Source organism: Anser anser (genome assembly GCF_964211835.1).
Source record: "Anser anser genome assembly, chromosome: 16".
NCBI classification, from domain to species: domain Eukaryota; kingdom Metazoa; phylum Chordata; class Aves; order Anseriformes; family Anatidae; genus Anser; species Anser anser.
The window spans coordinates 1,331,500-1,575,292 of NC_139737.1; the positions used below are offsets into that span (position 1 = coordinate 1,331,500).

At 60.3% G+C, this 243,793-nt stretch overlaps 20 protein-coding genes and 2 long non-coding RNA genes across 55 annotated transcripts in view; 9 read left to right on the forward strand and 13 right to left on the reverse strand.

The window, feature by feature from the left end:
* ANGPT4 (angiopoietin 4) overlaps positions 1-911 on the reverse strand; it is an 8,883-nt gene extending 7,972 nt beyond the window's left edge. The window contains exon 1 of the mRNA XM_083801601.1: positions 330-911. Within this exon, the coding sequence (XP_083657727.1) occupies positions 330-635 (306 nt within the window). The 5' untranslated portion in view covers positions 636-911. The remainder of the gene's footprint in view (positions 1-329) is intronic.
* A 2,573-nt stretch (positions 912-3,484) lies between these two features.
* Positions 3,485-10,536, reverse strand: RSPO4 (R-spondin 4). 2 transcript variants are annotated; one of them, XM_083801607.1, is made up of 5 exons: positions 10,109-10,536; positions 7,240-7,428; positions 6,915-7,074; positions 6,643-6,828; positions 3,485-4,011 (listed from the first exon to the last, which is right to left on the reverse strand). In XM_083801607.1, the coding sequence occupies exons 1-5, from the start codon at positions 10,401-10,403 to the stop codon at positions 3,990-3,992; spliced, it is 852 nt and encodes a 283-aa protein (XP_083657733.1). In that variant the 5' UTR covers positions 10,404-10,536; the 3' UTR covers positions 3,485-3,989. The 2 variants fall into 2 exon arrangements, with proteins under 2 accessions (XP_083657733.1, XP_083657732.1); XM_083801606.1 differs by having other exon boundaries at positions 6,915-7,058; positions 10,109-10,521.
* A 19,954-nt stretch (positions 10,537-30,490) lies between these two features.
* Positions 30,491-37,604, forward strand: PSMF1 (proteasome inhibitor subunit 1). The gene is made up of 7 exons (XM_083801623.1): positions 30,491-30,845; positions 31,611-31,763; positions 32,515-32,597; positions 33,133-33,315; positions 34,490-34,543; positions 36,246-36,404; positions 36,540-37,604. The coding sequence occupies exons 1-7, from the start codon at positions 30,717-30,719 to the stop codon at positions 36,589-36,591; spliced, it is 813 nt and encodes a 270-aa protein (XP_083657749.1). The 5' UTR covers positions 30,491-30,716; the 3' UTR covers positions 36,592-37,604.
* Positions 37,320-41,977, reverse strand: TMEM74B (transmembrane protein 74B). The gene has a single exon (XM_083801625.1). It carries the CDS (start codon positions 41,954-41,956, stop codon positions 41,444-41,446), a length of 513 nt encoding a protein of 170 aa, XP_083657751.1. The 5' UTR covers positions 41,957-41,977; the 3' UTR covers positions 37,320-41,443.
* On the forward strand, positions 41,854-61,252 carry RAD21L1 (RAD21 cohesin complex component like 1). 3 transcript variants are annotated; one of them, XM_083801615.1, is made up of 15 exons: positions 41,854-41,982; positions 43,289-46,446; positions 46,818-47,188; positions 48,728-48,857; positions 50,189-50,288; positions 50,742-50,848; positions 51,240-51,425; positions 52,033-52,134; positions 52,943-53,047; positions 54,329-54,558; positions 55,913-56,015; positions 56,340-56,479; positions 57,162-57,248; positions 57,991-58,068; positions 59,341-61,252. In XM_083801615.1, exons 3-15 carry the CDS (start codon positions 47,045-47,047, stop codon positions 59,527-59,529), a joined length of 1,701 nt encoding a protein of 566 aa, XP_083657741.1. In that variant the 5' UTR covers positions 41,854-41,982; positions 43,289-46,446; positions 46,818-47,044; the 3' UTR covers positions 59,530-61,252. The 3 variants fall into 3 exon arrangements, with proteins under 3 accessions (XP_083657741.1, XP_083657742.1, XP_083657743.1); XM_083801616.1 differs by having other exon boundaries at positions 43,289-43,612; XM_083801617.1 differs by lacking the exon at positions 43,289-46,446 and having other exon boundaries at positions 41,880-41,982.
* A 1,667-nt stretch (positions 61,253-62,919) lies between these two features.
* Positions 62,920-76,341, forward strand: SNPH (syntaphilin). 3 transcript variants are annotated; one of them, XM_083801621.1, is made up of 6 exons: positions 62,920-63,002; positions 63,119-63,176; positions 71,145-71,222; positions 72,145-72,246; positions 73,600-73,749; positions 74,420-76,341. In XM_083801621.1, exons 3-6 carry the CDS (start codon positions 71,179-71,181, stop codon positions 75,552-75,554), a joined length of 1,431 nt encoding a protein of 476 aa, XP_083657747.1. In that variant the 5' UTR covers positions 62,920-63,002; positions 63,119-63,176; positions 71,145-71,178; the 3' UTR covers positions 75,555-76,341. The 3 variants fall into 3 exon arrangements, with proteins under 3 accessions (XP_083657747.1, XP_083657746.1, XP_083657748.1); XM_083801620.1 differs by lacking the exons at positions 62,920-63,002; positions 63,119-63,176 and adding an exon at positions 63,943-64,082 and having other exon boundaries at positions 72,046-72,246; XM_083801622.1 differs by lacking the exons at positions 62,920-63,002; positions 63,119-63,176 and adding an exon at positions 63,943-64,082.
* Positions 76,342-77,051: 710 nt separating this feature from the next.
* SDCBP2 (syndecan binding protein 2) lies at positions 77,052-80,841 on the reverse strand. Its single transcript, XM_083801624.1, has 9 exons — positions 80,764-80,841; positions 80,019-80,093; positions 79,849-79,924; positions 79,440-79,543; positions 79,060-79,221; positions 78,410-78,585; positions 78,170-78,341; positions 77,741-77,832; positions 77,052-77,620 (listed from the first exon to the last, which is right to left on the reverse strand). Exons 2-9 carry the CDS (start codon positions 80,070-80,072, stop codon positions 77,566-77,568), a joined length of 891 nt encoding a protein of 296 aa, XP_083657750.1. The 5' UTR covers positions 80,073-80,093; positions 80,764-80,841; the 3' UTR covers positions 77,052-77,565.
* A 2,676-nt stretch (positions 80,842-83,517) lies between these two features.
* Positions 83,518-93,191, reverse strand: FKBP1A (FKBP prolyl isomerase 1A; the record flags this gene model as incomplete). The annotated part of the gene is given in 6 exon segments (XM_083801626.1): positions 83,518-84,584; positions 85,078-85,230; positions 86,003-86,115; positions 92,885-92,932; positions 93,054-93,119; positions 93,122-93,191. Coding segments are annotated over 5 exon segments (426 nt in total). The 3' UTR covers positions 83,518-84,584; positions 85,078-85,101.
* A 1,010-nt stretch (positions 93,192-94,201) lies between these two features.
* Positions 94,202-110,576, reverse strand: LOC310882815 (sodium-dependent lysophosphatidylcholine symporter 1-like). 12 transcript variants are annotated; one of them, XM_083802096.1, is made up of 16 exons: positions 107,966-110,576; positions 107,149-107,854; positions 101,044-101,163; positions 100,607-100,731; positions 99,820-99,952; positions 99,372-99,450; positions 98,785-98,942; positions 98,606-98,696; positions 98,200-98,321; positions 98,014-98,097; positions 97,773-97,856; positions 96,933-96,965; positions 96,528-96,790; positions 96,100-96,276; positions 95,856-95,903; positions 94,202-94,594 (listed from the first exon to the last, which is right to left on the reverse strand). In XM_083802096.1, exons 3-15 carry the CDS (start codon positions 101,098-101,100, stop codon positions 95,861-95,863), a joined length of 1,449 nt encoding a protein of 482 aa, XP_083658222.1. In that variant the 5' UTR covers positions 101,101-101,163; positions 107,149-107,854; positions 107,966-110,576; the 3' UTR covers positions 94,202-94,594; positions 95,856-95,860. The 12 variants fall into 12 exon arrangements, 11 of the variants coding, with proteins under 11 accessions (XP_083658222.1, XP_083658219.1, XP_083658215.1 ...); XM_083802093.1 differs by lacking the exons at positions 107,149-107,854; positions 107,966-110,576 and adding an exon at positions 102,948-105,092 and having other exon boundaries at positions 94,202-94,587; XM_083802089.1 differs by lacking the exons at positions 107,149-107,854; positions 107,966-110,576 and adding an exon at positions 102,948-105,092.
* Positions 110,577-110,714: 138 nt separating this feature from the next.
* Positions 110,715-117,773, reverse strand: NSFL1C (NSFL1 cofactor). Of its 2 annotated transcripts, none has more exons than XR_014573148.1 (9): positions 117,571-117,770; positions 117,025-117,122; positions 115,972-116,046; positions 114,656-114,821; positions 114,200-114,292; positions 113,412-113,521; positions 112,821-112,958; positions 112,013-112,310; positions 110,715-111,113 (listed from the first exon to the last, which is right to left on the reverse strand). XR_014573148.1 is itself a non-coding variant. In XM_083802100.1 (9 exons), the coding sequence occupies exons 1-9, from the start codon at positions 117,670-117,672 to the stop codon at positions 110,951-110,953; spliced, it is 1,110 nt and encodes a 369-aa protein (XP_083658226.1). In that variant the 5' UTR covers positions 117,673-117,773; the 3' UTR covers positions 110,715-110,950. The 2 variants fall into 2 exon arrangements, 1 of the variants encoding a protein (XP_083658226.1); XM_083802100.1 differs by having other exon boundaries at positions 112,146-112,310; positions 117,571-117,773.
* A 367-nt stretch (positions 117,774-118,140) lies between these two features.
* LOC310882818 (signal-regulatory protein beta-1-like) lies at positions 118,141-120,022 on the reverse strand (the record flags this gene model as incomplete). The annotated part of the gene is made up of 3 exons (XM_083802103.1): positions 118,141-119,004; positions 119,111-119,425; positions 119,608-120,022. 3 exons carry the CDS (start codon positions 120,020-120,022, stop codon positions 118,550-118,552), a joined length of 1,185 nt encoding a protein of 394 aa, XP_083658229.1. The 3' UTR covers positions 118,141-118,549.
* Positions 120,023-120,277: 255 nt separating this feature from the next.
* On the forward strand, positions 120,278-134,173 carry LOC310882813 (uncharacterized protein; the record flags this gene model as incomplete). Of its 5 annotated transcripts, none has more annotated exons than XM_083802080.1 (13): positions 120,278-120,685; positions 121,116-121,239; positions 121,961-122,314; positions 122,445-122,640; positions 123,041-123,083; positions 124,026-124,315; positions 127,565-127,741; positions 128,142-128,184; positions 131,353-131,476; positions 132,198-132,551; positions 132,682-132,877; positions 133,278-133,320; positions 133,594-134,173. In XM_083802080.1, 13 exons carry the CDS (start codon positions 120,278-120,280, stop codon positions 133,720-133,722), a joined length of 2,481 nt encoding a protein of 826 aa, XP_083658206.1. In that variant the 3' UTR covers positions 133,723-134,173. The 5 variants fall into 5 exon arrangements, with proteins under 5 accessions (XP_083658206.1, XP_083658207.1, XP_083658208.1 ...); XM_083802081.1 differs by having other exon boundaries at positions 124,252-124,315; positions 127,546-127,741; positions 132,701-132,877; XM_083802082.1 differs by having other exon boundaries at positions 123,044-123,083; positions 124,252-124,315; positions 127,546-127,741; positions 132,701-132,877.
* LOC310882817 (signal-regulatory protein beta-1-like) lies at positions 128,229-131,360 on the reverse strand. 2 transcript variants are annotated; one of them, XM_083802102.1, is made up of 5 exons: positions 130,560-131,360; positions 129,845-130,198; positions 129,347-129,661; positions 128,908-129,240; positions 128,238-128,833 (listed from the first exon to the last, which is right to left on the reverse strand). In XM_083802102.1, exons 1-5 carry the CDS (start codon positions 130,624-130,626, stop codon positions 128,730-128,732), a joined length of 1,173 nt encoding a protein of 390 aa, XP_083658228.1. In that variant the 5' UTR covers positions 130,627-131,360; the 3' UTR covers positions 128,238-128,729. The 2 variants fall into 2 exon arrangements, with proteins under 2 accessions (XP_083658227.1, XP_083658228.1); XM_083802101.1 differs by having other exon boundaries at positions 128,229-128,833; positions 128,908-129,661.
* A 1,249-nt stretch (positions 134,174-135,422) lies between the features above and the next one.
* LOC310882814 (tyrosine-protein phosphatase non-receptor type substrate 1-like) lies at positions 135,423-157,182 on the forward strand. 4 transcript variants are annotated; one of them, XM_083802088.1, is made up of 9 exons: positions 135,423-135,613; positions 146,249-146,334; positions 152,276-152,629; positions 152,812-153,126; positions 153,233-153,574; positions 153,840-153,941; positions 154,367-154,388; positions 154,886-154,925; positions 155,674-157,182. In XM_083802088.1, the coding sequence occupies exons 2-9, from the start codon at positions 146,262-146,264 to the stop codon at positions 155,926-155,928; spliced, it is 1,503 nt and encodes a 500-aa protein (XP_083658214.1). In that variant the 5' UTR covers positions 135,423-135,613; positions 146,249-146,261; the 3' UTR covers positions 155,929-157,182. The 4 variants fall into 4 exon arrangements, with proteins under 4 accessions (XP_083658214.1, XP_083658212.1, XP_083658213.1 ...); XM_083802086.1 differs by lacking the exon at positions 135,423-135,613 and adding an exon at positions 142,394-142,466; XM_083802087.1 differs by lacking the exon at positions 135,423-135,613 and adding an exon at positions 145,806-145,898.
* A 138-nt stretch (positions 157,183-157,320) lies between these two features.
* PDYN (prodynorphin) lies at positions 157,321-162,637 on the reverse strand. Of its 4 annotated transcripts, none has more exons than XM_083802107.1 (4): positions 162,499-162,622; positions 161,242-161,292; positions 159,530-159,677; positions 157,321-159,218 (listed from the first exon to the last, which is right to left on the reverse strand). In XM_083802107.1, the coding sequence occupies exons 3-4, from the start codon at positions 159,656-159,658 to the stop codon at positions 158,655-158,657; spliced, it is 693 nt and encodes a 230-aa protein (XP_083658233.1). In that variant the 5' UTR covers positions 159,659-159,677; positions 161,242-161,292; positions 162,499-162,622; the 3' UTR covers positions 157,321-158,654. The 4 variants fall into 4 exon arrangements, with proteins under 4 accessions (XP_083658233.1, XP_083658232.1, XP_083658231.1 ...); XM_083802106.1 differs by having other exon boundaries at positions 161,242-161,320; positions 162,499-162,551; XM_083802105.1 differs by lacking the exon at positions 161,242-161,292 and having other exon boundaries at positions 162,499-162,637.
* Positions 162,638-162,706: 69 nt separating this feature from the next.
* On the forward strand, positions 162,707-165,833 carry LOC310882492 (uncharacterized protein; the record flags this gene model as incomplete). The annotated part of the gene is made up of 3 exons (XM_083801350.1): positions 162,707-162,770; positions 163,992-165,543; positions 165,620-165,833. The coding sequence occupies 2 exons, from the start codon at positions 162,707-162,709 to the stop codon at positions 165,155-165,157; spliced, it is 1,230 nt and encodes a 409-aa protein (XP_083657476.1). The 3' UTR covers positions 165,158-165,543; positions 165,620-165,833.
* Positions 165,834-167,048: 1,215 nt separating this feature from the next.
* STK35 (serine/threonine kinase 35) lies at positions 167,049-172,462 on the forward strand. Its single transcript, XM_083801070.1, has 2 exons — positions 167,049-167,543; positions 171,715-172,462. The coding sequence occupies exons 1-2, from the start codon at positions 167,093-167,095 to the stop codon at positions 172,425-172,427; spliced, it is 1,164 nt and encodes a 387-aa protein (XP_083657196.1). The 5' UTR covers positions 167,049-167,092; the 3' UTR covers positions 172,428-172,462.
* A 5,587-nt stretch (positions 172,463-178,049) lies between these two features.
* On the reverse strand, positions 178,050-187,407 carry LOC310882395. The gene is made up of 2 exons (XR_014572939.1): positions 185,683-187,407; positions 178,050-181,269 (listed from the first exon to the last, which is right to left on the reverse strand). It is a non-coding gene; the product is annotated as an uncharacterized lncRNA (long non-coding RNA).
* A 2,271-nt stretch (positions 187,408-189,678) lies between these two features.
* On the forward strand, positions 189,679-193,915 carry FNDC11 (fibronectin type III domain containing 11). Of its 2 annotated transcripts, none has more exons than XM_083802071.1 (2): positions 189,679-190,310; positions 192,304-193,915. In XM_083802071.1, exon 2 carries the CDS (start codon positions 192,333-192,335, stop codon positions 193,248-193,250), a length of 918 nt encoding a protein of 305 aa, XP_083658197.1. In that variant the 5' UTR covers positions 189,679-190,310; positions 192,304-192,332; the 3' UTR covers positions 193,251-193,915. The 2 variants fall into 2 exon arrangements, with proteins under 2 accessions (XP_083658197.1, XP_083658196.1); XM_083802070.1 differs by lacking the exon at positions 189,679-190,310 and adding an exon at positions 191,379-191,820.
* A 134-nt stretch (positions 193,916-194,049) lies between these two features.
* HELZ2 (helicase with zinc finger 2) lies at positions 194,050-225,646 on the reverse strand. Of its 2 annotated transcripts, none has more exons than XM_083802064.1 (20): positions 220,942-225,646; positions 213,970-215,107; positions 213,704-213,887; positions 213,155-213,262; positions 212,100-212,629; positions 211,096-211,728; positions 209,296-210,079; positions 208,779-208,854; positions 203,967-207,477; positions 203,066-203,151; positions 202,538-202,672; positions 202,135-202,302; positions 201,720-201,861; positions 201,127-201,243; positions 200,366-200,558; positions 199,481-199,615; positions 198,999-199,217; positions 198,541-198,697; positions 197,988-198,155; positions 194,050-197,477 (listed from the first exon to the last, which is right to left on the reverse strand). In XM_083802064.1, the coding sequence occupies exons 2-20, from the start codon at positions 214,968-214,970 to the stop codon at positions 197,353-197,355; spliced, it is 8,472 nt and encodes a 2,823-aa protein (XP_083658190.1). In that variant the 5' UTR covers positions 214,971-215,107; positions 220,942-225,646; the 3' UTR covers positions 194,050-197,352. The 2 variants fall into 2 exon arrangements, with proteins under 2 accessions (XP_083658190.1, XP_083658191.1); XM_083802065.1 differs by lacking the exon at positions 220,942-225,646 and adding an exon at positions 220,016-220,212.
* A 140-nt stretch (positions 225,647-225,786) lies between these two features.
* Positions 225,787-243,317, reverse strand: GMEB2 (glucocorticoid modulatory element binding protein 2). 4 transcript variants are annotated; one of them, XM_083802068.1, is made up of 10 exons: positions 243,095-243,317; positions 240,157-240,337; positions 235,959-236,056; positions 235,067-235,194; positions 234,004-234,107; positions 231,291-231,448; positions 229,549-229,620; positions 228,650-228,787; positions 227,848-227,970; positions 225,787-227,679 (listed from the first exon to the last, which is right to left on the reverse strand). In XM_083802068.1, exons 2-10 carry the CDS (start codon positions 240,285-240,287, stop codon positions 227,042-227,044), a joined length of 1,590 nt encoding a protein of 529 aa, XP_083658194.1. In that variant the 5' UTR covers positions 240,288-240,337; positions 243,095-243,317; the 3' UTR covers positions 225,787-227,041. The 4 variants fall into 4 exon arrangements, with proteins under 4 accessions (XP_083658194.1, XP_083658192.1, XP_083658195.1 ...); XM_083802066.1 differs by having other exon boundaries at positions 235,067-235,197; positions 243,095-243,316; XM_083802069.1 differs by having other exon boundaries at positions 235,067-235,189; positions 243,095-243,304.
* LOC310882809 lies at positions 239,735-240,338 on the forward strand. Its single transcript, XR_014573146.1, has 2 exons — positions 239,735-239,863; positions 240,119-240,338. It is a non-coding gene; the product is annotated as an uncharacterized lncRNA (long non-coding RNA).
* Positions 243,318-243,793: the final 476 nt, after the last annotated feature.

Below are 243,793 nucleotides of genomic sequence, written 5' to 3' on the forward strand. Positions count from 1 at the left end.
CCAGCAGGGCCGCATCCTGACCCAGGATGGGGAACGCTCAGCCCCACGGGACGCCTGGTGCGGTGGGCACCAGGAGGGGACCCGTGGTGGGGACGGCAGGGGGGTGCAGGGCGGCGAGCACCGGCAAGCCGCAGCGCCCGCGGCACCCTCCCCATCCCCTCTGGGGAACAAACTGGGGCAGGATCAGGCCCTGGGGCTGAGACCAGCGGGGAAGGCGCTGACCTGGCCGCAGCAAGCAGCTTTGGCGGGCATAGGGCAGATGTGGGGGGGCACCCCCCCTACCCACCACCCTCCCCAATACCTCTCCCCACCCCGCAGCACCCTCCTACCTTCAGCAGCCACTGGGTGCTGTTCTCCAGGATCCTCTCGAGGTGCTGCAGGCGCTGGGCAGCCCCGCGGGCGGCGTGCGCGGTGCCGGCCGGCGAGTCCCGCTGCAGCAGCGCGTTGGAGGGGCTGGGGGCGGCGCTGGGCGGGCAGGGCGCCGGGTCGGCCTCGGGCAGCACGAAGGTGTAGCTGCAGTGCCCGTGCTGCACGCGGTGGAAGCGCCGCCGGCCGCCCCCATCCAGCGCCCGCCGCTGGGCTGCGGCCGCGCACAGCGCCGCCAGCGCCGCCAGGACGAGGCCGAGCGCCCGCATGGCACGGGCACGGCACGGCCCCCTCCCCGCACCCAGGGGTGCTGCGGGTGCGAGGAGTCAGTGGGTGCTGTGCGCCCAGCCCCGGCGCTGCGCCCTCGGCATTTCCTCCCGGCGCGCTCTGAGCAGGCTTCCAGCCGCCCCGGCCTTTTATCGCTAGGCTGGGTCTCGCTCAGCCCTTGCAAGGGGAAAAAAAAAAAAAAAAAAAAGAAGAAAAACAAAGGAAAAAATCTGTTTAAAAACAATACTTCTATCTTTTTTCTCTCCTCTGAGCCCGCTGCGGGGAGATCAAGTTTCACACGTGATCTTTACATGTCTCACGCACGCAGAGTCCGGCCGCCCGCCCTCCCCGCACGGCCACCCCTGGCCCCCGGCCCCCCACAGCCCCGCAGTGCCCTCCCCAGCCCCGAGCCCCCCGGCCCTTTCCCAGAGGGTCCCCCCATCCGCCCCCGCTGCCCCCTGTCACCCTCGGGTCCCTCCGGGCCGTGCTCCCCCCGCCTCCAGCTATTTATATCAGGGGAGGAAGCTGAGCGCTGCTTTCGGCCGCTCCGGCCGTGGGACGAGCCTGCGGGGACCGTGGGGACCCAGCTGAGCGTGGTGGGATCCAGCTGGATCCCACGTGGGGTTTGGGGGTGCTGTGAGCAGGGCTTTGTGCTGGTGCGGGGTCCCTGGGGGCGTGCGGGGCTCAGCCAGCATTTTCCTCCTGCCCCAAGGGGGCTTGGGCTTCTCCTTTAGCCCCGGATTTGGATGCAGACCCCGGCCCCGCAGAGCGAGGAGCTGCCGTGGTGGCTGAGCTGTGTGGGATGGGGACACCCTGGGGTGTCCCCACACCCCCAGCCTCAAAGGGGTGTTTCAGTGGGGGGGGGGCACGACCCCAAACACACACCGTGCCCCCATTTCCACCCGTGACCTACCAAATCCGGGCGCACGCTGCCCGCGCCGGCACAGGGATGTCCCTGCCTGCCCCAGGAGGTGCGGTGCAGCCCCTGGTGGCTTCAGGGCACCTCCCGGTCCCCAAGCCCCCACCTCAGCCCGCCCCATGGAGGGGCGTCCCCAGGCCACCCCGCTCTTCGCCACTCACCCCAGGGTGTGGGATAAAACGAAATGCCCTTGTGAGGCCGTGCTGTCCCGGCTGGGTGCCAGCACCCACCCCCGTGCACCCACGCAGGGTGGCAGGATGCCGAGCGGCTGCGCACCCACGCGGCGCAGCCGTCCCACGGCCAGCGCGGGGCCCCAGCGCCTGGCGCGGAGCCCACGGGGCCAGGCTACGTGCTGGGCTATTTCTAAGCTGTCCCAGGAGGGGACAGGGCTGGCCGTGGGGACAGGCTGGCATGGCAGAGCGAACCTCCCCCGGCACAGGAACACCCGCCCTGGCACCTTCCCAGGGTTTTCCGCCGGGTTACGCAGCACGGGGGGGCCGTGGTGGTCACAGGGTGCTCTGGCCCCTCTGGATACTGGGGACCCCCCCTGGTTTAAGGGGCAGCCGAGAGCCCCTTTTCCTTGCCCTGGTGTCCTGTTGGTGCTCGCGGTGCTGCCCCGTCCCAGCATCTGCTGCCTGCAGCACCCCAGCAGCTCCAGGGCAACTCCAGCTTCCTCAGGAGCCGCCAGGAATCCCCCTGCCAGCCTCTGGGGCGGCCCGGAGCAGCCCCAAGCACCCAGATCCTGCCTGCACCCCACCAGGGGCAGGACCCCGAGAGCCAGCCCCGGAGGGGTCCCACGGGCTGGGCTCGCAGCAGCGCCCGGGGGAAGGGGCAGGGTGCCGGGGACGTTGCTTCTCCTGCTGCTGGCTCAGACACCACGAGATGCCGGTGCTGCTTCAAACAGAAACATCAAAACAAAATCTTTCTCCAGGGAAACCCCCCCCCCCCGCCACTTCACAGGGGCCTGGGCAGGAGGTGGCAGGACGGAGGGGTCTGAGGCTGACCCAGGCAGCCGGTGGCCACCTTTCCCCACCGCTTTTGGGGTGGCCACGTGCAGGAAGGGCTTGGGGAGCGCAGCTGACCCCACATGCTGCATGCCCACCGCCTGCTGTGCCGCTGCGGGGCAGGGGCTGCGGGTTGACACCGGCGTCCCCCTGACCCGTGCTCCCTCCGGCCGTGCCTCGTGGAAACCATTTCTGCAGCGCAGGAAAGCAGGGGTGCGACGGATGCCGGGGGCTTCAATAATTTTATTTGACTGTAAGCAAACGGAGGAGCTGCCCCGTGCCTGCGAGCGAGGCTCCGGGGCTGGCTCGATGCTGACACCCAGCGCTCTCGTCCTGGAAGGGCCCCGCAGCCCCCGCAGCCCCCACAGCCCCCGCAGCCCCCGCAGCCCCCAGGGCCCGTGCTCGGAGCAGGGATGGGGCAGCCAAACCCTGCCTGTTCACAGAGGTGCCCGCGGGGAGGGCAGCAAGTTCGAGCAAAACGCGCTTTAAACGTGCCGATGCGCTTCTCCGTGGGCCCCACGCGCGTGCCGTGTGCTTTGGCGGGCGACGCACACGCGGTGGCTGGGGCAGAGGGATGGGGACGGGGTCAGCACCCATGGGCCGTGCCCCCGGTCACGTCTGGAGGGGGCCACGACGCTGATCCCGGCGGCGTGGCCGGGCCGCGCAAGGGCTGCTGGTGGTGGGGGGCGTCCCCAGGCTGGCGCTGGTGGCTCCGGGGTGCGTGGGCAAGGCCACCCCCAATTCCTGCACTCACGAACGGCACGGAGCTCGTCCAGCTCTTCACAGGCTGCGAGCACGAGGCCGGCAGGATTTGGCCCATGGATGTGCCACTGGGGACCGAAGAGATGCTGAGGGCCGGGCTGGGCTGCTGTGAGGTCCCCAGCAGGACCCCAGCCCCAGGGTGCCACCAACCCCTGGCGGTGGCTGAGCACAGGGGACCCTGCCTGGCACCCGGAGCTGCTCAGTAGGCACGGGCACGCTGTGCCCCCGGCACCCCAGCGCAGTCAGGACCCCATGGGGACGGACATCTCCCTGCCCAGGGGACGTGCTGGGGCAGGCGTCGCCTCCATCGGCAGGGTCGAGCCCCCCCCCCCACAGCCCCATTTCACCCGGCTGCAGCGAGGGAAGGGGCCGAGCAGGCAGGGGGAGAGGGAAAAACAACAAAAAGCAGGGAGCCACCCCCTCCCCGAGCCCCGAGGCATTGCTTTGGACACTGCAAATTAGATTTTCTGAAAAGGAAATGTTTTACAGGCCATAAATTGTCTCAAAAGAAAAGGGGGAGGGGGGGGGAGAGAAAATTGTGCAATTTTCTGTGGCTGGGAAGCCGGGGCGACGCGGGCAGGGCAGCACAGGGGGAGCTCGCCTCGCCGTGCCCGCGCCGCTAGGTGCCCGCGTCCGGCTCTGTCTTCTGCTTCTTCTGCCGCTTTTTGCCTTTATTTTTGGGTTTGGCTTTCTCTGGAAGAGAAAAGAAGGAGAAAACGAGGGGCTCGCTTGCTGGGGCCAGGCAGTGGAGACTCTCCTGCTTGCGAGGCTGGGGGTTACCGCCAGCTCTGCCTCCAGCCAAAGCGGGTGCTGCCCGGGGAGACCCCGGCCTCGCTGCGAGCAGGAGCAGGACAGCGGCTGCCCCAAAGCCCCAAAGCCCCACCCAGCACAGCCCCCAGCTGGGCCAGGAAGGGTTCAGGCTCGGTGGGACGTGGGTGGCCTCAGGGTGCACCCGCACCTCCCCAGGCACCCCTCCGGCTCCCAGCTCCGCGGGTCGATGGGGACGGTGCCGAGGCACTGAAGCAAACCGGGACACGGGACAGCACCGGCCACGCCGCGGGCTCTGATGGGATGGGGACCCCACGCCTTGGAGCGGGGTGGCTGCCCCAAAGCAGGCAGCTTCACCTCTGCTTCTGCCCCTGTGCCCATCCTGGAGCCGGGGGGCGCAGGGGGTGCGGAGCACGAGGACCGCGGCCGGCCCCGCCGCGGGAGCCAGCGCTGCTGACGCTGGTTCTTTCCGAGGGCTCCATCTCTTTCCCTGCCCGTCTCTGTTTTTCTGCTCTGATCTCCCAGACAATTGCCACCCACAAAGGAAAGGGCACAGCACGAATGCCAGGCGTCTGGAGAGCGCGGCAGGAACACTAAGGCAGATTTACAGCAGCGCGAGCGGTTTTGTGCCTTGGCCAAGCACAGATGCTTCTCGCTTCCAGCTGCCCGGGGACGGCTCAGAAGTGGTAGCACAAATCTCTCATCACACAGCCCGGTCTGGGGCCGAGGCAGCGCCTTCCTCCGGCTCTCCGGGTCTTGGGGTGTCTTGGCTGCGTCAAGTGAACTCGCTGTCCTCCAGCATCTGGATCCCATAACCAAGCACTCGGCCGGTCGGGACAGGAGCCTGGGAGCGAGGGCAGGCGCACACTCCGCCGCGGCGAGGACGCCGAGCCGGCTGCCCAGGGCCGGGTTGCCAGACACGAAGGGGCTGCTCCTGCCCGCCCGGCTGGGGCCGCACCAGCCCGGGGCTGCTTGCAGGGCGGCCGCCGCCTCCGGCCACACCACGCGGGGAGGATTTCCCTCGGCTGTTTTGGGGAGAGACCCAGCTCCGGAGCTGATCCCCACCCAAGCGAGGAGCCCTGCGGTGCCCCAGCGCCCAGCCCCACAGCCTTGGGGCACACAGAGGGCAGGAGCGGGTGCCCAGGTCGCCCCACGAGATGCGGTGCACCCCAAGAGCCGCGGTCCCCACGGGAGCAGAGGGGTGGCCGTGGCAGCACCAAGCTCCACACCGAGCTCCGGGCAGGCTGCATGCGGGCACAGCGCCGCAGGCACACGCCGTCAGCCGCCCGGCAGTGCGCCGCGGGACGCCGCGCTCCACAGCAGCCTGTCCTCGCGCGCCGCCGCCAAGCTGGCCGCATCAAACTGTCACCAGCTTCAAGGGTCCAGGGGCCGCAGAGCCAGGGAGGGAGCCAAATTTCCCCGAAATCGTTGCCACCTGGCGCCCCGAAGCTGCGAGTCAGGGCCTGAGCAGGAAAGGAAATCAGCCTCGCCGTGCTGTCAGCACGAAAACGTTATTTATGATGGATGGTGCCCAGATGAGGATGCTCTCCTGGCTCCGCAGCCCTCTCCCGCAGCCCCAGCACACCCAGCTTTTGTTATTTCCACCTTTCTCCAACCCGCCCCTCCTCTCCCCTTCGCACCCCTTTCCTCGGTCGCGCCCTCCCTGCCGCTGCCATGTAGATACGCAGCGAACCCACAGCTCCGAACCGCAAAGCTGTCCAGCGCTGAGGCCAGGGGCTCAGATCTCCTTCCAAGGCCCACAGATCCGTATCTCATGCAATCTGTCTTTCTGCCAGTTATTAAGCAGAGATTTATTAGAACAGCTTCAGCCCGGCCGCTTGCGTCCAAAAATGACATCAGCCACCTCCTGGTTCCCATCGCCATCCCCGCGCCCGTGCCCGCGCCGCCGGCTGGGCGCTGCGAGGGGCAGCGGGGAGCCCCCACGCCACAGCCCCTAGCCGGGGAGCCCCGAGCCAGGGAACTGCGGTGCTACAGCAACGGGAGGGCACCCGGGGACGAGGGCTGGGGACAACGTCAGGGAGAGCCACCGGGGAGGACAGGATGAGGCCCTGCCCCGGGGACGGATCCCAGGGTGGGCTGGGGACCTTGGCCGTCGCCAGTCCCCCGGGTGATGCCCTCCAGCTCTGCGTCGCTTTCTGGTATTTTGCGGATTTTTGCAGGTATTTCCCCCGAGGAACTCAAGCCTCTCTATTTGCAATTGCCAAGCAGAAAGCCTCGGCCCTGCCTCTCCCTTCGCAGGCGGGCAGGGCAGGAGCCGGTGCCAGGGGCTGTGGCTCACAGGGCAGGGGAGCCTCGTCCCTGCCGGCGCCAGCACCGGGGCTGCTCAGCACATGTGCCTGGGAAGGCAGCTTTCTCCAGAACTGCACAGTTACAGCCACCGGCCTCCAAATGCTTGGGAGATGAGATCCAGGCTGGCCGGCCACAACACCGCAGGACCCCCCGCCACCGCATGCCGCGGGGCTCCTCGCTTTTAAGGAGAGCGGCGGCGGGGCGCGAGGCCGGGGGGCTGCGGGGGGCAGACGGGGCCGCGCTCACCTCCTGGGCAGTTCTTCCTCATGCGGCACTTTCGGGTCTCCAGCAGCGGGGGGCAGGAAGCCCCCTCCTCTCGCGGGGCGCCCAGGACCTCGCGCACCCGCGTCTCCAGGCCCCACTTGCAGCCGCAGGTCCGGCCCTCGTGGGTGCAGGCGCTCCACTCGCCCCAGGGCCCCGGCTCGCACGTCTCTGGGGGGACAGGGACACGGGGAGGGGGACGGTGGCCACGCCACACTGGCATGACCCGTGGGGCATGGGGTGCGGGCGCCGCTTACCTTGGCACTCGCGGGTGCCGGGCTGTGCCGCGGTGCCGGGCGGGCACTGCCGGAAGCACTGGCCCTTGTGCAGGTAAAACTTCTCCTTGCACTTCATGCAGAAGTCCTTGCTGAAGCAGCTCTCGCAGCTGGGCGACCTGCACTCTGCCGGGAAGGGGTGCTGTGAGCGGGGGGGGGGGGCGAGCGCTGAGCCGCCGGCCCCGGTGCGCGCAGGGACCCGGCGCCCTTCGCAAACGCAGCTCCGGGCTGGGAGAGGCGCTGCGGGGCAGCGAGGGGACCCCAGGGCGCTCGGAGGCGCAGGGGCCGCGGCTCACGAGCCACGTACTTGTGCATCTGTTGACCTCCAGACCCCGCACGCCGAAGTAGCCGGGGGGACAGGTGTGGACGCACATCCCGTACTGGCGGATGCCGTCCCTCCAGATGAGCAGGAAGAGCCGGTGGTGGCAGGTGATGCAGCCGTTGTCCTCCGAGCACAGGACGCAGCCCGTGCAGTTCTCAAAGAGGCCAGCGCTCACTGCGGAGACAAGCGGGGGAGAGGGGCTGCGGCGGGGGGGCGGCGGGGCCGGGGCTCCCTCCCCTCTGTGCCCAGCTCGGCACCGCCGCGGGTGCCAGCCCGGGCACCTCCGGCAGCTGTGCCATCACATCCGACAGGGCGCTGACCCCCGGAGCAGCCGGCGGGTAGAAACGAGCCCTGACCCGGGTTAATTGGCTGCTGCCTGTTATATGTCAAGGGAACAAAGAGCGTTTCGGAAACGTTCAAGTGGAGCCGCGATAAGGATCTGTCTGGTGGCTCAAGAGCCGCCGCCGCCGCCTCCCCGGCTGCTCCCGCCGCGCTCCGACCTGCACGGGGGCAGCGGGCCCCGGGGGGGCTCTGCTCCTGGGGACAAGGACAGGGGGACAAGGACCGGGGCCAGCCCCATGCAGCCGGCAGCACCTGGAGGTGCCCTCCTGTCCCTGGAGCCAGCTTCCCCTGCCAGAGTCGCAGCCCGGAGAGATGCTAGTGGCCCGGGGACATTTCAGGAGCTGGTGACTGAGCCCGGAGCACCAGGGCAGGCAGGGCAGCCACCGGCTTCTCTGCCCACCCACCCACCGGGGTCTTTCAGCACCCCCAGAATAGTGGGGTGTCTCCATAATGGGCCCCCAGGCTCCTCTGCTCCAACGGCGACGTGCCTGCTGCACCCGCTGCTGTTTGGAAGAGTTTGTTTGGCTCTTCTGGGACAGAAAGCTCGCTTTTAACACCCCGAAGCAAAAGCTCGTGCTGTACAGCCAGCGACAGTGCCAGGAACACGGGTGGTGCGTGCTCGGGGCCCAGGCTGTCTGCTAGCAGGTCTTACAGCATTAAGATGTTTTTCTGCACACAGCAAAGGCCAAAGGAGGAGGCTGCCCCAGGCAGAGCAGAGCCCTGGAGGCTGCGGTTACCAGAGCCGGAGGCTGGTGCGCAGCCCTGGGCTCTGCTCCCCGGTAAGGGCCCGCAGCCGCCGCCTTCCCCGCAGTGCCGGTGGGACAGCCTGGTGCGGGGCTGGATCCCACCGGGAGCAAACTGGGGCCAGCGTCTGGGACGTGCCGGGGTGCTGAGAACACGAGCAAGGGGCAGCAGCTTTGACCTGGTCTCGGACCCCTCCTGGGAAGCCAGCGGGCGAGGGAGGGAGCTCAGGGCTGGGGCCACAGCGGGGAGATGCAGGCAGAGGACGCCTCGCAGCTCTGGCACGGCTTTCCCAGGTGCTGTGGCAGCGCCACGCAGCCATCCCCGAGCCAGATTGTCCCGGTCCCCTCGCTGGAGGCCAGGGGGCTTGCACGGCGCGGCGGCACGACGCAGCGCGACTCGCTGCGGCCAGGAGGCTGCGTGTGCTGGGAGCCCGCTAATGAAGCACCTTGGATCCATTAAGTTGTTATGGTCTCCGTTACATATTTACCAAACGCTGACAACATTTGTGTTCCTGGCTGCAGCTGGAGCAGCTTCCCAGGAGACCCAGGGATTTACGAGCGTCTTTCCCTTCCCCAGTTCTTTTTGATGATTTTTTTTTTTTTTTTTGCTGCTCTTTCTCCAACACCCAGCTGGGGCAGGGAAGGTGCAGGGACGGGATGAGCCGTGGCAGCGACGTCTGTGTCACTGTCTTTAAAACCAGCTCCATGCCGCGGGAGCCGGGGAAGGCTCCGGGCAGATTTTACTGCGAACCCGCTCCCTGCCTGCTGCTCGAAGCCCTCGCTCCTCCGCCCGTCCCTCTCCTGCCACCGGGAGCGGTGCCGGGGAACTGCCGCAGAGCCAGCGGAGCGCTGCGCCTGGCATCGGCACGGGGCTCACACCCAGAGCATGGGGAGCGGGGAAACGAGGGACAGCTCTCGGGTTCACCTCCCCGGGCACGGTGGCAGATGCTGGGCGCAGGGCTGAGCTGGGACAGGCACCGGGCAGGAGCTGAGCAGCCACCAGAGCCCGTACAGGGGCTGCACGGGGGGAGACGCCGCACATTTGAGGCGCAGACCATGGGTGCCGCGAGGTCCCGAGGCCCTCACGCATCCCGTAGCGCTGGCATCTTACGGCAATGTACAACAAACACGGGGAAAGTTGTCCAGGCTCCAGCCCGAGGCCTCCAAAGGCTCACAAGGTCCCATCCCTGCCCCAGCACCGGTCAGTTACAAAAGTGAGCCCTGGCCCCGCTCTCCGCAGAGTCCGGGCTGCCGTGGCACCACCCTACAGAGGGGACACGAGCCTGTGTCCCCCGGCACAGCCCCGGGACACCCAAGCAGCGGCTCAGCCGGCCCCTCTGCTATGGGGAAGGATGGGGCAGGGAGCAGCAGTGCTCCGAGCATCCTTCCAGGACGTTTTGCTCCCCACGCACTCAACGCATCGAGCGGAGAACAGAAGCACCGGCACAGCACCGCGCTCTGCGCCCAGCACCCGCACCCTGCCCTGGGGGGCTGCGAGGCTGGCCCCCGTGCCACCAGCTGGCCCCTGTCCCCTGCTAACCCGTGTGGGACAGCGCTGGCACGGGGCAGGTGATGCCGCTGGGGCTGAGCTTTGCCCTCTCCACGCACGGCCGAGGGGAAGCGGCCGCCCTGCGGGGGTCTTTCCCCAGAGGAACCAGCCCCGGGTGCGAGCTGGCCCCGTCTCGCCCCTCCTGCTCCACCTCGGGGAGCCGGGGCCCCGAAGCCGCCCGCGGCACCTGGGCGGGACGAGGCGGCCGCACACGCCTTACCTTGCTTCTTCCACCGGTTCTGCGCGAGCATTTCCACGGAGCTGATGAATAGCAGCAACATGAGGATTATCCACTGCATCTGGGCAGCAGGGGTTGAGGGCCGGCAAGAAATCAGAGCATCCGAGCGGCCGGCGGGCTCGCCTCCCCGCCCGAGCCAGCCGAGAGAGGCGGTGGAAGGAAGGGAAGAAGGGAAGGGAAAGGAGAGGAAGGGAAAGGAAGGGAAGGGAGGCCGGGAGGAGAGCGGCGCGGCGCGGGGCGGGGGGCTCACGCCATGCCAGCCGCGGGCGGGGGGCATGCCCCGGGCCGCCAGGGCAGGGCAGCGCTCATGGTGCCGGGCAAGCGGCGGCTGCTCGGGGGAGCCCTGCCTTTATAGCCGCTGCCAGCCCCCCGCCGCACCCCCCCCCCCCCGACCCCCCCGGCGATGACAAAACGGCCCCGGCCGCGGCCCCGCGCCCCGCAAACGGCCCGGCCGCGACCCCCGGCCCCAGCGCCGCCGCCGCCGCCTCGGAGCGGGCGCGCCCCCCGCCCGCCGCCTCCATCCCGCCGCGGGGGCACGGCGAAGCCCCCGGCACGGCTCGGCACGGCTCGGCACGGCACGGCTCGGCACGGGCGGGGCCAGGCGGGGGGACACGCCCAGGATCGGGCGGAGGGCGCGGGGGGGATCGAGGGGAGGGAGAGGGGGGGCGCGGGGGTGCTGGCTCCGGTGTGGCTCTGGCTGCGGGAGCGGGCCGAGCCGTGCCGAGCCGTGCCGATCTGTGCCGTGCCGAGCCGTGCCGAGCCGTGCCGAGCCGAGCCGTGCCCAGCCGTGCCGAGCCGTGCCAAACCGTGCCGAGCTCTGCGGGACCGTGCCGAGCCGAGCCGTGCCGATCTGTGCCGTGCCGAGCCGTGCCAAGCCGTGCCGAGCCGTGCCAAGCCGTGCCGAGCTCTGCGGGACCGTGCCGAGCCGTGCTGAGCGCTGTGGGACCGTGCCGAGCCGAGCCGTGCCGAGCCGATCCAACCCGAGCTGAGCTGCCTGAGCCGAGCTGAGCCGAGCTGAGCCGAACTCAGCCAAGCTGAGCTGAGCTGAACTGAGCTGAGCCGAGCCAAACTGAGCCAGCCGAGCCGAGCCGAGCCGAGCCGTGCCTCGCAGCACCTGGCTCCCAGGCAGCTCCCTGCGCCCCTCGCCCCCCGCACATCTCCCCAGATGCCCCCGGGGGGGGGTCTCAGCGTGCCCAGGGGAGGGCCCAGCACCCAGGGGTCGGGGCCGCGCTGCAGAGCTTCACGCTCCAGGTACCCCCAGGGGACCTGGGGATGCCAGCGGGGGGGTCCCTGCCCTGGGTCCCCCCGCTGCCCCTGCCCTGCCCCGTGGGAGCTCAGGACAGGACAGCACCTCCCGGGGGCAGCCGCGTCCCTCCGAGCCCCCTGCGGGGTGCACTTGGCCTTGGCCCCTGCATGCCTTCGGAGGGAGGCCGTGGCCCCGCGAGGGGCTTCCTGCGCTGCTCCGCGTCCACCCCATGAGCTCCATGCCCTCATCCAGCCACGAGGACACGCGTGCCGGCCCCGTGCCAGGAGCTGTGCTTCCCGGCGGCCTGGTGGCCTACGGTGACAGCCCCGGTGCCTGCCCCTGGCCGTGCGCCCACCCCAGGCACCGGCAAGCTCAAAGCAGCACGGCGCGCTGCTCTCCTCCCCACGGAGAGGGAAATCCTGCCCAGGGCACGCATGACCCCCGGGGAGGGATGCTGAGCCACGTTCCCATCCCGCATCCCAACCAGCTGTGGGGAGTAGGGAAGGAAAAAGGCCGAGTGTTTTTCCCTACCTTTCTGGGGGGAATCCAGCCTTTCTTGAGCAGCTGGCTGCGCCCAGGTGGCTCTGCGAGCACTTTGCATCCTCTCTCGCCCCGTGGGGAGATCCGGGTTTGGAGCTGGGAGGGTCAGGGTGCTGCCGAGCCCCGGCTCTCCCACCTGCACCCGTTCCCTGCTGCCTGGAGCGGCCGTGGGGCTGTTGCGGATCCGGCATCGTGCTGCCGGTCCTGATGGCTTCCAGCCGCCCGAAGGAGGGTTTCTGTCTGGTTCCCTCTTGCAGATGCACCGATTTTAATGGGATTTGCTCACATCCTGCAGACAAGGCTGAAGGCAGCTGGAGCGGGTTAATTCCCACCCCCCGCACATGTCCGTGCGCCGCATCTGCACGCAGGATGCTCGGAGCTTCCCGACGCAGGTGCTGTCCCACCAGCTCAGGGCCCCGAGCCCAGCCCGCCCCGTACCCAAACCTGGGGCCTGGGACGCTGTGGGACAGCCCTACCTGGGGCGGACAAATGGGTTTTTGGGACCACAGAGCACCAGCAAACTCATTGCAGCAGGGAGCGGTGCCCGCGGGGCTGTGGTGGATGTGTCCCTCAGTGTCTGATGGGGTCATAGGGGCCGCTGTTGCCCCCACTGCGGGCAGGTCTGGGGGCAACTGGGGGACCTGGGGAGGCAGGGAGGAGGCGGCTGCCCCCGGCTGCTGTGCTCCCACCTGCCCCTGCAGCCCTGCCCAGGGAGGGCTCGTCGGGGCTGCTCGCCTCGCCGCCTCCATTTCCCACCTGAATTTCTCCCTCCTGCTCCCCTTTTCTCCCCCCACCCCCCTTGAATGTCTCTCTCTGCCGCTCCCATCCAGCGCGACGGCGTTTCATTCCCGAGGAGTTAACGATTCAGACAACAAAGGAGCCGTTTCAGACCCCTTTGGCCTTGCCATAGGAAACCAGGAGTAATAATGGTTGGGATCGCTTTAGTTTTTTTTTTTTTTTTTTTTTTCTAATGCCAATGTGAAATAAATTGAAAAATTACCCATAAAATGCAGGTTTTCAGCATCTGGCTCGGCATTACTTTCCATAAACAAACATGCCTGCAATAATGCGCCCCCGTCGCGGATCCACGTGGGCTGGCGGGGGCCCCACGCCTGCGCGTGCGTGGCGGCGCGCAGCAGACGTGCGCGGGCAGCGAGGGACCGGGAGGGCACCCGGGCTCTGCTCCGGGCACGGCCGAGCCGCGGGCGGCCTCATCCTGCTCCCACCCCTGGGCACATGGTGCTTGGGTCCACGGCCCCGAGCGCTGGCTGGGGTCACGGCGCCAGGGCTCGGCAGCTGCAAACCCTCCCCTCTGCCTGCTCATGGCAGGGAGCTTCTGCCTTAATAAACTGTGATTCTTCGGCAGCACAGGGAAGCCCAAGAAAGGCTCCGCAGCCCGCTGCCTGTGTCATCGCACTGCGTGTGCTCGTCCCATCTGGGGGCATGCAAGGCTCCGAGGGCGGCTGGCAGCAGGTCAGACAAAGCCCGTGCCCGTACACGTGAACGCTCACCGTGGCGTGGGGACTGGCGACGCAGCCCCCAAGCCCCGGCGCAGCTCCCTGCTTTGCCTTTGCTCAGGGCGTCGTGCAGCGGGGCAGCGCTCCCTCTGCTCCCCGGGCAAGGAAACGAAGACCCGGCCCGTGCAGAAAAGCTCTTTTTGGGAGGGAAAATTTCAGGTGGCCACGGTGTCACGACAAGGGGACTGGAACAATGTCCCACCTTCATGTTAGCCAAAAGCAGTGGCTTTGAGAGGGAGAAGAGTATTGAATTGAGGGGTTTGCTGCGGGTTTATAGGTCCTCACCCCGGCACAGCACCCTGCGGGTGCACCGCATGGGAACAGGGAGCAGGGCATCGCCTGCCCCGCAGGTGCCTCGAGGCGTCCCCGCTGGGTGTTGGGGGCTGCTGGATGGGTGCTGCTGCCTGGATCGCCCCACGCCTGGGGCACCGACTGCCCCGGCCCGTGTGTGCTTGTCTCAGGTCTAAACCTTTGGCACACCCAAAGCTCTGGGGCACGGCAGCTAGTGACAGACAGATGTTGCCAAAGGCAGCCCGGGCTTCAGCTCGGCTCGCGCCCTGGCACGGCCGGCGGCAGCTCCTTGCCCCAGCCGCCCGCCTAGCTCCCGACAGGCTGACTTCAATTCTCCTCGTCTGGGACTGGAAGGGAGGTGACGTGAAAGGGCCAGGAGAGGGCCCTATCCCCGGGTGACGCCCTCCCGCTTCCAGCACGGGCGAGTGGAGGCCAAGCCGGTGGCATCTCCCAGGCCGGCCGTTGGCGCGGTGCAGAGCCAGCACCGTGCCCAGGCACCGCTCCTCCAAGGAGCCGCTCAGTTTGCCCGTAAATAACACGTGTGATGTATTACAGCTCAGAACCCCGTGGCCAGCAGCCCCTACCTGCCAGGTCTGGCACAGCCCTGGGGCCGGGGCCTCTGCTGGCCACAGCTGCGGGGAGATGGGGAAGGGCGAGGGGCTGAGCCGGGCTCCTGATGCCCACACCCCGGCCGCAGCACCGCTGCCCTGCTCCCGGCCTCCGAGGCCATGCCCTGCGCCGCAGCGCACTAATGAGGTAGCTCTCATTAGCAATGGGTCCTCGGGGACGGCACGCAGCGAGTCATTCAGCTCATCACTCTGGCCGTACAATAGCACCAGGAGGCTTTGCCAACGAAAGCAGCGCTACTGTGCCGGCTGCGCGATTTGCTGCTAACGAGCCCGCGATGGGTGCTGAGTGTCCACGAAGGAGCAGATAAATCCCGTCATTTTCCTTAATTTGCCTATTTATGACTACTCCTCCGAAAATTGCAGTGGGAAGGGATGATTTGTTGTCCGCTAATTAATCAGGCGCCTGTTACCTCTTTGTTCTCCGGAGGCGTTTTGGGGCTGCCGGGGCGAGGTGCCCGGCCGGGGCCCCGGCCAGAGCGGCTGCGCTGACTCACAGATGATACCGGCGAGGAACAAAGGCTGAGCCTGCGGGCGCCGCTGGCAGCGAGCAGCTCCCTCATGCAGCTCCTCACCATGCCAGCGCGGAGGGAATGAAATGTTCCTCCACCGTCTTCCAAAGCACCAGGGAGAAAATGTCCAGCTAGATAATTTGGAAAGTTTGTCTGACACTTGAGCACGCTTTCATCTTTGGAAAATCTTGGTGGCCCTCCAAGGCAGCACCGCGCAGCCCAGAGGCACGCGCACACCGGGGCCGTGGCGCACGTGCCTGCCGCCGTGCCAGACGGGCGGTTTTGGGATGCTGGGGCTCCAGGGGGGATGGAGGATCAGCCGGGGACACTGGCGCTGGGCACTCAGCCGGCCCAGGCAGCGGGGTGGCAAAGAGCCCTCGTGGGGCCGGCTGGAAACAAGGGAAGGAGCTCCTCGGAGGGGCGGTGGGACGTGGGCGAGGCGTTGCCGTCTCCCCAGGTTTCCAGCCGTGCGTGCGGGGCTGGCTGCAGGGAGGGACGGCTTTTTGAAAGCAGAGGCCCTCGTGCATCCAAAGCGATGAATATGGGTTTGATCAGGGGAGGATTTCAACGGATGGTAGTGGATAAGGAAGAAAAATATTTGGCATTCTTCTCCCATCATAACAACCCCAGATGCTTGGACGGTGGCAGCCCACTTCCCACAGGAATGGAAATTCACAGCCGCTCCCCGCGCCAGCTCGGCAGAGGCCCTTTCCCCAGCGCTTACGAAACGCCAGCTCCACCTCGCGCCGCACCGCGGCCTCGCCGGGCATCCCACGGCACCTCCACCTCCCACGGGCTGCTGGCCTCCCCCGGGGCCCTGCCTGGCCGTCCCGCACCACCACGAACCCGCACCGGGACGGCTGAGCGCTGCGCCCTGCAGATGCGCAGGGAAATGTGCCGGGAAGGCCAAGCTGCGGGTTTATTGCCCTCGTGTGAGCGGCATATTGGGAACACCTGGGCTGGTGAAACCCCACGAGGGAGGAGAGCACTGGCTGTGTTGGGAAGCAGCTCCCGATCAGCCAGAGCCCCTTGCTGTGGGCTTGGGCAAGCAAAGCCGTTGAGATGCTCGCAACCCACTGGAAGAAGCCGGCCGTCCCAGCAGGGCGTGAGCGCAGCTCGACCGCAGCACCGGCGCCGTGAGTCAGCCGAGCGTGTGGAGCAGCCCACCGCATCCTCGCGGCACGCTCTCCTCTTCCTCCTCCCACCATGCCTTGGCCAGGGCTGGGCTCCGTTCCTGCCTCCCTCCGGTCTCTCTGGGGACACCAAACCGGCAGATCCGGAGCTCGGGTGGGAGCTGGGAGCCCGGCTTCCACCTCAGGGACAGGGCTGCAGCTCCCGCTCCCCTCCTGCCAGCCCGCGGCTCGGCCAGCTCCGCTCGCTCCTGGCCGCTGATGCGGCTGCACAATCTCCGAGCAGCCCGGCTGCCAAAACAGAAGCGAATCCAAGAGATGGAATTGGTCTTGAGAGGTGATGAAGGCAGAGGGGCAGCGGGAGGAGAAGGGAAAGAGGAGGAGGAAAGCGAAGGAGAACAGAGAGGTGGGAGCGAAGGTTTGGTGTCGAAACCAAATTCCTCGTCCTTGCCAGCGGAGCAGATTTCCAGTGTTTATTTTATCTCTTTAGTTTAGCCCCTTTGAGGCAGAATATATTAAATGGCTTGACTTTATATAATGGAAATAATTGAAACAATACTCCTGCTTCCCAGCCGCAACTTGTCGTGATTTGAGCCAAGAGTGGCCAGCCTCCTCTAGGTGGTGGGGACAGACGCCGCCTTCGGCGCTTGTTCGCTGGTTATTGTTGACACATGTCAGCGTCGCCTTCCAATTTCCGTACAGCTGTCAGAATGGGAAAAACATGACGGCGGCTGGCGCGGGCCGGGCTCGGCGCCGGGTGGCACCGGCGGGCTCGGGGAAGGGCACGGCCCGCGCTGGGCTCACCTGCCGCAGTGCCACCGGGCGTCCCCGGGGAGAGGTGGCACCGGGGCAGATCCCGCGGGTGGCCGGGCATGGGGATGGCCATACAGGGTGGGTGCTGGGAGGGTGTGATGCAGGGGCTGGAGCTGTCTTGCTACGAGCACGGTGCTCGCCCCGGCAGGTGGAAGAGGGAGGCGGACGGGAGGGCTGGGAGCTGAGGATGGTTTTGGTTCTTAGGAGTGGGAGAGCATCTGCGCCAGGGCCCCGTGGAAAGCGCCCCGGTCCCCAGCTTTTCCACAAGCGATCGCACGCCAAGGCCGGCTCACAGCCGATAGCAATCTCCTTCCCACATGTGCTACTGAAATCCTGCAAGCTCTGCTTGGAAGTCGAGAAGCTGCGAAGCTGGCTGGACGAAGTACGGACCAGCTCGGTGTCGGGAAGTGTCCCGCGCCGACCCGTCCACATACCCAACTGCCCTCGCCTGCGGGTTTCTTGGGAAGAGCTGAGCAGAGATGAAACTAAATGTGAAAGGCAGAGGAGAGCTTCGGGGAACTGAAGCACTGCAAAAAAATGGGTCAGAAAGCTCTTCCTGTTACGGCAATTCCTGCCTCCCCAGCCGTGCAGTGCTGGGACAACGGGAAGGTTCTTCCAAGAAGAAGGGAAATGGGCTCCGGGGAGCAGGATGGGGCCCAGGGGCACTTCCCACAGCAGGTTTGGCTTTGGGCAGCCTGGAAGTGTGGGGACGTAGTGGGACAGGGCCAGCTGCAGGGACACGGGGGCGTTGGAGCGCTGCTGCAGGTGGCTTTTGGGGCTGCTGCTCCCCAGACACAACGCGTGCCCCTCGCCCGTGCTGCTCGCACACGGCTGTGCCGTTCGCCGCCGCAAAGCTGAATATCAGCAGCCACAGAGCATCCTCCTCTCTGCCAGGCATGGCCAGGAGCTGCCTCTGGCTTTCCTAGCAGCAAAAATCATGTGTTTGTAACTGGAAGGGAGCAAGCCAGTGGTATTTAAGCAGCTGGCCCTCTTCTGGTCTCCTAAGAACCATTTTTGCCAAATTCCAGTTGAATTTCTCTTAATATTTATGCTATTTAAAGAAACTATTGGGAAAGACAGATGGAAGCATCAGTCAGATGAGTGTTCCTGGCTCCACGTGATTCAACACTCAGAAGCCCGTTCCTTTTTCAAATAATTTGAATGTGACTACACAGCTCTCTCTCGCACATCATTCCCCAGGAGGGTAAATCCTCTGACTCCAGCGGATGACTCTCGCAAGGAGGAATTCAGCAGAAGACAAAGGCTTTGCGCAGGATCGTGGTCCTGGATGCTGAAATCCCCCCGGCCACTGCAGAGCCCGGGGAGGGCTGCGGAGGCGGCTGCCGTGCTCGTGGTTCCCACACCCGGTGCTCGCCCGGCTGCACCAGGGCTCTGCGGCACGTGCCGGCGGCCGGGGGGCTTGGTGTGGTGCCGGGACCAGGGGCTCTGCCCTTGGGTGCCCGGTGGAAGGCAAACCCTGGCAGCCCAGTGTGGATGAGGGTTCAGAGCCCTGGCTGGCTCTGGGACCCCACGAGCCCACCCCACAAAGGCAGCACCAGGGGGGGAGGCACTGGGGCTGCTGCCTCCCCTGCTGAGCACCCACGGCTCGAAGCGGGTGGCCGCGCGGCTCCGCTACCGGCAAACCCGATACGGCACAGGCTGCCGGGAGCAGGATCCAATTAGTAGCACGACCAGCGCTAATGGCTCCCTGCTTCCTCTCCTCCTGCCCGCCCTGGCCCAAACTGAAGGAATTTGGTCATGCTTTTGGGCAGGGAGCTGGAAGGAAAGCGCGTGTCCTGAGGGCCCGCCACCAGCCAGCCCTTGGATCGGCTGCGCGCCGCTGCCAGAAGGACGCACGGCGCATGGCCCATGGCCAGCCACGGGGCCGGGTGCTGCCCCAGGGGTCCAGGCCGGGGGTCCGGGCCGGGCTAACCTCGTGCAGTCCCTGCACCTGCCCCACCGTGCCCCCAGGTGTGTCCCCTCCTGGTCCTTGTCCCTTGCTCCCAAGCTCAGGTGCCACCGAGCCCCCTTCGGGCTGTCCTGCGCCCCATCCATGGGACGTGGGGTTTTGGGTCCCCCCTGGGGACACAGGTGCCTCCTCTCATGTCCCCAACCCCTTCGTCCAGCCTCCCCCCGTGGACACCCCGTCCCCTGGCCCTGCTCCCCGTGACCATGGCGGCTGCTGGCGCCGCAGGGATTTGGGGACACGAGCCCGTCACCCCCGAGGGGGCCGGCGGCACGGTGCAGTGGGGCAGCACCGTGAGTCACGGTGACCCATAAAGGCTTTTCTCAGAATTAATAACAGGAGGGACACAAGCTTTAATATTTCTGAAGTGAAAATAGAGTGATAATTATATTTAGTCGATGTTCAGGAAAATTGCTACCACCTGGCAGTTGGCCCCGCTCGCGGCTGACGTCAGGGAGCACCACCAACCAACGGGAATTTGGGGAGGAAAAAAAAATGGAAAGTGTGTAAATCACGAAGGGAAGACCTTTGTTTTACTAAAACCCGGAGTGGCAGGAGCAGCCCCGGCACGCTGGATGGAGCCAGCCCCCCAGGGCCCTGAGCATCCCCGGGGCCAGTGGTAGAGCCCATCTTCGTATTTTGGGGGAAAAATAAAGAAATCCGCCACCGATCCCCCTACCACTGCTGGGGGAGGAAGGATAAGCCCTGGCTGGGAATGCCATCAGTGCCCCTGTGCAATGGGGAGCAGAGCTCATTTGGGCAGCTGGGCTGCAGGTGGCCGCATCCTGCCGCCCTGCGCCCCATCCTAAAGCTGTCCGAGGTATTTGGCTGGGGGGGCTCAGCCCGGAGGGTGCCACAGGTCCCGGGGCAGGGTTGTGCTGTTGGGTGGCTGCGGGCTTTGGTGACTGAGGGACCCAGCCATGAGTGCTGGCACCGGGACTGCTCCTGCTGAACCTCCCTGGCCCCGCGCTGGCTCTGGGACATCCAATTCCTAACCCAAAATAAAGGGAAGGAGAAAGGGGGCAGGGGAGCGGGGTCTGCTCGCGATTAGGAACGGGCTTTTAATAACGAGCAGGAATGATGTGGTCCCCACAGGTCGCTTCCTCCATCGCAGGGAAAGCCATGGAGAAAAGCGCTTCCCACTCTTTTTTTTGTCTCCTTTTCAGCCCTTTATATCCTGTTTATGCCACTAACAAATTCAATTTTCGGGAGCTGGAATAGAAACAAAGCTAGCTTTAATGCTCCTGATTTGTTTAAAACGCCGTTCCTCTGCGGGCAGCTCCTCTCTCTGAGTGCGCAGCGGAGGCTCGGCTCCGTGACCATCCCCAGAAATGCCGAACCGCAGCAGTGGGAGGAAAGGGCTGGGGCTGGCAAGCGCCTCGGCCAACGCGTGGCACGGGAGGGTGGCGCAGGGCCACGGGTGTCCCTGGCCTCGCCACGAGTGTCACGGGAGGGAGACACAGGAGGGACGCGGTGACACGGGCCCTGGCTGCTCCCCGGTGCCCACGGCCGGGGCCGGGAGCGGAGCTGCTCCGGCAAGCTCTAGTTCATGGAAAGAATTCTCCACTTGGGAATCTGAGCAAAAAAGATTAAGTGAAGGAAAAATGTCTGCCAGAAGAAGTACATTTCCACAAATCCCCACCCTCCTCCCTGCCACGCACTCACTCCGGGCACTCTTAGCGTGCCATCCTTCCTCCCCGCGGTATTTGGGATATTTACGGCTCCCCACCCGGGGGGACAGCAGGGACGGTGGTGGGGAGGGACGGCATCACCCGGCGCCCTTGTCTCGGCCTCTCCTCTTGGCTCGCAGCAGGGTGTGTCCGATGGCTCAGCTCTGGACCTTCCTGCATGCACCTGGGCACCCTGGGGTGCACTGGGGCACCTATGGCAAAACTGGGGCTGAGGTCCCACTGCCACAGGGTCCTGGCACTGCTCAGAGCTGACACAGCTGGTGGGGATGGGATGGGGATGGGGATGGGATGGGGATGGAACGGGGATGGGATGGGGATGGGGATGGGGATGGGGATGGGGATGGGGATGGGGATGGGATGGGGATGGGGATGGGGATGGGGATGGGGATGGGATGGGGATGGGATGGGATGGGGATGGGACGGGGATGGGATGGGGATGGGGATGGGGATGGGGATGGGATGGGGATGGGATGGGATGGGGATGGGATGGGATGGGATGGGATGGGGATGGGATGGGATGGGATGGGATGGGATGGGATGGGATGGGGATGGGGATGGGGATGGGATGGGGATGGGATGGGATGGGATGGGATGGGATGGGATGGGATGGGGATGGGGATGGGGATGGGATGGGGATGGGATGGGATGGGATGGGATGGGATGGGATGGGATGGGATGGGATGGGATGGGATGGGATGGGGATGGGGATGGGGATGGGATGGGATGGGGATGGGGATGGGGATGGGATGGGACGGGATGGGGATGGGGATGGGGATGGGATGGGATGGGGATGGGGATGGGGATGGGATGGGAAGGGATAGGGATGGGGATGGGGACAGGGACCAACCTCACACCACCTCGTTGCAAAGGCAGGGACATTTCCACGTGGGGCCGAGCTTTGGTTCAGCTTTGTCAGCCCTTCCCTAAAGCGGGGTCCCCCTGGGGGGCGGCGGTGCCCCTTGGGGGGGGTCTCGGGGCGATGGCGGCGCGGAGAAGGGCCGCGCTGCGGGAGCTCGGCTGGTTCCAATCATCAGCCCTGGGGGAAAATACCATACCACTGCGATGAAAGGGTGATGTGTGGCACGGCCTCCCCCGGGTGCAAAACGCCTCCTCCCGCGAGGAGAGGGGATAATTAGAGGTTACCGATGTTTTCTGCTCTTTAACAATGCTGTTTGCCTAATGTGAGCCCCCCTCAGAAGACCACACACCAAAACCCTTCGCTCCCGGCTGCTGCCACTGCACCCCCGTGGGGAGAAGCCTCTGGGCTGCCCATGGGGGCACGGGGTGGGCAGCGGGGCCGGGGGCACCCAGGTTCGTCGCTGCCCCTTCGGGGCCATGCACAGACTGCAGGCGCCCCGGCAGCATCGCGTTTAGCTCCAGACGAAAACAAACACGACTGGAGACCACTCTGAGACCACAAAGAAGTAAATAGGTTTTGATTTCATTTTTAAAAAATATTTTATTCCTGAAAAAAAAAAAAAAAAAAAAAAGAGAACTCGTATTTCTTGTTCATGCGAAAGGAATTTGCCAGCGCGTGGTGGGGAGAGCGATGGTTGGGGTCCCTGGTCCTGGATGAGCCACCGCCCCATGTCCCCAGGGACAAACGGGGCCAGGACACCCCCAAAGGTGCAGCCGACCCCTGGCAAGGCTCCAGCTCCCCAGAGCAGGCTGCTGGGGTGTGCTCCGATCGTACACACTTCTTCCCAAAGCTTCAGCTCATGGCAGCAGCACTGGGGATGGGCAGAGCCCCCGGCCCTGCAGGGCGGTGAGCACCCCGTGCTGCCCTGTCCCGGAGGAAACGGCGGGCTGGGAAGGGGCAGGATGGTGTGGGCACGATGGAGCTCGGTCCCCAGCGTCACCAGGGTCTAAATGTCACCGCAGAGACATAGCAGCACTCAGCCAAGGCTTTGAGAAGGAAATTCAGCAAGTTCTTGGTGTGTCCTCTCTTTTCCTAGAACAGATCAAGAGCTGAGCTCTGCTCTGCCCTGCAGTCCTCCCCGCCAGCTCCACCAAGTTCCCCAGCAGGGCCGGGGGGCTGAGCTGAGTGGAGCTGGGCAGGACCCAGCACCCAGACGGCTGGGAAAAGGTCTGCAGGGCAGAGGGATGTGGCGGTCAGAGGGAACATCACACTGGGGCTTCCCTTCCCTTCCCTTCCCTTCCCTTCCCTTCCCTTCCCTTCCCTTCCCTTCCCTTCCCTTCCCTTCCCTTCCCTTCCCTTCCCTTCCCTTCCCTTCCCTTCCCTTCCCTTCCCTTCCCTTCCCTTCCCTTCCCTTCCCTTCCCTTCCCTTCCCTTCCCTTCCCTTCCCTTCCCTTCCCTTCCCTTCCCTTCCCTTCCCTTCCCTTCCCTTCCCTTCCCTTCCCTTCCCTTCCCTTCCCTCCCACCAAACCGGACAATTTGGCTGCACGCAGACCTGGCATTTTTGCGCTCCTGATTTAAATTACACCTTCACTGAATTCTTCCTTTCCCTCATCATTAATGAAGAGTTCCCGCTGTGTAACTGATGTCCTCCTTAGCCACCAGCTCATCCCGTACAGCTGGAGGTGTAGCACGATCCCCTCCCTCCTCGTGCAGGGAAGCACACGGTGGCAATTCCTGCCGGGCACGGCTAGGAATTGGGGAGCAGGGAAGGGGGCGCATGTCCCCGGTGCCTCGGGCACAGCGATGCTGCTGCCGTGACTCAGAAGCTCCCAGGGAAGCGGTGGCAGGAGGATGGTGCTGTCCCCGTCCCCATCCCAGTCCTGTCCCTGTCCCCATCCCAGTCCTGTCCCTGTCCCCATCCCAGTCCTGTCCCCATCCCATCCCCGTCCCCATCCCTGTCTCCGGCGCGGGGCCCTCTGCGCATCCCGGGGGCGAGGGCGGCTGCCGGCTGGAGCGGAGCAGCAGCGTCAGTGGACGGCCAGTTCCCAATTTGCACCAGCCCGAAACAATGACGATGACAGTCGCAGAAATAAAGAGATGAAAAATGTGTCTGCGATTTTAATAAGCTGGAAACACCCAGCGCAAGGGGACGCAGGGCCGGGAGGGTGGCACGGCTGCGCCGCCGCCGTGCGCCCCGGCAGCGAAAGGGCTCGGGAGCGCTTCCAGGAGGCACAGCCTCAGATTGTCGCGTGGAAAGGGCTCCTGGGGGAGGCAGGTCCCACTGCAGAGGGTGCTGGGGCTGCCGGCCTCATCCCACCGAGCCTCAATGCCGGGCTGCCTCCCACAGGAGCGATGGAGGCTGGCGCTGGTGCTAGTGCTGGTGCTGGTGCTGGAGGTGGCAGTGACTGCTCCCAACTCCAGCCTGGTCACCTTCCCAGGAGCTTCTCCTTCCTTCCCTGGTCTGCCTACTTCTTTTTTCCTTTTTTCCTTTTTTTTTTTTTTTTTTTTTTTTGTGAATTTTTCATAGTCTTTTAAGCCCTGTAAAAATTTAATACAAAGGAAATTAAAAAACCCAGAGGAACTATTCTCATAATAATTTCACAATCCGCACATATCCCTCAGCAAATTTAATTTGTAGGAAATAAAGAACAAAATACGACAATAAAAGGCTTCTAAACAAATCCTAATGCTTTACATGTGTAAGTGCAAATGCTGCAGGCACCCGGTGTAGGTGGGCGGGGGGGCCGGGGGCCACGGCCCTGCTACCCCCAGCCTCGCCGGGGGGCTCCCTGCACCCCTGGGGCTGGGTGCAGGAGCTGAGGGCTTTTCGCAGCCCCAGCACCACCGGGCAGCCCCCAGCCCCCGTGGCCCGTCTCGTCCCGGGAGGTCGGCGATGCCAGGAGTGCTCCTGCTTCAGCAGCCTGAATTCTGCCCAGGCTGGGGCAGTTTCCTACCAGTTAAAAAAGGGAAAACTGGGACGGATCTGGATGAGCCGTGCCAGGATGTCAGCCCCGCAGGGGATGCTCTGGGCACTCGGAGGGCCTCCTGCCTCGCTGCGATGCCCAGGGCACAGCCACCCACTGCCCCCCAGAGCCTGGGACCTCACGGCCACGGGCATTGGGGTCCCTGGAGGTCCCCAGAGGTGCTGTGCAGGTGAGGGACGCAGGTGCTGCAGCCCCCGTCCCCACTGTATCTCTGCTGCTGGGCACAGCCCAACCTCCCCGGCATTTCCTTTCCCTCGCGTCCTTTTTCCAGCTCATGGCCCTCCCTCCCCACCTGTTGTTCTCCCCCTTCTTTTAATATACCTGGCACCTCGAGGAGAATTCTCCCTTTAAACACACAGCCTCTCATTTTAAGGACTTTTATTCTATGTCTTAATTACTGAACTGGGAAAGATATCAATCGCCACATGCCGTACGTGAGCCTGCGCCCCGGACTGCAGAGGGACGAGGTTTGGTCCCAGGGCGTTGCAGACTCAGGTCCCCGTGCACCCAGGGAGGGCGAAAGCTGGCAGGCACGGGCAGTGGGGCCGCTCCCTCCTGCTGGGGGGCACGGGCAGGGTCTCCTCATCCCTTTGCTAATGTGGACATCGAGGATATTTGGAGTTTCGCACCCAAATTGCTGCGGCACTGCTGCACCCACCGCTCAGGGGTTGGGGTGCCATGCCCCGTGCCCCGTGTGGTTACCCTGACCCCGCTCCCTCCCCGCCGTGTGCTGCCCCACCGAGCCCCCACTGGGCCCTTTCCACCTGGGGCCGTTTGCCACCAGCTCCCCAGAAGAAATGCGAGCGATTGCCCAAGAGCACGGCGCGGGCAAGCTGATACTCCCCGAGCACACTGCCTCATACCATCCGTGCGTGCCTGAGACGGAGAGAAATGCTGGGGAGCTGCAGACGCCATCCAAAACCGAATGTACTGTCTGCAGCAGCGCCGGGCAGAGCCGCGGGAAGCAACCACCGTGTGTCATGGAAGAAACTGCCAAGGGAAGGCTCTGGTGAGGGTAGTGGGGGCCTTCACGTGGCGTCCAAAGTGCTTTGGGACGAGCTCGACGGCAGCCTGGGGCCGAGGCCGGCTCGTCCCCCGCAGGCAGCACCTCTGCCCGCAGCCTCCTCCTCCTCACCCCCACGGAGGGAAGGGGCAGATAGCGGGGTCTGCTCCTCGGCAGCATCCTCTGCCCGTGCCTTCGATGCTCTCCCCAAGCGAGGTGGCCTCGGGCATCCCCCGCCGTGCCGAGCAGGCGCCGGTTCCGCACCCCGGTGCCCGGCGTGGCCGCGGGCAGCGCGCGGGGCAGAGGCGGTGCGGGGAGCACAGGCGGCAGCTGGCGGGCAGGGCGCTGCCCTCCGGGGCCGCTTTGATGCGGGGGGTCCCGGCTGTGCACAATGGGAGCCGGCCCTGCCTGCGGGCTGGGGCTGCAGTGAAGCAAGGGTGATTGATGGCCTTGTTTTCCTCCTCCAAAGCCTGTCCCAAGCTGTGCGGATCTATGGTCGAGGTCCCCCGAGAGCCGGAGGAGGATGGTGGCGGCTGCCCGGGCTGCAGGCAGGGGCATCGGGGGGCTGAGGTTGCTGCTGCCCTCCAGGCTGCCGGGTCAGGTGCTGGAAGAGCACCGTGCCTCAGTTTCCCCATCCCTGCTGCCCCTCGGGAGGGGTGTTTGTATCTCTGGATGAAACGCGTCCCACAAAACTGCCCCAGCTCCTCTCAGGTGCGTGGGGCATCCCTAGAATTAAGGCAGGCACGGGGAGCACAGGAGCCCCATCTGGGATAACGCTCATTAGGACTCCAGCAAGTTAACCTCCCAAAAATCGAGTTCAGTTCCAGCTGATGAGTCACGACTGTGTTTGCGCGATGCGCTCCCTGCAAGCAAGGTTTCCACCGCAGAGCTAACAGGCTTTTCTGGGAAGCACTGGGGCTCTGGGCTTCCTAATTATTTTCAAAGCCTATTGGCAGCATCCCTCAGACAGGGATTATGCCTGCTTGAAACACTGCACTCAAGCATGTTCAGAGTCCTGAAAGTGCTAATTGACTTTACGTTTCACATTGCTGTCAAGAGCCTGCTCTCCCGCAGCCTGGTCCCTCCTCCTGCTCCTGCGGCGAACCCGCCCGCATGTGGTTTGAATTTCTTCCGCAGAGAAAAACCTCCTTTCTCCTGCCTCGGTGTCATCTTTCCCTGGAATTTGGGGGAAATAGAGAGGAGGACAAATTTTCATGGAGCGACTACCTCCCCTCTCAAGGAAACGAAGGAAGAAAGTGAAGGGCGAAACTAATTCCAGGAGCATGAGCCACCGGTGCCCCGTCCCATCCTACGCTCTTTGGCAGGGCGATTTTGGCCACCTTCTGGTGGCTCCTTTCGTGCCAGTAGGTGATGGGTGGCTGAGCACAGCCGCTTGGAGGAGGGCTGCTCAGTGCTGCAGGCTCAGCAGCGGGGATCCCGTCCCTTGGGCTGCTTGCCAGGGAGGCGCCGTCCGCACGGAGCCACGTGCGGGCACCCGGCAGGAGCCATCCCCCAGCACCCAGCCCTGCTCGGCCTCGGCCAGGTGATGTGCAGTGGTTTTCTCATCCACAGAAAGGATAAACAGCGCGCTGACCCAAGGGCGGGCCGAAGCTCTCAAATGACAGCAGCTCGCGACGCCTGCGGTGCCGCCGCGGCTGTTCGCAGGAATCTCCGCCAGGAATTGGCCATGGCCCCTCGCTGCCTTCTCCTGCCAGGCCCCGTGCCACGGTTGGTGCACGTGGCCCAGCGTGGGGCAGTGCAGCACAGCACGGCACGGCACGGCACGGCACGGCACGGCACGCCGGTGAGCCAGCCACCCTGGCCGTGCTGGCTGCCATTCCCAGCACGGAGGGCTCACAGGCTGCAGGCGATTGGGAAATCGGTTTCCTCTCCTCCTCGTTACGACATTGCAGTGGGCGCATCCACCGGGAGCAGTGAGGCAGTGGGAAAGTATGAAGGTCAGGGGAGGCTGTGGTTTGTGTGACGGAGGTGAGCCCTGGCTGATGCATCCCTCCACCTGCTGGTGCCCGGCCGGCTCCTGCCTCCTCTCCCTCCACCACGAGGCCCAGGTCCTGCCGAGAGCAGCTCTCCACGGGCTGCACGGCCCCGTGGCCGCTGCCCCTGGGTTAGAGAGGGAGGAGAAGGGCCACACGAAGCTCCTCTGCATTTCCAGCACCAGGAGCAGTTGGTACCGGCTGCTGCCAGAGCCAGGCACGGGTCCTGATGAACACGTGTGATGTGCACAGGGTGCTGGCTGCTCCGGGGGCTTCACGTGGCTCTCTCCACGTCGCTCTTGATCCCATCTCTGCCCCACCAGCCCACAGAGAGGATGCGGTGCGGAGCCGCCGGCCACCTCGCCTGCTCCAACGCCAGCCCCAGCATTTGCGGCAGCCAACGTGACGTGCTTGCCTTGCAGCACTAATGAGCCGGCTCTGCAATCCTCGTCACCTCATTAACGACTTGGCTGCCGCATCCCAGCCGAGGCTGTGCTGTCCGCTGCCTCCCACGTAGCTTGCAGGCTGCGAGACTTGCGTTAGGGGAGCCACTTTCATGTGGCCAGCGGTTTTCATCATCAGCGAGCTGCAGTGAGCCAGACTCTGGGGCAGAGGACAGACGAGGGGGCCGGGCACCATGGGCTCGGCAGGGGCAGCTCTGATTTAGCGGCAGCCAGCCCCGGGCATGGGCTCAGGCACAGCGGGGATCCGGCCCTGGGGAGGGGATGCATGGAGGGCATCCCGCTGTACCCCATCGGAGGGCTGCTTGGGGGTCTTGGCCCTGCTCCTGCAGCTCCCCAGGACATCCCCAGTCACCCCTCGTGTGTGGTCCAGCAGGGCTGGCACCCATGGGGATGCAGGAGGCCATGCCCCAGGTCGGTGTGAGGGTGGAGAGGATCTCAGCCTTCATCCCCGCTAGAAGATCTGCCGGACAAAACGGAGCCAGAAAGTCGCTTAATGTCTGCATGTGCCCGGCTGGCCTCCATCAGCATGGATGCACCAACCTGGGGACTGGCACCAGGTCCCCATCCTGCCGGCGGCCGTGAATCACAGGCCCCGCAATGGAAAAGCCCCAGCTCCAGCATTTCCTGCTCTTCTCATCGAATCCCGATCAGACGAAGCAGACACATCCGTGGGACTGCATTGCTCAATATCTTAGGGATATAATTGCTCATATCTTAGTGATATGGTTTAGTGGAGGACTTGTGTTAGGTCAGAGGTTGGACTCGGTGATCTTGGAGGTTTCTTCCAACCTAGATGATTCTGTGATTCTCAAGCCGTCCCCAGAGGGATTCAGCCTGCCCATGCCCAGGAGAGCTCCAAGCCCCCAGGAGCTGCCCACCCTCCAGGCCCCGCTCCCAGAGCAAGGGGCAGAGAAGTCCGGCTGCACCGAGCCCGTGTCCCTGTGTCCCCATGTCCCCATGGCTGGCTTGGCACCCGGTCTGTTGTGCCCACCACCCCGCAAGGCTCTCCAGGGCTCAGGACAGGGCTCCTGCAGCTCCTGCCCAGCTCATACAGGCACCAGGGCCGTATGGGGCTGACGGCCCTACAAAATGCATCCTGTTCCCCACACTCGCCCTATCATCTCACAAATGAGCAAAGCAGGAGCTGAGTCCCCCATTCCCCTAACGAAGCCCTGGCCCTGTGGAAATCAGTGCTAATTTCCTGCCAATTCCCACCTGGCCAGCTCGGCTCTCTTGGCTTCCCTGCTATGGGTGTCTTCTGCGGAGCCGGGACTGACGGGGGCATTAGCAAGAGGTGCAACGTTTCCACAGCCACCAGGGAAATGATTCACGGGAATGGGCAGCGCTGAGCAGTGAGGACGGTCTGTGGTCAATTGTTCAGCTTCAGTGACTTCTTGAGGGGGAAATGGAAAGAGCGGACAGTGTGAGTTAATTAATAGATGCATAATGAAGTCAAGATGAATCAGAGCATCCCCAAAGGAGCTAGATCTCAGATTGGGAAAGCAGCAGATGATGCCTTTCCCTGGCATGAGGCTGCTTCATCCAGGACCACTCCAGCCCCAGCCTCCTGCCACCCGCATCGAGGACACGCCAGAGACACCGGCTCCAGCCCCAGGCCACAGCGGGGCCAGGAAACAGAGCCCCTGACTACAGCTCAGTGGCAACTTTAACGAGAACTCAAGTGTTATAAACAGGGAAAGGAGATGTGGAAAGAATGAAAATAACACTGTCATTAGCTGATCGCACTTTTGGTCCCTTCGGGTGCTGAGGGAAATACTCAATAGGGACGTGCACGTGAGCACAGCCGCTGGTTCTTCCAGATTTTTAATAACTGGTTCAGCAAATGTTTTGGTCACGGGCTGATCCTTGGTGAGGAAGAGACCAGGGTTTGCGAGCAGGAACCAGGCAAATCTCCCAGCCATGAGGCTGTTTCGGGCACCTCCTGCTCACAGCAGGCGGTGAGGCTGGTACCACCACACGGAGACCCCCTCGGAGCCCTGCCACATCCACAGCCTCGAGAGGCAGCAACGACACAGACCTGGCATGCAGAAGTGCTAAATTTCTCAGGGAATAAAAACCCTAGCCTCCCTGCAAAGATCAGCCCTGCAAAGAGGAACTTTGGGCTACCAATGGGTGAAAAATTGGTTATGAGGCAGCAGTGTGCACTTGCAGCCCGGAAAGCCAGCCGTGTCCCGGACTGCACAAGGAGCATGGCCAGCAGGTCGAGGGAGGTGATCCTCCCCTTCTGCTCCGCTCTCCACCTGGAGTACTGCATCCAGCTCAGGGCCCCAGCCCAAGAGAGACATCGACCTGATAGAGGGGGTCCGGAGGAGGCCACAAACATGGAGAAAGACTGAGGAGAGCTGGGGTTGTTTGGCCAGGAGATGAGAAGTCTCCAAGCTGACATTATTGCAGCCTTCCAACATATAGAGGGGGCTTGTATGAAAGATGGAGCAAGACTTTGCCAGGGCCTGTTGTGACAGGGCAAGGGGAAATGGTTTTGAGGTGAAAGGGGGGAGATTCAGATTGAGCATATGGAAAAAGCTTTACACTCCGAGGGTGGTGAGATGCTGGAACAGGGCAGCTGTGGATCCCTGAAGCGCTCACAGTCGGGTTGTAGGGGGCTTTGCACACCCGACAGAGGGGCAGATGCCCCTGATCACGGCAGGGTGGCACTGGGTGGTCTTTACACCCCCTTCCAGCCCAAACCACGCTCTGATATCACAGCGGGGGCCGGGGAAGGGCCGGCCCAGCAGCGCTGCTCGCACCTCGCTCCCTGCGGCTGCCATTTCACATCAGCCCCGGGGCTTAAAGCAGGGGACGGGGGCCCCCTAGTGAGGGTCGGCCCGGCCCGGCCCGGCCCGATTCGGGCTCAGCCCGGGTTCGCAGCCCCGGCCCGGCCCGGCGGAGGGCGGGGGCCCGGCCCGGCCGCGCCTCCTCGGTGCAGCGCGGCCATGGCGGGGCTGGAGGCGCTGTACGCCTCGGCCCGGGCCGCCGTGTCCCGGCCGCAGGATGCGCTGCTCTGCGGCCTCCACTGGGAGCTGGTCCGGCACGGCTACCGCTGCCTCGGCGCCGGGGAGCAGGTACGGGCAGGGCCGGGCCGCCCGTCCCCGGCCGGCCGCTGTGCAGGCCCCGCTAGGCCCCGCCGAGCCTCGGTCTTTCCTAGCGCCGCTCGCCGCCGACGCTCGGCCCTGCCCGGCGGCCGCGGTCGGGGAGGGCGCTGGGGGTTGTGCCGGTACCGGAGGGGTCTGGGGCTGGGGGGTGCGGCTCTGGGGTGTTGCTGGGGGGTGTCCCGGTGGTGGGGGGGTACAGCGAGGGGTCGGGGTGGTGGTAGTGGTGGTGGGGACCCCACTGGCAAAGCTGGGGGTTCGGTGCAGTGTTGGGGTGGGGGGACGGGGCTGCAGGGGTTCGCTGCTGGGTCAGGGCTGGGGGGGTCTCAGTGGGATGCCAGGGAGGGGGGTAGTTATGGGGAGACAGCTGCCGTGGGTGTCCTGTTGCTGAGGTGGGGGATATGGGGTCAGGAGCCTGGTGTGGGGGTTGCCAGGAGGGTGCCTGATGTGGTATGGGGGGCAGTGGTGGACTGCAGGGCAGTGGTTTGGCAGAGAAGCCCCCCACTACCTGGGGAGGGGACGTTTTGGGGCAGTGCCATCCTCTAGGTGCTTTGCTGTGGGGCTGGGACAAACAGGGTGACAGCCACCCCATGCTGGGGAGCTGCAGGGTGCCAGGTGACAAACAGCATCATCCCCTGGTCCGGGTCTTCGTTGCTTCCTACTCTACAAGCGGTGGTTGTGCCCCCTCCTGTTCCAGCTGGTGGGCTGGGTCTCAGCAGCATGTCTGTCCTGTTGTAGCCACGTCCCGATGAAAGAAAGTCGGAGCTGCTGCCCGCTGGCTGGGAAGCCAACAAGGAGGTGTACACGCTGCGCTACAAGTCCACAGATGATGCCCGTGAGCTGCTGCTTAAGGCCATCATGGTGGAGGACAGTATGATCGTCAATGTCATGGTGAGTACCTGGGCTGGTCGCCGCGGGAATTGGCGTCCTTCAGGTGTTGTGTCTGCTGCTGTCCAAAATACGTGAAAAAATACAGAGCCAATTTCTTAAATGTTTTGCTCTTATTTGTTCTGCCTTAGAGCGGCATTTGTCCCTCAGGGATGTTTGGACAGGGTAGAATCAGGAGCTGGTAGGGCTGCAGAGCTGCCACAGCAGATGTAGCCCAGTGCGAAGCTGGTCAAACACGACCGCATTGGTCACAAATGCGGTTTGCCTTGCGTTCTCTTTTTTTTATTTATTATTATTATTTTTAAAATAGTGTCACAGAATGCTTTGGGTTGGAAGGGACCTTAAAGATCATCTAATTCCAACTCTCCTACCATGGGCAGGGACACCAACTCTGGCCTGGGAGTTGCCCCTTTTGCGTCCCTTTTCCAGCTGGGGATGTGTTTGCGAACCACTTCCCAACAAGCATATGCCCAGGATATTTTTGCCCTATGTCACAGCCTCTTGTCTCTGGCTGTGCCATGAGATTTTGGTCTTTCATCTTTGCATTCCGGGCTGGGGGAGCAAGCAGGGAGAGCCTTGCTGTACGCTGCAGTTTGTTTGCTTCTATGATTCAGGCACAGCACAGGGACGTGGGCAGGAAAAAGGCGAGCTCATTCCTCATGTCCTGAGCCCCTGTCTGTGGCTGTGCCTGCTCCCTGCCTTAGGCCCAGCTTTGCCTGGCTGCTGACTCCTTGCTTCCCCTGTCTTTTGCCAGGATCGCACTTCTCAGAAGGTGGCGGATGTGACCTTGGCGGTGGCCGACTACGTCAACCCAGAGCACCTGGATGATTTCCACAAGTAATCGCAGTTCCCTGGCATTTTCTGCAGGAGAAAAAGTCCCACCAGTGTAGGGAGGGGGGCAGATGAAATCAGAGACCAGGCTACGAGGAGTCTGGAGGACTTTTCTGTCCTGTACAAATCCAGAGGCAGAGCAGCCTGCCCTGAAATGCAGCCGGAGCTCGCTCCCTGTGAGCTGCTGGCAAGCGAGAGAGATTTAGGAGGCAGTGGGGTCCTGGGTCATAGCCCAGGGGACAGCCAGGCCACCTGTGAACGGGCTGTGGCCAGCCCGGTGCTTTTATTTCCAGAGCACTGGCTGCCTGTCTGCGCTGTCTGCAGGCACCTCCGCCCTCTCAGATGGGGCTGGGGCCTCAGAGCTGCTGTGTGCTGTTGCCCCTTCCCATCCCCTCCACGCTGCCAGCTGGGGGCACGTTTTGTGCCAGGGACGCTTTGGGCACGGCCATCCCCTCACCACCCCTGCCGCAGCCCGTCCAGCACCCTCACACCCGGGTGCTGTGGCCTCCCCATCCCACTGCCTCGCCTCTCGTCCCTGCAGGGTGTACAAGAACATGGAGGAGCTGAGGACAAAGATTGCTTCGGGTATCATCGCTCCCCTTGGAGGCCCTGCGGAAAAGGACAAGAAGGAGCCCGAGGCAGAGAAGGACCCTGTCTTGCCCAAGGATTACGACCCCCTCAGGGCTCCTCCCCGGCAGCCTGCAGGCACGAGAGCACCGTCCTGGTAAGTCAGGAGAAGAACGTGGCCACTGATGATCGCGGCACAAACTTCACCTCCAGTTCCCATCTCGCCCAGATGGATCCCCCTTCGTTCCCCACCCCAAACCCTCCCCAGCCGGTCTCAGGCTTGCCGGCCAGCTTTGCTTTGATTTAAGCTGCCCTCTGAGGGATGGCCAGTTCAGGAGCTGGCTTTGCCCTCCCTTGGGAAGGTGTGGGGTGGAAGGAGGGAGGCCCTTGTCCGTGCGGGTTGAGGGACCATCGGGGCTCAGGGACTGGTGGAGCGGGGACAGCAGTGGGGCTGTCGGGGGGCCAGGCCGCCTCTGGGAGGGAGTGCCTCTTTCCTCTGGCAAAGCCGAGGAAAGGGGACACGTAGCACCCACTCCATCATCCCTCCTTGGCCCCTTTGTGCCCGGCCGTGCCTCATATGTGACGGGCAGGTTCCCCCCTCTCTTCCCTCACAAGCTGTAATCCCTTTTGGCCGCAAGTCAGAGACGCTGCGGTGGCTCCACTGTCCCTCGGGAACCGGCTGTGGCTTCTGCCTTGTATGGCACCTCTTGTTTCTTCAGCCCCGCTGCTGTCTGCTGGTGCTCAGGGTGCAAGATGCTCCCTGGGGAGGCCCCGCACGCCCGTGGGCAGACAGGCTGGAGCTGGGCATGGCTCCGAAACCATGTTATTGGCACATACTGCTGGCAAGGAGTTGTGACAGCTGGCTGCAGGCTCGCCAACCCCAAAGTCTCCACGCTCCTGGAAGCGGGACTGTCATTGTGTGGCTGGCTGGGACACGCTGGAGAGCCTGGCCTAGCCCGGCACTGCTCGGCATGGAAACTGCCAGCATCCACAGGCAGCCGCAGCCCGGAGCGGTGGGAGCAGCAGGGCTCCCTTCATCTCAGCAAGCTTCCTGCGAGCCTGCCGTGTGCACCGACATCCACACCCGCCTGCACCGCGGGGCAGGGATTGCTGTGTCCGGGCTCCCAGCGCCCGCTCGGTCCCACGGATCCCAAGGACCTTTGGGTCCTGCTGTGCAGAGCCGCTGCTCTTGCTGTTGGGAAAGCACCCGTAAGCACAGCACCGTCAAACACGCTGCCGGCGCTGCCCTGCCTGCGTGCTCGCTCCTGGCGGCGCCGTGGGGCCGGTCAGCCCCTCACCGACAGTCTCCCTCACTGTGTGCTCCGTTTCAGGCCTCGTCCTTTGAACCCCTTTGCTGTTGGTGGGGAAGACCTGGACCCTTTCGGGTGAGTGTGGCTGGGAGAAGCGGTGCTTTGCGTGCCTGGGAAGAGAAGCGTCCCCCACTTTGCCCTCGGGAAGGGTGGGGGAGGTTGGGGCCGTTCCTCAGGCAGCTGGGGTCCGCCTGGCTCAGGCATCCCGCGAAGTGTCTCCGAGTGCAGGCGGCAGCGGGACAGTTCCTCAGCGCAAATTGCGAGGGGCCGATTGACGGTTTCTAAACCTCAATATGGTTCTAATACCGTAACAAGATCCCGTCGCTTGCATAGATGATAGGTTGCAATCTGCGTCTGTTTAATAATCAGCCTGTATTCATTTAACATGCACTAATTCCTTCAGTAAATCAAAGCTGAATACGTCGTTAAGTGAATGTAAGCCTCTAATTCAAAATGTTACCAGCTGCTGCGTCTACAGCCCAGCAGTCTGGAGAAGGGGAGGCTTAAATCCACAGATTGCCGAGTCCTGGTTGGGAGCCTCCAGGCTCTTCTGAGGCACTCAAGAGCAGGGATGCTGGAGGAAGCCCTGCTTCCAACCAGGCTGTCTGGGGGACTCATCTTCACAGATCCGTCGCTGGGTCTTTGGTTTGGGTGGGCGAGGAGAACCTGTCATCTGCCATTCCAGTTAAAAGCACGTACTCAGACAGAAAACGGTCCCTGGAATTGTTGCAAAGTGCCCTGCAGCCCAGGGGAGTCCTCTTTGGAACCACGCTCCTGTGGGGATCGCATTTTTTCCCCTCTTGCAAGACTTGGTTCTCCGCGGGTTTGGCTAGAAAAGGGCCAGCTAGAAACGTCCTGCCCTGCTGGAGGGAGAGGCCTGGAGCCTGGGTGGCTGGAAGGAAACCCGATAGCATGAGGAGAGGGGGTTTGGTTGTGGGGGGGACCCTGTTCTCTCGCCGCCTCCAGCCCTTCATCAGAAGTTTCTCTGTAAAAAGGACAAAAAAGACGGTAAATGGAAGCAGATTTGTGTGCTGACACCTGCCAGCGCTGGGGCTGGAGACCCAGGCTCCCAGGCATATGCTCGTGGGGCCTGGCTGTCCCGGGGCGCTCTGGGCAGCCAGCCTGGCGTAATGGAACTCATTAGCGCAGTTGTTAATGACTTGTATGATGGCAGCGGTGTCCAGAGGCTCCAGCTGAGTTTGCACAAAGCCGACTATGAGGAATGGCACTCGCAGCGTGGGGCAGCTCCGAGGAGCCGCCGTGGTCAGCAAATGACTTCCAGGCAGCGCTCTGGAAAGGCTCGCGGGAGCCCCGGCCGGGGCTGCCAACCCTTGCAGCGCTGCACAAGGGCCAGCAGCTCTGGTGTTTCCCCCGGCACGGTCAGCAGCTCCTCGGGGATTCATCAGGCACTGCCCTGATGCTCCTTGAAGGAGCTGGGGGAAGAGGGAAGCAGAAGCGAGCCCCCTCTCCCAGCAGCCGGGGGACGCGCAGGGAAACCCGAGTGTTTATTCTGGCAGGCAAGCACACACTGGTGCTTCCCTCTGCGCGTTTCCGTGAGGGGTTGCTGGCACAGCGGTGCCTTGGGCCTGGATGCTTGCTAGTGCTCCGGCTCGGGCGTGTGCGCTGCGGGCAGCCTCCCACCTCGGCACGATGCTGAGCTACGGTTCGCATCCTGCCCCCGAGCGCTGCTTGTGGCACAGCGCGGGCAGGGCTGCAGGAGGAGAGCTTTGCTCTTCGGTGCCAGTCTCATCTCCCTCTCTGCCTTTCCTTTCCCCAGAGGTCGGAGTGGGGGAATGATCTTTGATCCTCTCCGGTCCGGGTACCGGCAGCCGGGCATTGACCCGTCGACAGGCCTGCCCAGCCGCCTTCCCCCGGGAGCAGTTCCACCAGGAGCCAGATTCGACCCCTTTGGCCCCGTAGGGGCTGGCAGGGGCAGGTAGGTGTTTGGCCACGCCTGGGCAGCCGCTGCGGTACCACAGCATGCTCTCCCGTCTGCCCCAGGCTCTCCTCCTCCTCCTCCCAGGGTTGTGCTCTTGCTCCTGGTCTGACTCTGCTCCGAATTCCTTTCCAGGCCAGATCCTGACCACCTCCCCCCTCCGGGCTATGACGACATGTTCATGTGAAGACTCACCAAGTGGTTTCTCAGCTGGCTGCAGCCAGAGCCGTCTCCCGGGGAGCAGGAGCACTTTCCCCTCTTCGTTTCCCTCTTTGGTGGACTTTGATCTTTTCAGCAGCGTTTTTCCTCTCCTCACTCGGGGCCACGTTCCCGTGCTTCAGCCCGGCTATAAAGGTGTCCGTATGTGCAGAACAGAAGAGGGGGCAGTAGGTCTGTTTCTTTCTGTGCTCCTCCGAGGGTGCAGCGTGGGGAGCGGTGTGGCGTGCTGAGAGCGGCCCCGGGCTGTCAGGTTCCCTCCTCTGTTTCTTTGGGGTGGCATCGCTTTCGCTGCTGGGGTTACACGTGCAGTTGGTGCTAGGGAGGGAACGGGTTCCCCATGCGGAGGTGTTTTTTCTTGTGCTTTTTATCTGAGCAAGGAGCTGATCATCGTGAAGGCCTAAAGCCTGTCCCACGGGGTCTCTGTGGGCAGACCCCTGGCAGCGGCTCAGATCAGCTTTGCATGGCCGTGCCTGCTGGATGTAACAACACCAACACCAGGCCGTTAATGTGCATGAGAAGAGGGAGATTGAATTCCTGGCCTCGCCTGGCCCCTGCAGCCACGCTGTCCTTCAGTCCCGGGGTTGCACATCAAACCTGCAGGCAGGCAGCGTGGGGCTGCCGTGGGAAGGAGGGGACTTGGTGCCGGCGTGGCCGCCGGGTCCAGCACTGGCTGTTTGGGCCTGGCGGAGCTGAAGGATTTGGGATTTGCTCTGCTGCAGGGCTGTATAGGAACACGATTCCCTGCTGTCAGTCCCGTGGCATGAGGCTGGTGCGGTTCTGCTCGGATGGACTCTGCTGCCATTCGCCGAACACAGCCCGGGGAGGAAGGGTGAGATCTGCACGGCTCGGGATCCGCTGCTCTTTCTGGAACCCGCCCCGTGCCAGGTAGTTTGGGGGCTGCAGCTCACCGGGTTCATGCTTTGTTCTCGGGGTTTGATTTCTTGGAAGGATGTTTGAGTTTGAAATAAAAACCTGACAACAGTGTTGTGTTAGTGCTTGCTGGGGGGTCACCCCCCTGTCCCAGCTGGCCTCCCCTCTTTTCCCCCTATGAGAAGGGGAGCCCCAAAGATGCCCCTGGGAGCTCTGCTCTGGCTGTGCCTGCCCTCCCTGGGGTGCTGGATTCACGCTAGGAGCCCGCTTTGTCTCTTCCCCTGAGCAGCAGCATGTTTCCGAGACGAGTAGACTGTATTTAGAAAATTAAGTGGAGAATGGCCCAGCCCTCGTTCCGGCTGCTCTCCTGGTGGTAATTGGCTCTCCGGGGTATTGAACGCTGTTGTTACGCTGCGTGCAGCTGCAAAGGCGTAAATAAAAACGGGGGAGTGCTCCCCTCTGTCTCTCCCTTTTCCCCAAAGGCTTTTCCTTTTAAACTGCCTTTGCCTCCAAACACAGCTGATAACAGCTGAGTTGCAGCGTGTTCAACCCCGGGCTGTGCAGGTGGGAGCAGGGAGGGACCGGCTGTAGAAATTTGGCACTGGGGGAGCTGGAGCATCCCCTGCATCTCCCCAGGGCTCACGTTGGCAGGAGCTGGTGTGATCCCAGGCCCGTAGGGTCTGTGCTGCACCTCCCCAGGGCTTTTGGTGGCCGGTCCCACCTGCCCATGGGTGGTGGCCGGAGCGGACAGCGGCTGCTCTCACAGCACGGGTGGGATGGGGAGAGCAACCCGGAGCTGGGTGAGGCTCCTGCTGTGTCCCTGCTGTTCCCCCAGCTCCTGGGGCAGCCTGAGCCAGGCCACAGCTTCCCCCCAGGAGAAGGAGCCCCGACCTCGTCGCGTAGGGCTGAGATGCTGGGTGCTGCGGGGAGAAGGAGCGGCTGTGGCCTTATCAGAGGGGCTCCTCTCTGCGGGAGGCGGCTGCTTTCCGCTGCCTGCATTAATCATGCGCTGCAACCTTTCAGGAGGGAGAGACACAGCCTGCTTTGATGGGGCTAATTAAAACGAGCCAGCTCCGGGAGAGGCTGCGTCGGGTCCTGATAAACAATCTTTTGTCTGCAGCGCTTAACCCCAGCGGGTTCGTGGTACCGTGCAGCTGAGGGGGAGCAGGTGGGAGAGGAGAGGGTTTGAGAAGAGGACGAGGGCCCTGCGTCGAGCCGGGGTGGTTGCAGGCTCGTGCCTGAGCCTCAGGGCTCCTGGGGGCTCTGCTGCCCGTGCTCCAGAGAGGAGAGGTGCGGGGAGGTGGGGGTCCTCCTCTGCAGGCCGGAGAAATGTGGGGACGGGAGACCAACCCTGCAGCCCGCTCAGCTCAGCTCGCACCATAAAGCCGCCCCAGGGCCCGGCGGAGGTGGCTGCTGGGCACCCAGGGCAGCAGACCCGGGCACGTTCCTCGCTCTCTCCCTTTGTGGCCGGGCACAAACCCGCCCCCAAAGCACGGCTCAAGATGCAGCCACCCCTGGGGGCTGAGGTGGCACCGAGCAGCTGCGAACACGAGAACTAACGAGCTAACGTTAGCGACAGCGCGTTAACATGCAAGGCAGCACGGTCAGCAACGCACCTCGAGTTAATTTTACAGAGGGCTGCGAAGAGCGGCTGGGGCTGGAGTGTGCGATGCTGGCACGGACGCAGCCCTCCCTCCTCGCCAGGGCGCCGAGGAGCTGCTTCCACGTCACGTTTGAAGAAAGACGCTGGGTTATTGGCGACGGCTTGACATCCCTGGAGGGCCCTTCAGGCCATCTGCCATCCTGCCCGGCCCGCGGCACCTGCGCTGCACGCTCCAAACGCAGAGCCCTCGGCGCTGCTAATTACCCTGCAGCCGATGCTCGGTCCCCGGGATCCTGCGTGCCCCGAGGATGGTGCGAGGGAGGAACCGGTGGATGTCGCACAGACGGGAAAACAAAGCAGCTCCCGCTACAGCAGCTCGCCGCTACCGGCCTCCCGCCAGGCGCGATGGGGTCCCACCGCTGCCCCGGTGCCAAATCACTCTCCAGCCCTCGAGATCTCGCTGGGGGAGCCTCTTTAACGGCATTCCTTCCCCGACATGCTTTGTTCACCTTAAATATTTGTATTTCAATCACGGGGGTTTTCCCCCAACCCTCCAGGCCCAATGAAGGGTCCGCACGGTACCGCGCTGCGCAGCAGCGACAGCCTCCTTCCATTCAAGCCTCTTGGGCAGCCCCCCCTGAAATACTGAGGAGTATTTTCTGTGCTCACACAAAGCAGGTGTCCGGCAGATGTCACCTCCAGCAGGTTCAGCCTCTCATCCCCTGAAGACCCCTTATTCCTCATTTAAAGTGCCCAAGCTGATGGGGGCGATCTCCTCCCCGTGAGCCAGGCTCGCCCAGCACCATGTGCCGTGGGAGGGCTCCTCCAGCCTCCCCCGGGGGCCTCCTCGCAGCCCCCAACCCTGGGGCACCCATGGGAACCTCCCTGCCCAGGCGCTGGGACCAGCCCTCGGTGACACCCTCGGTGACAGCCGTGGTGGCATCCGCCCCCTGGCCCTTTGTGTGCCCCCAGACCCTGCAGGTTTTGCTCCCCCCCAGGGCACACGGGGAGCGACGTGCGGTCGTGCCCGGCTCAGGGCAGCCGGGTTCCGCCCCAGCCGCTGCTGGAGCCCAGGGAAAGGGGCCCGGGCACTGGTGTGGCATATAGCACCTGCACGAGGCCATTCAAGGTTAATTCCTGAGACCCTACAATAAATACAGAGCATGGGCAGGTGACGGGGAGGGGGACACAGCAACAGGAGGAAGCGGCTGTGAGGGCTGGAGGACGAATGCTAGGCAGAGGATGAGAAGCGGGGCGTGGGCTGTGGGCTGCCCCCAGCCATCGGAGGGATGCTGTGGAAGCCCCCGAACACAATCTGACCCTGGCAATGGCACCGCATGTAAAAACGACTTTCCTCTCGTGTCGGGCTGTCTGGAGAGATTTGTCTCCACGTGGAAACATTTGAAGCAAGTAATTTACGGGATGGATTAAAAACTGGTGGCAGCTCATGACAAATACCACCTTTTGTGGGGCTGCATTTTCCTACGGGATAACTATTTCCCTTTCTCAGCATCCCGCTCGTACCGATTTCTCTTTCCACAGAACATTGTGCTTTAATGATGCTTCACGTTTAATTCCCGAGATGCAATTTTTGCCTTCGCGCTGCAGACAATGGCTCTTGCGAACAGCACAAAGGCTCGCGCTCGGGCACCCCGGCGGGGCACAGCTGCTTCTCTAAAACAGGAAAGGAAGAACCACGTTGCTTCGAGGCGCCGTGAATTGTCCTCTCTCCCCCGGACAGAGCACCATGGTTTCTGAGGCCGTTGTGGGGTTGGTGGTGGGAGCGGGGTCCCAGCCTTCGTCCCGCTCTCCGCAGCGGGGCTGGGGGAGCGCAGAGGCCGGGGGCCGCCGGGGGCTGGCTGCTGCCACACGGATGGCGGTGGCGCCGGCCGTCCCCTTCTGCCCAGAGCTGCGCGAGCGCCAACTCTACGCCACAGTTTTACAAGAAACTATTGCTAAAAAAGGGTCGCTGCCGGCAGAAGATTCGGCGCTACGTCCCAGCGAGGAGCAGCCGGCACTGGGCCCCGGCTGTCGGGAAGGAGCCGGCTGCCGCTGCCACGGGGAGCTCGGCCTCGTGTCTGTGCCCAGCCGCCACCGACCGTGGCGTGGGAGTCCCACGGGTGTCTCGGTGGTGCCATTGTCCCTGTGCTGGCCACGGAGGCGTGCAGCGCATCCCCGGGCTGTGTCACCCCGCTGCTGCCGGCCGGGACCCCCCACCCCAGAAGGGGCCGGGGCGGCCAGGGGGGTGCCCAGAGCCTCACCGGGCTGCGACGGCACGGCTACCGGGGCGCTGCGGGGGGAGCCCCGGTTCCGCCGGCGGCGCGGGGGGCCCCGGGGCGGCTCGGGGCTACGAGCCCGGCCCCTCGGGGGGCTGGGGGGGGGGGCTGAGCTGGCTCTCCAGCAGCGCCTGACCCCCCTCGGCCGACACCCTGCGCATCCTCAGGCGCACCGAGCCGTAGGTGCCCCCGGCGCGGCGGGCCGCCCGGGCTCGGCGGCGGGCAGCGGCGGCGGCCAGCAGGAGGGCGGCGAGCAGGAGCCCTCCCAGGGCCAGCAAGGCCAAGCCGGCCACGGTGCAGCGGTCGAGGCGCGCTCGGAGCCGAGCCGCCCGTGCCTCCAGCCGCTCCATCTGCCTCGCCGGCACGGCCGGGTCCGGGCGGGCCGCCCGCGGCACGGCCCCCGCCAGCACCACCAGCGCCGCGCCGCTCAGCGCGCAGCCCAGAGCCAGAGCCAGCCCCGGGCCCGGGGCCGGGCCGAGCCCCCCCGGACCCACCCCCCCGCCGCCTCCGCCGCCGCCGCCGCTCGCCGTTGTCGCCGCCGTCTCGGCCGGGCTCCGCAGCTCCGCCGCCCGCGGGGCCGCCATGGAGCCGCCGCCCTGCGCGGAGAGAGGTGAGCGGCGCGCACGGAGCGGGAGGAGATGTCCCCGTTCCCGGTTCCCGTTCCCGTTCCCCACCCCAAATCCTCCCTCCCCGCCGCCGCCCCGAGCAGGCTGAGTGTGTCGTCCCCCCCCCCCCCCCCCCCGCGCTGCTCCCTCCCGCCGAGCCCCGCTCACCCGCACCGGGCTCTGCCCCCTCCCCTGCCCCGTCCCCGCACCCGGGACCCGCCTCCCGAACCGGGGTTCCCCCCCCCCCCCACCTCCCCGCGGGACCCGGGTCCCCCCCAGCCGGGTTGTGCCTCCCCCCCCCCGCGGAGCCGTGTCCCTGTGACCCCCAAACCCGGGCTGATTTCCCCGAACCGGGCTGTGCCCCCCCCCCCGTCCCCTCCCCGTCCCCTCCCCGGACCTGCCTCCCCGCGCCGAGCTGTCCCCTCCGGTTCCCCGGTTCTCCGAGCCGAGCCGTGCCGTGCCGAGCCGCCTCCCCCCGCTCCCCGCACCGCGCTGGAGCCCCCGGTCCCCGCAGCCGGCCCCGCTCCCTCACCCCCCGCTGCCTCCCCGGTTCCGCCTCGGTCTTCCCCCCCCCCCAACCCCGGCTCCCGGCCGCCTACCCCCGCCGGCTGCCCGGTGCCGGTGCCGGTGGCGGTGGCGGTGCCGGTGCCGCTCGGGATGGAGGGCGGCGGTGCCCCGAGCTGCCGGCCCCGCGGGGCTCCCGGCGCCGCCCGCACACACACACACACGCCCGCACACGTAGAGCCGCTGCCCCCGGGGGACCCGCGGGCACACACGTGCACACACGTGCACACACAAGCCCGGTTGTGCACCGGCACCGTCTGCGCAACCGTCTCCCACCTGCGGCGGGGACCCCCTCCGTGCGCACCCTGGAGGCACCGGGACCCCCTCCCCCCCCCCCCCCCCCCGTGGGCACCCCAGGGTGGGCTGCGTGGGGAGGGGTGTGGATGGAAGGGGTAAAGCAGCGGAGAGGTGTCTGCACCGGGAAGGGCACGGGATGCGTCCCGGGGCTGTGCCCATGGGGTGTTGGCTGTGCACCCCACAACCGGCTGGCCCTGCTGGGGACACGGGACAGAGGTGGGCTGGGGACGGGGGCTGCAGCAGGGAGGGCTCCAGCCCAGCCACCTGCTGAGAGCCCCTTCTAGGGTCAAGCCCGACCCCAAACCCCCGGGAAGCATTCAGGGCTTGACCCAGGCTTTGGTGTGGGGTGCTCCAGCCTCGGATGGTGCCAGCCAGGAGAGGCGGCTGCAGTCCCGCAGCGCCGCGCTCCCCATCACCCCGTCTCTCACTGCGTTATCCCATTTTTCCCAGCGCGCTCGTGTTACCGAACACGCTCCGCTTCTCTTTGACCTGAAACTGGATCCATGCCTGAGCCCCAGCAGTGACCTGCTGGCAGGAGCACGCTTTCAGCCCGTTTGTTAATAAGACGTGTGCTATTTCTGCTTTTGGAGCCGTGCCTGGAGATGGTGGTGCGGACGTAAATCCCGAGTGATAGCGGGTGGGCTGCTGAGAGCTGCCGGGAAGATTTGTCCATCACGTTGCCATCCCCTTCAGCACATTCACATGCCTTCAGCGTCTTCAGCAGCTCGTGTGCGATAGCACCAGTTGATGTGTGGCTGCCACTGCCAGCGCCGGGCGAGCTCACGTGGCTGGCACCCCCTGCCCCGAGCCCCCCATGCCCTGCGCCCCGTCCCCCCCGTACAAGTCCTGCGGCCACACTTGACTCCAGGCACCCCTTGGGGCAATGTCCTGTGTGGTGGCAGCGAACTCCGACCACCCATTTCATGAAACCCGTAGGGACTCTCTCTGGTCTGGGAAATTCACTTAAAATTGATCAAAAAGGTCTGAAGAGCTTAGAGGATGAGCTTGGTCCAGCACATTGACTGCACGCGTCCAGGCAAGAGGAGGCTTGGCTCCTGCCCTCGCTGCTTGGCAGGTTAATGACGGGTGGCAACGTTATCCTTCCTTGAGCATCTTCTGCATTAAACTCTAAAGTTTGTGTTAAAAATTACACCCTGGATATTTTTTTACCTCTTTTCTTGCCTTTTTTTTCCCCCCTTTATTTTCCTCCAAGGTGCCCTGGGAAGGTTTTCTGCCTGCTTTAATTATTTGTTTAGCTCCGCAACATGGGTTTGCAACTCCCCCAAGCTCTCTGACCCTAAGTGCCCACAGGGTGGCTGTTGCTGACCTGCACCACCCAAAAAGGGATTGAACCTGGTGCTCCAACACCTGAGCTCTGACAGGGGAAAAAAAGGGGGACTGCTCACCCCCTTTTGCTGTGTCGGGGCTGTGGATACACACAATTTTATTAATTTTTGTTTGCAGCGCGGGCTGTGTGTGCCGTGTGGTTGCGACCCACCCGCTTGCTCCTCCTGTCTCCTCTCCCAGCGCAGTGTCGAAAGGCACAGGCTTCCCAGCACAGTGTCCCCGGGGACACATCCAGAACTGGGCTGAGAAAGTGGCAGAATTAAAAATAAATGTAAGTGCATCCTGACACGTTAACCACATTTAGAGAGGCTTTAGTGCCAACCCACTCGGCGGGAAGGCAGAAGATGCTCAGAGACAAGTAGGTCACGGGACACAGATTGTCCCGAATCAGCAGGAAAAGATGGATCTGGAGCACGCGGGCACGTTGTGCCACCAGACGGGCAGACGGGAGCGAGGACGGGAGGAGAGCGTGTCAGCACTGAGCTCTGCCACCTCGAACATCGCCGAATTCAGGAGGAACAGCAATGCCACCGGTCTGCTCCTGAGCGGAGCAACGCACGCCGTCACGCCCTGTGTTTTGGGGTCCCCAAGCCCTGCGGTGCCGATGCACCTGAACGTGCCCAGTCTGTATGTGGACGGGGATGAGCCCACAAGTGCTGGAGCAGTGGCGTGGGGCTGGGATCTGTACCCACTCTGCCAATGGGGGTCAACGTGTGCTCCCGCACCCCAAACCCACGGCTGTGCTCGCGAGGACGCCGCTAATGGATGAGGCAGAGCGATGCCCCTCGCACATTGCTGCTTTTGCTGTGCTGCTCCTGGGTCTGCTGCATTTACTGGATGGGTGCTGGGAGCTGGCCTCGGACCTTTTTGGGGCTGGTGGGAGCGAGATGTGCAGCCCCAAACACTGCCCCGAGCCTGCCCGGGGCTGGCAGGGCCACAGCATCCCCAGGGCGCTGGCACCAGGAAGGGGAGGAGAGAGGGAGACAGCCAAGATTGATGCTGCCAGCGCAGGAGCGCAGAGAGGAGGGAGACAGCCAAGGTCAGAGACAGCACTGCCAAAATGCAGAATGAATCTGCGAGAGAGCTGGAAATAAATAGGAAGAGGAGGGAGGGGAGGAGGGAGCCAGGGAGATGGAGCAGGGCGAGGGGGTGGGATGGGGCTGTGGCGACAGGGACAGGCTGCTCGGACAAAATGATTAAAAAGGGATGAAGGGGACAGAAATCTGGAGCCCCGAGCAGGCAGAGGACAGTGGGAGAAGGATGGGGACAGCCAGGAGGGCTGTGGATGCAGGTGTGTCCCTTTGGTCCCCTCCAGAACATCCCCTTGCAGCACAGCCCAGGTGACACCGGTCCTGCAGAGGCTCCTGGCACCCCCTGGCCTCAATCCAGCCCCGTGGAGGAGAATTCCTGTCCCTGCCTCCTCGCTGCTCACAGCATCCCGCAGCAGAGCACGGCTCAAGGTGACGCAGAGGACAGGGGCAGCAGCTGGGCAATTCGGGCACCAGCCACTGGCTGCCACAGAGGTGGGGACACCCAGTGATTTAGGGGGACTGATTTATGGCCGGGGCTGGCTCTGGACCCAGGGCTGGTAATCAGCCTTGGCTCTGGGATGGCTGGAGCTGATGCAGCCTGGCACCGGCCGCAGGATGGGCAGCGCTGGGCACCCGGGCAGGATCGGTGCCCTGGCTGGGGCAGTGGGTGCCACTGGGGCTCCTCCAGGTCCCCAGGGGGATGCCTAGCTCCAGGGGGGCTTTATGACAGAAAACCCTCTCCTGCCCTTCCTCCCAGCCACTGAGCCACGCTGGGAAGGGGCTGAAAACTTTTTGTGGTGACAACTGAGGTCTGATTTTCGTCAGCTAACAGCGAGTTGACAGGGAAGCCACGGGCACCTCATGATACAGCTGCGGCTGGCACACCGGGCTCAGGACTCCCGGGGCTGCCCCTGGCTGCAGAACAAAGCCCCCGGGGCAGGGGGTCTGAGGCTCGTTTGTCCCCTCGGCACCATCCCCGTTGTGCCGGGACCGGGCGGGGGCTGCGGGGACCGGGCCGGGCTCTGGCCGCCGCCCGCCGCCCTCCCCTTTTGGCGGGAGCCGCCCTCAGGCCTCGGCCCCGGCTCCGCGGCCGCCCTCAGCGCCCGGCTGGGCACCGCCGTCCCCTCAGCGCCCTGCCGAGGTCCCCGCTGTCCCCTCAGCGTCCCGCTGGGCACTGCCGTCTCCTCGGGACCCTGGCGAGTCGTCCCCATCCCCTCAGCGCCCGGCTGGGTATGCCGGTCCCCTCAGGAATCCCTCCTCTCCTCAGCTCTCCTCAGCGTCCATCACCTCAGGACCAGGCTGGGTATCCCCGTCCCCTCAGCACCACGCTAAGTCCCGCCAGTCCCTGGCAGCCATTTGAAGCCCCCCCATCCCCTCAGCACCCTACAGCCCCCCATGTCCTCAGCACCAGGCTAGCCCACCCCGTCCCCATCCCCTCAGGGTCCCACTAAGTCCCCCCATCCCCTCCACTCCCCAGGGCTTGCCCCATTCCACCTCCCGCCCTTCATTGCAGCCCCCATCCCTCCCCAAACCCTGTGTGCCCCCCTGAAAGCCCCTTGCTGTCTGTCTGTCCCCCATGACATCTGTCCTTGTGCCTGCAGGTGTGCTCCTCCTGTGCCGGTGTTTGCTCTGTCAGCTCCGACCCACAGCTCCAGCTCTCTCCGAGGCCCTGACGGACATTTTCCCCCTGAGCTTCACACCCTCTGCCCGTCTGCTCTCCCCTCGTACCCCAGGACCCTTCTCTGCTTTGCCTGCAAGACAAGGAAGAAGAGGAAAAGCCCAGGGAAAGTGGCAGCACAGGTGACCTGCGAGCCTCAGCACCGACACCATGTTCTACATGCATTTGCTCGTGAACAAGCGTGGGCCGTTGGCCAAAATATGGCTTGCCGCCCACTGGGAGAAGAAGCTCACCAAAGCTCATATATTTGAATGTAATTTAGAGACTACCGTTAAAAATATCATCTCACCAAAGGTAGGTTATTAAAGGGGGAAGTGTCTTCTGGTAAGTTCTGGGGTAGAGATGTAAATCTTCTGTAGGGAAGAGGACTATTGCTGTTGTGAAGACTTAGTAAGACAAATTTGTGGCTGTTTCAAAACCAGCATGATTCCTACTGTGATTTTATTCAGTTCTCACTCAGATAAAATCTCTGTTCCATTAAATTAAAGTGATATAAATATTTTACTTGCTATTTAGCCCTTGGAGATCTGTGGAATATATTTATCTACAGTATAAGAAAAAATTTACCACAACATATTCAAATATATTTTTTCTACATACTGATGGAGCTCCGGAGTGTGCTCTGTGGGCACAGCTGGCCAAGGGATTGTGGTAAGTGGGTTTGAGCTACTGCATGAAATGGGACGAGCTTGTCAATATCATGTAGTAGCACTGGCCTTTCTTCAGAGACTTTGAGTACTAGCTGCAGCTATGCAACGTAGTTTGGGAACTGCAAGTATTTGAGGAAATTTTCTCAAAAACAACAACAAAGAAGCCAGCTGCTTAACCAAAGTAAAGGGACTGAGAAAACTACCATAAAATTGTACCCAGACCACTCAAGAAGAACGTTTTTTCCGATCTTATGATAAATAACCTTTGACATATCATAACCATCCTTGAACTTTCAGTGGAATTCCTCCAGGCCCACCATTATAGGCAGATAAATATATAATTAAGCATAATTAGTGCTTATGACAGATTCTGTATTAATCCTCTGTGTACCACAGATAAGGTATGATTCAAACAAGCACAGATGCAAGCAGTTGAGTATCCATGACTCAGTCCTTGGCCTCTCTGTTGCAATTGCTTCCAAGGGAACAGTAAGGAACATTTTGCACCGTCACTAATCGATTCCTAAAGAGATCCAAGGCTTTCTGCTGGAGCAAGCGTTTTTTTTTTTTTTTTTTTTTCCCTGTGAAAATACCTGCTTGATAATTGGTAGTCTGAATTTCATTGTCTATCTTGCATGGGTTATGATTAATTGAACTTTGTCAGAATGATCTTGGTATTATTATTTGGAAGTGTTTTCAAAGAGGTTGTAGTCTTTCCCTCGCACGCCGCTCTGTCTAGCATTGGAATGGCCAAGGGGAGAGCGTTCTTGGTGCAGGAAGACTGCATAAATAAGAGCATAGTTGGTATAACGTCCTCTCACTTGAATAAACAAAGTGGCAAATATTAGAATATGTGCAGCTACTTTGCTTCTCAAGATGTGTTACACTGTTCACTGGTAGTCAGCTGAGACCTTGTTGATGAAACAAGAGCATTGATTCAGGGCTTAGGCTTCAGCATGGCAATGCTTAGGGACAGAAGCAACTAGAAGTTCCCAGCTCTGGAAATTCATTTGCCTGTGATCCTCTGTAACAGTACAAAGCCCTGCTGAATTTCTTAGAGCTCTCTACTGGTGTATTTTGCTATAACTCTGTTACTGCTGTGTAATATATATATATATATATATATTCTTTTTTGGCTAAAAATATTAACTCCTGAACAACTTTTCTGTTGTAAATTTCAAAGTTTACAATAGCTCTCCGCACCTCAGGACACTTACTCTTAGGAGTGGTGCGGATTTACCACAGGAAAACAAAATACCTCTTGGCAGACTGTAGTGAAGCTTTGACAAAAATGAAGACAGCTTTTCGCCCAGGTATGTACAGAATTCTGCATTTTTATATCTGTGTCTTTTTCTGCTCTTATCTTAAAACTTAATTTTGGAAGTTTCTGTTAAATACACCTTAGTGATCCCAAAGGACATTGAATTTATTGGTGCCTACTGCCAAGGTTTAGTCTGGTTTATTTCAATGCAATTTCAGGTCTTTGACACCTTTAAAGGAAGCAGTATCTTGAACAGTCATACAAGAAGAAGCTTGAATTCAGCCCCCATTGCTAGATAATTAGTTTTCCTTTCTAATGACACCAACAACATGTCTAACAATGTGTTAGTGCCAGATCTGACTGTGATTTGAGCTCTAGCCACAAAGCCAGCAAGAAACGAACTGAGATGACTGAATCCTTTTCAAACAGGCTGCACGTTTGTTGTTTTAAGGCACAAATGGGGAGGCACTGTTGTCTAAAAAAAAGATTTCGAACAGGACACTGGCATCTATTGCCAGCCTTAATGTGCTTTGTGACCTAGCCTGCGTGCAGAATAGCAAATACCCACTCTACATGATTTTCAGGGATATGATGGAGATTAGTTAGTTAATGTTGGCATTAACTTCTAGCATTGGAAAATGCTAGAAGAAACACTTGCAATAAGTACGAGCTGGTAGAGGACCACATAGCACAAGAACAAAAGACAATGGTCACAACTGCAGCAAGGCAAACTCCAACTAGATGTAAGCAGGAAAAAAAATCACACTTGAAATAGTAAAATGCTGAAACATGTTGTCCAGGGATGCTGTGGAAACTCCAGCATCAGAAATAGTCAAAAGTGATCTAGCTTAGAAATTAATTCTGTTTTGAGCCAAAGGTTGGATTAGGCGACCTTCAGAAATCCCTTCTAACCTGAATTGTTCCAGGATTTTCTGACTACTACGTATTTGCAGCCTCATTTTGTAATTATTTGATGCTGGTGAACAGTGTAATATAGACACAGGGTAGAAAAATAAAACAGTAATTAATTTAAAATGGTATGAAAGACTCCAGACTGAATGTCAGCTGAGAATCTTTCAGTGACTTTAATTAACTGTTCATAAACCCAGTGTATTTACAGCATTATAGCACCTGTGGCAGTTTCTAACAGCAGCATACTCTTCTCTATCTGTCTATAAAAAACTGTGGCTTCTAATACATACGTAAACTGAGAATTTTAATTTCACTTTGTGGTCCTGTTGACAACCTGCCTAAACTTTACCTTTCTGTTCTTTATAAAGGCAGCATACCCTCCTGAGAGCTTTATAGTCTTACTATATCTACTTGGGAGAATGTTACTTTTATTTTATTGATACTTATTGTGTTTTGTTTTGTTTCTTTTAGGACTTGTTGACCTTCCAGAACAGAGCTTTGAAGCTGCTTATCAGTCCATTACATTACCTGAAGAATTTCATGATTTTGATACTCCACTACCTGATTTAAAGTAAATTCTTCCCTACTTTTTATTCATTATTTTAGTGTTTCCAGAAGCAAAATATATCCTTACAGTTATCTGATCAAGATTTGTTTTGAATTGTTTTGATTTGATAACTGATTTCTTCGAAATCCTGAGTCAAACTTTATAAGGCTACAGTCACAAGAACCGTGCTTTCATAGAGTTCCTCCAAGTCCATTTAATCAACAGACCTTTACAATAACATAATATTTTGAACTTATCCTGCAAGATTTTCTCATTTAAAATTGTCTGAGTGAGCCCTGCAAACAACTTACTGACCTTGGGAAAAAATTACATACAAAAATTAGCATAATATATAAAAAAAATTAGTATAATATAAAAAAAATAGTATAATATACAAAAAATAGTATAAATAGTGGCTCTAGTATAAATACTAGTTTAAATAGTGGCTTTCTGTTGATTCTATTTTTTTTCCATCAGTGCCATTGATGTTGCAGAACATTTTACCTTGAATCAGAGCAGAGCTGAAGACATCACACTTACAGAGGATTACGAAACCAACATACTTCTCTGTGATAGAAACTTTGGTGAGAGAAGTTGAGAAATTAGAAATATTCTGTGAGGGAAAGTCTGTTTTTTGCAAAATGTTGTACTGCCTGAATAATTCCCCTACATGAAAAAGCTATTATTAAAAGAGTGTTTGTTTATGTTTGTGCTGATTGGCCTATGATATGGTCTCATGCTTAAATTTTTGTGTAAGTACTCTACCTAAGTAATATAGTATGATACTGAAGACTGAGCATCAAACCCAACATTTGGTGGTTTTTACTGATAGCTAAAGTTGACTGTTGTTTATTTAATTTGAGGTATGGGAAATCTTACGATCTTTTGAAAATTATTTGAAAAAATAGGAAATGGATAAATATGTTTCACATAAGTTTATGCAGATGAAGCATCAGAAATTCTGTATTTATTCAGATGAGGAACCAGAAACACTAAGAAAACAGAGCTGCTTTGATGGCAGCTTCTTAATGAGCAGCAACAATCTCATGGCTGATCATACCTCTGCGAGTGTAAATGGAGACAAGTCTGCACTGCATGAAGATGTTTACTGTTTTGAGCAGGATTGTTTTGGAGATGAGGAGGCTGGTGCAGATATGATTGGTAGGGTATGCCACAGATTAACAGAATTTTTGCTATTTATCACTATATGATCGTTTAGACATTGCCAAGTAAAAATGAATTAAAGAAGATATTTTATTATATTTTTTTTAGAACTAAAAGCATTTGATTTATATTTAATTTTTAGTACTTTAGTTTATATTTTAAAGGCTGAAACGCTGCATCATTTTTTATCCTGATTGTTGTAATAACAAAGGCAATGAAGTATCTTCTACATGTTTATGGTTTAGGATATTTATGTAAACTGTTATAGATTTATACCTTTTAAACAATTTCAATACCATACTTTTCAAAGAAAAGATGGAGATCTCAGAATTAAGACTAATCGTAGAATCATTAAGGTTGGAAAAGACTTCCAGGATTATCTAGTCCAGCTGTCTCCCTGCCACCAACATTACCCACTAAACCATGTCCCTAAATGTCCTCCTTTTTGTTCTGTTGAAAACAGCTGTAACGTTGATGTCTGTGGAAGCTGAGCTTTTTTTGTTTGCACAGAATTAACCATGAATAAGTAACATTAGGCTGTATCAGGCTACTTCATGACTACTAAGACTTAGCATGATTTAAAACTGTGTGTTTTATATTTAAGAAATCCTGCTGAGGGATGAGAAAAATGGCCTAATTAATGACATTCTTGGTATGGAGGAAGAACTTCCTTCGTCACAAGATCTGCCGGAGAACACCACAGCCAGTGAGTTTGCAGTCTCTTCTCCTTCTTGCACATGTGAACACTCTGTTCCTGCAATAAAGTCACTCACATTCAGCCTTTTTCCTTTGTTAATTTCTCTTCCTTTTTTCCTCATATACTTTTTTCACCATTTTAGGTATAATTGAATTTGGCCTAGGAATTCTAGATTTGTAACGTGACATTGCTTAGAAACACTTTTATATGCTATCCTGTGTTGGATACGCTTCAGATCCACTCTGCTGCTTAGGCAGTATGATATCACTTTTGTAGAGGAGAGGAAACAGGATAAGGGTTTGTTGAATTTTGAACATTACCTACCAGCTTGTCTGACTTCATATTTCAGCTACAAATTACTTTTTAGTAGTTCATATAGGTGCTCTTAGTCTTATTTTTATTGGGTATTGGTGAATGAAGCTGCTGAAATATAAATTAATTTTGAAAAGTGCTTCTGGAAAAAATCTTTTTATTTTTTTTTATTTTTTAACTTTAAATCTTAAATCCTTATACCACCATTACACAGTGACTTTAAAACTGAGTAATCTGGAATGTCTTTAATGAGAAGCAGTTTAGTTCTTCAGTCTGTTTCACTACCTGATCATACAGATTCTTGTGTCAGCAAAAGGAAGTGTGCAGTGCAGGACACAAGCAGCAGCAGTGTCAGATAGTACTCCTTAAAGTGATTGTGAGATTATGGACTCAACCATAGTTTTCTATTCTGATCTTTTTTGTCTGATATCAGTCTTATATGTCATGAGATTGTGAAATTATTCCATCTTTTTTTATTTGGGCTATTTGCTGTGTTTTCTTATAGTTGAATCCAACTGCGAAGACACTGCGATTAAGACAGAAATGAATGAAACAATACTTTTGTCTAAAGAAGACGAAGGATTTGTGCTTGAGCCAGTTGATGATACAGGTCAGAACTTGACTGTTTTTTTGCTGACAGTTTGCACTACTAGGTTTGTTTTTCTTCTTGTTAGTGTAAATATTTGAAAAACAGATTATTCTCACTTTCATCTGCTGTCAGAGTTCTATCTTATGATATTTATTATACAAAAACAGTACCAGGTTGATCAGTATCATCTGATCTGCCCGTATCTCTGCTCACAGTTCCTTCCACATACCAAATCAAGTGTTACTGCTCTGCAGTTCTGCTAGCAGTGCAACCCCAGCCTATTCATGAGTGCTACTGAAATTTCAGAACTTCTATTGCCAGTGACACGTCAGTGATCCTTTGGGTGTAAAATAATGACCTTAAAAATTTCAGGCCTTTGTAAAATTTTGTTTCGTGATCTTTTAACTTTATTAAGATGCAAAAAGAAAAATGTTTCTTTTCTTCTGTGAGTAAACCTAAGCCTCACCTATTGTGTTGGTGGATGTTAGCAAATAAACAAGATCATATTGATATAGTTTTTAGAATACTATACTGGAATTTTCCAGTAAAGGAAACTTTTTCAGGAAGCTATGAATATGCAACCAATCAGTGTCTCTATTTTGTGTTTACAATGTGCATCTTAATTTTATTGCAAAAGTATAAAGCTGACAAATACAGATATTAATTATGAGATAATGAAACCTGTTGAGTGCGTCAGCAATTGTTGGAATAAATAACTTCCTGATGGATTAAAGATAGCTCACTTGGGCTTGTTGGTATCTCGTGTGTTCTCATTAAGTCATTGTGTTCCTGATTCTTTAGTACAATATTCATGCCTTCTGTAATTAAACATATGGCAATTTCCTGTACAAGAATACAAAGGGTAAACTTTATGGAAACTTTTGGAGAAATGTTCCATCCACTTGTAGTTTAATTTTAAAGCCTGTGCAGCTATTCGGGAGGTCTGCAACCTGTCTATTAGACTCACAGTGGGTATTTTCATGCTCAAGTTTTCTGTGGATTAGACCTTATTTATGTATATTCGCTGTGTAACAGCTATCAGTGAAAAACAGGCCTAGATCAGAAATGGGAGGCTGAAACATTTCTTCTGAATTTTGAATATTGTAATTCCAAACAATAAATATATGGCTAGAGGGGATAATTCTGCAAGTTTCTTCAGCAATACCCTTTTCTGCTAGGTAGTCCCTTCAGTGCTGAAATACACTACAGACAGGTATGTCAGTGAACGAGGTCACAGGGATCATGGATATATTGAGGTCAATACCATTTTTTTTTTTTTTAATAAATGCTTGCTCTATTTAGCTTTCAACCAGAGGAAAAAAAATAAAAGAAAGAGGAAGTTGCTTGTGGATGAAGACAAGGAGCTCAGCTGCAGTGCTATATACAACCAACTTAACAACTGCGTAGACATCCTTGTTACGTTAGACCTTGCACCCCCAACAAAAAAAACAATGGCATGGAAAGAATCAGGAGGAGTGGATACACTCCTGTCCAACCCTACACAGCCTGTGGTTCATGCCAAGCTACAAATGGTAAAGTTTTATTCCTTGTAGGTTTTTATTCCACTGTGTAGATTATGGGACTGTTGCACTTCTAAGATCTAACTGTGAGAGATTTTGCAGTCTTGGTTTTATGGGAAGTCCAAGGAAACTGCAGGTGCATATCATCATTGTAAGTATCGTTTTGCAGTACAGTTCGGTTGGATACCTAATGATTATTTGTGTCCTCATCATTAATTACTTCAGCAGAAAGTCCACCTGTAGAGCTCCTGGCTCCAGTCTTCAGTGCTCCAACATCAAGTAGAAAATGACAAAGAAACTTGAGAATTGATACTTCATTTCACATACCAGCACCTGACTGACTGCACACTAACATACCTTTTATAATAATTTCTGTCAATTTTTTTTCCTTTTTAAATTGTTCTTATTTTATTTTTTATTTCTGCTCTGTGATCAGTATGGCATCATATCTTTCTTTGGCATTTACTTTAAAGGTACATAAGGCTTAAACATTATTATTTTATCTTTAATTACTTTAGAAAAAAGGTATGCCAATCTGTTTTGTACTTTCCCAACTGGAGATTAAGCTTCCAGCTGGACAGCAGTCAGGAGACTTTGCCTTTCAGAAGGCCAAGGGGTTCCTGATCACAGTATCCCTTGGGCTAGAAGGGTAGGCCAGAACACCCTTACCTGTGGTTGTAGATCTTACTGCTCTTTTTGTGCAAGAAAGATAGATTTGTTTCATGGAAATATGGTCTATCAAGCCTTTCATGTCCCCACATATTATCTGACAGATCATTCAAAGAAGTTATGTTTAGGGGTAATGATAAGACAAAGAAAAGAGAGATCAACTTGTACACAAGGTGATACAGAAGGATATGCTATAACCCATGTGCAGCAGCCTGGTGTTAATTGCACTGTGTTTCTTCTGTTGTATAGCTCTGAGAGAGCTCAGAGGCAGGGTCTCCAGGCGAACAGTTCTGCAGGTTCATTAGAGCAGAGCAGCTTCACCTCTTAGAGTCGAGATGCAGAATTACAGCTTGTTCTTCACGAGGAGGAAAAATACTCTCACACCAGTACATGAGGAGAGAAATCAAAACTCAGATAAATGTGGATATTTCCTTCTTTCTCCCCTCCTTACTGCCTAGGTTCAGGGAAAAATGATCCTAGCTGTTCCTAAGACTTCTTCATGGATTTCACTGCCAAAGTTGAAGCTGAAAAATGCTAATACTTGTAAAAAATGCAGATTCAAAATGACCTAATTCAAATCTCTAAATTCTCAGTTGCAGTAATTTATATACAGTTCATATCCATACCTTTGTTTTGGTGCTTACAAATAATCTAACATTATAGTCTGAAAGTAAAAAATAAAAATAATTGTTTCCAGTTGTTTGCAAAATGCTTTGAGAGTCGCGGATTTAAGATGGCAAGAAACGTAATGCAGGTGGAGTCTGAAATGGAAGAAACAAGAAAAGAACAAGATACCTCAGGTAACAGTTTAATTCTATTGCGGCAGCATTATCTGTTGACAAATATTATCTATTTTATATGTTTCAGACACATGCATGGTGTGCACACATACTTTGGGTGCAGTATTCTATAAATCATAGGCCAAATAAGTTGAAATGTTAATGAAATTGGCTATGTTAATTTTAAAAAGAGAAAGTTGTGAAAGTACTTTGGTATTCTTTTCTGTTTTTCTTTTTTTTTTTCTTTTTTCTTTTTTTTTTTAAGGACAGAGATTAACAGTTGTTTCTTTTTTATTTTTATTTTTAATTTTTATTTTTGATTTTTGATTTTTTTTGTTAATACAGAGATGCTGATAATGGAAGAACCAAGTTACCTGCAGGAGTCAGCTCATTCAGAGACCGAGAGAAAAATTAGAAATGATTCATTTGTAATGACATCACAGAGTAACAGAAACGAAACTGATAATAACTTTGGCAAAACTCTAGTGAGCAGTTTCCATAAATTTTACAGACCTAAATGTATTTATTTTTTTCATTTTATGTTAGGATTCCATTTAAAAGAAGTAAAGAATTTATTAATATATGTTTGAAAAGCCTGTTACAGAGACAGCCAGTATAGTATTAATTAGCTTGTCAGGATAGTTTTATTTATAAGCACTTTGGCAGACTCGCACAATGAATGAATTAAAATATCTATTAATCGGTATAGTTTACAATATAATCACTGAGTATAATTGGAACTTTAATATAAAATATAACCTGTTTGTATTGAAAATATATTTTATCATTTCTAAAGATGATTATTCTTTTTTGTCTCAAACTGAGAAAAAAGCAATAGGAAATGATCTATTTCTGCCATCTTTTCTTAGGCTAAAGTGAAGGGGGAGTTTTTAGAGAATATGAGACTCTCCAAAGTTGACAAGGAATGACAAAACTGGCCCCAATGGCAACAGAAACTTTAAGGCCTGTGCCTGAACAAAGTCCATATTTGTAGGATAAATACTGTAGCAAAGACCTTTCCTATTTGAGAAAAGACGTGGTAGAAATATCAACTATCAAATCATTTTGGAAAACATTTATTATATGTTTTTTTAAGAAGAAATGTGTAATAGAGAATGATACTGTATGCAAAAATTGTAATGCCAATTGATCTTTCTGTTCTAACAGCAGGATGCAACTGCTTTCTCTGAGAGCTCCTCATTTGTGAATAATTCACTGGGCCAGGAAGCTCCGGCACAGCAAGCTGAGCTAAATGTATGTGCACTCAAAGCTGGCAGTTCTCACTTATTTCAGAACAGAACTACATTATTTCACAGAAACATTAAAAAAGGAAAAAAGAAAAAAGATAATTTCATGAATTTACAGGGAATTTTGGTGTGCTCACAATCTTTAATACATATTTTGCCGGTCAAACATTTTAATAGCTTGGTTATCAGGGATACATATACTCTTATCTTCAAAGGTTACAGAGTCAGTGAGGAAAACATCTCCTTATTTAGAAACTTATTTAGAAACTGTGCTTCCATGTAAAAAGGAAACACTTTCTGAACTTACTATGAAGATACTCAGACACTCTGAAAACTCTGGAGTTGTCTCCAGGCAACTGCAGAGGCTAAGCCCAAAGCCTAAAGCTGAATTTTTGAACGTCCTTTTTGACTCCTAACCACTACAAATACTGTCAGAATCCCAGTTACACGGAGTGGTCTCTTATTGTGAAGCTGCCTACCTGGGGCTCACTGGGACCAGTTTCATAGTGCATAATATGGTTTTGCACCTGATATCTCTAGCTGTAGCAGAAAGAACATGGTTAACATTCTTTTCTCTCTGTTTCACAAAGCCTGCAGAGGTGTCAGAAGTACCAGATAATCTATATATGGCCATCAGAGTGCCCAGCTTCAGATGAATTTTCAATTGAGCTGGAAACCTTGTCCTTTTTTTCATCACGGCGTATGTCTTTTTACACATGCTGTCTAACTTTCTGTTTTATTTCCTACAGGAGCTAGCAACGAGAAACAAAGACAATGAAGAAATTAAGCAGAGCAAAAGAACTCTTCAGTTCTTAAAAACTTTACAGGTAACAGTGGTGGATTTTGTAATCAATACCAAACACAGCTATCGATTTCAGTTGGATGATGTCAGAAAACCTCCTGCTTATACTGTTTAGCATATTGCTGCATGTCCTGTGCAGTGTGTAGCTGGATTTTATTGGGTGTTTATGTAGGAAACCAGGATTCTGAGTGCCTGACATGATGTCCACCCTCCCGCAGCTGCTGGAATCACTAGAATTTTCTAAACTGTTGTTTTCACAGCAGCATTTGCTGTACTGCTAAGCCCTTGTTTTCTTCCTTCTATGAGGATGCTCTAGAGCATCGCTACAAAGCCCAGTTCCTAGCTGCCCACAGGTTTGCCAGATCTCAGCTATGCACTGCAGGGTGCCTTCATTTGGCTATTCATCTGCTTGAGCTGTGTCTGAGTTTAAGGCTATGGAAATGAGTGATAGTTATCCTACAAAGAAAGCTGGTAACCCCTTCTTTAAGAGAGCTTTTAATGCCCCAGTGCTTTCAAAGTGCTTCAAAATTAGCAGGGAGGGTAGTCTGCATCAGGAAAGCTTATTCTACCTTTTCTGCAGAAATCATTTCGAAAGTGGTGAAGCTGTAAGGTATGATTCAGTATCAACGAGACCATAACAGGCACCTTGGAGGCAGCACAGGCTGTCCTGGTGGTGAATGTTCAAACCCTCGCCCTGTCATCTCAATGCTGAGCTTCTGCCAAAGCAAAATCCACCAAACTTTGCTCCAAGCCCAGCTTTCCCCCAGTGCTAGAGTTTGACTCAGCAGCCTTCTTGTTCTTTTAATTATTTTATGTGAACATTTTTAAAAGGTTGAGTGCAACACCCATAAATAACTACTTACGTATATATGTGCAGCCCTTAAAAAAACAGGCAATAATAACAGTTAATTATCTGTGACTGAAATTGTCTAGAGTATAGATGGCATTCTGAAGAACAGGGTATGCAATGATTTTTATAGTTTTGAATCATGGAAACCATTACAGCGTGCTTCATCGTATGCCTCGGTGCTGTTTCATTGAATTCAGTAGCACTGTGGGCATATGTAGATGTTAGTAACATATGTAGGTGCTAGCAATATTATGGCAATAAAATGTTAAGAGTCACTATGTAAATGTAAATGCCAAGGTAAGATCCTACTCAAGGCCTTCAAGCAGCAAACAATCACTCTGAGCAACCCGCTTCAATTTAGACTTGATGAGATCCATTTGGTTTTTTTTGGCAGTTAAACTGACCCAACTGAATTTATTTATTTATTTATTTATTTTCCTTCCACAGCACCTGAATAAATCAGGAGTGAATTCCTTCAGCTTACGGGAGCTCTGTCGGAAAAATAACCGGAAAGAAGTTGCGGCCAAGTTTTACATCTTCCTTGTTCTGAAGAAACAGCTTGTTATTGAGCTCGCTCAGAGCGCTCCGTTTGCAGACATTACAGCCACTGTCGGCCGAATGTTCGATGCTTACTGAAATCACACAGTATTCAGATAAGCTAATAAAAATGTTTCTGATTTTTCAGAAAATGTTTTTCTTGAAAAAATGAAAGTCCTGTCAAACCACGGTGAACTAAGCAGAGCTTAGCTTCATTTATGTGACCTCTCAGGACTGCAAAGTAACTAGCTTGGGCAGGTGTGCTGCTGCAGCACTGGGTACCAAGGTGGTCACTCGTACCTTTAGTCTCACATACATGTTTATAAAATGAGCAGCTACTTACTCTGTTGATAATAGATAGCAAAAATACATATTCCACATAAGACATTTACATTATGAAGGGCTTCGTGAAAGTTCTTTAAAGCCTTTCTTAGAGTCCAGCTTTGGAAACTAAATTATTTTTTGCAGGGCTCATGTATGTGAATCATTTTACTCCATCAGCACAAGAAAAGAAATCTGTCAAGCTATCTTAATCAAAAAATTTAGTCTATTTAAAATTATTTATTTCAAAGAATGTTCACTTTTTGGTATTTTAAGGTCTAACAAGCTACTGTCTCCAGCATTATCTTCATGTCTTGAGATAGACAATTATGTTACCCCTGAAGTCATGTAAGCATCAGGAAGAAATCCTACTTCCTAGAAATCCTGCAATTTTAGATTTTGTGGAGTATACTTACATAAAGACTAACAGTTTTATTTATGTGTAGATAGACCTATTTAAAAAAAAAAAAGTTAAACTGAAATATTATTAATCCTTGGCATTTTAATCTAATTTATGGAAAGTTTTAACACCTTTACTGTCATTTTGTAAAGATAATACTTTTCATGTGGTGCAGGCAGCTTAACCGAGCCTGCTCAGCATGGAATGGTTTGTACGTTCGCTGCTCCAAACAGAGTGTCACAGCGCTTTGGGTATGTTGACGTCTCTTTATACGAAATCAATAAAAATCAAACAAAGATGTTTCCTTAGCTCACTGGTGTTTGTTCTGAAGGGTCAAAACTGGCAGCCACCTAGCTGTCTTTTGGGTTCACCTTCTTAGCGTTCGCTGTGATTTGCTTAAAATTTAAACAGACGGATGATATTGTCTTCCTGGCTTTCCAGATGTGCGTTTCAGTTACACCCCAGTGTGCCTAGTCATGCTAACATGTGGTGTTCCCTGCTGTGTGCTAATTTGTTTGTATATGTAGGGTTTAGGGAATACGAGGAAGAGCAGCCCTCACTGATTTCAATGTCTCTATTTACAGGAATTAAAAAAAAAAAAAAAAAGGCTTTAAAATTACTTAAGATTTTGCCCTGGTCAGGAAAGGATGAGTTGGGGTGTTTGGCTGGCTGATGGAGGGATGTTGTTTCAGCTTGTATTTTTTCTATTTTAGGCTACTTGACAAAATAAGCAGTAAAAAACCTTCACTGCTGTTCTGTGATGGGTTACTTTTCTGGGTATAAGGGAGGGAAAACCGGCCCCCTTTGGGGAAACTTTTCCACTCTCTGCAAAAGAAACAGTATTTTCCTTTTCTGACTTGAACAGTAATCAAGCGGCCAGTTCTGCTCTTCTCTTTGAGGCCTGGAGGTTTCACTGAGGAGTCTGAGTCCCAGTCTGGGGGCAAGGATTTGCCTCTCCACATCTCGAGCTCATTGTCTTGGGAGTGAGCCCACGGCAGAGGGAGGATTGAAAATATTGCCACCTTGTAAAAGGCGAGGTTCTGCCTCTTCCCAGCGAGCTCCCAGCAGTGCAAGCTACCTCTGAAAGGAATGGGTATCCATTCTCTTACTCCTTGTGTCCCGGGTATCCTTCCCAGCTCTCAGTAGCCATGGAAAAACAATCGCTCATGTTAACACCGCAGCAGTCTTGTGATAATTCACAAATTCTCTGCACCCAGACATGATGGGCAGGGGGACCGGTGAGGCAGCGTCAGAGACTCGGCAGCGGCCTGAGGCATTGCGTGTGCGCTTGGGGCAGAGACAACGACTGCATGAGGGGTCAGGAAGGGAACAAAATGCAGAGCAGAGCAGGGAGAGAAGAAGGCACCATTTTTCCCCCCAAGAAGGGATCTGAAATGAGCGTGCACCTTACACACTGGAGCTGCTGCCATGGCCACGACAGTGAGAGGAGCTCCAGTGGCAGCAGATGTGGTAATTCATTAATTCTGTCTTTCAGGGGGACAGGCTGCGCATCGGATTCAGCAGGAAGCAAGGAAACAAAAGGAGGTTGGGGGAGAGCAGAAGGCAAGTAGGAATAAACAAGAGACAGGTTGTCAGGGCATATATACAGTGAAAACAGTCTGTATAGCAGAACAAACGAGGTACAAACCTTGCTGGAAACAGTACGTGAAGAAAGACTAGAGTGTATTTACAAAACAGGTTTGTCAGAATTCCAAAACAACCGGCTGGGACTTACAAATGGAGGCTGCAAAGGCAGAGGAAGCACAACGTGTTGATCAGCAGCTGGCTCTACGTGCTTGTGCGTGGCTGAGACGTGGGACTCGGATTTTGTCCTTGATCAAGCGTGCTCAGGTGTTGGACTCTGACCCAGTGTAGGACCCAGTTCTCTGGCCTTGCCGGCACGCCAACAGTTTCCCTCCCCAAGTCCGTGTGTGCACACACATGCGGGATGTCAGATGTAGGTGTGTAAGAGCTGTGTGGGCACGGGGACACCCCCTCCGCTCTCCCGATCCCTGAAACCACCCCTGGGCACTCGTGGGGTCGCAGAGCAGAGCTGGAGGCCAGGCCAGGCCCCGCTGCCGGCCGCAGGAAGCCTCGCGCCAGGTCCCGGGAGGCACAGAGCAGCCTCACCCTCGACGATCACTCTCCGAATAATTTGGGATGTTCATCTGGCTGGCTCTGGAAGGCAGCGGGTGGCAGTACCAGGAGCAACCGGAACGTGCCGGAGAGCTTCGGCTCCGTGCCAGCGGCTACCAGCGTGCGCCCACCTCTGCCACCGCGCCGAGAACCACAGGGGAACCTGCACCCAAGGCGAGCCCTCTTTCACCGGGGGCGGCTCCCCAGCCCTGCTGCTGCTTTTTGCTGCTCGCCCCAGCGCCCAGCTCCAGCCCCGGCTCCGGTGAGGCGCAGATTTTGGTGGGGTCGCTGCTGCTTGGCCCCAGCGCGCCCTCAGCGAGCCCAGGGCGCGTCCGGGGCTGGGGCGGAGGGGGGCAGAGCCGGGGACCTGGGGGGGCAAGGACGGGGCCCGGCTGGCAGGGAGGAGCGCGACCCCCCGGGCCGGGCTTTTTTGGGGAGTTGCCATAGAAACGGGGGGAAACCCCGCGGGGGGGCACCGGCGCCGCCGTCGCTTTAAGAGCGCAGAGGAGCGAGGCAAATTACGCAGCTGCGAGGCTCATCCCTCCCTCCCTGCCTGCCTCCATCCCCGTCCCTGCCTCCATCCCTGCCTCCCTCCATCCCTCCCAGCCTCCCTCCCTGCCTCCATCCCTGCCTCCATCCCCATCCCTGCCTCCATCCCCGCCGAGGAGCCGAGCCGAGCCGCGCCGCCCCGCCGCACCCATGGAGGCCGGCGCAGGTGATGGAGGCTGGGGAGGGCGCGGGGCGGGGAGGGTGGTGGGGGGGGTCCCCTCTCTTCTCCTCCCCTCCCCGCACAGCCCCCGCTCACCGCCCGCTCTCTCCCTTCCCCGCCAGGTCGCTGAGGCCGCCGGCTGGCCCTGCCGCCCCGCACCGCCGGGGGGGCTCCGTGCAGGTGAGCAGGGCGGGGGGCGCCGGGGGGCCGGGGGCTCCCCCCCCTCCTGGCTGCGGGATTGGGGATGGGGATGGGGACCCGCACCCCGGGGGCTGCCAGTGCCCCGCTCCGCATCCGGGGGGTTCGAGGGGGGGGTGTTAAGGGCAGAGGATGCTCGGGGCGGGTCACGCGTCAGGCCCGCAGCACACCCGCATCGCATGCAGCAGACCCCCGCGGCACGCACCGGACACACGTCACGCTCGCCGGACCCGCAGCGCACGCACTGGACCTGCATTGCCTGCACCAGCCCCCCGGGGTGGGCACCAGAGCCGCACCGGACCCACAGCACAGACACTGGACCCACATCCTATGCAGCAGACACGCTGCACACACCCACGGCACGCCACTGGCATCGCATCGCAAGCGCTGGACCCGTGTGGCATGCACCAGACCCCCACGGCATGCATCAGACACACGTCGCGGTCACCACACCTGCACTGGAGCCCCATCGCATGCACCAGACCCACCTTGCATGCACCAGACCCCCATCGCATGCACCAGACCTCTATGGCATGCACCAGACCCCCATCACATGCACCAGACCCCCATCACATGCATCAGCCCCCCATCACATGCACCAGACCCACCCTGCATCCCCCAGCCCCATACGGCACGCTCCAGACCCCCATCGCACGCACTGGACACACCCTGCATGCACCAGACCCTCCCTGCGTGCACCAGCCCCACATCTGCTCCCTACAGAGCCCAAACGTTTCTCCCAGCTCTGTGGGGCGTTGCAGGAGCTGGAGCTGCTGTGCGATTGCAATTTTATTACTTAATGGCCTGTAGCTCCGTCTCCGAAGGGATAACAGAGAACGCACGAGCTGATTGATGAGCCCTGCACTCCTTTTCTCTCCTCCCCGCAAGGTCAGTGCTGCCCGCCGCCCGTGGGAACCCGCTGCTGCGCGTTTGTTGTGCCTGGGAAGTGTCAGTGCGCCCACCCCCTCTAGGAAATGTGTGGGTTGTGTCGTGACCTTGTGCGAGAAGGCGAAAATGATGGTTTGCAGGGCTTCGGAGGTCCCTGGGCTGCGAGCTTCCCCACCTGGGCTTGGAGGGGGGCAATGCCCACACTGGGGTGTCAGCAGCAGAAAGCGTCGCAGCCTGCCGGGGCGGTCCAAGCGGCGTGCCATTAAATGTGCCGTTAAATGTGCCATTAAATGTGCTGTTAAATATACTGTTAAATGGGCCGGGACCCAGCGCTAGCCTTCCGCCACCGCCGCCTTTCCCAGCCCCGATTCGAGGTGGATCGTGGCTGGGGCAGACGTCCTTCCATCACGCCGAGGCTGCGTGTGAGCGGAGGGGAGGAGTAGCTCAGTTTCTCTCCCATATCGCTGCCTTCGTACCCCGAAGGAGAGCTCTCTTCTCTCTGCTTGCTGGTCCTCAGCTCGGCTCCAGGCACAGGGTGGGCTGAGCAGTGTAATCGCCCCCCCGCCTGCTGTCCTGCCTGCCCGAGCGGAGACCGGAGGGCCTGGGTGCCAGGCACCCTGCTCCTGCCCTCGGTGCGGTCGCTGCCACTGTGGGGTTTGTCACTGGGCTCTTTTCTATTTAATTCTGGGGGCCGCAGCTCCGGACCAGCCTGGTGGCGTGGCTCAGGCCCCGTGGGGCTCCCTCGGGGAGCCAGGAGGTGCCACGAGTGCCCCCGTGGCCGTGCTGGGTTGGAGGGCCTGGGAAAAGGGGGTGAGGAGGGGAGCGCACGGGAAGGGGATGGGACACCCCCCGGTCAGGTCAGCTGGAAAAGTGGTGAGCTGCATGACCCGGTCTCTAATGGTGTCTATTTTCCTGTAATCTCTGGGTGTAAACTCAGCATTTTATAACAAAACAAGAGAATAAAAGGAAATACTCCCATGTTTCGTGACGTGCTATAACAACTCTTAGCAGAATTGATTTTTTGGCGGTGTTGCATAAACCTCCCGTGCATTTTGTCTCGGCTCTTGCCCCGAGCGCTCTGCTCTGGCACGAACCCAAGCATCTGCCCTGCGCGGCCGGCAGGTGAGGGTCTGCCTGCTTTGGGACCCAGGTCCCTGCCGGAGCAGGTTTCCAAGCCCCCAGGGACCTCACTGCCCCCCTGCAAGCTGCCAAGCAGGAGCGAAGCGGCCCCTAACCCTGATGGAGGTGGCGAGGGAGCGCGGCACAAGGCGGGCACCAGGGTGGCCTCGGCTGTTACAATTTACTCGGTGAATTTCCTCCAGTGTCTGTGTCCCCAGAAACCCCCTGTGGCTGAAGCAGGAGCGTGGTCCCGGTCCCGGCTGCGCGCCAGGCTGGGTGTGATGCCGGCAGCTGCGGGTCTGGGGGTCCCCTGGGGACCCCTCCCTGCCCATACGTCTTTCTGCCTCCTCGTCGGCCCTGATGGCCTCATCCTGCTTCTCTCCACAGCTGCCCAGACAGGTCCCGGTCCCCTTTTGTACACCAATGGATTCTGGCACTACTGCTGTTTTCTGGGCCGCAGCACCCGCTTTGTCCCAAATGCAGTTCGTGGCTGTTTACCACTCTTCGTGCTTTGTTTATTTGTAGCGTGAAGGAAAAGCAAAGCCAGCACAGGAAAGCCATTGAGGGCTCCTCGCGACGCTTTTGTTGTTCCTTGGGAAGCCGAAGCTGCGATTTGCCTTCCCTCTCGGCTCTCTGCTTTTGATGGTGTTGTCTCGGGGAGGCTGGAAACGCCCCAGCAGCCCCCAGCCCCGGGGGCAGCGCGGTGCCGGCAGGGCCGCTCGCGCTGCTGCTCGGACACATGTGCTTGGTGCCACCGCGGCAGAGCAGGGCAAGGAAAACAAGGAAATGCGCGGCTCAGGCAGCGGAGGAGAGAGACCAAACCCTTCTCCTGTGTGGCTTTGGAGAGGCCTGGTGAGGTGTCTGAGCATCCCCAACCCAAATGTGTCCCTTCGCCTCGCCGCAGCGCGGCTCTGCGCCGACAGCCCGGGTGCTGTGCGTTCGCTGCATCTGTCTGGGGCTCGGCCAGCCCCGTTTGAGGCCATTTTTGCAGCTATTTAGAGCCCTGCGTGGGTGGCACGCAGCAGAGGCAGCCTGTTAGCACCGCGCGGAGGAAAATCCGACGTCTGTCCCGGTTTGCCGGGAGCAGCGAGGCGAGCAGGGAGCATATTCACCCCGGGGGGGGGGGGCCCGGGGTGCGCCGACAAAAGAAGCAGCAGGCGAGAAAACCGGGGAAAGCCGAGCGGCGGCTGGCAAGGCACCGCACCGAGAGGCGGTCGCCGCAGCGCCAGGGCCGGGATTAAGGCTGCGAAACGAGCCCGCCTGCCTCTGCGTGCCCGCTGCACGTTCCCCGGGGAGGACAGGATGAGCTGGTGGGGCAGCTCGGGGCAGGGCAGCAGCCGGTCTTCCTGAAGGCATGCAGAAATGGAGAGAGGCGAGGCGTCTCGGGAGCTCGCAGGAGTGAACTCGGGAGCCTGCGGTAGCGAAACCCCTGGGGGAACGAGCTGAGGAGCCTTCAGAGGCCTCATGCACTGACGGCGAGGCTCTCACCGGGGTTCCTCGGCACCGTTTGCCATGCAGGAAGGAATATAGGAGGGAGAGTGATGCTTGCCCAGCCCCGTCTGTCCATCGCTGGCTCAGCGGGGAACCAGCTTGGCATGGCGAGGTGGCAGCGTGCAAGCCGAAGAGGTTTCCCTGCAGGGCAGCAACTCCAAAATGAAGGCTGAGCCACTCATCCCGGGGAAATCCTCTACGGGATGGGGCTGAGCTTCGGCTCGCCCTTCCCAGCACTCTGCCACCCTCCTCCCTTCGCGTCGTCATCACTGCCTGGTCTGCAGGTCGCTGGTGGGACCCTGCATCCCTGTGCGATGTCCCAGCAGTGCCCAGAGCCCCCCGGGGGGGGACCTTGGCCCTGGGAAGCCATGGGGGGCTCAGGTGGGCACCCTGCGCGGGTGGGGACGGGGTATGTGAGGTGTCCGGGGGTGCTGGTGCCTGGCACCGCTACCGATGCAGGCGTCAGCACCAGCAGCCCTCAGAGCCCTGCCTGCTGCTGACCGCAGCAGTTCGGGGAAGCGCTACCGACGCGGTTACGGCCAGAAGCCGGGGAGGATGGCCGTTAGCTCCCGTTGGTAAGAGTCCTGGTCCGAATCCTGTGCCCAGCTCGTGCTCCGTCCCGCCGCGCGTGCAGTATCGGCTTCTCATGCCGTAGCTCTGGATGTTTCCATATCAGGGACCGTTTCTTTTATGCAGCAGGAGCTCCCCGGCTAATTCTGTTGCACAGCACAAGCACTGTTTTGTGCTGTTGTTTCTGAAAGAGCTGCCTTTCGGGCCCACTAATTCTCTGTCCCCCATGGCATCGCTGGACCAGCCCCGTGCCGCTGCTTGCGGGGACCAGAGCGCAGGACCGTGCTCAGGGGAGGGAACAAACCCCGCCGTGTGCCACGGGCACAGAGGCTGCGAGCATCTGCACCGGGGCAGCAGGAGGAGGTCGCTGGGTGCTGCTGGGTCCCTGCCCCTGCGGGGCCACCAGCACCCGTTTCTTGTGGTGCTGCCACAGCCCAGGCTCACGGGGTCAGGCTGGGAGGTTTACGGGGAGTTTTGCTCTTGGTTGGCTCTGGGAGACAGGGTTAGAGCTTTCAGCAGGCAGCGCTCATCCTGCTGCCCCCCCTGAGCCTTGTTTTGGCCCAGGCAGCAGCTTCAGCTCCTCCGCACAAGGATTTGCCAGCGCTCCCCGAATCGCCCCGACACCGCTCCTGGTGCCTGCGTGCCCGCACCGGCTGCGGGTGTTAAAATCCCCGCCTAGCTGCGAGCCCGGTCTGCGGCACGGAGCTGGGGCTGTGCGCGCCAGCTGGGTCGCTGTGCAGAGACAAACTGGCTGCCGGGGGCACCATTTGCATGATTTCTGTTGTGGGGCTCAGGTGCAGCTTTGTGAGGCCGGGTTAGAGCTGCTCGGGGCCCGTGCCGCAGACACGTCTCTTCTGGGGCACGATCCGCCGCCATCAGCTCTGCAAGCATCATCCCACGAGCAAGGGATTCCCCCATGGTTTTTCCTATTCCTCCCGCTGCAGAAAAGACGGAATAAGGTGGAGGAGATCAGGAGATCAGTGGCTCTCGGTCAGGACATCTTGAGCTCCATCGTGCAGCCGAGTGCGGCGAGGGTCCCGCTCGGGGTTCGCCCCTTGCACGACTCGGGCAGTGCAGCCGGGACTGCTGGCCATAGCACGCCATCCTGCCAGGCCCTGGGTCTCCCCTCCCACTGCCCAGGCTCCTGATGCTCATTTCTGGTTTTTTTGGGGGGTGCAGAGCCGCTGCTGGAGCTGCCTGGTGGTGCGGGGCTGGCCGCTGGCTCTGTCCCCTGCGCTTCTGACACGGAGAAATGAGCCCGCCCATCCTCTGCCCCAGCACGGGTTGCTTTCCACCCCGACGTTTTTATGGGATTTCTTCTCTTCTGCTTACCCTCGCAGCTTTGCTCTGACTCCTTTCAGAAGCCTCCTTTCTTGGATGATTTCGGATTGCTGTGACCTGCTCTCGGTTACCCCTCTGCGTTTCTTGGCCCTCCCCGCGGCCGCTCGCGGCTGCCATTGTCTTCCTTGCTGGCGAGCACACAGCGCGCTCGGGGACTCGCTCATTTATCTTTGAACGCTTTCCATTTCCTCTCTGTGTATTTTTCCTAATGCCTAATGGACGGGCAGCCGCCGCAGAGAGCCAGAGCCGCTGTGCACGGGCTGCTTGCCACGGCGACGCTGGGAAAGCTCTCGCCCAGGCTGCCACCAGCAGCGCGGGGCGTTTCGGCTCCGGGCTGGCTGGGACGACGGCTCTGCCCCTGAAAATCCCCTCCTGGGCGCTGGGCAGCTGCCCAGGGGAGCACAGAGCAGACGGGCTCTGTCCCTGTGTCAGTTTTCCCCCCGGAAAGCCCCGGCTGGGGTTTGCAGCAGAGCTCCCTGCGCTCTTGCCGTGCTGCAGAGCCGGTGGGGAGCTGCGGCTGGGTGCGCGGGAAGCAGAGGTCCTCACTGCTGGTGCCTCTCTTGCATGCAAAGCGATGAGGTTGTCGTGGGTTCCCCATGCTGCCATGGCAAGGCTCGCTTCTCACCGCAGGTACTCGTCCTGGTTCACACAGTTGCGGTAGTTCCGCCTGCAGACAATAATTACCTTGGCCCTCAGAGGCAGTGCATGAACACGAATGTGTGGGATTGGTGTTGTGGCTTTGGCCCCGAGTCTGCCAAACCTGCCTGACCTCGGCAGCCTGCGGGCACCGCCGGGCTTCGGGGGAGGCTGAAACAGCCCGTGGGTTTCTCCAGAACGAAGGCAGCACCCGGGCATTCCCAGCGATTAAAACCAAGCCTCTGGTGGCAGGAGGAAGCCCGGCAAGGCAGACCCGGGTCCCTGGCCGGGAGGGGACGTGCCGTGGCAGGGACCCGAGCAGGCGGCAGAGGAATCGCGGCACCGCGGTGGGTGCTGGATGGAGGCGCTGGAGCGCAGCGCCGAGCGCTCGCCAGAGCCCCCACTGCGGACCCAGCCCATGCCGTGAGGGTGCAGGGGGGCTGCCCCTGGTCCTGGCACTCATCCTGTGGGCTGAGTGCCACACAGAGGGCTCCCTCCTGAGCAGAGCCACATCAGGTGCCCTTTGCAGTGGAGCGGGAGGCAGCAGCGATGCCGGGTGCCGCTCGGCCGCCGTGAGCCAGCGCACGCTGCTCGGGGCTGCGAGAGGGCGAGGAGTTAATCCGTGCGGCTGCAAATCTCCGCAAAGCCCTGCCCGGGGGCTGCTCGGGAGCACGGTGACATTATAGGAGCAGGGACGGGCTGTGCCGTGCTGCAGTGCGTGGCGCTGCCGGAGGGCCAGGCTCTGCTGGATGCTGATTCACGCTGCTGCAGCAGCACAGCCCCGCGGCAGCGCGCGCCGGCGGTCCGGGAGCTGTGACCCAGAGGGGCTGAGCGCTGCTGCTCCTGCCCCAGAACTTCCCCCCGTGCCCATCCGGGACCCCCAGGCCGCACGGGGCTGGACCCCCAGGTGCTGAGCGGGGGCTCACCACGGCTGCGCGCTGCCAGCCCCTCTGCTGCAGCTCCCTGAGCCCGTCGGAGCCCTGCTTTGGGGAGCAGGTAGCAGCAAACCCTGGGGAGAGGGGGGGGAACTCGGTTTTGGGCAGGAATTAGCCTGGGAGAGAAAATCTGGGATTGCCAACGCCAAAGGCCACATCAGGCGTGAGCTGGCAGGGCGCCCTCCTTTCCTCCAGCCTCCCCCCCCTCACCCTGCTTCTCTCCCTCCCTGGGAGCGGAGCCCAAGCAGCACTCAGCGCTCCCAACCCATTGATTATCAGGTCCCATCGCTCGGGCTGCTCGGGGCCGAAGCTGCCAAAATCTGGGACAGATGCCGGCGGCTTGAATGTGCCGGGGATGGGGGGGGCCCAGGCGGTGCCCCCGGCCGTCCCCAGCAGCCCACGAGCACGGGATCCAGCCGACAGCTACGGACCCCTGGGCCTGGCCTCTTTATTTACAGGCAAAGATCTGGGGTTCTCATGGGCTTAGCGGCTGCTGCCGCATCACACAGGGATCTTCCTTACCTGCTTTCCCTGCTGAACGGGTGATCCTGGATTAATTAATGACAAGCATTAAAGGTCCCAGCCCAAGGCAGGGACACGGCGTGCCCCGGTCACCGGTGGGGTGGGACACGGCGAGGTGCAGGGCTGGGTGTCAGGACCCCGAGGTCTCATCCTGTCCCAGAAACGCACAGGTGGGTGTCTGGGCTGCTTCTGCTTGGCCTTGTAACGAAGAAAGCCCTCACCCCAGGTGTGCTGCCGGGGCAGGACCCCGGGCACGCAGCACCCCGGCGTTTGTGGGCCATGGGAGGCTGGCAGAGAGCAGAGCTGGGACGTGCATGGGATGCAATCCACGTCTGTCCCCACAAAGGTGACCCCAAGGCTTAAATCGATGCCCTCGTGCTGGGGCTGAAACTCTGTCTGGGTGCTTTCCCCACCCTGACCTCCTCTCTCTGTTGCATTTAACCCGCAGTTCCCCCGTGCCCAGGACCCGCGGCGCTGCGGCCATGTCTCTGCCGGGGAGCAGACGCTCGTCCACCGGATCCCGAAGGTGAATATGCTTCGGCCTCTCATCCCCGGAGCCCAGCCAGCACTTCTCGCGGTTAGCAGCAGGGCAGGAGCGTCCCCATCCTCCCGCACACCCAGCCCAGGGCTGCTGCTCCACGGCACGGCCGCCCAGACTGGATTTGGGGCGCCGCATGTCACCGCCGCACCGCGTCCCCGTCTCCGCATGGAGCACCCCCAGCACCGCACCCCGTCCCTCTCTGTGTGTCTCTGACCCCGCTGTCATCGATAACTTGGTCCTGGGATCAATCCCTGGTCCCAGGATCAGCTCTTTGGGCCCGGGATCGAATTCTTGGTCCCGTCTGCCAAAGGCAGGTGCCGGTGGGGGCCCCGTCCCCAGCCAGCGGCGTGAGGGCGCTGGGAGCAGGCGGTGACGCCGGGAGGTGCACCACCCCCGGGAAGGTCCCTCCTTGGGCTTCAGTGACAGAAAGCAAAAGGGAAAAAGAGATTTTAAAAAAGCGTTTATTCCCCTCTGAATGTTTCCATGTCCTGGGCTGAAGTTTTTGAGTCAGGGGCTGCAGCCAGCGCCGGCAGAAAAAGGCAGCGTGGGCCTGCGGAGGTGCCACGGCCACGCTGCTGGTGGTGGGCAGCAAAGCTGTGCTCCCGGGGGGCTGCCGGTGCCCGTCCTTGGGGTGTGGGGATGCTGTGCCGGTGCCCAGGGGGTGCCACACTGGGGGGGTGTGGGGGGGGAGCGGGTGGGCAGCCCCCCCTGCCCTGCCTTTGCGCCCGTCACCGTGTCCGTGCCATTTTGATCCCCGCTGTTTGTTTTGTCCTTTTGTCTTGTGTGTTCTCGGTGTGGTGGTTGGCAGTCGCGGGCTTTATGGACGGAGTGGCTTGGCCTCCTTCTTTAAGTCTTCAGCGCCCTCAGCCACTCGGCCTGAGACACAGCCTCTTCTCCCTGCCTCCAGGCGCCCCTCGCCCCCCGGGAGGGACACCTACGGCACCTCCTCGCTGAGCAGCAGCAGCAATTCTGGCTCCTGCAAGGGCAGCGACAGCAGCCCCACCCCAAGGTAACCCATCGCCCGCAGCCCCGCGCCCCCCCCCAGCGGGGGGAACAGGGCCCTCGGGAGGCTGCCGGGTGCCCCCGGGCAGGGGGAGCAGCTCTGGCTCCAGTGCTGCCGGAGCCCCCCGGGGCAGGGGCCGCAGAGCGAGGCTGTGCTGCTGCCGTGGCGGCTGGGCGAGCTGCAGCCTGCCGAGCTGCCCGTGGGGCTGTGAGACCCCCCAGCACCCCCCCGCCGCTGCTGTCGTTGTGTCTCCTTTCCCTCCCGTCCTTCCCGTGGCTGTGGCTTGCGCGCTGCACGCATCCCTCCCCGCGCCCCGGCTCCTTCGGGACAGAAGGTGCAGGAGCAGGGTTTCGTTTCAACCCCTTCGTTCTGTGGGGCAGGATTTGGGGCTGCCCGTGCATTGCACCACAAGCAAGGCTTGTCCCCAAGCTGGGGCTGCCCCCGCCAGCCCCCAGCCACGTTCCATCTCCCAGAAGTGGCAACGAATCTGGGGGGAAATGATGGGTCTGGGGGCAACCTGGTGAACGGAGACGGTGCCAGAGCAGGGACGGGGCGGCCACGGGCATCGCGGGGCCCCGTTCTGCCTGGCTGTCCCTAACGGAGTGTGCCGGCGCTGTGGGGCTGCCCCCCACGAGGCCCAGCAATTTGGGGCTGCCCTGTGGCGATGCACGGGGGCTTTGGGTGCCCTGCAGCGATGGGCAGAGGGCTCAGACCACCCCGCTGCGACGTGCGGAGGCTTTGGTCCACCCTGCTGCACTGCGAGAGCTCCTCGTGCTGCCCGCAGGTCCCTGCGCCTCCCCCTGCTCCCTCCCAGCCCAGGCGTGCGGCCACGGAGCTGCAGCCGCTCCCCATCCCCTCCTACCCCTGGCCACCCCCCTGCTTGCCCAGCTGCCCCGGGCTTCAAGCCATGGCCACCAGCCTCATCTGTCCCGGTGGCAACACAAGGAGGGCCCCGAGGTGCTGCTGCAGCCCGCGCCACGTGCTGGGTGCCCCGGCTTTCTCTCCGTGGGCTCTCCAGACCTGCTCCGTCCTGAGCCATCCCATTGCACATCCTTCAGACCCTCATCTGACGGGCCTGATCCCGCCCTGGGGTCTCCATCCTCGTTGTACATTCCCCGGCAAGCTCGCTCTGGGCACACAGCACCGCTACCGCCCCGCTCCGCTCGTGCAGGGCCTCGGAGAGCCACCGGCGAGCGGTGCCCAGGGTGGCACGGCCGCCCTGCCACCCGCAGCCCTTCCCCTCCTGCCCACGGGGCTCATTTGGGGCACGTTATGGGGCTGGCAGCACCCTGTAAAAGAGATGTCGGCCCCTCCGCCGAGCCCCACGCCGGCGGCTGGGTGACGGCCGTGTCCCCGCAGGCGCTCGGCCAAGTACAACCTCTGCAGCGACAACCACGGGATAAAGCCGCCGACGCCGGAGCAGTACCTGACGCCCCTCCAGCAGAAGGAGGTCTGCATCCGGCACCTCAAGGCTCGCCTGAAGGACACGCAGGAACGGCTGCAGGACAGGTGAGCACCGCGCCATCGCCCCGACGCGGTGCAGGACCGTGCGTCCTGGCTGCCAGTGTCCCCTCGGTGACGCCTTGTCCTTGGTTCGTGCCCGCCCTGCTGCTGGGGGGCACTGAGCACCACGGGTCTGCCGGGCATCGCAGGCACACAGCTCTCCCCGTTCTCTTTTCATGCAATCCGAATTCATTGCCAACCCGGAGAGCAGATTTCGGGGCTGCAGAACTTGTAAATCTCACCGGAGGTGACTGTGCTCTTCCCTTCGCCGCCGGTTTTTCTCTCCCACGGTTTTTCTGAATCGCAGCGTGACGGAGTGGCTGAGCTCCATCTGCTCCTCCGGGGGCTTAGGCGCATCCTCGCTGCCTCGCCAGCTGCCGCGCGCCCGCCCTGGGCACCTGCCTGGTCCCACGCAGCCCTCTGCAGCCCCTCCGGGAAGGGGCCAGGCACCTCTCCCGAGGGTCCCTGAGCCTCTGGACCTGACCCTGGGTCCCAACTGTGGGTTTTTCAGGGTGGTCTCACCCTAAATCACTGCTCTAAGCACCCACGGTAATTGCTGGGCACGCGAGCGCTCGGCTCCGTGGCATCCCCAGCGCTGTCGCGGTGCCCTGACCCGGCACGGCAGGGACTGTGGTGACCGTCTGCGTGCCCGTGCACCCGCCCCTGTCTCTTGCAGAGATGCTGAGATCGAGGACCTGAAAACGCAGCTGTCGAGGATGCAGGAGGACTGGATCGAGGAGGAGTGCCACCGCGTGGAGGCCCAGCTGGCGCTGAAGGAGGCGCGCAAGGAGATCAAGCAGCTGAAGCAGGTCATCGACACGGTGAAGAACAACCTGATGGAGAAGGACAAGGGGCTCCAGAAGTACTTCGTGGACATCAACATCCAGAACAAGAAGCTGGAGACGCTGCTGCACAGCATGGAGATTGCGCAGAACGGGGCGCTGAAGGAGGAGGGGGCCGGCGAGTCGGCGGGGGGGTCCCCTGCCCGCTCCCTCACCCGCAGCTCCACCTACACCAAGCTGAGCGACCAGGCGGCCGGGGACCGCAACGTGGGGGGCTCGCAGACCATCTCGGTGGACGAGGGGGCCGACAGCGGCTTCGCGGGGGCGGACGAGGCTCCCGGGCGCCCGGACTTGCTGGAGGGAGGGGAGCCGTGCGCCCGGCTGCCCCCCAGCTCCACCTATGAGAAGCTGCTGGGGCTGCGGGGCGGCGTGGAGGCGGGCGTGCAGGCCAGCTGCATGCAGGAGCGGGCCATCCAGACGGACTTTGCGCACTGCCAGCCCGACCTGGACACCCTCCTGGAGAAGGTGATCAAGTCCCAGGCTTGCAGCTTAGGCAGCCCCACCTCCGCCTGGGTCTCCGAGTTGGAAGACGCGGCGCCCGGCTGCGAGCAACCCAACCCCGCCGGGGCCATGGACCTGGTGGCCGCGGACCCCGAGGCCGTGCCGGCGGAGGCGGGGGCCCCCCACAACAACCCCACCGTGCAGCAGCCCCACGGCGCCGGCCCCTCCATGGCCATCACCTGCGTGGCGGCGGCGGCGGCGGAGGAGGAGGAGGCGGCGGCGGAGGCGAGCTGCGACGCCGCCCCGGCCAAGAGCTACTGGAGCCGCCACTTCCTCGTGGATCTGCTGGCCGTGGTGGTGCCGGCGGTGCCCACGGTGGCCTGGCTGTGCCGCTCGCAGCGCCGGCAGGGCCAGCCCATCTACAACATCAGCTCGCTGCTGCGGGGCTGCTGCACCGTGGCCCTGCACTCCATCCGCAGGATGGGCTGCCACGCCGTCGGCACCCCCGGGGGCAGCGCCCAGCCCTGACCCCCCCCCCCACACACACCACCACCACCCCCCGCTCGCCCCCACGGACCCGACCGCTGATTGTAAAGCCCCGTGCCGGCGTTGTCCCCGCTCCCGGGGGGGGGGGCACTTCGTCTGCTCCGGCTCCTTATGCAACCCCGAGGAGGGGGCAAAAAGGGGTGCGGGGGTTGGGGGGGGGGGGGACCTGCTGCTGCTCTGACACCGCTGTCCCAAAGGATGCCAAGGACCGTTTCTGGAGGAGCGGTGACACGCGGGATGGCCAAGCCCTGTGCCCCCCCATCCCGGCACGGCTCCTGCGGCTGTGGGGGTGCCACCCCGCCGGGGGGGTCACTTCATTGCACTTGTTTTCTTTTCGGCTGTCCCTGCACGGCCCAGGGAACAGCTCTCTGCGGGCGGGTGGTGGCGAGGAGCCGTCCGGCACCGGGGGTGCCAGCATGGGGCCATGGTGGATCCCCCCCCTATGGGCACCTTCCTTGCTCCGGGTGCAGCTTCGCACAGTGACAGCAAAATTGTGGCTGCAGGCGGGGGGACAGCGGGGAGCCCCCGGACAACCGAGGTGGAATCGGATGGAATTGGATGGAATTGGGTGGAATCGGGTGGAATTGGGTGGAATTGGATGGAATCAGATATACAATTGGATATACCTCACGCGTTAGAGCAAGGCTGAGCCACCCACGGCACCGTCGGTCCCGTACCGCTCGTTCGTTTGCTTTGCACTAGATTCACTTTTTTTTTCTTCTGGTAAAGACAAAAGCCCTGGGGTGGGGGCCGAGGCGGTGGGGGGGGGGGGGGGGTGAGGACCGGCTGTCCCCATTGCCCGCAGCACCTGGGAGAAGGGGGGGGGGTCCCAGCACCAGTTCTGGTGTGGGACTGGGCACCCCCGGTGTGGGCAGCGGCGATGCCGCGGGTTCGGGCAGGCCGTGAGGGGCGCGGGCAGGGCCTGGGGGCAGAGCCAAGCACCCTCGCCCACCGCCACCCGGCCACGACCCCGCTTTGCTGGCGGCCTCCAGAAAATGCCTTTTTTTTTTTTTGTTTTTTTTTTCTTGAAAAGCAAAGACAGCAAAGGTTGGTCAGCGGGGGCCAGCGAGGCACCAGACTTCAGGCTCCCTCCCGGGTATGCCGAGGGGCGCGGGCCCCGGCCCCCACCACGAATGTCTGCGGCTCCTTCGTGACTTGAATTAATGATGTGTTCCCCCACCCCCCCGCCACACCCAGCTCCACTCTAGCACCCATGGGTGCTGCAGGAGCTGGCGACGCTCATGGGGCCCTGGCTGCTGCCCACTCGCCTTGGCCCCCCCCCGCCGTGTCCTGCATGCCCCGAGCCTCCCCATGCCTCCCGTCTGCGGGACGAGGGGGGGGGCACCGTGTAAAATATTCGGGGAGAAGCGGTGGGAACGCAGCCAGGATATCAGCCTCTTGTGCAGTGTGTTTGTGGATCTGTGTACGCGTCTGTTCGACTATCCAAAGCTTTGCTGAGAAATAAATGTAATGACTATATTTGAAAGACAAATCTATATAATATATTTTTTAAATACAGAAGTGAAAAAAGCTGTAACCCCTCCCCCCCCCCCCCTTCTCTCGTTTTCCACTGTCCTGTACTCGCTGTCTGTGGTGGATGTAATAAACGTCGCTGGGTCTGTGTCTGCTTTCGCTGGAGCCAGCCTTTGGCGTCTGCCCCGAGGGTGGCTGGCCCGAGTGGCCGCAGGGGACACGAGGGGACCTGGGGGGGGACACGGGGACCCTGGGACAAGGGGAGGCAGCGTGGAGGTGGGGGCACGTTCCCCATCCCTGCTGCTGAGAGCGAGGAGAGCGCCGGGGGGTTGCAGGTCGGTGCCGCGGTGCCCTGCGCTGCCCTGCAGCCCCAGGCTCTTTATGGGTTTCTGCGCTAAAACAGCTTCTTTCGGGGGGGCTGCAGGGTACCTTCTGCGGCCCCCTCTGAGCCCCCCCACTTCCAGGCTTGGCCGGGGGGGTGCCCACACCGGTGTCTGGTGGCGGGACAGCGGCGATCGCATCAGAGGTCGGGGATGGAGTGGTCCATGGACGACTTCACCAGCCCCGCCGACAGCCTGGGCGCAGGGGAGGTGCTCAGGGGCGAGCCCCCGGGTCCCCGCGGGGGTAACCCTGGGGCTGCGGCTGGGGACGGGGGACGGGGGACGGGGGGGGGCGCGGGCACCCCGCGGTCTCACCGTTTGACCATGTGCTCGTAGATCACGGCGGGGATGATGGTCAGCGTGACGACGTTCCCCGCGTCCGCCAGCACCTCCATGAGCTGCTTATCCTGGAGGCGAGAGGGCGGTGGGAGGCGAGCGGTGCCCCCCGTGGCGCAGCAGCTCGCCCGGCACCACACAGCGCCTGCCCTGGCCAGATCCTTGGCACAGGGCGTCCCCAGGCGTGTTTCGCACACACAGTTGTGCAAAACCCACTCGTGACAGGGCTGAAATGCGGTGGTGCGACAACCCAGCCGCCCCAACCCGCACCTCCCCCAGGGTGGCAGCACCCTGATGGCTCTGAGTCTTCAAATCCTGCAGTTTGCACCCAAAAAGACCCCGCAAGAGGCCGCAGGGCAGCACCTCACGGCCGGCAGCTGCACTGTGGGGACAGGGCTGTGTCCCTACCTTCATGCCGATGACGTTCTGGCCGTTGACCTCGCAGATGTAGTGGTGGGTCAGGAGGCCGTTGCGGGCGGCAGAGCTGTCCTTGGCCAGCGACACGATCTTCCCCTTCTTGACCACGACGCCCACGTGGCCGGTGCTGTCCTTGTGCACGGTGACAGTGCGCTGGAACGGCCTGCGGGGACAGAGCGCTCAGCACCATCCCCGTGCGTGGCACCGTGCGCCCAGCCGCCCGCCGCTCACCTGTCCCGCACCACCATGACGATTTTCTCCGGGGACGCCTTCTTCAGCGCCCGGTGCGCCTTGTCGCTGCTCCAGCCCGTGCAGTTCTTGCCGTCGATCTGCAGGATCTGGTCGCCGAAGCGCAGCCCCACCAGCGAGGCCGGCGAGTTGGCCTTCACCAGCTGCACGAAGATGCCCTGGGGGCAAGGGGGGGAGCGATGGCACGGGGCTGGCACGGGGACCCGGGTGGCCGTGCCATGCTGTGCACGGTGCCGTGCCACGCTGTGGTGTGCCAAGCTGTGCAGCGGTGCACCGTGCCACGTCATGCTGTGCCGTGCAATGGTGCACCCCACCATGCTTTCCAATGCCATGGAGCGCCATGCCGTGCCATACTATGCCGTGCCATGCCGTGGAGCACCACACCGTGCCATGCTATGGTGTGCCATGCTGTGGAGCACCGTGCCATGCCATGCTATGCCATGCTGTCCTATGCTGTGCCGTGGAGCACCGTGCCATGCCGTGGAGCACCGTGCCGTGCCGTGCCATGCCGTACCATGCTGTGCCATGCCATGGAGCACCATGCCATGCCACGGAGCACTGTGCCATGCCATGCCATGCCAAGGAGCACCGTGCCGTGCCCTGCCCAGCCCCATACCAGCCCAGCCCCTCACCTGGTCGATGTTTCTCAGCTGCAGCCCCGTCTTGCCCCGCTCGTCCTTGCAGAGGTGGATCTCCCGCACGCCCGGCTTGATCTCCGCCCGCCGCAGCCCCGCGTTGTTCCCGCTCAGGGGGGCGACCAGCTGGCCTGGCAGGGGGCCAGCGGGGGTCAGCGCCTGCATTGGAGCCAGGTCTCAGCGGGGCCAGCGGGGGCATGGGGCCCTGCATTGCTCCCGGCCTCGCATCAGCCCTCGGGGGACGCCGTGCCCCTGTCCTGGGCAGGATGTGGCTGTGGGAGGGGACCCCCCCCAAGGAGGGGACCCCCCCAGCAGTGATGTTGTGGCTGGGGGGGTCCCGGCACAGGGCAGGTGGGAGCCCCAGCCCAGACACCTACGGTGCTGCTGTCTGGGAAGAGTTTTTTCTGGATCTCTTCGCTGGAGAGCGCGAGTCCCATGTAATCCTCCAGCTCCGCCAGGTTGGGGTACAGCATGGGCGGTGCTGTGGGGCACAGCGAGGGCGATCTCAGCGTGGGGTCCCCAGCTTACAGCCACCCCCCCCCCCACACACACACACATATCTGGGAGCCCCCCCGGGACCAGGAGCCAGCAACCGGCACAAGGGACATGGAGAGAGCCCCCTTGGGATGAGCCGGGGGGGGGGGGGGGGAGAAACCCCCAAGCCCCATCCCCTACCCGTGCGCCAAGCTGTGTGGGGGGGTCTCAGCCGAGCCTCCCCCCGTGGTGGGTGACCCCCCCAACCCAGACAGCCCCTCGACACCGAGGGCTGATCGCAGCCCACGTTACCGGTGCCGGAGGTGAGCGTCGGCTTCTCGGTGAGCACCGTCGTGGCGGGGGTGCCGACACCGGCGGCTGCCTGCGCCTGGCGAGAGATGGGGTTTGCTCGAGGTGAGCCCCACGGGCACCCTCAGGGTCGGTCCCTCCCCACCCCATAGGGACGCTGAGCTGACACTGACCTGCAAGACCTGGTGGCCTTTCATGTCCTCCAGCGAGGGGTAGAGCGTTGCCATCGCTGCTGCTGCGCCCGTGTCCTGGGACAGGAATGGGGACGGGGTTGGGGCAGTTTGGGGACGGGGCGCCTCTCCCCGAGCATCCCTCGCGGCCCCACGGGGCTGGCACAAGGGCAGGAGCTGGCCCCAGCCCCAGCTGCCGCCCCCACAAAGCTGGGGCTCGCCCCGCTCCCGGCGTGCCCGGCTGTCACCCACGGCCTCTGGCGTGACTCAGGGCCGTGTCACCACAGCCACTGCCTCCGTCACCTCCCGGCAGCCGGGACACGGCCGGCTGCGTGCCGGGCACGAGCACGGGCACGAGCGTCCCGGCGGCTGCTGCTCCGTGGGGAACAGGTCCCGCTGTCCCCAGGCACCCATCGGGGCTGTTCCAACATCCCCAGACGTGGCAGGGAGACGTCCCCACAGGCAGTGTCCCCATGGGCAAAGCCCTCCCGTCTCTGCTTCTCGCTGCCCTTACCCCCCCCCAGTCCCCTCCACCCCAATGTCCCCGCAGCGATGCCCCCAAAACCATCACCCAAACCTCGGTGCGTGGGGGCCAAACCCAGCCCCAGCTCCGACCCCACGGCACCTTGAGCCCTGTGGGAGCCGGGCAGGATCCTGCCCAGCGGTGGCATCCCCAGGGTGGGGGCGACCCCCCCCCCCCCCAAGGACCCAACCCAGCTCCCCCCAGCCCAGATCACCCCGGCCTCACCTGCGATCAGCTCCGGCTCCTGCGCACTGCCCCGTGCCTGGCCCCGGGGCTTTATAGCAATGCGTGGCCCGGGGAGGGGCCTGGTGGCCTCAGCTGACTGCCACCACCCCCAGGTGGGGCACAGGTGAGGAGGAGGAACAGGAAGGTGAAGGCAACGCAGCTCAGAGAACCGATGCTATGGGGGATTGGGGGTTGCTGAGCCCCAGCCAGAAGCACACGGGGACGGGGTCGGAGACGGGGATGGGGACAGGGACGGGGGCAGCTTTCCCTTGGTCTGTCCATGCTGGGTGCTGCAGATTTGGGGCTGTGCACCCTTGCATCCACCACGGAGGCCCCCACCCCTCCCGGCATCGCCACCCCCAGGTGCCACCAGCACCCGGCTCGGTGCCACCACGGTCCTCGTGCCCAGCCTGGTGCCACCGCGGCTCCGCGCCCCCGGCGTGCGGGGTGGGCGCAGGGGGTGCCCGTGCCAGCAGCCCCGCGGGGGTGGCCGCCTCCCGTGACCCCTGTTTGGGGCGCGTGGGGCTGACGTGCCCCATCCCGCACCCTTGCAGCCACCAGGCCAGGCGTGACGGCCCCGTGGGCCCGTGCCACAGCTGGGAAAACTGAGGCAGCGCCGCGCTCGGTGAGTCAGGGCGCGGGCGGAGGGTGTCCCGCTGCCGTGGGACGTCGCTGCGTCACCCCGGCCCCCAATCCATGTGGCCGCCGACCCGCTCGATGCCACCGTGTCCCCAGGTCCTCGGGGAGCAGGAGTGGGGTCCCGCAGGTGCCCAGCGCTGGTGGCACCAGCCCGGGAACGGGGCCAGCAGGAGCCGGGCACGTCCCAGCCCTGCCCGCCGGGCCAGGAGGAAGCGATTTATTTACTGGCGGTATTTTTTTTATTTATTTACTGGTGGTATTTTTAGCTCGGCCGTGCCCAGGACGGGAGCGGCCCCACAGCTGAGAAACGGGGCCAGGAGCAAGCAGCAGGGGAGGGAGGCTGCCAGCACCACCGGGAAACCTGGAAGGACGGCTCCGCAGGCAGGACGGCCGCGCCTGCCCCGGACACCGCACGGAGACGGGGCTGGAAGGGTCCTGGTGCAGGCTGCAACTGCAGGGGGCACAGGGAGAGCCCAGGGACACGCTGCTGGTGGCACACACACATTGCACACACACACACACGCACGCACTCACTCACTCTCCGTGACCCCGGTGCCATCTGCAGCAGGCAGCACCCCAGGACAGTGCCACCCCTCCTTGGAAGCCACCAGCCCTGGCCACGCAGCCCCCTGGACAAACGGCCGGCAGCAGCAGGACAGGAGGACAGGGACAGCACCAAGCAGCTCGTGGCCCCCCAGCCCCTTTCCTCCTCCCAGCCCCTCCACGGGCGCTGCCTTATCTCTGGCCTCAGCGCCTCGGCACAGCCTGGCACCGGTTAATAATTAAGGCAAAAGGCTGCAGGAAGAGAAACCCAAGCTCGCCCGGAGTTTCCACCCAGGTGCAGTCCCAGCAGAGGGAGGGCAGCCCCCACGCTTCACCCCCCCACCCCGTGCTGGCGAGCTGGGGGTCCTGGAGCAATGCCATAGCCCAGGGACCACCTCCCACCTTTCGAGCTCCCGAGCCCAGGCAGCAGCACCCTGGGGTGGGCAGAGCTCATGCCGACGAGCAGCAGCTAAGGGTAGTGCTTGTGTTCGCACTGGGTGGCCCCAATCCCGTGCCCTCGCGTGTGCCCCGCACACCAGGACACCCGGCAGCATCCCTCCCGAGGCACCCAGGCAAAACCGTTCCCAAACTGGGTGCTGCGAGCGCCGGGAGCCCAGAGGGTGGCAGCCCAGCCTGCAGACGCCGCGTCTTCTCCAAAGGCACCAGCTCCCTCCAGCGCCTTTTCCAGCCCCCCCCCCGCATCCCCCTTGAAACGCAAACGTGGCTCCCACCGGCCCCGCTCCAGCTCGGGGACTCGCCACGGCCGCGTTATCGATCGTGGCAAACGGAGCAAAGGCCGTCTGCGGGGGAGCTGGGTGCTGGCACGAGGCAGCAGGGAGCTGAGCACCGGCCTTGGGGACCTCGAGCCCTTAACAGCCCGTGTGCTGCGGGCAGGACCCGCACCAGGCCCCCCGGCCCCGACACAGGCAGCGAGAGCAGCAGTGCCCCAGCGGCGCCCGCGCCCCAAGCCCCAAGATGTTCCCCCGGCACCGAGCGTGCAAGCTTCTGCAGAGAAGACCGAAAGTGACGGGCTGCGAGCCCCGTCCTGCAGCTGAGAAACCACAGCATTGCCCCAGGCACGCCCTTGAGCAAAGCCCCTGCTAAACCAGGCAGGCATCAGGACCGGATCGCTACGAGAGGCGCCCCGAAAACCCCAAGGGGGGGTTTTCAGCCTCCGCTGCGACGTGGTTTGTGCGCACGGAGCGAGGGATGTGCGGCGTCAGGCGGTGCTGCTTCCAGCCCCCAAAGAGGAGTGACCCAAACCCCGACAGGATAACACTTCCCTGGGGCGGGGGGCGCCCCGGGTGCAGCCACCTGCCCTTCGCGCTCCCCGGTGGGGCCGAGTCGCAGCCGTGGGGCCGGATGCTGAGGGCAGCGCTCAATGGGGTTGCGGTAAGGCGATGATGCAAAGCCAGGCAGGGCGCCGCCGCCTCCCCGCGGGGCCAAGCTGCTCCCTCTGCACCCAGAGCTGAGCGCCCCAGCCTCACCGCACCGCCAGGGGACGGGGCAGGAGGCCGCCCCCCCCCCCCCCCCAGCACCCCGCGAGCAGGAAAAACCTCCGAGACACAGGGCTGAGAAAAGCCAGCATAAAGCGTTTTTATTGCAATAATAAAACTTGATACCTTTATGCGGTGGAGAAGGAAGTGAACGGCGGCAATTTCTCTTACCAAATCACTATGCGGGGCAGAGGGAGGGGCAGAAGGACAGCAGCGGGGGAAGCTACGCATCGCATGAGACCAGACAAGCGGCGATGACCAGCATCAGGTGTCAGGAGAGAACGGTCAGGCGTGCTCAGACCGGGGACAACCGGGGTCTGATGTTTCCTTTCCGGAGGGGAGGGAGGGACGGGGGCGTTTTCTTGCGAGCTGACCCCACCAGCCCCGCCACCTCCCCTGTAGACAGCACCTTCCGTTTGTCTGCCGATTTTGTGTGTTTTTTTTTTAAAAAAAAAGAAGGCTCAATGTAAATTATTGAATTTCTAGGGCGTGGCGGAGCTCCGATGGACACCGGTCTCCCCAAACCCACAAGCGGGCTGGGGGACGGGTCCGCCACCAGCCGGCCAAGTGAGGAGGAGCTGGGAGGGGAAGCAGGGGCAGAGCAGCCCCGCGGCGATGCTGCGCTTCCCCCGGAGAGCAGGGAAAGGACACGCTGCTTCCTCGGCGCCCCGGTTCCAGGCAGGGTAACTACACACAATCCTAGCACTACTTCGCTCTCCACATCCGTTCAGCCTCGCCAGCCTCACTCTGCTATGGCTTTTGCAGCAGCAGCAATTTCTGGTTTGAAAACACCATAGAGATCTGCACCGAAACAAGTAACTAACGGGTTTCCTTTTGTTCAAATGACTCCTATCTAAGGTCAGCCCATCTGCGTGCTACCGGTAAAACGTAGTCTATACCTGGAACAAAAATAAGATTAAGAACTTGACCCAAAAAAGAGTTGAGGTTTACGGCGTATAGTTTAAAAAGACATAAAAACACGATACAAGGAGGAAGAGTCAGACGCAAAGCTTAGTGACCAAAGGCATTCAATCAAGGTGTAAGGTTATACAATGAGTGTAGTGGACTATCGGGAAAAGCTCCGTACAAAGTCATGTGCACTCTTCTTGAAGCTGAGATTCTGGATTCCTCCATGTGCCAAACCTGTTTGGGGGAAGAGAGGAGGCACCGTGACAAAGCCCTGCAGGGGAGCGCGGCGGGGGAAGGAGCACGCTCATCGAGGTCCCGCTGCAAACCGCAGAGTTTGCTCAAAGCAGAAGTCGAGCCCCGATGGCGGGGGGCGGGGGGGAAGCTGGCTCTGAGCGAGGCACCCGGGCGCACGGCCCCATCCTGCCCGCACCGCAGGGACCCACGCAGCGGTGGTGAAGAGGTGCAAGGGGCGGCAGGGACACAACATGAAGGGACTGAGGCACCTTCAGCCAGCACCAGAACATCCCTGAGGCATGAGCCTGCTGGAAACCCTGCTTGTGTCACCAGAGCGATCCCCAAATCACCGAGCCTCCCGACAGCAGCCTCCGCCCACAGCCAGAAACCCGCCCCATCCTCCTCACAGCCCCCCACCACCTCCGTCCCCCTTCCCCAAGGCAGAAGACGGGGGCCTCAAGCCTTCCCCCAGCCCCAGCTGCCCCCTCCTTACCCGAGGACAGGGTGTTGGGGTAGGTCATTCCAATTTCATGAGCTCCACGTCGAAAATTAGAGTGGCGTTTGGTGGGATGATCCCTGGGTGGCCAGTAGAGCCGTAGGCATAATCTGGGGAGATGGTCATCTTCGCCCTCTGACCAACGCTCATCTGGGAGCAGGGAAAGAGACAAGGATGTCAGGGGATGTGCAAACACTGCCTGAGGGGCAGCAAGAGGGACACGGACCTGCCTCTGCTCCTTTCCCTGTGCTGGGAAGGAGCAAGGACGGGGGCAGAGGGGACAGGAGAGGAACGAGCAGACCATCAGAAGGGAAAGGCAGGCAGCACGGGCTGCAAAAGGAGCAGGGCTGCCACAGATGGAGCAGGGCTAGCGATGTCCTTCCCGCACGTGTTTTCGGGGGCGGGCAGGGACTGCCAGACCGCTCCCTGCAGACGGCAGCATCCCCGTGCTGCGCGCAGCGTGGGTGCCGGCTCCCAGCCGCGCAGAGCCCGCCGCAGTCACGCACGCTGGGGCCGAACCGTGCTGAGCAGCCTCCCTCCTTCCCCCCACTGCCTCCCTCCATCCCTCCCTGCCTCCGCGTGGGCTTCGCCGCCCGGGAGCCGTCGCTGCCGGGAGCGGGGGGGGGGGGGGGGCCCCCGAGCGGTCCCCGCGGAGCTCGCTCGGAGCTGACTCAGTAGAGAAATGTCACCGCTGAGTCACCGGCGTGCCGTAGGTGTTTCTCAGGCCCGGCCCTGCTCCGTTCCTGCCATCTGGCAGGTGGCGGTGCAGAAGGTGATATTCACGCCCACGCCTCCCATCGCGGAGGGGTGGAAAACACAGAACGGGGTGGAAAGATAAAGAGCGGCACGCAGCGATCCGTGCCCACGCTGCGGCTCCGCGCAGCCCCGCGAGCGCGACCGCGCTCGGAGAGGCAGCGGGTACCTGGGCGACGCCTTCCTCCCAGCCCCGGATCACCTCCTGCTTGCCCATCACGAACTTGAACGGCTTGTTCCTGTCGCGGGAGGAATCAAACTTCTTCCCATCCTCCAGCATACCTGGGGAGAGAAAGGAGGGAGGGAGGGAGGGAGGGAGGGAGGGAGGGAGGGAGGGAGGGATGCAGCTCGTGACCAGGAACGGAGCCACGCGAACGGCCCCCGGGCAGAGCCGGACGGCCACGTGGGCCGGGTCAGGTTGTCACCTGGCACTGAGGCTGCCGACGGGCGTGACGGTCACCGACAGAGCTCACGTGGCCCTGAGTCAAAGGGGTTTTGCAGCAGCCTCCTTTCCCAGCCTGGGGGGAGAGCCCCCCCCCCCACCGGCACCTCCTGTTGCAGACCGGGGCTGCCTCCGGCCCGGTGGGAGCAGCCCTGGGGCGGGCAGGATGGGTCCTCCCAGCACCGGCTGCTCCGCACGGCGGGGCACGAGCCAGGGCAGGTTTCCATCCTCACACGCTGCTGGCCCAAAGCCCTGCCCGTGCCCAGCCACGGCCCGCTGGGCAGGAGCCAAACCGTGCCCGGGAGCGACGGGGAAGAGACGGTGCCAAGCGCCGGCCGCACCTGCCCCGGGGCAGCCCCTGTCCCGCAGCACACACCACGTAGCGCAGGCTCCACGGCACCGATAGATACCCCAGGGCTAAATATAACTCCCCCGGCACGAGCAAGGGGAGGAATTTCCTCCCTTCCCCGCGGTCCCTCCCTTGCTCCCTGCGTGACCTTCTTGGGGAATCTTGCAGCCGGAGCTGCCTTATAGGAGCGGCGGCTTTGCTGGAAGAACTTGGCTGCTGGACAGACGACAGCCACGCCGGGAGCCGTGCACGGCCATGAAGAGCCCGGAGAAGCCGGCTTTGTACCTGGGGCGTTCCCACCGCCGGCACACGGAGCTGGGAGAGGGCTGCAGGCACCAGAACCAGAGCCGAGGGCTCGCGGACCCCGGCCGCAGCAGCTCCGGGGGCAGCGTGCAGGATGCTGAGGGCTCTGCCGTCGCCGCAGCAGCGCTAGGATGGAGCCTGCAGAGCCAGGCCTGGGGGCTGCGGGGTCCTGAGGCTGCCGCCAGCGCCCCGGAACAGCCACGGCCCCCTTCCTGCGGCTGCTGCGGCCATAAAAAGACAGAGCCATTGCCCGTGGCAGCAGAGCGGCAGCTGCTAATTAACAGCACCGAAGGGTTTGAAATGTAAGATCAACTGCCGCAAACGTTTCTCGCTTCTTGACTTCCCCAAGAAGCCCGAGAACCTGTTTTTCTGGCTGAAAACCGCTCCGGTCCCGAGAAACAAACCTGTTGCCTTGTCCAGCAGCGCATGGGCCGCGGTGATTTCCCCGAACCACTGAGTCACTGCCCACGGGCGAGCAAACCCACGGCATCTGCACGGAGGGCAGGACACGGCAGCCCGGGCTCGTGCTGCGGTGGGATGGGCGCGGGACCCCGGCGGTCCCTGGGGATGGGGCCAGCGCCCCCTGAGCCCACGCGGGGCAGGATTTTCTCCAGCAGCTCCTCACGGCAGGCTGCTGCACGTCCCCCTTCGCCCACCACAGCGGCCTGCCCCCCATTCAGCATCGTGCCACAGCGCGGGGGACCCTGCTGCCCCGTTTCTTTCGGGGAGGGGAGGTAAGCTTTGAACTTCACGGAAAGCAAAAAGCTCCCCGCCAGGGCCCCAGGCTCCGAGCATCAGCACCAGCTCAGCCGGTCACCCCGCGGCACCTGGACTTTGGAACAGCAAATCTGGCCTTTTCTCGTTTCCTCCTTCCAGGACAAACCTCTCAGGCGCTGAGCCTGCTCCCAGCCCCGCCTGGCACCGCTCCCGTGCCGGGGACGCTGGCAGCAGGGACGTGAGGAAGGCCAGGACGGCTGGCGCAGGCAGCACCGTGCTGCCCCGAGCTCAGCTCCGTGCCCTCTGGCGTCACGGGGAGCCGGGGAGGTGCAGGATGAGGCAGGGGGCACCTCGCGCCCACCCCTTCTCCCCTCCCTGCTGCAGGGAAAGGGAAGAGGCTGCGGCCGCGGTTTCCCCACCCCGCAGTCGGGTGATGAAAACAAGCACAACCGGCTACTGCCTTCACCCTGCCTGCGGAAACCAGAGGCCACGCTCTCCCCTCACCCCCTCCACGCTTCGGTTCCGCACCCAAAGCCCCCCGGGACCAGGCAGCAGCCAACAACCTTCTCGTATGGGAAACCCTTGGGGCACCTGCTTCCCACAGCAGCATTGAGAAAGCCAGCTCAGAGCGAACCCAAAAGCACCGCCGGTGCCGCTGGAGTCGCTGCAAAGCCCACGGCACAGAGGCCGCCTGCCCCAGGCGCAGACCTCACCTTCCCAAACCTGGCCTCGGGGCGAGTTACCAAGTGGGCAGCTCCCTAGCCTCGGGACGGAGGGGTTACCCTGTGGAGCTGCTTGTGCCAGCCCAGAGGATCCATCCCCCGAGCCAGGAAGGTGCTGGTCGCACGTGGGGCTCATCCTGCTCCGTGTTATGGGGCTGTGGGATGCCCACCGCGCCGCGCTGCCCCCTGCCACGGCAGCGGCGAAACAAAAAGGCTCCAACGCTTTGGAGATGGCATCCTCATCTCTGGCACATCCTCCGCCGGAGAGGCTCCCAGGAGATTTCTTCCTCCAGCCTTCGAGAAGTATGAGCAACCATTTCCTCATCCCTGCCGTCCCCAAGCGAGGCGATAATGAGATCTCAAAGCCATTAGTAAAGGCAAAGCATCCTCCGGCTGGAGGCAGAGCCCCAGCCGCCGCGGACAGCCAGCGGCCAGCAGCAGCAGCCGGCCCAGGCCGCATCCTGGCTCGCCTCAGCTCCGAGCGGGGCATCGCGGAGGTGATGCCTCGGGTGACCCCACAGCACGGCCACCACGGAGCCTCCCCAGAGTTACACCAGGGGGTCTCGGAGACGACGAAGCAAAGAGGAGAGCACGGAGCTTGTGGCCGAGACGGGATGGTGCCGTCACACCGGCGGCTCTGGGGAGCGGCCGTGGTGCTGCCAGGTCTCTGCCACACTTGGCACGCTGCGGCCGGGAGACGCCGGCTGCAATGCACGCCTTGGCCCCTCCGCTCCAGCTGGAGGAAGGGACAGCACGGGAAACTCTTCCCACTGAGGGCCCTGGGACACGCGGGGAGTGACCAGGACCCGCTCCAGCCCCGTGTCAGGAGGTTAAAGCCCGCCTCTGCTCCGCACAGTGCTTCAGATTTTGAGCTCCAGCGTTTGAGCTGCTCACGGCTGCTTCAAAGCCACGGCCCAGCCCGGCCCGTCACCAGCTGGAGGTGGAAGAGGCTCTGCCGACCGCTCGCTGCGGCCCAGCAGGATGGGACCCCGCGCACAGCTTGGGGACAGGCACTTTAGGAGGAGGCGCTGAGCTCCCGCGACCACTCGGCGGCTGCGCACCCCGGGAGGAAACGTCTCGCGACCGCAGGCTGCTGCCGTGCGAGCGTGGCAGCGCGCAGAAGCAGCGCAGGGAGCACCGACGTGCAAGGTGCTGTGCGAACAGGAAGAGCCTGCGCCCTGCCGAGCCGGTGGCCAGGCTGTGCTCGGCCCGCGCAGCAACACAGCGGGTGCTGGGGACGGATCCTGCTCCCTCTGCGCCCATCCTGCCAAGGAAAGTCAGTTTCCTCCAGCCCCTCTCCCTGCTCTGAGCCCACCTCCCTCCAAGGCGGTGCTTTGCCCACCCAGTTCACCTGGTCCAGTCCTGGTGCTCCCCAGCACGGCCACTGCTCCCCCATGTCCTCTCTTCTCTGCCACCCTGCTCCCAGCACCGGGAAGGATGAACCCCGAGGCCCGGCTGCGCTCTGGGGTGCTGAGGAGTGCCCCCACCACGCCAGCAAAGCCCCCCACAGCCCGAGGGGCCCGATCCAGGCAGAATCAGGGCTGCAACCACCAGCCACGCACTCCCCACGATCACCGCACTCCTGTGCTCCGAAGCAGCCCTCCCATCCCGCTGCCATCACTCCTGAATACATCAGAGGACTTTACCCTTGATTTAGTTTCCTTAACTGCCTTTTGTAGCAGATCTCACATCAAAGGCTCTTTCGAAAGCCCCGCTGCGCCAGCTCCCCGGCAGCTCCTCCGCTCCTCTATTCCCCCGCAGGCTCGACTCCGACTGAGAGCCAGAGCTGGCTCCCCGCTGCCCACCCCACGGGGCTGCGGGGACCTCCCAAATCCCCGGTGCCCTCAGCCCAGCCGTGCTGGAGAGGTTTTTCTCCCTGCCTGACCTGGGACCAGAGGAAGGGGACGAGGTTCGGCTGCCCCAGATCCCCCCACACGCCTCTGCTGCCGCTGGGACAACCCCAGCACGAGGGATTGGCGTCTCCTGAGCCGGCAGGCAGGAGGATGCTGTGCTCTGCACCTCCTTCCCCGAGCGTGGCTCTCCTTGTGCTCCCGCAGCAGGGCTGTCCGTCTGTCTGTCCATCCCTCACAGCCCCGGGATGAAATGGCTGCTCTCACCGGTGCTGTAGAGCAGAGGAGCTGCTGAGGGGCAGGAAACCTGGGCTCTGGGGCGAGGGGACAGTGGTCCAGTGCCTGCCCTGCCTAAATGTGCCCACTGTAAATTAAGCGAGCAGACACGGAGCACTTGGGGAGCAAAGGACAGGAGGAACAGCGCCCGGGGTGCTGCAGGGCAGGGAGCCTGGCCCCCTGCTCACCCAGCAGCAGCTCGGCCTGATGCCCCGGTTCCACTGCGGGCTGGGAAACGTAACACCCAGCTCACCCATCGCATCGTGCTCGGGAGCGGATGCACCGAGACGACAGCCACAGAGAGAGAGCAGCAGATGCCGTGGTTTGCTCGTGCCTCAGACGGACCCACAGTGAGCAGGCACCTCCTGCAGCAGCGGGGACGGCCAAACGAGCTGGCTCCCCGTAATCCCCCCTCCCTCAGCTCCCCGGCTTTTTTCCAAAATGGATTTTAATCAAGTGACTGCAAATCTATAACTCGGCGGAGCTCGGGGAGAGCCGAGGCGCCGCACGCCCATTAGGGCTCGGGCTGGGTTTCTGCACAGAGACAGCCACTGCCGGGGCTCTTCACAAGACCCCTGAGCACAGCACCCAACGCATTGCGCCTCTACTGCTGCCCCTGAGCTGCTCCAGGCTCAATAAACGTCATAGTGAGCCACAGGGCTGGGGAATTCAACCGTTTCCCACATTTACGGAAAGCTAAATTCCCTTCTCTGCTCTCAGGGATGCAGGGAGCATCCAGCAAAAGCAGGGCACGGTGGCCTGTGGGTACCACGCGCAGACTGGGGGCTTTCGATTTCGGCTGCCTGCCCAGGCGGGTGAGTCAGGGAGCTGTCTGCTGGGGGCAAAAAGGAGACAACGATAACAAAAAAAAAATATATAAAAATAAATCAGAGAACCACTCCCAAGCCCAGCTTATCACTTGCTGCTGCTGGGAAGGGTCTGGCAGGAGGCAGGTCCCCGCACAGCCCTCCACCCAGATGGGATGCAGGGGTGGAAACCCAGCACCGGCGACCCACCGGCAGCTCCACCGGGGCGAGGGAGGGAGCCGGGGAGCGCGGCCGTGCTCCCGCAAGGCCGCAGGAGGCTGGCAGGAGAGGAGCCGGTGCTGGGAGCCGCGAGGGCTGGCAGGCGGCAGGGCTGGCCCACCGGGAGCCACTTGACTGCCTGCCAGCGTCCCTTTGTTCTTCCACCGGCAGAGGAAACGGGGCTGCCGGCAGAGGAGGCGGCCGGGAGAGACCGAGCCGCTTCCTCTCCTCCCGACCAGGGAATTAAAACGACGGGGAGGAGAAGGAGGAGAAGCAGATGGGCTGGACGGCGAGCTCAGACAGCTCTGCGGGAGCTTTAGGGGCCCGCAAAGCCCTCCTGCCCCTCTGCAGGGCTCCGCTGTGCAGAGCCCGGCACCCTCGTCCTCCTCCTGCAGGGCACGGCAGCTCCACGCTGCTGGGGGAGCTGAAAGCACGGGGCGGGGGGGGGGCAAGCGGCCATAATTAGCAGAGACAGATGGGCCGACCCCTTTTCATCCCGGAGCTCAGCAGCCGACACGCTGAGCCGGAGCTGCCGACGGAGAGGCGAGACCCCCTCCGAGGCGTTTTCCAGGCTGGCGACGTCGGTTTCCTCGCGAGGTCCGTGCAAGCCGTTGGGAGCGCAGCGTGTGTAACGTCACCCACCTTGGCTGTCGGGCTGCCCTCCGCCAAACCCCTGCGGGAGAACCCTCGGGGGTGGGGGGGGGGGTCCCGCAGAGCCGGGGACACCCGGGGAGCATCGCGCCCCCCACCCCAAAACCAGCCCGGGCTGGGCTGCGGGTGCCCGGTTGTACCCCACGAGCTGCCCCCAGGGGCACCGGGGGCAATGTTGGGGAGGGGGACACGGGGACAGCACCGCTCCCCGGCTGCCCAGGGACCCCCCCCCGGTAGCAAGAGGGTCCCAAAGGGACACCGAGCACTGGGGGTCTCAGCCCGACCCCTCACAGCCCACGGGGGGGGGGTCTCCTGCCCCAGGACCCCCACGGTGCCACGGGGAGAGCCCCCCCATACTCAAAGCAGCTCCCACAGGGGCAACCGGGCGCCCCCCGCCCCGGGGCCAACCGGGGGCACCCTGGGGCCCCCCACCCCCGCCGGGGGCCGCCCCTCGCCCCCACACGGGCCCCACACGGGCCCCCCCCCGCCCCGTTCCCTCGGGGAGCGCCGCGGCCCAGCCCCGCCGCCCACACGGGCCCGGGGGTCCCCGCGGGCTCCCGGGATGCGGGGGGAGGCACATCCCGGTTGGGGCCGTTCTCCCGTATCGCGACTCTTTGTCGCCGGGCCGACACACAGCACCACGACCCCCCCCCCCCCCGCTCCCTCCCGGTACCGGCGGCGGGGCAGCCCCACCCTGCAGCCCCCGGGGCACTCACCCGTGTAGTGCACCACGCAGGTCTGGCCGCGCTTGGGGAACGTCCGCCCTGCGGGGAGACACGGCACCGTCAGCGAACCGGCACCGGGCCCGGTACCGGCACCGGCAGTTCGGGCCGAACGGGGAAAGAAAAGGGAGAAAAGAGACAGAGAGCGCGGGGCGCGGCTCACCGTCGCCGGGGGCGATGGTCTCCACGTGCACGCCCATGCCGGTGCCGCCGGTGCCGCCGGTGCCGGTCCTCGCGCACCCGCAGCGGCCGCAGCCCGAGGGAGGAGGGGCCCCGCCTGCGCAGCCGCCGCCGCCGCCATGGAGCCCGCCCGCCGCCCGCCCCGCCCCGCCGCCATCTTGCCCGCTCCCCCCCCCCCCCACCTCCCGCCTCCTTCCTGCCCGGCCCCGGCCGCCATCTTGGCACCGAGCGGTTGCCGGGGAAACCGGGGGCAGCGGCGGGGGCCCGGCCGCGGCCTTCCCCCGGGGATCCCCGCACGGAGCCGGCCCCGGGCCCGGTGCAGCCTCCCCCCAGCCTCCCGGTGTCGCCCCCGTTCCTCGCCCGCCTCCCCTCTGCGCCCTGCCGCGGCCCCTCGGGGCTTTGGGTGCCCCCAGGGTCAGCGGTTTGGGCAATTCCACGTTAAAAAGGGCAGGTTTGGGCAATTCAAAGGGGCATTTCTAACGGGAACAGAAACCGCTTGATTTTTTTTTTTAATTTTTTTTTTGCTCATAAAAATAATCTGTCCAGGCACAGGTTTTGCCTCAAAGCGGCCTATTTTCTCACTTTGAGCAGCCCCGAGGGAAGAGAAGTGCCAAGGACAGCCAGGAGACAAATAAAAACCCAGGGTTTTCTGCAAGTGCATGAAAATGGGACACGAGGAGACACTTAGAGTAACAGATAATGGGATGAAGCAGGTTTTAATTGCTTCTATTCCTTGCCTGCATTCTTCTAAATACTGAAATACCAAACTGTGTGTGTGTTTCTTCCCCTGCTTTAAGCTGTAGCGTTATTATTTTGCATTAAACGCGTAAGGTGCAGCGCCTGCCTGTGGTCTGTGACTTTCCTTGAACACCCCCAGCAACAGGGCAGAAAATAAACGAGGGTGGAAGAAACTAAACGAGGAGGAGAAGGGGCAGACCGCAGCCCCTGGGTCCGACCTGCCCTTGCTGTTCAGGGCCCAGCTGGTCCAGAGCAAGGGAAGGCTCAGGTCAGATTCTGGTGTTTGAACTCTGGGGAAAAGCACAACAGCCCCAAAAAAATAAATAAATTCTGCTCTAAGCTCTCCCTGCCCGTTGGATCAGCTGGAATCAGAGGAATAAAGACCAGGAGGGAAAAGCGTGATCACTCAGATTTAATAGCATAAAAAATAAAAGACGTTTTTTGGTATACATACAACAAGCACCACAGAGGCCAGCAGCCGCTCCCAGCTCCGCACCGCGTTGGGTCCGGTGCTGCAGGAGCCTGGAGCCCGCTGCCGGCACGTGCTGCAGGGTGGGAGCCCCCCATCAGCCCACGCCTCTGGCCCAAGGATCGTAATTTGAACGTAATTCATGCCTGCTGCGGGACTTTAAAACCCCAGCAAGCGGAGTGTTGCCTCGTTGTTCAAAGGCTCTTGCTCGTTCGTCAATCTGCAGGCAGCGAGGCTGAAAGCAACGTGGTGGCAGAGGGCAGCGCATTCCAGCACCCGACCATGGACTCGGGCACTCGCAAGAAGCAACCTTCACACTCCAAAAAAAAAACAAAAAACAAAAAAAGTTAAAAAAAAAAGGCAAAAAAGGAAGCACTTTGTGCTTCTGAGAAATTACTCTGAATCTGGACTGCCGTGGTGATCCTGCAGATGCCCTGACGCATCTCTAAAACACGATCTCCCCCACCCATCGCGAAGCTGTGCCGCGAGGCTCGAGGCTTCAAATTAATTCAGCGCCCAACTGGGGAGTAATTTGCTCGGATCCTGCCAGTGTGCACCAGACCGGAGAGCTGCAAGGTCAACCAGCGGTCAGACGCAGCTCTAGCCCTAAAAATAACCGGCCTCTCCCGCTGCCTCGGCGCGATGCTGAGCCGAGCTGTGGTGCCGGCAGCGGGAGGGCCGATCCTGCTCTCCCCCTGCTGCCCCCTCACTGTTGCCAGGAGAGACGTGGGGGTGCCGAGAAGCGCTCGCGAGATGCTGCTGGGGGAGATGTGGCTGTGGGCTCCGATTTAAAAGCCGCTCAGCTGCTCCTGACACCCGTTCGACACTTCTGCCGTAACCTCCCGACGTGGGATGAGGGGGGACAGGCTGCCAGGAGCCCCCACAGCTGCCAGACCCGAGGCTTCACAGCCCGCTGCTGCAGCCTCCCGCACCGAGCAGCTCCCCGTTTCCCGGCGGTGACTCAGCTGTCGAGGCTCGGGCAGGCACGGCTGCCTTCCACCCAATATCATCGCTCCTGCACGAGCTTTATACTCCTGGCTTGAACTTCACCCACGTTCACAGAAATTGTAAAGCTTTCCCCATAAAAGGGCAGCCTAAGCACAAAGAGACGCGCTATCCAGGTGGTATTTTCCCTAAAAATTGAGTTTCCCCTCAAAAACAACCCCCGTGGTCTTTTTGCAGGCTTTCCCACATATTTAGGCGCCACCTCCTCACTGCAGCGCGTTTGAGCATCGTGGTGAGGCTGGCGGGGGCCCCTTCTCCCCCGCACAGCAGAAGGAGAGCGCGGATCAGAGCACGGATCTTGCCCAGATCTGTTGGGACCTGCAGGAAGACCGGCGAGGCCGAGCGCCGGAGCACGCACGGTGGCAGGGCTGGGGCTGCAGCAGGACCCCTGCCAGCCTGGCCTTTGGGACGTGGAAATGGGAAACAACAGGAAACGACGGCTTTCCCCGACACCAGCACATCCTGACAGCACAGCAAATCCCCGACACCAGCACATCCTGACAGCACAGCAAATCCCCGACACCAGCACATCCTGACAGCACAGCAAACCCACGTCCGTCCCGGTGAGCTCACCCGATTCAGCCCTGGTGGTGGTCTGAGCTGCCGCGCCGCGCCTGACGCCTGTTAAAAGGAACACGAGCGCTCGTGAAACCTGGAAGCGGCCCCCGAAATAACCCTAAAACCCTTGGGAAGACACCCCCAGAGAGCTGGACACGCGCGGTCCTTCCCCTGCACCCAACTTCTGCGGGGCTGGGACCGACGCAGGCACCCAGCCTAACGCCCCGTGCCCCGGCTCCTTCAGGGAGCTCGAACTTACCCCATGGCCTCCAGCTCCATCCTCATCTGCTTCCTCCGCTCCTCGTTGATGGGATGGAGGCAGAAGATGGTTATGGCGATGAGCAGCAGGATGATCGGGACCGGGGCCATGAGAAGCTTCAGGGCGAGGGCGACGGTGGGGTTGTACGTGCAGTCTCCGGCGCGGTAACCTGCAAAACTAAAGAACATTTTTCCTTCCCCACCAGGCCCCTGCACAAAGGCAAGCGTGCACCTCTGGTGCTCTCCTCTAGAGGCTGTATTGGAGGGCCAGTTTGGGGGAATTCCCTCTCCTTTCTGCTCCTTTCCTATGTTGGGAAGGCAAATTTGGGTACCCCTGCAATTCCTAGCCCAGCATCTCCTCTCGGATATTCCAGAAAACTCCGCTGGGCTGACAAAACCGGGGGGAGGTGGTGCTTGGTGGGGGCTTACTGTAAACCCAGCGTCGATATTCCCACGGCGAGGCCGCCTGCAAACTTGTTGAAGAAGACGTAGAAGGAGTAGAAGAGAGCCTCCAGGTTGAGGCAGTTGGGGTTCCTCAGCATGAAGTCATCCACTGCATCGGGCAGCATGGACCTGGGTGCAGACAGCCCCGCGGACGTGTCGGTGAGACCCACGGCACTGCCAGAGCTCGGCCGCCGCCTCTCCCAGAGCTCTCCAGGCAGCAGAGAGGGAAATCCCTTGCAGAAGCCACTCTGGAAACCAACAGCCGATTCCCAACAGCCCCCCAGCCGAGCCCGGAGGTGCCCCCGCTCACCAGGGCAGGAGGTAGAGCACGGCCGAGCTGCAGCCTGCCACCACCATCAGGAGGACGAAGGCCGGGAAGTTGTGGCTCACCTGGGTGATGGCCACCAGGGCCGGGATGATCAGCTGGGGAAGCGAGAGGAAGAGGAGAAACAAAAGCACATGAGCGCTTTCTGCTGCTCACGGCCCTGCCGAACCTCGAGCCACGCTGCCCCTGCCCCACGCATTTTGTGATGGGAGCTGCTGAAGGCCCCGGGCAGGCTGCAAAAGCAGCAGCAAAGCCGTCCTCGTGGGTACAGAGGGGGTCTGAGAGAGGGCAACGGGGCTGCTGCGCTGGTGCTGGATGTGCTGTGGTTGAACCAAGTGCCTGCAAGGAAGGCATCTGGGGATACGGGATTCGGGCACTTAATGTTAAAAAAAAAAAACAAATGGGATTTCTTGCTGGCTTGCAGAGCCAGGCAGCAGCTGGGACGTGCCCGACGAGCAGGATGCCTCCCTGCCTCTGCTGTGCCTGGTGCGCAGCCCCCCTGCCCTGCATCGCCCCGCAGGGCTCGCGTTGCTTGTGGCAGGCATGTGAGGTCCTGGGAACGGGCCCCGGGGCTGCTGTTTGGGTGCACGCAGCACCCATCAGGACAGCACCCGAGCACACGCTGCTCGCCAGATCCACAGCTCAGAGCCTGAGCTCTTGGTTGGGTGATTACACACACTAAAAAATCTCCCCAGTGTCCCAGGGACGGTCCCTCAGCCTCCCTGCACGCGGCAACGAGGAAAGGCAGAGCTGCAGCCGGCTGCTGGCCTGCGCCCCGTGCAGAGGCAGCTGCGTTTGGGCCCCCTTTTGTCCCCCACCACGGGCAGCCAGCCCCGCTCCCCAGGCAGCGCGAGCAGCCAGGACACGGCTCCTCAATCCACAGCCACGACCGGGGGCAAACTCACCGCCAGGCCCAAGGTCACTGCCGTCTTCTTCCCAAATCTCCCCAAAAACCACTGCCAGAAGGGGATAGAGAGGGAAGCTGTGACCTGAGGAGGAACCAAAGGGGAGACTCAGCAATGTCCCCGAGGACCGCCGGTCTCTGTCCTGGCGACATCCTCGCAGACGGGTAGGAGCAGCGGTGCTGAGGGCCGTGGGGCGACGCAGGGATCAGCCCCCCAGCAGGAAGGGCTGGCTCCCGCTTACCAGCATGATGAGCACCAAGTGCTGGAACTTCCCGGCCAGCCCCGCGGCGTGAGTACAGAAGAAAGCAAAAATCCCCTGCATGACCTGGGAAGACGACACGGGGACATTCGTAGGGTCCTGCTGCCGTGATAGCGTGCGCGGACATCTCACCCCCGAGCTCTCCTCCTGCCGAGGCAGCTCTCGCACCTGGAAGGCCAGGGACGCGAAGAGGAAGCCACAGAGCAGCTGGGTGTAGGGCTTGTGTCCCACGATCGTCCTCAGGCAGCTCATGAAAGGCAGCCCAGCCTTCCCCAGGGGGCTGAGGGGCCCTGGGGAGAGACAGTGGGGTCGCACGGGGGCTGTCATGACACGCACGGGGATGCGAGGCACAGGGGGAGCATGCCCCTGTGTCTGGGTGCAGCTCAGCTGGGCGAGGAGCTGGAGTCTGACATCTCGGTGCGGAGACGACCGCAGAGGTGTCAGCTGCATGCAGGATTTTGCTTCTCTGCAGCCTGCACTCAGCCTGGCCCTGCTCCCCCCCGTAGGGACCCAGAACCTCTGCAACCCACCCTCGCCACCCGCTGCCCTCCCAACCGCATCCGCGCGGACTTACCCGGCTGCTCCCTGACCCCGAAGACGAGAATCAGACAGGAGAGGCAGTAGATCGAGCCCAGGACCAGGGAGGCAGACACGTAGGCTCTGCGCTGGAAAGCGGGAGGCAGCGCGGTGGCACCGCGGGTACCGCATGCAGCGCAGCCAGCGGCGCCTGCCCCGCGCCGGGACCGGCCTTACCGTGCCCTCCAGCGAGCCCGCGAGGCCGGGGGTGCTGCTTTTGGGCAGGGTCCCGTTCCCGAAGGAGCAGCCGTTCGTCATGCGGCCGTGGTAAGCGCCCACCATCTGCCCCTGGATTCCTGAGCCGAGCAGCGTGCTGAACACCTCCATCCCCATTCCTGCCGGGCGGCCAGGAGAGGGACCTCAGCCCCACGCCCTGGCTGCTGGGACACAGCCCTCAGGACCACAGACCAGCTTTGGGGATGGAATTGGAGGCACCAACATCCACAGCTGTCCCAGGAGGAGAAGAGACCTGCTGTTTCTACCTGCTCTGATTTCCCCCCCCCCCCCCTTGGCTCCGGCATTATTATGATTCCTAATAACGCATCAATAGATCTGGGTCCTGGGCCCCCTAGGGATGACACACACCTAGGAAAGGCTTCTGCAGGTAAATCCTTTGCAGAAGACCACGCTGGTCTCATCGCATCCCTGGTTCACCCCACCTACTGTGTAGCTTGTTCAAAGCCAGAGGAACTCCTTCCCCTCTGCTCCTGGTAGGGTCTCCCAGGAGCGCAGGCAGCCCGGGCTGTGGGGACACAGACACTTACTGTAGGCGGTGGCCGAGTCTCGGTCTCTCTGGGTTCCTCCCAGGAACATTGTCAGGGAAGAGTAGGGCACGTGGTAGCACTAGGGAGAGCACCGTGCACTCAGCTCCGGCTGCTGCTTCCCTGCTTCACAGCCATAACCCGCCCCGTCCACACGCCCCCGCTCTCGGGTGGCTTTTCACCCTCGTCTTCTGTGACTTGCTTTTCCAACAAAGCAGCGATGGAGGGGTTTGTATCACCGTAGGCAGGCGGCCCAGCTGAAGTCCCAGCATTAAAACGCACCGCTCCGTTTCCCCATCTCTCGCCTGCTCCCCAGCTAACGCTCTCCCATGCCCAGCTCCAGGTCCCTTGCGGCAGAGGCTGGGGCCGGGACACCCCAGCCGACCGTGCCCACTCCCTGCAGCAGAGGATGATGTACGCGACAGCCCCAGGAAGGAACCGTGTTCCTTACGGTCATGCAAATCTGGAAGAAGTTGTACGTGAACAGGTACCACAGGAATTTCAGGGAGACGGGGGCGCCGTCCGCGAGGGTGGACCACATCATGCAGTAGCAGAGCACCCCGAACGGCATGGAGCACGCAATCCTGGGGAGGAAGCAGAGCTGGTCAGATGTGCCTCCAGATAAGCGGGCAGACTTCCCATTGCACAAGCGGAGCTGCGCAGCCCAGCCTTGCCCCCAGCTTCCAAGCCACAGCCCGGCTGCTGCGGGATGGGGACCTGTGAGGGGCAGCTCTGCTCGAGGGCACCTCCGTCGCTTGGGCTGGGAGGAGGAGAGAGGGGAAAACAAAAACACTGCCAGAAAGAGCGATGCCCGAGTTGTTCACAGCTTCTTATTCTCCTGCTGAAACACCTGAAGTCCTCGCTCGCCCTGCAGCAGAACCCTTCTGTGGGCAAGATCTGCTCGTGGATAGCGCCTGGTGGGGAGCTCCTGGCACAGCCCGACTGCCAAAACCTGCGTGTGCCCCCGCAGGGCTCCCGGGGCACCAAACACCACAGCCTGAAACACGTCAGGCCTCGGGGCATCAGCGAGCACACAAGTGTGCAGCGCGCTCCTCCTGTCACTGCAGCGACAAACGGACCCACCGCGAGGTGCGTTATCTTCAGCGCCTGGGGATGTTCGGCTTCTGTAGTTCTCCCTAAGCCCCAGCCGCGTTAAACTCTCAGAGCAGCATCCCAGCTGCCTCCCTGGGAGGATTTTGAGCCCCAAATCCCCCCTGAGGCGCCGCACGGACGCTCACCACGGGATCAGCTTGCCGTATTTTCTCCTCGGGCTCTTGCTGACCAGGAAGCCAACAGCAGGGTCAGTAACCGCGTCCCAGGCTCTTCCGAGGAAAAGGATCAGAGAGGCGTGGAAGGGCTCCAGCTGGGGGGGGGGGGGAAACAAAGGCTCAAAAGAGAAAAAAGTCGTGGTGGAAAGCTGTGAGCAGTCAGCACGACGCAGCTCGCTCCAGCCAGCATCCCCTGGAGACCGCTTCAAGCGCTGGAATGACCTGGAAACACCTCCCGCATGCCCACCAACGGTATTTGCATCAAGAAATCGCGATTCGTTTTGAACGCCCAATTCTGAAGAGCATTTCCAGGGGCTTTGGACACCTACCGAACTCTACCCTTGCGCCAGCCTGCTGGCTTTACGCTAAGCCCCTTCGCAGATCACCCCGTCGCACGCTGCGCTCACCTGCACGACGTCCAGCAGGAAGATCTGGAGGAAAAACCCCAGGGCGTTGCCTGTCATCTGGTAGGGGATGCCCCCGATGGCATAGCAGAGCTTCCTGCACAGCGGCAGTCCTGGCTTCTCCTGCGACCGAGACACGGGGGAAGGAGCCCACCCGAGGCACGACGCGTCCCTGGGTGACGCTTATCGCTGCTCACCCCACCCGCTGGGCCCCCCGAGGCCAGCTGAGACCCCGCGCCGTGTCCTAGCCCCCAGACCACCCTTCCTAGCCTGACACTGTCCTTTCCTCTCCCGTTGAGCCACAATTCAGTGGTTTGAATTCTTCAGTATGAAGAAGTAGAAATGGTACCACGCTGCCAGCGGCTGTGGCAGAGGCCATCCACTCAGAGACCGGCTGCAAGGGCCACGATCCGGGGATCCCCATGGGTCAGCAGGGGAAGCACAGGGAACGTTTCAGTGTGCGGCAAAAGGGCAGATGGCAAAGCCTCTATTTTATTTGGACGTGCTTAGCGTTAGTAAATACCGCACCGAGCCTCAAGGACCTGGCAAGCTCCCAGCGGCAGCCTCCAGCCCCGACGTGGAGCTGCTGCCCGGCGCCGCGCGCTCTGCACCGCGGGGAGCAGGAGCACGCAGCGGGACACGGGGCGACACCACAAGGAGCACGTAGCGGGACGTGGGGTGACACGGCACGGAGCAGGAGCACGCAGCGGGATATGGGGCGACACCATGGGGAGCGGGCAGCCAGGCCGGGCTCGGCTTTCTGCTCAGCGCTCATGAGCGAACCGCTGCTGGTGGCCATCCCATTGTGCCCAGGGGAGCAGCGTTGGGGTGCAGCGCAGGCGCCTGAGCTGACATCCAGCCCCAACGAAAGGCTGTCTTGGGGTGAGCACACTCATTGGGGCCTCAGGTTCCCGGCTGACAGCACGTTTCAGGCTCTCCCAAGGCACCGAGCAGCTCCAGTGCCATCAGGGCGGTGCTGGCCTTGTCCAGCCGTGGCTACAAAAGGCCGCGGGCTCCTGCAGCAGGAGCTGAGCGTGACAAGGGACCAGAGCTTGGCTCGGAGGCAGCTGGACGAGGCTGGATGGAACTGCAGACCGCGGGGTCACGCCAGCGGCGGGGTCAGAGGGGAATGAAGCCAGGGATCGCTTCGTTCCCACGTGCCCTCGGTCCCCGCAGGGTGAGAGGGCAGCTGCAGCTCCCCAGCCCACGCGGGCTCGCTGCGATGCTGACAGCAGTGCACTGACCGCTGTCCCCATGGGGCGACGGAGCTCCGCGCAGCGGTGCTCGGGGGCAGCCCCCAAAAACACAGCCTAGACTCCAGGAGCAGCATTCCAGGAGGCCCCAAGCGCCTTCCCCTCGCGCAGCAGTTACCAGCAGCTCCTCTGCAGCCCGTGCCGTGGAAAAAAGCACTGACACCGCTGTGCCTGCCGGGGGTACCGGCCCCTTCCTGCACCCGCTGGCCCCCACGGCCCCTGCTCCCTGCCAGGCTCCAGCCTCATCCCGCGGGGACGGCTGCAGCACGAGGCTTGCACCACCGCCGAGCAGCACTTGTTCCTCCACCACACCATTTCCGCAGCAGCTCAGCGTCTAAAACCACAAAGGCATTTCTCTCGGTTCCGCGGCAGCTTTTGTTCCCTTGACGCTCTCCGCAGGTCGGGGGGCGCCCCGCACGTCTCTGCCCGTTTCTCTGGAAAGTCAGCAGCAGCAGCAGCAGCGCCAGGCAGAGCCTTGCTCTAACAACACCTCCCCAAGCTTGAGTCATAAAACGCTCCGAAACACCCCCGCAGCCCGCGGCTGCTCGAGCCGTGCGGCGCTGCGTGGGTGCCTGCGCTCGCGAGGGTTGGCGTGCACGTGTGAGACGCATTCCCGCGCGTGAGGCCACAACACCCCAGGGCCACCGCTCCTACCTCGCCGTGGGACGCTCTCCCCTGAGGGACTGCTCCCTCCCGGTCCGGCCCGGGCACCTCAGCATCTCCGCGAGCGCCGGGAAGCATGACCCCGTCCTTCGCCCGCGCGTGGCAGCAGCGGCGGCGCAGAGGCTTCCTCACGCGGGGAGAGGAAGAAGGCGGCGAGGAGCGCACCGCAGGCACTGATCAGAGCGAGATGGAGGTTTGGCAAGGGAAGATGCAACATCTGAGAGGCCCCCGGGGGGGGCCGATGGAGGAGAAGCGAGAGGCACCGAGGGAGGAGCGTGGCCGGAGCCTGCCCACGCGGCAGCGGGACAGTAGCTCCCAGGATTTCCGCAGCCATATGGAGAAATCTGGTGCTCTTCAACCGTCAGACAGGGTCTGGCACCTTCTCCCTGTCCCAGGGCTGCTGCCACACCGAGATCTCGGGGTATGGAGGAAGGGGCACTTGCCCAAGCTCCAATCCATCCCAGGAGCTGCTCCAACCACAGCAGCAGCAAGCACCAGCACGCAAAGCCCAGCACGGGCAAGGAAAGCGGGGAGAGCACAGCAGGACCAGGGAGGTTGTTGCCCCAAGTTGCTCCCCAGCAAAGCTCCTTTCCCCGGGGGGCTCCAGCAAGAGCAGGAGCCCAGCTCTGGCTTCTTATCCAGGGCTGCACCACCCTCATCCCCTCTCTTTGCCCTCTCCTTAACGGGTGCAAGACGTTGGCACGGCCCTAGCCCAGGACAATGCCGCAGAGCAGGCGGCGTGGGATGCGTTTTCCTTTCTCTACCAAGCGAGATCAGTAATTATCAGCCTCTTTCAGTCTGAGCTCCTGGGAGATCTCCCACGGCAATGCAGACCCCACACAGCATAATTTGAGCCCAGCGAGGAGAAATTTGCTTTTTCTTCGGCACCTTTCACAGCCCCCTTCGCAGCCCGCGGAGCCCAGCAGCCTCGGTGCCACAGCCAAAAATTACTCCTGCATTAGGAGCGGCAGGAGCCCGGGGGCTGCGTGGGAGCGCTCGCAGCGCACAGCCTGGCAGGAGAAGGCAGAAATCAGCTCGAGGAGGCGGGCAGCAGCGGGCGGGCAGGACGGGGGGGGTCCCACCACACGCCACCCCCTAGCCTTGTGCTCGGCCACCCGCTCTCAGCAGTCAGCTCTTTACAAATGCTGCTCCGGATCGGTCGCAGGATCCTCTCCCTGCTCCTGCCCAGGGCACCAAGAGCCCTTCCCAAGGTGAACGCAAGCACCCCTTCTGCGAGGCTCATCAACACGCTGTTAAAAAAATAAATACATTAAAAAGCATCATCTCCAGCTCAGCCTTGCCTTGTCCAGCGGGGGTTTCTAAAAAAAATAAAATATGAATTTTGCAGGCTGAGTCAGAACTTGGTTAATAAGCCGCAGCACAACTGAGTCAGCGGCATCTCTTTTCACTGCTATTTTACTGACATCTCAGATAACAAATATCACTGGCGCTGGACCACAGCCAGTACAGTGGGAGCCAAATCGCTGTCTCCCACCAGCATATCTGAGCACACATCTCCATAAGAAAGCAAAATACATCTCTACCCACCCAAGAGGAAAGGGGAAACTCAGAAGGAAACATAAAAGCCTGGATTTTATTTTTATTTTTTTCTAGGCCATTTTGTACCCGCTCGGTATGCAAACCTACATTTGGACAGAGACAAGGAACCTTTTGCAATTGTACTCGGCACTTAATCCTCTGGCTCTTTGGCACTCATTTACTCCCCAGGTGCAAATAGCTGCATTTTCTGCACACGCACCAGAAAGCCAGCGGCTGACCAAGCCACCTCCCAGAGTAGCTGTGTCTATTGCTCCCTGGCTGTTTCAGAGCACAATTCTCTTCGGCACAGGAAAGCTTTATTTTCGCTCTGCTCAGATCCTCCCAAAGCCCTTTTTCCTGTTGCTCGGTGCCTTGTGCAAGACAGCGTTACCCATCTCGTCTAGACAGCACGTCCTGATCGCTGGTGCAGCATGGGGAGCTCTCATCCTGCCTCTGCGTTAAGAGCGTGGCTCAGCTTTGTGCCGGAGAGGCAGATTTCGGAGCACAGCACCCACCTCCCCGGCCGTTAACGGGCTGCTGCAGGCAGTAAGCTCTCCGACAACGCCGTGCACCAGAGCCCAAAACCCGACCCAGCGAGCTCACCGTGCGCACCAAGGGTCCTGGAGCAAAAGGATGATGCCTTTCCCATCTCTACACCGATCTTTTGCTTAGGAATAGGCTTGGAGGGAGTAGGGAGAGAAGTCAGCAGTGCTGCAGCTGCACCCTTTTTGCGTTGCGCAAAAACTCGGAGCCCTGTGCCGAGAGAAGCCAGAGCTCTGCGGCTGAAGGAACGGGGTCGTGCTGGAAGTTACTCGCTGCAAGGGAAAGGTCCCTTCCCCAGCACCACGATCCCCACTGCAGAAGCATGAGATCTTATCTCTGACGGCATCCCAGGGCCCAGGAATGCATGATTCAGACAACCCCAAGCCAAGCTCTGCTGGTTAAACAGCTTTTCGCAGGGTGCTATGACCTGGAGAGGGGCCGCTCAGGCAAGGCAGCTCCATTGAAGAAAAAAAAAAAAGGCTGAAGCCAGTTCCATCTGGAACCTATTCAGGAGCTCCCTGCACTGAGGGGCAGGCTCAGCACAGGCAAGACAGAACGGCGAGTAAGGTAAGTATTTAGGAACGCGGTAAATAAGTCAGAAAAAAAAAAGGATAAATCAGTAAATTGAGAGGTGCTTGACACAGGAGCTGTTCAGCTGCCAAAGACGTGGGCCTACTGCACGATTAGCAATACTCCACTCTCTGTGTAAGTGCGTAATTGGGAAACGTGGGCTTCATTTGGAAAACCTTCCGCCGGTAGGTACTGAGGACGGGTCTCCCTTCCCAGCTCCGCTCAGCTCCACGGGCTCCTGCTGCCAACCCGACCACCCCAAGGCAGCTCCCTTGCTTTGGGCAGCTCGTGTTTGATTCCTCCTGCAGCTGGCACGGCGGCAGGAGCCCCGCGGGCACAGAAGCCCCCAGCCGAGCACAGAAGCCCCCAGCCGGGCACCCCACGAGACGCTCCCGGAGCCGTTTTGCCCTGCAGAGCAGCACACACCTGAGTTACCGGAGCAAGAACAGGAGCTGCAGCCGAACCCTCACCTAAAGCCAACTAACCTCAGGCTTTTCTCCTTCCTGAAGTAAAATGAATGTGCCCCAAAAAACCCCGAAGCCAGCAGGACGGCCTCGCCTCATTAACATGAGCACCCTGCTCCGCACCATTTGGCAAGCGCGTGCAACGGCTCGCCCCCACCGAGAGCACACGCACGCGTTCATTGCTGCTGTGCCTGCAGGACGGGTAATGAAGTGCGAGGCTCCGAGAAGCCTGGATCGAAAAAAAAGCACGAGAGGAGATGAAGGGCTGTCCCTGTCCTCTGGGGACACGGCCGGGACGGCAGGGAACCACACCACGGGCACGGCTGGCAGCGCCTGCTTGGGTGCTTACGGTACGAGCACCGGTGGAAGCCCACGGCCTGGTAAGAAAAATAACCTCGCTGCCTAATTAGACCTGTCGCTTAAAATTACCAGTCTCCATCCGTCCGTGTTCTGGTTCAGGAACAGAAACGAGACCGTTCAGAGGCTGCGAGGGGGCAGCGCTCTCCTGCTCCCCAAAGCAGTTCTTGGCACAGGTCTGCCTGGAGCAGCGAACTGGAACACCAGCTCCTGCCCAGGGACCTAACGGAGCCATCGCTGCCTCCCCCCGCGGTGGCGAGCTTTGCAGAAAGCCACATGTGTCTCGTTTTATGTGACAATGACACCAATCCCCCAAGCCAGTTTTCCACTGTAAGTACAGAGGCAAAAGAAACGTCACCTCAAGGTCGTTTTTCCTGACAACAAAGGACGTGCAGAGCAGTGCTGCTTTCGGAAGAAAACGCTCCCGACCAAACGTCCGAAAACATCCTGGGAGCAGACTGAGATCCTTTTAATCGCTCCTCCAAACAGACACGTCAGGGAGCTGAGGACCCACCCAGGAACAGGGCATTGAATGCAGGTCACTCCCTCCCCCTGGAAACATTTAGCGTTGTCCAGCAATGGGGAGCAAAGCTTAAACGAAGATTACAACGACCACCACCAGCAGCAAAAATAGGCCAAAATTTACAGCCATCCTCTTCCAGCTGCAGGCGCTCCCACCGCAATTTCTTGCTCCCTATCTTGTTGCTGCTGCCTTCTACCTGCCAGCCGAGCCAGCTGGGTTGTGCCGTGATGTTCGTGTTTTCACCCAAACAAGCAGCTGAAGGCACAGCTGTACCTAGAAGCGGGTGCAGCTACACCAAGATCGCTGAGCAGTGCTCGGCCAGAGGCGCTGGGCCAGAAGCTCCGAGGCAGGCGGGCCGCTGACCACGCAGGAAACACGGAGCAGGAAACATCCGACAGCGAAAGCAGCGTTACAGAGAGCAGGCAACGTTCCCAGGAAATTGTGCAAAGCAGGCTTCGGAGAGGAAACGCTATCAGAAAACACAGGAACTAAATCTTAGCAACACAGACGTGAAAAGGAAGAGGAGGAAACAATGGGCTGGGTATGAAGGAAAACAAAACAACGAGGAAATCCTACAGCTACCAGTCTGAGAAAGCGAAAACTGTTCCAGTACGGCACTCTGCAAAAAACTGCAGGGAAGGGCATCAGCCGCAGTCAGGACAGCACGATTATAAAACCGGGCTGCCCCTTGCACAGAAATTGAAAAGAAATTTTTCATGAGATGCAGAGCTCTGCTTTGTGTGTGTGAAAGACCAGCAAGACAGGCAAAACTCCCTCGTGGAGGGAATAATTAGAGAAAAAAAAAATCCAGAAGTGAAAAAGTTCTTGGTGCAAAGGACAAAAAAATCACTTCTTCACAGGTGCAAATGTCAGTTTTAGAAGAGCCAAATCTCAGCCAATGACTGTTAAAATAAAGAAAAAAAAAGTTATCAAGGGGATTTTACTAAAGAGAAAGTAAAATCATCTCACTGTCAGTATGACGAAGTACAGGAGTGTGAGAAGGGAGCATCCACCTTCCTGGAGTAGGTACAAGCGACAACTGACCCTGCTCGTGCCCTTCTTCACAAAACCAGGGCGTCCTGTTCCACCATCCCCTTTTTTCCTCTTCTCGCGCCTCTTCCCCGTTGGGAAGCCCAGCCGTCTTTTTCCTTTAGAGCTTATTTTGTACTGAAACACGTTCCTAGGAGCCCGTTTAACGCGGCAGGGCCCACGCACGATGCTTCCTGCTGTTTCCACAGGCTCTCCGACCGCTCTGGGAGCGGACAGCCCTATCGGGGCTGCCGATACCACTTCGGCCGGACGAAGCTGGCCCTGCTCGCCAGCAGATAAGGGCAGCTCATCGCTTACCAAAACAAAACCCAAGAACCAGAGGAAGGCGGCGGCAGCAGCATCCCCGCCGGGCTCATGGGGGCCCAGGAGCGCCAGGGGCTGAACCCTAACCCTAACCCCAACACTAACCCTAACCCCAACCCCGCAAGCAGTGGGGTGCTCGCAGCCAGGTTCTCAGCAGGAGCCGTGCAGGGGAAGAGCGGCTTCTCTGCAGCACTGCCACCCTCCGGCTCCGGGGGTGAAATTCGCTTTTCTAGGCAGAGAAGCGGCTGACAAGCCCGCAGTCCCTCCGAATTTACCGCTTTAGCCCGCTGGCAGAGAGAAGCGAGAGGAAACCTGGCCGCGAACCTCCCTCCCCAGCGTGGAGCAGAAGCCGTGCGACGAAATCTTCAGTGGGACCTGAGCTGCTGCCCGGCTGCCAACCCCCCTTTAATTCGGGGGTGCCAACACGGCCAGCTCGTCCAGCCCAAGACCCCAAAGGCCAGCTCGCCACCACCCCAGCCCTCCGATGGCACCGGCTAACGGAGGCAGACACAGGAGTCGAGCGATTCGTTCTCACTTCCCTCCTGGCTCTAGGGGCGCACCGCGTCCAGGACTCGAAGGCCTTGACCCATGTCCCCAAAAGGGCCCTCATGGGGATCAGGACAACTCTGACGACAGGCAATTAAAGATGAGTGTCTTGCCACGAGGCAATTATGACTATATTTAGCTGTGAGGGAAACACCCTGAGTTCTCTTGTGCTGGCTCACACAGATGGCTGAGCGGTCACAACACAGAGCGCCGAGTGATGCAGGTGGGCAAACCCCGAGTTCACCCGTCGGAAAAGACCTTTAGAAGTGCTGCCCAGACCTTTTATCTCATTTAACTGGAGACGTCTCAGCACTGGGAAGCCTGCTAGCAGGGCAACCCAAAGCAGTAAGAGTAGACATCAGCATACACATCATCCAAAATAGGAGAACAGATGGTAGCCGTTATTAGAAAGGGTCAAACGACGTTTTCCTATTTTGCGGGCTTTAATGATCATTTTCACAATTTACAAATATGCTGTTTCGCACGTTATATATCCACTTGGTAATGAAAAATGTAAGTTAATTCAACTCTCAGTTGAGAAACTGCTATAAAAATGTCCTTGCTAAGGTCTGGTACCTGCTCCTGCAGTTTTGCATTAATACATCCAGCCAAGCGAGTTTCTCGTGCTGAACCTGCCCAACCCGCCGGCCCTCCCCCAGACTGCACGTACCCAGTTTGTCCTCTGCTCGCTCCAAGGCGAGGACCTGGAAGTTCAGAGCATGAAGGGGATGGAGCTGCAGGGCTCCAGGGTGACTAAGCCAGGAGGGACTGCACGCTGTAACACTTTGCACAGCTGCAGTCCAGCCCCTTTCATACGATACCGCTGGTGTCAGCGCAGCTCCCAGTCGGCTGACGTCTGGATACGTATGGTTGAGCTCAGCTCTCGAGCTCGGCTCCAAAGCCTGGGGCTAGGACAGTAAGCATGTTTTGGAAGAGCGCCGTGGCATGACGCTAGATGGCAACTCGCACGTGTGATGCTGTCTATGCCAAAGCTACCAGCCCCTCAAGTCTAAGAGCAATGAATTGACCCGCAGGATTCTGTTCAAAGAAAAGAAAAAAAATGGGGACCTGAGCCCAAAACACAACCAGTGGACAGACTAAAGCTGGAAAATTCCAGGTGTTCAGCTATGTGGTCCTCAGCAGATGAAAGAAAATAAATCAAAGGGTACTACAGCCTTGAGCTTTTCACCTGAACTGTTTCCAACACAATGATAATTCATCTTAGGATAAAATTTGCTTTCCAGTAAGACAGGCTGTTTGCCTTGTACTTTCAGTCAGTTCAAGCTGATTCAGCTTTGTGCCTGCTCTGAAATAAAAAAAAATCAGCAGCACGTTGGATTTCTCAAAGAAATGCAATACAGCAAATTAAAACTGCAGTCGGTCTGGACTGCTGGAGGAAGTGCAGGCAGAGCAGGTGGGTGCTGCAGTGAACACCCCTGAGTTCTGCTGAGGAAAGGAAAGTCAGGACTTTCTCTCCAGAAAAGGCCAGGAATAGTGCTAACCTTTGCACCTGCACACATGCAGAGCTTTCTCCACGTCGAGCAATAACTGTTTCACAAACATTTCCCCCACAATGCTGTTTTTTTTTTTTTTTTTTTACAGCAGCGTAACCATCATCCTGCCAATAAGATCACCCATTCCTGTACAGTTTATATTTAATGTGCAAAAATAAAGGGAGTACTTTGCAGCAGTCCCTGGAGGAGAGTAACAGATTGCGATGAGCAGTTGATTGGCATGGAAGGAAACTGCTCCCTGAGAGCCCCCTTCCCCCTGTACCTTCCTCCCCTCTAAAGAGCACAGAAATGCAACCCACAAAGGTAACTCAACTCTCCTGGGAGAATTTGTGGCACAACAGGCTGCAGCTCCTTTCAAAACGGGTTCGTTTCATTTATTTATTTTAAAGTCCACTGATCATCACCAAAAAAAAACAAAACAAAACAAAACGGGAAACGCAACTAAAGAGAAAAGAGTCCAACCAAGACCTAAGAACCCAGAGCTATGAGTAGATGTGAGCCTGCGTTTGCACGGTGCAGGTGCACGCACAGGACGAGACGACGCATGCGCACTGCAAGCAGGCGTGTGGCGAGAGGTGGGTTCCTTTATGTTAACCGCTGAACAATGACAGCGTTGAGCAGGTTGGCTTCCTTCAGGGTTTGGTTCTCATCAGTCAGCTCTTTATTTGGGAAGGTGGTCATCAGGACGAAGCTGGTCGCAGCCATTGCTGGCCGGGCATCGACTATGAAGAGCCGGATGTCACGGATCCTGTCCGAAGGGATCAAACACACAAGGGCAATCCTGTTATTGAGCATCCCGGAGAATTGCACAACAGAAGCCTAAATTCACCCTTTCCAGAGTCTGCAACCCTGCACTCGTGGCACTTGCTTTCCAGGTAACAATAGAGACCCCAGCCAAGCAATTCTGTGATTTACGATACTTCTCTATAGGCTCCTGTTTAATGAAATAAGCTGCTTTACAGGTTAAAGGATCTCAAAGTGTTCTTTTACACTGCCCAGCTTCTGTGGTTTTGAAACTGAAGGGTTCGAGCCCCTCAAGATGAACAGATTAACAAACTGCTTGATGCTAAGCTGCTATAAGCAGCTGTGCCCACCACACACAGCATAACCTAGATGATTTCAGCTCCCAAGAGCAGTCACAACAGTGACACTGGATCTATTTCCTGCACCTGATCCCAGAGGAAGGTTTTTGTAACTTTCTGAAGCGTACTTGATTCTCTTATGGAGATAAGAAGAACAAGTACGGACAAATAGCCACGATCCCCAAGATCAGGTAGGTGAGAAGGACTTTAAGACGAACTCTAATGAATCAGTAGGGTATGTAAGCCAGCTTGTCCAAGTGAACCAAACTGTTTAAGAGCATTCCTCTGTGCTACAGTCAATACTGGGGAAAGCCCAGCAGAAGTATGAGCTGACAGTCAGAATAACAAAACAATTCCTAATTATCTGATAGATTCTAATGCCCTTTGAATAGTTTCGGTTTTAGTTTTTCTTATAGCTGACATTACCAAAAGTTCTGCTGTTAATACTGAAGCTCCCCGACACAGCATCATTGGCTACAATCCATCACTATTTGGAAAGCAAATCCTATCCTTCCGACAGTCAAGATCTGCCTTAAAACCCCACAATAATTTTATTCCTATTCACCTATACAGAAGGATCCCCAGAGCTCCCTTTAGCAGGCTAGTCAGGATTCTAACATCTGCTCCATCTGTGCACAGTTCGCAGTGTCATTCAGGCCTTCCCAGTTAGTAACCTGTGTTTCCTGTTGCCTTTGTACCTGTGATTATGATTAAATTTCTGGACCAGTCGCCCACCATCAGCGAGCCGGATTTGGATGTTGGTGACGGGCTCCGACTCATCAATAGTGATGGCAGAACTGGCTTTGGCTTCATTCTCTGCCTGCTGGGCTGGCGAGCTGGTGCCCAACACCTGAGGTGCAGTGCTGAGAACAGGAAGACACAAAGAGAGCTGTTAAAAACCAAACCACTCACCTGGCTGCAGGGTGCCAGGAATCAGGCAGTGAGCTTCTCGCCCGCTGGGCCCAACTACCAGGGCTCCTAAGAGATGCCAGCGTTAAGTTGGAAATGGGAATTCAGAAGTCAGCGAGCTAGCTGGCAAGTCAGCGAGCACTTGGCTGTAACTTCACCCCTACCATCACCTCTCATAGCACCGCATCTTGGTTCTGCACAGCCACACAGGAACAGCACCATTATAACCAGCACACTGTAGTGGTTCCAAACTGGAGAACTGCTTCCTGCCACTAAAAGAGCGAGCCCACAGTACACACAGCCAAGCCCCATTTTCTCTGTTAGAGGAACACCTCACATACCACAGGCACCGAGTATCTCCTCTTCAGAAAGAGGAGTCAGTAGGCTCACCCCACAAAAAATCTGAAGTGACTTTCCCACATCACACACGCACGCAGAGCAGAGCAGTGCTGCTGTTTTCTCACCTGCCCAGCTTTTGTCCTTCTCCAGTAAAAGCTTTGAAGACACTTTTAGGTTTCACGTACTCCTCATCACGGTGATCCTCCATATCCAGGTTCACTTGTCCGCCTCGTGCTAACCTGCGCAGCTCTGCTGGGACTTCCCTGCAATGACAGTGTCCAACAGAACCGTCCTGAAAAATCAAGTCAGGGACAGCACCTGCCACAGAACCCAATACAGCCACAGGAATTTCAGGAATTACTGTGCGCTCCTGCTAACTAACAAAGCAGGTGCACACCTCCCCGCTGACAGACACGAGCTAAAGGTTACTTTTCCCTGGCCCTTACCAGGAGTGACACGACCTATCAGCAAATCTCTGCCCAAATATGAAAGCCTGTTCATTCACTTCAAAACCTCAAGGCCCCATACAAACCAGCGCCACTTCCCAATTCATTTAAAGTAGATCTTCAAGTCTGCCCTCCCTTAGTTTACACATTTAGAATCTAGCCCTTGTAAGAAAGCTCAGGACAAATGCACCATTGATTCAGCAACCTGGACTCCACAAACACCTGTGTTTCAAAACACAGCTATTCTTTCACTGCCCTCTTGCTACTTACCCTCTGCGGATATCATCAAGAAACTGGGCATTGGATGGATCCTGGTAGCTCCTCAGTTCTCCGCTGTCCAGACTGAATCCACTTTTCCAGAGCTTCAGTACAACATGCACCTGCAGCAGTCCCCAAACAATTATCAGCCTCACTAAACGTCTTACTGAGAATAACTGGACACAAAGAGAAAAGCTGCTGACTGGCAGGGAATTTCAAGCTGTAGAAAACATTCCAGCAAGGTTCGTCTTGATCATTACATTCAGCAGTGAGGAAAAAACCTGAAGCGCTGGCTACGTAATGGTCATGCATCAGTTCCTAGAAGGTGACAACACAGATCCCTTTTTTGATGAATATGGCTGAAGAACCAAATGTGTGTTAGGCAAGGAGCCCAAACCAAGCTCTCACCAAGGATATTTGCTCACAAACCAAGCACAGGAGGATCTCGTGCTGATGCTGTTAGCTCTGCATCTCTTCAACGAATAAAGCAGCTTTACTGCACAGTGCTCTTTGCTCAGTACTTTTCACAATCCATATAATCACACTACAGAGAATGAGAAAAGATCCCCATCCTTCTAAAGAACACTCAAATTCTTAACCAGAAGTTCACCAGAAAACTGCTCACCCAAGTCTCAAGTATCAGCTATTTTTTCCCCCAATCAGAAACCCCACAAGAAGTGGGGTTTACCATCCTCCTGAATTACTGTCAAGCTTTATAATCCTCTGGCTCGCAAGCTTTGTAGCTATAGCAAAGAAATCCCCCTGGTGACATCTACAAAACAGAACAGAGAGCTACTCACATCCTGAACAGAGCTCTGTCTCCTCTCTCCTGCCACGTAGGCAGACTCTTCCTCTGGAGTAGCCCCAAGGCGATACCCTCCCCCTGCAAAAGGCTGTAAGAGAGACAGGCAAAGAGGTTACAGGGTGACACAGACCCAGTACAGCTCGCTTCTCTTTCCCCAACACCATTCTGAGGGAACAGGGAGGGCTTCGGGGTAGCAGCAACATCTGCTATCCTGCGGGCACAGTGACCAGCTTGGAACAGTCAGAAATATGGCTCAACAAAGTGACTTTTCTTGCTACTGTGACACATGAACTAGAGCTGCACTAACAGCAGAGTCCAGGCTTCACTGCTCTTTTTAGATAGTTTGAGGACTCCACAGTACCCAACAGCTGTCACGGCAGGAGCCACACACAGATGATTACAATAAAAAACAACTAAAAGAGGGGAAAAAAAGAAACTCATCACTCCTCACTTTAGGCTTGCTAGTCTCGCCGCTGCTTTTGGCTGTCCGATCAACTGCCACAGCACCGTGCTCCTTTGCTCCTTTGAAGAGATCTTCCACCAGCTCGTTGGGACTCTTCTTCCTTGGAGGACCGACGATCTGCTGTCCGCTTCTCTCTGAGCCACCAGCATAAAACCTAGACAGAAAGCACACCGCTGCTGGGTAAGACTGGACCACTGCTTCTCCAGGAGACAGCGGTTTTATACTGGGACTTAGCTGCTCACTTTTGTACAGCTTAAAGAAACAGTTTGAATCTACAAATATTAGTTATGACCAGCGTATCTGCCACTTACAGTAACTGATGTAAATAAAAAAAAAGTCTCTGCGCCACAGGATATTGTAAAGTTATCCACTGATCAGCAGTAATGAAATGATAACAACTCTCAGACCTAGAAAGAGATACAGTCTAGACTGACAAAGCTCTTCCCAGTGCTAGTACCAGCTAGGCTACTAACTTCACACAAGACTTTTAGCAAGTCTCTGACCTCTCAGATGGAAGAAGGCAGGCAATGACTACAGGAAACGGCCTTACTCACCGAAGAAATAACTGGTATTTTGAGGGAAGGCATGCATTAATTCTGTGCTGAAAGTTCAGCGCACACGGGACAGGACTGAGCAGAAAGCAACGAACGCACACTCAGTGAAGTGCAATTAAACACTTCTGGAAGATTGGGTTGATTAGATTCCAGCTGGCTTTCAGCACATACAGAGCTCACAGCTGAGTGCAGAAGACCAGGTGGCCTGCCTATACCGAGCCACTTTTAGTTACGTCAGTTCCATTCAATTTACCTTGCCTGTTAACCTCAAGTGTTTTCAACTACTTGCAGCTGACACAGGGGAAGATTTCTCTGCTAGTGGGCCACATCCCCACTGAAAAAAGGGACCTACATTCTTCCTTTCCACCTCCACATTCCATTACATTCTCCTTAAATAGCACTTCAAAGCAACACAGGCAAGCAAAACAAAAACCAGTCCCTGCATTATTCCCACATTTCTGTTCTCCAGGGACACAAATGATGATTTGGGCTTTTCCCCAAGGGCTCTCACATCCTACCTCAGACTTTCTCTCAACAGCACAAGTCAGAGATGAAAACAGGTGTTTATACAGCAACACTGAGCAGGTGCTTGCATGCAGAATTTGCACTGATCAAACTTTGTGTCAGACCTGAGATTTTTCTGCACAGGAATGACGTACCTGCTTAAGTCTGCTTTTGAAAAAGAATCTGTACGCATGTAGCAAGCCATCAGAAAAAGGCAGGGTTTTAATTCTTTAACTGAAAACTTACCGCTGTCCCTCTTCCTCTTCGTCATCATCCTCCTGTGCATGAACAAGGTCTCTAAACGACGTTACTCGATGGTCACTGCAAAAGTCAATCAAAGTACGTCAGCCTCATGACACAGCTCAACCACGTGCGCAAAAACTGGTGAACACAGCGCATTAGGTTGACTCTGCTCTACTTTTAAGGTCTGAATGAGATCACAGGTCAGCGCTGGTGTAACCGTGTGGTGAACAAAGTTCTTGGGCGTCTGTACCAATCACAGCAACTGAAAACAACAGCGAGCGCACTGGAGGAGGCTCGGAAGGTGGCTGCAGGCCCAGCAGATGAGGTAACTCCTCTGTCATCTTCCTCGTCACGTAATGGATTTGGTTGCCTCTTTCAGAGAGCAGTCATTTCTAAACCTGTACAAACACAGGTTGCTCTGCCAGGCCCCAATAAAGGCCAGCCTCCAACAACGCTCCTGTGGTCGAAAGCGAAATGATGGTTCTTCGGCAACATGGAATTTAGTCAAAGTCTGAAATAAGAGCGCTTTGTCTTCACAATACAGCCAGTAACTCCTTCTCTTTAAAAGTAGCGTTCCCCTGAGAGACTGAGAAATTCAGTCTGAGAATTCCTAGCTCAGGAATTTGGTAAGGACAAATTATTTAACTGATTTTATAAAATGCTTAACCTGGTTAGATAAGGTACAACACAAAATTAGAAAACATTTTTCCTGTGGATATACAACCTGCTTAAATGCAAGTGTTACCAACCGCCTGATTGTCTTCTAACCTCAAAACACAAATCAAGCTTTTCCTGAGCAATGAAGCGAATTATTCTGACTGGTCTATACATCAGTTGTGGAATAATACCTGTGCTTGTGATGTACAAATGTGGCTATTTTCACAATTCCTCGAGTCATACGAAGTGAACCAAATCTAAAAGCACTGCAGATTTTCTGAATAAATAGCTAGCACCCGTGCTTTAGACAGAGCGTGGGTTTTGATGGGATTAATGTTCACTGTGAGGTTTACGAGGCCTCGGTAAACACACCAGTCCGAGCTGAAGCTCTCCCCTCACCTGGCTGCAGTGCCTCTGGATACGGAGCTGGGTGTCGGCTGGGGAAGGGTCAGAATGTCCTCATCGCCCCCGTCCTCATAGAAACTGGCGAGCGCGATCTGCAGAGAAACACCACGGGAGTTTTCCAGGACGACAGCAACCCTCCCAGAGCGGTACCTCAAACACACACACACACACCACGGCCGAAGCTTCTGTCACGTTGGATCTCTCAAGGGACATCGACGCTGAAGCCATTTTATGGGATTTGTGCCTTTGGAAGTCCTGGCAGAGCCGGCTCCCCTTTGGCTTTGTTAACGTGAGGGCAGCCACCACCACGGCACGCTCCTGTCCCGAAACGGCGGCCTCGCAGCACCCATGGGTGCGGACTGGGGCTCCGTGGGGCCGGGGGGGGAGAGGCTGGGAAGCCACCAGGGGGTCGGGGAGCGGGGGCCGAGCCCTCCCTTCAGCGGGGACCCTTCAGCGAGCCCCGAGGTGACCGGGCCGCGGCCCGCCGCCTCTGCGGGCCCGGGGCTCGGCGTGAGGCGAAGCCCGAGCCGCCGGGGCTACCTGCAGATCCCAGCCGGCCGACTCGAGGAAGAACCGCGCCCGCTCCTCCTCGGCGCCCGTCACGGCCACGAACTCCCGCAGCGCCTCCTCCCTGGCCGCCATCTTACCGCGCTGCCGGGACCCGCCCCGGCACGGCCCGGCCCGGCCCGCAAAGCGCTCCGGCTGGGAAACGGAGCCGAGCGCCCCGCCCCGACAACAGCACCCCCCGGCGGACCGGCGGAGCGCCGGGCCGAGCCGAGCCGAGCCGAGCCGAGCCGGGCCGAGCCGAGCCGAGCCGGGCCGGGCCGGGCTGGGCCGAGCCGAGCCGGGCCGGGCCGGGCCGGGCTCTGCTTCCCCGTTCCGTGCCGAACCAAGCCGTGCCATGCTGCCCTGTGCCATGCTGTGCCGCCCCGTGCCGAGCCGTGCCCACGTTCCCCACGCAGGCGGCGCAGCGCGGCCCCTTCCCCCGGGGAGGACGAAGAGGCCGAGGCCGAGGAGCCCAGGGGGGGCCTGTGGGGGTCAGGGGGGTCCCAGCCGGGAACTGGCCCTGTCTGGGAAGTGCCGTCCCGGAGGAAGGTGCCGTGAGGGTGATTTTTGCAAGGATTTGTATTGATGGCGATAAGCACGTGTGGAGCAGCACAGCGAGGGGATGGGGACGGCCGGGGGGGAACGGGGACAGGTGGGGGGTACGGGGACAGCCAGGGGAGACCGAGACCCTCGGCCCAGGGACATGCCAAGGGATGCAGCCTCTCCGGGGGCCGAGGAGGCAGCGTGGGGAGGCAGCAGGGGCGGTGGTGCAGGGCCCCCAAAAGAAGCAGCGGGTCTGCTTGTGCAGCACCGCCAGCCCAAGCTCGGCGCGCTCAGCTCGGAGGTGACGGAGCTCTGACGGCGCTCTCCTGCGTCGCTCCCGTCTCGGCGGCCTCGCTGTGCCGCGCTGGCCCCTCCTCAGGCCTGCCAGCGCTTGAAGAGGAAGAAGAGGACGAGGCTGAGGATCGCCTTCTCAAGCAGCATGCCGAGCCACAGGCCGGGGCTGGACAGGAGATGGGCACCTGCAGGAGCAGGGAGTGAGCGCGGGGCGTGGGGAACGCAGCCCCCAGCCCCACAGCCCCCGGGTGCCGTTACCTTCCGAGCTGGGTCCCTGCTGGTCTGAGGCAGCGACCCACAGCACGGCCCTGCTGCTGATGGGGTCCCGGCCCTCGTGCACCACCCGGCAGGTGAACACGGAGCCGTTCTTCTCCTGCACGGCTTGCACTGCCACCGTGCTCCTCAGCTCGAACAAGCCCTCGGGGGTCTCCGTCGGCCGGGGGGGGCTCCCCGTGTTCATCTCCGTCCCGTTCTCCAGCCAGGTCACGCTCACGCTTCCCGGGTAGAACCCCTGCATGTCGCAGGTGAAGTTCACCGTCTTGTTCAGCCCCACGGGGTCCGGAAACTGAGCCACGAGCACGTTGGGGGGAACTGGGAAGAGAAGCAGCGGCTGGAGCCGGCGTCCCCCGGCCCCGTGCCCGCGGGGGCCCTGTCCCAGCCCCGGGGCCGTGAGCACCGGTCCCCACCGAGCCCTCACCTCGCAGGATCTGGCTCAGATGGTAACTCCTCGTCAGCGGGGCCGTCAGCGTGGCGTGCTGCACCTCGCAGGTGAGCTCTGAGCGGATGTCGTCCTTCTGCAGCGTCACCGTCACGGTGCTGGACATGTTGTAGGTGAAGTTCGATGGCCCAGGGGTGATGCGGATCGGCTGAGCCTGAATCGGGGCCTTGTCCTTGAACCACTTCACACGGATGTCACTGGGGAAGAACCCCCCGGTCTTGCAGGTGAAGGACGCCGTCTTCCCCAGCTCCGCTCGGTGGCTGGGCCCGGACACAGTCGGGTTGGAGGGTCTGGCTGTGGGAGAAGCGCGGGTCCATCAGCCAGGCTCTGCCCCCCTGACCCCGGACCCTCTCCTTGGGCCGGCTCCTGAGCCCCTGCCCCAGCCCCGCTCGCCCCAGAGCAGAGCCCACGGGACGGGACGGGGCTGACCCGGCAGGGCTGGCTCCTGCTGGGAGCCGCACCAGAGCCCCACTCACCCTGCACCGACACCACCGTGCCCTCGCCACGCCGATACAACTCTTCACCGGTGTCTGTTTTGCAAATCTTCACACAGTAATAGGTGCCGGCATCCTCGGGGCGAACGTCCCTGATGAGGATGGTGAAGTCTGTGTTGGAGCCATTCACTGCCCTCATCCCACGGGATGAGGAGGGTTCTTTTTGGTCATAAATGGTCTCATTGTCACTGCCCCAGCCCTTCAGCCACCTCACGGGGCCAATGGGACCCCCTTCAGTCACGGTGCAGTTCAGGGTCAGCGTCTCCCCTGCGATCACCGACATTTCCTTCTGGGGCTGTCGCAGCTCAAAGCCCTGACCCGCCTGGGCACCCGCACCTGGGGACAGCGAGAGGAGGGTTTGGGGCTGGTGAGGGGCCCTGGAGCCAGGGCGCAGCATGGGGCCTCACCCGACCCCCAGCACAAAGCTGGGGGCAGAGTGACATCCCTGTCCCGTGCCCCCCAGGGCAGACGGCACTGTGAGCCAGTGCCTGCCCCCGGCTGCACCGCGGGATGCAGAGGGCAGGGGGCCTGGACATGCTCAAATAAAGCAAAGTTTTGAGCTGGGGATAAAAGCAAGCTGGAAGAGGGGAGGGAAGAGCCCCAGATACCTGTGGGTTAGGGAAGGGTCGCTCTGCCAGCAGCAGCGGGGAGCATGCCCTGGCAAAGGCGCTGGGGCTGTGCAGGGCTGTGCACTCACCCGGGGCACTGCAGAGCAGGAGCAGCATCGGGCAGGCAAGAGGCAGTGCCTGTGTCACCGCAGCCATGGCGAGTGGCTTCGTCCCCCTCCAAGCTGCGGCTCGGTGTGGCTCAACTTGGTGGGGCCCTGGAAACCCTTTCTGCTAAAGGGGAAGGAAACGGTTTGGGTTTTGCCTCTGGCCGTGCTCCTCTACGTAGCCCTGCGCAAGCCCAGAGGGTTCCCACTCCCTGGTGTTTGTGCCATACAGAATCACAGAATCACAGAATCACAGAATCAGAGAATCGAAGGGGTTGGAAGGGACCTCGAAAGATCATGGGGTACAACCCCCCTGCCAAAGCAGGCTCCTTAGAGCAGGCTGCCCAGGTAGGCGTCCAGACGTGCCTTGAATATCTCCGTCACGGGATTGTTCCTCCCCAGCGATGCCAGCCCACAGATGGGCGGCACTGCCACATCCCCCGGCACGGGGCAGCGGGAGAGAGGGGGCCCAAAGCCGCACGCAGCCCGGGCGCAGACGGCCGCTCTGCCCCTCACGCAGGGCTTCGTCGGAGCCTCCCTGCAGCCGGGGCTGTCCTGCCGAAACCGGGGGCACCCCGTGCCCACCGCAGCCCCTCCAGCCCCTGGCTCTGTGCAGGCGTCAGGGCGAGCGCGGGGGGGCTTCAACTCCGGACGCGTTTCAGGGGTTAAGTCGTGCTGTGCTCCTGCCCAGCTCGGCCTCCTGCTGCCTGCCCCGTCCGGCAGAGGGGCAGGCACCAAAAGCGTTAACAGCACGCGCCCGTTTCCATTTCCTGTGCAGCTTCTCGTTTTCCTTCTGGAGTTAGAGCCCAAATTTTCGGCAGCGCCGATGGCTCCGCTCTGCGCCGCGCTGCTGGCTCGGCTCCTGCTGGGGCAGCTCAGCCTCGTCCCAGCGTGGCTCTCGGGTGAGTACGGGGCAGCGCCGCGGCGGGGGCCACGGACGGGCGTCCCGCTTCCCGGCCCCGCTCGCTGCTTGCTGCCTCTCGGGGGGCCGGGGCGGGTGACCCGGCCACCACAGCAAATCGCTGCCACGTGCACGCCTGCGGAAACGATCCCCGTGCGGGGGCTTTCCTCCTCCGAACACCTCTGGGCTCGTGTGGAGCGGCCGCCTGGGGCACGGTGGTGTCCTGACGTGCCCGCCGCCTGTTCCGGAGCTCCTTGCCCATTTCCCCCAGCGCTGGGACGTGGCGCTCGGCCCCGGGGACGTGCCCGACGGTGTGGGTGTGCAAGGAGCCGGGCGCTGTGCTTTGGTGCCCCGGGGGAGCCCGTGTGGAAAGGGAGCCGGAGGCTTCGGGCAGGAGGGAGCAAGGGGCGGGAGCCGGGCTCCTGGTGCACAAGTTTCGCAGCACTTGAGAGTTTTTCCTGCCTGGAATTCCCCCGTCTCCCGCTGCAGCTCTGGCGCCTGGCACCAATGGCACCGTGGGAAGGAATCTCTCCCCTTGCCCGTTTTGAAGCTGGCTTCCACCACTCCCGTTTAGTGCTGCTTTCTCCCCCCCATCCCGCACTATTTCTCAGCTAAAGCGCTGAGCAAGCTGTGGGCGCTGTGCCTGTGCCGGGCAGGGGGATCAGAGCGAGCTCTCGCCTCCTTCGGGAGCTCAGGCCCTGCTGTGCTGTCGCTGTCCCCAGGTGCGGGTGCCCAGGCAGATCCGAGCTTTGAGCTGCGGCAGCCCCAGAAGGAGATGTCGGTGATGGTGGGGGAGACGCTGACCCTGACCTGCACCGTGTCTGAAGGGGGTCCCATTGGCCCCGTGAAGTGGCTGAAGGACTGGGGCAGTGGCAATGAGACCATTTATGACCAAAAAGAACCCTCCTCATCCCGTGTGGTAAGGACAGTGAATGGCTCCAACACAGACTTCACCATCCTCATCAGGGACGTTCGCCCCGAGGATGATGGCACCTATTACTGTGTGAAGTTTCGCAAAACGGACACCGGTGATGAGTTGTATCGGCGTGGCGAGGGCACGGTGGTGTCGGTACACAGTAAGTGGGGCTCCCAGCCCAGCACGACCCCACTGCGAGCACCCCAGCTTGGCCCCAGCCCTGCCTGCGGCCAGGCCCACGCTGCCCCGTGCCCAGCACCCTCTCCCCGCTCCGCCTTGCGTCTTCACAGAGACTTCTCCATTTCGCAGCATGGAGGTTGCAGCTGCCGTGCTCTTCTTCCTCCTCCTTATCTTCATCCTCACCTTCTGCGTGTACCACAAGAAGCGGCGGGCTGAGGGGCAGAGCCAGGGTGCAGCCGGGGCACCCGCAGGCGGCTGCTCACCCATCCGTGTCCCGTGCTGTGCAGGGAGCCCCGGGACCCCCAGGTCGGTACCCCCACCTCCTTCGTCTGCACCCCGAAGGCGAGCAAACAGCCTCACCCCCCTGCCTCCTGCTTTCTGCTCCCCGCAGAGCACTAATTTTGCCCAGAAAAGATCCTTCATTCACTGGTGCCTCGCTGCGCTGCATTGCATCCCGTGTGTCCGTGGCCGGCTGGTGTTTTGCGCCCAGTCCCCGCAGGGTCTGAGGCCAGCCCGGGCACTCAGAGCGTGCTGGCCCTCTCCTACACGTCCCTATGGGTGCCACGCAGCTGTGTGCTGCGGAGTCCAGCTGAAATTCGGGAGAGAAATCGTGCCCTTCTGTACTGTCCCCGTGTGCTGTCTGCCGTGGGCGCGGTGGGGAGGGCGGCTGGCCGGCCCTCGCTCTAACAGCCCTCCTTTCCCCCAGCAGCGAAGTCCGGGATGCAGAGACCCCGAGGCTGCCCCACCAGGTAGGAGCGAGGTGTGGGTACAGGGCAGAGCACCCAGCCGCGATGCCGCGACGTGGGCGAGCTGCTGGGCACGTGAACATTTGGCCAGGAGCCCCGGGGATGCCGCGGCCCCGGGGCCAGGGCAGGCGCTGGGCGAGCAGCAGCTGCTGCAAGGGGTCTGCGCATCGTGGTGAGGGGCGTCCGTGCGGCTGTGGCATGGCCGTCCCAGTAGGAAGCTGCCGTGAGGGTGATTTTTGCAAGGATTTGTATTGATGGCGATAAGCACGTGTGGAGCAGCACAGCGAGGGGATGGGGACAGCCAGGGGGGAACGGGACCCCCGGCCCAGGGAGCTGCCAAGGGACGGGACCTTGCTGGGGGCCGAGGAGTCAGCGTGGGGAGGCAGCAGGGGCGGTGGTGCAGGGCCCCCAAAAGAAGCAGCAGGTCTGCTTGTGCAGCACCGCCAGCCCAAGCTCGGCGCGCTCAGCTCGGAGGTGACGGAGCTCTGACGGCGCTCTCCTGCGTCGCTCCCGTCTCGGCGGCCTCGCTGTGCCGCGCTGGCCCCTCCTCAGGCCTGCCAGCGCTTGAAGAGGAAGAAGAGGACGAGGCTGAGGATCGCCTTCTCAAGCAGCATGCCGAGCCACAGGCCGGGGCTGGACAGGAGATGGGCACCTGCAGGAGCAGGGAGTGAGCGCGGGGCGTGGGGAACGCAGCCCCCAGCCCCACAGCCCCCGGGTGCCGTTACCTTCCGAGCTGGGTCCCTGCTGGTCTGAGGCAGCGACCCACAGCACGGCCCTGCCAATGATGGGGTCCCGGCCCTCGTGCACCACCCGGCAGGTGAACACGGAGATGTTCTTCTCCTGCACGGCTTGCACTGCCACCGTGCTCCTCAGCTCGAACAAGCCCTCGGGGGTCTCCGTCGGCCGGGGGGGGCTCCCCGTGTTCATCTCCATCCCGTTCTCCAGCCAGGTCACGCTCACGCTTCCCGGGTAGAACCCCTGCACGTCGCAGGTGAAGTTCACCGTCTTGTTCAGCCCCACGGGGCACGGAGGCTGAGCCACGAGCACGTTGGGGGGAACTGGGAAGAGAAGCAGCGGCTGGAGCCGGCGTCCCCCGGCCCCGTGCCCGCGGGGGCCCTGTCCCAGCCCCGGGGCCATGAGCACCGGTCCCCACCGAGCCCTCACCTCGCAGGATCTGGCCCAGCCGGGATCTCCTCGTCAGCGGGGCCGTCAGCGTGGCGTGCTGCACCTCGCAGGTGAGCTCTGAGCGGATGTCGTCCTTCTGCAGCGTCACCGTCACGGTGCTGGACATGTTGTAGGTGAAGTTTGATGGCCCAGGGGTGATGCGGATCGGCTGAGCCTGAATCGGGGCCCTGTCCTTGAACCACTTCACACGGATGTCACTGGGGAAGAACCCCCCGGTCTTGCAGGTGAAGGACGCCGTCTTCCCCGGCTCCACTCGATGGCTGGGCCTGTACAGACTCAGGTTGGGGGGTCTGGCTGTGGGAGAAGCGTGGGTCCATCAGCCAGGCTCTGCCCCCCCGGCCCCGGGACCCTCTCCTTGGGCCGGCTCCTGAGCCCCTGCCCCAGCCCCGCTCGCCCCAGAGCAGAGCCCACGGGACGGGACGGGGCTGACCCGGCAGGGCTGGCTCCTGCTGGGAGCCGCACCAGAGCCCCACTCACCCCGCACCGACACCACCGTGCCCTCGCCACGCCGATACAACTCATCACCGGTGTCCGTTTTGCGAAACTTCACACAGTAATAGGTGCCGGCATCCTCGGGGCGAACGTCCCTGATGAGGATGGTGAAGTCTGTGTTGGAGCCATTCACTGCCCTTGTCACGCGGGATGAGAAGCTGCGTCTTTGGTCATAAATGGTCTCATTGCCACTGCCCCAGCCCTTCAGCCAATTCACGATGCCAATGGGACCCCCTTCAGTCACGGTGCAGGTCAGGGTCAGCGTCTCCCCTGCGATCACCGACATTTCCTTCTGGGGCTGTCGCAGCTCAAAGCCCTGACCCGCCTGGGCACCCGCACCTGGGGACAGCGAGAGGAGGGTTTGGGGCTGGTGAGGGGCCCTGGAGCCAGGGCGCAGCATGGGGCCTCACCCGACCCCCAGCACAAAGCTGGGGGCAGAGTGACATCCCTGTCCCGTGCCCCCCAGGGCAGACGGCACTGTGAGCCAGTGCCTGCCCCCGGCTGCACCGCGGGATGCAGAGGGCAGGGGGCCTGGACATGCTCAAATAAAGCAAAGTTTTGAGCTGGGGATAAAAGCAAGCTGGAAGAGGGGAGGGAAGAGCCCCAGATACCTGTGGGTTAGGGAAGGGTCGCTCTGCCAGCAGCAGCGGGGAGCATGCCCTGGCAAAGGCGCTGGGGCTGTGCAGGGCTGTGCACTCACCCGGGGCACTGCAGAGCAGGAGCAGCATCGGGCAGGCAAGAGGCAGCGCCTGTGTCACCGCAGCCATGGCGAGTGGCTTCGTCCCCCTCCAAGGTACAGCTCAGTGTGGCTCAACTTGGTGGGGCCCTGGAAACCCTTCGTGCCAAAGGGGAAGGAAACGGTTTGGGGTTTGCCTCTGGCCGTGCTCCTCTACGTAGCCCTGCGCAAGCCCAGAGGGTTCCCACTCCCTGGTGTTTGTGCCATACAGAATCACAGAATCAGAGAATCGAAGGGGTTGGAAGGGACCTCGAAAGATCATGGGGTACAACCCCCCCGCCAAAGCAGGCTCCTTAGAGCAGGCTGCCCAGGTAGGCGTCCAGACGTGCCTTGAATATCTCCGTCACGGGATTGTTCCTCCCCAGCGATGCCAGCCCACAGATGGGCGGCACTGCCACATCCCCCGGCACGGGGCAGCGGGAGAGAGGGGGCCCAAAGCCGCACGCAGCCCGGGCGCAGACGGCCGCTGTGCCCCTCACGCAGGGCTTCGTCGGAGCCTCCCTGCAGCTGGGGCTGTCCTGCCGAAACCGGGGGCACCCCGTGCCCACCGCAGCCCCTCCGGCCCCTGGCTCTGTGCAGACGTCAGGGCGAGCGCGGGGGGGCTTCAACTCCGGACGCGTTTCAGGGGTTAAGTCGTGCTGTGCTCCTGCCCAGCTCGGCCTCCTGCTGCCTGCCCCGTCCGGCAGAGGGGCAGGCACCAAAAGCGTTAACAGCACGCGCCCGTTTCCATTTCCTGTGCAGCTTCTCGTTTTCCTTCTGGAGTTAGAGCCCAAAGTTTCGGCAGCGCCGATGGCTCCGCTCTGCGCCGCGCTGCTGGCTCGGCTCCTGCTGGGGCAGCTCAGCCTCGTCCCAGCGTGGCTCTCGGGTGAGTACGGGGCAGCGCCGCGGCGGGGGCCACGGACGGGCGTCCCGCTTCCCGGCCCCGCTCGCTGGTTGCTGCCTCTCGGGGGGCCACCACAGCAAATCGCTGCCACGTTCACGCCTGCGGAAACAATCCCCGTGCGGGGGCTTTCCTCCTCCGAACACCTCTGGGCTCGTGTGGAGCGGCCGCCTGGGGCACGGTGGTGTCCTGACGTGCCCGCCGCCTGTTCTGGAGCTCCTTGCCCATTTCCCCCAGCGCTGGGACGTGGCGCTCGGCCCCGGGGACGTGCCCGACGGTGTGGGTGTGCAAGGAGCCGGGCGCTGTGCTTTGGTGCCCCGCGGGAGCCCGTGTGGAAAGGGAGCCGGAGGCTTCGGGCAGGAGGGAGCAAGGGGCGGGAGCCGGGCTCCTGGTGCACAAGTTTCGCAGCACTTGAGAGTTTTTCCTGCCTGGAATTCCCCCGTCTCCCGCTGCGGCTCTGGCGCCTGGCACCAATGGCACCGTGGGAAGGAATCTCTCCCCTTGCCCGTTTTGAAGCTGGCTTCCACCACTCCCGTTTAGTGCTGCTTTCTCCCCCCCATCCCGCACTATTTCTCAGCTAAAGCGCTGAGCAAGCTGTGGGCGCTGTGCCTGTGCCGGGCAGGGGGAACAGAGCGAGCTCTCGCCTCCTTCGGGAGCTCAGGCCCTGCTGTGCTGTCGCTGTCCCCAGGTGCGGGTGCCCAGGCAGATCCGAGCTTCCAGCTGCGACAGCCCCAGAAGGAGATGTCGGTGATGGTGGGGGAGACGCTGACCCTGACCTGCACCGTGACTGAAGGGGGTCCCATTGGCCCCGTGGGGTGGCTGAAGGGCTGGGGCAGTGGCAATGAGACCATTTATGACCAAAAAAACCCCTCCTCATTCCGTGGGACAAGGGCAGTGAATGGCTCCAACACAGACTTCACCATCCTCATCAGGGACGTTCGCCCCGAGGATGATGGCACCTATTACTGTGTGAAGTTTCGCAAAACGAACACCGGTGATGAGTTGTATCGGCGTGGTGAGGGCACAGTGGTGTCGGTACACAGTAAGTGGGGCTCCCAGCCCAGCACGACCCCACTGCGAGCACCCCAGCTTGGCCCCAGCCCTGCCTGCGGCCAGGCCCACGCTGCCCCGTGCCCAGCACCCTCTCCCCGCTCCGCCTTGTGTCTTCACAGAGACTTCTCCATTTCGCAGCGTGGAGGTTGCAGCTGCCGTGCTCTTCTTCCTCCTCCTTATCTTCATCCTCACCTTCTGCGTGTACCACAAGAAGCGGCGGGGTGAGGGGCAGAGCCAGGGTGCAGCCGGGGCACCCGCAGGCGGCTGCTCACCCATCCGTGCCCCGTGCTGGGCAGGGAGCCCCGGGACCCCCAGGTCGGTACCCCCACCTCCTTCGTCTGCACCCCGAAGGCGAGCAAACGGCCTCACCCCCCTGCCTCCTGCTTTCTGCTGCCCCCAGAGCACTAATTTTGCCCAGAAAAGATCCTTCATTCACTGGTGCCTCGCTGCGCTGCATTGCATCCCGTGTGTCCGTGGCCGGCTGGTGTTTTGCGCCCAGTCCCCGCAGGGTCTGAGGCCAGCCCGGGCACTCAGAGCGTGCTGGCCCTCTCCTACACGTCCCTATGGGTGCCACGCAGCTGTGTGCTGCGGAGTCTAGCTGAAATTCGGGAGAGAAATCGTGCCCTTCTGTACTGTCCCCGTGTGCTGTCTGCCGTGGGCGCGGTGGGGAGGGCGGCTGGCCGGCCCTCGCTCTAACAGCCCTCCTTTCCCCCAGCAGCGAAGTCCGGGATGCAGAGACCCCGAGGCTGCCCCACCAGGTAGGAGCGAGGTGTGGGTACAGGGCAGAGCACCCAGCCGCGATGCCGCGACGTGGGCGAGCTGCTGGGCACGTGAACATTTGGGCAGGAGCCCCGGGGATGCCGCGGCCCCGGGGCCAGGGCAGGCGCTGGGCGAGCAGCAGCTGCTGCAGGGGGGCTGCGCATCGTGGTGAGGGGCGTCCGTGCGGCTGTGGCATGGCCGTCCCAGTAGGAAGCTGCCGTGAGGGTGATTTTTGCAAGGATTTGTATTGATGGCGATAAGCACGTGTGGAGCAGCACAGCGAGGGGATGGGGACAGCCAGGGGGGAACGGGACCCCCGGCCCAGGGAGCTGCCAAGGGATGGGACTTTGCTGGGGGCCGAGGAGGCAGCGTGGGGAGGCAGCAGGGGCGGTGGTGCAGGGCCCCCAAAAGAAGCAGCGGGTCTGCTTGTGCAGCACCGCCAGCCCAAGCTCGGCGCGCTCAGCTCGGAGGTGACGGAGCTCTGACGGCGCTCTCCTGCGTCGCTCCCGTCTCGGCGGCCTCGCTGTGCCGCGCTGGCCCCTCCTCAGGCCTGCCAGCGCTTGAAGAGGAAGAAGAGGACGAGGCTGAGGATCGCCTTCTCAAGCAGCATGCCGAGCCACAGGCCGGGGCTGGACAGGAGATGGGCACCTGCAGGAGCACGGGAGTGAGCGCGGGGCGTGGGGAACGCAGCCCCCAGCCCCACAGCCCCCGGGTGCCGTTACCTTCCGAGCTGGGTCCCTGCTGGTCTGAGGCAGCGACCCACAGCACGGCCCTGCCAATGATGGGGTCCCGGCCCTCGTGCACCACCCGGCAGCTGAACACGGAGATGTTCTTCTCCTGCACGGCTTGCACTGCCACCGTGCTCCTCAGCTCGAAGAAGCCCTCGGGGGTCTCCGTCGGCCGGGGGGGGCTCCCCGTGTTCATCTCCATCCCGTTCTCCAGCCAGGTCACGCTCACGCTTCCCGGGTAGAACCCCTGCACGTCGCAGGTGAAGTTCACCGTCTTGTTCAGCCCCATGGGGCACGGAGGCTGAGCCACGAGCACGTTGGGGGGAACTGGGAAGAGAAGCAGCGGCTGGAGCCGGCGTCCCCCGGCCCCGTGCCCGCGGGGGCCCTGTCCCAGCCCCAGGGCCGTGAGCACCGGTCCCCAGCGAGCCCTCACCTCGCAGGATCTGGCCCAGCCGGTATCTCCTCGTCAGCGGGGCCGTCAGCGTGGCGTGCTGCACCTCGCAGGTGAGCTCTGAGCGGATGTCGTCCTTCTGCAGCGTCACCGTCACGGTGCTGGACATGTTGTAGGTGAAGTTCGATGGCCCAGGGGTGATGCGGATCGGCTGAGCCTGAATCGGGGCCCTGTCCTTGAACCACTTCACACGGATGTCACTGGGGAAGAACCCCCCGGTCTTGCAGGTGAAGGACGCCGTCTTCCCCGGCTCCACTCGATGGCTAGGCCTGTACAGAGTCAGGTTGGGGGGTCTGGCTGTGGAAGAAGCGCGGGTCCATCAGCCAGGCTCTGCCCCCCCGGCCCCGGGACCCTCTCCTTGGGCCGGCTCCTGAGCCCCTGTCCCAGCCCCGCTCGCCCCAGAGCAGAGCCCACGGGACGGGACGGGGCTGACCCGGCAGGGCTGGCTCCTGCTGGGAGCCGCACCAGAGCCCCACTCACCCCGCACCGACACCACCGTGCCCTCGCCACGCCGATACAACTCTTCACCGGTGTCCGATTTGCGAAACTTCACACAGTAATAGGTGCCGGCATCCTCGGGGCGAACGTCCCTGATGAGGATGGTGAAGTCCGTGTTGGAGCCATTCACTGCCATCGTCCCGCGGGATGAGGAGGGTTCTTTTTGGTCATAAATGGTCTCATTGCCACTGCCCCAGCCCTTCAGCCACCTCACGGTGCCGAGGGGACCCCCTTTGGTCACGGTGCAGGTCAGGGTCAGCGTCTCCCCTGCGATCACCGACATTTCCTTCTGGGGCTGTCGCAGCTCAAAGCCCTGACCCGCCTGGGCACCCGCACCTGGGGACAGCGAGCGGAGGGTTTGGGGCTGGTGAGGGGCCCTGGAGCCTGGGCGCAGCATGGGGCCTCACCCGACCCCCAGCACAAAGCTGGGGGCAGAGTGACATCCCTGTCCCGTGCCCCCCAGGGCAGACGGCACTGTGAGCCAGTGCCTGCCCCCGGCTGCACCGCGGGATGCAGAGGGCAGGGGGCCTGGACATGCTCAAAAAAAGCAAAGTTTTGAGCTGGGGATAAAAGCAAGCTGGAAGAGGGGAGGGAAGAGCCCCAGATACCTGTGGGTTAGGGAAGGGTCGCTCTGCCAGCAGCAGCGGGGAGCACGCCCTGGCAAAGGCGCTGGGGCTGTGCAGGGCTGTGCACTCACCCGGGGCACTGCAGAGCAGGAGCAGCATCGGGCAGGCAAGAGGCAGCGCCTGTGTCACCGCAGCCATGGCGAGTGGCTTCGTCCCCCTCCAAGCTGCGGCTCGGTGTGGCTCAACTTGGTGGGGCCCTGGAAACCCTTTCTGCTAAAGGGGAAGGAAACGGTTTGGGGTTTGCCTCTGGCCGTGCTCCTCTACGTAGCCCTGCGCAAGCCCAGAGGGTTCCCACTCCCTGGTGTTTGTGCCATACAGAATCACAGAATCACAGAATCAGAGAATCAGAGAATCGAAGGGGTTGGAAGGGACCTCGAAAGATCATGGGGTACAACCCCCCTGCCAAAGCAGGCTCCTTAGAGCAGGCTGCCCAGGTAGGCGTCCAGACGTGCCTTGAATATCTCCGTCACGGGATTGTTCCTCCCCAGCGATGCCAGCCCACAGATGGGCGGCACTGCCACATCCCCCGGCACGGGGCAGCGGGAGAGAGGGGGCCCAAAGCCGCACGCAGCCCGGGCGCAGACGGCCGCTCTGCCCCTCACGCAGGGCTTCGTCGGAGCCTCCCTGCAGCCGGGGCTGTCCTGCCGAAACCGGGGGCACCCCGTGCCCACCGCAGCCCCTCCGGCCCCTGGCTCTGTGCAGGCGTCAGGGCGAGCGCGGGGGGGCTTCAACTCCGGACGCGTTTCAGGGGTTAAGTCGTGCTGTGCTCCTGCCCAGCTCGGCCTCCTGCTGCCTGCCCCGTCCGGCAGAGGGGCAGGCACCAAAAGCGTTAACAGCACGCGCCCGTTTCCATTTCCTGTGCAGCTTCTCGTTTTCCTTCTGGAGTTAGAGCCCAAATTTTCGGCAGCGCCGATGGCTCCGCTCTGCGCCGCGCTGCTGGCTCGGCTCCTGCTGGGGCAGCTCAGCCTCGTCCCAGCGTGGCTCTCGGGTGAGTACGGGGCAGCGCCGCGGCGGGGGCCACGGACGGGCGTCCCGCTTCCCGGCCCCGCTCGCTGGTTGCTGCCTCTCGGGGGGCCGGGGCGGGTGACCCGGCCACCACAGCAAATCGCTGCCACGTGCACGCCTGCGGAAACGATCCCCGTGCGGGGGCTTTCCTCCTCCGAACACCTCTGGGCTCGTGTGGAGCGGCCGCCTGGGGCACGGTGGTGTCCTGACGTGCCCGCCGCCTGTTCCGGAGCTCCTTGCCCATTTCCCCCAGCGCTGGGACGTGGCGCTCGGCCCCGGGGACATGCCCGACGGTGTGGGTGTGCAAGGAGCCGGGCGCTGTGCTTTGGTGCCCCGGGGGAGCCCGTGTGGAAAGGGAGCCGGAGGCTTCGGGCAGGAGGGAGCAAGGGGCGGGAGCCGGGCTCCTGGTGCACAAGTTTCGCAGCACTTGAGAGTTTTTCCTGCCTGGAATTCCCCCGTCTCCCGCTGCGGCTCTGGCGCCTGGCACCAATGGCACCGTGGGAAGGAATCTCTCCCCTTGCCCGTTTTGAAGCTGGCTTCCACCACTCCCGTTTAGTGCTGCTTTCTCCCCCCCATCCCGCACTATTTCTCAGCTAAAGCGCTGAGCAAGCTGTGGGTGCTGTGCCTGTGCCGGGCAGGGGGAACAGAGCGAGCTCTCGCCTCCTTCGGGAGCTCAGGCCCTGCTGTGCTGTCGCTGTCCCCAGGTGCGGGTGCCCAGGCAGATCCGAGCTTCGAGCTGCGACAGCCCCAGAAGGAGATGTCGGTGATGGTGGGGGAGACGCTGACCCTGACCTGCACCGTGTCTGAAGGGGGTCCCATTGGCCCCGTGAAGTGGCTGAAGGACTGGGGCAGTGGCAATGAGACCATTTATGACCAAAAAGAACCCTTCTCATCCCGTGTGGTAAGGACAGTGAATGGCTCCAACACAGACTTCACCATCCTCATCAGGGACGTTCGCCCCGAGGATGCCGGCACCTATTACTGTGTGAAGTTTCGCAAAACGAACACCGGTGATGAGTTGTATCGGCATGGCGAGGGCACGGTGGTGTCGGTACACAGTAAGTGGGGCTCCCAGCCCAGCACGACCCCACTGCGAGCACCCCAGGTTGGCCCCAGCCCTGCCTGCGGCCAGGCCCACGCTGCCCCGCGCCCAGCACCCTCTCCCCGCTCCGCCTTGTGTCTTCACAGAGACTTCTCCATTTCGCAGCGTGGAGGTTGCAGCTGCCGTGCTCTTCTTCCTCCTCCTTATCTTCATCCTCACCTTCTGCGTGTACCACAAGAAGCGGCGGGGTGAGGGGCAGAGCCAGGGTGCAGCCGGGGCACCCGCAGGCGGCTGCTCACCCATCCGTGCCCCGTGCTGTGCAGGGAGCCCCGGGACCCCCAGGTCGGTACCCCCACCTCCTTCCTCTGCAACCCGAAGGCGAGCAAACGGCCTCACCCCCCTGCCTCCTGCTTTCTGCTGCCCCCAGAGCACTAATTTTGCCCAGAAAAGATCCTTCATTCACTGGTGCCTCGCTGCGCTGCATTGCATCCCGTGTGTCCGTGGCCGGCTGGTGTTTTGCGCCCAGTCCCCGCAGGGTCTGAGGCCAGCCCGGGCACTCAGAGCGTGCTGGCCCTCTCCTACACGTCCCTATGGGTGCCACGCAGCTGTGTGCTGCGGAGTCTAGCTGAAATTCGGGAGAGAAATCGTGCCCTTCTGTACTGTCCCCGTGTGCTGTCTGCCGTGGGCGCGGTGGGGAGGGCGGCTGGCCGGCCCTCGCTCTAACAGCCCTCCTTTCCCCCAGCAGCGAAGTCCGGGATGCAGAGACCCCGAGGCTGCCCCACCAGGTAGGAGCGAGGTGTGGGTACAGGGCAGAGCACCCAGCCGCGATGCCGCGACGTGGGCGAGCTGCTGGGCACGTGAACATTTGGCCAGGAGCCCCGGGGATGCCGCGGCCCCGGGGCCAGGGCAGGCGCTGGGCGAGCAGCAGCTGCTGCAGGGGGGCTGCGCATCGTGGTGAGGGGCGTCCGTGCGGCTGTGGCATGGCCGTCCCAGTAGGAAGCTGCCGTGAGGGTGATTTTTGCAAGCTTCTCTACTGATGGCACTAACCCTTTACACAGCAGAGCAGCGAGCAGGACAAGGACATCCACTACGCCGACCTGCAGCCCCTGCCTGAGGCGCCGCATCGCAGCCGGAGCCCCGGCGCAGATCGCTCCGAGTACGCCAGCATCAGGGGAGCTGCCAAGTGACGCACGGCCCCGCCGGGGGCTGAGGAGCCAGCACCAGGGGAGGAAGCAGAGACTTTCCTGAAGGGCACCAGAAAGAAGAAGTGTATCTGTCTGCGCAGCGCAGCTGGCCCGAGCTTGGCATCCGAGCCTCAAAGCTCTCCTAACTCATTCCCATCTCGGTGGCTGTGCCAGGCGGGGGCAGGCTCAGTGCCCGAGCTGCCCTGCCCAGGCTCGCAGCGGCCACCCCGGGGGCCAGCGGCCACCTCGAGTGCAGGACCAGGGCTCTGGGCTGAGCATCTCTGCCGTGTGTGAGCCGTGTGGTGCCGACAGCTCCGCGAGGACTTCATGCACGCCCGTCTCTGCCAGAACAGGCCACTGGAACTTTCTTGGCTCAGCAGATCCATGATTTGTCTTAGGTCATCATCGCGCCAAGCCCGTCCTCATTAAAGCCTGCTAAGAGCCGTGCTGCCCAGTCCTGCTGTGTGAGAGTGAGAGCAACGCTCCTGGCCTGCGGGGTCCCGGGAGACCCAGGGCTTCCGCAGCCCCGTGCCCGCTCACCGCTGCCGGCTTTGTGCCGAGCTGCCACCGCCCCAAGCTTCCCCATGGGCAGCTCCCAAGCCCAGCAGGGTCGGGACGAAACAGAGCAGGCTGGGGGCGAAGAGCAGAACCGCAGCTCTGCTCCGACCTGCGCCCCAAGTGCCCGGCTGCTGGGCGAGGGGCAGGCTGGCCACCCCAACCCCGCACCCCCAGCGCTTGTGACACTCATTCCTCAACCCACTCCTTCCCATTTCTCAGTCATTTTTAACCTCCTGCTTCTGACCACGCGCCGGGAGAAGGAGGACAGGGTGAAGCGAGGCAGGAAGCCGCGTGGCAAGCGCTCCATGGTGCAGCTGCGGCAGCCGGGTGTGCCCTGGCACGGATCCCCCACGCACAGGCACCCCGCCTCAGACGCGTTGGTTAGGGGCTAAACACACTCCTCCCGCAGAGAAATCATTGTTCCTGCCTCTGGCCTTGAGATCTGTTTGCTGTTGCCAGCTTCCAACTCTCTTTATCTGTTGTTCTCTGTGAAATCAAAAAAAAAGGGAACCGAAAGAGGACAGTGCGAAGTGTCTGCGAGCCTGTGTGCGCAGGGGAGCCTTATCTGCGCGCAGAGATCCTATCAAGGGGCAAATTGTTGTGGGGGGAGAGAAGCCGCTTGTGAAATTAATTTGCATGGCTGAGGCAGCATCCCGTGCACCAGGGGACATGCCCCGGGGGCAGTTTGAGGACATTTCTTTCAGGAGCACTGCCGGAGGCACTCAGCACCTAGCACCCTGGGCACGGCGGGTGGATTTTGCCAGGGCTGGCACAGGGCAGGGGTCCGCCACCGCCTCCCGAGTGCCGGTGCCCAGCACAGACCCCTCTGCCCAAGCCCCAGGGGCACTCGGGGCCGCGGCACCGGGTGAGTGGGGAGCAGGGACAAAGCTCTGCGGTCGAGTGGAGCTCACAACAAGGCAGCAGCCAGGGCTGCAAGAGCTGCACGGTCCCATGCTCGGGGAGAACCTGCGGCCTCTGCGCGGGGACGGTGCTGAGAGTCACGAAAATGATTGCGAGCAGGAGTATGTAAAACGTGTGGGTGAGACTGAAACCGGGGAGAGACCTCGCAGACAAGGGGAAATGAAATCTGAGGGCACTTAGGGCTTTTGAAGCACTGGGCTGGGCCGGGAGGGGGGAAATCCAGTTTGACTCGAGCATATGTAAGGCAGCAAGGAGCACAGCACCGCGGAGCGCTGTGCACCTAGGAAAGGCCCAGGTCTGCGGCTTACAGCCCAGGAGAGGGATTTGGTGGTTATTATAGGAAAATCCTTTAAGCCATCAGCCTGGGGTGTGCCGGCAGTGAAAGCACAAACAAGCACCCGAGCGGGGACCCAAGGTAGGACCGCTCCGGGCAGCGCCTCGGGGAGGTGGAGGGGGGGGGGGGGGGGGGTCCGGCGATGCCGGCGGTGCCGGGACGTGGGACTTATTGCTCATCCTTCCTCCGCCGCGGTTCGTGGTGCCGCCAGGTGTCACGTCCTGCTAGGTCGCACGCTGGGCGCTGGGGTGAGAAACGCAGGTGCCGGAGCCGGCCTGAGAGCTGCAGGGGCTGAAGCAGCTCGGCGGGTGCAGGCGGGTGCCGGAGGGCTGGTGCCGGGGCCGAGAGGAGGCGGGTGGCTGGGAGGCAGAGCAGAAATGCTGGCTGGGTGCAGGGTGGGGAGCAGCTCCCCCAGCCCCAGCCCAGGGTTGTGCTGTGCCACGCTGGGGCGACGGTGCAGGGGAGGTCGGGGGGGGGGGGGGCCTGGCCACGGCCGTGCCACGTGCGTGTGCTTCAGCTGAGGTCGGTGAACACGGGAGCGCAGCGTGGGGCTGCCTGCAGGGAGGCAGAGCCCAGCAGAGGGGCTGGGGAGAGGCTGCGCCGTGAGGAGGGGTCTGCAGAGCCCCCCCCCCCCCCCAGCTTGGAGCAGAGGCAGAAAGCAGCAGTCAGGGAAGGGCCGGGGGGTGCTCAGGGGCTGCCCCAGCATCTGCTCCGCTCCCAGCCCTGGGAGCAGGGACGCGGCTCCTGAGGCTGCCGGGCGGCTGCGTGCCTGTGCCGGAGCCAGCGTGGGAGGAGCGGGCTGCGCCGAAACCAGCGGGGAGCGCGGGCCTGCGGCAGCAAGCGCGCAAAGACAGCGATTAGGCTGGGGGAGTGCTGACGAACGAGGACGGCCCAGCATCCAAAGCCGCAGGGTGCCCTGCCATCGGGTCCCAGAGATGTCTTGGGGTCCCAGTGCTGTCTCGGGGGACCCTGCGATGCCATGGGGACCCTGCGGTGCTCTGGGATTGCTGTGCCAGGACACCGATGGGGAGCAGCGCCAGGAGCTGGAGGAATGCCTGGGGTACTCTGAGGGGGCTTTGGAAAGGGCAAAAGGATCTCAGGGACACTTCAAAGGTCCCCAAGAAAAACCACGCGGGTCTCACCGCTGCCTGCTGCCTCTCTGGGGCCATGCTGCTGCCGGGAGAGGGCCCAGCAGGGAGAAGCACGGGGATGCTGCATGGCCAGGGCCCTGCGCACACCGGTGTCCACGGGGTGTTTTGGGGTGCCAGCACTTGCTGGGGAGCAGGAGCTGGCTGCCCCTGCAGCACCCCACCGGGACGTATTTAGCCTTAGCTCCCTTTCGGGGCCAGGCTGAAAGCAGGCAGGTGGGAACGATGCTGAGTGCAGGGCTGGGATCCAGCCCCGGGCTCAGCGCTGACGATGCCCCAGCGCAGGCTGCCCAGGCGTGCCTTCGTGTGACGCCGCTGCCTGTCCCCACGCACCCGCCGGGCTCTGTTCCTGCCGTCTCGGGGGGCAGAGCAATTCAAAACCCGCCAGCTCTCCATTTATCAGGGCAGCATTTTAATTGGAAAGCGAGGATTGAAGCAGAAGTAAAGCAGTGACACGCTTTATGCTGTTCCTGATTTATTTCGTGTCTTACTTATTGAATCTTATTCCCCAGTTTCATGGTTATTGTGGATTTTTATTAAAGGGGATAAACAGGGCTGGGATTTGGGGTTGTCATAGGAACCGCTTCCGTGCCGCAGCCTCAGTGCCAGCTTCATCCTTCCCCCCAATTTCCTGATGCGGTGGGGGCTCGGCTCTCTCCGGCACACCGGATATTTTCCCAGCCCCTAAGCTCAGCCTCGGCCGTGGGGACATCAGCGGGACCCCAGGGCTGCGAGCTGAGCAGAAGCGAAGTGGGTGTCCTGAGGATGCTGCTCGTCCCTGTGGATTCTCCGGTGTCTGATAGGAGGCTGTGCCATTGCAGCTATCGCTGCTGGGAACCTCCCTGCCCTACCTGGTCGCAGTTTTGTGACATCCCTGGGGACAGCAAGGGGCAGGCTGGGGACTGCCCTTCCGGCCGTTCTCCATCTTTCCTGCCACAGGCACAAGGGGACAGAGAGTGAAAACGAAAGCTGTCAAACCCATTTAAATCCAGCGATGGAAGGAAATCCTTCACACCCAGCGCTCGTTTAGCCTGGTGCTGCTTCGCCGTAGGATGTCGTTGAGGCCACCAAGCTGGCAAGGATTACGGAGGGATTTCCAGGGCCGTGGGACGAACAGGAACATCCAGTGCTGAAGGAAGACTCGCTTTGTGCTCTCGGCATCTGACGGGCCGCTGCTCAGGGACCGCTGCCAGCCAGAGCCGGCACGGGGAGCGCAGCCCCTGCATGGGGCCGGCGCCCATGAGGGCGGCAGGGTGGGCAGAGGGCGTCCCACCGGCTCCGGTGGTGCCCCTCGTGTCAGATCAGGTGAAGGTGGCACACCGCGGTGCTCCTTGCCCCCCCCCAGCACCCCCACATGCATCGTGCCCCAAAGGAGCCGCGCACAGGGGCTCGGCTCAGCTCAGCCTCTTGGGGATGCTCTGGTGGGGCTGCAGCACTGTGAAGAGGATTTATGCAAGGAAAAGATCCCGGGGCTGCTGCTTAGGCTGGGGAGATGCTTTTGGGTCACCCACGGTGAGGGCAGGGTGGGGGGGGGACCCCGGGCTCCGGCTCCTCCTGGCACAGAGCGACCTTAAAGCTCGGCCGCGCTTGGCCACGGCCGCGGTGCTGGCAGCGCCCCGAGCCCAGCACAAGTGCCCCTCTCAGGAGAAGTGCAAGGGGAAGAAAAAAATATTTAGGGAGGCAGGAGAGCTGCGGGAAGCAGCCAAGGCACAGGCTGAAAGCGCTTTCTCAGTGGCAGCGGCCACCCTGGCCCGGCTGCTCTTGGCCGTGGATGTGCCCGGGGGTGCTGCCAGCCCCCAGGGGCCGTGCCGGCGCCGGCAGCTCCTGGCACGGTGCGGGTGGACGAGACGAGCCCGGCGGCGCCAGGGCCCAGGGATGCACCCGGAGCCCCGTGGGCAGGATGCGGCCCCGCAGGGCCCTCGGTGGGGAGCGCGGCCCTGCTGGGGCTGGGGGCGCGGGGCGGGCGGCGCGGCGGGGTAAAAGCAACGCGCCCCGTAAAATAATTGCTTCTGACAGATCCGTTTCTTCCACGAGGCTCGGGCTTAATTTTATAATGGTATCAGTAACCATGGCAACGTGTAAAAATAACGTCTCCCCGAGCAAGGCGAATTCCCCGTAAACATCGCCCGTTTCCAGGAGCAAGGGGAGCGCGGACGGGGGACTCCTGGCCCTGGGGCTGGCACAGCCTCGCCTGGCCGCCACCACCACCACCACCACCGTGCTCCCATGGGTGGCAGCACCCCCAGGGCCCACCGGTGCTCGTGGCCCTGCTCCGGCCACGCCAGCACCCGGCCTCCCTCCGCCTTCACCCCAGCGCCCGGCTGCTGGGACAGGTTCAGTGTTTGGGTGAGGATTCACTCGCTGACTAATTAACGGTGTTAACTGCTTACGCCTCTTGGTGATGATTTCATTTGCTAATCCTTCGGGCTACCCGGAGCTCACAGCGGCTAATTGGGTGGATGTCATTAACGCTCGCGGTCAGGAGCGGCTGCTGAAGGGCTGCGCTGCGATAAGCGCTGGAGCGTTTCGTTGGTGCCGGACGCAAGCAGATTTCGCTCCCCAGGACTGAGCTCGGTGCCCTGGTGCTGGTGAGGTCCCTCCTGCCCCCACGGCAGGGTGAGGGCCCAAAGGTGCTGAGCGGGGCGAGGGCCCAAAGATGCTGAGTGGGGCGAGGGCCTAAAGGTGCTGAGCAGGGTGAGGGCCCAAAGGTGCTGAGCGGGGCGAGGGCCCAAAGATGCTGAGTGGGGCGAGGGCCTAAAGGTGCTGAGCAGGGCAAGGGCCCAAAGGTGCTGAGCGGGGCGAGGGCCCAAAGGTGCTGAGCAGGCCAGACCACGCAAGGCCCAGACCCTGCATTAGCACCGGGCCAGGGTTTGCATCCACAGCCCTGTCCTGGAGCTGTCATGGCTGCCTGTGCACACACGCTTCACACACGCACACACACACGTGCAATGCACACGCACGCACGCACAGAACGGGCTCCCCGCACCCCTGCGCCCCCTCTGCAGCCCTCAGCTGGTGCTGACCCTCAGCTTGGAGGTCTCAGGCCACCGGCACTAACGGATAACCCCAGGCCATGTTTCCTAGCCCTGTTGGACATCTCACAGGCCCTCTCACCCCCTGCTGCCTCTCTGCGGCTCTGGCCGTGCTCCTGCCCTCAGCCCCGCTGCCCTGTCGTGTGCCTCGGTGCTGAGCTCTGGGCAGGATGGCGGTGCTGTGCAGCTCCCACTGGCAGCTCCTGCCTCGGACCCACAGGACCAGCGCAGGCACCAGGAGCACGGGTGGGCCTTGCAGAGCTGGAATTGATCCCGGTGCTTTTGGTTGCCCTTTGGCTTCGAAACAACAACAACAAAAAGTTAAAAAGAAAAAAAAAAGAAAAAAAAAGAAAAAAAAAAAGAAAAAAAAAGAAAAAAAAAGAAAAAAAAAGAAAAAAAAAGAAAAAAAAAGAAGAAAAAAAAGAAAAAAAAAAAGAAGAAGAAGAAAAAAGGAGACAAAACAATCCAAAATGCTTGCAGCAGCACGGATGTGCCCGATCTCTCTGGGGCCAAAGCAAACAGCCCCAAGCTCCGGCACACGGCCCCCGAGCTGCGAGGCTGCTGCGGGGGCAGCGACCGCGGGGACGTTGACCGTGGGGACATCGACCACGGGGCCACCGGTGCCAGGGCTGGTGGCGGCGCTGGCAGTGCCAGGGGCTGGTCGAGCACCAGCAGGGGGTGCAAGCAGGGGCAGCCCCGCTCAGGGCTGGGCCCAGCCGTTTCGGGCAGGCACAACGCCGTCCATCCCGGCTGCGGAGCGGTTTCCATCTCCACCGCGATGCGGTGGATGTGGCGGGCTCACAAATAACCTCCGAGCAAGCTCCGTTATCTCTTGGCACCCTTCTAACAGCACCCGGTAACACGCCGGGGGGTCACAGCGGGCCTCCAGCCCCCACCAGCTCCCCATCATGGCCTGCCATGGGGCCGGAGCTGCCCCCCTGAACCTCCACCAGCACAAATCCCCCGCCAAGCCCAGCTTCAAGTCCTGCAGCAGTCCCGGCACCGCCAGTGAGAGCTCTGACGAGCAGGAAGCGATGGGCTGAGATAGCCTAACGTGATAAATCCCCCGGCGTTAGCATTTTTATTTTCATCTGCAGCTGCTGCGGGACTTTGTCGGGCAGCCCGGCCAGCAACGAGTTACAGCAGCCGTGCCTGGGAGCGCGCTGAGCATTATCTGCTATTGCAGCCCTGGATGCGCTTTCATGATAACCATTTGCAATCAACAAAGAACTTTGAGAGGATACAGAAACAAAAAAGGCAGAAGAAAATCAAGATAATAATGCTCCTCCCTTGGCCGGATCCTCACCCTGTCGCAGATATTGTGATGCCAAAGGGCGACCGAGGTCTTCTCCAGCATCGCTCCAAGGGGCAGTGGGCTCAAGGACCCCCAATGTCCCCACGGGCACCCCGTCTGCACCCCGTCCTCCCACCCGCAGCACCCAGGAGCCTTCGGCCTCAGGGCTGCCCCCCTCTGCCATCCCCAGGGGGTCGCAGGGCCGAGCAGCCCTGGATGCAGACAACCCCCCCACCATCTTTCCATGCCCACCGTGGGTGTCCCCCACCACCCCTGAGCTTTGCAGCCGAGGGGTGAAGGATTGGGCCCCCCCTGTGCCCTCCCGGTGAGCTGCCCTGGCTTCACGGGGTGCAGGCAGGGCTCCGTGGGATCGCAGCACCCACAGCCGGCGAGTAAAACTTCCTCCAGAGCAAGGGGCAGGATCCTGCCCGCAACCGAGCACGGCCGAGGGCTCACGGCAGCCAACCAGGCAGCGAGTGCCGGCCCTGCCAGGTCCCTCCCCGCCGCCTGCAGCCTGTTTTTCCCACCGTGTCAGCATTTCCACCCTGAACCCTGTGTCCCTCTGTCCAGCTCCCAGCCCTATCGCCTCCAGGTCCGGCCGGGGCGGGCTGCCAGGCCAGGCACAGGATATAAAACCACCTTTCCTGCTGTGACACAGCCTGGCAGGAATTCCCCGTAGGAAACGTGCAGGGCTGCGTTAAGGACGCCCGGCGGAGTTACCCTGCTCTAGCACCCACTGGGTGCTGCTGCAGAGCCAGAGCATCCCACGGGGACTGCATTGCCTTGGAGTGGGTGAGCCACGGCACGGCGCTGGGGCACGGGAGCACTGCTCCCCCTGCTCGCAGCCACTCCGCATGGGGTGAGGGTGAATAAACCCCACAAACGCTCTCAGAGCATCACTCCCAGCGCCGCCATCCCTCCCTCCCTCTTTCTCCCCGCGCAGAGAGCAGCACGAATCAATCAGAGTTAAACTGGTCCATAAATGTCATTTTCTGGGCTTCAAGGGCACCACCTGATCCTGGCAGAGCGCTCGAGCACCACTACAATTAAGTGGGCTGTGATGAGAAACGTGCCCCTGCCCCGCTGGGCTGCGAGGGCGCTCACCCCCGGCACCACCGGCACCGCCACGGCCCCTCGGCGCAGGGAGCTCGGGCGAGCGGCTGCGACGTCCCAGCCGAGCCCTAAATCACGCCGTAAAAGCCTGACCAAAGCCATAGCAGTTCCTGCGAGGCCCCCGAGCTGCTTTTTGGGCACAGCTGGACTCTCGGCACCGTGTCGGGAGGAAGCCACCCCTGGCCTGCCGTCCTCCGGCCACCGCAGCTGCTCCCGGGACCCTGACGAGGCACCTGCAGCTCATTGCCCCCGGCATAAAGGGGGTGCCTGGGGGCTCTCCTCTCCCTTTCGCAGCGGTGTGGTGCTGGTGGGGGGTGCTGCGGCAGGAGCATGCGGTGAGCAGGCAGGTACGGTGCCCCCTCGTCCCTTATATGATGTTTGCGGGGCCGGGGTGCTCCCCTACCGCTTCTGCTGCCTTTGTCCCTTCCCCGTGGCCCAGCTCAGCTGGGTCTGTGTCCGTGCTGCTCCCTGCAACCAGGCTGAAGGTCGCTTCTTTCCACCCCTGTGTTAGCATATTGCTCGTTAGAAGTTAACATCAGATAAACTAATTTAAGCTCTTTCTGTACTGGATGTCTTGGACTAAGTTGGCATGGTACCTAATGAAGCTGAAGCTCCATTTGTTGTGCTGGAAGCCCTAAATATCAGCGGTGTAATTGGAGCTACCTACTTTAGAAGCCATTTGTGTGTTTTTCTCCGAGCTGGAAGCCCTGGGAGGGTGCTGGATCCGAAGCTCAGGGGGTGGTGGGGGGAGGCAGGGGGTCTGCAGGACGTGCGCCCCCGCCTTGTGGGCTGGAAGGGGCTCGACTTTTGGGGCTGGAGCTGGAGGACAGCGGGGCTGAGCGTGCTGCGGGGTGGCTGAGCGCCTCGCTCTGCTGCAGGAGCATGAGGCAGTGTCGTGACGTGGTCGGGTGGTCGTAGGGCTGGCGTGGGCAGGGATGTGATGGGGCAGGGGGTCCCTGCAAACCTGAGCGCCTTGCTGGGGGGAGCCGTGTGTGCGTTATCGGTGGTTGTCACCTGCCTGGGGACAGCTGTGAGCCCACACCCTGCTGCTGGATGTTTGCTCGAGGTGTTTCTAATGGTCTGCTGCCACCTCCATCGTCAGTGAAGCGAGGCTCTCTACCAGAGAGCCTCTACCGTGTTTCCCACTGGAGGGTGGGAACTAAAACCTCTCCCATCCCAGTCACCTTTGAATTCCCCTCCAGCCAGGCGAGCTGCTGTGGTGCAGACAGGGCAGAGGGGATCAGAGAGGCTGCCGATGAGGGGATGAAAGAGCCTGGGCAAAACCAGTGCTGCGAGACCTCTGTCTGGGACTGCCCTGTTGGGTGCTGCTGGGCTCTGATTCACGGATCTGCCCCAAACCCTTCCCGCGAGGTGCTGCCGCCCAGTGCCTCGAAGCCCCCAGAAGAGCACCGATCCCCCGAAAAGCCCTCCTGAAACCCTTCCCCAGCCCTCCACCCAGCTCCGAGATGGGATGCCGGAGCAGGGGCTTTGCCTGGAGGCACGCAGGCGCTGCGGGTGCTCGCGTGGGTGCTGGAGCAGACGGAGCCGCGCGTGACGGCGTCGTGCCTCCGAAACGCCGCGCTCCCGCTCCTCTCCCCTCGCTGCGGGGCGGGGGCTGCTCGCCCCGGGGCGGCTCCTTCCAGGCCCCCCAGCACCGAGCGGAGGGGCCGTGGGCAGGAGGGGGGGGCAGCGCAGCCTGCCCATATGCTCCCTAATGGGGAGCACTAGCAGCTCTTCCCGGGAAGCTCGCGCTGCGCCATCTGCTCTGCCTCGGTACCTTCTTCTCGCAGAGCTTTTTTTAAGCCCTAACTTTCCTTCCCCAGCGCTCCGTGGCGGCGGCTGCCTGCGCGCGGGCTGTCTGCGCTCTGCAGTCGCCTCCCGGCAGGTTGTCTGAACCCTCGGCGCTGAGCGGGAGAACAGCCCAGCCGGGCTGAAACCCACCAGGCCTCCAGGAGCTGGGCTGCTGCTTAAAAATAACCAGGGAAGCACAAAAGGGCCGCGGTGTGTCCCGCCAGCACCTTCCCCCTCGCTGGGTGCCCGCTCGCCCAAGGGTGCCCGCTCCCAGGCGCGGGCCGGGAGGGATGCGTGGTGCCGCTGGGTTTCTACAAACCGCAGCTAACCCCGTGTCCTCTCCCCGTGCAAAGCAATTATTTATCCCCACGCCTCGCTGCCTGTGCAGCAAGCCAAAAGGCCAAACCAAATGGCTCCTCCGGGCCCTTGCTGCTCGCTCACGTGCTCGCCAGATGTGGGAAGGGGAAATAAAAGCAGCAGCTGCCCTGGGCTCCTGGGGACAGCAGTGTGGCCACGTGTTATTTCTCCTGGGCTCCCTGGGAATTGCAGTGGCCAGAGCAAAGGAGCGCAGCCCCCAGCTGCTCCGGGGGGTGGGGGGGTGTCCCTGGGGGTGCAGCGCAGCCGCCCTGGGGTCTGTCCAGGCTCCCGATCGAGTGAGTTAAATTAGGGCTGGATGCAACATGTGGGCGTAGCTGTACCCGGCAGGGCCGACGGGGAGGTTCGCAGCGACAGGGACGAGAACGCGCCTGGGCTGAGACGCGCGCAGATTGACGGTGCCAAGTCGCTTAAGCTGTCTTTGCTGTTTGTTTATGTGAAGCTCTAAATAAAGCCGACAGCCCCAGCGGCTGCCGGGGAAGGAGGCAGGAGCTGGTGCCTGTAGTGGTCCCGGCACAGCCCCGGCTGCTGCCCTCGGGTCGAGCCCGGTGGGGGAGAGCCCTTGGCTGTGATGGGTGCCGCTGGCGGTGCCGTGGTGTGGGTGGGTGCTGCTGCGGTGCTGGGGCTGGGTGCTGCTGCTCAGCTCCTGTCTGCAGAGCTCCTACCTGTCCCGGGGGGACCGAGGTGGTTTCAGGACCTGCTGCGGCTCCTGCTTGGAGCTGCCAGTGTCGTGTGTGGCCGCCCAGGGTGCTGGGGACCGAGCTGGTCCCCGGCCTTGCGGAAGCGCCCACGGGTGCTGGGAGAAGCTGCGGCAGGAGCAGGCTGTGGAGGACGTGTCCTTGTGCCTCCCCTGGGAGGGATTCTGTGTCTGGGAGAAGCAGGGAGCTGCAGGGCGGTGCGGGGACACGCATCCTGGGGACGCTCACGTCCAGGCGCCCTCTTCCTTCGCTCCCTCCCTCGTCTCCATTTTTCCCATCGCTGCCGCTCCGTCCTCAGGCTCCCATCCCCTCCCCATCAGCTGCGCTCATCCTGCTCAGCCCCTTGCCCCGCCGAGGGGACGTGGGGGGGCTGTCCCCCTGTTCCCAGGAGCCCTGAAGCGGGGATGGGTGCAGGCATCTCCAGCAGGGTCCCCATCCCGACCCCAATGCGCCGAGCTCCGCGTGGCACCTCCGGACACCCACTCGGGCACCTGCAGCGGGTCCTGTGCAGCCCCTTGGGAGCCCCCAGACCCCTCGCGCAGCCCCCACGGGCTTGCCCCCCGATTCTGCTGGGGGCTGCGTGTTGGGGGGTGGGCTCCGGCCACCCACCCCCGGTCCTGGACGAGCACCCCCGGTGCTGCCCGTGCGCCCTGGCCGGGGGGGGCTCCGGACAAGCCCGGGGGCTCCGGGGGGGGGCCGGATCCTTTCGCAGCCCACCTTAAGAGGGCGGCGTGCGGCCGGGCTGCCCCCCGCAACTTCTCCGGGAGCCAGGCGGGGCCGGGCTGCTCGGAGCCCCCCCCCCCCCCCCGCCACCGGGGCCGGCCCCAGTCCCGGTGCCAAGCAACGGAGGCGGCGCCGCGGCGGGGCAGGGGCGGAACGGGCTCGGCACGGCTCGGAGCGGCTCGGCACGGAACGGCACGGCCCGGGGCCGCCCCGCGCCCGGGGGGGGAGAGGGGAGGGGGCTCGGCCAGGTCGGTGCCCGGGGCTTGGGGGGGGGTACCGGGGGGGTACCGGGGGGGGCTGCGTGGGTGCGAGCCGGCCGTGCGCCTGCAGCAAGGGGGGGGGGGGGGGGGCGCACGGCCATCCTTCCTCATTTTGGGGCTGAGAAGTGCAATTTCCTTCTCCATCTGCAATTCTGCGTTTTAAAGGGAGGGGAGGAAAAAAAAGAAAAGGGAAGAAAAAAAAAAACACCCAAAAAAAAAAAAAAACCAACAAAGCCAAGCCCCGGGGCGCGCTCTGAAGCCTTCTGGTGTCTGTTCCCCCAGGAAGAGCCCGGCCATGGAGCTCCTGCCCCGCCGCCCCGCCTGGCCGCTGACCTGCCTGGTGCTGCTCAGCCTGCGCGCGTGGCCAGGTAAGGTGCTCGGCCTGCGCCCCGCTGCCTTCCCCGGCGTCCTCCCGGGTGCTGCTGCACCGTGCTGCCTGCTCCCTTCCCCTTGGTCCTCGGCCTCTCCCTCCGCGGCCCCGCCACGCGCTCCCCGCGCCGGCTTTGACCTTTCCGTTGGGTGACCTAGAGCGCGCCGATGGCTCCTCCGCGAGCAGACGTGCGGGGGGAGACGGTGCTTGGTTCCCCTTCCCGGGCAGATGCGGGGAGCAGGCAGGGCCGGGAAGGGGCACGTCGTTCCCACCCGTTTGCCAGCACCCGCTGCCAGCCTTGGGAGAGGCAAATCTCGGCGAGCAATTCTCGGCGAGCAGCCGGCGCTGCCGCTCCCAGGCCGCCCCGAGCGGCAGAGGAGGTGATGGGGAAGCTCCGCTGGGGGCTGCCGGCTCGCCCTACGAGGAGCTCGTTTTCCCTGCTGCCCCCCGTGCTCCCCCCCGCCCCGTGACTGCGTGCGCTCTGCCCGAGTGTTGAGCACCGGGGCGGCAGGATTGCACCGTGCCGGGCACCCCACACCTCCCAGCCCTCCTGCCTGGGCCACCTCCGGGTGCCCTCGGGCTCCTGCCGCCTGCCGGGGGTGCCTCTGCCCTCCCCAGGGCTCACGGCTCCGCCGGTCCATGGGAGAAGCTCGGGGTTGCAGCATGGGAAGGGCCAGCGGAGCAGAGCTCGCACCGCTCCCTCGCTGTTTCCCTTCCCTCACACGGGTGGGAAGTTTCTCGTCCTGCCAGAAGGAAGCCCTGTGGTGGATGCTGCTTTCAAGGATGTTTCATTTCTAGAATATTTAACTTCGGTGCCGTTCATCTCGAGCGACACTGCTGAGGAATCGCTCTCCTGGCCTGGGGTTTTCTGCACCTCTGGGGAGGAACAGGGAGTTTTATGTGAACCTCGTGGGGCGAAAGCAGCGCGCCGTGTTCAGGAGCATCTCCCCAGTGGGCGTTTTGCCTGCTCCGTCCAAATTTTGCACCCCTCAGCTGGAGCCCCCTGTGAATTGCCCACCCCCAGCTCGGCTGAAACGCCTCGGTGCTGTGCGGGGGGAGCTCCCCAGGGCCCGTCGGAGACGTTTGCTGTCGGAGCTTCGCTTCGGCAGAGAGTTGAGTGCAAACTTGAACGGAAAGCAAATGCTTTTGACACAGCACTGCTTGTTTTCTCAATTGCCTGATCGCAACTGAGGAGTGTTGGCCCTAAGCTGGAAACTCCTGGTTGCTGAAAGCCGGCGAGGCTTTTGGCTGTGAGCTCCGCTCCAGTGAACCGCTGCGATTTCCTGCCACAAATGAATGGCTCAAGCAAAGCTGTCGAGCTTAATCAAATGTTAACCCGGAGGGAGAACCCCTTTTTCCAAGGCAGTGGTAGGAAAAAAAACCTGTCCTGGCCTCCCGACGGGGCAAAAAGTGCTGGGTTGCCAGCTGGTGATAGCGGTGGTTTGTGTGAATGGTTTTGGGTGCAGGCATGCAAATCTCTTTCCACGTGGGTTCGGTGGAGACGCTGCAGGGAACTGTCCTGCCCCCGTGGTCAAACCGAGCCTGAACTCGAGGAGCTGGCACGGGCTCCTGCTGCTGCAGGAAGCCATCGCCGAGCAAAGGGGAAAAGGGATGGTGCTGCAGGATGCCTTTCTGTAGGGCAGAGGGGAGCAAAATGCTGGAAAGCCCAACTGCAAAGCCCCCTTGCGAAACCTCAGCTGCGTGCAACCCTTCTGTGCAGGCTCTGCTCAACGAAGGGCTTCGGCGGCGCTTCCTGGAGGCTCCTCCAAGGAGAGGAAATCTGTTCGGTCGCGGGGCTCTGGCTTGAAATCTGAATTTCTGTTAACGCTGTAGGAGGGAGCCTCACAAGTGACGGCTGTGCGTGATCCGAGGCTTCCTCTGATGTCATTATGTAAAATATAGCCCTACTACAGCCCTCCCCGAGCCCGTCTGGGATCTGCGCGGCGCTGGGTGACTATCTCGGTCTCTTTTCTTGTCTTCCCCCAAACTGCAGCTTCCAGGCTCTTTTTATAGCCGGCACCTGTTATTTTCCCCGGCAGCCTCCCTGCTGCAGGTGAAATTCCAGGAGGATTATTTTGGGGGTGCCTCTGCCCATCAGTGCGCGGCGCCCGGATGCCGGCGGCCAGCTGCACGGTGCCTCTCGGCGCGCGGCCCTCCCCTCGCCATCCCAAAACTCCTTACCCGGCGCCTTCTGAAGAAAATCTATTTTTACCAGGACTCATTCGAGCGCTCTCGCTTGAATTAAACCCTGGCCTCTTACAATCTGTTCGGTATCAAATACTTCAAAAGGTGGAGTTAGAGGAAAATGTGTCACCGAGATGGAAAACTTTTACCGCAGCGGGAGAGCGAGGGATTGTTGTCCTCTCGACTGAAATCAAATAAAGGACGAGGGCTCCAGGAGCCCAGGCAGCACGGTGCCTGTGCTTCTGCCCCTCTCCTTGGGCCTGCAGAAAACCCTTTGGTAATTCAGGAGTTTAGGACGGAGCAGGTGACAAGGGCAGAGCACCTGAACTCCCCTTGACCTTGGTGGCAAGAGGGGAGGGCTGCGCTCCCTCTCCAGGAGGTTTGGGATCTGGCTTGTCTGTCTTCTAAGAAAAGGGCTTTATCGGGTGGCGCTGCGGGATGTGGCGGGTAGGAAGCAGGCTTTGCTGAGCTGCTGCTCGTTGTGGAGCAAAACGCGGTGGGCACGGGGTGGCACGTGCTGCGAGCGGGTACCTGCTGGGAGAGGGCTGAGCTCGGCTCCGGAACGAGGAAGGAGAGATCTGAAAATCTGAAATCTCGTCCGTGGTGCGAGGGGAAGCTGCCCTCAGGGGGAGGGAGAGAAGGAGCCTCGGTGGAAACTTTGCATTTTCAAACTTGCATGTTCTGGGGTTTTCAATCAACTTCCCCTTTGTGATTTCCCATCACAGGGGGGTGGGGGCATGGCTTTGTGGGGTGCTGCCGATGTTGGGAACTGTTGGTGCCTGGCCAGGGGCTGTGGGGCGGGGGGCAGGGGACGTGGGGAAGCCTGCACGGCGCCTCGAGGGGCTGCCGGGGGCTCCCAGCGTCTTGTTAGGGCGGCGTGGTGTTAACACGACGTATCATGGCTGAAGCTCATGTATAATAAATCTCCTGCGAATCCCGAATGTGGCGATCCGAGCAGCGCCAGCCGAGCGGAGCTGCGTGAAAATCTCTAAATTAGCATAGTGCCTTACAACAGAACTCATGGGGGGAAAAATAGCCGAAAAGCCTCATCTCAGTCCTACCGGAGGGGCTATTTGGAGCCGTGAAACGTTTTATGTAACGACCAAGACCGAAAGCTGCCAGCACCCGAGGCAGCGCAGAGCTCCGTGCTCCCTGGCTGCTCTCGGGTGCCGGGGCCAGCAGCAGCGCCTCGCTGCCCAGCGAGGAGGCAGAACCGAGCAATGCGCTCTGCAGCTGAGCCATGCCTGTGCCCCGACCCCGCTCCGAAACCCCTCTCAGACCCCAAAGCGGGCGTTCTTCCCCCACCGCCTTCCTCCCCTCCGGGCACGGCGCGTGCCTCGCCGAGAGCTCGACAGATGGAGAGAGGGAGGATGCAGAGGGAGCGCGTGGCTCCGCGCGGGCTGTGCTGGTCCCCTAGAGCTGGGCAGCTCCTGCAGCGCACGGGGCCCTCCGGGCGCCGATGGGGATGAGGATGGGGAAGCCCTGCCCCACTGCTCAGCTGCTTTTAGGCAGGATTGCAGCGGGGAGCAGTGAGCGAAGCGTTTGTCACGCGGCGCAGAGGGGCCCCAGCTCCGGTCCCCGCTTCCCACAGCCGCCCACGGGTGCCCGGCCCTCGCTGCGTTGCAGCGCCCCGTGCTGATGAGCCATGGGGCAACGTGGGCGTCGTTGGCCAGATCGGGCAGGGAGCAGATAGCAGCACGCATCCTGGAGCGAGGCGGCTGCCCTGGGTCTGCAAAGGGGCCGGGGGTTTGTGCTGGGGGTGGCGGTCCCTGTGCCTGGAGCTGCCCTGTCCCTGTCTGTGCTCCCTCCCCGCTCCACGTGAGGCAGGTGACGCTTTCCAACTTCTGTGCATTGCTCAGCTGCTCTTGGGAGAAGCTCAGGAGAAGCTGCACCAGGACAGGCAGCTGTGCCGTGTATTTGCCCTCCCTGGGGGCAGGATCTCTTCTCCGGCGCTGCTGCCCCCCCCAGCCACGCATCACCCCAAAATCTCAGGCTCTGCTTGCAGAAGCCCAGACCATTGTGCCCAGGCAGGAAATGGAGGCTCAGCCTGAACGGCGCGCTCAGGTGTGACGCAAACCTGTTTTCCACCTTTCCACGTTCGTCTTTTGGCACAAGCTTGTTTTGGCATCGCGTGCTGCTACCACGCTAGCCTTGCTGTGGCTCCGAAGGGAAACGCTGAAGCCTGAAGCTTTTGGCTGCGAGCATCAGCCCGTGTAGGGCCGCAGCAAGCTGCTGCCCCGGCCAGAAAGCCTCAAAGCTGAGATCTCCGTGCCTGTGGAGCCCGCGGTCTTGGCACCTCCGGCCAGACAGAGCGATGGTGCAGAGAGTGAGAACATCCGTGGCTGCATCAGCGGGGCCGGAGGTCAGGAGGGATCGGCAGCTGCCGAAACCCCGTCCCCTCGCGGCGTGGGAGCGGCCGTGGCCTGGAGGGGTCAGAGCAGCTCTTTCCTCAGTGGTTCTTCTCCAGGGCTTTTGTCTCTTCCTGTGGCTTGGCATGGAGCTGCCCCCGAGTGGGAGCGGGGTGCGTGGGGCTGTGGGGTGCGTGGGCAGCCTCGTGGGAGCCCCTGCCCTGGGATTTTCTGGTTCGAGAGAGTTTGGGTTGCGGCTGCGCCCCAACGGAGCTGACGAGCAGGCTGGGCTGGTTGCACCACAGCTCGTACAAAGTCCTTTCCGGAGGCCCGTGGCCTTCATCCCTGTGCTCCCAGTGCTGGCAGCTGCAGCAGGAGCTACCTGCCCAAGCCTGGCAGCCTTCGCGCAGCCGTGGCACCGCTCCTGCGCGCCGCTCACCAGCCCCGGGGTTACGGCGTGGTCAGCAGCATCCCGGCCGTCACTTATCGGCAGGGGAATTCAGGCAGTGCTCCCACCTCTGCGCTGCTTAAAAACCTTCCTTCAGGCACTCGTTCAGCTGCATAACTATAGCAGTACGGCAAGCGTTGCCGAAATTAATACGTGGAGGAGCTCCGGGGGCTCTGCCTGCGGTGCTGCGGCTCCTTCGCCCCGCGGGGAGCAGGGGCATGGCCGGCTCCAGCGGGGCTGAGCCGTGCCTGCTGCGGTTACTGCCCGGCAGCGGGGAGAGCGGAGTTTCTGCCCTTCCCCTGGAGACCTGGGGGATTTTGCCCTGCCGAGGGTGCATGCGGGAAGGGGCACGCGGCAGGGCACGGCGGCACTGCGCGGGGTCCGCTGCGTCAGGGCGCCGCGGTGCGGAGCCGCTTCGAAGGCGGCGGGTTTCCTCTGCCGGTGACGAGGAGGAACAGCGTCTGCCCCAGGGGCACGGGCTTCAGCTAATAGCTGGGCTCTGCTGGGGCGAGTCGGGGCTGGAATTCAGTGCACACGGAGGAGGTGTTCAGTGCAGAATGTGGTGGTAGATCCCCATCGGCGAGGGGAGATGGCTGCTCGGCGTTTGGCATTGCGTGCCCTTGTCTCCTCTTGGCTGATGGCAGCGAGACGCGCCAGGAGGGGGAGGCAGCGGGGCTCGGCTCGGCGTTTGGGCTCTGCAGAGCGCGATGTGCGTTCGTGCAGCTGGGCTCTGGTCGGCTCCTCAGCTGAGATCTGCACGGTGCCTGCTCCCGGCCCGCTGCCCCGCGGCCTTGGGGTGCCCATGCAGAGCTGCCCGCGAGTCCTGTGCCGTGGGGACAGGCACAGAGCCTGGGCAGCACTGGGCTGCCAGCTGCTGACGGGGGACAGGGCCTGCGCTGGGAGTCACGGGGCCATTTCTGCAGTTCGGAAGGACCTAACGGAGTTCGGTTTGTCCCCAGGTGCGGATGCCCAGGCGGGTCAGGGCTTTGAGCTGCAACAGCCCCAGAAGGAGATGTCGGTGATCGCAGGGGAGACGCTGACCCTGACCTGCACCGTGACTGAAGGGGGTCCCATTGGCCCCGTGAGGTGGCTGAAGGGCTGGGGCAGTGACAATGAGACCATTTATGACCAAAAAGAACCCTCCTCACACCGTGGGATGAGGGCAGTGGATGGCTCCAACACAGACTTCACCATCCTCATCAGGGACGTTCGCCCCGAGGATGCCGGCACCTATTACTGTGTGAAGATTCGCAAAACAGCCACCAGTGAAGAGTTGTATCGGCATGGCGAGGGCACGGTGGTGTCGGTGCAGGGTGAGTGGGGCTCTGGTGCGGCTCCCAGCAGGAGCCAGCCCTGCCGGGTCAGCCCCGTCCCGTCCCGTGGGCTCTGCTCTGGGGCGAGCGGGGCTGGGGCAGGGGCTCAGGAGCCGGCCCAAGGAGAGGGTCCGGGGTCAGGGGGGCAGAGCCTGGCTGATGGACCCGCGCTTCTCCCACAGCCAGACCCTCCAACCCGACTGTGTCCGGGCCCAGCCACCGAGCGGAGCCGGGGAAGACGGCGTCCTTCACCTGCAAGACCGGGGGGTTCTTCCCCAGTGACATCCGTGTGAAGTGGTTCAAGGACAGGGCCCCAATTCAGGCTCAGCCGATCCGCATCACCCCTGGGCCATCGAACTTCACCTACAACATGTCCAGCACCGTGACGGTGACGCTGCAGAAGGACGACATCCGCTCAGAGCTCACCTGCGAGGTGCAGCACGCCACGCTGACGGCCCCGCTGAACAGGAGTTACCATCTGAGCCAGATCCTGCGAGGTGAGGGCTCGGTGGGGACCGGTGCTCACGGCCCCGGGGCTGGGACAGGGCCCCCGCGGGCACGGGGCTGGGGGACGCTGGCTCCAGCCGCTGCTTCTCTTCCCAGTTCCCCCCAACGTGCTCGTGGCTCAGTTTCCGGACCCCGTGGGGCTGAACAAGACGGTGAACTTCACCTGCGACGTGCAGGGGTTCTACCCGGGAAGCGTGAGCGTGACCTGGCTGGAGAACGGGACGGAGATGAACACGGGGAGCCCCCCCCGGCCGACGGAGACCCCCGAGGGCTTCTTCGAGCTGAGGAGCACGGTGGCAGTGCAAGCCATGCAGGAGAAGAACGGCTCCGCGTTCACCTGCCGGGTGGTGCACGAGGGCCGGGACCCCATCATTGGCAGGGCCGTGCTGCGTGTCGCTGCCTTAGACCAGAAGGAATCCAACTCCCCCAACACAAACGGTGCGTGAGAGCCAGTGCGATGTGGCCCCTGAGGGGAAGGGTGTGGGATGTCACCCCCCTGGGAGAGCTCGAAGTCCCACCAGAATATGCTCCAAGGACGTGAGGTCTTGGTGTCCCTGGGGGGATGCTGCTGGGAACCCAAATGTTGTCCTTACTGCTTAGAGCGTCTCTGCACCGACCCCAGCTGCAAGGCTGCAGGGGCTGGTGTTGCTACCATTGCCCTTGGGCCCATGGTGATATTTTTGACCTGTGGTTCACGTTTTAGGCAGTTCGCTCTTCATCTACGTTGCGGTGGGAGTGGTCTGCACTGTGCTGGCACTGCTGGTGGTTGCAATTCTCTTCCTCATCCGGGCAAAGCAGAGCAAGGGTAAGGAAACCAAGTGCGTGGCAGGGAAGCAGCTGCCTCCAGCCCCTTCTTCTCGAGCATCAGAGCTTTGATGCTGAAATTCACGGCTGCAGGGCTGCAGCTCCTGCAGAAAGGGGAGGACAGAGCAGAACTCTCAGGGTGTTTGCAGGCCGCAGGGAAACCTCTGCGTGGTGCAGAATCAAATGTGCTCATTACTCCTTGTGCCCAAAACACCTGATGCCACCCCGCATCTCCTGCTCTCCACCAGGAAAAGTCCTGCACCAAATGAAGTCAAACTTCTGAGAAATGCGGCCGCTTGTCTCTAGGAAAATGTGCATCTGTTCTTGATTTTTTTTTTTTGTGCATGTGGGCTAGCATTCTTTGGGAAGTGGGGGTTACTTTGTTTCCTGAACTATTTCTTTCCTAACCTATTTCTCTTCTGGCAGGTAAAAGCTCGCCATCTGCTAGGTAAGTGCAGATCTCCCCTCACTGAGTCACCTGCAGGCGCGCTGAGCTGGATGCCTCCAGCCGCAGACGGGATGCGCTGGGTTCAGGACAGCCCCCAGTGGTGCTTCCCTGGCACCTCTGCAGGTGCTGGGGGCACACCGTGTGCTGGGGCAAGGCTTGGGGGGACAGAGGGCTGCCCACAAAAGCTCAGAGTGAAAGGGAAGGTCGCCGCTGCCACTGGCCTCTCTGGGTGCTGTTCTGCCACCGCTGCTCACGTGGTGATCTGGTACCCAAATGCTTGGCTCTTGGTGAGGCTGAACAAGCTGACGGGGGCCAGGTCGGCAGCCTGCAGAGGTGTAGCTGGCATGAAGGTGACCAGCATGTGAGCAAATGCTCGCCGGTGAGAACGCATCCTGACGGGCGCTGCTGCGAGGACCTTGTTTTGCACCTGCTCCATCGCTAGAGAAGAGGCAACGGGGTGCTCGGTCGGTCTGACCTGTCTCCTTTTCCCCTTTCAGGTTACATGAGCCAGAGAAGAGCAGCGGAACAACCACCCAGGTGTGTCCTGTACCTGTGGGACCCGGGGAAAGGCCAACAGCCAGGAGCCAGCAGATGTGGGAGTGTAGGGTGGTGGTGGTGGCTCCTGCGTGAAGCACCTCAGTGTCTCCCATGTGAAGCACCTCAGTGTCTCCACACTGTGGCCAAAGAGGGGGAGGGAGGAGAAGCTGCCCTGGGGATGGATACTCACTTCCCAGCATCTCTTCTGCCTTTGCCTCCTCTCATCCTCCTCCCAGGAAGGTTTGGGTTATGATGACTGGAACCAGCTGTGCGGTAGCAGAGGCTCTTTGTGGAGGAGTTTTGCGTCTGGTGACGCAGTTGGGTGCGATGTCGTGATCAGCAGCAATCTGTCCGTCCCACCCAGCCTGTGCTGGCTCCCATGTGGGCAGCGTGCAGCTGGTGTCACTGGACGGGTTGGGGGCTGCTGCGTGCAGCCCGGATCAGGATGGAGGAGATGGGGATGGCAGCAGCAGGGGACCCCCCCGGGAGACACCTCTGCAAGGCCCGGTGGTGGCTCTCGGCTCCTGCTGGCTCTGAGCCGTGTCAGTGGCCACTAGTTTGAAGACACGGTGTGAAGTGTAAATGCTGCAAGATTGTCCCAGCTGGCTGCTGGCGTAGCTCCTGCTGCACGAGCGGAGGCCGAGCCGTCCTGGGGCAAGCAGCAGCGGGACTGACTCGTTGGCGTGTGGGGTGGGCACGGGGGGTCCTTGCTTGTGCCCAGAAGAAAACCTTTTGGTATCTCACGCAGGAGTCCGACCCCAACAACCTGACCTACGCTGACCTGAACTTCACCAAAGAGAAGAAGAACATCCAGCGGATCATCGAGGTGAGCCAGCAGTCGGAGTACGCCTGCATCCAGAGCAGCCAGGCACCCGCCAGCAACGACAACCTCACCTATGCAGACCTGGACATGGTGCACCTCAGCAAGGCGCCCCCGCGGCCCGCCCCGTGCCCCGAGGAGACCACCTCCGAGTACGCCAGCGTCCAGATCCAGCAGCAGTGAGCGGGGCTGCACCGGCTGGGGCTCGTGGGGTCCAGGTCCTCCCTGGGGGGGCTTCCTCGGCAGCACCGATTGCTACGGTACCTGCAGTTTGGGATGGAAGTGCAGCCTTTGGTCCTGTGGCTGCTCCTGGGGGCTGACTTCTGTCCGCAGAGACTTGATTTTTGGGGCAGCGTGGGGACTCCTTGCCTGTGGGACTCCCCCTTGGCCGAGAGGGCCCCTGAGCTGTGGCGCGTTGGATTTGCTTGCAAAACCCGAGGATGCATTGCTGGAGAGCGCTGCAGCTCGTCAGGAAACCCTGGCCGGGCTGGGGGGGACCAGGACAGTGCCTCTGAGCCAAGTGCTGTGGGGATGCTGCTGCCACAGCTTCCCGCAGCTGGGGCCCCCACGCTGCCTTTGGGGGCTCTCCTGCCTGGAAAAACTCTGGCTTTAAAGGAAGGACGTGAGCCTCTCTCTTCCCAAGTGTCTCTTCTGCGGGCTCTCACACCACGGCCACCGAGGCTGGGGAGGTGTGCGAGGTGTGAGAGGCGAGCCATGGCTGTGCTGGCTTTCCCATATTGTGCTGTCCAGGGCACAGCCGCTGGGGCAGTGCAGTTCCCTGTCAGCGAGCATCTTCCTCCTCCTCCTCCTCTTCCTCGGCACAGCCTTGCCCTGCTCCAGGACCCGAGCCGTGCTCCCCCGGGCCTGTACAAAGCGTGCAGCTCCCTCCGCAGCCGCGCAGCCCCGGCCGGGCTTCGGGGCCGCAGCAAGGCCCCGCTCCCCCGGGCACAGTTCCCCCAGGCGATGTTTAACATGTTTTGACTGTTTGACATGTAACTCTTAATTTTTAGAGCTTAAAACCCAATGTTTCTTGTGTTGTACGTGGGTGTACTGCTGTGTATGTAGCACTAGAATAAGATGTGCAAAATTAAGAACGAGGCCTACGTAAAAAAAACAAAACACCCTAAACCCCCTAGAGCTTGAGCGTCTCACATGCCCCCTTCCACCCCCAAGCTTGGCTGGGGGGCCAGCCCAGCTCCCTGCAGCCAGGGACAGGGGGACACATGTCTTTGTGTCCCCCCACCCCAGGACACATGGGGCCACCCCCCCACGTTGGCCCCCACGGTACCCCCGTGGCCTCCCAGCACGGGGCCCATGTGGGGCCTTGGGGAGCCTCGACGCTGCTTCGGGATCTGTGTGACTGCTTGTACTGACCACGACTTGTTTTTCTTTTTGCTTGCGAGATATTTTTATAATAAAAGTGAAAAGTCCTGCGCCGCTCCTGCGTAGCAGCAGGCCTCTGTGCTTGGGGGGGGGGTCACCATGTCCCCTGCTGGGGGGGGTATGTGGTGGGCTGGGGGCCAGCGGGCCTGCCATGGGGGGAGAGGCCTCATCCAGCCCCATGAGGGGAAGAGGAGAGGAGCCTGGAGGTGAGGCTGAGCCCTGGGCACCGTGAGGAGGGGTCAGCCCTGCATGTGCCCCCCCCGACATCTTTAGGTGCTCTGCAGCCCCAGGAGGGGACGTGGACATGGAGCAGCCCCAGCTGGGTGTGGGGTGTTTCTGTGCTGTGGGTGAGCTGCTGCCCCAGGGCCTTCCCCCCCCTGGAACTTGGGGGCTTGGCTGGTGCTGGTGTGTCTTGCTTGGAACAGGGGCTGAGGCTATGGAGACGTTCGAAAGGGGTGTTTGCTGCCTGGCTTTGGCTTTCCTGGCACGGAGCTGCTGCCAGCGGGGTCATGCTGTCCTGGAAGCACAAGCAGCAAGGGGAGGGCTTGGCACAGCCTGGGCAGCTGCTGGGCTTCCCAGGCAGGGCACGGCTCCAGGGGCAGAAGCAGCGGGGTTTGGGGGCACCCACAGTGCATGGAGTACGCCAGGCATCAAAGCTGGCACTCGTGGCCCTCCAGGTTTGGGGTGCATGATCACCTCGTGCCAAGGGCCGGATCCACGTGGAAGAAGCAGACGCTCGGCACCGGGCACGACTTCGTTGGCATCTGCCTTTTATTGGCTGCAGGGGGAGCAGGGGGCCGGGGAAGCAGGTCCGACCCCGCTCCCGGGTGAGCGAACCGCGAGGGTGTTCTCGGAACGGGGAAGGTGGTGGGGCTGGGTGGGTGCTGGGATGAGCGGGACACAACGAGCAGCTCCAGGAGGGGACGGGGGTGCTCGGCCAAGCACAGCAGCCTGCCCCGATGGCAGGGATGTGGTGTGAGCCCTGCCCAGCTGCCTCTCCCCATGGCTGGCGGAAGCCCCCGTGGGACCTGCTGGTTGCACGGGCCGTATCTGAGCCTGCAGGGCCTGATCCTGCTCCAGCTCATCCTTCCCAGGCCTCAGGAGCTGTTGCCCTATGCGTCAGCTGTGATGGTTTCCAGACCCTGCTGTGCTTCTGCAGCCACGGGAGGGCAGGGGATGCATCCCCAATGGATTTGCCCCCGCACTACCTGGGGAGCACGGGGGCTGGCCCAGCAGCTGCACCACCAGCAGCCGGAGGAGTGACAACATCCCCTGGGTGCACGGGGTCCTGGAGGGGTGGGCGGGTGAGCAGGAGAGGAACAAGTGGGAGCAGAGCCGGGGCCGCCTCCGTGGGGTGTGCTGGGCTGAGGCTGGGGGTGGCAGAGCCCAGCCCGTGCCCCGTGGTGGGGACGAGGTGGGGACGATGCCAGCCACGCAGGGCTGGGCAGGGGACAGGGTTGGGGGCGACGGCATCATCTGGGCTGTCGGCGTGGGGACCCGCGGGGCCGCCTGTCCCATGCTGGGCTCTATAGGTCTAAGACCTCCGCTGAGTAGGCACTGGGGTCCTCGTCCGACCGCGTGGTCACTTTGAACTGCCGCCGCAGGAAGCCCCCGTAGCGCTTCTGATTGTCCCACTTGAGCTTGGGCCGGATCCGGCGCATGAAGCCGCCGTAGCGCTTGTGCAGCTCCGCCAGCTCCTGCCCCTCGGCCCCCGTCCCCGCGGGCTCCTCGCTGCCCACGTCCCCCGGCCCCGGGTAGTCCTCGGGGGCCGCCCGCTCCCCCGGTTTGCGGCCGAAGCCCCCGAACTTCTTGCTGAGGCTGCCCTTGCTGTGGGCGTTCTCGCGCAGCAGGGACAGCAGCTTCCCCTTGGCCAGCTTCTTCATGAAGCCCCCGTAGCGCTTGGCCGGTGCCAACGGCAGCTCCCCGGGGTTGGGATCCTGCTCCGGCTCTTCCTCGTCCTCTGCATCCGAAGGGGACGGGTCCGTCCCTTCGGCCAGGGCCACCAGCGGGGCCAGCAGCGCCAGCGCCTTCCTGCAGGTCTCCCACTCGGCACCAGGCGGCGAGGAGCCCTGGCACTCCCGCAGGCACATCTGCAAGACAGCAGCCGCGGCGCCCGCTGGCATCACCTGGCACGCGGGGCGCTCGCCCTGCCAGGGGGTGCCACCACCCCAGCCCCTGGATCCGCGCCTGCCACGCTGCCAAGCTCAGCAAGGAGCCAAAGCTTGTGCACCCCCAGCACCCTTGGGTGCCTGCGACCACCCATACGAGCCTGCGAGCGCCCAGCTCTGCCGACCACACACCGTCACCCTGTGACGTCCCCAAGCGTGTCCCCGCAACCCCCCAACCCTCGCTATTTTACCTCCTTGCTAAATTCCAGGGGCTGCTCGGGACCAGCACTCACCAGGGGCCGCACGCTGCTCTCGGTGCCCCGTCCCTGGCTGGCGCACAGGGAGCACTGGGTCGCGCAGTCGGCGGAGGCTGCCGCAGCCAGGGAGAGGCAGAGCACCAGCACCAGCGCCCGCCGCGCCATCCTGCCCTGCAGCCGCTGCCTGGGGAGGGCGAGACAGCACAGGGACCGTCACCTACCCGTGTCCAGCACCCAGAGCCCTCACCCCACCGTGCCCGGAGCCCCTCGCCACCCCGTGGGGTGGAGCAGGCCACCTACTGCTTCCACCCGCTCCTGGGGACGGGTGCCAGGATCCGTGCCCGCACCATCACCACTCACCTCTGGGAGCTGCTCCTGGGCACCAAGGGGGACAGGAGTGATCCGCGGGGACACCGCAGGATGCGGACCCCGCCTGCAGCCTGGCCCTTTGCACAAGCCTCGAGGACCAAAGCCCCATCCCGAGCCCCCCATCACCTCTTGTGTGTTGTCTGCAAGGACAGTCCCTTTTTCTTTTAGCATCGCATTTCTCTGCAACATTGCAAGCGCGCGTTTGCGCGGCGTGGAGGGGATGAATCAGCGGCTCTCCCCTTGGCCTTGGGGAAGCACAACGCCGAGCTGCAGAGCCGCCAGCCGAAGGGGCTGGGGGCGACGTGGGCAGGACTGGGTGCTGGGCTGTCGGTACGGCCTCACTCCACTGCTACGCCCCGGCTGCTTCCCCTGCTCCCCTCCCTGCCGCGCTGCTTCTGTATGGGGAGTACAGTGGGAGGGAGGGAGGGGAAAAAAGCTTATTTCAGGATGAATCCTACCTGCCAGCCACGATTGCCATCCGCCGGCCTACTGAGAGCCCTGCCGGGGCATCTTGCCTCCGTGGATGTGCCCAGGAGGGCTGGACGCGCCGTGCTACGGCTCGGAGAGGGGCTGTGCCGGTGGCAGCGCCCGGTGCCACCCCTGAACCCCCCGGAGATGCTGGAGGGGCCGGTGGCCAGCACCGGTGGCAGCACCTGGGAACGGTGGTGACTCTGGGCCCACAACGGCCCTGGGAGGGAGAGCTGACCCCAAAGGGGCGTGCTGGCAGCAAGCACCCTCCTGCCTCCACGGCTGCTTTTATCTGGGGTGGAAAGGCATGACCCAGAGGGATCTGTTACACGTTAATGACGCATGTCAGAGACTATTGTATTCTCTGGCAGCGTCTGCTAATGTACTGTAATTGGCACTGATGAAGAAATGTTAATGCCACGGTATTAATTCATGCTAAATTAAATTTTAATTTGAATTATCTGCACCATCGTGTGTCAAGCTAGCTGCATTCCTCGGCTGCACCCACCGCACGCTGGCTCCGCGCGGCCCCGAGCACCGCCACGACTCGCCCCGGCAGAGCGGTGGGCACGGGGCAGGCGGCCCCCAAGGTGGGCACGGACAGGGGCACGGCAGGACGGGCTGCCCTGCCCCACACCCCTGAGACCCCACGGGCAGTCCCTTCTCACCTCCCTGCCACCGAGACGGCACTGAGAGAGGAGTCCCCAGCCACCAAGGTAAGCGCGAGCTGCGATACCGAGGGAAACGAAGCTCACTAATTACATCCGTCGGCTGCACGGCAGCGCTGCTGCTGGGACCCTGCTCATCATCACTCCCTGCGCAGCCCAAGGCGATCACCCCATGGCTGTCCGGCAGCAGGGAACAAGCTGCAGCCCCCCCCCGGCACCGCGGCCAGCCCGCCGCGAACCTACCTTGTCCCCGCACTGCCACCAAGGTCCCCACGGCGCTCTGCCGTGCTCCTGCTGCGGGAGGGAGGAGAGGCTGGCAGTACCGGGGCAGGGAAAGGGGGGGAAAACGCAGAGCTTAAGGCAAAAGTGAAAAGAAGGAACACGCAACGGGCAGAGACAAAGGGAGGAAGGAGAACAGCGGGGTTAGAGCGTGACGCTGGGGTACCTGGGGGCACCCCGAGGCTGGGCATGTCTGCTCGGGCTCATGTCCTGGAGCCACGTCCCGTCCACACGACCTCAGCCACCGCTGGAAGTGCCCCTGGTGGCTCTGGGCTCCTGCGTCTGCCCTCAGCACACCCGACCTGTGTCCCACGTGCACGGCCCCTCCGTTCCTGCCCCTTTTCTGCTCGGGGTTTTGATGCCCACCCAGGCTTTGCTCACGCGGAAAAGCCCCGAGTGCACCCATGTACCATAGGGCTGGATTACGACCTCGGCTGTACCGGCACCGGAGGGACGGGGAACCGGCACCAGGCAGGCAGCAGGTGACAGAGATCGGCAGCACGGCCAGGGGGAGGCTTTGCTCCCAGCCACCCCCCCCCCCCGTAACTGTGAGCATTTCTAGCGCAGAGACGTCCCCAGCCCTCACGCAGCGCCGGCACGCTCCGGGCACCCAGGCTTGCAGCTTTCTCCTAGGGAAGTCTAACCCGGAGAGTTTGGGACCCTACAGATGTGTGGTGGAGAAGCAGAACCACCTTCCAGCAGCTCCTTTCCTCTCCGTTTTAAAAATGACCCGACGACAAGTTCAGGCCAACGTTTCTCAAAAAAAAAAGCCAATGACTTTTTGACCAGAATCGCGGCAAAACCCAGCAACGCCGCCGCACGGCGGGGTCTGGCCGAGGGCGCGCAGCTGGAGGCACCCTGCCGGCATTTCCCCAGCTCCCCGTGCCGTCTCGCTGCCCTCGGCTCTGTCCCTGCGAGCTCTCCGCGTGGGCAGGTGGCCGCGGCACCAGCATCGAAACGAGCCCCCAGCGAAGCGAGGGGCGAGCGGAGCACCTGCGCCCAGGCGGGAGCCCCAGCCGCGCTTCCGAGCCTCAACAACGCGAGGAGCGCGAGGTGCCCCCGGCGCAGCAGCCGGGGAGATGTTTTTAAACAACCTGAGCCACGCTCCGGCGAGCAGGAGCGATGCCCAGCTGCAGCGAGGGGACGACGGCGAGGCGCGAGGGAAGGGGAGCGAGGCGGCGACCCGAACCCCGAATCCGCGGCCGTGCGCCCCGGCCCTACCTGCTGGCGCTCCCCGTCCCGCCGAGCTCTCCCCCTTGGCCAAACCCTGCGGAGCTGGGGGGCACGCGGAGCCCCCCTCGCCCGGGGTCGCTGGCGGCGCTCCCGCGTCAGGCTGAGCCGGGCATCGGCGGCGAGGCTGGGCCGGAGGCCGTGGAGCGCGCGGGTGCCCGCTGGACTCGCCGCCCCGTCGGCTCCCAAGCCCGCTTTTATGGCCACCGAGTCTCCTCCTGCTGCGGGGCCCGGCTCCGCTCAGCGCCGCGGAGCCAATCGGGGTGAGGGAAGCTGTGAATAATCAGCCCCGCAGCATCCCCGCCACCTCCCGAGCAGGCTCTCCCGCCTCGCCACGGCCTCGCCAAGAGCCCTGGGGACCGGGTGCGAGCCCCCCCCCCAGCCTGTCCCGCAGCCCCTGCTTCCCCACCCCGGGGAACCCCGACAGGACGGGAACGCGGGTCCCCAGCGCGGCGGGCGGCGGGCGGGGGTCTCTGTCAGCTGCACGGGTGTGTTAATGTGAACCGTGCCCAAGACGCAGGGGGTCTAGGGGAGCCCTCGGCGCTGCGCCCCGTTATCCAGGCTCCGGAGAAGCCCCGTCCTTGTGGCGGTGCCGGGGAGAGGAAGGAGCCCACCCGAAAGGCACCGGGGAGGGCGAGGGGGTGGCTTTGCGCCCCGGGAGAGGCCAAGGAGCCGCTCGGGGCTTGCTCCCCCCACCCAGCTCGGCTGCAATCAGGCAGCAAAGACCTTGCAGAGACCCCCCCCCCCAACGCTGCGGGAGGGCCCAGACCCACCGGGCCTCCCCCACCGCCCTCCCCTCTTGCCCTCCTCCTCCCGGGAACAAACCCAAAAGGAACCCTGAAAAACCCTGAAGGGGCTGAGGGAGCGGGCTGAGGGAAGGCAGAGCCCCCCCCGCACCCCCTGCTTGGCTCTGAGCCCTGCTCACACATTTCCAAGCCCGTTTTGGGGCTGGGCAGCGCTGGGACACCCCCATAAGGCCACGCACCACCAGCACCACATCCTGACGCCCCCCCCGAACACCAAACCCCCCCCCCGGGGCCCGGCCGCCCCGTCCCCAGCAGCTCCAGGGGCCGCAGCGCAGCCCATGCTCGCCTTGAAGACGGAGCTATTTTTATCGGCGCTCAAGAGGGATGTTTCCCAGCAACCTGACTTTCTCCCTGGCTTCAGCACCGGCTGCCGGACCCGGTGCCTGTGCTCAGCCCTCCCGGTGCCAGTGAGGGGCGCGGGGGCCATCGGCACGGCCGGGACCCTCCGGAGCCGGGCAAGGAGGCAGCGGGCGCCGGCCGTTCCCAGTCCCACCAGTGCAACCCTCACTAGCCTCCACGTTTGGGGCACTGCGCTGAACCCAGAAGCTCGTGGGGTCTCGTGGGGTGGGTTTTGGCTCAGCCAAGCTGGGGCTGAACCCGCGTGGGGGGACCGAGGGAGCAGGGAAAAGGAGGGGAAGCAAGGGTAGAGCACCCTGCATCTCCCCGGGGCTGGCGGAGGGGACTGGAGGGGACTGGAGGGGACTGGAGGGGACTGGAGAGAACTGGAGGGGATTGGAGGGGACTGGAGGGGACTGGAGGGGACTGGAGGGGACTGGAGGGGATGTCCCGTGCAGGACCCGTGCTGGGAAGTGGCAGCAGCGCTGCGGGGAGGTGGGGGACACATCTCAGTCCCCAGAGGGCACAGGCAGAGGCTTCCTCGCCCCCCTCCATCCCCGCCGCTCACGTTGGCTGGGCTGTGCAGGCACGGAAGGAGAGAACAAAGCCGAGAACAAAAAGCAGCTGCAAACCGCAGCCGGCACCCTCAGCCCTGCGGCTGCTGCGGGTGGTCCCCGGGAGGTTTAACCCCCCGCCGCCGGAGCGAGCAGCCCTGCGGGCACCGCGAGGCTCCGCAGCGGCCGCGGGGAGGGTTTTCTCACGCCAAAACCACCACGTCTGTCGGCTCGCCCTCCCAAACTCACCAAGCACGGCTCCGAAAGCCAGCCTCCCCGCTTCGCCCCCGCTGCCGCGCAGGCAAACGGCTCGCTCGGAGCCCCTCTGGGTGGGAGCAGCAGCGCCCCGAGGGCTGCCGCCCGCCTGGGGACCGGGGAGGGGAACGGTGCGGCCACGGCCGCACCCCAAAATCCGACCTGCCCGCAGCCGGGCCGGCTCTCGGCACACGCTGGGAGCCAAACGGGCTCAAAGCGAGCACCAAAAGCAGCACCCGGGGGGGCTGCAGCGACGCAAGCCCAGCGCAGGACCCCAGCGCCTATTGCTCAGCACCGCATCACGGCCCCGGCCGGCGGCAGCCCCCCGCCACAGCCCCGGTGTCCGCCGAGCCCCAGGAGGGGAACGGAGCCGCCCTGGCCCCGCCGACGCCCCCGTTGCTGGCACCGGGGTGCAGCCGCCTCGCTTGCAGCACCGCAGCCGGCGGGGTAATTGCACCGCGGGGAGAGGCGCCTGGGGAGCCCCCCGAGCACGGAGACGGGAGGGGGGGTAACGAGGTGCCCCGTTGGGCAACCCAACCCCGTTGGGTTTCTCCCGTCCCCGGCCGCGTTATCGCCCACGTGCACCGCGGGTGCGAGAGGCTGGTCCCAGGGCTGGTCGCAGGCCGGGCGGGCGTGGGGGGCGACGGGGGTCCTCTCGGGAAAGGCGCTGCCTGCGAGCCCACCCGCCAGCGCCTTTAATTAATATTCATCTGTCGCTTCCTAATGGGAAAGCGTCTCTGAGTCACGCTGACGTTTCCCCGGGACAACAGTAATTAAGCACCTGGGTGAGAGATGTGCCGTAAGAGGGAAGTTTTCTCGACTCCCTCCGTTAAAAGCGGCTTCGGAGAGGAGGGGGACGAGCGTGCGCAGCACCGCTCGCGGCACGTGGGAGGAGGCGGTGGCAGATAACGCTGGCAGATAACGTCAGCCGGCGCCTGCGGGGCACCGGGGGGCTCTGCCCGGGCGCCTGCTCCCCCCTGCCCCTGTCCCCGGGGGTCCTGCCCCGCTGAGCCCCCTGGCCCAGCCTCGCACAGCAGCCGGTGACGGTGCCGGGGGGCGATGGCAGCTTTGGGACCATGGTGGAGGTGACATCCCAGTTGGGACCAGTTGGCAGTGGCGGAGGTGACATCCCAATTCTGGGATCAGTTGGCACTGGTGGAGGTGACATCCCAGTTGGGACCAGTTGGCAGTGCTGGAGGTGATATCCCAGTTGGGACCAGTTGGCAGTGGCGGAGGTGACATCCCAGTTGGGACCAGTTGGCAGTGGTGGCCAAGGAGGCGGGTGGGGACGGAGGGTGGCACCGAGTGGCGTTTGGGGCCCCGCTTCGTGTCCCGTGCACGAGGCCAGAGCAGGCCAGGAACCGGGACAGGAACCAGGACCGGTACCGGGACCGGGCCAGCCCTTGCCGGTAACCGGCTGCCGCCTCCTGCACCCCTGCTTCGTGTCTCAGCCCCCGTCCCCCCCCCAGGGGCCACCGGTGCCCGTCCCAGCGGCCCCACACTGCGGCGAGGGCCGGCCGCTTCTCCCCAAACCCCGCCACAGCCCCGCGGCCTCCGGGCCCCTACGAAGGCTCCGGGGCCAAACGGCTCCGGTGTCGGCACGGTTCCGTCGGGTGGAGCAGAGCGGGGGCCGGGGGCGGCGGCGGGTCCCGTAGCACCCGGTGAGCACGGGGGGGGTCCCGTGGAGCCCGGTGAGGTTGAGCCCGGGGGTCCCGTAGCACCCGGTGACCCCACGTGCCCCTCTCCCAGCGACCGGAGCTCACGCCGCTCACCGGAGCCGCTCGCTCTCGGGCTGCCCACACCGGACCCACCGTCAGGGCCCCCCCGGTGGCCCCTCCCCGCCTTCCCCCCCGGTACCGGGGAGGGGGGGGTCCCCGGCGCTGCCCCCCCCAGCCGCCCTCACGGCCGCACCGGGGCCGCAGCGGGGACCCGGCCGCAGCGGGGCCGTGAGGCAGCACCGGGAGCCCCGGGGGGGGGTCTCCGTTAACCGGGACGGGGGGGGGGCGGCGGCTGAGGGACCTTAACGGGCTGGGACCGGGGCTGGGGCCGGGGGGAGCCGCTCCGCGAGCCGCCGTGCCCGGTGCCCGGTGCCCGGTGCCCGGTGCCCGGTGCCCGGCCCCGCCCCTCCCGGCGGCACGCGCCGGTGACGTCACGGCGCGCAGCCCCGCCCCTCCCCGCAGCCAAGCCCCGCCCCCTCCCTCTCTGTTTACACCGGCCCGGCCCGTACCAACCCTCCGGGGGGGGGGACGAGCGGGCCTGCCCCCACCCTGCCCCTCCCACCGCCCTAAACCCCCCCGTCGGGACATCGTCCGGTCCTTAACCGCCCCCGCAAACCCCGACCTCCCCCACCGATCCCCTCCCGGTTACGGCGGGGACCCCTCTCCAAGCCTCTCCCCCCCCGCCCCCCCCCGCGGCCCGGCAGTGGTTCGCCCCGCGGCGCGCCGATTGGCCGCCCGCTTAAAGGGGCAGGCAGGGCGCGCTTTTCCGCCCTCCGTCGCGGCGGCGGCGGCGGCGGCGCGTGCCCCCCTCGCCCGAGCGCGCGCGCGGCGCTCCCCGGGCGGGCGGGCGGGCGGGGGGCGAGCGCGCGGCCCCCCCCCCCCCCCCACCGCCCCCCTCCCACCCGGCGGCGTCGCCATGGAGACGGCGGACGGTGGCCGCCGAGGGACACAAAGGGCGGCGCGGCGGCGGCGGGCGGCTCGGCGCGGGGCCATGGCGGCGGCGGGGCCGGCGGCGGGGCCGGGAGGTGCCGGTACCGGTACCGGTGGCGGTGGTGCCGGTGGCGGTGGGGCCCCGCGGTACCGGCTGCTGGCCGAGATCGGCCGCGGGGCGTACGGCGTGGTGTACGAGGCGGTGTCGGGCCGCGGCGGCGCCCGGTTGGCCGTGAAGCGGATCCGCTGCGACGCCCCCGAGAACGTGGAGCTGGCGCTGGCCGAGTTCTGGGCGCTCACCAGCCTGCGGCGGCAGCACCCCAACGTGGTGCGCTTCGAGGAGTGCGTGCTGCAGCGGCACGGCCTGGGGCAGCGCATGAGCCACGGCAACAAGCGCAGCCAGCTCTACCTGCGCCTCGTCGAGACCTCCCTCAAAGGTACACCCGGCTCCGGACCCCACGACCCCCCCCCGGTACCGGCACGGCCTCCCCGGTACAGGCACGGCACCCCCTGGGCCTCCCCGGTACCGGCACGGCCCCCCCAGGGCCCCCCCGGTAGCAGCACGCCAGCCCCGGGGCACCCCTGGTACCGACACTGCACCCTCGGACCACCCCGGTACCGGCACCACACTCCCGGTACCGTCATGGCCCCCCCGGGGCACCCCCGAGTCCCCCCAGCCCCCCCCCGGCCTCCTCCCTTCCTGCCCCCCCTACCTCTGAGCTCCCTGGACCCCCCCCAGACCCCCAGTCCCTTCCGTGGAGCCCCCAGACCTTGCTCTGATCCCCCCCACCCCGTGCCCTCTCCCCTCAGGGAGCAGCCCTGTCTCCCCCCCCTTTATTCACCTCGCTGCCCTTCCCATATAACCCCAGCTCACCCCAGCGCACCCCTGCTTGTCTCAGTCCCCCCCCCAAAAGCTGTGCCCCTCCCTGCTGACACCCTCCCCGATCACCCCCATGGGATCCCGCACGCACCCAGCCCTCTGTCACCTCTCCTGGCCCCTCTGCTGCCCCCCCTGTCCCCTCCCCTCTGCCCTCTTCCTCCTTGTGCAGCACCCAGGGACCCCTCTCCCTCCCCGTGCAGCCCCCCCAGCCCTGTGCCCCCCTCCTAGGGGACCCCTTGTTGTTACCCCCAGGCTCGGGTGCACCCTGGGGACGTCCCCGTGTGCTGCCCTCAGCCCTTCCCTGTGCCCCTGTCCTGCGCGTGCCTTCTCCATCGCACCCCCACCTCCAGCTGCTGTGCCCTCTGCGCCCCCCCCGCAGCCCTGACACCCCCCACAGCCTGTACGCACCCTTGGGGACCTTCCCTACGCATGGTCCCATCCCCGAGCACCCCAAGGCTGCAGCCCCTCTGGGTGCTCCGTTTGGGCTCTTACAGTTTTGAGGCTGTTTTTTGTGCTCCCCTGTCCCCAGTTCCCCCCCCCCCCACCAGCAAGTACAGGGACAGAGGTGTGCCCATGACCTGGGCTGGCACCCCCACCTTCCCCCGGGGTCCCTCCCAGCACCACGGAGCTCTCGGGGTCCCCTCCTGCCGCAGCCGACGGCTGCTGTGCTGGTGACATCCCCCAGACGCTCCCTCCCTCTGCTCCCTTGGCTGCCTGTCAGGCCCGGCTTGGCCAACGTGAGCTGGAGATGTGGAAAAACACCAGAGCTCCGGCTCCTCCGAGCACCCCCCGGCCACAGCCAGCTCCCCCCGACACCTCCCCAAAGGTCCGCGAGGTGCCGGGACCCCCCCCGCCCCGCGCCCCTCGGGGAGCTGGGTCTCCCCGTGCCTGCCCCGCACCCACGCAGACTTTCTCCTCCAGACCCCCGTAGAAGGCTGCAGGGCCGTTCCCCGAGCAGATCGGCAGCTCCCGAACCCACGGGGACATGCCTGGACCTGTGTGGCCATCCCCACGCGGCCCCGATGCCGGCCTCCCTCCTCCCCCCCCCTGTGCTCAACCACTCGAGGCAGCGGCCTGCAGAAGGGCAGGGACCGATTTTTCCGATTTTCCACGTCGCCGAGCAGCCCCCTGCGTTTGGGGTGCCCAAGCTGCAGCGGGGAAAGCTCCACGCAGGGATCTCCCGGCGCGGAGAGCTCTGCCCACCCTGGCCCTGCTGCCTCCCCCAGCCCCGGGTTCGATGCCGTGCTGATAAATATTTTTATTTTTTTATTTTTTTTAACACCAGAGCTTAGGTGGGCCGCTGAGCTCCGTCCCTGAGGTGCCGGCGCGTGGCCGTGCTGCTCGGCACGACCGCAGCGCGGCTATTTACGGGCTGCACAGATGCCGTGCCAGGCGCGGGGAAAGGTTGGGGGGGGGGGGGTGGGGGATTAATCTGAATCGGGAGCATAACTGCTAGGACGCTGGGCTGTGCCAGGGCGTCGTCGTTTCAAATTTATTATTCTGCATCTCCTTTTGGGCAGGATGCGCAAGGAAGCCTCGAGGGGAGGCGTGTACGTGAGCGGTGTGCTCGGTGCCCCGACGCGTGCGCACCTCCGGGGCTTGTGCGTGGCTACGTGCCCCTCTTGTCGCTCCTGACCCAAGGTGGTGACGGGCAGAGCTGCCCCCCTCGGGGAGCAGGGGCAGGGGATTGCTTCCTAGCGCCCCTTTTTTTTGAGCCACCAACCCAGCGCCGTGCTTGTGGATGCCCGGGCATCACCCGTGGGTCCAAGCACCCAGCTTCGCACCGCTGATACTTCTCCCCAGCGCAGCCTCTTTGCGCAGAGGGGACTCGGAGGCAGTGGGATGCTGCTTCCGCTGTCCTTAGGCTGCTCCCAGCGATGCCGGGCAAGTCAGCGAGCCGGTAACGAGCTCCCCGGGCGGGCTGCGGGGATGGAGGGGTTGGCACACGACTGGGGCCGGCAGCGCAGGGCCTGGTGAGGAGGTGCTCGGAGGACCGGGTCTGGCCTCTCCTGCATCCCTTTAGCTCTTGGCAGCCTGAGTGGCTTAAAAAAAAAAAAATCTCATCTTTCGGAAGCGCCTTGCCGGCTCTTTACGTTTAAGGCTGTTTGTTTTGAAGGCAGGAAGATGATTTAACAGCTAAAACACTTTCAGATTATAGGAAGAAAACGAGGAAATATTGCTCTTGGCTTTAGCCTCTCCCAGCAGCGCTCCACCCAAAGCGAAGCGCGCCGTGCTCACGGCTACCGCCGGGTCAGTGGCGTCCTCCCTGCGCCTGCAGAGGGTCGGGGGCCAGGTTTTAACTCGGAGCCTTCGTTCTAACACCAAGCCTCAGCTTGTTGGCGCCGGGGGGGCCCCCGCTGTTGGTGAGCTGGTGATGGAGCCTCGTCCCCCGGGAGGCCAAGCTCCGTGCCCCGCTGCTGGGGTTCGGCAGCCCCCGGGCGTGAGCTGGGCTGAGCAGCTTCTGCCTCAGCTCCCTGCTGGCATGTCCTCGCTCCGGAGGAGCTGCAGATTTCTGTCCTGCACATCCGAGCCGTCCTTTGCTGCTCCTCACCATGCAGGCCCCCTCACCTGCCGCCTGCAGGTGCCCCAGCGCCGTGCCCCCACCCCCCCGATGCTCCCCCAGCCCTACCCCTGGGCCCTGCCGAGGGCAGGGAGGTGCAGCCAACCCCTCGTGTTGTGCCGTGTTTCATCTCCATGGCAGTAGCCATGGCTACAGACTGTTTGTGCAAATAACCCCGATTCCCACCCGCTCCCACCACTGACCGCTGCGCGCCCGGGTGCCGGAGAGCCCGGGGCTGGTGGCCCTGGTAGTCCTTGGCTTTACCTGCTGCCGGAAGGTGGCTTTCCCAAATCGTCTCTAGGGCTTTGCTTAAAAAAAAAAAAAAGGAAAAAAACCCACAACACCACTTTGTCAGGCGGGTGGGGTTAGCTAACTGGCTTCTGGACACGTTTGTCCGGGCTGTGCTCGCTGTGGCAGAGGCGAGCGGTGTCCTCCTGCTTCTCCCCGTGGTCCTCGAGGGAAAACCAATTCCTGGAGCAAAGCGAGGCCGTGGCTGCGTCTGAAATGGCAGCGCCAGCAGCTGGCTGGCTCAGAGAAGAGAGGTCTGGTGAAGGAAGAAGCTGGTGGGGCCGCGCTAAATAGTGGTGGCACCGATCAGCAGGGCAGCGGGCGTACCCGTAAGCATGGCTGAGATGGCACTTAAGCACTGTTGTCTGCTTGAGCCTCCGGTTTCCTCTCTGAAGCCTCGCTGACACTTAACCAGCGCCAGATAAGGTGGCCGAGCTCCCCGAGCACAAACCCAGTGCTCCCAGTCACCCTTCCAGCCCGAGAGCTGCCAGCAGGGCCGTGACACCGGCGTGCCTCAGTGTAGCACAGCTTGGCTGGCAGCGCTCGGGGGTGATTTACTGCCCCGTGGCAGTCTCATCAATAAAGCTTAAGGCTATAGGCAGCCTCTGCCTGCTGCTGCAGGGCTCGGTGGTGGAGCCGGCGTCCACCTGGAGCTGGTTTTCCCGTAGACTCGCCGCTGAACCCCCCCCCTCCCCTTGTGCTTTTCCTCCTGGGCTGCTTCGGCTTTCGGAGCCCGGAGGGAATCGCCCCATGGCAAGTTCCTGGCGCCCTGACTGCGTGAACCGTGCCTGTGCCTTGCTGAGCTGGCCTGGGTGCTTTGTAATGTTCCTGAAAAACCAACTCTTGTTTATTTATTTATTTATTTTCCCCTTTCGGTAAGGTGAGAGGATCCTGGGCTACGCGGAGGAGCCGTGCTACCTCTGGTTCGTGATGGAGTTCTGCGAGGGGGGAGACCTCAACCAGTACGTGCTGTCGCGACGGCCCGACCCGGCCACGAACAGGAGCTTCATGCTGCAGCTGACCAGCGCCATCGCCTTCCTGCACAAGAACCACATCGTCCATCGGGACCTGAAGCCGGACAACATCCTCATCACCGAGAAATCCGGCGCCCCGGTTCTCAAGGTGGCCGACTTCGGGCTCAGCAAGGTGTGCGCCGGTCTCACGGCTCGGGGCAAGAAGGGCGGCAACGAGAACAAAAACGTGAATGTGAACAAGTACTGGCTGTCCTCGGCTTGCGGCTCCGACTTCTACATGGCCCCCGAGGTCTGGGAGGGACACTACACGGCCAAGGCTGACATCTTTGCCCTCGGCATCATCATCTGGGCCATGATCGAGAGGATAACTTTCATCGATGCCGAGACCAAGAAGGAGCTGCTGGGGACCTACGTCAAGCAGGGGACTGAGATCGTGCCCGTTGGGGAAGCGCTGCTAGAAAACCCAAAGATGGAGCTGCACATCCCTCAGAAACGCAGGACTTCCATGTCTGAGGGGATCAAGCAGCTCCTGAAAGACATGTTGGCTGCTAACCCGCAGGATCGACCTGATGCCTTTGAGCTTGAAACCAGGATGGACCAGGTTACGTGTGCTGCTTAAATTCAGGGCAGGGCACCGCTGTGCTGTGCAGCTGGGTAAGTGATCGGCCGTTTTTATGTTATTCCGTCCGCTGTACCAGCCCGCTAACGCACTTTGTAGTGACACAATGGAGTCTTTTTATGTTCCCAAAGCTATTTCTGCAGTGACTCATCAGAGCGCTGTTTCTGAGGGCTCTTTTTCCACCTATTCTATTGCAGAAATAAAGCAGAGGTGGGAAGCAGAATTAGCAGCTGCATGTCCCGGTGCAGCCCGAAGCCCCGGGGGCTGCCAGGAGCCCTGCTCCATGGGGCCTGGCCAGGTTTGTGGTGGGGAGACGCGTGAGCACCCCCTGACACCAGCTTTGGGTACGTGCTGTTGTTAGGGGTTCTCCAGGCCAAACGCTTCGATGAAATCAAAAAAAAATCACAGATCACAAGGGGCGAGGATGACGTTTTTCCAGCCCTGGTCTCTCACGAGCTGCTGTGGAGCTGCGTAGTGCTGCTCACTTGTGAAGAGCCCGCCTGTGTCAGGTGCTGGCACAGCACCTCCCCAGCCCTTACCCGGACACCAAGCAGATCCCACTGGATCAAAGTAAGCCCCAAATACGAGAGAGCAAAGAGCCAACACCGCCGCTGTAGCCAGCGAACCCCTGGCTGGCAGCCTTGAGATCGATGGCCGCGTGCCGTTCGCTGCGGGGTGCGACGGGGAAGGGAAGGACCCTTGGGCAGGTGCTGCTCAAAAACCTCCTTGCAGCTCACCTGAGCGCTCCCCAGCTCACGTAGGACATCGTGCCAGCCGTGCCCTGCCTGCTCACACCGCCCTGCAGAGGGACCAGAGAGGTTCTGTGCTGCCTCCAGCATCCCTCGGTGGCTCCCTGCCCTCCCTGCAGGGCTCCAGAAGCCAGCCTCATGGATGTACCCCTTGGGGACAGGGGCTCCTGGGACTTACCCAGCTCCTGGCACCCTGGGGGGCTCCCAAACTCTCTCTGTGTGCGCAGAGCAAGTGTTTGATGCGCCCCCCCCAAAGAGGCAGGAACGCAGCAGTGGAAAACCCCACTGGGTAGGTCTGGTGCTGTCACTGCTGGTTTGTCCAAACCGATCCACGAACCGTCTCCTCCGCATTCCTGGCACAAAATACTTTGGCTCCCTTAAGCTCTCCTGCGCAAATAATTGATGTGACCTGACAACTTCTGCCAGGGGCTGGGGCTCGGCGCTGGTCCTGGGGCGAGCATGGGCTGCGGGTCAGGGCTGGGGAGCGAGTCTGCGGAAACGTGAGCCTTTCAGGAGGGCGTAAAGAACCCCCCGGGGCCAGGGCAGGGCTCCCCACCTCGTGCCCCGGAGCGAGGGAGGAAGGCATTTCTCCTTGCTGCTGGGAGCCGATGCTGCGTGGCCAGGGCTGGGGCTCGCCGCTGCCATCTGCTCGCGCGCCGCGCGCGTTGCTGACACGATGCTGAGTTATGCAACCAGCCCGTGCCCTCCGGGGAGAACTCATCCTGCGCCTATCTGCAGAATAGGACACGCAGGGATAACAAACACGCAGGGGACAGTCCTACCCCGGGGCTGTTTGCATAAAACCCAGCTGCTTTCCCAGCCATCCAACCTTCCCCCCCCCCCCCCCCCGCCGCCGCCTCCCTCCATCCGCCGTGAGCCTGCACCGATTGTCTGCCGGTGACGCAGCTGCAGCGGAGATGCCGCGCTTATACAACGCAGCGTGGCCCAGATAGGGGCCCGGCCGTATGGCCCTGCACACCCATGGCCTCACGCGGCACAGCGGGGAGCGTCCCCCTGCTTCGTTCATGGGGCGGCAGAGCAGTCAGCGTGCTCTCCCGGAGGGCTTTTTTTAACGCGTCGTGTCCGGGTGTGCTCGAAGCAGGCTAGCTCTGGCCGCGCGGAGCTTTTATTTCATGCAAATCTCAAATCGGAAGCCCGCTTGAGAAGCTTAAAATCGGGATTTAGGGCAGGGCCTGAATTCTGCTCCCAGGTAATTTAAGCTGACCGGGAAACTCAAGTAACCTCCTCCCGCTAGGCTGTGACACTTGGGCGCGGGGCGTAGGGACGTGCAGTCAGTTCCCCTTCCCCGGGACCCTGCTCAGGCTCGGTTCACGTCATAACCTGGAAAACTGTAACCCTGATCCTGGCAATCAGATTTTCGCTTATCCTGTGCTATGCCGTTGACCTCTTTGTGCTTCATGTCCCAGCAGCTCTGTCTTTCGCTCTGGTACAGGTGCTGCCAGTCAGCAGGCTCTGTACTCTGGTACCCTTCCAAAACGCAGGCATTAAATTCAGTTCCCGGCCAGGAAAAGTGTTTCTGGCATGGTTTCAGCTGAATGCCAGGGTGGAGACGAGCCTGCTTATCACCTGCTTATCACCGTGCCATCCTCCCCAGCAATTCCCCGTGGCCCCGGAGCAGCGGGTCCTGCAGAGGTGGGCAGCATCCCCTGGGGAAAAGTGGTTCTTCCCTTACCCAAACTGCTTCCCCATCCCCTGCGGCAGGGGGTTACGTAAAAGCCAGACTTTGCTGTTCCAAAAACATGCCTTTGGGGCAAAGGGTGCCGATCTAGTGCAATTAGCGGTTGGATTGTGTTGGGTACCTGCTGATCGTCTCTTGATTGCTGTGTGATAGCCCAGCCCCAGCGCAGTTTAAGCAGTATTTCACCCTCCTTGCTGATACGGGAAGGCTTCCCCTAAGTCAGAAAGTTGTAAAGCAGCCGGATCTCGGCTTGTCCTGCTCTGCCTGGTGGCTCTGTTGCCTTCCTCGGGCCCCACAGCCCCCTGGCCGTGGCCCTGGCTGCCCTCCCTTCCCGTAAGATGTCCAGCCGCGGTGGCATTGCTCGGTGTGGGAGGCAGCATCTCGTGGTAAATCAGACTGCGTGGTGTTTGCGCCGTGGGTGAAATAGGTCTGATTTTGGGGTGGGAGGCAGGGATCTGTGCGTGCGGAGTGGTTCGGAGGTGCTGTGCTCAGCAGGAATGTGGCTGGCAGCCAAAAATGCCCCGCTCCGCTGCCACCTCTTTTATCGCTCCAGCGTCAGCCGAAGCAACTGTTGGCACTCGTGGTTTTTCTCCCGTTCACGTTTCAAAGTGCAGCTGGGCTGGTACCGAACAGGCTGACGTGTGCGGTGCCTCCTCTCCCCGCTGAGCACGTCTGCAGGGCTCCATGTCTGCAGGGCAAGGATCTGGGGCAGACCACAAACGTCTCCGGCCGTGAGCTGTCGGTGGGGAGGTCTCGTCTGCAGGTGCTGGGCTCTCTTCTCCCTTGGCTGAGGCCCTCCGCTCCCACGAGGACCGCGTTGCCGCCTCCTGCCCGCCGTGATCTGCGGGTCAGTGTCATCCTCGTCAGGTGCTGGGTGAGGACTCCGGGCTGTTGGTCACATCCTGCTGATGCCGGGTGAACGTTCGAGCTGATTAAAACCGCAAGTGGCGTCAGTGGAGGGATTAAAAGCTCTCCAGCAAGCCCCAGAAACAACGTGCGTCAATGTGGTGAGCTCTCCTGCCGCCGAGCTGCGAGCTCGGGGCTGCTCAGACAAGGAGCTTCCTGAAGCTGCTCCGGGGAACACGAACAGCAGCGCTGCCCTGCTTGCTGATGAAGCTGTACCCCGGGAGGAACCTTCCAGAAAACTCCTCGCACGATCGCCCCTGCCCTGACGTCCCAGTGCCGCTCACAAGCCTGCCTTGTTAGGCAGAAAAGGCTTTTTTCTCACCGCAGCCCACAGAGGTGGCGTTTTCAGGCAGCCTCCCCCGAAAAGCAGCGTGCACGTGGCCCTGGTCCCTGCTCCGAGCGGTGGAGGCAGCCTCGTCCTTTAAAACCTGCCCTGAGGTGTGGGTTTCTTTCAGATTTCCCAGGACTGAGGGATTTGAGCAGTTTGCTGGGCAGCAGCGGTTTTGTTTCGGCAGCCCCCTCCTGCTGCTCCATTTGTCCCAGTGCCGGCGGGGACCTGGCCATGCCCCCCGCGCTGGTGTCCCCCACGGGACGGGGACCTGAACTGCAGGAAAATCACCCCCGTGTGCGGCACGTGGTGCAAAGCACTGCGCTCCCCTTGGTCTGAGGTTTGTGGGGTTAAACTGGGGGAAGGCGGCTGCTGCCTTCTGTCCCCTGCTGCTTCCCCCAGACCCAGGCAGCGAGCATCCTGGCGGGCAGCGCTGCGTGCCCGTCCTGCTCGGCTCTCGGTCGCGCTGAAACGGATTTCGACGGCCTCTTGCAGAGCCACTTGAGAGCCCGAGCTGCTGCTGACGCACAGGGTGAGAGGCTCAGAGCAGCTCCGAAGTCACGGCGTGTTCCGCCTTTCTCGGCAGCACCCCACGTGGGCCCTCAAGGACGGGCGCTGTCACCCCGAGTGCCCGGCCTCGTGGCAGCAGGGCTGTCACCACGAGCCCCACGGGATGGGGCCGTGCTGGCCCCCAATCTCGGGGCAGCGGGATGCCTGCTCCATGCGGGGCTGTCTGAGTCACTTCTAAGAAAAAAAAACGAGGAAAAAATGACCACAAACTGAGGCTTGACCCCAGCAGCAGGGCTGGACCGGTAACAAAAGCTCTGCAAGGTAAAGAGACACGGAGCTCTCAGCAGCGATGCCCTCGGCCCTTCCACCCAGCTGGGTGACTCCAGCAGCAGCCCAGTTATCCCATCACCTTCCTCCAGTGCAGCTTTGCCGTTAAAGTCATTGGTTCCTGGTGATTCTGCTCCCTGTCCCTGCCTGGGTCAGGCTGCAGGGCGTCGTGCTCAGCCACAACACGGTGACTGGGACAGAACCGCTGACGTACCTGGTCACCAAAACTGACACACCTGGTCACTCTTTCTCCTTTCTTGTTTTTTTCTTGCAGGTTTGTTTACCAGGGACCCGTAATCTCCATTATTTACGTGCAACGAGGGATGTCAAAGATAAGGGAAGAAGACGACGCGGAAGATCCCTGGTCTGCAGGATCTCTGGCAATGTGAATTTTTCGGGTGTTACTTTTTGTTGGGAAGAGGTGTTTTGGGGCTGCGGGGAGGGCTGCAGGGGCCTGCAGAAGAGCACGGGCTGGGCAATTACCGTGCTCACTACTCCTGAACGAGACCCAGAGAGCAGAGCTGCCCCTGCCCAGCCCTCCCCATGTTCCCCCGTGCTGCAGTTTGACTCAGTAGATGTTAATCGAGAAGATCTGGTGCCGTAAGGACGTGGCAATCAGCAGCCCAGCAGCGAGGCGTGCTGCCAGGCACGAGCACTGAGCCCAGCTGGGCACGGTTTGGGGTTAAAAGCTCTCGCTTCCTCCTTGGGAAGCAGGAGTGAGGCAATCGCTGGGTTTGCACTGGGACTGCAATGCTTTAGGAAAGGTGAGTCTCTTGAGCTGGGTATTGCAAGCAGTAAAACGATGCCATAGCCACGCAGCTTCACGCTGCTCGGGCTGTAGGCAGTTGACGTTAGGATAGAGTAGCATAAACGAGCTGGAAAGTTGCTCGGGAAGGGAGGTCTGGCCCTGCCTGTTCTCCTCCAGCTGGATTTCACCAGTGGCGTTTGGTGTGGACAGTCCTTCTAGACAGAGGGTAACGGGGAGCCCCCGGGTACGTTTTCAGGCGGACATTGTCTGCCTACGAGAGAAACAGAAAGCAATCCACTGCTCTGAACCATTTACTGCCAAACTTCGGTTGTGAGGAACAACGCCTGGGAGAAGAGGTTTGGCCTAAATGGCTCGCGGGCTGGAGTCTAGCCTCCTGCAGAACACTTCTTCGTGCTAGGTAACTGTCTCCAGAAAGTAAAGGCAATGCTGCTGTTTAGTTCTGGTCACTTGGTTACAGTTCAGTACAGCTCAGGGAGATGGGAACCTCAGGCTGAGCAGTCAGCACTCCATCTCCCTGCCTGTGTTTAGAGCGACACTAATAACGTTCCGGGGCTGACCCCGTCTCGATGGTCTTTAGACTTTGCTCACTGTAAATGCAATGTACAGCACCACCTCTACCACCTCTTCTCCATCCTGCAGGGTCAGAGCTAACTAAAAATGCTTCCTAGCAGCCTAAATCAGCCGGCACCCGTCTGGGGAGCGGGCACCTCCGTGTAGCGACCGGTGTGTTTTACTGACCTCCTGGGAACAAACGGAAAAGGAACCGGTTCCCTGTGGGCTAAGGCAGAGCTAAGTAGGGAAGGAGGAGGACAGGGCTGTTTTTTTTCCTCCATCTCTCTGTTACTGGGCGTAGCACTGAGGCTATTGCTGCGGGGAGGCCAACTCCTTAGGGAAGCGATGCCGGCAGGCTCCAGCCCCCGTGTGCCCTGGTTCTCCAGCAGCAGACCCTGCAGCAGCCACGCCGAGAGCCGAAGCCCCTAGCTCGCAGGTACAGCGTTAGTGCCCTGCCCGCTGGCCCACCGTTCCTCCACCCAGCAGAGCTTTTGCTCCTTACTGACTGTTACAACCTGACCCTGGCTTGAGCTGGTGGACATGGGGGGGGGCTTCAGCTCTCACCCTGCTCACAGGTTTTTCCCTGCTGGAAGGGCCCTTCGCTGGGCGTTACGTGCCGGGAGAAGGGAGCTTCCCAGCAGGAGGCTCGTGTGCAGGGAGCAAGCCTGAAATGCAGGGTGAGGAGGCGGAAGGTGAGGGGCTGCCCTGCAGGAGCGCTGCTGCGAGCCGGGTGCAAGCACCCTGCTCCTCCCTGGGGGGCCTGGCGGGCCCCGGAGCAGCCTCTGGAAGGTCGCCCCTCCTGGCCCTCGCAGCTTCAAGCCACCTTCCAACCACACGTCTCCACCTCAGCTTTTGCCTTGCAGATGTGTTTTTAAAGCAGCTTGACGTTAGTGAGCTAGACCGTAGTGCCTTACTTAGGATTTAGCAAACACTTCCGAGGACGAGTCCTAGGGCTGCTAGCCTTTGGCCAACGTGGCTGTTTTCCCTGTTTAGTTTGTCCTAAAAGCGTTTCTCCCTGATGATTTTGCTGCTGTTCGTGCTCAACTCCCCAGACAATAGACGAAGCTGCCTTGTGTTTACAGCTCCTAGCATCTCTCCTCCCAGGTACGTCGGCCCACACCGAATTCTTGTTCTCCAGAGCAAGGGTTGTGCTGGGAGCAGCTGAAACCTGCACGTGCTGCCGGAGGGGTGTCGAGGCGGCCCTTCCTAGCCGGGTCTGGCGGGCGCCTCCTGCCTGGCTCCTGCGGGCTGAGCTCCCCCTGCAGCGGATGCTTTTGGCACCGGGTTGCGCTGCTGGGAAAACTCAAGCTAAGGAAAGCAACACTAAGCCTGCAGCGCGTTGCCCAGCTCGGGGCCAGGCCATCTCCAGCTCTTTCAAGCATCCGGGGGGGGGGGGCTGCTTTTTTTGGGGGGCGGGGGGGGAGCTGAGTGCCCTCTCCCCAAACTTTACCACCCTCAAGGCTTGTGGAGCCCAGCCGGAGCCGTGCCGGGGGTGATTGTATGAAACTGTTTACTTCTGACTGCTGTTTACAAGAGGGGTGGGTGGGGGGGATAAGCCAAGCCTCAGGAGGATTGGGAAACGCGTTATCTGCACCAGCCTGCAGCAAGGCCGACGGCGCCGGTGTTGTGGGACCTCCCAGGCAGCTGCGGTCCGTGGGGAGGAGAGAGCAGCGGTGGCTCTAGCCTAGAGGGGTTAGATTAGCTCCCCCTTGTCCCCGTGCTGCTGTGTTCGAGGTTCGGCGGTGCTAGTGACAGATAAGAGTTACCCCTGTGGTCTTCCTTTACTCCTCAGGACCCAGCTCCTTCACATATCAGAGGCTCCCGGAGCCTTTCTGGAGCAATAAGACTTAAAACAAGCGTTACCATCCTTGTGGAAATCCTCCGTCGCGCGCGTTGTGTGTCTTCTCTGTATGCAGTACCGAGTCTGGGTTTAAGCCTGCCAAACCCGTGGGGCAGTTGCTTACGGGGCACGCCGGGACGCCTCTCCCTGGGCTTTCCACGGGTGGCGAGAGCCGGGGAGCACGCTGCTGCTCTGCTTCGGTACCCGGGGCACGCGGTGCCAAAGCCTGGTGCTGCGGCTGTCTGGGGCGAGCGCTGTGCCCGGTCCTGCTGGAGCCCCCCCCTCGGAGCTCCAGCAGCCTCTCCTCCTTTCAGCCAGCTTCAGCCTTGGCGTTGAAACGAAGCAGATTTTGCCGGATTTGCCCGTTTCTCTGCCGTCTGCCCCGGGGCTTTGAACTCCGAGGGTGATTTTCAGGCTGAGCTGCCGCGGGAGCGCGCAGGGGCCGTACGGGGGCTCCTGGTGTCCCCGTCCTGGTGCCTGCCCCCTCCCCAGCAGCTCCCTGGGTCTCCTGCTCCTTCCTCCAGCAGAACCCAGCTGCTCTGCAGCAGTCGGGTCCTGGGCACACCAGGGAGGTGCTGGGGCCCCAGCAGCGCTGTGTGCACCGGGGGCGTGGGGGCTGCCTGCCCTAGCCCTGCCCTGGGACCCCTGCAGACCTGCACCGAGGTGGTGAGAGCACAAGGCTTAAACCCAGACTCCCAACTAAAGATAATGATGTTAGCAAATGAATCTGTATTTTTTTTTTTTTTTTTGCACAGAAGCTGGTAATCTAGGACCTACGTGTGAACAACTTTATATAAATATTTTTTGTACTTGGTTTACTCGGGTTGGTATGAGATGTTCTATTTAAGTTCTTTGAACACTGTGGATGCCCTGATGTGTATGAGTGGCAGAGGCTTTGTAAATTAAGAGACGTTTGTGTGAATAAAGCTATTTGATGGGGTTGAAAAGCCACACACAACTTGAAACACGAGTTTTGTGTGTTTGTCCTCAGTCCCCGAGCGGCGCGCTTTAAGGACCTCGTCTGCATCAAGCCAGCCCCTCGCAGCCCCACGTGTTCTTGCCATGGCATAGAAACCGAGTATGGAGACAACAGCACACATCTCCTGTGCCTTTAGCCAGATCACCGAGACCTCCTGAGCCAGCAGCCAAGCTTTCTGATGCCCTATGAAAAGACAACAGCGAGTGGTTAAGGTTTAGTGCTCCTCTCCCTTTCCTAGAGCAGGATTAACATTTCTCTGCCTGATCTTTAATAAATCCCTGTGTGTGTCTTGTGTCCATGAAGGTATAGAAAACATTTGCAATGTCAGAGCCACCATCGCACATCCCCCTTGATGCCGTGGTGACTCCTTCCAAGCCAGCTGGGCCTGGCACGGTGACACCTCGGACTGTGAAGTGTCATGGGCTCCATCCCAAAGGGCTCAGCCAGCGGTCCCAGCTGGGGGATTAGGGCACTAAACCAAGGCAGCTGTGGCCATTTATCCTCACCCCCACGTTGGGAGCAGCTCTGCTCTCACTGCAGGCACCACTAGGCCAAGTCACCGAGCATCACAGCGATCAGCTGGACAGGTGAGCTCGGCCACTCCTTGCACGCTGCCTGCAGAAATCTTCCCCTGTCCCTCTGCTTCCCTGCAGCTCAGGAGCCAAAAAGGACAAGCAGCCGCTTGCCCGGCCTGCCTCCAGCTCCAGAAGTGGCTCCCAAACCCAACAGGGAAAACACCCCACAGAACTGAGGTTTAGTAGCCACAGGTACTGCCTCTCTTTGTGCAAACACTTGAGATGCACAAGCCACTTGAGATGCAGGGAGGATGAGCCATGTCCTGCGGTGACGAGAAACCTGCCTTCGTGCAGAGGAAGGCAGCCAGCGATTTCCTGAGTGCCAAGGACATGGGGCCACCCCCGAGCCCATGTGGGACACAGGGTGCCCCAGCACACGGGGCCAACGCAGCATCGCCCGCCAGCCCTTGTGTAACGGCCCCGCATGACCCAGGGCAGCTGCAGAGCCCAGACGTGCTTGGGGCCGGTCCTCCCCTCCTGCTCCCCCTAAACACTGCCAGCAGCACGGCCACAGGCTCCCTGCATTCGCCCATCACCATTGTGCTCTGTAATTGCTGCCGACAGGGACCTAAAATGGAAGCTTTCAGCCTGGCGGGGCCGTCGTGGGGCTGGTTGGTCCCAGCCCGAGCGATGCTGGGGGGGGGCTGGAGCTGGGGAATCGTGGGGCTGAAGGACACAGTCTGCACATGGCACCCACCACGAGCACAGCCCTGGGTGCTCGGAGCCCCCCCGGTCCTGCCCCAGAGCATCCTTCCTGCCCGTGGGGAAGGGGCTGGAGCATTGGCAGTGGTTACCACCTACAGCACCGGTGCCGCTGGGCGAGCTGCTTATACAAAAGTGCACATGCAGCAAAGGGCAGCTCTGCTGGGCGAGGAGCACGAGGCCTTCCAGGGGCGCAGCTTCAGCAGCTGCTTTCAGAGCGCAGCTCTCAAAAAGGCCCCGCTTTGTGCCGTTTTGTTTCCTGGAACAATAGTTCATCGGAAACAAAAGCCCGCTCTGCCTCTCTGCCGCACGTGCCAGGTGAAAGCGGTCTCTAAGCAAAGCAGCCCCCCTCGCGCAGTGAGGACCTGGCCCATTTTCCACCAGAAAAGCCCCCCACATGGGGACTTTTGGTCCCAGGAGACACCAGCGCTGCAGGGCAGCCCCTGCGCCCCTCCATGGTGCCAGCCTCCAGGCAGGGGCTCATGGCACAACGCGCTCCCCTGGGGGCTGGAGCCGTGGCGTCCCCTACGGCCCCTGCACACCCTGGTGCTGATACCTCAGCCCCTGCGAATGCGACGAAGTTTTAAGTCCCCAGGAGCTCGGGGATGGGAGCCCGGCTCAGCCCGCACGTGTGCCCCCGCGCTGCAGGAGCAGGCGACCGCGCCGCCGACAGCCAAAAAGCTTTTAACATCATTAGCAGAGTTTGGTGTCAGTCACCAGGAGAGATGTTTCACTCTGGATTTGCTCTCTGGAGACCTATTTCATATGCAAAAGAGGGCTGCTAAACTCCACAAAGACACTTCAATTGCTTGATAGCACACAAAAATAATACCCTGGCAGCTCCCGGCCCCCAGCCATCCCCTGCGGGCACACGTGCGTCTGCAGGAGCCGCACGTGGCCAAGGTCACGGCCAGGAGGAAGGCAGCAGGGCCAGGGTGGGACAAGCACCTGCAAAAAAACCTACGGCCACCACGGCCACCAGCAGCCCCTGATGCTGTCTGTGCAAGCACCAACCTCACCCCCGAGGGATTTCATCCACGAGATGCTGCCCCCACCGTCCCCCCTCTCCCCGGACCCGCTTTGACACGTGCGCTGGAAACATTTTCCGAGAGCCTGCTCTCGGCAGAGGCTCTGGCGCTGTTTTAGAGCTGGAGCGTGAAGTCACGCCGCGCAAAGCACAGGTCCGTATTTCTTTCAAGATCTCTTGAGCTCCCCAGCAGCGAGCACTTCAGCGCTCCTCGCTGGAGCACTCCGCCGCGAGAGCCAGCAGCTGGCCCCGCGGGTAGGAGGGGAGCAAGGCCCGTGCTGCGGCACAGGACATTCATCTCGCCACGTCCCCGCGCTGATGAATCGCTGCTTTACCCCGTGTCAGGCTCCAGGAAGCAGAGGATGAACAGCCTGAAGCTACAGCGAGCCCACACACTCCATTTAGCTGGGAGATGACTCACGCCGAGCTCTTCACGCAGGAGGAGGTGACAATGACACGCGAGGGCACTCTGGCAGGAGGATGGCTGAGCTCGCCCGGAGCTGGGGCCTCCTCGTCCTGCACCCTCCGGTGCCGCTGCGGGACAAGTGCAGGAGGCTCAGCACGGGGCCAGAGCAGCCTCGGTGGGCTGTGGATGGCAATTAACCAGCCCTCGTTAGGTACCTCTGGTCCCATCAGCCGCAGCACTTCCCCAGCACCAGCTTGGACAAGAGCAGCAAAGCCCCAGATGTGAGTGGGATGGCCACAGCCACCCCGTCCCCCCAATCCTTCCTCCCGCACAAACCCCTCGTGGCAGCCCCAGAGAGGGAGCACATCGCCCAAACCACCTCCTGATCGAAGCCAAGGCTTCAGAAAAGAAAGATGGCCAGGTCAGGAAACCAAATGCATTTTCTGCCCGGCACCCATCCCACTGCACACTCATGGAGGTGCGCGGGGTGCCCCCGCCCCACCTGCCCGTCCCCACACCACCGACTTCACTGCATGCAGCAACTTCACTTCGTACGCAGCCACTTCAGGTTGGTCTCAGCTCCACAAACAAAGCCACTTCTCATCCGCAGTTTGTTTCCTGGCAGAATTAATGGCCTGCACTCCCCTGAGGACCAAGCACTCGCAAAGAGACGCGCTGGGAGGTGAGCAGCGAGGGAGCGAATTAAGACATTATTTCCTCTGCCAGAGAGGGATCTTTAAACAAGCTTTTCAGCCGAGAACTTTAATTTTTTTTTTTTTTTTTTGTCGTTAAGGTTTTGCAAGGGAATCTTGTTCTCCAGAATTACATCCGCCTCCAACCCCACTTAGAGCTGCCAAAGCCCGCGCTTCCCCAGGGACCAGCGTGTGAGCAGCGTAGATGGATGAGCTGACATGGGCATGACTTCACCTCCGCCGTCCTGCCGCCGGAGCCCTGCAGCATTCCCAGAGCAACGCCCCGGCCCCATGGATCGGCCACAAGGACCCGGCTGCCTGGTGCCGCTGCCAAGCAGCTGCCGTGTCCCCGTGCCCAGCGGCAGGGCTGGATGAGCCCCCGGGGTGAGCATCCCTGGGCGAAGCCCGGAGGACTCTGTGGGAGCGGAGGCTTTAGGTTGATTTACGCAGCACTTCGGGGCTGCAGATTAACGTGCCAGCCCTGAGAGATGGAAGGGAGCCCCGGGAAGCTGGGCAGGTGATAAATCTCATGACACGGGCTCCAGCTCTGCCCGCCGTGCTTTGCCCGCTGGGATTAAAGGTGCTGGGCACCGTGTTCCCAGCAGGACGAGTGCGGGGCTGCTTCGTGCCCTGGGGAGAGCAGGGACCTTCCACGGGGCCGTGGACGCCACCTCTCCAGAAGAACCACGTCCTGCTTCTTTGTGAAATTTTCATGGAAAAAGGGGCACGCATGCTTCTTGGCTCACACGAGCCTGCCAGCGCCGGCCATCCCGTGGGATCTGGGACACGACAGCCTGCCTCGAGCTGGTGCTCAGGGATGGCTGTTCTGCAAGCTGCAGCACAGCGCAAGGATGGCCAAAGGGGGTTTTGATGAACTTCCAGCAAGACAAATGAGCCTCCATGACCCCACTCCATCTCCCCGAGCTAGATCATCTGCAAACCACCCTCCGCTGTAGCCTGAAGCTCAGACCAGCATTCATCCCTCACGTCCACCACAAGTGTCTGAGGTCTTAGATTAATGAGAAAACATTAATCAGTGAACAACTGGAGAAAGGAGGGTCTGCGTGCCCCTGGACTCCCCTTCGGAGCTGAACAGCTGCCCAGCCTGCCCAACTGCCACCCACTAAGCGAGGAAACGAGAGCAAGGAGACAAAGGCTTCCTTACCCGAGGAAATCCCAAGCTCTCAGCCCTGCCTGCAGCAGATCTCATGGCTGAGCACTGAGCCGGGGCTGGTCCAGACCAGGGAAACTTTTGCCCCAAACCAGCCTCCAGACCCACCAAGCAGCTCCCCGCAGCTCCAGCACAGGCCATGGCCATTGGCCTCCCCCACATCTGCGGGCTCCCTCCCAGGGGCTGTTAGAGGGTGCAATTAGCTGGAGCTAATTGGTGCCTCGAGGGCACAATTAGCTCCTTCCTGGCCTGGCCCAGCTGGGGCTCCTGTATCCCCGAAGAGCAGTTCTCCCCCCAGGTTCCAGCTCTCCTCCTCCTCACCGTGAGCCTTCTGAATCACCTGATGAGCAAACCACGTTCGCTGGTGCGTGGTGATGATTTCGATTTGGGGACATAATATAGCTGGAATGTATAATTTATTTCAGGTATATGAGGCACCAGCGAAACTGGGGGGGGGGGAAGCAGTGAGTAAATCAGTCACACCCTTATGATAAGGGGATTCGAAGAAGCTGGGAGCAGCCAGCTGGCAGGCAGCTCTGCTCTGAAAGACACGCTCTTGGCTCTTGGGATCAGAGCTCTGTCCCCAGGACAGGGGCCGCGTTGCAGCAGGTGCTGCCCAAATTGCCGCCGGCAGCCCCCGGCATCCACCTTCACCCAGCAAGACCTGGCCACCCCTGTGTGAAAGCAGAGAGGAAGACCGTGCACCTCCTCGTCACGAAGCCCACCGTCCCCTCTGTCCCTGCGGAGGTTTCCTTTGCAGCAGATTACTATTTCATAATGCAATAGATGTGAAATATGAAGACAGAAATTGCCGGCGACTTTTAATTTGGATTCTGCCAATTTCTCTGTTCCAGCTATTGATTTTCCATAAAGATGAATTCCAGCTCCCAGGTCTCTCTGACAGGCATTATCTGGGTGTTTTGCTTGCTCCGAGAGTGGAAATATATGTTTTATTAAGTGTCAGAAGTCACTAATGAGAAGAGGGAGGAAAATCAATTGTCTGCTCATATCTTGATCTCAAAGACAGGACTAACAAGTTCTTTATTTTGATGCTGTGGGCAGGAGGACAGGGCAGAATGACAAACGTGACAGACAACAGCTGTCAGCTCCTCTACAGTGATAGCTCAGCTGATGAGAAGGGGGATTGCTTCAAACACATTTGTATTCGTATTAATTCAAATAAATTCATGGAGTGCTAAAAAATCCTACAGCTGAATTGATCCCTGCTGTAAAGGTACTGAAAATATTAAAATTACAGCTTGAAGACTATCGGCAGGTTTATGCTCATATTCCTAACATCAAGACAGAAACTTGGCCAGCTGTTTAGGATAGGAGCAACCAAAAGAGTTCCATTTCTCCATGCTAATTTGGGATGAAGGTTAGCATTTGTAACTATGAGAATCACAGGCAAACTGAGTGTAGAAGTCTCTGCACGACGTCAGCAATAAGCCCAGTTTCAATCTCGCACCATACCATGCTCATAGGAAGTGCTCAGATGGCATCTACCCCTGCCTAAAGGAAGAGTCCTGGCTAAGCCCAGGACTTCACCTTTGCTGTTTGAAAAGCTCAGCTACTTCATTTGGCTCAGTTGTGCTATACTTTCATCTTATACCTCTGAATTTTTCTGGTCACTTCTGAGGTACGACCCCACCATAGACCCCCTCACCTCAAAGGCAGGCGTGCTGTCCCCAGGGAGCCATAAAAACAAAGATAACCTCACATATTCAGAAATCACTGGATTGGGGGGGGGGGGGTGCCGAGGGAATTGCACACAAAGCGTAAGCCCTGTCCTCAACTCTTCCCCAGGCAGCTAGAGCAGGAGGCGAGGTGAGATGGACCCTGTGCAACTCTTCATACGTCTTCAAGGCCCCAGACCGCCCAGGCCGAGGTCCAGTTCTGAGCACACGTTGCCCAAATGGCAGGTTTCGGATCGATGAAGTGAGCAGCTCAGCGCATTCATTCCCTGCAGGAACTTGGCATACTTTTTACAGAAGCGATTTCTGTTAACCTCTTCCAAGCACGGATATCAACCTTCTTTCACTTACATTTGTTATCGTCCATGTCTGTTACAGAATCACACCTGACAATTGTACGGTTAATCTCTTGGCAGCTGTGAAATGAAATGGTAAGCTCCGGCTGCCTTGAGAAGATGCATTGATTTCTTAAAATGACAGATCGTGTCCTCGCTCAGTGCTTGAGCAGAAGCTCAGGGCCGGGGTTATGGATCCTGGCTATCATTCAATTAAAAAAGCTTAGCAGAGATGCACCAGCTAAGCATCCAAGACAGCATTAAGGCTAAGCCCTGACCCAAAGACTTAATCACGGGGAGTATGAAAGCACCTTCAGACGCAGGACGCCTGTCCAGTTTGCTGATGAAAGCACCGGTCGTGGTATCGAGCTTACTGCCATGAACCAGACGAGCCTGTCTCTCCTCTGCAATAAAACAGAGGTGACTGGCCAGACGGGTCCCTCAGCAAAGCAGAACAGGAAAATCCCTTTCTACCCAAAAGGTAGCTTGTATTGCTTAATGGAGCGGTTTATATCCTATTTCAACACCTCTTTCTAATAAGGATTGTGTGTTTAAGTTAACAAAACTCCTAGACACTTTGTGGAACAGCCTCAGCCTCCCTGCTGAGAGCAAAACACTGCAATATCTTTGGCCACAGCTGTAAAACTGCCAGATTCACCGCTGAAAAGTGAAAATACCCACCGCCCTGCCCCGCAGCATGTCAGAAAGCCCAGCAGATCCCACTGTTACCCCGAATCACCTGTGCTTTCCTGGGGAGCGGTAACATCTACAGAGCAGCAAAGAGCAGACCTGAAGCATGTCTGTGGGTATCCCAAATCCCACTCTGGGCTCAGAGCAGGTGTTAAGCAGAGCGGCAGTGGGGTGCTGGCGGATGGTGTTCCAACATTCAGGAATTCAGGGCACGGTCATTCGCAATCAACCTCCCAGAAACGTGCAGTTCTTTGGACCAGCCCACGCAGCTGGGGCTGAGAGGATTCACCAGACACAGGCAGACAAAGATGTACCTCCATTTGGCAATTCACAGCCCCAGAAAGGTGCCTGCAGTGCAAGTGTGTCAGCATGGCACTTCACCAAGGCCACCGTGCAGGGTGCAGGGAGGCAGCAGCTAGGGCTTCCCAGGATGGAGCCAGCTTTTCTGCTCAGCGTTGCGTGTACTACACCCTGCTCTGAGCTGCCGTGTCCTAGTTTCGGCTGGCATAGACTTATTTTTCTTCCTAATAGCTGTCATGGTGCTGTATTTTGGATTTAGGATGAGGATAACGTCGGTAACGCACCAATGTTTTAGCTGTTGCTGAGCAGTGCTTACACCAAGTCAAGGACCTTTCAGCTCCTCACACCCTCCTGCCAGTGAGGAGCCTGGGGGTGCCCGAGGAGCTGGGAGGGGACAGAATGAGGACAGCTGACCCCAGCTGGCCAAAGGGATGTCCCATCCCACGTGGCGTCATCTGGAACAATAAAGCTGGGGGAGTTGGCTGGGGAGGGTGGCAATTGCAGGTGCAATTGCATTGTGCATCACTTGCTTTGTATATTCCTTTATAATAATAATAATAATTTTTCTTTCCTTTTCTACCTTATTAAACTGTGTTTATCTAAATCCACGTGGTTTACTTTTTTTTTTTTTCCTGATTCTCTCCCCCACTGGGGGCAGGAGGGAGGGAGTGAAAGGCTGTGCGGCACTTAGCTGCCTGCCAGGTTAAACCACGACAGCCGGACTCCTCAGAACACAGTCCTGCCATCAGCTGAGCACTCCCATAGCCCACAGCAAGGGCACAAAATGGTAGGGAAACAGAACTTGCTTGTTACGGGGCAGGGCAGAGGGATCTGCCCTCACTCTCACGCTCTTTTCTTCAGTGCACTCCAGGAAACCACGCTGGCAGCCCAGGACTCCTTGGCACAGCCCTTGGCGGTGGTGAGGAAGCACGCAAAACCCAGCCCGAAGCTGGCTCCAAGTCCCTCAGCCCCAGGACTGGTGCACCGCGACACCATCACAACCAGCCATTGTGCACCTGGCTTGTTAAAGCAATCTGAGACGCTGCTTCCAAAGTAAAAATAAACACTGCTGATTGAACAGGGAGAGACTCAGACCATTAGGAGAGGAATCCCTAATGCTTCATCCCTTGAGACAGCCAGGGCGTGACCCACAACCCAGCGCGTGTGCTAGGAAAAGCACCTCCGTAAAAAGGGGATGCTTGGGAGAGAAGTAGCAGGACCACATGCACTTGGCCCCACCAGCACAGATTGGAGACGGAAACCAGCTGCTACTCGACTGTAGGGAATGGGCACAACTCCTGCACCCAGCCAGTGGGTTCCCTGCCGCGGACATTGCTCTTCCCGCAGCCTGGGGACAGCGCACGGAGCAGTGCTCTGGGAGCATGCCCTGTTTATTGCCACGTCTGTACAGCCAACAACCTTCTCCCATTGCAATCCTCATCCTCACCCCGCAACCCTAGCCATGGGCCTGGAACAGGCCTCGGCCCCGGAACAGCCCCCGTATGCCACAATGCGCCACCATGGCAACCGCCACTGCCTGCTGCGGGCAGCCAGGCCGCGGGTGCAGGCCAGGCTGGGACGGCGGCACTGGGGGCTGCTGAAGTGGGACGAGACTCCCTGGGACTGGTCAAGGTAGAGTGGATATCCCTGAGATTGGGCAAGGTGGGCCAGGGCTGCCCCGGGCTGGGCGATGTGATTTGGGGTTGTCCTGAGCAAGAGCCTCCCGCTGCTGCAGCCTTCCTGGGCTGGTGAGGGGGCCTTGGTCCTTGCTGAAGGGGTCAGGGCTTCTCCAGGGCTGGGTTTCAGCCGTGGGGAAGGTGTTGGGGTGGCTCTACCTTCCTTTGTTTCACCCTTTCCACCCCCAGCCTTTTCCTTGGGGTGCCCAGGGCCACACAGCCCCAGGCTGGTGCGTCTGCAGCCTCCGTGCTTGCAAGCATAGCGGTGCTACTGAAAGAGAGACATTTCTGGCAAGAAAAAAAGGATACGAAAACAGAAAGGAAAACAACCACAATCACATCTCTGTCTGTGGGCAAACAAACTGCTCTAGACAGCCAAATTGCTCTGAAAGCGGGGTGGTGTAACCTGTTGCATTTGCTGTCCCTGTTCCACTCCATACTGGGCTGCCAAGAGCTGTCACTGCTTTGGTTTAGGGTATTTTTGTGGAAAGAAAAAGTGAAAAGAAAATACAGCTTGTTTTTTAAGTTGACAGCTTTCTTGGAAAAAAAAAAGTTGCTGTGGATGAGTGAATTAGTATAAAATGCAGTCATCTGAAAGGTTTACTAACTCCTGAAATTGTTGTGAGGAAGTATTATTAGTTCCATTATCTATTTAGGGAAAGGGAGGCTAAGAAAAAACTATTTGTCAACTAGATAACACCATCTAGCTTCTACAAGACATGTAGGTATTAAAATATCACAGTTAGGTACTACAATAATTTATATAAAACTAGACAGTTACGTAGAGCAAGTTGCTAGATCACATCATTGCAGTATGACTGGGGCCACAAAAACTTGCTTTCAGACTCTCACATTTATTTCTCTTACAAATCAAGCATGTTCAGTTTGGGAAAACCACATTCTCGGTATCAAGTTGGGTTCTCATTGCAATATCAGTGGCAATGGGAACATAAGAATTTAGCTAATTTCTGCCTATGATACATGAGCCAGAGATTCCTCAGCTAAGACACACTAGAGAAACACTTCCCACCTCGACTCAGCTGGCACCACCAAGGACACATCTTTGTCAGTAAATGAAACTGCTAAGACTAAGGGAGCAGATACAGAGTTTTAAAAGACCACTACTGAAACACCTTACTGGCGAACCATTATCTGTTCAAAGGTGCTTTACATGAATTTTCGTCTTTTTATCATAAATCGCTTGTGGACTACTAATACCGTGGCTCTAGAGGCAAGGGAAAACAAGTTGCTATGAGGGGCTGGGGTGATGATGTAAACTATAACCAAAGAAAGGGGAAGCAATACATCACTGTGCACGTTGCCAGGTTACGACTGTCCAGAGCTGCTTAAAGCCGAGGCGCAAGGAAAAGTGCAGGCTTACCTCTCGAAAGCTGTTGTGAGGCTGCGCTCAGAGCATTGCCTGGTTCTGCTTGCTGCATACCTGCTCGCGTGGAGGACTCGCCAAGGTGATTATGTAGCTTTAGGAACTGGCTTAGAAAATGTGGTTTAGAGGCTCTCAAACCTCAATAACCCAGCAGATTACAAGAGAAAAATAGACATCTCCAGAGATGTAGAAGAATGGAGAGAAATTGCTTACAGGAGTACAAACACATCTAATTAAAATGAAAGGGAAGATAAAAAGATAGAAAACCAATTTGGTAGAGTATACTGGAGAATAATTCCTGACAGTTAATCTATTATACAGAGGTATAACCTCTCCAGGGGTGGGTAGCAGGAGATAAATTGATTAGAATATATAAATGTAGGCTGTACAAAACATTAGAAACCATACAACTATAAAGGAAAATTCCTGTAAAACTACATCTAGTCTAATAGTTCTTTCTCATCTATAAATTTATAAGCTAAGCTTTAATTAAGAGAGAAGAGTCACAGCCATGATTACGCTCCCTTCACAGTCGCTTCTCCTTTGGTTCTTAATTTTCTTATAGGTACTTTTTACACAGCAAATTTTGGAATCATGAATGTGAATCCAAATGAATTTGGAACCAGTTTGGAAAGCACTGTGTGCAGCAGAGAGGAACAAGACAATGCTATCTTGAACATGTACATGGAGAGAAAAAGCCATGTTCTACAATTCCTGCAATCTCACCTGAGCCCCCAGCTCCTTGAGCATCATCACAAGAAAGTTGAGCTTCTGAAGAAGTCTTACTACTATATTGAGGTTCTGCCCTCACGCGTAATCCTGAGAGACCAGAACCATGTATTGGTTTCCACTGACATCTTCCAAATAATTGACCCCTGGAGATTGCAGAGGATGAAGAAGGTCGCAAGAACCCAGACTGAAATCCAGCTGGTACTTTTAACTGACCTGTTAGAACAGCTGCAACGAGGTCGGGAGGAGCTGGCCTGCTACGTAGAGACAAGCAACGTGGTAACTTTCCTCTCCAAGTGGGAATTAGCTGTGCAGAAGCTGTCAGATCTCTCTGAGCTGATGAACAAATTCCTTTCCCTGCAAGTCCCAGGAAAGCTCCACGCCAAGCACCGTTTGGTGTCACATGCGGACATCAAAGGTACCAGAATCCCAGACATTAAGCTTTTTCTCAGTACAAAGATGCCAGTGATGTTTGATCGAAAAGAATCAGTTGCTCACAAGAACTGGGCCCATCTCAAATGGTTTACTGAAAATCAGGAGTCACCCTTTGAGCAGTATGAGCTGCATTTTAGGTTACTGACGCACGGAACTGAGACAGAAGTGGAACAAAGGGGGATTCTGGAAGTCATCTCCGACACATGTGTAGTCTGCGACCTGCTGCCTGACAGATCATACGAATTCACAATTAGAAGAGCAGAGACTTACACACTTGTCTATGAAACATGGCATGACACCATTACACTGACGACAGTGAACTCAGCTGAAGACAGCAGGACCTGTTAACCAGAAGAATAAGGCAGCAGAAAAAGTTCTCATTTTTTCCACTTGAAAAAGGTAAATGAGAAAAATAAATAAAGGAAAAAAAAAATAAAACACTGCGTAAATCTGCTTTTTTTTTTTTTCTCTTTTCATCAGCAACTTTGTAAGTGCCTTCCACAAATCCTTCCAGGTTAACAGTAAGCAATTCCAAATTTCTCAGAAAAAATAACATAAATACCATTCAGTGCTCAATGCTCACTTCCTACTGCCCACAACTCGCAGGTGGACGTAGCTAGAAGCCGATAGGCAGCCTTGCACGCCACCTTGGATGCAAAGCACAGGAGGTAGAAACATCTCTACCATCCAGTGCTTGCCTTCCTCTGAAGATGCCCTGTGCTGGCTTCTCGCAGTGCTGTGTTTTTGTTTTTTTAAGTTGTTTTCTTGTTCATTTGTTTGTTTGTTTTCCCCAATTTATTTTTCCCAGCATCCTTCCTCCAGAATACCTGAACTGAATCTCAAGCTCTTCAAATAACTCACCGCACCGTGTCACTGTCGCTGGCTCCTTTCCCCCCTGTGCCTTGTAATTACCTAATCATGATTTCATGTTCACCCCCTACAGAGCGTGAAAAGTTCAGTCTGATTTTTAAAATTAACAAATAAAACAAACAGGAAAGGGTAATACATCCACTAGACCAATATCTAGAAGACAATCTTTTCTGCCCTGCACCACAGTCAATGCTAGTTTTCTTTTTTTAACATTTGGCTCAGTCCAAATATAGGTGTTCCCACACAGATTCTATTCAAACTGTCACATAAACAGACCTTTCAGTAATAAAATTTATTATTTAAATAAGTTCAAATCACTTTTACAATTATGGCTTAAATATCAAAAAAAAAAAAAGGAATGTTGAGGTTCATTCTTACAAACATTATAAGCAGGTAAAAATATTTGTATCCAAAGAGTCATTTGAGATCTTCTGCAAGTTACAGACATACAAAAAATAAAAACCTGCCACATTTAAAGTTCATTAATTTACACTTCATGACACCTAACATTTCATTTCTATTTAAAAAAAAATAAAATTATTGCAGTAAATTGACCGTTCTACACGGATCTGTCCAAATCCTCAGAAACAGTCCATGGGGCTTCTCCTTTGCCAGCGGGGGCCAAGGAGAGGTTTCCTAGCTCTGCACATCTGCAATTTCACTGCCAGTTGGAGCAGGACGCAAGGTGATTGCGGTAACCGCACAGACCGCTCGCAGCACAGCGCTTACTGCGTGTGCTGGTTCCCGTTGTTGAAATCAGGCTCTAGCCCCAGTTAGTGCAGGGGAAATTAAGTCATCCTGCTGGACGTGTGTCCTGAATCAACGTTCTTGTGTCTGGGAGCTATGGAAAATATAGAGCCTGCGATCCAGCAAATACCCTGTGCACCGTGCTGCCAGTTGTTTCCTACCAGAATTAGCAAGGTGGGTTGTTTTGGTTTTTGTTCTTTTTTTTTTTTAAAAGTATTTTAAGAATATTTGCTTGAATATAGAATTAATTCAAAAGTAAATTAAAAGCTCTGTATGCAAATGAAACCAGACCACTTTGAACTTTTTTTCTATGCTAATTTCTATGATTCCTTCTATTCATGAGCATAAGGACAAGAACATGATATTCAGCTAAACCTAACAGTCTACAAAAAGTTTGATTAATTGCACTTTCTGCTAGCCCTGACTATTACAGCTACATGACCAGCTCTACAGGTACCTGCTCACAGCACAAACAGCCAAAGCATCTGGGCCGGCTGTTACTGCTGCTTGGGTGATTTACAGGAGCATTTTCTAAACACCAGTTACAAAATACATCTTCAGAGAAAAAAAATAAAATAAATCTATGTATTGTCTTGCAACACAGAGGTGACTAAACAAAACATTTCAGTCTAGGCTTTACCCTCCAAGGTGTAGCAGCAAACAATTTTTTTTTTCTCCTGGTGAGAGCAAAAGGGAAGTTTTCATTTCATTTTCATTTTCATTTCATTTCATTTTCATTTCATTTTCATTTTCTTGGTCTATACAAATACATGGCCAAACCCCACACAAGAGCATTGGACTAAGCTACTACACTCGGAGAGTCTCCTCATTTGTGTAATGTAATGAAATAACCAGCAGAAATAACAGGGGAGAGACTCTTCAGTTACATCAGATAACAACAACAAGGCCCACTGGTTCTAAAGCGACCAAGATGAATTTGTTAGAATGATGCTGGCACCAAACACTTCCAGCATCTTTTGCAACTCTCCAAATCATCTTTGAGATAGATGATTGCATTTCAGTAGCTGACAAAGTTGTTCCTATACAAGCTTATTTTGGAATTGCAATATTTGCAAAATCAGGCTGGCGTGGAATCATTAAGATCCAGGGTGGAATGACTTTGAGGAATGGGACTTCACATCTTACCAATTTTTATCAAGCATCTTTAGAACCAGCAGGAGTTACTTCCTAACGACTTTTGTCCCAGGTGCAATTGGCAGCCACAGGTCAGTTATTATGCTTCAGGAATACAACAGCAAGCCTGGGTGGTCTCTAATGTACAGATCAAACCCATCGAATGGGGAAGTGCAGGAAGGTAGTTTAAAACAAGGAAGAGAGGAACGGAATTGCTCCGTAAGTTCTTGAGTCAAGTCTAACAGAGTCAGAGCATGAGAAGTAACACAGTGCCAAGTAAGGACTGCCAGACACAAAGCTTTCTTATTGCACATTCCTTCACACTGGGAAGAGCCACGCAGTGCTTTCAATTGCAATCACAGGACAAAATTCATCCCTGCCATCGTGCTGTGAAGTCATGGGGACCCTTCGCATACGTCAGGACAATTTGAGTCCCAGCACAATAAATACGTGGTGCAAAAACACTGTGATTGCATCTTGGCTCCATCCCATGTGAACATCCAGAGACAACCAAGCATGTGGTCTCAGGGAGAGCTGAGGCAGGCACTTCATACATTCAGAACTGAAATGAAGTAAAGACATTCTCCTTCAAAACTAACGTGCTTCAAAAGCAGCTCCATGATTCAGTAGAGAGCACCACTTCACCACTATATATCCATATCAGCCATAAGTTACTGTGCAAAATCAACCTTCTCTAGGAAAATGACAACTTCCAGTTCACAGCAGTTTGGCTACTTAAAATAAAAAAATACATCATACACATATATGTTGTGATACATTTACCAAGTTTCCATCACTGCTCTTAAAAACTCAGGCCATAGACTGTGAAACAAATTCACAGATTTAGAAGTTAATAAATTAGAAGCAGCTTTAAAAAATAGAGAGTAGGAAAGGGGGGGGGGACTTTTACAGGAGGAGATTTCAAATAAAACTCAGAACGGTTTAAAATACGTTTAAAAATTCCAACATTTCCTGGTAGGAGCAGTCCTTGGTTTTCGTTAACTTTATACAGGTGAGGACAACCTCCTTTGTACAAAGAATAAGTAAAATCTATTTACAAAATCACCTTGGCCTTGGCTCTGTGGTATTTACAAGCTCAGAGAACAGCATTTTGGCTAGACAGCATAGTACATGGTTCTCTTTTTGCTTTCTTTCTTCGCTTAAAAACAAAAACAAACAAAATATTGTTTTTCTGCTTTGAAGAAAAAAAGAAGCCTTAAAAATTCCCTGGCCTTCATTTTACAATGAATGATACTACTCAGAAGCTTTGGTCCCATATGGCAAATCACAGTTGGCTGTGCAGATCTGCCGCGTGCAGTTATTCCACCTGCAATGAATGGGCCGTGTATTTGGTCCCCAAAGCACAGCTGCACTGACAGATAGGATGGTGGCTCCACTGAGCATCTTTCATCTAAAAAAATATCATCAATAAAGTCACATGCCCACCTACCCACTTCCAAATGCTTTTTGGTTTACTAGAGATGAAAATTCCTGTCCAACGTTGCAGTAATATAAAAAGAAAGACACCGAAGCTCATACTGCGGCTGAGCTGTCAACGTGCAGGGGAAGATGCTGGCTTTCCCAGTGCATTTGGCTCAATGGTTCATGTTCAAATAATGGAAAGATTTGCGTCCTTCCCAAGGCACACGTAGCACGGTTTTGGTGGAGACGGACGAGTGTATTAAGACAAAACCCATCTTCATCGGCGGGAGGCTGAAGTCTTCCTGACAGCAATCTCCTGGGCTGTGGTATAGCAGTTATGCTGCATGTAATGCTGAAGCAGTCTCCTCCACAAAGGGTTGCACTCCAGGAGGTACCGGTTCCCTGTTGGCACAGGGGCGGGAGGCAGCAGGTTAGCGGCTAGAAGAGGCTCATATGACACCATCACAGACCGGTCAGAGACACTTTGGCCTAATATTTCTAGCCTGATGTTGCTGGGTAACTTGCAGGGATGTTCTGTTCAGCCAGAGCTCTGTGAAACCACAGCTCCCTTTTCAGTGCTGCCACATTAGTGAGCAGCTTTCCTATACATCACAGCCTACATCTGCACAAGTAGCAGGAAACTGAGAAGCAAAATTCTGCCAGAAGAGAGCTCTAGGATGCAAGTGATGGCAACAACATGGTCCAAACTAAAGAGAGAATATACATGCTGCGCATGAGCCAGACACGCTCTCTGCTTTGTGCAGATTGCCCAGACAGCCCCAGTTTCAAAATCACAGTCTAAAGGGCAGAAGAATAAAGCAAGCCCATCGGTTGTACTAGCGCAGACCCCCATCCCTTTCTGCAAAGCACCCCGTTCTCCTGCAGGCCGGCGCACGCTCCCAGCTTACCCACCTATAATGCAGAGTCCTTCCTGAGCTCGGGTGATGCCGACATTGACCTGGTTTGGGTCGGTAACGAACCCCAGGTACTTCTTCTGCCAGCTCTTCGTGGGCTTCCTGTCAATCTCAGATCGAGGGCAGGAGCGTACAGTCGACAGGATCACGTACCTCCATTCGCTTCCTAGAAAGCACGAACGACCACACTGTTTAGAAGGAAGCATCTGGCCACCCCATAAGACAATCATTTCTCTACAGCAAGACCCACAAAACTGTCAGCCACAGTCTGGGTTTCTCCAGCTTTGGAGGCCATCCAATTCCCAGCTGTTGCTTGCTACGGCATTTCTTTGACACCCCCTTCAGGCATCCTCCACATGAACCCTTCCCATCTTCATCAGCCTCACCCTGCCTGGGCACTCCGCAGGGTTTACCGTAATCCCAAATCACTCTGAATCCCGGCCCAGGGATGCTTCCCACAGGGCTGAAACGACCCCGCTGTAAGATTTGTCTCTGAGAAGTTGCTTTGGGCCTCAGGAGAGAAAAGGAGCGACCCGGCCTCCGAGCCTCACCTTGACTCTTCATGATGGTGCAGACGGTCACGCCGCGGACGCCCTCTTTCAGGAGGCGCTTGTTGATCTCGGACACCTGGGCGTTGTAGGGGCTCAGGATGGCGATGCTCTCCGGCAGGATGGTGCCATCTAGTGTCAGCTGCTTCGCCGTCCTCACCTGGGGAGAACGGGGTCCTGCTCACCTGGGAAGGCGGCCGGAGGCAGCGGGCCTCCAGGAGGCTGTCCCACGGGCAGCGATGGTGCCTGGCCGTGCCTGCTCTTGGGTCACGGTCCCACACAACTGCCTCCAGCCAGGAGCAGCACGGCCAGCACGCTGTAGACCCGAAGAGAAACTGCACCCCGCTGATCTCCGTCCCGTCTCACCGCTCAATGTAACCTTCCTTCCACAGTCCCCGTATTCCCCCCGACGCAACATCCTCCCTTCTGCGTCTCCAGCAGTTCCCCAGCACCCTGCTCACCGCCTGCTCCACTTCTTCTGGGTTAGCTTTGGAGTTCTCGTTTCCTTCCTCGGTAGAAATCATGAGGCTCTGCTCCTTCCCCTCTACGTGCCCGAAGATGATCGGGCAGCAGTGGTTGTCTTTGTGGTAGAAAACGCTGCGTTTGTGTTGAAGCTGGGGGCACGTTTTCAGCCGATGTTCATAAAACTCCTGGGATGGGAACTCACAGATGTTTTTGTGCTGGCAGGAAAGAAAAAAAAAAAAAAGGAGAAGGTGAGATGAACAAATTAAAACAAAGAACAACAAAGAAATTCTCGACCAGCAGCATCATTTTAGGCAGGTTTCATCTGTGATGCCAACGTGCTAGAGCTGGCGCTGGGCGAGTACCTTACTTGTTACTAGGAAGGGAAGTGGGGAATATGTTTCCCGGTGGCTCGAGACAGACCCCGACAGCAACATTTTCTGTTACTGAAAAAAGACAGTCAACCTGAGGAAAAGCTCACCATGCGGTACTGCGTATCCAGCATCCACGCCTGTTTCTGGTAGCGCTCAAAAAGCGATGTCTCCATGCCAAGAGACTTGCAGAAGTCGTTGTTGACTACAGGCCGCAGCTGTTTGTGATCCCCAAGCAAAACAACCTGGAACAAAGAACGGACACCTCAGCTGGGAGGGTGGTGAAGGCCATCAGCTCTGTGTAAGGCTATTTGTATTCAGACATCTCTTGCTATTTATTTATGTTAGAGTTACAGCAACCTCGATCAGGGACTGTGCTGGGTGTTATATAACGATCCTGACCCAGATACCGCAGAGCCTAGTTCCCATCTGGCAGGAGAAAGTTGTCACATAGCAAGTCTGCTCCATGCTTCTTGTCACACTGACACTTTGTACCCAGGTCAGCACGTATTTTGGTGGCAGTGATGCCCACTCTGCAATGAAGCACCAAAACCACATCCACACCACGTATTTTCCCCTACAGAAAGACGAGTGCAAGTTCAGAGGAGACCTTATGGGTGTAACTGAAGACAGGGAGCTGAGCTGATCCAGCGGAGCAGCAAGTAGATGCAATAGTTCTCCACTGTAACTTTCAGGTCTTAATGAGTCTGCTTTAAGCGACACAGATAACGTAGCTCATGTGCCTGCTGAGCATACTCATGTACTTTCTGTACCTCTTTGTGCCTCAAGATTTTAATTATAGCTAGCAGAGTTGCACATCAGAGGAAAAGACTGCCCCAAGGCTGAAACATTGGTACGCCACCACAGATACTACCAAGAACAACCGTAAAAACTGGTCAAACTTGGAAGAGCACTGTGGTAAGAGGTGGAAGGTGTGTAGAGACTCAAGAGCTCTGAGTAGCCGTCCTAGAGATAGGTCTTTGGAAGGGACTTACCTTCTCGGCATGCGGATGGCTGACCAAGGGGATGAGGGTCTCGGGCTCTGTGGACATGGCACACTCGTCGATGAGTATCTGCTTGACGTTGAGGTTCTCCAGGGAGTTGGCAGACGCGGCGGAGCACGTACACAGGATGACATCGTGGCGCTTCAGTTCGTATGTACGAGCTTCTGTCAAGATGTGTTTGTACCTGATGGTCAATGCAGAAGATACCAGGTGATGTACAGGAGAAACATCTCCAGGTTCCCAAGCAGGAACCAGGCAGAGTCTATACTTTCCTAAATGCTTCTGGCTCTATTTTCCTCCCCAGAAAGAGCTCATGTTCCCTGAAAAGGGCTTGGGACAGACAGCAGGAAATGCATTTTGTTCTGAATTCAACAGGGCAGAGGCTCAGGGTGTAGGACGCACGTGTCGCAGACATACTGTGACGTTCGGACCAGGAGGCCTACAGCACTGAGCAGAAGTGATGCTGAGGCTCTGCACTGTAGCACTAACCCTGAGCTAATCACTTTTTATTATCATTCTAAATGCACAGCTTATTCACCTTTTTTAATGTTTTCACCTGTTCTCAGTTTGCATGAGCCAGGACAAAATTGCTGACTTTCACAGAGCTCTACCAGCTTGCATCAGCTGAGGCCTCGAAACTACAGCCCAAACCTCTTCTCACAGGGAAAGAGCTTTCTGCACTGTGATACTTCAGGTGGTGGTGGCACATGGCCAGACTCAGACATCTCTCACCAAGGTCTCTTTCTACTCACTTCTTTACTTCGGCTTCTGTTATCTCCTCTCTTTCCTTCACTCGAGTGTCAAAGTTACAGATAAACTGCCAGAAAGGGTTGGGTCGCCTTCGGATTCGATGATGCAGGATTATCTTGCTGAATAAAGAGACAATACATAAATATCTCCCCCACAGAGACCCAAGCAATTTCTTCTCCAGTGCAGCACACCACATGTCTACATGGAGAAACCACATCAGCTAAAGAAGTCAAAGCCAGACTTCTCCATCTTTATAGACCTGACACTTAGTTCACCCTTGGGGACACAAAATATAGCAACCGCCTGTTAACAGCTGCAAGCAGGAATGACGTCTGAGACGTTTAGGGCTGTTCAAAAAAAAAAAGAGAGATGAAAAAATCTAGGATGTTTTCAATCACCAGGGTTTCTCGATTAGGTGCTGTGTTAGACTATAAACCCTTAGTTGAAAAAAAAAATATAAGTACAAAGCAGGTCATTAGTGCTGCTCTGCAGCAGTGTAGTGGAATCCACGTTTGCTCTGGCTTGTTCAGCTTTATGGGCGCAGCAAGCACCACGCCCCAGCACTCGCACAGCCCGGGTGGCCATGTCGTCCTACCTGAGCTCAGGCTTTGGTTTTGCGTCCCGCAAGGCTTTGCGGGAGAGGTGCCGGTTGCTCCCTGGGTACGGGTATTCCAGCGTCTCTATGGCCTCCCCATAAACCCTCAGTGGTTTCAGGTCCTTCATCTTCAGCAGCATCTCTGGGGAAGGAGAACAAGCCTGCTCAGACAGCGCCAGATGATGCTGAGAAACCCGGCGGCTTGCGCGGTGCCCAGCGTTCGCCATGCAGAGCCCCTTCCTTCTCCCCACCCGTCGCTCATCAACCCCATCGTCACCGGTCCTCACCCTGCAGTGAGGAGTCTTCTGTGAGGACCAGACCCCACTTTCTGCCTCTCCTGTCTCCTAGCCTCCTGCTCACAGCCCTTCCCTTCCACCGGTATGAGATACTTCAAGGGCTTAGAGCAGATAATTACCAGCAACAACATCAACGGACTTGTTGGACGGGCCACAGTACAAGATGCACTTTCTCTTTTCAGGCTCGTCTTCATCAGAGGAAGGCAATTGCTCATTCTTGCTGGTCTCCTCATTCAGCTTATGGAACCAGTAGACAATGTGAGTTCCAACAACGGTTTTCCCTGTACCTAGAAAGGCAAGAATGCTGCTCAGAACGCTTTAACCAGGACACCCTTGCTCTAGATCAGTATCCAAATGACCAGCCATGAAAAAATTCAAGGACCAAGGGGACTGCCCTGAACAGCCCTAGGCGCTGCCAACCTGTGCGACCTTCGCCTGTCTCACTGAGGGCCCCACGGAAAGTGACAGACAAGGTCCCAACGCCAAGGTGCGCGTGTACACGTGCTGTCCCCACTGCCCTACCTGGTGGGCCTTGGATGAGCGTGAAGGATTTTTTTAAAGCATTTAGAATAGCCTGTCTCTGACTCTCGTTGAGCTTCCTCTGGCTGCCAGGGAGATCAAAGGATTTTTGCTGCAGGATTTTGGACTTTGTCACTGCTACAGCAAAGAGACAAGAGAACAAGTTTAGAGAAGGTTACCAAAGAGAGCACACAAGCAATTCAACAGGAGGTACCAAGTGACTGCGGCAACTACCAAGCAATCACAGCCCAGAGACAAGACCACCCAAACATAACCCTTGTCCTGTGCCAAGAGGCTCTGCCCCTGAGGCTTCTCTGCGAGTCCTGGGGATAAAACCTGGGCTGCACCCGCTCCAGCAGGACAGCCTGTACCAACGCCACCTGCACACCACCGGGCTAGCAGCTCTTCCCTCCCCTTGGCAGGGAAACCTCCTGCTTCGGCAGCAGAATCCCCATGGAAGGGGCCCACAGAGGCTGCCAGGTCACCTGCCTGGCCAGAAGCACGTAGTCAAAGGTGAATATTTGCACCTACCTTTTTTTGGAGGTTCGTGGCCTAAAGCGATGCTTTTAGCAAGTTCGGAGGCATGCTGGAGTCTCCGAATTGCATTTTCTTTCCGTCTGTCAGACAAGGAAAAATAAAGAGTGAATGAAGTGTAGCATAAAGTAGCAAAGACAGTAACACAGCTTTGTACAACTGTCTCATTTATTCTTTTTCCTTTGGTGTTGCATTAACTCCTTTCACAAAGAACTTAAAAAAATTTGCATTCAAGTCCTATTCTGCTCTTTGTGCCTCTCTGAAGAGCTGAGCCTGCAAAGATGTTGAGAGCAAGGGCACAACTTCTGTCCCAACTCGATTTTATTACCTCCCAACTCCATTTTATTGGATTAGCATTTCATTTTTTCCTAAAATTTACAACAAACAAGGAAGCACATTCTGCCCTGGAAAAACTACAGCAGTCACGGATGCGATTTGCAGTCTGCACTGCGAACAGAGAAGGGCAAACGGGACATCAGCTGTGCTTTGGTAAGTGCAGGTCATGCTTCACAGCAACACAGGAGGATGACTGGAACATCAGGGAGCACATGTTTGCTCAACAAACCCTGATCCAGTGCTTCACGCTGCCTTTTATGACACATATTGCAGCAATTCAGGAACGTAAGAAACAGATGTCCAGTGAAACCTCACCATGCCACCTTCCTCTACCTCCCCAGCCCCATCCTCGAGGTCCACCAGCAAGAAACCACCTGGAGGACAGGTGGGAGAAATGACACCACCCCCAACAAATGGCAACGGCCCAAGGGCACAGCCGGAGCTGAGCAACGACAGATTTTTGGGCAAAGCAAAGCCTGTCTGGGTCTAGCAGGGGGTCCCTCAGGAAACCATTACGCTGCACTGGTAGGCTAACTAGAGCATGAGCACGGAGCACACTTACATGTCTGGCAGCATCTTGGGTATGAGCTCCACTGTGAAGCTGGCAGAAGGCTGTGAGATTTCCACGGGGATGTTCTCCATAGACATATAGTTGATGTAAAAATTCAAAGTCTGCTGACTACTCCTGTCTGACTTCTGGTCGTCGCTGAACTCCTCGGTGATCCCATGAGCCACCCAGGTGTATGTGTCTGGATCGACCACAAGTTTGTTTTCTGATTTGTCCTTGTTATTCAAAGACAGGTTCTGGAGGCCATGGCTAAGGCATTCCTCGTTGCTTTCAAGGCTCCTAACCTTCAGCCCACTTAGGCGAATGCACAGGTAACAGTGGTTAAACTCCACCTCAATGGAGCACTCCTCCAAAAAGCTTTTCTTTAGGCAGAAAGTCCCTTGCAGCTGCCCTTTGCTCGTCCTTTGCTTTGCCCAGGTGATTTTGACATCGTGGAGGACAATAGAGTCATTCTCAGCCACTGCACACGAAGCAGACTCCATGGCGCTCATCGGCATCCACACCTTGCTATACTCCGCCGCGTGCTTGTACTTGTCTTTGGACGGCAGGGTGGCGTACGCAGAGAAGCAGTCGATAGGCTTTTCCGTGTGCTGCAGACAGACGTCGAAACCTGGCGTCACGCACCACAGCTGTACGAAGGGCACCAGGAAGCCCCGGGAGACGTCCGTGGTGAGCTGGAACTGCAGCGTGTCGCCGGCGCTCAGCTCCAGGGTGATCTCCACATAGTGCAAGCACTCGCTCTTCCTTACCCAGCCCACCTGCCGCTTGTAGAGCTCCTTGCTCTTCTGCAGCAAAGCGGCCAGGCTCTCAAAATTCTCACTTCTGATGGCCGCGAGCATGTCCTGCCATATCTGGGTCTGGAAGAGGGTGATGCTGTGGTCGTGGAGAGCTCCTGCCTTCAGTCTGTGTTCCTTCATCATCTCCACAGAATACATCCTCCTCTTCCACGTCAGCCTAACGCTCTTCTGCTTCTGGATGAACATGGGCTGCTCTATCAGCTGAAGGGCCCTGTAATTAATTACCTGTGGATCTGGAAGACTCTCTCTACTCAGTGGAAACAGGGCTTTAAAGTACCTCTCCATCCCTTCGATATCCACCACGAAGGCGATCTTCTGCAGGACTTGGCTCTTCAGCTGGGTGGCCAACTGCATGGAGCGGGCTCTCTTCTCGTAAATCACCACCTTGGAATTCTTCTTGTTGAAGTCATGACAGAGAAACTCGATGTCATCGGAAGAATAGATGATGGGCTTCTTGCGGAGCACAGAATGAAGGTGCCGCTGCACCACGACATCCATGTACCGGCGGATGGGAGAGGAAGCCCAGGTGTACGAGTCAACGTGCAGGGAGTAGTGGCCCACTTTCGACAGGACAGTGGAGTTGGAGCGACTGAAATAGGAGCGGCTGAGCAGTCTCCTGAACTCCAGGACCACAGGGGCCAGCTTCGGGTGGATGTCATCAGTAACGATAAGGTCTAGCATCTTATGGAGATCACAGAGATGTGCAGCTGACTGTAAATGCTCCCAGATGGGGGCCAGGAGGCTGAACTCCACATTTTTAGGGGACTCTTGATTAGGAGACACATCTCCCAGGTGGTGTGAGAGATGGAGGGACAAAGGGATGATATGGCTGTACTTGTCTTTCATGGCTAAAAGCTGCTGAGGGCTTGGCTCGCTCTGACACCGGAGAGGAGTGACATTTCTGGTGTTCTCCTGGTTGGTGAGGAACTCAGCCACGAAACTATTGAACATGATCATCAACTCCTCTATCATCTGATGGGACCCCCTGTTACCTGGGGAGCTTTCCTCATCCAGCTGGTCATAGAAGCAATCCTCCTGCAGCCGAAACTTTCGGTGGATCCTGGAGAAGTGATAAGCCACAGCTATGCAGTCCTCCAGGGTATCGAAACAAAGGGCGTCCCCGCCTCCCTTGTAGTAGTTCTGAATGCAGAGCTCTGCCTCGCTGTAGGTCAGCTGCCTGTCTGACTGGATCACAGAGAGGGTGAAGATTCCCTTTATCACCATGTCAGTCTCCTTTTCTATGGTGACGAACAAGGAGATCGCACGGCGCTCTTTCTGTGGCAGGAGGCTGCAGATGTCTTCACTAATGCGGGGTGGGAACATGCACACGGGCTCCTGCTCAGGGGGGTAGTAGGTGACACCACGCCTCTTTGCTTCCAGGTCCAAGGCGCTGCCTTTGGGAATGATGCCAGCCACATCCGCGATGTGGATCCCAATCTCGTAGTGACGCCCAAGATCCCTGACGCTGACAGCATCGTCCAAATCCTTGGCACCTTCAGGGTCAACAGTGAAGGTTGGGTAACTCCGACAGTCCCTCAGATTCTCCTTGGTGAGGTTTGGTTTGCTGGAGGTGTATTTGGCAAGCTCCCTGGTAACAGCAGCTGGGTATTTCCTCTCTAAGGCATACTCCAAGTTGAGGATCTTTAAGCTTTCTTCCAAAGTCAAGGCCACACGCAAAATCTCAGTTATTATCCCCAAAGGGTAGTAAAAACCGTCCCGCCAGGAGATAACCTGGACACAGAAGATTTGGCATCTCCTTGTGTCCTGGCTGATCTTCTCGCAGCTGACCACCCTGTACTTCCCATTAACAAGCCTGCGGATGGGAATGACGTTGGGTTTCTCTTTCAGGCCTGGGACAAATATTTTGGTGACAGTGGGATCGATGGGTATCATCACCCGGGGGTCAAACTCGTCCATCATGCAGATGAAGGTCCGTTCCCTCTCCGCACGCTTCAGGATGCCCACCACCTTCCCCTGTGGGCGGAGGCCGCTGCTGTCATCCGTGCTGTTCTTCAGGATTTCCACGAGCACTTCATCGCCGGTAAAGGCCGTCCCGCAGTGAACCCTGCCTTTGATCTGAATGGTCATGGCAGGAGAGTCATTGAGGGTGATGGCAGAAGCCCTGTCAAACCTTTCTTTGACCAGCTCGCACCTCTTGTACATTTTGGGGTGCATACGCAGATATTCCTGCATCACCTGAGAGGAGAAGCTGACGTATTCCTGCCTGTCTTCCCACCGGTTTGAAGTCTCAGGCTTCACATTCAGCAGCCCTTCTTCGGACACCGTCACCAGCATGTTCTTGCTCTCGTCTAAGAGCTCCTGGAGGATGGGATCGTCGGGATTCAGGCTGTCGGCCTCAGAGCTCCAGGAATCCGAGTCGCTGTCCTCGTCGTTCCGCTGCGGGCTCCTCCTTCTCCAGCTCTCCTTGTCACACGCGGCCTGCTTGATCTGCGCCATCGTCAGGTTCTCCGGGGAGGCGCTCCCCTTCTCGATGCACTCCTGGATGAAGCGCTTCCACACCTTGCTGCACTGGCCGTGGGAGCACAAGGCCACTGCATCCCCCACCGCAATGACCTGCGACTGGGCCCTGGTCATGATGGTGTTGAGCACTCGGGCTTCGTTGAAGAACTCGAGGTTGTGGGAGGCCGAGATGCGCAGGCTCTCGCTGGTGTGGACGGTGCTGATGATGATGACCCGGAACTCCCGCCCTGCACCGGAGGGGACAAGGCACAAGTCACTCGTGGGAACGCTCTCGGGGATCGCGACGGCCTCCAGGCACGAGCTGGGATGGACGCCGCCAGTCACCGCCACCCACATACCGGGGAGGGAAGGGCAGTGGGGAGACAGGAGAACGGCAGGGCACAGAAACAGCGAGTGCCCACCGAGCAGCCCCGCGGGCCTGGCGGGGACGAGGACAGTGACCCTTCACAAGTGTCCCTCTACCCTCAAGGACAGCGCTGCCGGCTGATGGCACAGCAAATAACAAACAGCGAGAGGCACCCTGGTGATTTCAGAGCTGGGAAGAGACTGTAAAGAAAGGGTGTGGAGAGCAGAAACACACCCCAGGGGTCGGTTAATTCTCACCACGAGGAGTCCCAGCTGTACAGTAAAAAAAATAATAATATTAAAAACATGGATGAGTCATAAGCTAAGTCCTGGAGAACAAAAACAGCCCTATCCCTCTCTCATGAGCCAGGGCAGCGGACTCCTCCTTCAGCAAACTGCTGTGCAGTTTTTGCTGCAGTGGGTACCCACAGGGCACGTTATGTTCAATTCCCTTCTACTCCTGGCCTCCCCTGCTGGTACGTGGGGCTTCCTTCACACAATTCACACGTGCTGACGTCTCCAGGATTGCACTTCCAGGGTCTCCACCCTCCCACCAAGCAACATCCGTATGTTTGGAACGACTTGACAGTTGGGTGCAGATTTAATTCAGTGCGAAATCGTATTCACGAAGGCAAGGGTGAACTCCAAGAATTACCAACCAGACGGGGATGGCAATCAGCCAGAGGATTTCCAGGCGCTCCCTCCTACTCAGCGCCATGTGGGCCGCACGGGGAAGAGCAGGGAGCTCTGCCTGAAAGCACCCCGGGCACTCTCCCAGAGAGGTATTTTGCCGTGAGACCACCCTGGGTATCTTGCAGGGAAATGCATGTATGGGCACTCACTGAGTGAGCTTTAGAGAGCCTGAGTATCTGGCGTAAGAGATGCACACAAATGCTGTACAGCAGGCACAGCGAGGAAACGCAAACCACCCTGCCCGCCAGCCATGGGTAAGTGCCCATAAAAACCACTTGCTACATCAGCTCAGCCCTGGGCATTTTAGCAAGGAGGACAATGTTAAGATGTTCTTCTGACCACCCAGCGTCTCTTCTCCCTGCCCATTACCCAGGGGCAGTAGCTGCGATCAACTCTCCTGTCCACAGATGTGACTGGAAGAGTCCTCCCTAGCGCGCAGGAGACCTCAAAACACAACCACGCATTATTAATTATTGCGAAGGACACGAACCTGGCAAGTTCTCATAGTTTTCCACCACCACTTCTGGTAGCTGCTTCTTCCTCAGCTCTTGCCGTATTGCAGAAACCTGGTAAGGAAGAAAGAGGCCTAACTGAGCGCAGTTTCAGCTCAGGAATGCCCCCCCCAACTTCAAGGTCCCTCACCCTTCTCAGCTGCCAGTTCCCCAACAAAGTTACTCAACAGCAATCTCACGTCCTGGGCTGACTCCAGTCAGTGCTCCCACTCTGCCCTACAGTTATCCTGCTTAGAGGAAGCTGAAAGACATCTTCGACTGAAGCACCCCACCGCGAGGCATCTCTGGTGCAGCCACCCACTGCATACTGCTTTACACAGAGAGCACCTCGAGAAAAAAACGGTGGCATGCAAGACCCCAGGTTCCTCCTCTTTGCTAACACAAGAGATGGGTTTATCGTAAACAGAGCCCAGCATTTATTAGGAAGGGTTTAGGGAGTAGTCAGCAGTGCACACACACCCCTCCAGCTAGGGAAGGCATGGTTCTCCTACATACCTGTACGCCGTGGGAGACCACGCAGATCCTCCTCAGATCTCGGACACCCCACTCGTCTGGCCACCTCTGAAATATCTCCTCCACTTTCTCAATCACTTGTATTATCTCGGAAGCATTGTGCCACGAAATCAAGGACATATCCCTTTCAGCCACACCAGGCACATGGCAGAACATGAGCGGGTGGATTTCGGGGTGGGGGGGGATGTTCCCACTGGCATGGATAGCATTGCCTTTGCCAACGTAGAAGTGCTTGGAGACGAACTCAATTATGCCTGCAGTAGAACGATAATTCTCATTGAAGATGATCCTGCTCTTCTTGGCCACTTCATGCTTCTCTTTCTGGTAAAACTGAAAGAGTCGGTTCAAGAGGGTGTGATCTGCGGACTGCCCCTCCCCAACACAGAACAGCTTTGGGGTTATCTGCATGTGGTCCCCAGCGAGGACGATCCGGGTCTCGAGAGTGGCATACGAGAGTGGAATCAAAGCTTCACACTCCAGCATCTGAGCGGCCTCGTCGATCATGATGTGGGTGAAGTAACCTGGGGCGACCTTCAGGTTCTTGGATAACATGGAGGTGGTAATAATGATGCGGTGCCTGTTGATCTCTGTCTGCGTGGGGTGCCGGAAGGAGCGCTGGTCTTCAGAGAGGCAGCAGTACATCTGAGTGGTGGGGTCGGTCAGGCTGACGGGACGGTCAGTGGATATAATCCTCAAGGGAACAGCCCACGGGTGCCCGTCGGTCACGTAGTTGTGGAAATACTCCCGGATGTAGATGTCAGCAGCGCTGGAGTGGAACAAAGGTGGAAACTATCAAGGGACTGTAAGTGGTGCTCCCAGTGCTGTGGCCATTATCCCAGTCTTCTCTTATCATCCACCCACCAGCAGCCAAACCCTCCCCAAGTTGTGGCTGACAACACACCCTTCACAAGAGATAATCATGTACGTGCAGAGAAGACGGTGTTTACTCAGCCACCAAGTCCAAGCATATTTTGAGAATATGGTTTAAAGTATGATTTGATACTCGAGACCGGGGCATCAATCCATGCTCGTATGGAGAAATCATTTTAAATGCAACGTGCCCAGCTAAATCTGTGGCCCTGCTTCTCCCTGGAACCAAATCACACAGCCGTGAGCTGGCACACCTCTCCTCTGCTGACCTCCCGGCATCCCCAGCCCAAGCGGATGATGCAAGATCTGCACAAAAGTAGCTTCAGTGTGAGCAGGCAGCCTGAAACAGGCTAAGATTAGAAGTCATACATTTATTATACATTGCAAACTACGGCAGTAACAGCCTGCAGGATTGGACGTGGACACTTCTCAGCATAACTGCGCTAATTTTAACAAGCTTGGCCTGGATTCTCTCAAGGCAGACTCAACAGCAGTCAGACCAGATCTGCATTTCCCTTTCCCCAAACTCCCCATGGAAAAATCAAAACAATGACATATGCATAGAGCCTTCAAGGGCTCCACTCCATTTCTTCCAGTACACGTTCAAGGCTAGAAAGAAATAACGCTCTCTCCATCCCCACTTTATAACGGAGCAGGAATATGCTACCTCTTCTGCCAACACTTCCACCCGTGCCAGGCTTCTTCCTAACAGGAGTGCCAGAGCAGTTTAAGACATATTAAACGCAAATGAATTATTTATTTAAACAAATAATTGAAACGCATACTCAAAAAAGGCCAGCTCAGCTCCCTCTCGTGGACTCTGGCTCCCTCTCATCACACGAGGCAAGCACTGGCCCAGTGCAGGAGCCTGGCCCACGACTCCGGCTGCCTTTTCCCTCGTCCCCTGCTAACCTGTTGGTGTGGGTGCAGATCAGCACCCGCGCGTTGGGCTGCCTGATGATCTCCAGGGTGGCCATGGCCAACGTGAACGTCTTCCCCGTGCCGAAAGGCCCGTAGATGAGAAGAGGTGGGACCTGCCGGCTGCTGGTTACCTGGCCAGTGATGAAGGAGATGGCCAGTTTCTGTTTGCTGTTCCCTTCCTGTGGTTGTCTGAGGCAGTAGGGGATAGTGCAACTGGCAACATCAGGTAGGACCAGCCTCTCATCCAACAGGCGGTCGACAGCCTGATGCCACTGCCGGAACAGCAGCTGGTCAATTTGGAACTGGATCTCCACGTTGAGGGAGGTATTTGGCTTCAAGTTCAGCTCTGAGCAGCATCTGTTTGGTATCTGTAGCCAGATAGTGTTCTCTGTGGTGGCTTTATTCTCCACGCCAACCTCGTAAACCCGATTGTCTACAGGTGGGTCAAGTGCCAGGAAAGCGGTGGGCACGGACCTGTTCAGCAGATACCCCTCATCTGTGTCCGGCGAGAGGTTATACGGGGTAGGCACTTTAGCAAACAGCTCACCAGGCGGGGCAAACTTCATCCCCATGGAGAGGCTTTCGATCATGTTGCTCAGCGAGATGAGGACCCGCAGGTTGAGTCTGAAAGGAGGAAAGACCCGAATTAACACAGAGAACCAACTCGTCAGTTCATCAGCACCTGCCCTCCCCTCCGCAAAGGGGGGATCGTCACCTACACCCAGAGGGGCTGCTGGCCACCTGAGCACAGGGACAGGAACCGTGCTTCGAGCCGATCCACAGCCACGCGACATGACACAGCCCTTCCCCTCGTAACACTGCCCAGCAAGCCCTCTTGCTTTCCATTTTTTTTTGGAGGGTTTCACAGGAGCCCGAGGACCCAACCCAGAAAAGACAGAGACTTCACCAGCAGCACGGCCCCAAGGACGGGGCTAGCAATGGGTGCACGGTCCACAGCTAGGAGGAACCCGTTTGCATCCACACCGGGCACTTACTTGGCAATCAGAGCCTGTTCGGCTTCTTCCTCGCAGAAGAGGAAGCTGTGCATCCTCTCGCGGTAGTTGAGCCGGGTGATGGCAGCGTTCACACTGCCCTCGCGCCGGTAGTCCAGCGAGAGCGCCGCAGGCTTGTATTTGGCCAGCAGATCCATGTCCTCACTGGTCCTCGGCACGCTGGGAACGATGATCCGGTTGCCTCGGTCCCACCGCACGAAGTCGACGGCGCGGCCGTCCTCCCTGCTGGTGGTGGCGGGGACGTGCTGGGGGGCCTCCCGCCGGCCCACCTTCACCTTGATCTTCTGCAGGAGGACGGGGCGGCTGCCGAAGTCGAACACCACCCACTGCTCGAAGACGCCCAGCGTGCAGCACTCCATGGAGACCTCCACCAGCGCCACGGGCGGCGAGGTGGGCAGCGTGGCCACGTGCTCCCCGCGGAGGTAGTGGAGGCCCCGTGACAGCCCGTTCCCCGAGAGGTAGAAGGTGGCCCCTGGATCCCGCTTCAGCAGCGCCACGTGCTGCAGGGGCATCTGCCGGGTGAGGAGACACGGTGAGGGCGACCCAAGGCATGAGCCCAAGGTGCTCCCGGCAGCGTTTCCTACCGAAAGCTGCTGCAGGAGCTGAGTGCCACCCTGGACCCAGTGTTCCTGAAATTCTCCTGAAAGGAGCTTATTCCTCGTGCAACCCCACAGCAATTTCTTTAAGCTTTTAAGAACCTCAGGTCGCAGTTTTATAGAGTGTCTGCTGTAAGCTTGGCAGAGGGGAATTAGACCTGGCCTCCTGCTCCCAATGCCCACACAAAATTCTGGGCAGGAACGTGACTGAAGGTCATTATTTGTGATGATAAGCAGGAGGTGCTGAGAGCAGCCAGGTGCACACCAGCCCCGCTGCATGAGACAAGGCAGCAGACACAGTGGCTGCACCCCCACACGGCCACTGCCAAATACCAGACACGTGTCCCCTCTTGGACACCCCCAGATCCCTGTCCTGGAGCCAAGAGCATCCTGCAGGGGCGGGCAGGCTCTCAGCCTCCCATTACACAGAGGTGGGCTTACCTGGGAGTGGACCCTGAACTTCCACTGGTATTTCAACCGCTTGTCCTCCGACTGCACGTGCAGGGGCTGCTGACACACAACCGTAACGCCCTCGACGTACTCAGACATCTGCAGGAGAGGCACAAGAAGGGGGGGGATGAAGGCAATAACTCAGGGACAGGCTCCAGAGCCCACCACGTTGCCATCTCCATCCTTTGCCATTCTGCTACCTGCACCCCAGGCAGGACCATCCATAAATCCTCAGCTCAGCCCCCAGCGCTGCTGCTCAGCGTTCCCATGCAGCACCCTTGGGAAATAAAATGTCCCGGGGCAGAGCAGCGCGGTCGGGTACCTGGAGCAAGCTCCTGGTGCTCCGGCTATCTCAAAAGGGGAGAAGAAGCAGGGATGCTACAACGGTTGGACTTGATCCTAGAGGTCTTTTCCAACCTGAATGATTCTATGATCCCTTTCTGCAGGAGACTGTTGGAAGGCCTGGGCTCCCTTCCCAAGCTCAGAAAACACACCAGGATACCACAAACTAACGCTCCCACCCTGCCGCCCACGACTTACAATCAACACCTCGTTGGAGCACTTCTGATACTCAGCGATGAGCCGGTCCTGGTAGGACAAAAGCCCTTCCTTCATGGCCTGCTTCTTTTTCTTGACGGCAACCTTCACCCTCTGGATCCACTCCTGCAGCTCCTCGGTGGAGTGCGCCTTGGTGCAGCTGCTCCCCATTTCGCACACCTCCGCTCTGTCGGGAGAGAGGCGTCCCAGGTGCCGCCCGCGCCTGGTGCCCGCGGCCGCCCTGCCCTGGTGCCAGCGCGGCGCCTTACCTGCTGCACAGCGTGAAGGCGCTCAGCCCGAGCGGCGGCGCGCGGTGGACCCACTGGACGGAGGTGTCGACCGAGAGCATCTGCACGTGCTCGGCGGAGGAGCAGTGGTTCTCAAAGCTCTCCTGCGAGCTGAAGGTCACCAGGCAGACCCGGCAGTAGAAGTGCACCGGCGCGGGCGCCGCCGGCTTGCCGTTCTCGGCGCACAGCCCCGCTGCCGGCAGCAGGTCGGAGCGAAGCAGGCCCTGCTCCCTCTCGGCCTGCCAGACGGCCATCTCCACGTCGCTGTGCGCGTACTGGCACCGCTGTATGCTGTGCCGGCAGGGATGCCCCTTGGAGACGAAGCAGCAGTAGCTGAGGGTCGGCATGAACTCGGGGCAGGGGCGGATGGCGATGTACTGCTTCTTCAGCCGGCTGTCGGACACCACGTGCACCAGCAGCGGGTCCCAGCTGTGGTGGGACTCGCAGAGCCGCGCCTGGCCGCCTGCCGAGATGCGCTGCGGGCAGCCAAAGAAGCAGCGCTTGCAGATCTCCTGGAACTGCCCCCCAAACTCGCTCAGGATCTCGCCGGCGGCTGTGGCCATGGCGGGGGGGTGAGCGGCGGAGCAGCCCCCCAGCTGCGCCTGCAGCACCGCCGCCTTCAGCTGCCGCCGCTCCAGCTGCTGCTCCCTCTCGAAGTTCCACACCATGGCCTCCTCCGGGCTCCAGGCGAACGTGCACTGGTTCCCGTGCTTGCTGCAGCCCAAGCCCACCACGTAGTACCTGCAGACGGCGTAGCGGGCTGGGTTGGGGAAGCCCGGCCGCCTCGACACCTTCCTCCATGCTGTGCTGCGCCGGCTTCGGCAGCGGGCCAGGAGGATCTCGTACATGCACTTGTGCTCCACCTGCCGCAGCTGGTAGGTGATCTCGTCCTCCTTCACGCTGCACTTGGAGCACACCAGGAGCAGCTCCACATGCCGCTGGAGGGTGCCCAGCGGCACCGTGGGGCCATTTGCTGTGGGCATCGTCAGCGGTGGCCGTGCAGAGTGAGGTGACCCCAGGGAAGTTTCTAAAGAGCGGTGCGGGGCGGAGGAGGTGCCATGGAGCCGCTGTGTCCTAGCTCGCTACGTACCTGCTGGCCATCGGTGCGAGTTCCCTGAGCCTGACAAAGAAACAAGCAACAAGTGACTTAGCAGGGAGCATTAGCTGGCCTCTTTGCTGCATGCGTGCTCAGACACCAAAACAAAGCCTCCTGCGACTAGCCAGGAGCCTCAGCCTGCAGCGAAACTCAGCCAGAGCCATGCTTGTCCTCAGCACCCAAGCACTTGGGGTCTGCTCCCGACGTGCTCAGCAGCTGAGCGGGTCCCGGAGGACCACGTCCCGTAAGGGGACGCTGCCGAGCTGTGGGGCACCAGGAGGCTGAGCACAATCCTCAGCGTGCTGCGGGCTGCAGACCTTCGTCCTGTCCTGCCCAGGGCAGGGGAGCCGCCTGTGGCAGAGGCTGTCCAAGAGGGTGGATGGCACGGCACGGCACGGCAGGGCTCGGCTTGAGAAGGGTCCCTGCAGCGGCCACTGACCTCCCAGAGCAGAGCCCAGCGATCCGACTTCCTCTTCCCGCTCCCAGCGCCTCCCCCATCTCCGCTCGCTCCCGCCAGCTTTCTCTTTCTTTTCGCCTGCTCTCTCCCCCCTGGGTCGTGCTGGGGCACGGCAGGGCAGCCCCACCACCGTGCCGAGCGGCAGAACCCCTGGCCTAGCCCCCAGCCCACCTCCCCGTGGCGCACGAGATTAATTGGGATTAATCAACACAGCAACCGCCCTCCTTCCTCCCCGGCTCCAGCAGCCAAGGCCAGGAGCTGGGCACGCTGGAGCAGGGAGCCCGCCGGCATCTCGTCCCATAAACATCCGGCTCGGAGCGCTCCGGCTCCAGATGTGGGGACGGTGACTCACTGCTCCGAGCCATCCCCGTGCCACGGGTGAGAGCATCCGTGAGCAGTTTTCTGGGTAACCAGGAGCAGGGAGCATCCCTGGAAATGCTGCTGCGGGGTTTTGGGGTGTGTGCAGGCGCTGGGGCTGGCTGGGTTGCGATGCTCGGGGCGCAGGGAGCACGCCGCGGGCAGGGTGTGCTGCCGAGCAGAGCCACCAGCATCATGCTGAGCGTCTGCCTCGGGCTCCCGACCCGCAGCCACAAAGGAGCAGGGGGAGAACGGTATTTACGGCCGAGGTCCGACAAACTGCAAAGCAGGGCTCAAACTTTGCGCTGCTTCTGCTTAAATCCTTTTCACTGAGATTTCTTTGCCCCCCTGTGGGTGAAGGGGACGTGGGACGCCGAGGCGCAGCCGGCTGGGTGCTGGCGCTGCCGCTCGGGCTGGGACCGCGGGCAGCAAAACACCAAGCAGGGACGGCAGCGGCCGGAGCATCACCGTGCACCAGCAGGGAGCAAGCGGCATCGCATCCCCGTGCCAGCAGGAATAAATCACCTCCTCCTACCTCTCCGCCACGCATCGGGCTGGGCACACACTTGGCGGATACACACGAGCACTGTTTATCTCCCCAGGTCTGGCAGCAAGCCTGGCTCCATGCACCGCTGCCACTTGCTGCTTCCCTAAGCTGCGAAGCTCCACAGCAGAGACCCCCCCCGGCAGCACCGGCTGTGTCCCCCCATGGACTGGTTCGCTGTGTCATGCCACCAGTTCCCTGTACCGGGAGCTAAATCCCTCCCAGCTCATCGTTGCCGGGTTGTTTCAAAGCCTTTACCGACAGCGCTCCGTGCAGGCTGGGAGCCCCCACCTAGAAGGCTGTGGGAGCTTACAGCAGGACCCACAGCGTGGCCCTGCCCCGGCTCTGCCTGGCCTCATCTCCGCACCAAACCTGCAGAGTCTGTAAGGAGCACACGGGACCTGCTCACACAGCACCACCTGTGCACTGCGTCCCGCGGATACCCAGTCCCCAAGACTGAAGGGTTCAAGAGCTCTTTCTTCGCTCTGGTTTCTGCCACAGAAAGGTTGAGGCCACAGCAGAACTTTTGGTGCCGCCTGACTGCTGAGGGACGCAGAGGAAATGTTTCACACCGAAATGAAATAAGCTGGGAAACAATAAACATACAGGAGAGCACCTATAAGCAGTAAAGGGGCAGGAGGCTGAGTGGGGCAGCTGTGTGTCCTGCCCAGGGGCACAAAGCGATGCTGAACCCCAATAAGACAGCGAGGGCAGCGCTGCCACGGGGCTGCAGGTGCTGAGCCAACCGCTGCGGGCTCCGCTCGCTGCAGGAACTTTGCAGAGGGTCTGGCGAGCACGGGAGCTGGCAGCCAGCAGGGCAAGGGGCGGACAGAGGCAGCGGCAGCAGCAGCAGCAGCGAGCGGGTCCACGGGGCCAGGCTTCCACTGCTGCACTGCCAGACGAAAGCCCCACAACGGGACCCAGGAGCGCCGCGCTCACGGCAGCCCCGTGCCGTGGTCAGAAAGCTTCAGCTCCTGTGAAGCCGGCGGTCAGGAGCACAGTCCTGAGCCTGTCGGGATCAGGGCTAACATCCGTGGCTTTTGGCACACTTTGGTTTCCCTCTGATAGCAGTTTCACCTTCCTTCCTCTGGAAGCCTCTTCCTTAGAGCAAGTCCTCTGGGGAGAAGCGCTCACGTCCAGGCTTTGTGCAACATCTGGCATGGAGGAGACTCAGTTACGGGCGGGCGAGAACTCCCAAAGAGCTCAGTAACACAAAATCGAGGGGCTGAAACCTGATCGCTGGCACGCAGCTCGGTCAGGGCAGCGCAGGAGGAGCTGAGCCCAGCAGGGAGCAGGATGAGGTCCTGCAGCGCTGCAACAACTCCAACACCGACCCGCTCCGTGAAGCGGTTTAGGAACTACTAATAAAGAGCGCACGGGACGGGGCAGCCGGGGTGTTACTGGAATTCATGCCAAAGGCAGGACATCCCAGCTTAAAAAAGCCACGAGGGAGTATTCTGGCTTTAAAGGGTCAATTCTGCTGCTGTTTGTTTTTTTTTTTTTAAGAAAGCGTTTGATTTTCAGCAAGCTCTCGGAACAAGCTCCCTGTCCGGGTCTGTAAGTAGGAGGGAAGAGGAAAGGGAAGCGCATCCCCCTCTTAAAGTCTCCGTGGATCACCAGCATTAAAGCCAATTTAAAGCTTTTTCATCTCCACAACCACCTTACAGCAGAACAGGGAGGAGAAAAGAAAAAACAGCAACAGGAGCTTTTGAAATCTAAACGCAGGTGGAGGAGAGATGTGTGGCACAAGGAAGTTCAAGGAAGCTGCCCCACAAACCAGCCTTCCTACTGACAATAAAGCTCTGATGTCAACAGGGCAAAATCCACGTGGCCTCGAGGATGGTGGCAGCTGATCAGGAGGAACATATACCTGCGAGCCACAGACCTCAATTTGCAAGTCAGATTTTGTACATTTTCCAGACACCCCTTCTTCACATGAGCCCTGAAAAGCACAAACTGGGGTTTAAAGCCACTTGCGACCCGCTGACAGGCAAAACGAGCCACTCGTGTTGCGTGGACTGGTACACACCTGCTCTGGGGCCCGGCTCCACCGGGAGCATCTGCCTCTCTCCCAGTTCCTTGCACCCTCGGCTCCATGAGCACCCTCTGCCCGGCACTGGTCTGACCGCTGAAAACCAAAGCGAAGCACGCCTCGCTAACAGCATTTCCTCGAGCTGGGGCTCATTGCGCCTGAGCATCATCTCCCTCGCAGGGCTGTGCTGACGCGCGGGGTAATCACATTTCCCTGGGCATGGCGAGCAGAAGCGCGGCCGCCTGTGTGGCTGCAGCGGAGGAAGGCTCAGCGTACCCGCGGCGCTGGTCCTGCTCGCACCCGGAGCCCGCCGCGCTGCAGAGGAGCTTGGGGAGGAGGGCGGCTTTTTTGTCAGATCTCGCCTCAATTAATTATTGACAGGAAATTAGGCAACGCATCACACTGGCGTGAGCCAAGTGCCCCTCGGTCGCAGCAAGCGCGGTGGGTCAGAGTGCCAGGACTGCCCCCTGCATCTCCCCACCGCCAGTGGCGTGCCCAGGGACGTGCGCGCCTCGGGGGACTCTGGTCCCGCACCCCGGTCATTCCGCCCCGGCCAAGCACCAGGTCTGGGCACCCCAGGACTTTGTCTCCTCATGGCTGCGGGTGCTCCGAGGAGCAGGGCAAGATCGGTGCAGCATCCCCGAGCACCCCATGAGTGGGTGGCACAGCTGGGCCGCCAGGAAGGGCTTGCACTAGGTCCCACGGGTGCTGCTTCGTGCTGCTCGCTCCCCCGCCGCCCCATCCACCTGCGGTTACCCTCGCAGCGACACCGGGGTGCCCCCGCCCCTGTATTTCCCTCCTGAGCAAAACCAACTTCTGTAGCTGCCAATCTCCTTTTCCCGGCCGCTTTCACCAAGCCAATTCTCTCCATATCCCAAAAAGCCGGCACGCTTCTCCCAGGCGTGCTGCTGCCAAGCGGCAGCGGGGAGCCCCCGGGGGTGTGCACAGCCCCCTCGCACGCCGGGACATGGCTGCACGGAGCCCGCGGGCACCTGCAGCCACAGCCACTGCATTTGCCTTACCCAAACAGGAAAAAGTTCACCACGAGCCGCAGACCACATCCCCGGAGCTCAGAAGAGCCAGCGGAGAGGAGCCGGGGGCTGCTGCCGGGGGGGGTGGGGGGGGACGCAGCGCGCCCCTGGCAGCCCCGCTGCTCCCTGCCACCCGGCCAGGACTTTGCACCCCAAGAGCCGCACCTTGACCGCCAGCCCTTCCTCTCCCTCGGGGCTCCCGCACGGGCAGGGAGATGATGCTACGAGCTCGGGGAGCCGTCGGGGGGGGGGGGGGGCGGGGGCTGCGCACCCTGCATCGCCGCCCCCCGAGCACCCCCAGAGCACCCCAGGGCCCCCCCTGTGCCCGGCATCTCCCCAGCGCGCCCCCAGCCCCGCGCTGCGTGCCGGAGGGATCCCGCAGCACCCAGCGCACCCCGTGCCCCCCACTCCCCCCGGCACCCCCAGCACCCCGGGGCGCCCCCCAGCACCCCGCAGCACCCCGGGGAGCCCCGCAGAGCCCCCGCTCCCCCCGGCCCAGCGTCGCTCTCACCGCTGCCGAGGCCGGGGAAGGTGGGGGGAGCCCGGGGCGGCCGCCCTGCGCTCGGGGCTCCCCGCCGCCGCCGGTGGTTTCGTTTCTGGGGCCTCCCCGCATTCAAAGAGGGGCCGGACTTCGCGGAAATTGCATCACGGCCGCCCCGCCCCGCCCCTCCCGCCGGCACCGGGGGGGAGCCGGCACCGGCACCGGCGCGGGGGGAGCCGGCGGCGCCCGGAGGCAGCGGGGCGCGGGGAACCGGCGGCACCGGGGGGGGGGATGCGCCGGCACCGGGGCTGGGCTGGGCTGGGCTGGGCTGCTGGAGCCGGCACCGGCACCGGGGGGGATGCACAAGCACCGGGGGGGGGATGCACAAGCACCGGGGGGGGGGATGCACAAGCACCGGGGGGGGGGATGCACAAGCACCGGGGGGGATGCACCGGCACCGGGGGGGATGCACCGGCACCGGGAGGGGATGCACCGGCACCGGGGGGGGGGATGCACAAGCACCGGGGGGGGGGATGCACAAGCACCGGGGGGGGGGATGCACCGGCACCGGGGGGGGATGCACAAGCACCGGGGGGGGGATGCACAAGCACCGGGGGGGGGATGCACAAGCACCGGGGGGGGATGCACCGGCACCGGGGGGGGATGCACCGGCACCGGGGGGGGATGCACCGGCACCGGGGGGGTACCGCAAGGCGCTGCCCGCACGGGGCAGCGAACAGGAGGGGAGCGCCCGGCCCGGCCCCGCTCCCTCCGCACCCCCGGGAACCGGGCTGCTAGTGTGTCTGCGTGTCTGTCCGTCTGTGTGTCCCGGTCCCGGTCCCGGTCCCCGTCCCCCTGTCAAAGCCCCCGTCCTTCCTCCCGCACCCCGGGGGCTGCTCCCTGCCGCCAGCGCCCCCCCCCCCCCCCCCCCCCCGGCTGCCCCGGCCGCTGCTCACCGGGGCCAGCAGCCGCTCCGCGCCCCGGCGGCTCCGGCAAACAGCGGGGGAAAGGCTGGGGTCGTGCAGGGGTGGCCCCGGTCCCCAGCCCGGCGAAGGCTGCCAGGAGGGAGCCCGACGGCCTCTGTTTTTAAAGGGCTTCCGGGAGGGGCAGGGCTCGCTCGTTTCCTTTCTGTTCATCATCAGGGCAGTTTCATTTTCCATTCCTTTCCCTGCCTGGAGAGGTGCAGCCAGCTACAGGAAGTTCAAACGCGAGCCAAAAAAGAAGCCACCCCCAGAAGCGAGCACGCTTGGAGCGCTCGGAGCTGAGCACGGGCGCGTTGGCTCCGTGTGATAACCCTGGGCAGCAAGAGCCCGTGCCGCTGCACAAGCACCATCACCTGGACCTCAGCACCCCTAGCGTGAGGGCTGCTCGGCCTCCCAGCCTTCCCCGTCCCAGCTTTGTCCCTTCCCAGCTCCCTCGCAGCTCGCCAAGCGGAGCCAAAGCAGTTCAGGACAGCCCCAACCCAGCTGGGGCAGCATCCTCCCGCTGCACCACTGGGTGCTGCCAAAAGTCAACAGCAGCGTGCACGGGTAGCTGGCGAGCACAGCCTGCCCTGCTGACACCCAAAAACCACCCAGACCCAATGGAAAGGCCAAGGAGGGTCCCCCAGGAGGCTGCCCCGGAGACAGGCAGCCCCCAGCCTCACCAGCCTGGACAAGAGGCTTCAGGGAGCACCGGCACGCACAGCGGCTGTTGCACGTAGGACAACGTGGCCGAGCCCCAGCCTCGGCTTCCCCACCTAATAAAATGATCTCCATGCCACCATCCTGCAAGTTCTGGAAAGCAGCTGGGCAGAACTTGCATGCCCCGGATGCCAGGGGCTGCAAAAGGTTGCAGGCACGGGAGGCCGAGGCTCGGTGGTGTTAACGCCGGCCGTCATGGGCTGTGCATCGTGCCTGGCGCCTGCACTGCAGCCGATGCCACGCAGGTGCCCAGATGCAAGCTCTCGTGGCGAGGGGAAGAGAGGAGCATCCTCAGCATGAGCAGGAACTGGAAATGCAAAGGAGCCCACGGCCAGCCCGCTGCACTGGCGGCAGAGCAGATGGAGAAGGAGGGGCAGAGGCTGTTTTCTAGAGTGTTTGTCAACACGGGAAGGAGGAGGAGGAGAAGGAGGAGCAGGAGGAGGAGGAATGGTGCTTTCTGCCTTCTGGCCTTGCGTGATCGCACCCTGGGTGCCTTGGAGGGAGCCCCAGCCTGGCCAGGAGCCCCGACCCCACAGCACCCAGACCCTGGAGGGAAAGAGGCTCTCACACCAGGGAGGGGGCAACGGACAGATCCTGACCCAAGCAGCGGGTCCTGGGGTCAGCTGGCCACCCGTGGGCAGCAGAGCTGCCTCGTCCGTGTGCCAAAACCCGGCCACCACCGGACCACGGCGCAATTCCTGCCGGCAGCGGGGCCACAGCTACGGGGCCAGGCTGCGGTTTGTGCATCCTCAGCAAAGAGCAGGGCTCAGGTGGCAGCGGCAGAGAGCCCTGGGAGCTGAGGACAGCATCGGTCCCCGTCCCAGGGGCGCTGCCTTGCTCGTGGGGCACGACTCCTGCTGCCTCCCCGCAGCTCTTGGCCGTCACTGCCCAGCCACGGCGAGCTCCGGGTGCTGCCCCAGGCGTTATCGCCAGCGAGGAAACACAACAAAACCCAAACAACTCCTCCCCTGCAAGATGCCGCGGCCAGGGCGGACGGTGGCAGGCTCACCCGGGCAGGGCTGGCTGCGCACTGAGGGCTCTTTCTGTTACAGGTGGGCTCTTCGGAGCTTTCGCTTGACCTTGTTTTACAGGTGAGATCCACAGAGCCGCAGCTCCGGGAGCCACGGCAAGGAGAAAGCAGCTTTCGCTGCCTCAGACAAAGCTTCTGGTCCTGCCTGGCGTGCATTAAGAGGTGCCAGAAAAGCAGCAGAGCCCCCAGACGAGCAGCCAGCGCCGGCTGTTACCTAACATCAGCCCGGCGGAGGGGAGGGAGCGCTGCCCGGCTCCGAGCAGGAGCGGGGAGGAGGCGAAGCTGCGTCATCGCATCAGCAGGGAGAGGGCGAGGGGAGAACGAAACCAAGCGTTTGCTCATTTCAGACAAACAAACCCAGCCGTAAGATCCGAGTTTCGCTTCTCGTTCTGCCCACGAACCCAGCCGCAAGATCCAAGTTTCGCTTTCCGTTCTTCTCAGCAGCTCCGCAGCGCTTCCAGGGGAAGCTGCTGGGGGGGGGGGGGAAGGGGCCCGTCCACAGCCCCCCTCGGCCGGGAGCCCCCCGCCCGCCCCGGGCTCGCTGCTTTTGTGCTCATCGTGGCTGCTGGGGGCCAAGCTCTGGCCCTGGGGGGGCCTCTGAGGGGCTGGAGCATCTCCTGCGCTGGCAGCGCCCGCAGGAGCACGGAGGTCCCCGGGGACTGCGGAGGGGCTCGCGGGTCCCTGCAGCAGCTGGGCAGGAGCGGGCTCAGCTCCGCACGCTCACATCCCTGCCAGGAGGAGAAAAAGAAACAGGGACCGTGCGTGGGTCACCCGCAGCCCTTGGGGAGGTCGGCCCTGGAGGCGAGTCCCGCACTCCTGCAGCAGCGCAGCCCCCGGGCTGGCTCCCCCCGACCCACCCAGGCAGGGAAGGGGACGTGACCGAGCACCCACGCAGGGACGGGGAGCGCAGCACCGGCAGCATGGGGCTGGCAGAGCGGGTGGGCGGTCTGCCCCCCCGGCATTCACCCCCACGCTCTGCTTATGGGGCACAGGCCCCTGGAGCAGCCCCAGAGCCCCCCCAGCTGCACTTGGCTGTGACAAGGAGCCCAAAGGCGAGGGCAGGAGGCAGGGACTGCAGCGGAGGAGGTGACCTCGGTGGCACCCGCGGTGCAACGGCAGTAGCTTGCTCCCAAGACACGCTCCCACGGGCAACGGTTTGCTCCTGCTGCTGCAAACGGGGCTGAAGAACCAGGAGAGGAACAGACCCCCCCCGTGTTTTCCCCACTGCCAGGGTGCACTGCTCAAGTCCCAGTGGCTGCATCCTCGGTGCAGCCAGCCCAAGGCCAACGACCCTCACGCCGTAACGATTTCTATTTACGTGTTTACGTGCACTGCTATAGACGACGCACCCTTGCTTCTACTTCTCAAGTCCCAAACCCGGCCCTGTCGCAGCTCACCAGGGCCCTGCCCAGGCGGTGTTTCGAGCTTCAGCTGCACAAAGCTCCTGGATGCCTGCGGCCCCTCTCTTGGCAGGGAAGGGAGATGCCAAGGGGAGGCTCCCGGCGGTGAGACCTCTCGGGGAAGGGGCTCTGCTGCTGGAGGATGGGGACACAGCTCGCTGAGGACAACAAGGACTTGGACTGCCCTCCTGCCCAGCTGCACAGCCCCCCCGGCAGCTGCCCGGCCGCCCCAGGAGCTGCTGCAAAGGGACGGGGGATTGCAGCAGCCAAAATCTGCCTGCGGAGGTTTTATTGCTCGTAGAGCCGCTTACATCCCTGGGAAGCACAGCTTTGTGGTCAAAGCACCCGCCCCGGGAACGCTTTGCTGGTGCGGAGATCTGAGGCCTCCAGGGCAGGAGAAGGAGCCGCTGCCCCCAGCAGCTCCCCGGGGCCTGGGCTGCTCTCGCTGCAGGGGCTCGGCTGGGGGATGATGCCCAAGGCCCGCTGCCCCCCCAGGTGTCCCCTCTCTGACACCCCCAGCCGGCCCCTCCAAACCATGTCCCAAAACCCACGGGCTCGCACGAGGCAGCGGTGGCTGCGGGGCCCTCATCCCGGCCCCGTGCCGCAGGGGCAGGAGGAGCCGAGGGTTATTGCACCTCTTCGTTTCCCTCCGGTGTGACGTGCTGACGCTGTCCCAAGTACAAAGATAGCAAGAAGGCAATTACTGCCCTATCTTAATGACAGGCAGCCTTGGGAGGGAAAAGCCTCTGATTAGGAGTGAAAAAACAGCAGCTCCTGGAGCTGTGGCCCCGGGCTTCAGGCTCAGCTGAAAGTAAACAAAAGCTAATGCCTCGGAGGGACGAGTAACTCCTCCTTGAGTAACTCCTCCTCACGTTCGCCTGCCCTAACCCCTGCAAACAGCTCGGAGCTCGCTGCTATCGGGCAGAGAGCACGCAGGGCGCAGCGGGGCCGAGCGGGGCTGGAGCCGTGCCACGCACGGTGTGGGACGTGGCCCGTCCCAGCGTGACACGCCGAGGTCAACGAAACCAGAAAGGGCTCGGCCCAGCAACGTAACAGCTGCCTGCTGCGTTATCGCCTGCTGTGAATTAAGGCTGGTGCTTCAGGCAGGGCACTGCTGGTGCAGCAGCACGGCTCCTGTCGCGGCGGCAGGCGCCCGGTGCCAGGTTTGCTGCTGGAATCAGAAAGGGCAGTGGCAAACATTGGGTTGGGGACTCGGGAGGTGTAAAGGAACACCCCAGGAAAGCACCCCGCTGCGACTGCTTAGGTGCCCGCACCGGTGGCTTCTCCTCCCCCCAGCACCAGGAGCCCCTCTCCCGCTCCAAGCCCCTGTTCGTGCCTTCCTTTAACGAACCCTGAGGTTTTTCCTCGAGCTTCACACCTCTCAGCGTTTTACCACACCCACACACACGGATACAGCCAGATTCACACCACACAGCCCTCATCTGTCCCAGCATCACAGCCCCTCAATGCCCAGAGGAAAACCACAGCACAACCCCGGCCAGCCACTTCAACCCTCAGACATCTCCCCGCGCCCGCAACGCTCAAAGGATCCGGAGCAGCTCTTTGCACAGGTGAGCACACAGCAAACGCACGGGGGTATTGGTTTTCACTTTATTCACCGTGGTCCTGCCCCGGTTTGCAACCCTAGCTGCGACAGCCAGACACAGACGCAATAAACCAGCGAGACTCTTTCAAAAAAAATATTTATTGGCTCCTTGAAGTGACCTGTCATCGCTGCTGCCAGATCGAGTTCATAGAAAACCCGCGCTTCAAGCGCCCAGCTCCTCCCAGCCGGAGACGGTGTAAACACGGCCGCACGCAGCCGGCGCGCGCCTGCACACGGGAGCAGTTGGGAGACCCACAGCAAGTCGAACCCTCAAAGGCGGAGCTGAGCCGAACACCCCATTCCCGCAGCCCCCAGAGCATCTTCTTCCAGCAGGGGGGGGACACAACGACAGCGGCAGCAGAGACACCCGGCGGGATAATGCCGGGGTCTGGGCACCAGGCTGCAGCCCGCTCAGCGCCGTCGCTGAACTCCTCTGACGCACGCCCCCCCCACCCCTCCTGCCTTAACGCGGTGCCGTGTTCACAGCCAGAAGGGCTGTGCTTAAAAATCACCGAGTTTAAAAAAAAAAAAAAAATCCCAAACAACGGGTTTTTTCCTTTTCTTGAAGAAAAATAGAAAGAGACCCTAAATCCTCAGAAGCTACAGCTCTTCCCAGCCCTCTGCTTTTCTCCCTTCCTTGGGGAATCACAACCTGGGACAGGTCCCTCCCCTCTCCTTCCCCGCTCAGGCCCTGGGAAGCCCGCTGTGGGCGCACGGTTGTTCACAGCGCCCGCACCCCGTGTCCTGCGCAGAAGCCAGGGTCTGGCTGGGGCTCACGGCCACACACCGAGGGCGGCCCCGCTCTGAACTCACGGCTGCAGGTGACCCACGGACAAACCCGCCCGTGCTCCCCTCCCGCAGGGGTGGGACAGGGAAAGCAGCCAGCTCCCTGCTCATCCCACCGCTTCCCGCCAGGCCCTCGGCAGCCAGATTCGTGCCTGCTCAGCACTTCTGCGTTTCCTTAGTCTTGCTCCTACCGCCTTCGCCTCCTCGCCCTGCGCCCCTGCTCCTCCGACACAGCTGCTCCAGCCGCGGCCGGGCTGACGAGCATGGAATAACTATTCCAAGAGAGCAGGGAGGAAAGCTTTATAAAAAACTTAAGCCTTTTTTTTTTTTCCCCTCCTTCCTCCAAACAGGGCAGAGCATTTTGCCTCCCTTCCTCAGGCACCCTTCCTCCCCCTGCCTGACCTGCACCTCCTCGTTCCCAGCTCCAGCCGCTCTGAGTCTCGTTAACCCGTGCCGCTCGTTACACCGCTCCTCTCCCTGCAGCGCAGACAGAGAAAAGGCAGTTCCACCCAGAGCGCCGCGACGAAACGTCCCTCCAGGCAGGTCCCCCTTTCACTTCTGCTCCGCCTCGTCGGCCAGCGCCGTCACCTCGATGGTGGCAGCGGCGTGCTCGGCCCCGGGGCCCTCGGGGGGCACGGTCAGCACCGCGCTGCCGCCGGCGGCCACGTGCGTCACGTTCTGGATGGCGGTGCCGAGCCCCGGCAGCGTGAGCAGCTGGAAGGGGCTGACCACCTTCACCACCGTGCTGCCGTCCTGAGCCGCCGCCGTGCTCAGCACCGTCAGGTTGGGAGCGTCCGGGTGGATTTCCACCGCGCTGGGGAAGGAGGCGCCGGCGGAGGCCAGCACCGTGTAGCCGCCCAGCAGGGGGGAGGCCGGGGAGCTGGCGGCGGGCGGCTGGGACGGGCTCTTCCCCAGCACCGAGGGCGTGAGGGTGGAAACCACTTTGCCGAGAGGGAGGCTGGCGAGCTGGGACACGGGCACGGCCGGGGCGACGGCGATCTGCGCCGGCTGGGACAGGACCTGAGAGGTGATGGCGGCTGGTCCGGAGGTGGCCCTGGTGAGCCGGGGGCGTTTTAAAGGCGTGGGGACGGAGACAGGAGTGAGAGTCATCAGCACGTTGTTGAGGTGCTGCGATTTGTGCTTCAGCTCCTTCGCCCGCTTGCGGTGCTCGTCGCACTGCTGCTCCAAAGCTGCAAGGAGACGAGGATCAGCGGCGCACGCCCCGGGCGAGCTGCCCCAGGGCTCCGCCACCAGCCTCGCGCGCATCAGCTTTAACACAAAGCCCACTTCCTTACACAGAAAGAAAACACCCAGTCAGATAACAAGGTCAGGAGCACCAGCACGTCCCCGGGATATACCTGCCAAATCCCGTGCGTACTGCTCCCTCGAGCGATCCATCTGGCACTTGTGGCTGGCCAGGACCTTCTTGACCAGATCCAGCATACCGAAGTTCTGCACGACGTTGTTGAGTAAGACGGCATCTTGAAAAGAACACACAGGTCTTTGAGGAATGCAAAATTCCCAGTGCCGAGTGTTTATGGGTTTGTAAGAAGCCAAATGAAAGCAAACGCACTCAGCAGAGCCAGCCAACGTCTGCGTGAGGGTAATGCAGGAGGCTGGGGAGGAGATGACAGAAGACACGAGAAAGGTCACGAGCAGATAAGCAGCCCTCTCCTACTTAGCAGGGATTGATAAGAAATCTGGCACGGTAGCTGCTTGCTGCATTATTATTCCAATGGCCTCAATTCCCACTTCAGTTCCTGAGCCAAACGTTTGTCTGGAGACCTCAAGCCAGCGGATAGGAAACCCCAGGCCCAGAGTGCCGGGGGAATTCTGACCGCGAGGCTCGGAGCCTGCCCGCAGCCACCAGACGCGAGCAGCTGTGGCAGGAGCCATGCAGCTGGCAGCCTCGCTCTCCCCTCCCGCACCTGCAGCGAGCTGAGGAGGCCCTCCCAACGCGCGTTTATGAGGGTGATGAGCTAGAGGTAAAGAAACGCATTTCCTTTTTATTTCACTTTTGATTTCTACGCAATCTGATTAAATTATGACAAACTACCTCCCTCTAGTGTCATCCAGGTATCTCTAAGGAGAGCATCCACAAGCCCCTCTGCTCAGATGTCTCTTCCTGGCACAGCCAAGAGCCCAAGACCCGCTCCTTACCACCGAGCTGCAGCGGGGGATCCTGCGCTCGCTGCTGCAAGCCCTTCATGGTCTCCACTAGCTCCTGGTGGAACTCATGGATAACGTCGTCCAGAAGACCCACGTCCTTCAGGCCTTGCCAGAAAGCAAACGTGTCATCTGGAGAAAGACAAAGCAAGGGAGACCCACAAAACCCTCAGGGATGGGAATGGGGGTTTTAATGGCTCTCAGAAAAAGGAGCTGCACGTCACAAGCCCCCAAGTGAGGGCGATTTGCTCTCTGGGTTCTGTTCCCTACAAGGGTGAAGTCCTCCTGCTCTATAGGTACACAGTGCTGGGACAAAGCCCAGCTGGAGCATGTACCCAAAGCAGCTGGAAGGAGAAAAGCTTGTGGCATCTCAAAAGGACATTTCCCCCGTCCTCTGCAGCACGCAGAGCCAACTCTGCCAACCAGGACAGAGGTGCTGCGAAGCCCAGCTCCTCCTCCAGCTCAGGATTCAGCCTGGGTGTAGGGGCAAGCAAGAGACAGAGGCAGCGCTCCTTCGGGAGCCCCTTCTCAGCGCAGCAGGAGCCCCTCCTGCCTGGGTGCCACATCTGCTTCCTCGGCTCACGTTACACCAGAGGAGCACAAGAGACGTTTTACAACCGCTCTGACCTTTTCTTCCCTGGAGCCACACCACGTTTGGACATTTTAACGCTCAGAAACAATTTCATCTCCAGCTGATGCCGCGGTCAGACCGCGCGCAGGCAGGCTGCCACACGCTGGGCAGCAAACAAATAACCCCAGGGGAGGTTCGAGCAAGGGCTGCTCCAGCCAGAGGCTTCCTGCTCCTGGTCCCTGCCGTTCCCCTCTCCTCCCGGCATCGCCTCCGACCTCTGCCCCGGATGCGCTGCGCCCGGCCGCCCCGAGCCGCGCCGTACCTCCGATGCTGGTGCTCCAATCGCTGGCATCCTCGCACGTTTCTATGGTGATCGTGGCTGGGGACCCGTTGACTGCAACCAATAGCAAAAAAGAAAAGGGAAAAAAAAACAAAAAAAACAAGTCCTGATTTCTCTCTGCGCTTCTCAGGGGCTGGCTGAGGGATGCGCTCCCTCGCTGCGCTGCTGCGACTGCTCCGTTTTTATTGCAGCAGGGACACTTTCGTCCGATCCTTGCTCTCCAAGCCGAGCAGAGAGGGACGCCCAAGGGGCTAGCTGTGCCTGCAGGACTTATTTTTCCACCCTGAGCGTAATACCACAGAGATTACTTCTGCAATCCTTGCGCAAGACGAAACGCGCTCTCCTCCCATTCTCCCCCCCGCACGCATGCTGTTATTGCTTAGAGCGAAAGTCAGATTTCAAGCCCGATTTCTCTGCATCCCTTTCGGGCGGCTCACCACCTGCCAGACCCGCGTGCCCGTGGGGTTTCCAGAGCCTTGCAGGGACCGGCTCCCCCCTCGCTGCCCACCAGACCTCGGGGGCTGTGTGTCCCCGGAGCCTGGCAGCCGGCATCGTTCGATGCACAGGAGCAGGACATTGGGGATCTGGGCCAGAGACGTGGCCGTGGGCGCCCTGGCAGCGCTCAGCTGCTGACACCAAATCCAATTACTCTCCCTTTCCTCCGCAGCCTGCAGGGCTCTGTTTATTCCAGCACACCCAAGACCAGCAGCGCAGGAAGCACCCCCTCGTTAGCCAGCTGTTAATCATGGCGCTGGATATCAGGAGGGCTCAGAGCAAGCCGCAGCTCTGGAGCCCCGGCAGGCCGCGCCGTGCACTGAAATCAGCATCGGCTTCCCCAGCTGCCGCCACCAAAGCGCGGGGCTCGGCCACGGCAGGCTCCCTGCAGGGCATGGGCTCTCTGCTGTCAGCACCCTGCCCCACGGGCACCATCAGGAGCCCTTGTGGGGGGGCATTTCTCAACTCTCGATAGCCAAAAGAGTTCAGGAAAAAAAAAAAAGTAGGTTGAAATTAGAAAAGTTTCCAACATAACAGTTACCTGTAACTATAGGTTAACTTAAATTCAGGGCTAAAGCTACGCAGCCGCAAAATCATTTACATCCGTGTTTATAGACTACAAGCACAAGGGCAGATAAAAATCTGTTGTATTCCCTGCCTCTCTTTAATCTTTCAGCAGACAAAAATCAATAAATAATTCAGCCAGGGAGCGTTAAATGAAAGCCCATGAATTATTCAGGCCGAAGTCAGCTTACAGCTGGGAGAGGCACAGGAGGACTCCTGCCCCAGCACACCGCGCAGCCGGGGGCTGCGCCGACCCCGGCTCCTGCAACGAGCAGGACACGGCGCCAACCAGCGGCTGGGGTGACTTCGTCAAGCAACGACTATTGTGTTCTTACAGATTAATTGCGGCCTTCTGCTTCAGCTACACAGTTTGGGGCAAGACAGGATGGCAGAAGGGCGGCTCTTCGGGTCATGCAGTGTTACAGAGCAACCAGGTGAGTTCTTACATCTCTGCCAAGGGTGCGCTAACAACGACTCTGCCTAGCTCTGCTATGGGGAATCCTGCGACGGAGCAGGGAGACAGAGCAGAGAATAAAAACAACCCACAAAGCGAAAAAAAAAATAAAAATACAGAAGCAACGTAAGGGGCGTTCGGTATGCGGCATTAGTTAGGCTTTAATTCTTCAAAGCCCCTGCTGCAAGGGTGCTCGGGTCGCTGCACATACCATCTGCAGAAGCGGGAGTGAGAGGAATGTACTCTGTTGAGGTCTGGCTGGTCAAAGACACCCTGGCTCCAGTCAGGTCGATTTTGGTGCTCCGGCACGTGTTGGAGCAGACCTTAGTGTGCTGGTAGAAATCCAGCTCCCCCGAGTCCATGATCTTCCTGCAAGAGAGGAGCAAGCAACGGGGACACGCTCACGTCAGCAGGAGCTGGAGGAGCAGCTCCTGGCCGGGGGCAGCCCGCGGAGCATCCCCCCAGACATCTCAGCACCCCGGGGCGGTGCAGCAGCCGTGCTCTACCGCTCGGCTTCTGCCTTCCTCCAACACGATGCCTGCCAGCGGGATGGAGAAGCAGGGAGGAGCGTTACCCTGGGGACACTCAGCTCGATGAGTGACCTCCGGGGCTTTGCTCGGCACGCCAGCACGAGCTGGAGCAGGCGGAGGCAACGGGCTGGAGGCCCCTTGCCAAGTTTCCCTGTCCTCACAGGCAGCGTTAACAGTTATTTACAACAGCATCTACAGCCTGCACCGTTCTGGTCACACGCACAAATCCAACTACCTCTCAGTGCTCCGGCAGTGGGAAAGCCTTCAGGAGGCCAGGGTGGTGAGGAAAATCCCCACCAAACGCATCATGCCCCAGCTCAGGTGCAGAGACGGCACCGATTTGGTTTCTGAGCCCTCCTCTGCCACATCTCAGAGCCTCCTGCCCAACCAAACTGCCACCAGAGCTTCTTTGACACAAAGAGACCCGAGGAGTGACGAGCACAGGGCTGCTCCTCCCAGAGACTACAGCAACAGCAAGACCAGGGCATGTGCAGGGAGGTCATTAACCGCTTCAGCGAAACACGACCTTCTGAAAGCGAAGGGAACGTGCTTGCTGGCAGGCTGATGACTTTCAAAGAAAATTTTACTCAACAGCTAGAGTGAGGAAAGAGGAAGACAGACCAAAAAAGTAATCACTCCTCCCAGAAGAACACCACTCGGCCTTCCTCTTTTTCACAGCTGCACACAGAGATTCATGTGCAGAAGAGGAAATCAGGAAGACAAAGCCGGGCGAATTTCTGGTGTCCTCCTACAAGGAAGCATTTTCTTCACCAGTAAAGCACTCATCTTGGGCTGAGAGCCTGAAGATGCACATGAGCTCTTTCCTAAGGATATATTCCTGTAAACCTCAAACCACCCTTAGAAGAATCGGGACAAATCTGCTCCCAGCAGACCTTCTGCTTGGTAGAAGCTTTCGGGTACAACGTTTGGAGCCCAAACCCTGCCGTTCCCCTAACAGCTGTGAAGCAAGGAGAGACCTTTCCCTGCCTCCCCGGGCAATGCTCTGGCGCAGCAGTTTTGATCCCTCTGTGATGCTGAGCATCCTCCTCCTCCCCGCAGAACTCCACGGGCTCTGCTGCCCTGCTCTGAGGACATCCCCACCTCCAGACGAGCTCACCAAGCGCACCCACCCGCACCCCTGAGCATGCCCCCGTGGGAAGCAGAGCCGCCCGTCCCACTGCTCCTCCACGTGCCAGGAGCAGGGCAGCACTTGGCCTCCAGACAAGCTTGCCCGGGAGCTGGTCCCACGTCTCTGAGCAGATTTTTTCAGCACGGGATCTGCGGTTTTAGCCAGGGACCCTCGCCGGTCTGACGGACGCCTGGTTCACACAGGGAGGACAGAGAAGAGAGGTCCCAGCCCAGTCCCGTGAGCACCCACCGCATGCACGCCCGCAGCCTCCAGCGGAAAGGAAGTCTCAGCTCGGAGCAGAGATAGCAGGAAGCCTGCTCCTTCCCCTTTTTCACTCGAGACCACATAAAAAGAGATGGGACATAACCCTATTTATAAACTAAAATTAGATGTCTCAGTTTAAGCAAAGGAAGCGGCACTGCTGGCATTCATCTCCCCTTAGACTGCCCTGAGTCGAAGCAAGTTGCTGGCCAAGCACAACCTGAGCTTCCTGAGATTCGTCTCCACAGGCTGCCTGGCTTGCCTTCAGACATTCCTCGTGAAGATTGTTTTTTGTCCCTTGAAAGACCTGCCTTGCCGAGGCATAAGCCTATTATGCAAAAACCTACGTGGAGCAAAAGCTGCTTAGGAGGAATATGAGGGACGCCTGCACTGAAGCAGAAGAAACCGGGCAAATGCAGTGTCACCCTGTGAAGAGACCAGGAAAACACTGACAATTCCTAGGGAAAGAGGTGCTGCCTACAGGCCGAGAGAGGGATTTTAATTGAACCAGCATCAGGCTGGTGTTAAAGACAACCACAGAAGAATTCAGTAGCTGTAGAAGTGCAGAGGGGATAAATGCTTGCATAAATAAGCTTTAAATAAGCTGTAGGGGAAAAAAAGATATAAAGCAGACATAATGCAATGGGAGTGTTGGTTCGGTGACTGACACCGAGTAGCTCACACTGAGAACTTCTCCAGCACAGCTGGACCACCAGTGGCCACTAAAATTTTCACTGACCTTATGCCAGCTGGGAACCCAGCTTGGTTTGAGTCCTAAGAACCCAGGGAAACACGTGCTGCCCCAAATTATTCCCTACACACAAGGACACACAAATCCATGGGATGTATAACACCAGGGCCAGGCTGTTAAGACAAGTGTTCAGCAGCACGCTCGCGCTCTCCGCAGCGGAACAAGCGTTGAAGGCTCTGTCCCACCCCCCCGTTCTCCCCCAGAAAAGAGAAATCGCAGCTGTTGCTGTGCACATACAAATGGAGAGACTGACCGGAGCATGATCCCGTTCATCCGGATTGCCCGCTTCCAGTCCTTCAGGGTCGACTTGCCCGCCAAGTGGACAAACTCCTTGGGACTAATGAGGCGATCGTTGAACTGCAGGAGGGAGAAACGCAACGTCAGTGGGAATCGTCCCTCTTTTTTTTTTATTGCCCTACACACCCAGGTCGAACTGAACCCGTGAGCTAAACTAAAAGCGGCCTCCAGCATCAGGAAGCTCTCTGAAGAATTGCTTTATGACCAGTCTTAGAAAGGGTTTCCCAAGTGCAGGTCTCTTCTCCATGCCCACGTTAATCAATGTTGGTGTGAGCACTCTCGTTCACAATTACTGCACAAGAAATTGCTTCTCTTTAGCAAGCGCATGGGCTTCAGCACAAAGAGAAGGCTGATTTCAGGCAGCAGCAGAAGCAATCATCTGCACCAGTAGATGTTCTCTTCTTCGGAGATGGAAGAGACCATCTCCCCCATGAAGGAGGAGGAACATCTTCTGGAAAGCCCTCGTGCAGCCGAGCTCAGCGCAGATGCTACCTCAGCAGGGTGCTGTGTAGTCAGTGTGTAAATGCCACGGATGCCTTACTACAGCATCACACGCAGCACGTTCCTGGAAGAGAAGCTTTGGCTCTCCTCCCCAGATCCATGCAGGTTTTAACCATGAATCCTCCAGGAGAGAGAGGCAACCATTCAATGTTTTAGTAACTTCTCAACAAACCCTCAGTTTCTCTCAAACTGAACGGACAGGGAAGTACCCAAACTCCCCAGTAATGCAGTTAAATTGAGACCGCATCTCTCCAGCCAGGTCTGATCTCTCCAGCCAGGTCTGCTCGGTTTGGTCAAGCCAACACATGCCAGGTATCAACTCAGAATTTCTCTCTCTCCCACCATGACATCGTTGTGATGCAAAAAAAGCTTACCAAAGCTTACTGAGAGAGACCAAACCCAGAACAAGGCATGCAAGGCTGTCACGCTGGCACAGGAGAGCTCAAGTCCTTCCCATCTGGGAGCACATCAGAGACATTTCCCCTCACGGTGCCAGTGTCACAGCCCATCGCCCTCACCTGCACGCACTTCACATTGATCCCAGGGCACACAAATTTCCTCCAGATGAGGTTGGCTTTGCTGTCTCCGCAGGTGATGGGGTACACAATCTCTGCCTCCAGAGTGTCCTCATCTTCAGCCATCTTCACTTCTCACAGGGAACAGAGGAAGGGACAGATCAAAAAGAAACGTGAGCCGCAGCCCCCGACAAGCCACCTCGCAGTACACACGGTGCTAAAGCTCAGCATCAAAAAACATCGGTAATGCACGTGGGGCACGGGTGGGAATGGGGTTTTGTGGCCACAGCTCACTTGCACATTTGTCCTACAGCACCCAGCTACCCTGTGAATTAGTGCAGAAAAATTTACAGCAATCCAGCCACAGCCGAATGCACGGAAATCAGTGACCAGGGCTGAAAATCCAGTTCCTGCTAACAATGAAAGGAATGGTGTAGGTATGGCAATTACACATTCACCCACGCTTTCAGAATGCAGCTGATTTTAAGGCACTTCCAGCCCCACCTGGGTTACGGCCCCTGCTCACTGAACTCATTAATTGCTTGTAGCCAAAGCAGGCGGAAAACCAACATCCCTGCTCGCGCTGGGTGCGAAAGCAAGAGCTGGTGAGGGCAGACACCAGGCACACGGGTCTCATCCTGCACCAGGAGAGGGCAGCAACGCTCCAGCAAGCGGCGCCCGCTCCCTGCCCATCACCCAGCCCCGGGCTCCTTCCCAAGCCCAGGCGAGCATCCCTGCTGGGGGGCAGCCCGGAGAACACCTCAGGCGCAGGGCAGCGATGCAGGTGTGCCCACAGGATCCCCCCCTGCTCTCACCAGTCCCCCCCCCGAGCCCTGCGCTGCAGTGAGCAGGGCTGGCCGTGCTGCCAGGGGGCTGCAGCTCGGGCTGAACCTACCTAAGACCGCTTCCTTCAGGTGCGTAGATGCTGTGAAGGCAGCGGCGGCTGCAGCAGCCGCATTTTCCGTCTCCAGCGTGTCTTCGTTTATGTCACCGCTGGTAAGAAAGAGAAAAATACGCAAAATTAAGCAACGTGGAACCGCGATCTCCATTCTGATGTTTCAAGGGGATGCTGCTCCAGAAGTCCTTCCTGCTACATTCTCCCACAAAACTTGGTGCTGGTTTTGAGAGGCTCGGCTGTTTTCCTTTACAAGGACAAGAAGCTGCCACCGGTCCGGGAGCGGCACCCGCCAGGACCCAGCCACCCGTCTCAGCTCCGTGATCCCGGCCCCACGGCACTGACACCGACACAGCCCACACCACGCAGTCCTGTGGGTGCAAAGGAAGGAGACAAAGAGCTGCTGCTGCCACTACTGGGGTTTGGGTCAGACCCTCCCTTACGAGTCTCTGCCAGCTTCGCCTAAGAAAACTCCCCAGAAAAACCCGTGTGAGGTGCGCTCCCGCTGTGCGCGGGCTGCTTCCCTGGAGCGGGACCTCAGGGAGCAGCACGAGCGCCGTGCCAGAGCTCATCAAGCCTCGACGGCAGATCCACGAACAGAGATAACACAACGCAAGCTACAGACCCACCACTCCACTCTCTTCTCCTCTTACAACCCCGTATACATATAATATTAATTAAACCGGATCTGCTTCCGGCAATGAAGACCGCTTTCATCTTCCCTATGCCGGAGCCCTCAGACTTCACTCGGAGCTCTGCTGGTGGACTCAAAGCCGGTTCCGCACCACACCACATCCTTCCTACGCGCCTGACTCAGCTGCAGAGCACAGCCAAAAGCCCCGGACCCGCCACGGGACGCGCTCCTCGCCACCAGGGCTTCCCAACGGGTCACGTCTGCAGGCACGGCGTGCGTCGGAGCGCTCCTGGAGGGGTTTAACGGGTACGTTTGTTAGCGGAGATGTCTGATGGCCGCAGGAAGCTCGCTGGGTCTCTGGGGTCCTGCAGGAGGGAGAAGGGTGGAAAAAAAATGCTTCTTGCCACATGCTTCCATGTGTTAACTTCCCAAGAAAAACTGTCTGGAGAACCTAAGCCTGAAATCTGTCCTCTTTGGGGTGAATAAAAACAATAGCCCCGGTGACTCATCGGCAGCTGCGCTTCCCACCCGCGGTGCCACAGGGACCAGTTCAAGAGCAACTGGTTTTTCCGTCCCGGCCTCCCAGTGCAGGGCTTCGGGGCGGGACTGCGGCTTCAAAGCATCATCGCTCCCCACTCCAGCCTCGGGGCGAGCGGGGCACAGGAGATAAGGAGCCCACGTAGGAGATCAGGAGCGGGAGACGGAGCTGGTTCAGGAAGTGAGGCGCTGCAGGGATGGTCCTGCTGCCTCTGCAGCACACGGGGACCCGAGGCTCTGAGCGCTGGGAAGTGACGGATAACGCAAAAGGGCACTGAAAGGTAAATTCTGAGCTACCACGCCTGCACACAGGTTAATGTTACCGAAGCAGCAGTTTGACACAGGAAAGAAAAGAGTTTTAACCTGTTTTCTCGTCAGTTTGCTACTTGGTTTTTGCATTTCTTCAGGCTCCTTCAGGGAAAAGCCAGAAATAGCACTTCGACAGCACCCTGGGGCAGCAAGAAGGGCAGCAGCCACTCCGGACACACAAAAACCAGCGCTGCCCAGTCCTGATCCTGACCTTCCTCTGCCTGCAACCAGGTAGAAAACTGCCTTATCCACCGCCTTATCCACCAGAATCACCCTGGCAGAAAGTCAGCTTCTGAAACACAGAGCGTCCGCCAGGGCTTCACTGCACTCACACCACTAAGTGACCGCAAGGCGTTATTTGGCTGGGAGAAAAAACCCAGCCCGCACCCTCGGTCCCATCCTTCAGAGACAAAACCACCAACTTCAGCAGCTTGGAAGAAAAATCCAAGCAACTACGTGAGCCTGTGTCAGCTAGGGAGACGTAGCCGGGGGAAAAAAAAGGAGAAAAGCAAGACAGAACAGGGCAGTTTCTCCACCCTGCCTTCCCCCATCCTGTTCTGGAGAGCCTCAGGCAGACGCAGGAGGAGCAGGAGACCCGAGGCACCCCCGCGGTGCATCCCACCACACTGGTCACCATGGCGAAGCCGTGGGATGCAGCCGTGCTCACGTACCACGGGGAGGCTCCACTCCTCTTCTCCCCGGGAGGATCCGTTTATGGGGAGAAGAGGGAAGAAGGCAGAATAAGTGCAGGGATAAGCCACGGCCTTGCCTCTCCCCTTTCTCCTCTGCTCCTGCCTCCCCTGGAAACTTGGGAAAGAAAGAGAGAGGTCTCCACCGAAACGCCGCAGCAGGAACGCTCACCAGAAACACAAGCAACGCATCAGGGCATGGGAGCCCAGACCTTTTCCGAGCGGCTCTGAAAGCAAAGCTTCCCGCTGATTATTAGTTTCTCCATTTCCCCCTCTGCCTTTTCCAGTCAATGCTAAAACGCTGGAGCTAATTAAGCTCCCGAGCCTTGGCCGTGCTCCTTTTTCAAGCAGCGAAAGCAGGCCCAGAAGAGCGCTAGAGAAGCGCAGCAAGCCCCAGCTCTGCTGGGCTGGGCTCGGCCGCTCCTGCAGCCTCGGGGCTTCCCAGCACCACATAAGAGGAACGAGGAGCAAAAAGCCCAGCTCAAAGCCTCCCTCGCGCCCCAGCCACGACCGAGAGGCGTGGAGGCACCCCCAGCCGCTCTCCCTGCGCCAGCTGGGGCTGGAGAGGGAAAACAAGAGGGCGAGGAAGCCAAAGCCGGCTGCAGAGCTGCCCCAGGAGGAGCGGGAGCCCAGCAAAGGCAATCCTCTGACTGCGAGGAGCCCGGGGGCAGCTCCTGCTGTACCACAGCCTGGCCACCAACACAGCACGAGGCTCAGGGGTTGGGCTGTGTGAGCCTGAGGTCCAAACCTGTCCCACAGCCCTGCAGCGACGCCCCGGTGTGGGTACAACAGAGCCAGGGTTTGGGATGCTTCAAAAAGCCCCCAAGGAATCTCTTGGTGCCTGCAGAGATGCGCTGAGCTCGGAGGCACGGCTACAAGAGCCATCACCTCCTGCTGTACAGCGCTCCTCTGCTCCGACCGCACAGGGAACACTGCGGGGCGAGGAGAGGTTTCTAAAGAAAAACAGGAGGAGGAGGAGGAAAAAAAAAAAAAAAAGAACGAAAGGAAACCAAACCAACCAAGCCAGTCCCTGCCACGGCTCGTGCTGCAGGCAGCGTCGTGCTGCAAAGACTCATAGCCACATGACAAACTGCAGCCGCGCTGCCTCCACAGAGAGCCACAGCCCAAATTTCACGTCTGGCTGCTGCTCTGCCAGGGAAACTGAGAGTCACCGCTGGCAGGAGCGGCCGGGAAGCAGGAGGGGCCGAGCCATCCTTCCCCACGGCCCCAGCAGGGAGGGAAGGGGCTCTCCGAGCAGGGACGTGGCGGAGAGGAGGCACGCGTGGCGTCGGCCCCGCTGCCACCAGAGCTGAGCCTGCTCAAGTTTTACGCCCGTTGCAGCGCAGCGGCCGTTTTGCGTTCTAAAAGCTGAAACATGACGCCCCTCCCCGGAGCCGTGACACAGAAATAGCAGGACGTATTTGAGGAAAGGACACAAACGTGTTTTGCGGAGAGCAAAACAGAGCCACTCGCCGCCTGCTTCTTTCAAGCCTGGGAACACCTGAAGGAGGCGAACCTGCCCAGAGCCAGCTCCGAGGGCGAGTTCGGATTTTGTACCTGCTGGAAGAGCTCTCAGAGCACTAAGCTGCGCCTGGGGACAGACCAGAGAAGGATGGGAGAGACATAAAGCAAAGGGCCTGCTGCTGCGTGGGCTTTCCTGGGACCCCAGACCTCACCGAGCTGCTCCGAATAGAGCAGGCTGAAACAAGGGGCAGGCCCAAACGCCAACAAGCAGGGTAGGAACTGGGCACAGGCACGCTTTAAAAATCACACGGCCTTGCTGCTTTTTGCAGCGTCCATCCAACACCATGGCGTTTGAGGGGAATCTCTGCCATTGATGCACACACCAGCCTGACCCCAAAGCCCAAACCTCACTGCACCGAGCCTGCTCGGAGCTCAGTGAATCAGCCGTGAAAGAAACCATGGAAAAAAACCCCACTGGTTTAGTTACTGGTGTCCTGCTGGGACCCCAGTCGTGTCTGTTCCGACAGGTTGGCTCCGCCGCATGCGCGCTGGACCCGTCTCTTACCCGTGCTGGGACAGGTTGGTGGTCACCAGCACCGTCTTCACCTCTTCCACCCCGCTGCCGTCCACGGCGTTGTCCGGCGTCGTCACCACCACCACCTCCTCCATGTGGACGCTGACGTCCGGCGTTGCCATCGCGGGGACGGGGCTGGCCGGCGGCGCAGGGACCCTCGGGGACCGGCGGTCTGCGGAGGAACGGCAGGGAAGGAGAGGTGAGGAGCGATTCCCACTACGGGCAGGAGCAAAGGGGCTGCAGGAAATCCCGCTGCGAGGAGAGGAGCGGCACCCCCCCGGCACCCAGCCCAAACGAACTTCGCAAACCCACCAAGGGCGCGGGAGGAGGTGGGGTGGGATCGGGGTACGGGCAGCAAGAGCGGCGTCTTCAGAGGGGAAGGAAAAAAATAAAAATAAAATAAATTAAAAAAAAAAAAAAAACAATTGGCCCGGCGTTCATCAAAAGGCTCTGTGAAGAGACGCGACGTGAAGGCGTGCTTCCCAACGTATTCCACACCATCCGCTAGAAGGCCAGGAGCTCCTGGAAGCTCCCCCCTGCTTCACCCACACCGTCGCCCCGCCAGCCGGGCCTCCCTGCGGGCACGCGGGCAGCGGGACGAGGGCTGCTGCCCCCGGCGTCACGCACAAGCGCCACAGCAAACCAAACCCGCCCTTGGAGCCTGCAGAAACGCCATCTGAAACGACATCTGAAAGCTCTTTGAGGCACCTGTTTCTCATAAACCAGCAATAGATTTAAGACCGCGTTTACAACCGGCTTCAGCGCCGGCACCTCTCCGCGGAGCTGCTGTCCCCATCGGGCCACGGGCAGGGACCTCCCCAGGAGCCCCTGGCGCCCGGCCTCGCCAGAGGCATCACTGGGAACGTCCCAAATCCCCGCACAACGCTGCACGGGTGCGAGAAGCGGCCCGGAGACAACCCCCAGATAAACAGGAAAGCCGTGGAGGTGCCACGCACCCGCGGTACGGTTGGCACAAGGAGCCCCGGGGCTGCTGCGCATCAGCCTCTGAGCACACCTCCGGCCCCGCGCTCCCACCGGGCCGCGAGCAGCGCGGGCGCCCAGGCGGCTCGCGGTGGGCGACAGCCAGCGCCCGTCACCACGCTGCTGCGACCCCCGGCACCGGGAGCAGCATCAGGCACCGCGTTCCTCCACCGGGGTTTGTCCAAGCGCGCCGCAGCCCGGGCTCGAGGCGAGCCCCAGCCAAAGCTCCCGCTGCGCTCCGGGGTTTTTTGCTTTCGGTGCGACTTGAGCAGGAGCAGAAACCCCGCTGCTCCCCCGCAGAGCCCTTCCTTACCCCGCTCCGCGCCGACAGCCGCCCCGCGCAACGCCTCTGTTGGATTAATTAATTAATAAAGGAAATTAATTTTTGCAGCAGCGAGGTACGGGGGCGCGCGGGGCTGAGCGGACAGCGGGCAGGATGAGGGGAAGGGGAGCTGTTATCAAAACCCCACCGCGTGCCCCCCCCCGGGAGCAAAGGCACGGCGCGGATTCCCGGAGCCCTCGGTTACCTGCCGCAATTTTTTCGGTTGACCTCTCTCCCTAGGCCCCATCCTTTTGGGGTGAACCCCCCCCCCCTGCACCCCCAGGGAGCAGCGCCAACTTCACAGCCTCCAGCTGCCCCCGCCCGCAGTCTGGGGGGGGTGGGGGGTTCAGGGGGGCGAGGTGGGCTGGGGGGGAAGCCGGGCACAACATGCCAGCAGCCATCACACGCCACCTCTGGTTTATTTATTTATTTTTTAATTATTATTATTATTTTTTCGGTGCGTTTTCTCCCCCAGACCACCAGCACGACCTCGGCTGCTCTCCTGCCACCCACGGATTTGGGGCAGCTGCAGCAGTGCAGGCCCTTGGGTGCCCCCCCCCCCCCCACCCCCAGGGCGGCCCTGATGGGACAGGGCAGTGCTGGGGGTGGGGGGGGGGCACAAGCCAGCACCCCCAGAGCAAAGCGAGGGTCTGGGGGGAGGGCCGGGGGGGGGGCACCGCACCACTTGGAGAAGAGGAGGGAGAGGTTTTGGGGGGCCCTTTTGCACAGCATGGGGGGGAGAAAGCAAAGGGGGGGGCACAGAGGGGGGCATGGCAGCGGGGGGGGGCGCAGACAGGGGGCTGTTGAGGGGGGGGGGTCACACAGCCGGGGCAGAGCAAAGGGGGGTTGCAGAGGTGGGGGGGATGAGGGGGTGCAAGTGAGGATGAGGAAGGGGAGTGAGGATAAGGAAGGGGTGCCCGGGGGGGATGAGGATGAGGAGGGGGTGCCCGGGGGGGGGGGGGGGGGGAAGGACGAGAAGGGGGTGCTGGGGGAGGGGGCTGAGGATGAGGAGGGGGTACCGGAGGGGTGGGGGGTTGAGGGTGAGGAGAGAATTATACCGGGGGGGGGGGGGGACACGACACGAAAAAGGGGGCTTTTTCTGAGCACGGGGGCTGTGACAGGACCCTTGCTGCGGGGGGGCGAGGGGGGGCACCGCAATGACGTGAGGGGGGTGCTGAGGTGAGGGGGGGGGTGAGGATGAGGAGGGGGTGCCCGGGGGGGGGTGAGGATGAGGAGGGGGTGCCCGGGGGGGGGGGTGAGGATGAAGAAAGCGGCGCTCTGAGCAGGGGGCGCACGGCTGTGACAGGACCCCCGCTCCAAGGGGGGGGGGGGGGCACCGCAGTGACGTGAAGGGGGGGGGGGGGGCGCTGAGGTAAAAGGGGGGGGGGGGCGCGTGGGCGCTCTCACGCTGGCAGCGCCGGACAGGAGGGGGAGGAAGGGGAGGAGGAGGAGGAGGAGGAGGAAGGCCGGGGGGGGGGGGGAGCGGCCGGGCGCCTCCGCCGTCGTCGTCGTCCCCCCCCCCCCCCCCCGCCGCCGTAACGTCCTGACGCTCCGCGGGGCCCCGCCGGGCGGCGCGTACGGGAGGGGAGGGAGGGGAGGCCCCGCGGCGCCGGGCTCGCCGCTTACCTCACGCCGGCGTGGAGGGGGGGCGGGGGGGGGGAAGAGCGGGGGGAGCCCCCCCCCCCCGAGGCCCCGCTCCGGGCTCCGGGCGCTGCGGCTGGGCGCTGGGTGCGGGTGGGCGCCGGGTGGGTGCGGGAGGGGGGGGTGGGGAGGGGGGAGGGGGGGCAGAGCGGGGCTCCGCCGCGCGCGCGGCTCTCGGGCCCCCCCCTCTGCCCCCCCCCTCCCCTCCACCCTTTCGCGGCTCCGCGCAAGCGCGGTGAGGGGGTGGGGGTGGGGGTTGGCGTGCGGGGGGTGGGGGGGGGGGGCGGCCGGGACTTATTTCGCGAGGGAGAAGCCGGGCCCGAGCCGCCCGTGAAATAGGTGCCGGGGTTGCGGCAGTGCGCATGCGCGGCGGGCGGCGGGCGGGAAGGGGGGGGGAGAGGAGGCGGGGGGGGGCGTGTGAGGCGGGGTGGGGGGGGGCAGCGGGTGCCGGCACAGGGCCCTGCGTGTTCGTGGGGGTCCCTACGGGCTTTGTACGGCCCCCGTGTGCCCCCCCCTGTCTTTTATGCCTTTCCGTATCACTCCGTGCCCCCCCCTGTGTCCCTCCGTGCCCCCTCGTGTCCCCCCCCACGCACACACCCACACCAGGCACAGCACAGTTCCCGGGGGTCCCGCAGCCCCCCCCCCCCAGGCTGTGCATGACCCGGGGGGGCCCACGCTTGACAG

Coding starts and splice junctions, on each gene's coding strand:
- RSPO4 (XM_083801606.1), bottom strand. CDS start 10,403: ATGCCCCCCGCCCGCGGCTGGCATGGCGTGAGCCCCCCGCCCCGCGCC. Junction 7,059..7,239: donor GGAGGTCAACAGATGCACAA/GTACGTGGCTCG, acceptor CCTTCCCGGCAG/AGTGCAGGTCGCCCAGCTGC. Junction 6,829..6,914: donor CGGCACCCGCGAGTGCCAAG/GTAAGCGGCGCC, acceptor CTGTCCCCCCAG/AGACGTGCGAGCCGGGGCCC.
- PSMF1 (XM_083801623.1), top strand. CDS start 30,717: ATGGCGGGGCTGGAGGCGCTGTACGCCTCGGCCCGGGCCGCCGTGTCC. Junction 34,544..36,245: donor GAAGACCTGGACCCTTTCGG/GTGAGTGTGGCT, acceptor TCCTTTCCCCAG/AGGTCGGAGTGGGGGAATGA. Junction 36,405..36,539: donor GTAGGGGCTGGCAGGGGCAG/GTAGGTGTTTGG, acceptor ATTCCTTTCCAG/GCCAGATCCTGACCACCTCC.
- TMEM74B (XM_083801625.1), bottom strand. CDS start 41,956: ATGGCGGCCCCGCGGGCGGCGGAGCTGCGGAGCCCGGCCGAGACGGCG.
- RAD21L1 (XM_083801615.1), top strand. CDS start 47,045: ATGTTCTACATGCATTTGCTCGTGAACAAGCGTGGGCCGTTGGCCAAA. Junction 54,559..55,912: donor TTCATGCCAAGCTACAAATG/GTAAAGTTTTAT, acceptor AATTGTTTCCAG/TTGTTTGCAAAATGCTTTGA. Junction 57,249..57,990: donor CACAGCAAGCTGAGCTAAAT/GTATGTGCACTC, acceptor TATTTCCTACAG/GAGCTAGCAACGAGAAACAA.
- SNPH (XM_083801620.1), top strand. CDS start 71,179: ATGTCTCTGCCGGGGAGCAGACGCTCGTCCACCGGATCCCGAAG. Junction 71,223..72,045: donor TCGTCCACCGGATCCCGAAG/GTGAATATGCTT, acceptor GGTGGTTGGCAG/TCGCGGGCTTTATGGACGGA. Junction 72,247..73,599: donor GACAGCAGCCCCACCCCAAG/GTAACCCATCGC, acceptor GTGTCCCCGCAG/GCGCTCGGCCAAGTACAACC.
- SDCBP2 (XM_083801624.1), bottom strand. CDS start 80,072: ATGGCAACGCTCTACCCCTCGCTGGAGGACATGAAAGGCCACCAGGTC. Junction 78,586..79,059: donor AGCTGAGAAACATCGACCAG/GTGAGGGGCTGG, acceptor CCTTGCCCCCAG/GGCATCTTCGTGCAGCTGGT. Junction 77,621..77,740: donor TACGAGCACATGGTCAAACG/GTGAGACCGCGG, acceptor CCCTGCGCCCAG/GCTGTCGGCGGGGCTGGTGA.
- LOC310882815 (XM_083802093.1), bottom strand. CDS start 103,034: ATGCTTCCCGGCGCTCGCGGAGATGCTGAGGTGCCCGGGCCGGACCGG. Junction 101,164..102,947: donor GGAGAGCGTCCCACGGCGAG/GTAGGAGCGGTG, acceptor TCTCGGTCGCAG/GAGAAGCCAGGACTGCCGCT. Junction 98,943..99,371: donor AGACTCGGCCACCGCCTACA/GTAAGTGTCTGT, acceptor GCCGCCCGGCAG/GAATGGGGATGGAGGTGTTC.
- NSFL1C (XM_083802100.1), bottom strand. CDS start 117,672: ATGGCGGCCAGGGAGGAGGCGCTGCGGGAGTTCGTGGCCGTGACGGGC. Junction 114,822..115,971: donor GAAGAGGAAGAGGGACAGCG/GTAAGTTTTCAG, acceptor CTTTCTGTCTAG/GTTTTATGCTGGTGGCTCAG. Junction 114,293..114,655: donor GCGAGACTAGCAAGCCTAAA/GTGAGGAGTGAT, acceptor TCTCTCTTACAG/CCTTTTGCAGGGGGAGGGTA.
- LOC310882817 (XM_083802101.1), bottom strand. CDS start 130,626: ATGGCTGCGGTGACACAGGCGCTGCCTCTTGCCTGCCCGATGCTGCTC. Junction 130,199..130,559: donor CCTGCTCTGCAGTGCCCCGG/GTGAGTGCACAG, acceptor CGCTGTCCCCAG/GTGCGGGTGCCCAGGCGGGT. Junction 128,834..128,907: donor GCAGGGACCCAGCTCGGAAG/GTAACGGCACCC, acceptor GTGCTCCTGCAG/GTGCCCATCTCCTGTCCAGC.
- LOC310882814 (XM_083802088.1), top strand. CDS start 146,262: ATGGAGCTCCTGCCCCGCCGCCCCGCCTGGCCGCTGACCTGCCTGGTG. Junction 154,389..154,885: donor AAAAGCTCGCCATCTGCTAG/GTAAGTGCAGAT, acceptor TTCCCCTTTCAG/GTTACATGAGCCAGAGAAGA. Junction 154,926..155,673: donor GCAGCGGAACAACCACCCAG/GTGTGTCCTGTA, acceptor TATCTCACGCAG/GAGTCCGACCCCAACAACCT.
- PDYN (XM_083802104.1), bottom strand. CDS start 160,340: ATGGCAATCGTGGCTGGCAG. Junction 159,678..160,320: donor ATGGCAATCGTGGCTGGCAG/GTAGGATTCATC, acceptor CGCCCTCCCCAG/GCAGCGGCTGCAGGGCAGGA. Junction 159,219..159,529: donor AGAGCAGCGTGCGGCCCCTG/GTGAGTGCTGGT, acceptor GCTGTCTTGCAG/ATGTGCCTGCGGGAGTGCCA.
- STK35 (XM_083801070.1), top strand. CDS start 167,093: ATGGAGACGGCGGACGGTGGCCGCCGAGGGACACAAAGGGCGGCGCGG. Junction 167,544..171,714: donor CGTCGAGACCTCCCTCAAAG/GTACACCCGGCT, acceptor CCTTTCGGTAAG/GTGAGAGGATCCTGGGCTAC.
- FNDC11 (XM_083802071.1), top strand. CDS start 192,333: ATGAATGTGAATCCAAATGAATTTGGAACCAGTTTGGAAAGCACTGTG.
- HELZ2 (XM_083802064.1), bottom strand. CDS start 214,970: ATGCCCACAGCAAATGGCCCCACGGTGCCGCTGGGCACCCTCCAGCGG. Junction 198,698..198,998: donor CAGAAGAAGTGGAGCAGGCG/GTGAGCAGGGTG, acceptor CGTTCTCCCCAG/GTGAGGACGGCGAAGCAGCT. Junction 197,478..197,987: donor GGAAGGACTCTGCATTATAG/GTGGGTAAGCTG, acceptor CTGTGCCAACAG/GGAACCGGTACCTCCTGGAG.
- GMEB2 (XM_083802066.1), bottom strand. CDS start 240,287: ATGGCAACGCCGGACGTCAGCGTCCACATGGAGGAGGTGGTGGTGGTG. Junction 236,057..240,156: donor ACCAACCTGTCCCAGCACGG/GTAAGAGACGGG, acceptor CTTTCTTACCAG/CGGTGACATAAACGAAGACA. Junction 235,198..235,958: donor CCTGAAGGAAGCGGTCTTAG/GTAGGTTCAGCC, acceptor GTTCCCTGTGAG/AAGTGAAGATGGCTGAAGAT.